Raw genomic sequence first — 288,358 nt, 5'->3', positions numbered from 1 at the left:
GCTATTCTTTGATTTTTAAATAATTGCTACTGAACCAGATGGCAATCAGTTCTTACAGTGCACTGGGAAAAATAAACAGTAGTCCCATATTTTATTGACACAGACTTTGCTGATGGTGCAGCTTACGGTACAAAGCTTTAAACTCTTTCCACATCAGTAAACCTTCCCCCAGACTGAGAGAAGGGACACCATTACTATTGCAACTGTCTAGAAAGCGAGGAGGAATCACTAACAAGTAGGCTTCTTTGTGAAAAGTAGTCTTACCCACACACAATTTAAAATCTGCCATTTCATCACAGTAGGGAATCAGGAGCCGAGCAGCTGTGAAAAACATATAAGGTTGCGATTATCTTATTATCCACTTTTGTCACATTATCTCATTAGTAGCACCGATAAGATAAGTGATGTTTTTCTGTCAGGAAATAGGAAACAATATGCCACCGATTTCCCATCACACATCAGCACTGTTGCAAATGATGGTTTTCCACTCATAATTTTCAGTGAAGACTGCTCAGCCAGGAATGATTGTGTAGTGGGAGTGAAATTACAACCTGTCAGACATTGGTGTAAGAGACTCCATTAACAGAAAAACAGACAGATGGATGGGTTGAAAGTCTGATTCTCACATTGCACTGAGGGAAATGGTTAAAAAAAATTACCTCAACATACAGAAATATCCTCTGGACTTTACTTTGGGAGTTTCCTTCTGAAAATGAAGCTCACAACAATATTCTGCTGATTGGGTATTGTTGGCCGTAAATAATAACATGAGTGAAAATCTAATAACATAGATGGTGCAATTGTTCCCAAAAAGAACAAGTTGTTAAAAAATACATTTTCAAATATGCAACTTACATTCAGCCTGAAGAAAAATATTTGAAACATTTTTGAAACAGTTTTTCCTCTCCACTGATTTCTGAATGGACAATGAACCTATGAAAATTACATCACTATTTTTGCACTGATTACTTATTTTTTCTATATACAGGTTCAAATTTCAAAACTGTTTATTGTCACTCATCAGTGGATGAGTGTCGAGTGGAACAAAATGATTGTGGTTCTGGATCTGATGCAGCATAAAAAAACAAGCATAAAATACACAATTAAAAAAAACTAAAACACAATAAATATTGAAATAAAAACAATCCTATAAAATACAATGTAGAAGTGACTGTTACATATACAGGAAAGACTGATTGTACATACATAAAGTAACATGAGGGATGTGTGTGTAGTGGTAGCGGATCGTGGGTGGGTTAGTGGGTGGAGGTGTTGATCAGCCTTATTGCTTGGAAAAGTATCTGTTTAAGAGTCCGGTGGTCTTGGAGTGGATACTGCATCGGCTCCTCCCTGATGGGAGTGAAATAAACAGTCCATGAGCAAGGTCATTTGGATCCTTCATGATATTGCTGGAGAGTCAAGTCAAGTCAAGTCACTTTTATTGTCATTTCGACCATAACTGCTGGTACAGTACATAGTAAAAATGAGACAATGTTTTTTCAGGACCATGGTGTTACACGACACGGTACAAAAACTAGACTGAACTACGAAAAAAAACACAGAAAAAAAACTACACTAGACTACAGACCTACCCTGGACTACATAATGTGCACAAAACAGTGCAGGCATTACAATAAATAATAAACAAGACAATAGGGCAATAGGTCAGCTCCATCATGGGCACTAGCCTCTGTAGTATTCAGGACATCTTCAAGAAGGGGAACCTCTGTGGTGAACTACATATACCTGTCTGGACTCGCCCCCTGCTGACTGCTCCTGTGGCTCCTCCCACAGACCCCTGTATAAGGGTGATCAAGGCCTGAGCCTGGCCCTCAGTCTCCAGGATGTAGTATGGTGGTCAACTACTGCTTGTTCTTTCTTCCAGTCAATAAAAGCCAATATCTCGCTTTCACGTCTCAGAGAGAGTTATTGATGGTGCATCAACCTCAGTCATTATCGGCCCCCACCACCCAGAACATGCCCTTATCTCATTGTCACCATCAGTAGGAGATACAGAAGCCTGAAGGCAAACACTCAGCGATTCAGGAACAGCTTCTTCCCCTCTGCCATCTGATTTCTGAATGGACATTGAACCCATGAACACTACCTCACTACTTTTTTGTTTCTGTTTTTGTACTACTTGATGGTGATATAAATTTCTTATTGTAATGTATAGAATTTCTAATGTATTACAAAGTACTGCTGCATCAAAACAACAATTTTCACAACATATGTCAGTAATAATAAATCTAATTCTGATTCAGATACATGATGTTGAATGAAGAATCAGTTACTGATTGATAATCACAGTGTACAGAAAGATGAATATATGTATGTCAGGGGCACTTTGACCATATTCTCATTTTGGAAGCAGCAATATAACCCAAAGTTTGAAACTGTGAGATTTCTATCCTAATGTCTGAATTCTTAATACTGGCCTCTGAATATCCACTCCCTGCAAATTAAGGGTCACAGATTTGCTGTAGGTAGATGGCTTAATGGGTCCAACGACAGAATGGAATTTTCAAAATATATTTAATTGGATACAATGTAGAATAGGTAATTCGAGCTATGGCAACCAGCAATCCCTTAAATTAATCATAGCCTAATGTACAATGACCAATTACCCTACCAAACAGTATGTCTTAGGACTGTGGGAGGAAACCCACATGATCATGGGAAGAATGTTCAAACTTCTTACAGGCAGTGGCAGGAATTGAACGCAGGTCGCCTGTACTGTAAAGCGATGTGTTAACTAACCACTACATCATTGTGCCATTCAAAATGATGTATTTGAAATCTTTTTGAGATTGTGGATGAAAGTTGCTGGAGTAGTACCAGAGATGTTTTAACATTAGAATAGGAAAGGGATTGAGGATTTTGAATGGTTTCACTGACATCGTAGATGACAACCTTAAGACACAGATTGAAGGTACCTGTTAAAGGAAACAAGAGGGAGTATGAAAGAGGTAGAGGCTGATTCAGAAGTAGACACAAAAGATTCCGCAGATGCTGGAAATCTTGAGCAGCACACATAAAATATTGGAGGAGCTCAGCAGGCGAGGCAGCATCTATGAAGAAGAATAAACAGTTGACATTTCGGGCTGAGTCCCAAAACATCTGCAATTTATTCCTTTCTGTAGCTGCAGCCTGACTTACCGAGGTTCTCCAGCATTTTGTGTGTGATGCTTAAAGTTCACAAGTAACATTAGAATGGAAATGAGATTAACAACAGGAAAGAATAGAATTCATTGTTTCTATTGTGTTCTCTTCGTATTTACTGTGAAAGCCCACAAGAAAATGAAGCTCAAGGCAGTATGTGGTGACTTTGATAATAATTTTACTTTCAACTCTGAAGTCTGAGAATACATGGCTGGTTAGTCACAAAACCACTCTGCTGACTTCTTCCCCTAACCTTTGGCATCCTTAATCATCAAGAACCTATCAACCTTCACTTTAAATATACCCAGTGACTTGGCCTTCGCAGTCATGTATGCAATGAATTCCACAGATTCACCACTGAAATTCTTCTTCATCACTACTGTAAAGCCCTCTGGTCCTAGACTCTGCCACTACTGGAAGCATTCTCTCCACATCCATTCTGTCTAGGACTTCCAATATTTAATAGGTTTCAATGAGATTTACCACCTCATTCTGCTCAGCTTCAGTTGGCCCGTGCATCAAATGATGGAGTTCATAAGCTCTTGCATATGCTAAATGATGCAAAGAGTTCTTTTAGCTGATAATAATGGAAAACTGTTTCAGTTAGTGATGGAGTCTTTAACCAGGGACAAAGAGGAGTAGTTTTTGAGCAAAATCAAGATTTTTTATTTCTCAGGATAATGAAATATTTAAAACAGCATTTCATGCATAGCTTTGTTGCAGGGATAAAAAAGACCAATTCTCCAAACGTTATTTTATTTAGAGACACAGCATGAAAAAGCCCTTCTGGCCCCTTAAGCTCTGAAAATCTTTGATTTAACCTTAAAGTAATCATAGGACAATTTACAATGACCAATTACCTGGTACATCTTCGGACTGTGGGGAGCCCTGGAGAAAGCCCATGTATTCTGAGGAGAGCGTGTCCAGACTCCTTACAGAGGACGCTGGGATTGAACTCCAAACTCTGATGCCCTGAGCTATAATAGCATCCCGCTAACTTCTATGCTACATAAAATTGGTCAATATTTTTCAGTACTTCATGCTTGGAAGTCTTTTTTGAAGACAGTATCTCATCAGGAGTGCATCTAATTATATCAATTCAGTTTGTTATGCATGGAGGTTTATTTATTAATTGAGATAAAGCATAGAACAGGCTCTTCCAGCCATTTGTGTCACTTCCAATTTTAATCCTAGACTAATCGCGGGGCAATTTACAATGACCAATTAATGCACTAACTGGTAGGTCTTTGGACTGTGAGGAAACTGGAGCACCCGAAGAAACTCATGTGGTCATGGGCAGTGGCGGGAATTGAACCCGGGTCACTGGTACTGTAAAGCGTTGTGCTAACCACTACACTACCCCAAGTTAGTGCATGTTGTTCTGAGAAGCACCCTTCACCTGTCCCACGTTTTTCCACGTTACAAATGCTTCCACCACCAATCTCACTGCAATTTTATTGCCATGACTCTCCTACCACTTGCCCACATTGGGGGAACTTTGCAGTGGACCAATTAACCCACTGCCTTGTACGTCTTGCAAGGAAGGTTAGAAGAAGCTGGAACATCTGGGAACACCTCACACGGTTACAAGGCATTTGTGGACGGAATTAAATCTTGGCTACTCGAACTTGAAGAAACAGCCTAATAGAAGGTTTCCACCCAAAGCATTTGCTCATACTGCACAAACTCTCTGAGATAACTTCAAACACAGTACATTGCAATACAGTACAGACTCATGATGTTGTGCTGACCTTTTAACCTACTCTAAGATAAATCTGACCGTTCCTTCCCACATAGCCCTCTATTTTTTATCATCCGTGTGCCTATTTCAGAGTTTTTTTAATGCCTCTACAACCACACCCTGGCAGAGAGTTCCGTCCACCCGCCACTATCCGTGTGATGTTCATCCGACAGTTCATGCCAATCAGAGCAATCCCCTCCCTCCTGAATCTCTTTTTTCATCTTCCAAATACCAGCTCCATGATTCCTTGGTCAGTCTATTCACCCAATCCAGAAATAATAAAAAAATAGGGAGGTAGTGTTCATTGGGTTCATTGTCCATTCAGAAATCAGATGGCAGAGGGGAAGAAGCTGTTTCTGAATCGATGAGTGTGTGCCTTCAGGCTTCTGTTCCTCCTTCCTGATGGTAGCAATGAGAACAAGGCATGACCTGTGGGTCCTTAATGATAGACACTACCTTCTTTAGGCATCACTCCTTGAAGATGTCCTTGAAACTAATGCCCATGATGGAGCTGACTAATCTAATTTCACAACTTTCTGCAGCTTACTATGATTCTGTGCAGTCGTCCTTCCCCCCCACCCCATTATATACCAGTTGGTGATGCATCCAATCAGAATGATCTTCATTGTACATCTATAGAATTTTATGAGTGCATTTGGTGATGTACCGAATCTCCTCAAACTCCTAATGAAATATAGTGATTGGTGTGCCTTCTTTGTAGCTGCATTGATACGTGGTTTTTATTAATATCAAAGTTCCTTCAGGTAAATTATGAAGTTCCACCAGTTCACAAACTTTATGGGATAAAATCTAATATCTATTAAATGTATAGTGTACTCAGCATCTTTGCAATAAAACACTAAATAGTTCAAATATAAAAATTCCCTATATATATATTATTTAAGACATAATAAAGCAAAACCAATAAAGATCCATGAGTTTTTAGTTCCCTGAAGCAACATAAAGTAGAATCGTATTTAGGGCTTTCTTATTTAGGGCTTCTCGGTGTCAGTTTCTGCTATTTTTCTCAAATATTTGCAACAGGTATTTTCAAAGCCCCCGTTGGTCTTTCAAATTGTTACAGGGACTGTAAAGTTCTGTTTTTATTTTTGATTAAAATATTTTTCTAGTATTATCATAGAGTCATAGAGCCACAGAAGAGCACAGCACAGAAAAGGGCCCTTTGGCCCATCTAATCCATGCTGAAAACATTTAAACTGTCTACTGCCATCAACCTACACTGGGACCATAGCCCTCCATACCCCTGCCATCCAGTATCTAGCCATACTTTCCTCAAGCATTGAAATTTTGCTCACATGCACCACTTACGTTGTCAGCTCATTCCATACTCTCATGACCCTCTTTAGTGAATAAGTTTCCCCTTGTGTTCCTCTTAAACTTTTCACCTTTCACCTTTAAACTCTGACCCCTGGATGTTGTCCCACCCATCCCCAGTGGAAAAAGCCTGATTGCACTTACCCTATCTATACACCTGGATTTTGTATACCTCTGTCAAATATTCTCTCAATCTTCTACGTTCAAGTGAATGAAGCCCTAACCTACTCAATCTTTTCTTATAACAAGTCTTCTACACCTGGCAACATCCTTGCAAAATTCTTCTTTGTACTCTTTCAACCTTATTACTGTCTTTCCTATTGGTAGGTGATCAAAACTGCACACAGTACTCCAAATAGGGTCTCACCAATGTCTTATACAACTTCAACATAACACTTGACATATCCTGAACAATTTTACCTTAGTCTGCCTAGAAGGAGCTGGAAGATGGGTTATTAAAATGTATCTCCATTTCAACTTCAAATTAGCTTATTATTCAGTCATCTGCAGTCACATGGGCCTTCAATATTTGTTCAGCTTGTGGAGCCACAACTTTAATAGGACCCCAACGGTAACTCAACCAGGTAGTCCTTGATGCTCTTTCCTTCCACTCCCTGTAACCCTCTTAATCTAGTTCACCCTCATGTCCTCTAACACCCATCATCTCCCTACTCCATTTGTCCTTTAGGACTCTGGAGGATTTCAGCTAAGATATGGAGGAACAAATAACATAATTGCATTGACATTGTATTAAGTAACATTTCTTGTGTGGAAATATATCTGTAACCCTGAAATCTTTATGAATTTGTAACTTCTGTAAAATTTTGTAATATGACTAAATGAAACCTGTGAGATCCCAAAGTGCTTTGTTGGTTTGCTTGTTTGGATGGAGGCGTATAGAAGTGTGTGTGTGTGTGTGTGTGTATGTGTGTGTGTGTGTGTGTGTGTGTGTGTGTGTGTGTGTGTGTGTGTGTGTGTGTGTGTGTGTGTGTGTGTGTGTGTGTGTGTTTTTTGGGGCTGGGGGTGTAACAGAGAAAAACAGGACACAGCTGTCATGGAGGGTGAAGCTTTTAAAGACAAATGGACTGATTGAAAAGCAGATGCATGGGTGAAGATGACGGAGGAATGTCATTATGGGCCAACCTAATTCAAAATAGGTTCATGAAGATAATTCCAGGATTGAATAGCTTGTCAAATAAAGAGTGTTTGATCGCTCTGTGTCTTTATTCAATGGAATTCAGAAGAATGTGTGATCTCATTGAAACCTATCGAATGGTAAAAGGCCTTGATAGAGTGAATGTGGAAAGGATATTTCTTATGGTGGGAGAGTCTAAGACCAGAGGACACAGTTTCAGAACAGAGAGATGTCCTTTACGGTTCTCTGTAAATAAAGTATGAAAGTTGTTTGTTTGAGTTATGAGAATTAAGCTATCTTCCAGATGATAATGTGTGGAGGTAGACACCCCTTGCAAGTGAATAATAAAATGTCCCTATAATTTGATCCCCTCTGAATTTGTTGTAGTTTGTTTCTATATATTAGAACACCAAGCTAAACAGTACACAACACTTACCATTCTGTTTTTTCACCCGGGCTTAAAAGTTCCAAAGCTATTTTGAAATGTAATTCCTCTAATCACTAATGGTGAACTTACTTTGAACCTTCAAAGGAAAGTGAAGGAACATTTCCAAAAATTTCCGATGTAGACTGTGACCAGATTCATCACTCTATTAACATATTCAGATACAGAAGATTCCAGTTATTTGGGTCAGGCTCCTATTTGGGACAATTCTTAAAGAACAAAAAATATCAAGGAAATTGCCTGGATTCCTTTTGTTTATTTGGAACACTATGCCGCTTAACATGGGCAGGAAATGGCATATTAGCCATTTCCTCCCTAGGAGAAAGTCTCTGGCTGTCTGCTCTATCTGTGCCTCTTATCATCTCGTACACCTCTACCAAGTCACCTCTCATCTTCTTTCACTCTGAAAAGAAAAGCCCTAACTCTCTCAAGCTCTCCTGATAAGTGAGACGAGTGGCTATCTTTGAATTGGCTATCCAGACACTTCCTAAATGTAAACTACATTCTAAAGTTCTTTAATATTAGCTTTAATATATATTTTTCATGTGGCACAACAGCGTAGTGATTAGCACAACGCTTTACAGTACCAGCAACCTAGATTCAATTCCAACAATGCCTGTAAGGAGTGTGTACGTTCTCCCGTGACTGCCTGGGTTTTATCTGTGTGCTCCGATTTCCTCCCACAGTCCAAAGACAAACCATTTGGTAAGATAATTGGTCTTGTGATTAGGCTAAATCGGGGGATTGCGATGTCTCAGAGGGCCAAAGGCCTATTCTGCACTGTATCTCAATAAATAAATAAATAAAATAATGATGAGTGAGAATTAATTATAAAGAGTATAGAGCATTCAGTGAATTTCCATCACCAATAGAGATCAAAATTATCAACTGCACCTTGCCAGCCTTTGGGACTGACAACAGGGGGCGATCTTCAGCCCGTTATGTACACACGTCTTTTCCATTCCAAGCACCTTGTTGGGCAGTATTCATCAGCACTCTTTCTAATTTATTTCCTTATAAATTGTGATTAATTCTCAATAAGAAATTGCCTTGCATGTAGAATCGATACACTGTGTGACTGCAGATAAATGGGCACATGTGTGATCAGCACAAATCTTAATACACTGTCTGCCTTAAGTTGTATTAATATTGGCCAATAAAACAACTTCAGCATGTCCAATCAATGCGTTTTTTAAGTTCAAGCACCTAAGTCTGCAGATTCTGGAGATAACGAAGCACTCTAGCAGTACGAAGGACTGACAAGTAGCAAAATCAAATGCTTAATGGACCCAATACTGCCCATTCTTACAGAATGCACTGGCCATTAGGAGAAAAGCCTGTTGAAATACCCATAGAAGATTAATAATCTCACACTTAAGTGCTTTTTAATGCTCGCATTGGTGTAACAACAATCCTGTAAGAATCTATTAGACAACAAAAACACATAAAGGTGTTGTTTGAATTATTTATGGTGACACCACTTGGGTGAACTTCTAGATTTTGAAATCAAACATTACTGCTGTTTACTACAGTGTCACCCACGCCCAATGAATTATTAAAACAGGATTTTAGTTCACATTTAAACATTTACAATTCTAAAAAATGTAAAGTATTTGCAAATAAAATTCTACCTACTTGAAACCAGAATAACTCAAAACACTTCTTTTGAAATATGTCCATATGAAGCTATCTATTGACAATCAAACCATTTACAACTAGCCTGATCTTCACTGAGGTTGACATGGGAATACTGTCCGCCTCAATTGCTGGACAGTCAGTGGTCATTTTATTAGGTAGACCTGTACGTCTGTTTGTTAAAGCTTAAAGTAAGTGTATTATCAAAGTACATATATGTCACCATATACAACCCTGAAAGTCATTTTCTTGTGGCCACACTCAATAAATCTATAGAGTAATAACTGTTACCGAATCAATGAAAGACCCCTCCCCCAACTAGGGCGTTCAACCAGACTGCAGAAGATAACGAAGTGTGGAAATCAAAAACGAAGAGACAACAATAATAATTTCTCGACACTATCGGGATAAAGCCACGCTTAGATTGGAGGAACAACACTTCATATTCCGCTTGGGTAGCCTCCAACCTGATGGCATGAACATCGATTTCTCAAACTTCCAGCAATGCCTCCACCCACCATCCCCCTCACCATTTCCCATTACCTTGTCCCTCTCCCATCTTATCTTCTTGTCCGCCCATGGCCTCCCTCTGGTGCTCCACCCCTCCTTTCTTCTTTCTTCCATGGCCTTCTATCTCTTTCATCGCTCAACTTCCTAGCTCCTTGCTTCATCCTACCCCCTCCAAGTTTTACCTATTGCCTGGCGTTTCTCTTCCCCTGCCCCCACCTTTTAAATATACTCCTCAGCTTTTTTTCTCCAATCCTGCTTAAGGGTCTCAGCCCGAAACGTCGACTGTACATTTTTCCATAGATGCTGCCTGGCCTGCTGAGTTCCTCCAGCATTTTGTGTGTTGCTCAGATTTCCAGCATCTGCAGATTTTCTCTTGTTAGGGAGGGGGAAAGCATGGTTGGGGAAAGGGGAAGGGAGAGGGAAGCACCAGAGAGACATTCTGTAATGATCAATAAACCATCCTCATCACTTCTAACATCCGTTACTCCTGTCAGATTTACAAACTCACTTTCCACTTCAAGTTGACAAATAGAATACTATGCAAAAGCCTTAGGCACCTTAACACATATTGACCAATCTGCATCCACGGAGAAAGAAACAGAGTTAGCAATTCAGTTTTTCTGATGAAAAGTCATCAAACTGAAACATTAACATTTTTTCTCTCTTCACAGTACTACTTGCACTGCTGAGTAAAAGTATTTTTGTTACTTCAGATTTTCAATACCTGAAGTGCTTTTTCTTTCACTTACCAGCTATAAGCTCAACAATGCATTGTTACCAATGCATCATCAGTGTTTGATAACTTTTGCTTCAATTTATATAACAAAGTTATTGACATGGGAAATTCTTGGTGCTTGGTTCTCCCAATGTGTCATGGAGAGCGTTCAAGTTGGTTGCAACACCATCTGGTATAGGGGGTGGGGAGGGGTTACTGCACAGGATTGAAGCAAGCTGCAGAGAGCTGTAGAATTAACTCTGTCATGGGCATTAGTCTCCACAGTATAGAGTCATAGACTCATAGAGAAGTACAGCACAGCAACAAGCCCTTTGACCCATCTTGCCCATACCAAAACCATTTAAACTGCCTACTCCAATGACCTGCACCGGGTCCATAGCCCTCCATGTCCTTCACTTAAACACTGAAATCAAGCCACATGGACAACCTGTGCTGGCAGCTCGTTCCACACTCTCACGATCCTCTGAGTGAAGAAGTTTCTCCTCATGTTCCCCTTAAACTTCTCAACTGTCACCCTTAGGTGTGAACTCTAGTAGTAGGCTCACCCTATCTACACCCTTCTTAATATTGTATCAAATCACCTCTCAATCTTCTACGTTCTAAAGACTATAGTACTAACCTATTCAATCTTTCCTTATAACTCAGGTCTTCTCAACCTGGCAACATCCTTGTAAGTTTTCTCTGCACTCTTTCAAACTTGTTTGCATCTTTCCTGTAGGTAGGTGACCAAAGCTGCACACAATGCAGTACTCCAAAATGAGGCCGTGCCAACGTTATACAACTACAACCCATTTTCCGTACTCAGTATATTGATTTATGAAGGCCAATGTGCCAAAAGCTTTCTTTATGACCCTGTCTACCTGTGATGACACTTTCAACGAATAATGGACCTGTATTCCCAGATCCCTTTGTTCTACCACACTCCTCAGTGCCCTACCGTTCACTGTGTAAGACCTACACTGGTTGGTCCTACTGAAGTGCAAAACCTCCCACTTGTCTGCATTAAATTCCATCTGGCATTTTTCAGCCCTCTTTTTCAACTGATGGAGATCCCTCTGCAAACCATGATAGCCTCCCTCACTGTCAAATACACTCCCAATCTTGGTGTTGTCTACAAATTTGCTGATATGGTTAACCACATTATCATCCAGATCATTAACATAGATGACAAACTACAGAGGACCCAGCACCGATCCCTGCAGCACACCACTAGTCAGAGGCCTCCAGTCAGAGAGGCAACCCTCTACTACCACTCACTGGCTTCTCCCACAAAGCCAATGCTAGATCCAATTTACTCCTTTATCCTGAATGCCAAGCAACTGAACTTTCTTGACTAGCCTCCCATACGGGAACTTATCAAGTGCCTTACTAAAGTCCATGTTGTCAACATCCACTGCCTTGCCTTCATCTACTTTCCTGGAAATTTCCTCAAAAAACTATAAGATTGGTTAGACGTGACCTACCATGCACAAAGCCAGGTCATCTTCGAGGAGCAGTGCCTCAAAAAGGCGGCATCCATCATTAAGGACGTCCACCACTCAGGACATGTCCTCTTTTCATTGTTTCCATCAGGAAGGAGGTATTGAAGCCTAAAGGCACATGATTCAGGAACAGCTACTTCCCCTTGGCCATCTGATTTCTGTTTGAAGATTGAATCCATGAACACTACCTCACTACTTTTTTATTTCTATATTTTTGCATTACTTATTTAACAGTTTAATATATATTTCTATTCTATAATTCACACAACACACACAAAATGCTGGTGGAGCACAGCAGGCCAGGCAGCATCTATAAGAAGAAGCACTGTCGACGTTTCGGGCCGAGACCCTTCGTCAGGTGTCGGCCTGAAACGTCAACAGTGCTTCTCCTTATAGATGCTGCCTGGCCTGCTGTGTTCCACCAGCATTTTGTGTGTGTTCGAATTTCCAGCATCTGCAGATTTCCTCGTGTTTGCTCTATAACTCAGTTTTTTTCTCTAAAATCCTTTGCAATGTGCTGCTGCAAATATAACAAATTTCTCGACATATACAGGTGATAATTAAACCTGATTCTGGTTCTAATTCCACACTTCCATATCTGCAGTTTAGATATAATTCAGAAGAACACAAAAAGCTCCATTTGGAGTTGTGCTGTGGAGACTGTCATAACTACTAATTGCATCAAAACACTAAACTTAAATGTTCCAGATTGTTCGTCCTTAACATCGTCAGTAACGCACTCACTTCATCATCAATAATAATCACTCTCATCCGCCTATGGAGTATGACCTTTGACCCCCCATTAATAAAGGTGCAACAATACCTTCCTTTATTTTTGAAAAGAAATAGAAATAAAATTAGTGGGAATTCTGAAGAAGAGCAGATTCACTTATTGAGGCATAAGGAAACCAGCTTCCTAGTGAAGCAGCAGAAGTCCTTGAGCAGAGGTTGTTTGGTGCTTAAAAGCAATTTTCAACATTGAAACGAGCTACCAGATCTGTGAACTCGGAGCACATTTTTTTCAACTATTGAGCAAAGAGCAGCTGGAAGATTGCTGTGGCTTGCCTGGGCAGATGGTGCTGAAGACTTTTTTTGGAATCTGAAGAATGATTATAAAGCATTTTACCCTTGAAAGGTTGTAGAACATGATTGCTACAGGATTCTAAAGTTTGATTAATCTGCAATTGACCCAGTGCTGGCATTAATGAAAATACAGCATGCAGCTTCAATAGATCAGTAATTGTGAACACAGGATGTGTAAGTGCTATTTATAGTCTCTTGGGCGACAGTGGACAGCACAACCTCTCTACTGAAACAGGCCGTTGATGGTGAAGACCGGTCTCTGCAGGCGTGCCCAGCTGTTGTACTTAGATTGGATACAGACATCCAAAATAGAAATGGAGATGCCTTACTCCCTGGGGAATCACCTTCACCTTCAGAATATAAGAAGTTCAGTGGATTGGTTATGCTTGAGACAGTTCCCACAGCTACAAGGTAAAAACAAAATCATGATAGCTCTGTATCAAAGGAATACTGAATTGTAGAAAATAATTATCTTTTATTTTGTTTTATTTAGAGATACAATGTGGTACAGGCTCTTCTGGTCCAATGAGTCACACTGTCCAGTGACCCACCTGTCTAACCCTAGCCTAATCACAGGACAATTTACGATGACCAATTAACCTACTAACCAGCATATCTTTAGGATATGAGAGGAAGCTGGAGCACCCAGAGGAAACCCACACGATCATGAGAAAGATGTACAAACTTCTCACAGTGTCAGAACTGAACTCTGAACTCCGATGCCCCAAGCTGTAATAGCACCCCATTAAATGTGGTGCCCGTATATAAGTTTGAACCCTATGAAATCTACTGCATATCACATCCATTTTCACCAAATCATCTGTTTATTTAGAGTTACAGTGCAGTAACAGGCTCTTTCCACCCATGAGCCCACGCTGCCCAATCCTTATGCTACTGTGGCGCCCGATATAAGTTTGAGTACTGTGAAATATACTGTTTATCACTAATCCATGCTCTTTAAGCCATCATGGTTATTTATATATTTAATTATTTACAGATATAGCACCATAACAGGCACTTTCGGCCCATGAGTCTGCCAGCCCAAACGTTATGCTACCATGCCAGTGACGGTATTTTAGAAAAAAAATATTTATTTTATTTACAGCAACTGAAAGAAAGTAAGAGAAGGAGAAATAAATATAAAATGCAAGTGCAAATCCAATATATCAGAAGATATTCAGTGTTTAAAAATTGGAGAAAACTCCTAGAAAGAAAAAGCAATCTTAGAGTATTGAAGAGCCTGGGGATTACACTGCCTCCATATGCACTGATGAAACCATTCTTTACTCAGAGCCGTTCTATTCCAGAGGGATGTGGCCCTTAAATGACTGAGTATAATCAGGACTGAAATTTAGTTATCCGGCTCAATATTTCTAAAATGGCAATTTTTGTTCCTCTGCATCACATTGGGATGTTTCACCGCACTTAATACGCTCTATGAACACAGCTTAACTGTTGTTAAGACACCATGCTCTTAAAAGGATTTTACACATGAATGGATATTCTCTGAGAGGCTCTCTCTTAATGTATCAGTGAGGTAACCAGAGGAAGTTAATACCACATGATGAATTAGTATGGTTAGTGACTTGACAAGATGACATTTTTGGGAAGCTCATTGAGGAATAATTGTATCTTGGACAAAAATATCTGGATAATCATATTTAACCGTGTATATGCAGTAGGCAAAATTTCTATACGAGGAACAATGAGAATCTCCAGCATCTTACAGCAAAATGCAAACTATCATTAATGGCCCTCACCACCCAGGCCACGCTCTCTTCTCACTGCTGCCATCAGGAAGAAGATACAGGAGTCTCAGGACCCACAGCATCAGGTTCAGGAACAGGTACCATCAGGGTCTTTAATCTTATGGGATAACTTCACTCAACTTCACTTGCCCCATAACTGAACTGTTCCTATAACGCTACGGGGTCACATTCAAGGACTCTTCATCTCATGTTCATGATATTTATTGCTTATGTTTTTGTTTGTATTTGTACAGTTTGTTGTCTTTTGCAAACTGGTTGCTTGTCTGTCTTGCTGTGTGTAGGTGTTCATTGATTCTATTGCATTTCTTTGTATTTACTGTGAGTGCCTACCAGAAAGTCAATCACAGGGTTGTACATGGTGACATATATGTACTTTGATAATAAATTTACTTTGAACTTTGAGTGTGAACAGTTGACTTATTAGAGAAATGTCCTTAGGACTAAGGTACATTTGCATTGTCTTTGTGCAGTCGATTGACCAGTCCAGGGATGGCTGCAATGGCATCAAGATTTTGCTCCGTGGTTATCTGGCTTGTATCCACTTCTCCAAAAGTCAATGAAGCTGCCAGTGCACTGGAACAGCATGTTCGCTGACCTCTTCCTGTTGGAGAATATGCTGCCTTGGCCAATATCATTGCAATGTCCTGTTCATGTCAGTAATCAGCAGCAACAAACATCTTTATAACTCTAGTTCAGTGGTATAGTGCTTGCAATCATCTAAGGCTACGTCCACACTACACCAGATAAATCCGTAACTGAAGCTTTTTCTCTTCGTTTTTACCCTCCATCCACACTAAAATGGCGTTTTCATCCCCTGGAAATGGAGCTTTTCAGAAACTCTCTCCAGGGTGTGTAATTTTGAAAATGCCCGCTTGGGCAGAACAGTGTGGACGGGGTAACCGGAGAAATCTGAAAACGCTGTCAGACAGCAGCGCACTATTTCATTGTTTTCTTGAACACAACCTAACAATTCCAGAACAGATGGCAACGAGACTGAAGCCAGAAGAGTTAGAAATGTACTCACCAAATACTTTGACCCATAACTTACTGAATAAATGTGTATACTCATATTGCCTTGTTTTCTGTCCTTGCTTGTATGAAGATGGTTTTACCTAATTATGCAAGCACTTCTCTGACAATAGATGTGTAACAGCCTAATGTAACATTGTATGGAAATACAAGATAATACTGATGCAGACATATTTTACACATTTAACAAGGTGCTTTATTAATGCAACAGAGTCAGTCAGTTTTTCAATGTTTGTCGTCAGCCAGTTCATACTGTCTGTGAACTCCCTGTCGGTTGCCTCCAGATGCTCCAGTATTTGTTTTTTTTTACTTTTAAGTCCTCCTGCGTGAAAGCCAACAGCTGTCCGTCGTTTACCTTTTTCTGGTCTGTAACTGCACAAACGCGCACTTTCATGGTGAGATTCAACACCAAACATGTCGCGTGTTTTCGGTAGATGTGTCCTGCACGTGCGCAGTAGGAGGAGATTCGCCAAAACACTCGTTTCAATGTGGACAGAGATATTTTTTTAAATGCTTAATGTGGATGCCTATCGTTTTTACGCGAAACTGGAGTTTTCAAAATTATCCAGTCTAGTGTGGATGTAGCTTAAGAAAAGTAGCAATTGTTACAGAAGTAAATCAGCCAAGACCAAATGACAGAGCAGACTCGATGGACCAAGTGATCTAATTCAGTTCTTATGTCTTATGAACACAGCAAAACCGAACCCAAAAAAAAAAAGAAATGCATTAATTCTTTCAACTCTAAATCCATATGTGCCGGTCCATTTGATATTGGTTACCTCAAAGCATCTTCCTGACTTTTCCTACCTTCCCATTGTCAAGCTAGATTTAGAAATAAAGCTCACATTTAACTTAGAGAGAGAGTGAAATGAATATTGAAGTCAGAATCGAACGCACTCTCAGTAGCCACTTCATTCGGAATACCTAATAAAGTGGACACTGAATTATGTTTGTGCTCTTCTGCTGCTGTAGGTCATCCATTTTAAAGTTTGACGTGTTGTGCGTTCAGAAATGCTCTTCTGAATACTGCTGTTGTACCTTGTGGTTACCTGGGTTACTGTCACCTTCCAGTCAGCTTGAACCAGTCTGGCCATTCTCCTCTGACCTCTCTCGTTAATACGGCATTTTCGAGCACAGAACTGCCGCTCCCTGGATGTCTTTTTTTCATTTTTCACGGTAGAGAACGAGTGTAGAAGCAGGAAGTCAAAGCAAGTTTATTATCAAAGTACATATATGCTACCTTGAGATTCATTTTCTTGAGAGCATTTACAGGAGAATAAAGAAATACAATAGAATTTGTGAAAAACTACACAATAACAAGTAAACAAAAGCACAATGTGCAAAAGAAAACAAATTGTGCAAATAAAAAATAATACTGAGAACATGAGTTATGAGTTATGTTCAAGGCACTTCCATGAAAGTGAGACTGCAGGTTGTGGAATCACTTCAGAGTTGAGGTGAGTGAAGTTATCCACGCCAGCTCAGGAGCCCGATGGTACTAGCTGGACTAGTACAGGTGGTTCAGAATGTATGGGTTAGAGAGTATAAAACTAGTGACAGGAGAGAGTGCACTGTTAACTTATCCTTTCCACTGTGCCAGGAGTTTTGGGAATGTGAAGATTGTCCTTTCCACATCCCTGGAGGCCAGATAAATTCTGATATAGCAACCACCCATCAAGCCACGTGGACCCAATGTATTTTTAACCTTAAACAAGAGAAAATCTGCAGATGCTGAAAATCCAAGCAACTCCAAGAAAATTGAAGTAAATATAATAAAAATTCAAATTATTAATCATGATTAGAAAATAGAAAAGGGAAAGTACAGTAGTGCAAGTCGGGTCTGGATATTTGGAAGGTACGGCCCAGATCCGGGTCAGGATCTGTTCAGCAGTCTTATCACAGTTGGAAAGAAGCTGCTCCCAAATTTGGCCGTATGAATCTTCAAGCTCCTGAACCTTCTTCCGGAGGGAAGTGGGACAAAAAGTGTGTTGGCTGGGTGGGCCGTGTCCTTGATTATCCTGGCAGCACTGCTCTGACAGCATGCGGTGTAAAGTGAATCCAAGGATGGAAGATTGGTTTGAGTGACGTGCTGGGCTACATTCATGATCTTCTGCTGCTTCTTCCGGTCCTGGACAGGACAGCTTCCATACCAGGTTGTGATGCCCCCTAGAAGAATGCTTTCTACAGTGCACCTATAAAAATTAGTGAGGGTTTTAGGGGACAGGCCAAATTTCTTCAGCTTTCTCAGGAAGTAAAGGCACTGGTGGGTCTCCTTGGCAGTGGACTCTGCATGGTTAGACCAAGTCTGGCTTCAAGTACAACTGTACTAGGGCGGTGGGAACCCTGGCTTCAAGTACAACTGTACCAGGGAGGTGGGAACCCTGGCTTCAGGTACAACTGTACCAGGGAGGTGGGAACCCTGGCTTCAGGTACAACTGTACCAGGGAGGTGGGAACCCTGGCTCACAGGTACAACTGTACCAGGGAGGTGGGAACCCTGGCTCACAGGTATAACTGTACCAGGGAGGTGGGAACCCTGGCTCACAGGTATAACTGTACCAGGGAGGTGGGAACCCTGGCTCACAGGTATAACTGTACCAGGGAGGTGGGAACCCTGGCTTTAGGTACAACTGTACCAGGGAGGTGGGAACCCTGGCTCCAGGTACAACTGTACCAGGGAGGTGGGAACCCTGGCTTCAGGTACAACTGTACCAGGGAGGTGGGAACCCTGGCTTCAGGTACAACTGTACCAGGGAGGTGGGAACCCTGGCTCCAGGTACAACTGTACCAGGGAGGTGGGAACCCTGGCTTCAGGTACAACTGTACCAGGGAGGTGGGAACCCTGGCTCCAGATACAACTGTACCAGGGAGGTGGGAACCCTGGCTCACAGGTATAACTGTGCCAGGGAGGTGGAAGCTGTCAGGTCTATTTATTTTAGTGGCTTTTACAGAAATCCTTATGCACCAGGCGGGTTATAAATGATCTCTCGGCCTCTGTTGGCCCCCTCAAGATAACTTTAGATAGTATCTTTTCCAACGGCTCCCCTTCTCCAGTTGAAACCTCTCTCTCATCGTCTCCGACATCAGAGTCCCTCTTCCACACATTTTCCTCAAACATTGCTTCCTTCCTTTCCCTCCTAGTTACTGGAGCCTGTACCACCAAGGGACTGAAGACTCTGGCAGCCAATTCTCCTGCCATCCAGCCCACCTGTCTCTCACTTTGAGTTGACACTGAAAGAATGAGGATATGATGAGCTCGTGTGATTAAGCATGTAAGAGCAATGTGACTTCCAGTGTTTGATACATTTCTGGCTGCTTTCACGTTCCTGTGCTCCCCTGATAACACAAGGTCTTTGATTCAGGGCCGGCAGAATTCATATATAGTGAATTCCTGTTAATTGGGCCGGCCACTTATTTGGGACAACTCTTAAAGAACAAAAACTAACCAAGAAAATAGCCAGGATTCCTTTTGTTTATTTGGGACAATGTGCCACTTATTTAGATCAGGAGAATGTGAAGTTATCCACTTTGGAAGATTAATGTGAAGTTATCCACTTTGGAAGCAGGAACAAGAGGGCAGAGTATTGTCTGAACGGTGTAGAGTTAGGTAAGGGAGAAATGCAAAGAGACCTAGGAGTCCTAGTTCACCAGTCAATGAAGGTGAATGAGCAAGTGCAACAGGCAGTGAAGAGGGCAAATAGAATGTAGGCCTTTATTACAAGGGGAATTGAGTACAAGAGCAAGGATATCCTTTTGCATTTGTACAGGGCCCTGGTGAGACCACACCTGGAATATTGTGTACAGTTTTGGTCTCCAGGTTTAAGGAAGGACATTCTGGCAATTGAGGAAGTGCAGCGTAGATTCACTAGGTTGATTCCTGGGATGGCAGGGCTGTCTTACGCAGAGAGATTGGAGAGATTGGGCTTGTACACACTGGAATTGAGGAGATTGAGAGGGGATCTGATTGAAATGTTTAAGATAATTAAAGGATTTGTTAGGATTGAGGCAGGAAATATGTTCCAGATGTTGGGAGAGTCCAGTACCAGAGGGCATGGATTGAGAATAAGAGGTCAGTTATTTAAAACAGAGTTGAGGAAGAACTTCTTCTCCCAGAGAGTTGTGGAGGTGTGGAATGCACTGCCTCGGAAGATGGTGGAGGCCAATTCTCTGGATGCTTTCAAGAAGGAGCTAGATAGATATCTGATGGATAGGGGAATCAAGGGATATGGGGACAAGGCAGGGACTGGGTATTGATAGTGAATGATCAGCCATGATCTCAGAATGGCGGTGCAGACTCGAGGGGCCGAATGGTCTACTTCTGCACCTATTGTCTATAGTCTATTGACAGTTGTAGAACAGTTTCTAACTAGCGTCAGTCACGTGCACCGGTCAGTCTGTTAGACACTACACCGTACTAAGAGCAAACAGTTTTTAAATAGCGTCATTTGCATGTGCTTGTATTCAAAAGGCAGTGATTTTTGTTACTGATAGTTGGCAAGAAATAAACAGTACGAGAATTTGCTCACTATACTTACAAGCATTCAGGATTGGAGATGTCAGAAATGGCCGCCTGTGGCAACAAATTCCACAGATTCACCACTCTCTGGCTAAAGAAGATCCGCCACATCTTTTTACTAATTGGATTTCCCTCAATTAGAGGCTGTACTTACTGGTCTTAGACACCCCCACATAGGAAACATTCACTCCACATCCACTCTATTGAGGCCTTTCAACATTTGGTAGGTTTCAATAAGATCCCCCCTCATTCATCTGAATTCCAGTGAGTACAGGCCCAAAGCCATCAATTACTCCTCATATGATAAGTCTTTCAATCCTAGAATCACTTTTTGTGAACTTCCTCTGAACTACTGCCCGGTAGCACTAAAATCTACAGTGATGAAATGCTTTGAGAGGATGTTTATGACTAGACTGAACTCCTGCCTCAGCAAGGACCTGGACCCATTGCAATTTGCCTATCGCCACAATAGGTCAACGGCGGATGCAATCTCAATGGCTCTCCACATGGCTTTAGACCACCTGGACAACACAAACACCTACTTCAGGGTGCCATTCATCAATTATAGCTCAGCATTTAATACCATCATTCCCACAATCCTGATTGAGAAGTTGAAGAACTTGGGCCTCTGTACCTCCCTCTGCAATTGGATCCTCGACTTCCTAACCAGAAGACCACAATCTGTGTGGATTGGTGATAACATATCCTCTTCACTGACGATCAACACTGGAGCACCTCAGGGGTATGTGCTTAGCCCACTGCTCTACTCTCTATATACACATGACTGTATGGCTAAGCATAGCTCAAATACCATCTATAAATTTGCTGTTGATACAACCATTGTTGGTAGAATCTCAGGTGGTGACAAGAGGGCGTACAGGAGTGAGATATGCCAACTAGTGGAGTGGTGTCGCAGCAAAAACATCGCACGCAATGTCAGTAAGATGAAAGAGTTGACTGTGGACTTCAAGAAAGGTAAGATGAAGGAACACATACAAGTCCTCATAGAGGGATCAGCAGTGGAGAAAGTGAGCAGTTTTAGGTTCCTGGGTGTCAAAATTTCTGAGGACCTAACCTGGTCCCAACATATCAATGCAGCTGTAAAAAAGGCAAGACAGCGACTATACTTGCTTAGGAGTTTGAAGAGATTTGGCATGTCAACAAATACACTCAAAAACTTCTATAGATGTACTGTGGAGGGCATTCTGACAGGCTGCATCACTGTCTGGTATAGGCAGCTACTGCACAGGACCAAAAGAAGCCGCAGGAGGTTGTAAATTTAGTCGGCTCCATCTTGGGCACTAGTCTACAAAGTACCAGAAAGGAAGCGTCCATTACTAAGGACCTTCAGCACACAGGGCAAGCCCTTCTCTCACTGTTACCATCAGGTAGGAGATACAGGAGCCTGAAGGCACACACTCAGCGATTCAGGAACAGCTTCTTTTCCTCTGCCATCCGATTCCTAAATGGGCATTGAACCCATGAGCACTACCTTACTTTCAAAGTATATATTATTTCTGTTTTTTGTACAATTTTTAATCTATTCAATATATGTACACTGTAATTTATTTATTTATTTATTACTATTATTATCATTATTATTATTTTTCTTCTATATTATGTACTATATTGAACTACTGCTGCTAAATTAACAAATTTCATGACACATGCTGTAGATAATAAACCTAATTCTGATTCTGAACCCTCTCAAATGTCAGCACATCATTTTTTAGCTAAGGGGCCCAAACTGCTCACAAAACCCCAAATGAGGCCTCACCAGCTTCTAATAAAGTCTTAACATTACATCCTTGCTTTTATATTTTAATTCTCTCTAAATTAATGCTAACATTGCATTTGTCTTCCTCACCACTGACTCAACCTGCAAATTAGCCTTTAGGGAATCCTACACAAGGACTCCTAAGTCCCCTTGTGCCTTAGTTCTTGAATTTTCTCTCCATTTAGAAAATAATCAACCATTTCATTTCTTCTACAAAAGTGCATGATCATGCACTTCCCAACACTGTATACCATCTGCCACTTCTATGTCCATTCTCCTAATTTGTTTAAATCCTTCAGTAGCCTCTCTGCTTCCTCAACACTACCTGCCCTTTGATCTATTTTCATGCAAACTTGGCCACAAAGCCATCAATTACTTCATCCAAATCATTGACATATAATGTAAAATGAACCAGTCCCAACACAGATCCCTGTGGAGCACCACTAGTCACCGGCAGTCAACCAAAAGAAAATCTCCCTTTATTCCCACACTTTGCGTCTCGCCAATCAGCCTCTGCTCCATCCATTAGCTTTCTGGTAATACCATGGGTTCTTAATTTGTTAAGTAGCCTCTTGCGTAGCACCTTGTCAAGGGCTTTCTGAAAATCCAAGTGCACAACATCCACTGATTCTTGTTTGTCTATCCTGTTTGTTATTTCTTCAATAAATTCCAACAGATATGTCAGGCAAGATTTTACCTTGAGAAACCAAATCAACTTTGGCCTATTTTATCATGTGCCTCCACGTACTCTGAAACCACATCCTTAACACTTGACTCCAACATTCTCTCAAAAACTGACGTCAGACTAACTGGCCTATAATCTCCTTTCTTCTACTTCTCTCCCTTCCTGAAGAGTACAGTGATATTTGTAATTTTCCAATACTCTGGAATTATCTACGTTTGGTGTCAATGCTAATTTTGTTCATTTGTAGTCAATCAAAAGAACACAGCAACATACACTGGATGAATTTATCTCTTGATAATTATTTGGAACTAATACATCTGCCTACAGGAAAGGTATAAACAAGGTTGATAGAGTGCAGAGAAAATTTGCAAGGGTGTTGCTGTGTCTAGAAGAAAGATTGAATAAGCTAGGATTGTATTTTTTAGAACGTAGAAGACAGAGAGGAGATTTTATAAAGGTATACACTGTTATGAGGTGCAAGCAGACTTTTTCCACTGAGGTTGAGAGGGACTAAAACCAGAGGTCATGGCTTAAGGTTGAAAGGTGAGAGGTTTAAGGGGAACATGGGGGGGAAGGGGAAACTTCTTCACTGAGAGGGCCATGAGAGTGTGGAATGAGCTGCCAGCATGAGTGGTCCGTGCGAGCTGGATTTCAACATTTAAGAGAAGTTTGGATAGGTGCATGAAATAGGATGTATGTGGAGGTCTATGGTTCCAGTGCAGGTCGTTGGGAGTAGGCAGCTTAAATGGTTTTCAGCATGGACTAGATGGGTCGAAGGGCCTGCTTCTCTGATGTACTTCTCTGTGACTCTCTTATAGTTCTGCTAGTTTTGGTAATGTTCTAATTTGTTCTGGCTTGAAAATACTGTACATAATTCGTTATTCAGTGAAATGTTAGTTTGTCTTTTTTTATATACCTTTTTAACTATTCCCATGAAACTTTGGTGATTTGGAGCAGCCATTTAATTGACCCAAAATGTACAGGTCCCGATGTGCCCCAATTAACCAGAATCTATTGAATCATTAATTGGCTGTACAAGAATCAATCATATAAATGGACCGATAAGGAGAAACTCCTTCACAGCTGAAGTAGGAAAGGAATTTTGCATTAATCAAATGTTCTTCGAAAATTGAAGTGAAACCTCTGACTGTCACTGTTACAGAAGGAAATGTAATTTTGGGCACCTTTTATAAATGCCTTAAAATAACTAATTAAAGTCAGTGAGGCCTGGGAGATCTACTCCAGAACATTCTTTCTCCTTACTTAAAGAAATTTTCCTAGCAAAGCAATGACTGTGAATAATGAGCTTCTCCTACTTGTCTTGGCTCAAAATAGTTTTCATCAGGCTGATTGATCTTTCCATTTGTCAGGTGCAAAAACACGAACAAGTAATAAGTATAATTTCAAGTACTTGAATTTCCATGTTGTCAAACATCAAAATATTTAAAATGGGAGCAGGAGTAGTGAAGTTGGCCTCTCAGGTCTGTTCTACCATTTATTAATACCATGGCTGATCGAAAACCTCAACATTTTTTTCCTGCCCTTTTCCTCTTCTTGCTCAACTCTCTTTCTACCCAGAAATGTACTGGAATCTCTTTTAAACAACAAAATGAATGAGTCAGAGAATACTAAGAACTACAAAGCGTATACTAAGGTAAAAGAGATTGTGCAGATGCTGGAAATCTTGAGTCACAAACACATACACACACAAACCTCTGGGGGAAATCAGGAGGTCAGTCAGCTTCTATGGAGGGGAGTGAACATTTGATGTTTTGGCCCAAAATCCTTCATCAAGACAGGAAAGAAAGGCAGAACTTAAGCATTGTTCAACCAGGTGAAGCCTAGCAAAGATGGGTAGAGATAGAGATGGATAGGTTGAACCTCTGTTTGTGGGAAAAGCAAGAGGCCTTCAGAACATACTGGTACTGGGTAGAGGTGTAGATGAATCAGATGTTCAAGGTGGAAGAAGAGCTGGTTGAGACCGGGAAACTGGAAACTTTAAGATGGAGACGGACTACAAAAGTAGTGGATCTTAGGGAGAAGATAGAAGTAGGATCTCTATTTTGGGTGACTATGATAGTGGAGGCCGTAGAGGGAAGACCCAGAGAAGAAGTGGTGGCATAGTGTAGGCATGAGGAAGTTTCTGAGAGTTGGTAGGCAGTTTCTGTGAGAGGGAGATCAAGAACAGCGAAAGCAAGATGTTAAGATGGGTCCTCAGCAATTGGGGTGCTGCTAGTTTGGTGGACTGGTAGGTATAGTGAACCCGAGAATTGCAAAAACCGGTGTGCCAAAGACCTGCCAGCAGTTGGCAACAAATATATTTGGACAGTAATGTTGGTATTCCAGGTAGATCAGGAATTTGGAAGATTGGAACAAGGGTCATCAATGGACTTCCGGCCAAATAGATGGGTGCTGAGGTAAAGTAGGTAAAGGCTGCAAGAGATATAGTGTCATTTGGATACAAGACCATAAGATATGGGAGCAATATTAGGCCATTTGGCCCATTGAGTCTGCTCTGTCATTTTATCGTGGCTGATCCAATCTTCCTCTCAACCCCAATCTCCTGCTTCTTCCCCATATTCCTTCATGCCCTGACCAGTCAAGAATCTATCAAGCTCTGTCTTGAATATAGATAAAGTTTTGGCCTCCATAGTAAATAAATCCACAAATTCACCACTCCCTGGCTAAAGAAATTCCTCCTCATCTCTGTTCTAAAAGGACGCCTTCTATTCTGAGGCTTTGTCCTCTGATCTTATATATTTCCACCATAGGAAACATCCTCTCCACATCTAATCCAGCAAGGCTATTCAACTTTCAAAAGGTTACAATGAGGTCACCCCTCATTCTTCTGAATTCCTTTGAATACAGGCCCACAGCCGTCAAATGCTCTTCGTATCACAAGCCATTCAATCCTGGAACAATTTTTGTGAACTTCCTTTAAACCACCTCCAGTTTAAGCACATCCTTTCTAAGATAAGGGGCCCAAAATTGCTCCCAACACTCCTTGAGGCCTCACCAATACTTAAAATAGTCTCAACATTATATCCTTGCTTTTATATTCTAGTCCTCTTGAAATGAATGTTAACATCACATTTACCTTACTCACCAGAGATTCAACCTGCAAATTAACCTTTAGAGAATCCTACACAAGAACTCCCAAGTCCTTTTGCACCTGTTTTTTGTATTTTCTCACTGTTTAGAAAATGGTCAAGCCTTTCATTTCTTCTGCAAAGCACATGATCATACACTTTCTGACAGTGTATTCCACTACCATTTCTTTGCCCAAACTTTGCAACAAAGCTACCAATTCCATCATCCAAATCATTGACATATAATGTAAAAAGAATTGGGTCCCAACACAGACCCCCTGTGGAACAACACTAGTCACTGGTAGTCAGCCAGAAAACGCTCCCTTTATTTCCACTTTTTGCCTCCAGCCAACGAGTCACTGCCTGATCCATGCTAGGATCTCTCCTATAATACTGTGGGCTCATAGCTTGTTAAGCAGCCTCATTTGATGGACCTTGTCAAAGGCCTTCTGAAAACCCAAGTACACAACAACCTATTCTCCTTTGTCTATCCTTGTTAGATATGTTAGATAAGTTAGATATGGCCCTTGTGGCTAAAGGGATCAGAGGGTATGGAGAGAAAGCAGGTACAGGGTTCTGAGTTGGATGATCAGCCACGATCATACTGAATGGCGGTGCAGGCTTGAAGGGCCGAATAGCCTACTCCTGCACCTGTTTTCTATGTTTCTATGTTTCTATCCTGCTTGCCATTTCTTCATAGAATTTCCAAAGGTTTGCCAAGCAAGATTTTCTCTTATGAAAACCATGCTGATGACAGCTTATTTTATCATGTGCCTTCCCAAGGCCTCATCCTAATAATCGACTTCCCAGCCACCGAGGTCAGACTAGCTGGCCTATAATTTCCTTGCTTCTGCCTCTGTCCCGTCTTGAAGAGCGGAGTAGCATTTGCAAGAACACTATGCTGAGAGAAGAGTTCATGAGATGGCAAAGAGTAAGTGAGAAGAGAATCAGGGTCAGGAAGAAACAGAGGTATGTTAAGAGTTCTCAATGATTGTCACCTAGAAAAGGACAGAAAGGAACTAAGTCATTTGTTGTATTATCAAAGCCACTGAAGGATGGAGAGAAACACTGTCACAGGAAAGGAGTATTCATCATTATGACTTCACCACCCATGACATGCTGATATCAGGAAGAAGTCACAAGAGCTTCAGGACTCATACCATCAGGTTCAGGAACAGTTATTACCCCTCAACCTTCAAGCTCTTGAACCAAAGGGGGTAACTTCATACTTCACACTTCATACTTGCCCCATCACTGAAATGTTCCCTCAAACAATGGACTCACTTTTAAGGACTCTTCCTCTTTTTTTTAAATTTTATTTTTATTTGGATAGGGTATTCATAAGTATTTCATATAAAGCCTTGTCCATTTTTTATATATGTATAAATCTATATATATTTATACATTTACAAGTACACACTGAGATGGTATTAAAAGAAAAATAATTAGGCAATTAGATAGATATTTATGTGCATTTGTAATTCCACACGATTAAGCTAAATAATAATAATTGGTGTTAAAAATTAGTAATAATAGCAGCTGAATAATAATTTCTGTGTATCTCTTCTCATCCATTTCTTACTTGTTCAAAATATTGTGTGTAAGTTCCATCGTAGGTATTTCTACCTTAACACAGGATTCTTCATCTTATGTTTGTGATATTTATTAGGGATAGTTAGTTAGGGGCAGATCCAAAATGTGAGAGAGTTCAATGAGAATCCGTGTGGAATAAAATAGAACTGGAGGCATTTTATGAGAATTTCCTAAAGTGATAAAAGTCAGATTAGCTTATTGATCGAGAAAAGATTAACTAATATCAACCAGAATAAAGTTTTGGCACAGACTAGAAGGGCTGAATGGCCTGTTTTCTGTGCTGTACTGTTCTATTGTTCTATGATTTCCTTCCTCATTATATGGATAGAATTTAGTCATCCCTGATCATATCTCTCCCACCCCCCCCCCCAACACCAACTTAATTAAAATTTATATTGGTGTAGCATATGAAAGCAAACAAGCCCGCTTCAATTTAAAATCGCCTGGCAAAAAGAACAGCAATAAAACTTGCTTTCATAAAATCTATAAATAGCCAGATTTCTTTTTTGCCTATCAAAGGAATTTAAGAACAACTGGGAATTCTAAATCTCATATCAGAGAGGCAAATTATTTTTCTGATCTTTGCTGATTCTTACATTTTTCTACAGTTACCAAACAATATCATTTAAACAGCACAGGAAATAGGTTCATTAAAGCTCATTGAAGATATAATTACAACATGGATCGTCCCAAGCCAACTGCAAAAATAGGAGGGTTGGGTATGGGGTTAGCAACCACACAGAAGCTAAACTAACTCATACTATGTCACATTGGGTGGCAGGGTGGAGGTATGTCTCTACCAGAGGAGGAGTAAGGCACTTCTTCCCTCTGCTAGCCTACAGATCACCCTTGGGCAAGGTGTAGCAGCTGCTTAACCTCCTCCTCTCCAGTGATGGTGAGAGCAGCTGGTGTATATCATAAGTTCTCGCAATGCAACCACTGACAGCAGGCAGACAATCTCTGAAGAGCATTGATAATGACTGGGGTCACCCATCTTGTAAAGACACTGCCCAGAAGAAGGCAATGGTAAACTATTTCTGTAGAAAAACTTGCCAAGAATAATCATGGTTATGGAAAGACCATGATCACCTATGACATTGACTATGACCACGATCACCCATGGCACATGACAAACGAGCAATGTCACACACACAAAATGCTGGAGAAACTCAACAAGTCAGATAGCATCTATGGTAAGAGACCCCAATTTCATACGGTGTAATCAGAACATCAACTAACTACGGATTAAAGATGATGATCTTATCACAAAAATAAAATTTTGCAGATACTGAAAACATGAAACAAAAAACAGACAGACGCTGAGATTACTTAGCAGATCAGACAGCACCTGAAGTGACAGAATTAGTTAAATTTTCAGTTTGATAACTTTTCATCAGAACTGTTCTGATGATATGCCATTCACCAGAAACGTTATATCTTTTTTTAAAATTCGTGGATGTAACTTACTCGGTTGAGTATTCCTAGTTGTTTCTGTTTTGATGACATCATAAGACTCGAAGATATAGGAGCAGAATTATGCCATTTGACTCATTGAGTCTGCTCCGCCATTTCATCATGGCTGATCCATTTCCCTCTCTCAACCCCGATCTTCTGCCTTCTCCCTGTATCTCTTCATGCCCTGCCTGACTATTCAAGAATCTATCAACCTCTACCTTAAATATGCCCAATGGCCTGACCTCTACAGCTGCCTGTGGCAAAGAATTCCACAAATTCACCACTCTCAGGCTAAAGAAGTTCCTCCTCATCTCCTTTCTAAATGGATGCCCCTCAATTCTGAGTCTGTGTTCTCTGGTCTTAGACACCCCCACTATAAGACATCCATTCTATCGAGGCCTTTCAATATTTGATAGGTATATAAGATGAATATTGATATTCTATTAACAGTACCAATAATTATTCAAAAGGCTTTGATCATTTTCTCTATCAGCCTCTGGCTTCTTTTCCTTTTTTGAAAAGATTTGATTATCTTTGTATGCATTTACTACACACCAATTCTTCTTTTCTTTTAGAAATTGAACAACAGACACGAAATGCTGGAGGAACTCAGCTGGCCAGGCAGCACCTAAGAAAAGAGCAAACAGTCGACATTTCAGCCCGAAACCCTTCGGAGAGTTTGCCAAAGGGTTTTGGTCCGAAACGTCGACTGTACTTTGTTCCTCAATGCTGCCTGGCCTGCTGAGCTCCTCCAGAATTTTGTGCATCTTGCTCAGAGTTTCAGAATCTGCATATTTTCTCTTGTTTCTTTTATAACTCTTGTGTTATTTGAAGCTTAGTAATTTTGTTTGTTCGTTGAGGTTTAATTGTCCTCATTGTCTATTGCACACGTACTTTCCATTACTTTAATTGCATTTCCTCTGGACTTATCTCCTGTTTTGACATTTTCTCCACAAATAATCATTTATGTAGTCATCTAGTGGGGTAGTGGCATCAGCACTGGTCTTTGAGGCAAGTGGTCCCACTTTTGAATCTGTTTGGCTCCCTGCACACTGGGTTGAGCTTCAAGCTAGCAACTTGGCCTCATAAAAAAAAGACCCCAAATTAATGGTAAAAGAAATGGCAAGGTTGCCACCCAATGTGCCACAGGGTGCGGAGAGTAACAACAATAACAATCATATGTGTTCTATAATGGTCTTTGTTGTCCCAATATCATCGAGTGTATCAATTGATTTTGCGCTGGGTGAAACAGAACTTCCAAAATAGTGCCAAGGCAGTGATGGCATGAGAAAAAAGACATATAAGTGAAAGTCACTAGGTCATAGACATAAGACACTCTGCAGATGCTGGAAATCTTGAGCAATGCACACAATCTATTGTGGGAAATTAACAGTAGATGTTTTGGGCTGAGACCCTTCATCAGGACTGGAAAGCAAGGAGGAAAGCCAGAAAAGCAAGGTGGGGAGAGACAGGAAGAGTACAAGTTGGCAAGTGATAGGTGGAAGAGGTGAAGGACTGAATGAAATGGAATCTGATAGGAAAGGGCAGTGGACAATAGACGAAAAGGAAGGAGTGAGGGGATCCAGATGGAGATGACAGACAGGTGAGAAGAAGAGAAGGCATGAGAGGGAAACTAGACTGGATAATGGAAAAGGAGAGAAGCAAGAGGAAGGCAGCATACTAGACCAGATGGTGTTGTCCACAGGGAAAAGATTATCTCAGTCTGAAGTCAGAAGAGAACAAGCAGCACATGTTAAAGACGACATCTCAGCAATGATTTGGCAGACTCATTCAAGGAGACAACTCTTCAGAATTCATCATCTGATGGAACTGCATGAAAACACTAGTTTGGAATAGTTTAATGGTCAGTGCAAGATTCGATAAAGAGTTTGAGAAGCAAATGGCTCAGCACTAGAAGCTCCAGTGAGAGATGTGAAAAGATGATGTGTAGGGAAAACTGCCCAATTTATTGAGAAGAGCTCAGCGTTTACAATGATCTCGCTTTTTTTCCCTCTCTGAATGGACTGAATCAAGCACAGATTGAGATGGATGATTTAAAGAAGGACCGCAATGAAGTGCAGAGAAAGTCTCCAAGCTAGAAAGACCCTTTGCAGATGTTACAGTCCAAATGGACTTCATGTTAGTCCAATGCAGTATAACAAACCTACTGTTAGATTAGTGTTGAAGGTTTTGGAGAAAATTGAAACAAGGAAAGTCAGAGATGATATTGTGATTTCAAATGTAGCAGAGGAACTGTATAGTGTCTCTAAGCAATCAGAGAGACAGTGAGTGTGAAAAACAATTTGAAAGTTGATGTGCAAAATTGCAAAACATTCAAAACTGTATTTTGTCGATAGCTGATTGAAAAAAGGCCTAGATAGAGTGGACATAAACAGGGTGTTCTCTATATTGGGGACTGGAGTGCAAAGCCCCAGAATAGAAGGACATCTGTTGAGAGCAGAGATGAGGAGGAATTTCTTTAGCCAGAGGTTAGTGCATTTGTGGAATTCGTTGACACAGACAGTTGTGGTGGTCAAGTCATTGGGTATATTTAAAGCAGAGGTTGATAAGCTCTTAATTAGTTCATTGGGAGGAGAATGGAATTGAAGGGATAATAAATCAGCCATGATGAAATGGCAGAGTAGACATGATGGGCTGAATGGCCTAATTCTGCTCCCATATCTTATGGTCCTATTAATCACTGCACTGTTTTATGTGGAGTATGCAAGTGGCACCAGGAGAGAGTAGTGCAGAAAATATAATACATTAAAAGCTGTAGTGTTAAAGCAGCAGGTGCAGAACAGGATGTGAGAACAGATGTCAACAGGGCCAGTCTCAGGAAATAATCCATCGGAATTACGGGGGCCAGCAGTGGAAAATTTCAGAGGTGACAAATGCAATTTTTGGTGAAGTGTGAAATGAAAAGACGAAGAGAGTGAATGAATGGATAGTTAGCTGAATTCAGCACTGTACATTTGATGTAGGTAGTTAAGTGAATTTTTTTAAATAGAAGAGAGCAGAGGGGTGCACCTTTAGGAAATGCCTACCATGTGTTATGATGTTGATTAATTTTTAGATTAGTCACTGCTGTTTTAGGAGAGTTATTTGCTTTGATAAAAGATGCTCTTTATAGTTCTACTTACCATTGCCTCTAAAATCAGCACAAAAGGATCCAGAGTCGACAACGTCCAAGCAGTTATTTCAGCCACTTCCTTTCCTTTCTGAGGCCCACTGAGTCAAAATTACTTAAATATTCTCCTTTGCTCTCACCAGAGACATGTAATATATTTTACTACAGAGATATTATCGAAAAAAATCTGACAAAACAGGTAAGTTCAAAGTAAATTTATTATTAAAGTATGTATGATATTGGGTGGCACGTTGGAGATACATCTCTACCAAAGGAGGTAAGGCACTCCTCCCCTCCGCTGACCTGCAATTCACCCTTGGGCAAGGTGTAGCACCTGTTCGCCCCCTAATCAGGGTCACTTGAAGCCATGGGAGCAGGTGGTGGATGGTCATATGAGTAGCTGATAAGTATCACATGTCCTGGTTATGCAACCAGTAACACCAGGCAGACAATCTCTGAAGAATATTGATAATGGCTGAGGTCACCAATCTTGTAAAGACACTGCCCAGAATAAACCAATTCCAAACCACTTCTGTAGAACAATTTGCCAAGAACAATCATGGTTGTGGATAAGATCATGGCCACCCATGACATACAACACGCCACATAATGGTGATGATGATATTTCACCGTATACTACCCTGAGATTCATTTTCTTGCAGGCATTCAAAGATGCAAACATGACAGAATAGATGAAGAACTACTCACAAACAAATGTGGACAGCCAACCAATGTGCAAATGGTAAAGAAGATGTACAGTTTAGGACACTACTTAAGAAATCTTTCATAAAATATTATATTTATGCATTTTTGTCAGTATGTTTGTATCACTCATAACTGACTTAATAGACAACCCATCAATCAATACATTTCATCCTTAGAATTATTATTATCAGGGGAATGAATGCTACACAAGTGAATCTGCAGATGCTGGAAATAAATAAAAACAAAAACACAAAATGCTGGCAGAACTCAGCAGGCCAGACAGTATCTATGGGAGGAGGTAGTGACGACGTTTCAGGCTGAAACCCTTCAGCAGGAGTGAAGTAACATGAGATGGTCAAGGGGGGATGAGAAGTGGGGGAGGGATGAAGTAGAGAGCTGGGAAGTGATGGGCTGAAGGGAAATAGGCTAGGGGGAAGGTGAAGAATTATGGGAAATAAAAGAGAAAGAAAGGTAGGGCTGGGGGGAGATTATAGTGAGGGGGGAAAAAGAGAGAAAGAGAACCAGACTAAAGTTATAGATAGGGATGGGGTAAGGGGAGGGCAGGGGTATCAACGGAGGTCTGTGAGTTGAATGTTCATGCCGGCAGGTAGGGGGCTACCTAGGCAGGAGATAAGGTATTGCTCCATCGACCTGCGTGTGGCCTCATCTTGACGGTAGAGGAGGCCATGGACAGACATATCGGAGTGAGAGTGGTCTGTGGAATTGAAGTGTGTGGCCACAGGGGGATCCCGCCACTGCTGGAGGACTGAGCGCCAGTGTTTGGTGAAACGGTCTCCCAGTCTGCGGCGGGTCTCCCCAATGTATAAATGGCCACATCGGGAGCACCGGATACAGTATATCACTCCAGTTGACTCGCAGGTGAAGTGGTGCCTCACCTGAAAGGACTGTCTGGGGCCTAGGATGGTGGTAAGGGAAGAAGTGTGGGGGCAGGTGTAGCACTTCTCCCGTTTGCAGGGATAAGTGCCTGGAGGGAGGTCGGTGGGGAGGGATGGGGGGGGGGGTATGAATGGACAAGGGAGTCGCATAGGGAGTGATCCCTGTGGAAAGCCGAGAGTGGGGGGGGGGGGGAAGGGAAGATGTGTCTGGTGGCGGGATCCCGTAGGAGGTGGCGGAAGTTACGGAGGGTAATGCGTTGGATCTGTAGGCTGGTAGGGTGATAGGTGAGGACCAGGGGGACTCTATCCCTGGTGGCTAGCAGGGGGATAGGGTGAGGGCAGAGGTGTGTGAAATACGGGAGATGCGATGGAGGACAGAGTTGATAGTGGATGAAGGGAAGCCCCTTTCTTTAAAAAAGGAAGACATCTCCTTTGCCCTAGAATGAAAGGCCTCATCCTGAGAGCAGATGTGGCGGAGGCGGAGGAATTGAGAGAAAGGGTTAGCATTTTTGCAGGAGACAGGGTGGGAGGAGGAATAGTCTAGGTAGCTGTGGGAGTCTGTAGGTTTGTAGTAGACATCGGTGGATAGGCTGTCTCCAGAGATAGAAACAGAAAGATCTAGAAAGGGGAGGGAGGTGTTGGAAATAGACCAGGTGAATTTGAGGGCAGGGTGAAAGTTGGAGGTGAAGTTAATGAAGTTGACGAGCTCAGCATATGTACAGGAAGCAGCGCCGATGCAGTTGTCGATATAATGTAAGTTAAGAGGAGGACAGATACTGGTGTAGGCTTGGAACATCGATTGCTCCACATGGCCGACAAAAAGGCAGGCATAGCTAGGACCCATGCGGGTGCCCATGGCCACACCTTTAGTTTGGAGGAAGTGGGAGGAGCCAAAGGAGAAATTGTTAAGGGTGAGGACTAATTCTGCAAGGCAGAGAAGAGTGGTGGTAGAGGGTGACTGGCTGGATCTGAATTGGGTCTGAATGAATGCTAATTGTTTCTTGTTTTTGTATTTCTATGCTAGAGCAGTTTAAATCCCAGATCTTCCTTTAATGTCCACAATTAATGCCCATTTGAACTTAGAAGTGGATCTTTAGGAAAATTTGATATATTGAACTTGAAGAAAATTGTCAGTTATAAACAATTCTATTCCTGTATGAGGATAATGTTTAACAGGTAACAACAAATGTATTTCATCTGAAAATAGTAAGGAACAGGTGATTTACCATTAAAACTGGAAATGCTTATTAGGTCAGGCTGCATCTACGAACAGGCAATAGAGTAAATAATTTGGATCAATGGCTCTCATTATAGATCTATCTGCAATCAATCAAAGTGAATTGTGATACAATTATTGTTAGGCTTTTCTTATTAATTGGGATACAGGGAGGAATAGGCCCTTTGAGCTCCACTGCCCAACAACTCCTGATTTAACCCTAGCCTAATCACGGGACAATTTACAATGACTGATTAAGCTACGAACTCATAAAAAAGTAATTTTTATGATATCTATGTGGGACTGTGGGAGGAAACTGGAGCACCCGGAGGAAACACACAAAGTCACGGGGAGAATGTACAAACTCCTTCCAGGCAGTGCTGGGAACTGTTGGTTCTATAAAGCATTGTACTAACCATTATGCTACCGTGGTGCCTCTTGCTGTCAGAGTAAGCCATTCCATCCAAAGTATTCAAGCTGACACCCTGCACCGATTTCCGTTAATTGCTTAAAACATGTTCTCCTTTGCACTTGTCCAAGGCAAACTCCCCTTTAATCTTTTGTCACTTACTTGTGTCAAAGGCTGATTTAAAGTAACCAATTAAGTGACAAACACATGGAAAAGAAGAGCACCAGGAGGAAACTCCTCCCCTCAGAGAACATGCAAACTCTGCACTGACAGCTCCTGATATTAGGCTTGAATCCAGGCTCAGGTGCTATGCTGACTCTGGGCAGTAAATTTGCATTAGTTAATATACACTCTATGGTCAATTTATTAGGTACATGAGTACACCTGCCTGTTAATGCAGATTTATGATTGGCCTATCATGTGGCACCGACTCAATGTATACAGGCTATAAGACCGTAGGAGCAGAATTAGGCCATTTGGCTGATTGAGTTGGTTGTGCAATTGAATCATGGCTGATCCTTTTATTTTTTTCCCCTTCTCAGCCCCACTGCTGGCCGCCTTCCCGTAAACTTTAATGGCATGCCCAATAAGGAACCTATCAAGTTCTAACTCAAATATACCCAACAACCTGGCCTCCACATCTGAATTTGGTAATAAATTCTACAACTTAAAGAAATTTCTGCACATCTCTACTTTAAAAGGACACCCCTCTGTCCTGAGGCTGTGCCCTCTTGTCCTTGACTCCTCCACCATGGGAAACATCCTTTCCACATCTACTCTGTCTAGGTCTTTCAATATTCGGAACCTTTCAATGAGATCCCCCCTCATTCTTCTAAATTCCAGTGAATACTGACCCAGAGCTATCAAACATTCCCATTTCATTCCCAGAATTATCCTTGTGAACCTCCTCTGAACTTTTTGCAATGCCAGCACATTTTTCTTAGATGAGGAGCCCAAAACCATTCACAATACTTAAGGTCAGGCCTCACCAGTGCCTTATAAATCCTCAATAACACATCCCTGCTCTTGTATTCTGGACCTCTTGAAATGAATGCTAACATTGCATTTGCATTCCTCACCACCGACTCAACCTGCAAGTTAACCTTTAGGTTGTTCTGTACAAGGACTCCCAAGTCTTTTTGCATCTCAGATTTTTGGATTTTATCCCCATTTAGAAAATAGTCTGCACATAGATTTCTTCTACCAAAGTGCATGACCATGCATTTCCCAACATCGTATTTTATTTACCACTCTCTTACCCATTCTCCTAATCTGTCTAAGTTATCTGCAGCCTATCTGTTTCCTCAACACCACCTGCCCCTCCACCAATCTTTGTATCATCTAAAAACATGGCCACAAAGCCATCAAAATTATTAATTACTGTAATTTACTTTACAGTATAAAAAGAAGTGGTTTCAACACCAAGCCCTGTGGAACACCACTATTCTTGGCAGCCAAACTTATAACAGTAATTGCTCTCCTCTTCCCTCACACTTCTTCAACATCTAGCACACTGCTCATATCTTCCACAGTGAAGACTGAAGCAAGTACTATTTAGTTCATCTTCCATCTCCTTGTCCCCGTTAGTATTTTTCTGACCTCATTTTCTAACGGTCCTATATCTACTCTCGTCTCTCTTTTATTTTTTACTTGGAAAAAAAACTTTTACAATCCACTTTGATATTGTTTGCTAGCTTGCTTTCATATGTCATCTTTTTCCTCCTAATGATTCTATTAGTTGCTCTCTGTAGGGTTTTAAAAGCTTCCCAATCCTTTGTCTTCCCACTTAGTTGCACGCCCTGTCTTTTGCTTTTACATTAGCTTTGACTTCCCTTGTCAGCCAAGGTTGTATTCTTTGCAATTTGAGTGTTCATTTGTTTTTGGAATACATCTATCCTTGCACCTTCCTCATTTCCCCTAGAAACTCACACCACTGCTGCTCTGCTGTCATCCCTGCCAGCAACTCCTTCCAATGTACTTTGGCCAACTCTTCTTTCATACCATGGTAACTTCCTTTGCTCCACTGAATTACTGCTATGTCAGACTTTACTTTCTCCCTATCATTTCACGTCGAACTCAATTATATAATAATCACTGGTTCCTCAGGGTTATTTTACATTAAGCTCCCTAATCATCTCCAGTTCATTACATAACACCCAATCCTGTATAGCTGATCCCCTAGTAGGCTCAATGACAAACTGCTCTAAAAAGCCATCTTGTAGGCATTCAACAAATTCACTCTCTTGAGATCCATTACCAACCTGATTTTCCCAATCACCCTGCATGTTGAAATCTCCCATGACTATCATAACATTGCCTTTTTGGCACACCCTTTCTATTTCCCATTGTAATCTGTAGCCCACATCCCAGCTACTGTTTGGAGGCCTGTATTTAACTGCCTTCAGAGGCCTGTTATCCTTACAGTTTCTTAACTTAAAACAAGGATTCAACATCTTCCTATCCTGTGTCACATCCTTCTACTGATTTGATGCCATTCTTCATCAGCAGTACCATGCCACCCCCTCTGCCTACCTCCCTCTTCCTCCAATCCAACGTGTAACTTTGGACATTCAGCTCCCAAATACAAACTTGGTCAAGAGGTTCATTTGTTATTCAGACTAAATATTACAATGATGTTGAAATGTGATTGACATAACTTTGATTGTGGCAAGATTGTTGGTGCCATATGGGGTAGTTTGAGTATCTCAAAATCTGCTGATCTGAGATTTTCCTGCACAACAGACTCTAAAGCAGGGGTTCCCAAACTGGAGTCCACGGACCCCTCGCTTAATAGAACCATAGAACATTACAGCACAGAAACAGGCCTTTTGGCCCTTCTTGGCTGCGCCGAACCATTTTTCTGCCTAGTCCCACTGACCTGCACCTGGGCCATATCCCTTCAAACCCCTCTCATCCATATACCTGTCCAAGTTTTTCTTAAATGTCAAAAGTGAGCCTGCATTCACCACTTCATCTGGCAGTTCATTCCACACTCCCACTGCTCTCTGCGTGAAGAAGCCCCCCCCCCCCAATGTTCCCTTTAAACTTTTCCCCCTTCACCCTCAACCCATGTCCTCTGGACTTTTTCTCCACTAACCTCAGTGGAAAAAGTCTAATGGTAGGTGACCATGGCATAAAATGGTTGGGAACGTCTCCTCCAGAGTTTAGAGAGAATTGTGTGAAAAACAGAAAAAAATACATCGAGCGAGCGGCAGTCCTGTGGTTGAAAATGCCTTGCTAATGAGAGAGGTCAGAGGAGATTGACCAGACTGTTTCAAGCTGAGAGGAAGACGACAGTAACTCAAATAACCACACACCATAACAGTGGTGTTCAGAAGAGCATCCGAATTGTCAACATGTCGAACCTTGAAGTAGGTGGGCTACAGTACCAAAGACCATGAATGTAGACTCAATGATGACTTACATGCTGCATAAATAAATACAATTTTTTCATTGAAAGGTAAATACTACAAAGCTAATGGTGCAATATTACTGCTCACCATAGAGATTCTAAAAGCATGGATCTCATAGTAGCTGTCATCTAGTAATGTTATCTATCAGTTTCATCTTCCTATAAGATAAAAAATACTATGCCATATCAAAGGGAAAATGAAGACCTCCACTGAGTATCTCTAGAGAAACATAGCCTCCTTTGCTATTCAATATTAACAAGGAATCTGATTCACAGTGTATAAGGCATATCTGTTCTTTGCTTTTTATTTCAACAAGTCATTTTAATGATTGTAAATAAGAAGAACAAATGTAAGTCATGTAATCATTAGTTAACACATTTAAAACGTAAATAAAATCTAGACAACCCACAGAGAGCTAATTAGATGTACAAATAAATTTGCTAGCAGCAAAGAATCTGAGCTTTTTTTATTATTACTAATGACTTTATCCTTTATATCTGAGATATTCATGATTGCCCATGTAGATCATTGTGAGAACTGTCTAATATTTGCAATTGCACCAAATATTCAAGGTAATTATCTCTCAGTATTGTTTGTTATCATTATTTGACTTGTATTTTTTCACAGATCAGGCCGGTAAAACCTGAGGCATAGGCATAGCCAAGCAGACACTTTTCTCAATTTCTAGGACTTTCAGTCTACTCTAGTTGTGTTTAGTATTGTGGCTTTCTGAGGGTTGACATAAATATTGTTTATGCCTAAATATTTAATGCTTTTGTGAGTGACTTCTGGATGATACCAGATGCAGATATTACTGTTGGGACAATGTATACCCTGTTCATGTTCCATAGTCTTTCAATTTCCTCTTTTAATTCAGCATATTTCTGATGTTTTTTAATTTACTGATTTCTGTATGTTATGTGTGTTTCGAATGGCTGTTAAGTAAGTTGTCCTTGCTTGCTTATCCTGTATTATTATATCTGAACGGTTATTATGGATTGTCCTATCTGCAATAATGGATAGGTCCATAATATAATTTGTGGGACTCTGATTTTAAAAGTGGATCAGGCTTGTAAGGTATGATAGCTTATTGTTATTATGTTTTTTTTACTTACACATTTGTGTTCTTTTGCACGTTGGTTGAGTGTCAGTGTGCAGTTTTTCATTAATTCTGCTCTATTTCTCTGTCTACTGTGAATGCAAGTTAAATAAAAGAATCTCGGTGTAGTATAAGTACTTTGAATAAATTTATTTTGAACTTTGAACCTATTTTTACTTCACAACCTTGATAATTATATTTTTTAAAGCTGGCTTTCCATTTCAATTACCTTGCAGTCAGCTGCAGTAGGCCACTGCCTACAATAGTGAGATTGTTCCCCGTTATCAGGTGATTACAGTAACCCAGAGCAGGAAATCCATCTGACAGGGTGTTGTGTATGTAAATTTTCTCCACACTCTTTCAAGTTTATTAATATCTTTCTTTCAGGTAGGTGACCATAACTGCACACAATGCTCTAAATTTGACCTCACTGGCAACTTCAAATTAACATCCCAACTTTGGTACTCATTGCTCTGATTTGTGAAGGTCAATGTGCCAAAAGCTTTCTCTATGACCCTATCTACTGTGATGCAACTTTCAAGGAATTATGGATCTGTATTTCCAGGTGCTTTTGTTCTGCACACTTCTGTGTCCTACCACTCATTGCATCCGTCTTACCTTGTTTGTCCTCTCGAAGTGCAACATCTCACACTTTTCAGCTCATTTTCCCAGCTGATCCTGATATTTTTGCAATCAGTCTTTGACAGCCTTCCTCTCTGTCCACTACATCCACAATATTTCTGTCATCCCCAAATTTTCTGATCCCATTTACCAAATTATCATCCATATGACAAACAACAATGGATCCACAGTTGATCCCTACGGCACACCACTAGTCACAGGCCCCTAGTTTCAGTTAACCATCAGTTACCACTCCCTAGCTTCTCTTTGTAAGCCACTTGACTACTTCATCATGAATGCCAAGTGTCTGAACCTTCTGGACCAGACTGCCATGTGGGATATTACGAAAGGTATTGCTAAAATCTGTGTAAACAATGTCCACCATCTTCCCTTCATCAACCTTCTTGGTAATCTCCTTGAAAAACTCTAAGATTGATTAAACATGACCTATCACATACAAAACCTTACTGACTATCCCTCACAGGCCCTATTTATCCAAACACTGCTACATCCTGTCCCTTAGAATCCCTTCCAGTCATTTACCCACCACTGGCATCAGGCTCACTGGCCAACAATTTCCTGGCTTATTTTTAGAAGCAGATGACGTTTAATGTGAATAAGTGTGAGGTTATCCATTTTGGGAGTAAGAACAGGAAGGCAGATTATTATCTGAACAGTGTAGAGTTAGGTAAGGGAGAAATACAAAGAGATCTAGGAGTCCTTGTTCATCAGTCACTGAAGGTGAATGAGCAAGTGCAGCAGGCAGTGAAGAAGGCTAATGGAATGTCGGCCTTTATTACAAAGGGAATTGAGTACAAGAGCAAGGAAATCCTTTTGCATTTGTACAGGGCCCTGGTGAGACCACACCTGGAGTATTTGGTCTCCAGTTTTGGTCTCCAGGGTTAAGGAAGGACATCCTGGCTGTAGAGGAAGTGCAGCGTAGATTCACAAGGTTAATTCTTGGGATGTCTGGACTGCCTTACGCAGAGAGGTTAGAGAGACTGGGCTTGTACATGCTGGAATTAAGGAGATTGAGAGGGGATCTGATTGAAACATATAAGATTATTAAGGGATTGGACAAGATAGAGGCAGGAAATATGTTCCAGATGCTGGGAGAGTCCAGTACCAGAGGACATGGTTTGAGAATAAGGGGTAGGTCATTTAGGACAGAGTTAAGGAAAAACTTCTTCTCCCAGAGAGATGTGGGGGTCTGGAATGCACTGCCTCGGAAGGTAGTGGAGGCCAATTCTCTGGATGCGTTCAAGAAGGAGCTAGATAGGTATCTTATGGATAGGGGAATCAAGGGATATGGGGACAAGGCAGGAACCGGGTATTGATAGTAGATGATCAGCCATGATCTCAGAATGGCAGTGCAGGCTTGAAGGGCCGAATGGTCTACTTCTGCACCTATTGTCTATTGTCTATTGTCTTAAACAACAGAACAACATTAACTATTCTGCAGTCCTCTGGCACCTTACCTGTAGCTAATAACAACATAAATCTCACTGCCAGGGCCCCTCCTTAATTTCTACACTAGCCTCCCACAAGGCCTGGAAGTAGATGGAACAAAGCATTCTGGGAATCTGTGGCAGAGAGGTCATTTGACTGTATTCATGAGTATTCATGTATGGTTGAATGACAATTAAACTTGAATAGAATTGTATGTACCAGAAGTTTGATGGGCACACATCTGACCTCTTGCTCTGTCCCCGGAATTACCACTGAGTGAAGGAGTATTCCATAAACTGCTGAGCCAAGCAAATGGATACCGTTCCTTTGCCTGGCATCTTTACTTTACCATGGGTGGCACATTAATAAAGTCTCCTTTATATACAAAAAAAATCTGAAGTTCTTTGATTTTTCTTAACCTCACTAAATGTTTATGATTTTAATTAATGGTCTCCTTAATAAATTACCTTTTTCCTACAGTTTCTGAATGTGTAGCCATCAGTATTATTTGGAAGCAATAATTTCATTTGATTGAGAGATACAGCATGGTGACAGGCCCTTCCGGTTCAAAGAGCTGGCGCCAGCCAATTACACCCATGTGACGAACCCGTACACCCTTCGAATATGGGAGGAAACTGGTGCACATATGGTTCACAGTTTGTCTTTTTTGGCACATTGGTGGCTGGTAGGTTGTTTTTTATGTGTAGTTTTTCATTGATTTGGTTGTAGTTCTCTGTTCTACTGTGAATGCCTGCAAGAAAATGAATCTCAAGGTCGTATTTGATGACATATATACACTTTGAAAATAAATCCGTATTCATTTTCGATGTGTAGGGATGCCGTACAACCTAATTATCATTTGAATAATGATCACTGCATGAGCTAATTCTATTTTTTTTAAACCTTGATCAATCAAGATCACATTGAATGGTTGTGCAGGCTTAAGGATAGACGGCCCACTTATGCTTTAATGAGACCAGGACAGATAATGTACAGGGTACTGAGATCACAGATCTCCTATGGGCTACTTCCTGCAGATTACTAAGTGCTGAAACAAAACCCAATAGTATGGAAGTGGGTTTGGAATTTGACCAACTGTCAGGATGACAACACCTCTGTGATGATCCATTCTCTAATACCAAATACCTGGCAGTACCAAAATGCTCTGTGTCCCGTTGGCCATCACTGGTGGGTCATTCTATGGAAATACAGTACTGGTCAACAGTACACTGGTACTGACACCTGATTCAGTTATGGGTCTCTGTTGTGGACTGAGAGTGAGAAGCAGACAAGGAGAGGGAAATTATGGTTGGGAAAAGGGGAAGGGAGAGAGAAGGAAGCAGGGAGTAACTGAGAGACATTCTGTAATGATCAATAAACCAATTGTGTGGAATCAAATGACCTTGCCTGGTGTCTACTTCCATACCACCCCCTGCCCCAGTCCTCCCTCTCTGCCACCTGACTCACACCACTCCTGCGGCACTCGACCCTCGCAATTCCCACAATCCTTTGCTCTCGGCAGATTTACAGACATAGTCTCTGCTCCACGTTAACAAAACAGGACTGTACAAAAGTCTTAGGCACATATTTATAGCCAGGGTGCCTAAGACTTTTGCACAATACTGTACACGTCCTCAAACCAGTAGAAGAGGAAAGGATTATAATTACAATGAAGGACTATGAGCAGGTCAATAAAATTATAAGGCCACATAAAAAACAATGGGTGCAGACATTTCTGTATCACGCTTGATCATTGCTTGTCTGTGAGCATATCCATATCTATCTTCTAGCATGATTACCCACTGTTGATCAATTAAAAACTGTTGTTTTGGCTGCCCTGCTTTGATGAGAATCGCTTGCAGTAAACATGGTGAACACTATTTTTAATTCACCAAGCAATTTTGGGAAGTAGCTTGAAATACTTTTCAAATAGCATGGATTTCCTTTTGGTTTGGATTGTCAATGAATCTAACACTTGCTTCTTTGATGTTCTCAGGCTATGGTGTTCAACCACTACCCTGAGCAAAAGGTCATGTCTTGTGCTGGTCAGGATGCTGCACGGCTTTCTTTTCATTTGGATAATGATCATTGCATGAGCTAATTCCTATTTTTTCCATGTTAAAACCATATAGCTCAAAAGAAAGACATTTGACCTATTATGTCTTTTGTAGGGTATGCAATTAAATCCTGTCTTCAGCATTTTCTCCATAACCTTAAAAAGTTTTACATTTTACGAACATCCCTCAACTAACCTTCCAGTCAATTTTGTTCCAGATCAAAATGAACAGCTACTGTATATATTAAAAAAAGTTCAATTCACTTCTGAGATACAGCACGGAACAGGTCCAGCTGCACTGCTTAGCAATCCACCTATTGAACGCTGGCCTAATTGAGGGGGCAGTTCACCAAAGTTCAAAGTCAAGTTATTAGTGAGTTTTTTTCAGTCACATCATGCAAGTGGCCTAATTCTATGTATCCTGATGAAAAGTGTTTGTGTTTGTTGCTCAAAATTTCAGCATCTGCAGAATCTCTTGTGTTTACTGTTAATTCTAATCCTGGTTACTGGTGTGCCCCAGGTTACAGAGCTGGGTTCCTCGAAGTTCAATGTTCATAGTAATGTTATTATTAAAGTATATACTGATGTCACCATATCCAACTCTGAGATTCATTTTCTTGCAGGCATACTCATTAAACCAATAATAGTATACTGTAATAAACGTAATAGAATTGGTCAAAGACCACACCAATTTGGGCATACAACCGCTGTGTAAAAGACAATAAGCTGTGCAAATACAAAAAGAATGAAATAATCATAATAAATAGATAGGCAATAAATACCAATGCCCAATTAACCTACTAACCGGTAGGTTTTTGAATTTTGGAAGGAAAGCCCCAGTAGTTGGGGAAACCCATGCAGATCACATGGAGAATAATCTTCTTACATGGCACCGGAACTGTTGAAGGGCCTTGACGGAGTGGATGTGCAGAGGATATTTCCTTTGGTGGGAGAGTCTAAGACCAGAGGACACAGTCACAGAATAGAGGGGCATCCTTTTAGAATGGAGATGAGGAGGAATTTCTTTAGCCAGAGAGAGGTGAATCTGTGGAATTCGTTGTTATCATCAGCTGTGGAGGTCAAGTCTTTGAGTATATTTAAGGCAGAGGTTGATAGATTCTTGATTGGTCAGGGCATGGAGGGATACAAGGAGAAGGCAGGAGTTTGGGGCTGAGAGGAAAAATGGATCAGCCATGATGAAATGGCAGAGCAGACTTGATGGGCCAAATGGCCTAATTCTGCTCCTATACTTTATAGTCTTATGAACTCCAAACTCTACTGCTCAGAGCTGCTAACCGCTATGCTACTGTGGCACCCTACTGTTGCACTGTATCTAATTACTTTTGATATTGTTGATAAAACAGGCTTCACTCAAAAGCCAAAATCCTGACAAAGGGTCTCGGCCCGAAACGTCAACATCGCTTCTCCCTACAGATGCTGCCTGGCCTGCTGTGTTCCACCAGCATTTGTGTGTGTTGTTATAATTTTTAACACTTTATACCTGCCAAGCAAGTCAGCTTAGTTTCTTCCTACATCACAAAGATGTGCAAGTTATTAAATAATTGACCACTCCGAGTTCTTTGCAGTGTGCAAGGGATTGACAGGGGATAATAGGGAATTTGGGATAATAAAATGAGGGTAATTTAGGTCAACGGCGCAGACTTGATGGGCTGAATGGCTTGTTTCTCAGCTAAATGATATTATGACTTTATAAAGGCATTGAGTTATAGAACATTACAGCACAAAAATAAACAGCCTCTTCAGCCCATCTAGTCCGTGCCAAACCATTACTCCGTGTAATCCCAACAACTCGCACTTGCACCACAGCTCTCTATACCCCTCACATCCATGTAACTTTTCAAATTTCTGTTGTGTTGAAATCAACACCACACTCACCACTTTTATGTTCCCATTAAACAGCCCACCTTTTACCTTTAACTCATGATGTCTCGTTGTATTCTCATCCAACCTCAATGGAAAAAGCCCACTTGCACTTATCCTATCTGTGCCCCTCATCAGTTTGTATACTTCTATCAAATCTCCTTTCAGCTCTAGAGCAGGGGGACCCAACCTGGGGTCCATGGACCCCTTGCTTGATGTATTAGTCCATGCTTTAATAAAAAAGTCGGGAACCTCTGCTCTGGGGAATGAAGTTCTAACCTATTCAACCATTCTCTGTAATTTTGGCTATGTCCTTATATTGCCTCTCCTTATATCTCCCTTTTATATCTTTCTTTGAGTTGGCGCATGGCCTAGTGGATAAGGCATCGGTCTAGTGATCTGAAGGTCACTGGTTCAATCCTCAGCTAAGGCAGAGTGTTGTGTCCTTGAGCAAGGCACTTAACACATTGCTCTGTGATGACACCAGTGCCAAGCTGCTTGGGTCCTAGTGCCCTTCCCTTGGACAACATCGGTGGCATGGAGAGGGGAAGGCTTGCAGCTTGGGCAACTGCTGGTCTCCCATACAACCCTGCCCAGGCCTGCACCCTGGAAAACTTCCAAGGTACAAATCCATGGTCTCACGAGACTAACTGATGCCTGTATATATATATATATATATATCCGTTTAACCTTATTTGTTCTAATAACATACCCACCTTCTCTGGGCCTACAGCTGAGGTTACAAAATTCATTATTATCTCCTTCCTGTTGTATGACTTGGGTGATCATGGTCTCTTCTCTACCCGTGACCATGATTGTTCTTGGCAAGTTTTCCTTCTTCTGGGTCGTGTCTTTAGAAGGCGGGTGACCCCAGACATAATCAATACTCTTCAGAGATTGTCTGCCTGGTGTCGGTGGTTGTATAACCAGGATGTGATGTGCACCAGCTGCTCATACAACCATCCACCACCTGCTCTCATGGCTTGGGAGGCTGATTGGGGGGCTAAGCAGGCGCTACACCTTGCCCAAGGGTGACCTGCAGGTTAGCAGAGGGAAGGAGCGCCTTACATCTACCTTTGGTAGAGATGCATCTCCAACCTGTCACTCTAAAAATTCACTACATTTAAAGAAATAAATAAATAGTGCGAAAGTGGACTAAGGAGATGTTCCTAAAATGCTACGAAAGTGTAGCAATCACAGAAGTGTAATTAAGTGAACACCGATGTCAAAAGGCCAAGTGAGGATACCTTGTCTCATTCATCGTCATTCATGAGTCCTGGGGACGATACTGATGATTGAAGGTTGATTGGAAGTCTGGAGAAAGAAAAGCCTCGGTCTGCAAATCCACTGGGGTAGTTGAAGGCACAATGTCGGAAAGTGTCAGCCCACTGAAGCCTGGAGGCTGGAGAATGCCTACCCTGGAGTTAGAGGACCATCTGTGTATGTGCATGGGTGGGTGGAAGGACACACACAAAATGTGAACTTGGGTCAAGCAGCATCAATGGAAAGGAATAAAGAATCGATATTTTGGGCCGAGATCCTTTCTCAGGACTGGAAAAAAAAAAGATGAGAAGTCAGAGTAAGAAGGTGGGGGCAGGTGGAGGAGGTAAGGGGCTTGTATCGCTGTTATTGTTCTGTGGTTGTGCTCTTTGTGAACATGGTGGACATTCTGATTGCCAGTGGAGAAGTATAATTTTGGAAAGTCAAGGAGGCCAATCTATCAGCTTGTGGAAATCATTGGGTCAGCCTGAGTTAGATTGCTCAGTACGTGTCATGGTGCCTAAAGCTTAAGCATCAACTATTGTGCAGACACAGGCTGCAGATGTGTGAAGACAGTAGTCTCTGGGTTAGTTCAACAGTTCTAACACCAATTAATCAGTTAGCAATTAATTTGTCACAATAAATTTGCTGTAAAAATATGTGAACACTGCACCCTCGTTCTTTAGAGTTCGATTAATTAAATATGCAGTTTTAAAGCTCTATTGAGACCACATGGGGGTTGTCCCCTTCAGATCTCTTGCCAGTTTCTCTTAATCTTCCCATAACACTTCTGCAGCAGTTCAAAGTGTGTCACTTACGTTAAATATATAGCTTTGACTACCCTAAAAGAGACTGAAATCAAATCAGGCAAGTTGAATGAATCTTTTGGAAAGGACAATGTGCTGTGCTTCTAAAATGACAAATAATATTTATTAGAATTTTATGCTGAAAGAGCAATTAATGAAAATGGGATTACACTATGAAGACTGGTTGATATGACTGATGTGATTGAAAAATGCTTTACTATAAAGATCTTTGCAGACATACATAAATTTGGTATTAAGGAGGTCATATAAGTAAGTCAGATCTTATGAGACCATAAGACAAAGGAGCAGAAATTGGCCATTCAGCCCATTGAATCTACTCTGCCTTTCTATCATGGTTGATTTATTATCCCTCTCAACCCCATTCTCCTGCCTTCTCCCTGTAACCTCTGTCGCTCTTACTAATCAAGAACTTACCAACTTCCACTTTAAGTCTACCCAAATGACTTGGTCTCCACAATCGTATGTAGCAATGAATTCCACAGATTCACCACCCCCGGCTAAAGAAATTTCTCCTCATCTCTGTTCTAAATAGACGTCCTTCTATTCTGAGGCTGTGTCCTCTGGTCTTAGTCTCCCTCACTCTAACAAGCATCCACTCCACATTTACTCTATCTATGCGTTCAATATTTGATAGGTTTCAATGAGATCACCCCCGTTCTGCTAATCCCAAGTGTGTACAGGCCTGGAACCATCAAACGCTCCTCATATGTTAACCCTTTCAGTCCTGGGATCATTCTCATGAACCTCCTCTGGACTCTTTCCAATGCGAGCTCATCCCTTCTTAGATAAGGGGCCCAAGATTGTTCAGAATACGAATCTGAATTATTTTCTTTGCTATCTGCTCTTTGTTGTGTAAGGAGTCTCTGTACCTCCTTCCTGTGGAACGCGTGGGTTTTTTTACATCCTCTGGTTTCCTCCCGTAGTCCAAAAATGTAAATTGTCCCGTGATTAGTGTATGGTTAATTGGGTTTGTCAGGGGTTGCTGAGGTGGTGCAGCTTGAAGGGCCAGAAAGGCCTACTCCACAGTGTATCACTAAATAAATAAATAATAAGTTGAATGCTTAATTTCTAGAAGAAATATCCTGTATTGAGCTTGCATACATGACTTATGCAGGCAGCTCATTCCACACTCTCATAACCCTCCTGGGTGAATGATGTTTCCCCTCATGTTCCCCTTCACCTTAAGAATTTATATTTTTGTTTTCTTTTTCATTATTGTGTTTTTATCTTATTGCGTGTGTGTGTGTGTTTTTGTTGCGTTGGATTGGATCTGGAGTAAAAATTGTTTTGTTTTCCTTTACACTTGTATGCTGAAAATGACATTAAACAATCTTGAATTTTGTCGTTTCATTAACTTCGACACAAGTTCTTTCTGAAAGGAAGTATAAAGGACTCACATTGCTATACAAAGTGTTTAGAGCCACTGGAAACCAATTTTTTAATAATATTTTTATAGGATTTGGACTTTTTAACAAACTCATGTATTTTCATGCTCATTGGCAGAAAGCGATATAGCAGCTAAACTAACGGTTTACCTCCTTGCTTGTTTTTCATTGGCTAAGTATTAGCACATTACCCACATGACGTAATTGTTTTAATTTTGTTGCTTATTAATTAATTCATCACTATCTAAGGAATTTTCTTTATCTCATCTACAAAAGTGATAGATTTTACAGAAGTGCCATCTTTTATTTCTACTTTATTCCTTTATATTAAATCCCTTAACATCAGTTTCCCTCTTAGCATAGTTTGTCAGCTCTTCATTTACTTTGCTTAGTATTTGTATGTTTGTTTGTGCTCTAAAATAAATGAAATCTTGAAATTAAGACCACTCATCATTCCTGACTCTAGGAAGAACCGTAAGGGTAAGAAATTAAACAGAGATCCAACAGTGCTATCAATGAGGAGTGAATTTCTAGTCAATGTCTTTGTTCACATTTATTGCCCCACTTTTTTTAAAACATGACACTTGGAATTGTTAATGTGGAACGGGTATAAATAACATCTGACAACAACATTAAAGGCGATGAATGTAAAATTACTCTCATCATTAAAACGAAAGCATACTCGTTTAGAGGAAATGAAAGTCAGGTCTCAGAATGATACACATGTCAGTCCATATGATGTCTTAGCACTAAAATTTAATTCCCAAAAAAGCTGCAGAGAATAATGACGCAATAAAATAATACATCAAAATGCAGAAAGGAAATGGGTGGGAATAATTGCAATAACCTTTCAAAATCTAGCAGCTTTTAAAAGTATTAATTTCTACTTCAGATAATTGGAAAAGACACCTGGGCAGCCAGGCAATTTTTTTATGGGATTGCACTGTCACTAGTGTAGATTGTCTTTCAACTCCGAATGATCGTTTAGCACTAAATGACAGTGAATCTAAGAAATGGGTCTCCTTAGACAGCCTTTGCCATAAATTATCAAACAGAATTTTCTTCAAGGTCAGCCATAAAAAGATGGCAGGTTGAAAACATGCTCTGTGGTGCAAAGGCAAATCACAAGACCACAGGCCTGCAGTTACTGAGCACTCCATGCTGTAAAATAAAGTTAATGGATTGCAACATAAATTATCTCCAAACTCTGATAGCCTATCAGCTTTATACTAAATAGCTGGTTAGCACAATAAGGAGTTCTATCTTGTCTGGGAAGCATAAGTCCATGGAGGCTTAGAGGGAAGTTGTTGTGTGCCAGACCATAAAACCTTTCAATCCCAGATTCAGTCCCAAGTATTAAAATCTATTTTGCATTCCACTCATGATAATAGCTTTGAAAAAAGCAAGAGGAATCTAAATTGATGTGTCTGGTAATTGAAGCACAGTGGAGGGATTATTCAAACTTATTCACTGGATGCTTTATTACACCCGAGACATAAAGCAAATACCAATCTGCTTTAGCCCAATTACTAGGCTCCCATACATCACAAAACACTGCCATTTTGAAAGTAGGCAGCAACAGCATGTGCACCTGAAGCACTTTTTAGCTATGACCACTGGTAGCAGTCTTTAGCTGGACATGTGCAATGAACTAGTTCTTATGTGTGTATGTTTTATGTATGTATTTATTTAGCTTTTCATCCACCTATTTATTTATTTATTTATTTATTTTATATTTGCACAGTTCTATTTGAAAGCTCAAGTTGGATTGCCTTTCATTGACTCTGTTATGCTTATTATTCTGTTGATTTATTTGACTATGTGCACGAGAAAATGAACCTCAAGGATTTGGATGTACTTTGATAATAAATTTACTTTGACATGTAAATAAAAAAAAATGTGTGTGTGTATGTGTGTGTGTATATATATATATATATATATATATATTTATATTTATATTTATTTTAATTTGATGCTTTCCCAATGCATTTTCAAGAACTGGAGAATTCACGCATGAACTTAGAACATAGAGCAGTACAGCACAGGGGCCGACCTTTGGCCCACAATGCTCTGCTGAAACAATTAGATTAACTAAGCTAATCCTTTCTGGCTGCACAAAGTCCATTTCCCATTTCCCTCACGTTCGTGTGCCTATCTAAATTTCTCTTATAAGTCCCGAAAAGCTTCTACCACTAACCCAACAGTACATTCCAGGTACCCACCATTCTGTGTAAAAAAACTTGCCCCTCACTTCGCCTTTAAGCTTATTCCCTATTGCTGTAAGTACTTGCCCTCTAGTATTTCAACCCCTGGGAAAAGATACTGTATATCTACTCCATCTATACCCTTCATGACCTTGTAGATCTCTTTCAGATCTCCCCTCAGCCTCCACCACTTCAGGGAAAACTACCCAAGCTTGTTCAACCTCTTGTGATAGCACACACCCTCTAAACCAGGCAGCATCCTGGTAAACCTCTCCAAAGCCTCAACATCCCTCCAAAACTGGGGTGACCGGAACTATATGTAGCACTCCAAACATGACCTAACATGGGTTTTATAAAGCTGCAACATGGTTTTCTGAGTTTTGAACTCATTTCCTCAGCTAATTAAGGCAAACAAGCTATATCAACCATTCTATCCACCTGAATAGCTACATTCAGAGCACTATGAACTTCTACCCCAAAATCCCTCTGCCCATCAACTCTTTTAAGGGTCTTAATCGAATGTTATCTTGGTTATTTTGAACAAAAATCTTGATAGGAGTTACATTTTTAACAATTAATATTGGCTTTCACCATTAAAATATCAGATCAAATTAGATCCCCAAGTAAGTCAAAAACTCAAGAGTCATAGAAAAGTACTGCACAGAAGCTGACCCTTTGGCCCATCTAGTCTGTGTCACACCATTTAAACTGCCTACTCCTATTAATCTGCACCAGGACCATAGCCCTCCATACCCCTACCATCCATGTACCTATTCATACTTAAAACATTGAAATTGATCTTGCATTGCACTACTTGTGCTAGCAGCTCATTTTATACTGTCAAGACCCTCTGAACCCCTCATGTTCTCCTTCAAGCTTTCACCTTTCACCCTTAAGCCATGACCTCTGTTTGTAGTCTCACCCAACCTCAGTGGAAAAATCTTGCTTGCACTTACCCTATCTATACCCCTCCTAACTGTGTACACCTCTATCAAATCTCCCCTCGGAGCTCTATAGTCTAAGGAATAAAGTCCAAACCTATTTCATCTTTCTTTATAACTCAAGCAACTACCTTGTAAATTTTCTCTATACTTTTTCAAACGTACTCCTATCTTTTCTGTAGGGTGGTGACCAACACTGCACACAATACTCGAAATTAGGCTTCAGCAACATCTTATACAACTTCAACATAACATCCCATTTCCTTTACTCAGGAGGTTAACCAAGTGCTTTGGTTCCCCAGGGTATGGCACAGAATGTGAGCAAAGCTCTATTTTAATCTCCAGCAGAGCCTTAGTGGCTCAAATCTGGGAAATCTTCATTATTCTGCATGAATGAAGATACAGAGTGCCACTGAGCAGCCTTGCTTACTTATTTAACATTATTATCTTTTTTCTTTTGTATTTACACAGTTGGTTGTCTTTAGCACATTGGTAGTTGTCCATCCTGCTGGTCGTGGTCTTCCTTTGATTCTATTGCGTTTCTTGGATTTGCCCACAAGAACTGAACGTCAGAGTTGTACATGGTGACGTGTATGTACTTTGATAATAAACTTAGTTTAACTTTAGATTTTGGTGCTGCTATCCTCACAGCTGTGCTCCTGTGCTGCTCCAAATCTAGATACATCCAACCCTGTCAGTCTGTCTCAGATGGCTTCAATAAGTTCAGGTCTCACACCACCAGGTTCAAGAACAGTTATTACCTCTCAATCATCATGCTCTTGAACCAGAGAGATTAATTTCACTCATCTTCGCTTGCCCCATCACTGACATGTTCTCACAACCTGCGTACTCACTTTCAAGGACTCTTCATCTCATGTTCTTGATACTTTTTGCTGACTTATTTATTATTATTTACTTATTTTAGTATTTGCACATTGCCTGCCCACCCTGTTGGTGCGGTCTTTCATTGATTCTATTATGATCATAGGATTTATTGAGAAAGCCCATAAGAAAATGAATCAGAGTTATATTTGGAGACATTATAAATTTGCTTTGAACTTTGAGTTAAACAGAGGGAAATCCATATTCCTTGAGATGATGATGATGACTGTGATAAGACAGTAGATAATGTGGAAGCCTAAAATGAAACAGATTAATAATTTATTTTGGACCTTATTTCAAAACTGGAAGATCGATTAAATAAACAATACAAGAAAATCATTATAAGCATAACAAGTGTGACAAAGGTTTCATGTTTGAATTAGGATTTCTATTAACTTCGGATAACATTAATCACTTTACACTTCTTTATATGCCATGGTAGTGTGGCAGCTAGCACGATGTATTATGGCTTGCAGAGTTCAATTCCGGCACCGACTGTAAGGAGTCTGTACATCTTGTAAGTTTTTTTGTACGGGGGGAGGATTGTGCTTTGATATTCTTGCAATTTGCACAAATTATTTTTCTGTGTGGCGGGAGAGGAGGGTGGTTTGATGCCCTTGTTGCAGTTGCGCAAGCTCTCTTTGGTCTTTGGGGGGTGCGATTTGATGATCACGCTACCGTTCTACCTTGTTGCCGGTCAGTGCGATTTGTTAGTTTTTTGTGCGGGGTTGCTGGTTTGATGCTTTTCTTTGAACAAGTTCCCTGGTTTTCTTTCTTTCATGGCTATCTGGAGAAGTCGCATCCCAGAGTTGTACACTGCATGCAAGCTTCGATAATAAATGAGCCTTTGAACCTTTGAACCTTTCCTGTGAGCATGTGGGTTTCCTCCAGATGCTTCAGTTTCCTCCCACATTCCAAAGACGCACCGAATAGTAGGTTGACTGGTCATTATAAATTGTCTTGTGCTTAGGCTCACCTTAACTAGGTGAGTTGCTGGGCAGCGTGGTTGTTGGACTGGGTGGGCCTGTTCTGTACTATGCGTCTAAGTAAAATAAAATATTGCAATCCTGCAACTTAAACTAAGATGAAGCAAAATATCACTGAACAAGTTCTCTAAAATATGCTGCCATCTCCGGGCCAGATTAGGAACAGAGATTGAGAAAACTGTTTTGCAAAAAGCTGGAGGCAGAATATGTAAGTCTATTATGCCTGGGTCAAGAAATGCACACATTTAGAGTGAAGGAAGAGCACATTATTGTATTAAAATTCAGTGTTGAGACTTATCTGGGTTTATCTGGTACATAATTACTAAAAGTAAACAGAAGTGATCTAAATATGCAATTTTAGTATACCAAACTGTTCCTAATTTACTTACATTATGTAAATTTGCCTTCTAAATAAATACCCAAATATATCAGGTTAAATTGTATAACTTTCAGCATATTGATGGAGCTTCTACTCCCTGTAGTCACTGAAATACCTTTTACATTCAGTGACATGAAATGTTGCTTGACGATGATGAATAAATATTTATGATGCAAGCAAAATCAGAATTAGGTTTAATATCATTGGCACATGTTGTGAAATTTGTTGACTTGTGTTAGCAATATATTGCAGTACATGACAGCAGTGAAAAAAACTGAGAATTGTAGTAAGTATATGTATTTTTTATTTCTCTTTTTGCACTGCTCATTTAATTTAACTATTTTTAAAATGCATGTGATGAAGTCGCGTTCTTGGGTTCAATGTCCATTCAGCAATCTGATGTCAGCGGGGAAGAAGCTGTTCCTGAATCGTTGAGCGTTTGCCTTCAGGTTCCTGCGCCTCCTCTGTGATAGTTGCAAGGAGAATAAAGTACAACCTGTGTGATGGGAGTCTTTAATGGTGGACGCTGCCGTTTTGAGACACTGCTCCTTGAAGATGTCCCGGATATTGCAGCCGCTAGTGCTCATGACAGAGCTGACTGAGTTTACAACTCTTTGCAGCTTATTTCGATCCTGTGTAGTAGCCCCTGCCCCAGACCCCCAAATCCCCCCATACCAGACAGAGATGCAGTCGGTTTCCAGAGTCTGCTGTAGTGGAGCGTTAGATTTTGGTTAAGTGTCAGGGTGGAATTGGGAATTGTAGTAAATGCAACTAGCTCAATGTGCACAGCTGAACAAATTAAAAATAGACCGATCTGAAGTTATTTTGCAAGTAAGCGTTTCTATATTCACATTCTGAAAAAAAAGCTCCGATTGAAGGTGTCCACTGCAGCTGGACCATCTAAATTCTAAACAAAATTGCTCTAATGATGATACCTCAGGTGCCTTGTTAATGTTAATGTTGTCATCATTCCCTCATTAACAGTGCATAATAAATGAAACATCCTGTGGCAAATGGGGAGAGAAGCAGATTATGACTGAAAATGTGTGAAACAGCAAAATCCATTTGGCATTGAGTAATACAGCACAAAACATTTTTTAATCTGAGGATCATTGTGCATTGTAATTCCTTACGTCCATCATCTCTGGTTTCTAGTGATCATTCAATTGAATGAACATATGCACCATACTGCCTGTACATAGACCTCCTGTACTCAATAAAGTGGCCACTTTAAGGTATTTGTGGTCTTCTGCTGTTGTAGCCCATCCAATTCTAGGTTTGACGTGTTGTGCATTCAGAGATGCTCTTCTACACACCACTGGTGTAACATGAGGTTCGTTGAGTTCCTGTCGCCTTCCTGGCTGCTTGAACCAGTCTGCCATTCTCCCCTGATCTCTCTCAGTCACACGGCATTTTTGCCCACAGAACTGCTGCTCACTAGATGTTCTTTTGTTATTCACACCGTTGTCTGTAAACTCTCGAGCAGGGGCTCCCAGCCTGGGGTCCATGGACCCCGTGCTTAGTGGGATGGGTCCATGGCTGAAAAAAGATTGGGAACCCCTGCACTAGAATTTGCTGTGCATGAAAATCCCATGAGATCAGCAGTTTTAGTGAAACAGGATTTCCAGGGTAGTTGTCTGTTGTTTGCTGCCTGTGCCACATGCCAGTGAGGGTAAGAATAGGATGATTTTGCAGGTGAATGCATGGCTGAGGAATTGGTGCAGGGAGCAGGGGCTCAGATTTAAGGATCATTGGGATCTCTTTTGCAGAAGATACAAAAGGGGTGGATCACACCTGAACAAGAGAGGTCCAATATCCTTGCAGGAAGGTTGGCTAGAGTTGTTCAGGAGGGTTTAAACTAATTCAGCAGGACAATATGAACAGGATGGGTAGTGTTGAAGATGAGGTAATTGGTTTACAGAGGCAATGTGTAGTAAGACTTCTAGCATGGAGAGACTGATGATTAGGAAATATATCGAATATCGTAGATGAACTCGTAGCACAGCTAAACATTGGCATACATGATGTGTAAGGATCATTGAATCATGGCTGAAAGAAGATCATAGCTGGGAGCTTAATACCCAAGGATACACATTGTATCAAAAGCTCAGGTAAGGAGAATGCATTGGTCATGATCTTTCAGTAATCACTTGATTCAGGCATGGTTCTGGAGGACTAGAAAATTGCAAATTTGCAAACTCCACTCTTTAAGAAAGAAGGAAGGCAACAGAAAGGAAATAATAGGTCAGGTAGCCTAACCTCAGTTGTTGGGAAAGTGTTGGAGTCTGTTATTCAGGATGATGTTTCAAGGTAATTGAGACTAATGATAAAATAAGTTAAAGTCAGCATGGTTTCGGTGAAGGAAAATCTTACTTGACAAATCTGCTTGAGTTCTTCAAGGAAGTACAAGCAGGGTGAACAAAGTAGATGTCATTTACTTGTATTATCAGAAGGCATTTGATAAGGTGCCACACATGAGGCTGTTCAACAAGATAAAATCTTATGTCATTACAGGAAAGATACTGGCATAGATAGAGAAATAGCTGACAGGCAGGAGGCAGTGAGTGGGAATGAGGAGGCCTTTTCTGGTTGGCTGTCAGTGACTAGTGGTGTTCGTCAGGGGTCAGTACTGGGACTGCTATTTTTCACTTTGTTTGTCAGTGATTTGGATGATGGAACTGATAACCTTGTGGCAAAGTCTGCAGATGATACAAAGATAGGTGGAGGGGTAGGTAGTTCTGAGGAAGCAATGTCATTGCAGCAGGACTTTAAAAAATTGGAAGAATGGGCAAAATAGTGGCAGATGGAATACAGTGTTGGTAAATATATGATAATGCATTTTGGTAAATGGAAAAATAGTGCAGACTATCATATAAATGGGGAGAAGGTTCAAACATCAGAGGTGCAGAGGGACTTAGGAGTACTTGTGCAAGACTCCCAGAAGTTTAATTTACAGGTTGAGTCTGTGGTAAAAAAGGCAAATGCAATGTTGGTATTTATTTCAAGGGGAATAGAATTTAAAAACAAGGAGATAATGCTGAGGCTTTATAAGACACTAGTCAGGCCGCATGTGGAGTATTGTCAACAATTCTGGGCCCCATATCTCAGAAATGATGTGTTGTCATTGGAGAGTGTTCTGAGGAGGTTTACAAGGATGATTCCAGGAACGAAGGGGTTAACATATGAGGAGTATTTGCAAGCTCTGGACATGTACTCACTGGAATTTAGAAGAAAGCGGGGGGAACTGATTGAAAATTATCGAATGTTGAAAGGACTAGATAAAGTGGATGTGGAGAGGATGTTTCTTTTAGTGGGGACATCCAGAACCAAAGGACACAGCCTCTAAATTGAACAGTGACCTTTAGAACAGAGGTAAGGAGAAATATTTTTAGCCAGAGAGTAGTGAATCTATGTAATGCTCTGCCACAGACTGCGGTGGAGGCCAAGTCCATGGGTATATCTGAGACAGAAGTTGATAGTTTGCTGATTACTCAGGAGAAAGGATAAGCAAGAAGGCAGGTGATTGGAGTAGAGTGGGATCTAGGATCAGCCATGATGGAATGCAGGAGCAGACTCAATGGGCTGAATGGCCTAATTCTGCTCCTATGTCTTATAGTCTTCTGGTCTAAGACAGAGGGGGTGAGGTTGCTCTGTTGCTAAAGAGTAAAATCAAATCAATAGAAAGAGGTGACATAAGGTGTTGAATCATTGTAGATAGAGCTAAGGAACTGCAAGGGTAAAAAGACCCTGATAGGAGTTATACGCAGATCCCCAAACAATAGTAAGGATGTGGTCTACAAATTACAATGGGAGGTAGAAAATGCTTGCCAATAGGGAAATGTTACAACAGTCATGGGTGATTTCAATATGCAGGTAAATTGGAAAAATCATAGAACATAGAATAGTACAGCACATTACAGGCCCTTCAGCCCACAATGTTGTGCCGACCCTCAAACCCTGCCTCCCATATAACCCCCCACCTTAAATTCCTCCATATACCTGTCTAGTAGTCTCTTAAACTTCACTACTGTATCTGCCTCCACCACTGACTCAGGCAGTGCATTCCACACACCGACCGCTCTCTGAGTAAAAAACCTTCCTCTAAAATCTGCCTTGAAATTCCCTCCCCTTACCTTAAAGCCATGTCCTCTTGTACTCAGCAGTGCTGCCCTGGGGAAGGGGCACTGGCTGTCCACTCTGACTATTCCTCTTAATATCTTGTATATCTCTATCATGTCTCCTCTCATCCTCCTTCTCTCCAAAGAGTAAAGCCCAAGCTCCCTTAATCTCTGATCATAATCCATACTCTCCAAATCAGGCAGCATCCTGGTAAATCTCTCCTGTACCCTTTCCAATGCTTCCACATCCTTCCTATAGCGAGGCAACCAGAACTGGACACAATACTCCAAGTGTGGCCTAACTAGAGTTTTATAGAGCTGCATCATTACATTGCGTCTCTTAAATTCTATCCCTCGACTTATGAAAGCTAACACCCCATAAGCTTTCTTAACTACCTTATCTACCTGTGAGGCAACTTTCAGGGATCTGTGGACATGTACCCCCAGATCCCTCTGCCCCTCCACACTACCAAGTATCCTGCTATTTACTTTGTACTCCGCCTTGGAGTTTGTCCTTCCAAGCTGTACCACCTCACACATCTCCAGGTTGAACTCCATCTGCCACTTCTCAGCCCACTTTTGCATCCTATCAATGTCTCTCTGCAATCTTCGACAATCCTCTACACTATCTACAACACCACCAACCTTTGTGTCATCTGCAAACTTGCCAACCCACCCTTCTACCCCCACATCCAGGTCGTTAATAAAAATCACAAAAAGTGGAGGTCCCAGAACAGCTCCTTGTGGGACACCACTAGTCACAACTCTCCAATCTGAATGTACTCCCTCCACCACAACCCTCTGCCTTCTGCAGGCAAGCCAATTCTGAATCCACCTGGCCAATCTTCCCTGGATCCCATGCCTTCTGACTTTCTCAATAAGCCTACCGTGTGGAACCTTATCAAATGCCTTACTAAAATCCATGTAGATCACATCCACTGCACTACCCTCATCTATATGCCTGGTCACCTCCTCAAAGAACTCTATCAGGCTTGTTAGGCATGATCTGTCCTTCACAAAGCCATGCTGACTGTCCCTGATCAGACCATGATTCTCTAAAACACCATAGATACTATCTCTAAGAATCTTTTCCAACAGCTTTCCCACCACAGACAAAAAGCTCACTGGTCTGTAATTACCTGGGCTATCCCTACTACCTTTTTTGAACAAGGGGACAACATTCGCCTCCCTCCAATCCTCCGGGGGGGGGGGGTACCATTCCTGTGGACAACAAGGACATAAAGATCCTAGCCAGAGGTTCAACAATCTCTTCCCTTGCCTCGTGGAGCACCTGGGGAATACTCTGTCAGGCCCCGGGGACTTATCTGTCCTAATGTATTTTAACAATTCCAACACCTCCTCTCCCTTAATATCAACATGCTCCAGAACATCAACCTCACTCATATTGTCCTCACCGTCATCAAGATCCCTCTCAGTGGTGAATACCGAAGAGAAGTATTCATTGAGGACCTCGCTCACTTCCACAGCCTCCAGACACATCTTCCCACTTCTATCTCTAATCAGTCCTACCTTCACTCCTGTCATCCTTTTGTTCTTCACATAATTGAAGAATGCCTTGGGATTTTCCCTTACCCTACTTGCCAAGGCCTTCTCATGCCCCCTTCTTTCTTTTCTCAGCCCCTTCTTAAGCTCCTTTCTTGCTACCCTATATTCCTCAATAGACCCATTTGATCCTTGCTTCCTAAATCTCATGTATGCTGCCTTCTTCCACCTGACTAGATTTTCCACTTCACTTGTTACCCATGGTTCCTTCACCCTACTATTCTTTATCTTCCTCACCGGGACAAATTTATCCCTAAAATCCTGAAAGAGATCCTTAAGCATCGACCACATGTCCATTATACATTTCCTTGAAAAAACATCATCCCGGTTCACACCCGCAAGTTCTAGCCTTATAGCCTCATAATTTGCCCTTCCCCAATTAAAAATTTTCCGTCCTCTCTGATTCTATCTTTTTCCATGATAATGCTAAAGGTCAGGGAGCGATGATCACTGTCCCCCAAATGCTCACCCACTGACAGATCTGTGACCTGACCCGGTTTGTTACCTAATACTAGATCTAGTATGGCATTCCCCCGAGTTGTCCTGTCAACATATTGAAACAGGAATCCATCCTGGACACACTTAACAAACTCTGCCCCATCTAAACCCTTGGAACTAATCAGGTGCCAATCAATATTAGGAAAGTTAAAGTCACCCATGATAATAACCCTGCTATTTTTGCACCTTTCCAAAATCTGCCTCACAATCTGCTCCTCGGTATCTCTGCTGCTACCAGGGGACTATAGAATACCCCCAGTGGAGTAACTTCTCCCTTCCTGTTCCTGACTTCCACCCATACTGACTCAAAAGAGGATCCTGCTACATTACCCACCCGTTCTGCAGCTGTAGTAGTATCCCTGACCAATAATGCCACCCCTCCTCCCCTTCCCCACCCCCATCCATTTTAAAGCACTGAAATCCTGGAATATTGAGAATCCATTCCTGCCCTGGTCCCAGCCAGGTCTCTGTAATGGCCACTACATCATAATTCCAAGTATGTATCCAAGCTCTCAGTGCATCACCTTTGTTCCTGATGCTTCTTGTATTGAAGTACACACACTTTAGCCCTTCTACCTTACTACCTTTATACCCTTTATTCTGCTGCTCTTTCCTCAAAGCCTCTCTATATGTTAGGTCTGGCTTTACTCCATGCACTTCTTTCACTGCTCTATCACTCCGGGTCCCATCCCCCTTGCAAATTAGTTTAAACCCTCCCGAACCATGTTAGCAAACCTACCAGCAAGGATATTGCTCCCCCTCAAGTTCAGGTGCAACCCATCCAATCTGTACAGGTCCCACTTTCCCCAGAAGAGATCCCAATGGTCCAAAAATCTAAAACCCTGCCCCCTGCACCAACTCCTCAGCCACACATTCAACTGCCATCTCCTCCAATTCTTACCATCACTATCACGTAGCACTGACAGCAATCCTGAGAACACCACCCTTGAGGTCCTGTTCTTCAGCCTTCTGCCTAGTTCCTGAAACTCACACTGATGGACCTCATCCTTCTTCCTACCTATGTCATTGGTCCCAACATGTATCACGACTTCTGGTTGCTTTCCCTCTCGTACCAGGATGTCATACACCCAGTCAGAGACATCCCGGACTCTGGCACCCGGGAGGCAACAAACCATGCGGGTTTCCTTCTCACGTCCACAAAATCTGCTGTCTGCTCCCCTGACTATAGAGTCTCCAATGATGACAGCTCTCCTCTTCTCCGTCCCATCCTTCTGCACCACAGGGTCAGACTCAGTGCCAGAGGCCCTGCCACCATGGTCACACCTGGTCGGTCGTCCTCACCAACAGCATCCAGGATGGTGCTGTTGGTGTTGGATTTCAAGATTGGTGTTTAAATCAGATTGGTTTTGGATTTCAAGAAGGGGGGGATTTTCCAGAATGCCTGTGAGATGGGTTTTTAAAGCAGCCCGTGGTTGAGCCCATCAGCAGATCAGAAATTCTGGATTGGGTGTTATGTAATAAACTGGAATTGATATACAGCTTGAGGTAAAAGAACCCTTAGGGGCAGTAATCATAATATGATCAAATTCACCTTGAAATTTGAGGAGAAGCTAAAATCAGATGTACCAATATTAAAGCTGAATAAAGGGAATTACAGAAGCATGAGAGAGCAGTTGGCCAGAATTGACTGGAAAAGAACACTGGCAGGGATGATGGCAGAGCAGCAATGGCTGGAATTTCTGGAAGCAGTTTGGAAGGTACAGGATATAATACATCCTAAAGAGGAAGAAGTATTCTAAAAGCAAGATGACAGAACTGTGGCTAACAAGAAAAGTGAAAGCCAACATAAAAGCCAAAGAGAGGACTTTCAATAGAACGAAAAAAATAGGGGGAAGTTAAAGGATTGGGAAGTTTTTAAATAACAGCAGAAGGCAACTAAAAATGTCATTAAAAAAGGTAAAGATGAAATACAAAAGTAAGCTGGCCAATAATATTAAAGAGGATACATAAAGTGTAAAAGCGAGATGAGAGTGGATATCAGACCATTGAAAAATGATGCTGGAGAGGTAGTAATGGGAGAACAATGAAATGGCAGACACATTGAATAAATATTTTGCATCAGTCTTCACTGTGAATGACATTAGCATTATGGTGGAAGTTCCAGGAGTCAGGGATCATGAAGTGTGTAAAGTTACCATTACTAGGGAGAAGTTTCTTGGGAAACCGAAAGAAATCAAGGTAGACAGGTCACCTGGACCAGATGGTATACATCCCAGGGTTCTGAAAGAGGGGGCTGAATAGATTGTTGAGGCCTTAGTAATGATCTTTCAAAAAACACTAGATTCTGGAATGGATCCAGAAGACTGGAAAACTGCAAATGTCAATTCAGTCTTCAAGAAGGGAGAGAGGCAGAATAAAGAAAATTATTGGCCAGTTAATCTGACCTCAGTGGTTGGGAAGATGTTGGAGTTGATTGTTAAGGATTTGATATCAGGGTACTTATAGGCACATGATAAAATAGACCATAGCCCACATGACTTCCTCAAGGGAAAATCTTGCCTGACAAAAATGTTGGAATTCTTTGAAGAAAAAACATGCATGGTAGACAAAGGAGAATCAGTTGATGTTGTGTACTTGGATTTTCGGAGGGCCTTTGACAAGGTGTCACATGAAGCTGCTTAATAAGCTATGAGCCCATGGTGTTACAGGAAAGATTCTAGCATGGATAAAGCAGAGGCTGATTGGTAGGAGGCACAGAGTGCAAATAACGAGAGCCTTTTCTGAGTGGCTGCCAGTAGCTACTGGTGTTCCACAGGGGTCTGTGTTGGGACTGATTCTTGTTACATTATATATCAGTGATTTGGATGATGGCTTTGTTGCAAAGGCTGCAGATGATATGAAGATAGATGGAGGGGCATGTAGTTTTGAGGAAGTATGCAGGTTACAGAAGGATTTAGACAGATTAGGAAAATGGCTAAAGCAATGTTAGATGGAATGCAGTGTCGGGATGTGTATGGTCATGCACTTTGGTAGAAGAAATGAAAGGGTTGACTATTTTCTAAATGGAGAGAAAACACAAAAAAAAAGACGTGCAAGGGGACTTGTGAATCCTTGTGCAGGATTCCCTAAAGGTTAATTTGCAGGTTGAATCGGTGGTGAGGAAGGCAAATGCAAAGCTAGTATTCATTTCAAGAGGATGAGAATATAAAGGCAAGGATGTAATGTTGAGACTATAAAGTTTCAGCACTAGGATGTGCTGAAACTGGAGAAGTGTTCAAAGGAGGTTCACGAAAATGATTTCTGGATTGAACAGCTTGTCATATGAAGAGCACTTGATGGCGCTTGTCTTGTATTCACTGGAATTCAGAAGAATGAGGCATGAGTTCATTGAAACCAATCAAATAGTGAAAGGTCTTGATAGACTGGATGTGGAAAGGATGTTTACCATTGTGGGAGAGGCTAAGACCAGAGGACACAGCCTCAGAATAGAGGGTCGTCCTTTTAGAATGGAGATGAAGAAGAATGTCTTTAGCCAGAGAGAGGTGAATTTGTGGTATTTGATGCCTAGGTAATCGTGAAGGCTAAATCATTGGGTATATTTATGGCAAAGCTTGTTAGATTTTTGATTTGTCAGGGCATGAAGAGTTACAGAGAGAAAACAGGAAACTGAAATAAGAGGGAAAACGGATCAGCCACGATGAAATGGCAGACTCATTGGGCCAAATGTCCTAATTCTCCTCCTATATCGCATCTGGTTAATAGCAGTTCATATTTCTTTTCCATTCTGATGCTTTGGTCTAAACAATGATTAACCACTTGACCACGTCTGTATGCTTCTCTGCATCGAGTTGCTGCCATATGATTGGCTGATTAGATACTGGCAATTGTGCAGGTGTACCTAATACAGTGGCCACTGAGTGTATATTTGGATTTGTTTATTAATCATATGTACATTGAAGTAGACACTGAAATGTGTCATTTGTGTTACCAACCAACACAATCTGAGAATGTGCTTAGGGCAACCTGCAAGTGTTGCCACACATTCTGGCATCAACATATCATGCCCCCAATGCTCAGCAGAACAACACATAGCCAATATACAAGAAACAACACAACAAAGCAAACCCCATACTTTATATTACAATAGCTTCTCTATTTTTACCTGTCAAAGCAACATCTCGTTTAGTAGATCACATCTTTGTTATTCATTTCCATTCCATGTGAACTTAACGTCTTGGAACTCCTTATCTGAGGCGATGAACCTTTACTCTTAAAGCATCAACGTTCTGTGAAACTAAACCTTAACGAAAGCTAATCACATCTTGCCTTCTGTTCTTGTCAATCTTGGTAGCCTACACTTTTTACCTCATGCTTCTCTTCACACATTCTGTACAGGATCAGTTCATTTTTGCCATGAGGACAGATGGAGAGAAAGAGAAAATTTCCTCTTCATGTCGGGGATAGGATAATTATAAGCTGATTCGTGAAAAAAAAGATTTATAAATTAGCTACATAATACACACAAGAGAAATATTTTCTGCCGGCAGATACTTTTGTTGCACATCTCAATCAGTTAAACATACCAGTGACAAATTTGAAATTTTTGTCTTGCTTATGGTTGAAACATATATGCCCTTGTGCCATCCCCTCAGCTGCCATAGTATCCAGGATATCGTCAAGGAGCGGTGCCTCAAAAGGGCAGCCTCCATCATTCAGGACCCACATCACCCAGGTCATGCCTTGTTCTCATTGCTACTGTCAGGGAGGAGGTACAGAAGCCTGAAGGCACACACTCAACAATTCAGGAACAACTTCTTCCCCTCTGCCAACCAATTTCTGAATGGACATTGAACCCATGACTTTTTATTTTTCCTATTTTTGCACTCCATGTTTATTTTAGCTATTTGATATACACATATATGCTTACCATAATTCATGTGTTTATTTTTCTCGATTGGTATTTATCGCATTGTACTGCTGCCTCAACAATAAATTTCACAACGTATGCCGGTGATGTTAAATCAGATTCTGATTCTGCCTTTAAGGTTTACATTGATGACTTTGTCCACATTTTTAATTACTATCATTTTTTGGTGACTTTTCAGAGTTGTACTGTAATAGGTGAATTCCCTACATCAAAAATCTTAACTTACCTCGACTAGGTTGAAAAGGCCTCACAAATCATAGCAATTCTTAATTTTGAATACTGTAATTGCATCATTTTATTTGCCGTGTTCAGGAGACTCCTGTAATTCAGACTTAGCCAGCAAAACCGGCAGCCAGCTCTGGGAGACAGAATGCATTCATTCCGCCAGCATTTTAAGGTTCAAAATCAGAGACTATCAGGAGTACTTCTTCAGTCAAATTTTTGCCTGTGCTGTGACTTCCTTTTTAGCAACCTGACCTCCCTTCCTTACCTCGTCCCTGGAGCTGTTCCTTCATCTACAAGGTTGTTAACTTCACCCCCTTCACAAAACAAATTTAATGTGCACACTGCATCAATATTCAGGAACATTCGTACCCCGAATCAACACATGACAAGCAGAGACGGCAGCAAATTTTAACAAGCAGATGCCAATAATGGCATATTGAAGCATGGTTGCCTAATTCCTTCAAAATAGAGCTGGATAAATGTGATTGGCAACAGGACCAGAGTTAATTACAAAATGAAAGGACTGCATATTCCACAGAACACAAACATCTTCTGCTCTGATGTCGATAGAGAAGCCAAGCATTATTAAAATTCCAACTACATGCATGAGAAATTAGAAGGATTGATGTAATTGCTTGGAGACCCAGCATAAGCCCAATGGGCTGAAGAGCCTTCCTCTATGCCATAGGAAATATGAAGTGCGTAGTGGGACCCTGTCTTTCTGGGAAGGTTGCTGTGAACAATAGAATGTGCTGGAGTATTGGTATTGGTTTATTATTATACACAAGTATGCACTGTGCAAAAGTCTTAAGCACACATATATATAGCTAGGGAGCCTGTCTTTTGCACAGTACTGCGGTCATTTTAAGTATTACACTGAATTGTTGCCACATTAAAAAAACAAATTTCATGACATATATGAGCAATGATAAACCTGATTCTAATATGGGTCTCTATTGTGGACGGAGAGAAGGAAGAGGGCAAGGAGGTGTCACTTCCTCACAGCACCTGGCACTCCTTCTCTGCCACCCGCCTCCCGCAGTGCTCCGCCCTCGCCATCCCCAGCATCCTTTGCTCCTGTCAGATTTACAAACTCACTCTCTGCTCCACGTTGACAAGTACGTACTGTGCAAAAGTCTTAAGAATTATATATGCCCCCAAGAGTTTTGCTCAGAACTGTGCCAAGATACCGTGAAAAGCTTCACTTGTACAGGTCAAATCATTCCATTCAGCTAGAATAAGGTAAAATGATATTAATGCAGAATAAAGCTCCCAAAAGAGTAAAACTACAGGTAAACAATAAAGTACAACATCATAATAAGGTGGATTGTGAGGCCAAGGGTCCATTTCATCATACAAGAGGTCCATACAAGAGGCTGGTAACAGTGGGATAGAAGATATTTTTAAGCCTGGTACCACATTCTTTCAGGGTTTTGTTTCTTCAACCTGATGAAAGCTGGGAGAAGAGAGATTGTGCAGGGGTGGGTGGTGTCTTTGGTTATGCTGGCTGCCTTACTGAAGCAGTGAAAACTGTGGAGTCCATAGAGGGGAGCTGGTCCTGTGATGCGCTGAGCTGCAGTTTTTTGTGATCACGGGAGGAGCAGTTGGAAGGCCAAGGCATTCTGCATCCAAACAGAGCGCTCTTGACCAAGAAGGGATTGCAGACTTCAGAAAAGGTAAGACCTCATAGAGGGATCAGAAGTGGAGTGAGCAATTTCTAGCTTGGGTGTCAATATTTTTGAGGATCCTACATCTCAATGCAGCTACAAAGAAGGCATTGCAATGGTGATAAGTATGAGGAGATTCTGGTATGTCACCAAAAACACTCGAAAATGTCTACAGATGTACCGTGAACAGCATTCTAACTGGCTGCATTACTGCCTGTTATAGGGGTGAGGGGACTATTGCACAGGATTGAAATAAGCTGCAGAAAGTTATACATTTTGTCATCTCCATCATGGGGACTTTTCTCCCCAGCATCCAGGACATCTTTGAGGAGCAATGCCTCAAAAAGGCAGCATCCATCATTAAAGACCCGCATTACCCAGCTCACGGCTTGTTCTCATTGCCACCATCAGGAAGGAAACAATTCAGGAATAGCTTCTTCCCCCCTGCCATTCGATTTCTGAATGGACATTGAACCCATGAACACTACCATGCTACTTTTTTATTTCTATTTTTGCAGTATTTGTTTAATTTAACTATTCAATATACATGTAATTACTGTAATTCAGTTTTTTCCTCTATATTTCTCTGCATCGCGTTACACATGCTATTGCAAAGACAACACATTTCATGACATATGCCGATGATATTAAACCTGATTCTGTTGGTGCATTGGGTTGGTGGCAGTGAGCAGGTCCAATTTAACACACCTCTGTGGGACTTTGAAATGGGAGAGGGTCAAAAGAAAGAATGATGACTGTATAGACTTATATGTGCACATCAGCTAGATAATTTTAAATCAGTGTCACTGATAACATTTATTAGCATGGGATCCCACTATGAAAATATAATAAAAGTCACAGCAGCTTCAGGTAAGTATGCAAGTCAGCAGAAACATTAATATTTTAAGATAAAGAAGAACTTCTATTATTATTAGCTCCAGGCCTGCAAAAAAAGTGATTATAAGCACCAGTTAATGTGGTTTCCAGATGCATGTTTGTGCTACAGAATGTTGATATGCATTTGCCTTGATTGTAGTTAATGGAAGAATTTAAGTTTAAGGGAACATTGAACACAAGTGATTATCTTGAAAAAGGTGTTAACCAAAAGACAATTTACAAGTAGGTAAAACAAAATTGAAACTCAGTCCAGCGAAATGAAAATATTTAAATAAATACCATTTCAACCCATTTACTGATCCGCTGCCTAGATGTTATTATTGTGATAAATCAGCACTGTCACACTACAGTGAACCAAAAGTTGTCAGTGTAATAATGGCCTATATTTTACGGTCAGCAGTGAAGTGGCATTCTTTACTGATTGGGAGGAAAGTACTGTTGAAAGATCTAATGATCTCTGTGGCATGTATTTCTCATCTCTGGATAGTGTTTGCTGTCAAATCTTCATTCCCCAGCATACCGCAAAATCATCAAGATGATTAAACATCTAATCCCAAAGAACAACACACAGAAAAAGCAAACTGAAATGTGATAAGCACAATTTTTAACCTGAGTTTCTTATTTCTTGTTATTTCATTTTTATTATTTTTACTGAGGTCATTTATATGCATATATAAAACTTCTGGTAATGCCCCCCCTACACCATTCCCCATTCCCATTTCCCTTTCACACGTTATCACACGAGGGAGTGCAGTGTAAGTTCATGAGGTTAATTCCCGGGATGGCGGGACTGTCATATGTTGAAAGATTGGAGCGACTGGGCTTGTATACACTGGAATTTAGAAGGATGAGATGGGATCTGATTGAAACATATAAGATTATTAAGAGATTGGACACGCTAGAGGCAGGAAACATATTCCCAATGTTGGGAGAATCCAGAACCAGAGGCCACAGTTTAAGAATAAGGGGTACACCATTTAGAACAGAGTTGAAGAAAAACTTTTTCACCCAGAGAGTTGTGGATCTGTGGAATGCTCTGCCTCAGAAGGCAGTGGAGGCCAATTCTCTGGATGCTTACAATAGAGTTAGATAGAGCTCTTAAAGATAGCGGAGTCAAGGGATATGGGGAGAAGGCAGGAACGGGGTATTGATTGTGGATGATCAGCCATGATCACATTGAATGGCGGTGCTGGCTCAAAGGACCAATTGGCCTACTGCTGCACCTACTGTCTATAGTCTATTATCTCCATACCTGCTCATTACTTCCCTCTGGTGCTCCTTCCTTTCCTTTTCTTCCATGGTCTTCTGTCCTTATCTATCAGTTTCCACCTTCTCCTGTCCTTTATCTCTTTCGCTAATCAACTTCCCAGCTCTTTACTTCACTCCCCCCCCCCCACTCAGTTTCACCTATCACTTACCACCTTGTATTCATTCTCTGACTTCTCCCTTCCTTTCCAGTTCTGTTGAAGGGTCTCATCCCAAAACATCGACTGTTTACTCTTTTCCATAGATGCTGCCTGACTTGCTGACTTCCTCCAGCATTTTGTGTGTACTGCTTTGGATTTCCAACATCTGCAGATGTTCTTGTGTTTGTAAGATTAGATCGTTTTATGGTCTTTGAAACTTTGATTGCATTATATGCAATAAACCTTTTCATAAGTTCTTTTCAGGACTGTATTATTAAAGTGAGAATAGGTTTAAAATACCAACATGAGTTTTATGATAAAATGTTAAAAATCAATAATTTTACCATCATTACAAATGGAAAAAAGATCTGTGAAGAAAAATAGGAGGCATTGACTGCTGCAGAAATGTCACCGACTACTTACTTACATAATTATTGAATACTGTAATGGAAATCCAGTCTTTTATTAAAGGAATCAAAAGTGCTATGATCTGTTTGCCAACCAGTAAGACTACACTTGCTTACGAGCAGAGTTACCTAATTTTTTATGCCATGGACCAATACCATAAAGCAGTCCTTAGACCCCACGTTGGGAATACCTGCCTACTAAGAATTGCTGAGAAGTTTCACTGGGTTAATTTCTATCATCAGAGGGCTTTCATTTGAGATGACAGTGAGTAGAACGGTCCTGTACTTACTGGTGTAGGAGAATGACAGCTGGCCATACTGAAATATGAAATAGTTAGAGGACTTTAGCAAAGTACCTCAGATAAACATTATGTGGAGTTTAGTGACAAATATGAATATGTAATATATATGTACAGTATCTGAAATACATCTCATGGAAATGCTTGTTTGATGATGAACTTCAATAAAAAAATACATTGAATCTGGACAATCAAAGATCAGGGATCGTTCTAGCAGGATAAGAATTTAAAAACATGAAGTTAAAAGTAATTTTATTATCAAAATATGTATATGTCATCATGACACCCCTGGGGTTCATTTTCTTGCAGGCATTCACAGCAGAACTAAGAAATACAATAGAATCAATGAAAAACGATACACAAAAACTGACCAACGTAGATTGAGAGTCCGCTTCACCAAGCAACTATGCTCTGTCTGCCAGAACAAGTGGGATCTCCCAGTGGCCACCCATTTTAATTCCACTTTCCATTCCCATTCCGATATGTCCATTCATTGCCTCCTCCACTGTCGGGATGAGGCCACACTTAGTTTGGAGGAACAACACCTTATATTCCGTTTGGGTAGCCTCCAACCTGATGGCATGAACATTGATTTCTCAAGCTACCAGTAATGCATCCAACACCGCCCCCCCCTTCACCATTTCCCATTACCTTGTCCCTCTCTCATGTTATCTCCCTCCCCGCCCATCACCTTCCTCTGGTGCTCCTGCCCCCCTTTCTTCTTTCATCCATGGCCTTCTGTCTCTTTCACCGATCAGCTTCCTAGCTCCTTACTTCATTCCTCTCCTTCCAAGTTTCACCTATCACCTGGTGTTTCTCTCTCTCCTCCCCCCACCTTTCAAATCTATTCCTCAGCTTTACTGTCTCTGGGCTTGCCGAAGGTTTTCGGCCCGAAATATCGACTGTGCTTTTTTTTTCCATAGACGCTGCCTGGCCTGCCGAGTTCTTCCAGCATTTTGTATGCGTTGCATGGAATTCCAGCCATCTGCAGATTTTCATTTGTTTGTGATACAAAAACTGACAAGCAGTGTGCAAATACAAAAAAAAAAATAATACTAAAAACTAAATAAATAATACTATGAATATGAGACGTAGAGTCCTTGAAAATGAATCTCATGTTTGTAGAATCTGTTCAGGGTTGAAGTGAGTGAAGTTATCCATACTAGTTCAAGAACCTGATGGTTTATGCGCAATAGCTGTTCCTGAACATGGTGATGTGAGTTCTCAGGCTCCGGTACCTTCTTCCCAATGACAGCAGTGAGAATAGATATGACCTGGATGGTGGGGGTCCTTAGTGATGGATGCTGCTATCTTTTAGGAGTGCTCCTTCTTGATGTGCTCAAGGGTGGGGAGGTTTTCTTTGGCAAGCTTGGATTCTGATGAGATTTAAAAAAAACTTCTTCACTTGTTGGGAAATTTTGGGATAAGCTTCATAAGAGAACTGCAAATCAATTGTTACTGACATTCTGAGTCTGTCAGATATTCAGACACTTTGAGCTTTAGGGATTCGGGAAAAAGTGGGACAGTGGACTTGATCAAACCTGATGATCAAGTCCACTTCTTCTTAATCTTGTAAATTTATACCATAAAACTATAAAACTATAAGACAGAGGAGCAGAATAGGCCACTTAGTGCATTGAGTCTGCTCCACCATTTCATCATGACTGATTTATTTCTTTCTCTCAGCTCCGATCTTAATGTTTACAGCAAAACAAAGTACCGATATTACAAAAATGAATTACTACCCTACAACCACATTGTACATTTTGTATTATAAACATGAATTCAGATGGGTAATATATTGCTTTTATTCCCAATTAAGTATACCCTCGATCATTTGAAAACTTTACATTTTACACTGGATGGTGGGGTGGAGAGACATTTTCACCAAATGAGGTGTAAAGGTGCTCCTTCCCTCCACTAGCCTGCAGGTAAACCTTGGGCAAGGTGTAACAGCTGCTTAACCCCCAAGCAGTGTCACGTGAAGCCATGGGGCAGGTGGTGGGTGGTCGTATGAGCAGCTGGTGCACATCACAAGTCCTGGTTATGCGATCACTGACACCAGGCAGACAATCTCTGAAGTGTATTGATAATTGCTGGGGTCATCCGTCTTATAAAGACAATGCCCAGAAGGTGATAATGGCAAACCATTTCTGTAAAAAAAGTAGTTGATGACCATGCTGACATTCTTTTCTTTCTCGGTTTTGTGTCTATCCAGAGAAGAACTTCAGAATTGTATACTTTGATAATAAATGAACCTTTGAACCATTGAAAGACCATGATCACCCACATCATACAACAGGGCACAAAATGAACAAGCGTATATTTTACGTAATGTGCTGCAATCAATCATATTTTCTCCTAGCATCCTATAAAGCATTATAGTTAAAAGACTTCTGCTTCTCACTTATATGAAAGAATGACATAGAGAAAAATAGAAGCAAGAAAGCCTCATGGTTGCATAGCTTTACTGCACCAGCAATCACCACTCGCGGTTCGATTCCTGCCGCTGTCCGTACGAGTTTGTATGTTCTTCCCATGACAGCGTTGGTTTCTTCTCACATTCCAAAGACGTTCAGATAGGTTTAGTGAATTGTGGCATGCTAAGTTGGCGACACTTGCAGGCTGCCACTAGCAAAAGCCTTGCCGGTTTAATTTGGCATAATTGATGCATTTCACTGTATGTTTTGATGTACATGTTACAAATAAGCTAATCTTCACTTTTTATCTCTTTATCTGATATTATTACAGTTGGTGAAAATACATAAAAAGCTAAGAAGTTGCCTTATTTGCCTACATAGTCATGAATCTGTAAAGATCCTGAGTACCACCATCTCTGAAGATCTACCCTGGAGCCAGCATATTGAGGCAATTAAAAAGAAAGCACACCAGCAGCTATATTTCATTAGAAGTTTGAGGAGATTTGGTACGTCACCAAAGACTCTCACAAATTTCTACAGATTGAGAGCATTTGAACTAGTTGCTTCGCCATCTCGTACGGCTGGGCCGTGGCATAGGACCAGAAAAAACTGCAGAAAGTTGTAAACTCAGCCAGCTCCATCATGAGTGTTAGCCTCCTCAGCGTCAAGGACCTTCAAAAGGTGGTGCCTCAAATGAGGCAGCGTGCATGATTAAGGAGCCCTATCACCCAGGCCATGCCTTCCTTCTCATTGCTACCATCACAGGAGCCTGAAGACATAAACCGTGCTTCAGGAACAGCATCTTCTGCTCTACCATCGGATTTCTGAATGGATAATAAACCCATGTTCACTATTCTTTTGTTGCTTCTTTTTGCACTACTTATTCAATTTAATAATAACAACATAAGCCAGTGATGTTAAACGTGGTTCTGGTTCTGAAATAAATGTCAGAAATATGTAGTTATCTTTAATGAAATAGAATAAGGCAAACATCTTCATCTCAACTTTGTTTCATTCTTTGTTTCCAATTTGGAAGCTGATGCAAGATTCATCAGCACAAAGTCAACCTGACTCTGAATTTCCTCTAAAGTGTTTTGACACTAAGTTTAATAAACCATGAAGAACTCATTAATAAGTAATGACCTGCAGTGCTAACAAATAAAGCCGATTACATCAGCAAAACCCCAGAGTAAATCCAATCATATTCGATGCGATCTGATTTAACCAATTGTAAAGAATTTCCACTAACTATATGGCACAAGGTCAGTGAGCGAGCAAATAATTGTGTATTTTATTCTTAACAAAGGATTGTGTATCTTAACACATTCTTCTTTAAATGCAGTTTGAAATAAAAATCATGGGTTTAAAATCAGCATCTCCTGCAATCCTTGTTTTAAGCTGTAACAATCTTAATGCATGAATATTTCAAAAAGACCCAGTCACAAATATTGAATTGTTTCAAATCAAGCTTGAGTTACTCTGCGTTCAAACCCTTTTCAAGTATTGTTATCATGCTCCAGTGTATATGTGCATTTAATGATAAAGAGCATGGTATTTCCATCCTTAAGAAACATCTTAAAGTTAATTTACTACCAGTTAAGCTCTCCTTTAATGAGAACATTTCAGCAGTAATTGCTTTTCCCTGCCCACAACTCTCCTGACGGATGACACTCACTACATTAACATTCCAAATCCAGATTTTCATTTGCAGAACTGCACCAAGTAATAATTCAGCCAATCTCAGAATAGCTTATTTATTTTTGTATTGGACTAGTCTCCTCACTTCTCTGGCTATTTCTACACTGATTGTGCCTGGAAACTGCCAGAAACGTGAGAAGATGTGGGGTTGATTGCTTAAATTGCAAAAAAAATGATATATTTTGTCATTACAATGTAGCTCAACCAGCTACTTTGTAATGGATAGCAGGAGGTGGGCACATAGGATCTGGACCATGCTGGCACGTCAAGGTTAGAGAGTAAATAATGGACACTTAAATTTCACACTGCAGAATAGATTTCACAGAACTTCGAACTAAACCAACTTTGTGCATTATGCATTATGCACTAAAGGTAGCCTAAAGTCACAATGTTTCAATGCTTTTTTAAAAATGGACATTTTTACAATTTGAAAGTGACAGCAAGGCATGTACATTTGCGCTATTCAGAGGCTGATGTTAACTTTCATTGCTGTGGGCAAAACTAGAAGGCCAGGTCTCTCTTGTATTCGGTTATGTTTTCCTTTAGAATCTATTTTAGAAGCAATCTCATTGCCTATTGGTGAAAGCTAAAATCGAATTCTTAATGTGCAGGAGCTCTCTGCATCCTTAATGCAGAAATTCTCCCTCACCTGAGGCAGATGCAGGGAAGCTTATTCCTCTGGGAGCTAGACACCACATATAGAAACTGGGGGGCGGTGGGGGGGGAGTTGATTTTGTCAGGAGATACAGGCAGTGAGATGGAGAGTTGTTTGAGCAACCTTGTGACATCAGCTTATATCCAGGCTTTGTTAACTCTGGGGACTGACCTGTTTTACTTCAGCAACATGCACAAAACGTTAAAGGAACTCAGCAAGTCAGGCAGCATCAGGGAGGAATTGAGGATTATCAGTCAACATTTCAGGCCAAGACCTTTCACCTTGTCCTGATGAAGAGACTGATACAGTACCTCAGAACGTGCTGATGTGTCGACTGCAGCTGATTGGTGGCTTCTTGTAGAGTCTTTGACCAGCCACCAGCATGATCATGATGAAAGCACTTTCACTCAGAGGCCATTTTAATATTTACCTCCTGTACCTAATAAGACGGCACGGAGTGTATATTCAATGCTTCTATTTAATATTGTGTCCATGGTCTTCTGCTGCTGTAGCCCACCCACTTCAAGGTTCAACACGTTGTATGTTCAGAGATGCTCTTCCGCATGCCACTGCTGTAATGCATGAGTTAATGTCGCTTTCCTCTCAGCTTGAACCAGCCTGGCCGTTCTCCTCTGTCTTCTCTCATTAACAAGGTATTTTCTCCAAAAGGACTGCCACTCACTGGATGCTTTTTTCTCATTTTGCACTATTCTCTTTAAACTCTAGAGGGTGTTATGCGGAGATCTCCAGGAGATCAGCATTTACTGAGACACTCAAACCACCGCGTCTGGCACCAATATTCGTTCCACGGTCAAAGTCACTTAGATCACATTTCTTCCCTATTCTGATATTTGGTCTGAACAACCGCTGAATCTCTTCATCGTGCTGCGTGCTTTTATGCTTTGAGTTGCTGATTAGATATTTGCAATAATGAGCAGCTGTACAGGAGAGTAGATTAAACACTTTTAGTTTTCTATTTCAACCTTGATTGCTTTTACGCAATTTTGTCATCTTAGGCACCTAGCTTGGTCAATGGTTAAAATACTGTAGCACTCTTAATGGCATCATTTGTATATTCTATGAGGGTTTTCACTGAGCCACCTGCATTTGAAGGATATTAAGATATCCAAACTGAATCAGAAGCATGCTGAGGTAGAGAAGCAACTGATAGAAAATTGCTTGTGTTAATAGAGAATAACTTTATGTCAAGGCCATGTTCATCTGCTCGAGTTCTTCACCACCCATCCCCTATCTCTTTCCTTTGCTGTACATTTACATCGACAGAAATCACACGAAGGGCAAATCCCACTAATTACCCTCATGCCCTTAATAACACCCCAAAGTCTACTCCAAATAACTTTCTACCACACTCTCTTTCCCTTTGGATATTTATATGAAGGACATTCATTCACTGGTGTCAAAATGGCTGTTGTCATGCACCTAGTGTGATAGTGTAGTGGGTAGCGCTTGTCACTCTCACTTTCACTGATGGCTAGCAGTCTTGTGAAAAGGAGAGCTGAATGTGTATGTCTCTCTTCACCAGTACCTGGCCTTTCCAACAGCAAGCCTCACGTAGTGCCTTCTCACTGGTGACACATGGAGAATGAACTCTTTTTCGATTCAGGCTGTCCCACAGAGGATGGGGAGGAGGTCTGACCCTGCACACATAGCATGCAGGCCCTCTGACATATGGACACACCCTGTTGCTCGTGAACCAGATCCCCAGCTATGGGTAAATAGCAACATGTAAAATGCTTAAGGAGCTCAGTGCATTATGGGGCATCTTTGGAGGGAGATGGAAAGTTGATGTTTCAAGTCCAGACCCTTTATCAGGAATGGAAAGAAAGAAGGAAGGTAGTCAATATGTGATGGCACTGGGTTCACTGTCAGCAAAACTATAAGCTCAAAAAAGGGTTTTAAGCCCTGTCCCATAGAGGTATCTATGGGTTAATTTTAGGAGTGAGATAGATTTTTACATAGTAAGGAAATTAAGGGTTATGGGGAAAAGGCAGGTAGATGCAGCTGAGTTTATGGACAGATCAGCCAGGATCTTATTGAATGGCAGGGCAGGCTCGATGGGCCGGATATCCTACTCCTGCTCCTATTTCCTATGTTCTTATGTACCCTCACAATAGGGAAATTATACTGTATCCACCTACTCTTCAAAAACCAGCTTATTTCCCTGTCTAGTCTTTGTGGAGTGCTCTAGCTGCCAATATCCACTATTTACGTGATGAGTCCCCCCCCCACCCCCTTACCAAAGAAGAGATACATCAGCTAACTAATTCATTTAAACATAGTCTATTTTAGCTTTAATGTTACTTGTCTAAATTTAGATGAAGAGTTCTTAACACATTTAAAACTCACAAAGGATTGCTGATTTATAAAGGATTTCCAAATTACAAAAGATCTATAAACTACAAGAGATTTCCAAACTCAAGTGTAATTCTTATGAACTAAAAGAACATACCAATGAGTTGCAGATGAAGGTTGAGTAATGTCTAGTTCTTCTTTCTGATCCCGCCTTTCTCTCGTTCTCCTTGTGATTTCTAACAGTCCCCAATGCTTTCTGACATTTAAACTGTTTTGCTACTAGTTGATATTAGCTGCATATGAAGTTTGTAGATCAGAACCAGAAGCAGGTTTAATGCTTACAAAAAACAAGAATTTCAGGATCTATATTGTATACATTTTCCAATATTAAATGGAACTATTGAATTATTGAGCTCTCTGAGAACACAAAAATCTCAACTATTGATTCAGCAACTATACCTGTGAACATGTTTGATGTACTAAGTGACAAGATCAGGCTGGTCTGCAAGCTTCCTAGAACTCAGTCATAATTGTATAAATAACTTAGCTAGGGCTGTCTAGTTTGATGCATCCCAATTGACATAACCCCGTTGTCTAACTTTGATTATTCATAGGCCTACAGGACCTCACTATTTACTTGTTTGCAACAAGAAGCTGAGCAAGGAATATTGGTTTGAAGTTTAACATTGTTAAAAACAACTCTGACCCTTTGGAAAAGTCATGCTGCTGAGCTAGAAAGCTGAGGTTAGCAAAAAAACCCCTTGGGCCCTGGGAAGTGAATGTCCTTCAGAATATAAAAAGGTTGGAGCTAGGGGTACTGCAAGAGCTGGCGGATGATAGGTGGATGCAGGTGAGGAGGATGATAAGCAGGTGAGAGAATGGAAGAATAGGGAAAATGTATGAGGCTTGGAGGTGATAGGTGGTAGCAAAAGATTGAGGTGGAGAATAAATACACGGCTGATGAATTGGAGCAGGGGGCAAGGAGTTAGACCCCTGCGTCATTGGGACCTCTTTGGAGGCAGTTGTGACCTGTGCAAAAAGGACGGGTTGCACTTGAATCCCAGGGGGATCAACATCCTGGTGGGGAGGTTTGCTAAGGCCTTTGGGGAGAGTTTAAATTAGAATTGTTGGGGGGTGGGAACAGAACTGAAGAGACTGGGGAAGAGGAGGTTAGCTCACAAATAGAGAAAGCTTGTTGACAGTGCGAGAGGGAGGGTAGCGAAGGGATGCGCTTAGACCAAAGGCTTGAGATGTGTCTATTTTAATGCAAGGAGTGTTGTGAACAAAGTGAATGAGCTTAGAGTGTGGATCAGTACTTGGATATATGATGTGGTGGCCATTACAGAGACTTGGATGGCTCAGGGACAGGAATCGTTACTTCAAGTGCCGGGTTTTAGATGTTTCAGAAAGAACAGGGAGGGAGGCAAAAAAGGTGGGGGCGTGGCACTTTTGATCAGAGATAATGTCACGGCTGCAGAAAAGGTGGATGCCATAGAGGGATTGTTTACGGAGTCTCTGTGGTTGGAGGTTAGGAACAGGAAGGGGTCAATAACTTTAATGGGTGTTTTTTATAGGCTCCTTAATAGTAACAGGGATATCGAGGAGCAAAAAGGGAAACAGATCTTGGAAAGGTGTAATAATAATGGAGTTCTCATGATGGGAGATTTTAAATTCCCAAATATGGATTGGCATCTCCCTAGAGCAAGGGGTTTAGATGGGCTGGAGTTTGTTAGGTGTGTTCAGGAAGGTTTCTTGACACAATATGTAGATAAGCCTACAAGAGGAGATGCTGTACTTGATTTGGTATTAGGAAATGAACCTGGTCAAGTGTCAGTTCTCTCAATGGGAGAGCATTTTGGAGATCGTGATCATAATTCTATCTCCTTTACAATAGCATTGGAGAGAGATAGGAACAGACAAGTTAGAAAGGTGTTTAATTGGAGTAAGAGGAACTATGACGCTATGAGGCAGGAAATTGAATGCTTAAATTGGAAACAGATGTTCTCAGGGAAAAGTATGAAAGAAATGTGGCAAATATTCAGGGGTTATTTGTGTTGAGTTCTGTATAGGTACGTTCCAATGAAACAGGGAAGTTATGGTAGGTATGGTGGTATACAAAGGCTGTAATAAATCTAGTCAAGAAGAAAAGAAAAGCTTACAAAAGGTTCAGAGAGCTAGGTAATGTTAGATATCTAGAAGATTATAAAGCTAACAGGAAAGAGTTTATGAAGGAAATCAGCAGAGCCAGAAGGTGCCATGAGAAAGCCTTGGTGGGCAGGATTAAGGAAAACCCCAAGGCATTCTACAAGTTTGTGAAGAGCAAGAGGATAGGACATGAAAGTATAGGACCTATCAAGTGTGACAATAGGAAAATGTGTATGGAACCAGAGGAAATAGCAGAGGTACTTAATGAATACTTTACTTCAGTATTCACTATGGAAAAAGATCTTGGTAATTGTAGTGATGACTCGAAATAGATTGAAAAGCTTAAGCATGTAGATATTAAAAAAGAGAATGTGCTGGGGCTTTTGGAAAGCATCAAATTGGATAAGTCATGGGACTGGACGAAATACACCCCAGGCTTCTGTGGGAGACGAGGGAGATGAGGGAGGCGATTGCTGAACATCTGGTGATGATCTTTGCATCATCAATGGGGACAGGAGAGCTTCCGGAGGATTGGAGGGTTGTAGATGTTGTTCCTTTATTCAAGAAAGGGAGTAGAGATAGCACAGGAAATTATAGACCTGTGAGTCTTACCTCAGTGGTTGGTAAGTTGATGGAGAAGATCCTGAGAGGCAGGATTTATCATTTGAAGAGGTATAATATGATTAGGAGAAGTAGTCAGCATGGCTTTGTCAAAGGCAGGTCGTGCCTTATGAGCCTGATTGAATTTTTTGAGGATGTCACTAAACACATTGATGAAGGAAGGGCAGTAGGTGTATGGATTTCAGCAAGGCATTTGATAAGGTACCCCATGCAAGGCTTACTGATAAAGTAAGGAGGCATGGGATCCAAGGGGACATTGCTTTGTTGATCCAGAACTGGCTTGCCCACAGAAGGCAAAGAGTGGTTGTAGATGGGATATATTCTGCATGGGGGTCAGTCTCCAGTGGGGTGCCTCAGGGATCTGTTCTGGGATCCTTACTCTTCATGATTTTTACAAATGACCTGGATGAGGAAGTGGAGGAATAAGTTTGCTGATGACACTAAGTTTGGAGGTGTTGTGGATAGTGTGGAGGGCTGTCAGAGGTTACAGCGGGACATTGGTAGGATGCTAAAATGTGCTGTGAAGAGGCAGATAGAGTTCAATCTAGATAAGTGTGAAGTGGTTCCTTTTGGTAGGTCAAATATGATGGCAGAATATAGCATTAGTGGTAAGACTCGGCAGTGTGGAAGATCAGACAGATCTTGAGGTCTGAGTCCATATGACGCTCAAAGCAGCTGTGCAGGTACACTCTGTGGTTAAGAAGCCCTATGGTGTATTGGCCTTCATCAATCATGGGATTGAGTTTAGGAGCTGAGAGGTAATGTTGCAGCTATATAGGACCCTGATCAGACCCCACTTGGAGTACTGTGCTCAGTTCTGGTCACCTCACTACAGGAAGGATGTGGAAGCCATAGAAAGGGTGCAAAGGAGATTTACAAGGATGTTGCCTGGATTGGGGAGCATGCCTTATGAGAATAGGTTGAGTGAACTTGGCCTTTTCTCCTTGGAGCGACGGAGGATGAGAGGTGACCTGATAGAGGTGTACAAGATGATGAGAGGCATTGATCATATGGATAGAAGCTTTTTCTCAGAGCTGAAATGGTTGCCACAAGAGGAAACAGGTTTAAAGTGCTGGGGAGTAGGTACTGAGGAGATATCAGGGGTAAGTTTTTTTACTCAGAGTGGTGAGTACGTGGAATGGGCTGCTGGCAACAGTGGTGGAGGCGGATATGATAGGGTCTTTTAAGAGACTTTTGGATAGGTACATGGAGCTTAATAAAATAGAGGGATATAGGTAAGGCTAATAATTTCTAAGGTAGGGACATGTTTGGCACAACTTTGTGGGCTGAAAGGCCTGTATCATGCTGTAGGTTTGCTTTGTTTCTATGTTTCTATGATAAAGAGCTGAATACGACTGAATCGGATAGGATAGGAATAAAAGGAATGTGGAATAAAAGGAAGGAAACCAGAAGGAGGAACATATGGTTGACAGGCAGCAAGAAGGTGGGCGTCTCCATTAAGTTGTTCTTTATTGAGTCATGTTTTTGTTCTTACTAACTACTTAGGAGTGGCATCCATCTTTCAGTCCTGTGATTACTCTTTGCAGGCAGTTCTTGATTTATAAACTTTTGAACTATGTTGTAATTGACACTTGGGAGTTAGTGTCTTTGATTTAGAAAGCTATTTTTCAGTAGAGGGAATAATGTGCGTCTCCTTGCATTTCCATTACTGTACGCAGTATCCCAGCCCTTTTAGTTTACAAAATTTTGCTTTACAAGTCATTTCCACAGGGGTTTCATTTCATAAGATGAGGAATAGTTGCAATGCAATGTATTATTTTAAATCAAATTAATATTTCATAAAATATACCATGTGCACTTAGTATGCTGGCTAATAACTTTGGATTAAGTTTCAACGTACATTCGAAAACACTCGAAGGAAGTGAATTGGTGATTTTTACAAAGGGGCAGACAGCAAAATAATGATGGTAATATTCCACTGCCAGTGTAAGTGGTGGATACAGGTTCAATTTTGACATTTAAGAGAAATTTTGATATGTATTTTGAATGGAGGGGTATGGAGGGTTATGGCGCAGGTACAGATCAATGCAACTAGGCAGCATAATAGCTTAGCATAAAATAGACGGGCCAAAGAACCTGTTTCTGTGCTGTAGTGTTCTATGACTCGATATGAAAGCGAGGACTTAGAGGACACCAAACCCATCAGAGTAGTTATAGACTGGGTTTTGATAGGAGAACTTAAAATGTCCAAGAAGCCATGAATATCGACTGACTTCAGACTGCCCACTCTGCACAGGACTTGCTAATTAACAAGCTTACAAAGTTAATGCTTGCAGTTTAGTCACATTTGTTTATTGAGATATGGCACGGAATAGATTGCTGCACCACCCAGCAACTCCTGATTGAACCCTAGCCTAATCACGGAACGGTTTGTAATGACCAATTAACCTACCAACTGGAGCACCCAGACAAAAGCCTCATGGTCACGTACAAACTCCTTACAGGCAGTGGTGGGAATTGAACCCTGGTAGTCTATACTGTAAATTGTGCTACTATGCCACCACAATTCTTGTGTTTATGGACTGCTACATAGAATTTGCTAACTAACAAGTATACAGAGTTAATGCTTGGAGTTTTGTCACACATAAATTTTCTGCCTAAGTTTCTGTCTGTATTGATTCTCTTTAAATAGTAGCTGAGAGAGACAGTGAAAAAAAAACATCCAGGACATTGAGGGGAAAGATAACAGCAAAATGCTAATTATTGTCATCAGTGTACTGGAAACAGCACTACCTCCAGTTGGAGATAATTGTGATTGACTTTGTGCAGATGCCAAAGATTAATATAATTGAGCTCTGTGAACTGTAAGGTAATTTGGCTAAATCAGAAAAGCAACCTGGAAAAGTAGCAATAACTGGCTAGGAAATGGCTGACATTTAAAGATACATTACAATCATTATATTTGCATTAAATTCCTATATAAAATACCTCCACAAGAGATGACAAATCGAAATGCAAATCACTGCCATGAATAGAAGAACTTGCTTAAATGAGGTCAGACAATTTTTAATGTTGCACAAAGCTAATTTGTAGAAAGCAGTTGGCATGCATCCACGTGCCTTAATTGCGACGTGAAAGTAAGCAGCTTTGTAGGGACTGCAGTTCTAAAACGAGAATCGACCTTTGCAGCTTAGCAGTGGCTAAAAAATAACTGCTGGTGATGCTTTCGGCCTTCCTGTGATTAGATTTCAAAAACTAGGGTAAAGACCTGCTGGGAGCATATTAGAGGATCAATATAATCCTCAGTCCAAATTAAACACATTTTGTTCATGACTGCTTTCCCTTAAGGACACCTGTGTACTGTTACAGAATGTGTTTAATGTCGATCAATAACAAGGTATCTCATGCATTATTTGGGTTCAGAAAGAATTCCTCCAGAATAGATTTGGAATTGTTTATTCTGATTTAATTATTAAGTTTTAACCTGGATCTGTCTGTTAGACACACTCCAAAGATGAACGTGTTGGCGTGCTTAATTCCCCCTGACTAGATAATGCAAATTCATTCAGTAAAGTATGATTTTAACTAGGTCACATTACTTAATCCTTCTGGGACTCTGATAACAACCATTCATCCATCACTTTATCACACACAAGTAGATTCCCTATAAGAACTTTCACCTGGTGTGTTTAAGGAGTGATCGGATTAGCAAGGAAAGCCTTAACCCTTTCCAGCTTGCATTTCTTACATTAGCAAAAAGCAAATTGCTGAACATCAAAGGTTCAGAGGTTCATTTAGTATCAAAGTATTTATGCAGTTTACAATTCTGAGATTCATCTTCTCCAGAGGGCCATGAAATAAAGAAAACTATGGAGGTTGTTCACAGAAAAACATCAAACCAACCCCCCACACACAGAGAAAAACTTACAAGTTGCCCCAAATTTAAATTGCATTAGCAACAGGAGTATCGACTCTACCAGTTAACAAAATTTGCCAGTCGTGATGCACTGTAGCATGAAATACATATTTCTGAAAGAGAATTTGTGATGAGAATGCTTAGCGGGAAAGGAGAGAAGAGAGACTATCCAGGATGTGTTGGGTTGTTGATTATGCTGGCTGCTGTGCTGAGGAAAGGAGATGTACAGACAGAGCCCATAGAGGTTCCTGCGGTGAGCTGAGCTGCATCCACAACTCTCTGAAACTGGGACCACTTTCGGCCCTCAAGAGGCATCCCCAGGAAATGGAATCTATGAGAAAAGGGAGATTGGAACCTGGTGTGAAGCCCAGCCCTGTCTGTCAGTGCCTACTGTTGTGTCCAGAACTAGATTGATAGAACATTGAACATAGAAGAATATAGCACAGGAACAGGCCATTCGCCCAACAATGCTGTTCTGGACCAGCTAAAAAGTAGATCAAAAACATCCAAACACGAATCCCTCTTACCTACGGCATGTCCATATCCCTCCATCTTCCTCACATCCATGTGCCTATCCAAATGTTTCTTAAAAGCCTCTAATATATTTGCCTCTGCCATCATTCCAGGAAGTGCATTCCAGGCATCCATAACTCATTGAATAATAAACCTACCCTTCACATCCCCTTTGAACCTACCCTCTCTCACCTTCAATGAATGTCTCTGGTTGTAGGCATTTCAACCCTGGGACACAGATATTCCCTGTCTACTCTATCTATGCCTCTTATCATTTTATAAACCTCCATCAGATCTCCCCTCAACTTTCAGTACTTCAGAGAAAACAACCCAAGTTTATCTGGCCTGTTCTGATAGCACATGCCCTCTAAACCAGGCAGCATCCTGGTGAACTTCTTCTACACCCTCTCCAAAGCCTCAACTAGAACTGACTGCAATTGCTCAGCAATTGCTGCTTGCATTCTTATTGAAATGAGGTTTATCTCTGTGGGTAGAACGGCTACCTGTGAAGCTGTCACTGGGCAGGCTCAGTGAGACCAGGCCGTTGCTGGGGGCTGACAGCACTTGCTCTGTGTGTGGACAGACTGCCCAGATTGAAGAGAAGGCTTAGCTTTATTTGTCACACATACAGTGAAAAGCATCATTTACATCACCTCAAATCAGTGGGAATTGTGCTGGCCAGCCCACACAAGTTACCAAGCTTCAGAAGCCAACTTAGCATGCCCACAGCACACCTGTAAATCTTTGGAATATGGGGGCACCGAGAGGAAACCCACGCAGTCACGGGGGGAATATACAAACTCCTTACGGCAATGTGGAAATTGAACCCCTAGTGGTAAAAACTAGTGTAAAGCGCAGAGCTAACCACTACGCTACTGTCTTGTCCTATGATCCTACGCTCTCTCCCACCAATGCCAGCTGGCATCGCACCACCTTTTTATCATAGCTATAGCAGTGAAACAGGCCATTTGGCCCATCAATACCATGCTGAACATCAACCATCCATTAATGACTGTAATCAGCCCACAGATTCCTCCATCATAGCAAGTGTGATGGTAGCCAGCGGCTGGAGGGCAGACGCTTGCAGAAGCTTCCTGACACAACAGGGTGCATTCATAGCTGATGTAAGGTCAAGTTGAAGTTCATTTTCATGGGTATACTTATCAAAGCCATGAAAATTAGCTTTCTGCAGAAACAACACAATTTATTGTAAACGTAACTAACATAAATGACATAAACTTAACATAAATTATCCAGAGATCACAAAACAAAATAAATAAAAATAAATATATCTACACTGGTGCTCTGGTGATATTGATACGTATCTGTTCTAGAGTCCTTAAGTCGAGACCTTAAGTCTTATCAGTATTCTCATGTTAGAGGAATTAAATTGCATCAACCTAGAGTTCAAAGACTAATTTAATTTAATTACTTTAGAGTCATAGAGTCACAGAAAACTACAGCTCTAAAACAGTTCTTTCAACCCATCTCGTCTGCGCCAAACTACTTAAACCGCCTGCTCCCATCAACCTGTACCAGGACCATAGCCCTCCATACCCCTACCAGCCATATTCCATTCCAAACTTCCCTTAAATGTTGAAATTGACCTTGCATGCACCACTTGAGCTGGTAGCTCGTTCTGCACTCTCACCACCCTCTGAGTGAAGAAGCTTCCCTTCATGTTCCCCTTAAACTTTTCACCTTCCACCCTTAACCTATGACCTCTTGTTGCAGTCTCACCAAACCTCAGTGGACAAATCATGCTTGCATTTACCTTATCTACACCCTTCATAATTTTATAAACAGTACCTCTATCAAATCTCCCCTCAATCTTCTATGTTTTAGGGGAGGAGTTTCCATCCTTTTTTATGCCAAGGACTAACACTATTAAGCAAAGGAATAAAGTTCTGAACTATTCAATCTTTCTTTATAACTCAAGTCTTCCAGTTGCAGCAATGTCCTTGTAAATTTTTTCTGTACTCTTACAATCTTATTTTCAAGATTCGAGATTCATTTATTATCAAAAAATGTTTAAATTATACAACCTTGAGATTTTCTTGCTCACAGGGAGCCACTAAACAAGAAACCCAAAAGAACCCAATTAAAAAAAAGAATTAAAACTGAAAAAAATAAAAGACCAACACTCGATGCACAAGAGAAAAAGAAATACACATCGTGCAAACAATTGAAGTGAACATCAGCATTCTGAATCAAAATTGAGTCCTCAGATCGGAACCCTGCAGCAGCCTGGAGTAGGCCCAAAGCCTCACTTATCAGTTCATCTATTAGCAGGCACTGAGCAGAGCCGCTGGGGCAGGCTTCATAGGCTCAGCGCCGTGGAAATGACCATCGCAGAGAAGCAGTGAAATTGGCTCTTACCTTGGATCCCAACACCCTGTTCTTTTCAGTCTATCTGGGCCAACACTTAAATTGACCCAATGCCGAAACTGCAAATGGCACCGGCACCCGGGAAAGAGGAGTAAACGTTGTGGAGAACGAGCAAAATCCGCTCTTGCCTCCAATCTGGGTTGGTGTTTAAATTGTCTTAACAGTGTATTGTACCTTGCACTAGGACCCAGGCACTGGGCTCAGACCATGCTGCCCAGCTACTTGCTCCGATTCTGTCGCCCACCCTGAAGTTGCTCTCTAGCTCTTCAGATCAGCTTGATGCCCAGACTGATCCAACCTCACAGCCGGTCCGGCTGCATGGGTATTGGAACTCTATCTGCAATGGTTCTGTAGCACACCTTCTGGTCTCGTATCCCGAAGTTGCATCGCCATCACTTACCCCTTCACTGTTTGCAGCAATAATTTAACACAATTGACTGTTGTAATGGTGCTTTTAGTGAAGTTTTTCATCAGATTACTTACTAGAAGCTGGTGCACATGATTGCCAGCGCTATCTTAACCAAAAGTTTTCATCTTTACGGGAGGTAGGTGACCAAAACTGCACACATTACTCCAAATTAGGTCTCATAAACGTCTTATGCAATTTCAACATAACATCCCAATTCTTGTACTCTGTACTTTGATTTATGAAGGCCAATGTGCCAATGTGCCAACAGCGTTCTTTAAAATCTTATCTACCTGTGATGCAGTCCATTTTACGAAGGGCTTTAGTTGTCAATAATGGCTATTCCAAAAGCGTTCTGATACAAGGCCCCAATGCACAGGAACACAAAGAGGGTTGTAGACTTAGCCAGCTCCATCATGAGCCCAGCCCTCCCTATCGCCGAGGACATCTTCAAAAGGCGGTGCCTCAAAGAGGTGACATCCATCATGAAGGACGCTTGGCATCCGAGAACATGCTGTCTTCTCATTAATACCATCAGAGGGGAGGTGCAGGAGCCTGAACACTCACACTCAAAGATTCAGGAATAACATCTTCCCCTCCACCATCAGATTTCTGAACTTTTGAGCACTATCTCATTATTCCTATTTTTTACATTGTTTATTCACTTTCGCAATCTATAGTGATATTATATCTTTGCCGGGTTCCTCTGCCGTAAAACAACAAATTTAACACTATAGAAGTCACTGATAATAGATCTGATTCTGATATCTGTTTCTTCTGCTGATAAGCATTTGAATCCCTGGACAGTGACTTGCCAACAAACTGAGACTAGCACTGCAGTGCCTCGCGCCACTATATGTACATACAGTCAATCCATGTCATGACAGGAAAAAATTAGTGGTGAATGGTGGGGGGTAGTGAGGTGGGTTGGTGGGTGTAGTCGGGTGAGTTAGTGGAGATCTGCAGTGCAAAATCTCTCTGCCGTATGTGAAACCTTACATCAGTGACCACACTTCAAAAATAGCTTGCTGTCTTTAGCGCATCTTGAGATGTTCCAGGGCAGTAAGGAAAGCCATTGAAATGCAAAACTTTCCTTTCTCTTTAAACTTATTTGAAGTAAAATAAATCTATCTGGCATAAGAGCAAAGCACAGAATGCTGCGAGAAGCAAAAGTCGGGGGGAGATAGATTAAGTGGAGGAGAAATGAAGGCGAAGAGAAATAAATAAAGCTGAATTTATGAATTGATGTTATTTAAGTGTCCTCAAAATTTACAACTTTTTATTTACTTTATTTTTTATTTTATTTAGCCATTCAGTACAGTGTAGACCCTTGGAGCCATGCTGCCCCAACAACACATAACAAACCCGATTCACCTCGTCTTAATCAGGGAACAATTTACAATGACCAATTAACCTATCTGGTATGTGCCTGGACTGTGGGAGGAAACTAGTGGGCCTGGAGAAAACGCACACATTCCAGGGGGAGAATGTGCAGAAACTCCTTACAGAACAGCGGCGGAATTGTACTCAGAACTCCAGAAAGCTCTGAGCTGGAATAGCATTGCACTAACCATTACGTTACAAGAGCCTTCACACTCGCAACAGGTAATTCATAGTGGCAGCAATACATTTATTATCATTTGTCATATAGTTTTCCTTCACCCCTCCTAGCTATGAGAACGCACAGGACTACCCAACTCAAAGCAGCCACCTGGGCTCTCTGACATTTGACGTTGGGCTGGCCAATGCACTTGGAGCTTTGTGCTACCATGAGTCATTTCATTTTTGTACTTGAGTTACATTTGTTACAAATGATTTAGCTTCCTGTGAAAAGTTTAAAGAACAATTAAGTGGGCAAATATCACAAATTTAATTTAATATCTCTGATGTCTTCTTCAGTCACGTAATGCAAGTGACTTAATTCTATAGGTCCTGATGAAGAGTCTCATCCGGGAATGCTGGAAGTTTATTCCCCCCCATAGGTGCTGCCTGACCTGCTGCGTTCCTCCAACATTTTGTGTGTGTTGCTTGAGAATTTCAGGATCTGCAAGTTCTCTTGTGTTTACTGTTAGTTCTACTCCTGGTTACATGTTCACCCCAGTTAACATCAGACTTGGGTTCCTGAAAGTTCAGACTAAATTTATTATCAAAGAACATACATGTGTCACCATAGACAACCTTGAACTTCATTTTCTTGTGGGCATACTCCATAAATCTAATAACCATAATAGAATCAATGAAAGACGGTACGAAAGGGGTGGACAACCAGAACCAGTGTGCAAAAGACAATAAAACAAGAAAGAATAATAATAATTAAATAAATAAACAATAAATATCGAGAACGTGAGATGAAGAATCCTTGGAAATGAGTCCATTGGTTATGAGAACAGTTCAGTGATGTGGCAAGTGAAGTTGAGTGAAGTTATAAAAACACAAAATGCTGGCAGAACTCAGCAGGCCAGACAGCATCTATGGGAGGAGGTAGTGATGATGTTTCAGGCCAAAACCTCCAGCAGTCCTCCAGCAGTGGCGGGATCTCCCTGTGGCCACACACTTCAATTCCACAGACCACTCCCACTCCGACATGTCTGTCCATGGCCTCCTCTACCGTCAAGATGAGGCCACACGCAGGTCGATGGAGCAACACCTTATCTCCCACCTAGGTAGCCTCCTTCCTGCCGGCATGAACATCCAACTCACTGACCTCCGTTGATACCCCTGCCCCCCCCCCCTTACCCCATCCCTATCTATAATTTTGGTCTGGTTCTCTTTCTCTCTTTTTTTCCCCCTCACTATAATCTCCCCGCAGCCCTACCTTTCTTTCTCTTTTATTTCCCATAATTCTCCACCTTCCCCCAGTCCATTTCCCTTCAGCCTATCACTTCCCAGCTCTCTACTTTATCCCTCCCCCCACTTCTTATCCCCCCTCGACCATCCCATGTTACTTCTGATGAAGAGTTTTGGCCCGAAACTTCATCACTACCTCCTCCCATAGATGCTGTCTGGCCTGCTGAGTTCTGCCAGCATTTTGTGTTTTTATTTATTTCCAGCACTTGCAGAGTCACTCGTGTTGCCTTTGAGTGAAGTTATCCTCTTTGTTTCAAAAGCCTGATGACTTTGGGGTAATAACTGCTCCTGAACCTGTTGGTGCAGGTCCTGATGCTCCTGTACCTTCTTCCAGATGGCTGCAGTGAGAAGAGAGCACGACCTGGACAATGGGGGTCCCTGATGATAGATGCTGCTTTCCTGCAACAACAATCTATGTGGATGTGCTCAAAGGTGGGGAGGGCTTTACCCGTGAAGGACTGTTGGTAACCCGAACAGATTGCAAATCAGAAATGTGGCAGCAGATTGAGTTCCGACACTGCAGCCCCACAGGAATCGACAATTTATTCTATCTGTCACCCAAATGCTCACCCATATGTACCAGCTGTGCATGGAAGGACCTGTATTATCTTTATAACCTTTCTGTCCACACAGGTTAAGATGATTATTCTGTATTCTTCTCATCCTCTTTGTTGTATTCAGCTCCACTTCTCTTTTTTAATACTTTTTTCTTTATATGTCATCGACATACAGTCAGTGTTAGGTGTCTCATACATAATAAAGGTGGCTTCTGAGTGTATGTTCTGGGTCTTCTGCTATTGTAGCCCATCTACTTCAAGGTTCGACATGTTGTGCATTCAGATGTGCTCTTCTGCCACCACTATAGTAAAGCGTGGCTATTTGAGTTACTATTGCCTTCCTGTCAGCTTGAATCAGTCTGGCCAGTCTCCTTTGACCTCTCTCATTTACAAGGGGTTTGCCACTCACTCACGTTTTTTTTTTCTTGTTTTTTGCTCCGTTCTCTGTAATCTCGAGAGGCTGTTGCATACGAAAATCCCAGGACATCAGCATAGCAGTTTCTGAGATACCCACACCACCCCATCTGGCACCAACAATTTTTCCACTGGCAAAGTCAATTAGTTCACATTTCTTCCTTGTTCTCATCTTTGGTCTGAACAACAACTGAAGCTGTTAACTATGCCTACACGTTGAGTAGGCAAACGTTGAGTAGCTGCTAAATTGATATTTGCATTAATGAGTGCATACCTAATAAAGTGGCCGCTGAGTGTACATAACAGGGTGGAGATTCAGGGCTGCCAAGCAAAGGAGGAAGTCCCAGATTGTTACACAACTCTTAGCTATTGACAGGACTGCTTTTATCTGCTATTCTAAAATAAAAGTAGAAGAGTTTTATTTATTATCAAAGTACATAGTTTATATGTCAACTTGAGATTCATTTTCTTGCAGGTATTCACAGTAGAACAAAGAAGTACAATAAAATAAATAAAGCACTACTCCCAAGAAACTGACACACAACCAATGGGTAAAAGAAGACAAACTGAGCAAATAAAATAAATATATACTACTGAAGAACATGAGTTGTGACGACTTGAAAGTGCGTCCATGGGTTGTGGAATCAGTTCAGAGTTGAGGTGATTGAAGTTACTTATGCTGGAGTCTGGTGGATGAAGCATAATAACAATTCCTGAACTTGATTGTGGAGTTAATCTGCTCAAACGTCTGCATATTTTCTTGCTTTTAGGCTGGGAAATATGCCCACTGAACCTGCACCAGTTTGGCTTGGCAGAAGTCCACTGGTTCATTGATCTTAATGAAGAAAATAGGCTGGAAGAAAGAGGAAGTACAGGCTAATTTCCTTCTTTTTAATTGAGCTGATTTAAATGTATTTGATTGCTTCCAATTGTTCCTTGGTGCTTTAAGTGCCTTTAAAATATTTTAAAAGAATTTTTGATTGCATTTGCGATTTCAAGTAGGTTTTAACCACAGATCTTCATTGCTATGCCAGCTTTGGTAGCAGGTCAGCCAAGGAGGACTGAGGCCTGCCTAGGAGTAGGTTATTCTGTGAAACAGTCCAGCAGGAGGGGCCCAGGTGAGAGTCAGCTTTGAGAGGAGAGGAAGTTATTCCCTTTATAAATGAGGCCACAGTGCAGAAGTGTAATAAAAACAACATAATTCAAACTGAAACGCCAGGGATTCTGCAGATACTGGAAATCCACACAAATGCTGAAGGAACTCAACAGGTAAGGCAGCATCTTCAAGGAAAGGAATAAAGAGATGATATTATGGACTGGGGCCCTTCATCAAGATAGGAAAAGTAGGGGGAAGATGTCACGATTTGAAAGCAGGGGAGGGGAAAGAGTACAGACCGGCAGGTGTTAGGTGAAGACTGTGGATGAGTGAGTGAGTTTGGATGAAGTGAGAACCTGGGGAGTGATAGGTGGAAGAGATAGAGAGCCAAAGAAGAAGGAAGCTAACAGGAGAGGAGAGTGGATCATGGGAAAATGGGAAGGAGGAGGGGCACCAGGCGAGGTCAAAGGCAGGTGAGGAACAGAGACAAGTTAAGAGGGAAGTCAGAATGAGGAATGGAAGAACAGAGAAGGAGGAGGGGGGAGAATATCCACTTAAGGTTTAGAAGCCTAAGAAGGAAATAAATGAAGTGTTTTAAAATCATCAAGGTCTTGAAACAACGGAGTAATGTTCATCTCCAAGAGACTGCATAGTCAGTGATTGAGCTGTCAAAGACTTAACACTGGACAGGAGAGATTAGAAGCAATTTCTTTCCTCAGGTGACGTGGAAGTGTGGAGGCTTGGCCATAGGGAATTGTTGAGGCAGAGACCACAGAAAATTGAATTAGAGAATTTCCTACTGAACATCGAGTATCTTTTGATCTCAGAATTAAAGATCAGAAGAGTATCAGTAGGACACGTGACAAAGAAAGAGTCCTTCTAAAAATTCCTTTGAAGCTGCAAACGATACTACAGCGGCTACGTTCTGCAGAAAACCCTTTAAAAATCCACCAGTGTTAAGCACCTAGCCCACAATGCTCAGGAATTGGTAAGTTCCTTTATTTGCATTTCAAGAATTCACTTGCCACACATCTCAGATCAAAGAAAATCCCTGGCTTCTGCGAATAAATCAACTTCAATGTAACTACCATCATCAGATTTTAAAAGTAAGAGCGGAAGAAACAAAGACATCTGAAAGCAAAATATTTATTAAAATGAAGCTGATGTATTTGTCATGAGCGGGATCCAATAAGCCCCTGCTGCCTTTTACCCCGTGCTTTGTGCTGAACCTAAGTCTCCGGTCAGGAAGGGCCACAGCCTTGTCAGAGAGCATTAGCATCCAAACTTACTGAACTGTATCAGACCTTCACTGCTGATGCAAGCAATGTAACTACCATCATCAACCATCTGTATCATCAACCCAGAAGGCATGTAGGTTTTGTCAAAATCAATAAACCAAGTATTTTTTTGTGCGCTTGATGCTTTTTAGCTTTGTTCTCTCAGAGCAACATAAATCACAGATCCAACCCATCTTGCCTAACAACAGTTAAGTGTATTCACTTTACTCAGAAGTGGATTATGGTGTTGCAGGTTTAAGGTATTATCTAATTTTCTCGACATTGACTGCCATTATATTGTCACTCGTTTCGGTCCGCTACCCATCTAGTGAATGGAAAATATTGCTTGCTTCTATTGAAAATTTTATGTCAGAGTGAAAATGCTGGTAGCAGTACTGAGTCCAAACAAACTCCATCAGGTTTAACACAATGGCTGATAAAACAATGAAAAGGATATCACTCCCAAGGCTGCGTAACCATTTCCAGCATCCACTATTTCAGAAACTTTATCACTTGAGTGTTTCTGTATGAATATCGATTTCTTGAACTTTCGGTAATGGCTCCCAACATTCTACTTCCCCATTTCCCTCTCTGACTTTGTCTCATTACCTGTCTATCACCTCCTTGTGGTGCCCCTTCTCATTCCCTTCTCATTCTACCCTCTCCAATCAAATTCCCCCTTCTTTCGTCCTTTAGCTCTTCTACCAATCAACTTTCCAGCCTCGTACTTCACCCTTTCCCTCTCTCTTGGTTTCACCTATCACTTACTGCCTTGTACTTCCTCCTCCTCTCACCCACTTTCTTACTCTGAATTCTCCTCTTTCTTTCCAGTCGTGAAGAAGGGTCTCAGACTGAAATATTGACTATCTACTCTTTCTCATAGATGCTGTCTGGCCTACTGAGTTCCTCTAGCATTTTGTATGTGTTATATAGATGAAGTAGTTGGATACGAAGAGGCAAGTTTTATATCACAAGCAACATTATTTACAGGACACCTGACTTCAAAGTCAAAAGTTAAAGAAAATTTATTATCAAAATACATACTGTACAGTACAGTGCAAAAGTTTTAGGCACGTACGGTATATTTAGCTAAGGTGCTGTACTATATTTGTTAATGTGGAGCGGAGAACAAGTTTGTAAATCTGGCAGGAGCAAAGGATGTTGCGAATGGCAAGGGTGGAATCCCACAAGAGGGGTATGGGACAGATGGCAAAGAAGGGGTGCCAGGAGTAGGGGTGGTGAGTGTGTAGACATACCTAGCACTGAGACACCAGGCAAGGTAAGTCATCTGATTCCAAGCAATTGGTTTATTGACCATTACAGAATGTCTCTCTGGTTCTTCCCACTTCCTCCCCTCTCTCTTCGCCTTTTCTTAACCATGATTCTCCTCTCCCTGCCCCCTTCCCACTCTCTGTCCACAATAGAGACCCATATCAGAATCAGATTTATCATCATTCACATATGTTGTGAGAAATTTGTTTCTTTTTCAGTGACAGCAGTACAGGGCAGTACATAAATTTACTTACAGTTCTGTGCAGAAGTCTTAGGCACCCAGTTATATACAAGTGCCTAAGACTTTTGTACAGTCCTGTACTGTATATGTCACCAGATACTAACCTGAGATTCATTTTCTTCCAGGCACTTACAATGAAATAAAGAAATGTGATAGAACTATACTGTATATAAACAAAGTCTAACAAACAACTAATGTGCAAAAGAAGGAAAATTGTGCAAATAAAAAAGATAAATAGTAGTAGAATCTCTTGGCTGTTGAATCATTTCAGAGTTGAGGTGAGTGAAGATAGCCATGCTGGTTCAGGAACCTAATGGTTGTAGGGTAATAACTGTTCTTGAACCTGGTGCTATGTAACCTAATGCTCCTGTGTCTCCTGCCCAATGGTTGCAGCAAGAAGAGAGCGTGGCCTGGATGCTAGCAGACCTTATTGATAGATGCTACTTACTTAGACCATAAGACCATAAGGCATAGGAGCAGAATTAAGAATTAGGCCATTTGGCCCATCAAGTCTGCTCCACCATTTCTTTATGGCTGATCCAATTTCCTCTCAGCCCAAATCTCCTGCCTTCCACCATATCCCTTCATGCCCCGACCAATCAAGAATCTATCAACCTCTGGTTAAATATATGTAAGGTCTGGGCTTGCACAGGTCCCTGTGGCAACAAATTCCACAGACCTACCACTCTTACGGCAATGCTCCTTGTAAATGTGCTCAATGGTGGGTACTTCAGTAGAATTATGGACAGGCACTTCCCAGTCAGCAGGAATGAGTGGAAGAGGATATAGTGCAGCTTGACTTTCACAGGGAAGGACTGCCGTCCATATAAGGATTTCCACTCAATGCACATTCAAAAGCTTGGACCTATGTCTTGAAATCTTGAAGAGTGCGTACCTCAAAGTGGACACACGTGGAATTGATGCTCAACAAATAGAACCAAAGTTCAAAGTTCTAATGAAATTTATAATCAAAGTAGATAGATGTCACCATATACAACCCTGAGATTCATTTTCACACGGGCATGGTCAATAAATCTATAGAATAATAATCACAGTTTCTTCAGATACATAATGTGTAAAAGAGAGGTGAGAGTGGATATCAGACTACTGGAAATCGATGCTGGAGAGGTAGCAATGGGGGACAGGGAAATGGCAGATGATCTCCCTCTCTCTCTGTGTATCTGTGTGTGTATATATATATATATATATATATATATACACACGGAGAGTTTGCTGCTGATTTTTGAGTCAGAGAATCTTGGCATGAAAAGCAGAGGGCAGCATCATAATAGGGACCGTTACTGGTCTCCCCTTTCACTGTGAGATGGGTGTCACTTGTTAGTGACAGACAGCATGTCGAATTGTCGGGTAAACAATATTTTTTGTTGACTGCAGACCATGGTCTCTCTTTGGGTGTTTTGCAATTGCCTGATAGATGGGAGGTGGGCACCCTGTCTTTCTGCTAAAATGGGTGGGGGTGGGGAGGGGTGAGGTTTGATGTTTTGTTGCTGCTCTTGTGGGGGAGAGGAAGGGGGGCTTTGGGGTTCTAATATTTTTATGTTGTTCCTTCTTTTGGGGTTCATCTGCTCTTTGTGGATATCTGTGAAGACTAAAAATTTCAGGTTATATGCTGTATACATTCTCTGATAATGAACTGAGCCCTGTAAATAAACTATGCAAATAATAATAAATAAATACTGAAAACATGAGCTAAAGAGTCCCTGAGGGTGAGTCCATAGGTTTTGGGAACACTTCAGTGATGGGGCAAATTAAGTTGAGTGAAGTTATCCCCTTTTGTTCACAAGACTGCTGATTGAGGGTTAGAAACTTACCCTGAAACTGGTGGTGTGAATCCAGAAGCTCCTGTACCTTCTTCCTGATGAGAGAACAGTATGATCTATGTGGTGGGGGTTCCTGATGCTGGATGTTGCTTTCCTGTGATAATGCCCCATGTATGTGTGCTCAGTATTGGGGTGGGCTTTACCCGTGACTAGCTGGACTGTATCCTTTACTTTTTGTGGGATTTTCCATTCCGGGGCATTGGTGATCCATACCAGGCTGTTATGCAAGATATTTTACTTGATGATTTTATGAATGTAAAGAAAGACGTGCACTATTTGACCTTCAGACCATAAGCCAAAGAAGCAGAATTAGGCCATTTAGCCCATCGAATCTGCTCCGCCATTTCATCATGGCTGATCCATTTTCCTTCTAATCACTCTCCTGCTTTCTTCCCGTATCCCTTCATGCTCTGACTAATTAAAAATCTAATCAACCTCTGCCTTAAATATACCCAATGACTTGGCCTCCACAACCGCCTATGGCAACAAATTCCACAGATTCACCACTCATTGTTTATCCTCTATATATTTTAATGAATAAAGTTTAAATCAGAAATAAAAAGTTATTTTTATAACAGCATTCTTACTGTCAATATCAAAGCCAATTCAATGAAATAGTTTTCTTTGAAACCTCCAAAGGCAGCAGTCATTACATCAGAGCACAAGTAAAAGGGTATCCCCTTGGGCCTGGTCCACAGTTCAACAAGGTCATGGCTGACCTCTGACTTAGCTCTGTACACCTGCCTTTTCTCCATATCCCTTAATGTGCTTGATTAACACAGATCTACCAGTTGTGGGTTTACATTTAAGAATTATCCTGACATCGATTGCCTCTTGTGGACTGAGAGTTCAAGATTCCTACCAAAGTAAACGGTAGGCACCAGGCCAGTCTGGACCCCAGCAGACAGCACTGTGAATCTCCACATTTAAATTATGCATGTATGAGGATGCAGATATGCAGTTGCTTGTCTGTCATAAACAGTGGCTTTGCATTTGCCTCATAATATAAGATTCCACAGCAGTGGGAATTACAGAACTGTCCCTACTTAAATCACTTCTGTGATATAAACAAGATGCGGACTGTATATTAAGATACAAAACCTGCTGAGAGTGCAGACTGGCGATTCACAGCTCGACATAAACTAGGCATACACACCATCTGGCTTCTTCTTGGAACTCAACCTACACTCGAAATGATATAAGTAGTGGGATTACTCCAAAGGGCACAATCCCCTTCTACAGAGACAGCATGACTCAGCAAACAAACAGCACAATCGCAGTACTGGACAGAAGTACCCACCTTCTGGGACTCTCTTTGTGCAGCCATACAGAGGGATCCATTGCAGAAATAGGCTCCCACACGAACATACTGAGCAAGAGTCTTAGGCATGTGTACACAGCTAGAGTGCCTTTGTGTAGTACTGTGGTAATTTTACATTTTGCACTGTACAGTTGCTGTAAAAAAAAACAAAATTTGTGACATCTGAGTGATGATAAACCTGTTTCTGAAATGGGTCTCTATTGTGGACTGTGAGTGTGAAGGGGACAGGGAGAGGGAAATCATGGTTGGGAAAAGAGGACAGGAGAGGGGAGGGTGATGGAAGCACCAGAGAGACATTCTGTAATGGTCAATAAAACAATTGTTTGGAATCAAATTACCCTGTCTGGTGGCTCCGAGCTGGGTGTGCCTGTACCAGTGCCAACCTCTGCCCTGGCATCTGCCCCACGCCCCTCCCATGGTGCTCCCCTCTCACCATTTCCAACATCCTTTGCTCCCGCCAGATTTTGCAAACCTGCTCTCTGCTCCACATTGGCAAATACAGTACTGCACAAAAGTCCTAGGAATCCTAGCTACATTTGTGTGTGTGTGTGTGTGTGTGTGTGTGTGTGTGTGTGTGTGTGTGTGTGTGTGTGTGTGTGTGTGTGTGTGTGTATATATTTATATACATAAGTAAAATTCTTCAGCATATGCCAAAGAATTTGCACAGCACTGTATGTTCAAGAAATCTAATTCAGTACCTGCTTCCATCCAATTTGCATTCATATTTATTGTGTTTTTAAAAAAATTATTGTGCTTTTTATCTTATTGTGCTGCTTTGGATCCAGATTAACAATAATTTTGCTCTCCCTTACACCTGTGTGCTGGAAATTGCATCAAATGATCTGAATCTTCAATCTTGAATTATTACAATTACAATACCAGACATGGAGGCACAAGACGCAGGGCCTGAGAAATTTCCATGAGTGCATTATATGCTAGCATTCAGCTGAAATCAAAAAGTCAGATGTCACACCTGCGTATTGCAATCTTCTCTTTAGTCTTGGACCCCTTCAGGGAAATTCATTGACAAAATCTCATTGAGGACAAATTAACAGAATTTGAAATCCTATATAATGTAGAAAACTGCATTCTAAAAACTTTCACCATTTTTCTATGGAGCGAATCAAAATAGGATATTGAAGCAAATCACAGTGTCTGCTTTTAAAATTACATTTTCTCCCATCCACACCCACTAAAACAAGGCATCCACTGAATTTTCAGTCCTCAGAATTGTCTTCCAACATTGTTAATCTTTCTCAGTCATGAAAACAACGTGCTTTTAAATTGGCCAAAGTATTTTATTGGAATCATTTGCTTTGTTTAGCCCGTCAGTGATGTAGTGGTGTCAGCATTGGACTTCAGGGAGAGTGATCCCATGTTCAAATCTGGCCAGCACTTTGCACGCTTTCCATCCATGCTGGGTTGAGCATCGAACTATCAACTCAGCCTTATAAAAAACAAACAAAAATGCTAAAGTTTGCCACCTGTTGTGCAGAGAGGATTTAAAAAGAAATGCTTTGTTGATGTTATTATCAGGATAAAACTTTTCTTAAGATGTCATCTTTTTAACAATTGCCCATGAAGGCATTTAAAATCATTCTGTCAAAGTTATTCAAGCATTTTTTCTCAGCTCCCCTTTTTAAATTCATCATGCTGTTTCTTGATAACCGTGTTGTTTGATACAGGGTAGCTTATACATGTATGCCACAGATAATCATCTCTGTCTCTGCTTTGTTCTTACACCTGCTGCACACCATAGAGAACTTTCAGAGAACCTGCCAACATCTAGTCAGGCATAATTCACAAATACTGGTAATTGAAAAGTCATCACTTTGAGTCCTGTAACAAAGAATGTTCCTTTCTCACTGACTTGCCACTTTGCAAAGTCTGAATCATAGCATGCAATTCCATCTTAAGACAAGTCTCCTCCCTGTTCACACCCAATCCTGAACACAACTTCTTATTTTCATCTTTACAGCACTGATCACCTTTGCCCTTGCACCACTCTAGGTATTAATCACCAACTTCTCCCCACGGGATTTCATGATTCCTGTTAAGCCATCAAGATGTGGTGGACACATCACAGGTAAAACCCTCCCCACAACTGAGCACATCTACAAGGAGCACTGTCGCAAGAAAGCAACGTCCATTATCAGGGACTCCCACTATCTCAGCCATGCTTTTGCCTTCCTCACCACTGTCTCAACCTGCAAGCTAGCCTTAAGGGAATCCTGCACGAGCACTGCCAAGTCGCTTTGCACCTTTGATTTTTGAATTTTCTCCCCGTTTAGAAAATAGTCTACTTCTTTATTCCTTCTATCAAAGTGCATGACTATACACTCCCCTACACTATATTCCATCTGCCACTTCATTGTGCCAATCAAAGTCCATCTGTAGATTTCCTGTTTCCTCAACTCTACCTGCCCTTCGATCCAACTTTGTATCGTCTGCAGACCCGGCCACAAAGCCATCAATTCCGCCATCCAAATTGTTGATGTATAATGTGAAAAGAAGAGACCTCAAAACCTAGCCCTGCAGAGCAGCACTAGACTCTGGCAGCCAGCCAGAATAGAGTCCCTTTGTTCCTCTTTTTTGTCCTGCTAGTCAGCTTCTGCTCATATCTTTCCTGTAATACCATGGACTCTCACACTGTTAAGCAGCCTCATGTGTGGCACCTCGTCAAAAATTTTTTGAAAATCCAGTTAACAACATCCAATGATTCTCCTTTGTCTATCCAGCCTGCTATTCCCTCAAAGAATTCCAACTGGTTTTTCAGGTAAGATTTCCCCTTAAGGAAAACATGCTGAGCCTCAAAGTATCCTGAAATCTTATCCTTAATAATGGAATCCACCATCTTTCCAGCCACTGAAGTAGACTAACTGGTTTATAATTTCCTTTCTTCCACCTCCATCTCTTCTTACAAAGTGGAGTGACAGTTGCAATTTTCCTGTTCTCTGGAATTATTAAAAGATTTTGTGATTCTTGTCTCCACAATCTCTACAGCTATCCCTTTCAGTACCCTGGGGTGTAGAGCATCTAGTGACTTATCTACCTTCAGATCTTTCCGCTTCCCAAGCATCTTCTCCATAGTAATAGCAATGTCACTCATTTCTACTCCCTGACTCTCTCAAATTTCTGATATACTGCTAGTGTCTTCCAAAGTGTTATCAAGTTAATAACGTCGATGTGCAAAGCACCAATCTCATTCACTTGGCCTTTTTGAACAATTCTGCCTTCAGGGATTTATGGGGCCATCACATAAAATCCAGGTCACCCTGAAAGACTGCTTTATAGGGAAGATTGCAGCCTTTGCCTTCATTGAAAACAAGAGAAAATCTGCAGATGCTGGAAATCTGAGCAACACACACAAAATGCTGGAGGAACTCAGCAGGCCAGGAAGTATCTACGGGAAAAAGTTCTGTTGATGTTTCAGGTTGAGACCTTTCGTCAGGACTGGGCTGCACTAAGTTTCTGTGCTTCCCTTAGCTATATTTCAGGCAACAGCATTCCTTTATGGATGTCACATTGTATGGGAAGACCATTTGATATCAGGACGATCAAAATGTGTCTTTCACTATGATGATCTTCCAGTAGCACTTGATATTTGCTTTGGTGTGCATTCCTAGGAACAGTCCATAGACCAGAAAGGTCTCTCTTATGCAAGTGTTTGGGATAAATCTCAAAAAATGCATAGACATGTTATAACAATTTTAATAAATGTAATAGAAACATAGAAAACCTACAGCACAATACAGACCCTTCGGCCCACAAAGCTGTGCTGAACGTGTCCTTAACTAAGACATTACCCAGGGGTACCCCTAGCCCTCTATTTTTCTAACTCCATGTACATATCCATGAGCCTCTTAAAAGACCCTGTCGTACCTGCATAATGTTTATGTTCTTGGTCTTCACTGCATATGTCCAGGATTTAAAGAACAAACGGTTGTCTAGATGGTGACTTCAGCATCAGAGATGTGCTAACTGAACTAGCAGGGAAGATCCAGCTCCAAGTAATCAAAGTAAATATCAAAATGATATTTTGGTGATCTGTCCTGCCGAAGGGTCTCAGCCCGAGACGTCGACTGTACTATTTTCTATAGATGCTGCCTGGCCTGCTGAGTTCCTCCATAATTTTGTGTGTGTGTTGCTTGGATTTCCAGCATCTGCAGATTTTCTCTTGTTTAAAATATCAAAATGTTCTTTTTTCTGAAGAGTCCTTGGAAGTTGAGATAAATTTAGAGGAACTCCAGAAACATGCTGATGCTGTTGACAGGGTTGGATGTAGAGGAAGAACAAATAATCAGGATCTAACATCCTCTCCCTTACAGTCCTCCAAGATCATTTTCAGATGCCTCCACACTACAGATTGGGTTGAGACTTGCTTATATTTTTGCCAAAAGCTTTACAGATGGAACTCCATAATCAGCAGCTTTAACATCTTCACAGCTGGTATATAAGGTATACAAGGTATATCTTCACAGCTGGTATACAAATCGTTCTGCACCCTCCTGTTCAATTTGAAGCTCACAGGCTGAGCAGCCTTCAAACTTCCTGTGCTCTCTTGTGGAGGTTTTAGAGTGTGGACCACCCATTGATTCTGGATGATCAGCTAACACCTATCTGTTCCTTGGAGATGTACAAAACTCGCAGAATCAATGCCACACCTGCTGAGTGGTAATTGGGTTTTGAGACTGGATAAGTCCGGACTTGTTGGGAATGTAAGTGCTGTGTTTGTAATTGGTGGTATGTCAGAATCCATGAGGAAGAGCATCACCACCCTCATCCACACACAGAAAAGGGAGTGAGAAATTGTGGATCTAAGTGCTAAATATGAAGCACATGATTCTGCCCAAAGCACATAGTAAAGTCTGCTTTTGCATGGTGAGTAACCCGGATCAGACCCATGCTGTCCCAGGCAGGATTGTCTTTGGCAGCCTTATTCTGCTCAAGTATAGGGGAGTGGATGTTTTCTTTAGTGAGCTTGGGCAAACTTTTGACAGAGTGTTGCACAAATACGTGTTCCCTAACATAGTGGAAATCTGTAATTGGATACAACTGCTCCATAGAGACATCAGTAGCCTACTCTAAATGAACAGCTAGGAAACACAAAGCTTACCAGTCAAATATGGTGTCTGTCTTGAGCAGCACACACAGCTTCCAGCTCTTCACCATCTCCTCCCCCTCTCCTGGCTTCACCTATCAACAACCACCTTGTACCTCTTCCTTCCATGCCCCCACCTTCTTATTCTGACTTCTCCACTTCCTTTCCATTCCTGGGACCAGACCAGACTGATGCAACTGGACAGGATACTTACAACATTATATCTGTGGAGTGTTAGAGTTAGAGTGTTTGATGATAGTCTGGACCCACAAATTTCTTACTAAACTAAGTATAGGTCACCTTGTACTACCCTGAGATTCATTTTCCTGCAGCCATTCACAGCAGAACAAAGAAACGCAATGGAATGAAAGAAACACTCCACACAAAGACAGACCAACAAACAAATGCAAAGTAAAAGAAGACAAACTGTGCAAATTAAAAAAAACAGAAGCACAATCCTTTCCTCATAAATTGCCAGCAATATCTCCCCACTTACAATTCCTTCCATTTCTCTTGATTTGGACACAAAATCCAGAATTGTGTATTTCTTTTATCTGCTCCATAATGAAAATAAATCAAGTTTACGTAATGTTTTGTGCAACAAGGAATACATACACAATAGTCTTTCTTCTGTTAACCTTGGATTTCAGTCTAATAATATTTCATTTCTGAAATAAGAAAAGATATCAGATATATTAGAACATAATTGTTTGGAAAATCATTCCTGTCAGTTGAACTAAAAGTTTACCATCTGCCATCCTTACCTGGTCCACCCTCTGAGTTTCCAAACCACTAAAGTGACTGACAACTAATTAGCCTTTGAAAAGAATTCATAAACCATCAAGTTCAGGAGCAGTTGGGGGTACACAACAAAAGAATGAGTGTGTCTGTATTTCTAAACTTCTGTCGAGAAAACTAATCTCTTGGAACTGAATTTATAACAATGAAGACAAGAGCTATTAACAAAATATTTCAACAGACTTTACGTGGTGTAAAACAGTTGATAGTTATCTCAACATCAAGTTGTAAATAGGAGCCTCATATGGTGTTGATAGGTGAGTAATACAGAAAGATTGAATTTGTTAGGACCTTATTCTTTGGAACGTGGGAAAATGAGAGGGGATTTGATAGAGGCATAGAAAATTATGAGAGATATAGATAGTGTAAATGCAAGCAGGCCTTTTACACTAAGGGACTATAACTAGAGGTCATGGGTTAGGGGTAAAAGGTGAAATATTTAAGAGGGAACTTCTTTACTTAGAGGGCAGTAAGAGTGTGAAATGAGCTGTCAGTGAAAGTGGTGGATTTTGAATGGGGTTTGAATGCAACATTTAAGAGAAGTTTGAATAGGTACATGGATAGGAGAGGCATGGTTGGCTTATGGCCCAGATGCAGGTCGATGCGTCTAACAGTTTGGCATGGACTAGATGAACTGACTGGCCCATTTCTGTGCTGTAATGATCTTTGACTCTGTGGCTCCATGTTATGAGGCCCAGGATCTCATGTTGGTCGGGGTCAATATTGGAAGTTGTGTCCCAGCTGCCTATGTGATCTGCAAGCCAGCAGAGTACAATATGGAGAGCAAGTTGTTGCCCATGTATCTAGCATTCCCCCCACCTTCCAGAAAGGAACGGGAGAGATTGCTACAGTTTTAGGGACTCTAGCTCTGGCAGTTTCCTCGGGGTTTACTCCCGAAGCCTTCCCCACAAGGCAGTGGAGGCTTGGGATCAGACGACAGCTGACAAGCCCTATCTGCCCAAAGCGACTGGATGTAAGACACCAGTAGGTGTCTTAAATCACCCACCTTTGCCCCTCCTTCTGTCAGCAGAAACAGTTCTGCTGGGCTTAATAGCTAAGCCACAGAGGAAGGCCAGGACCTGGATTTGGTTGTCAGCGACTATTTGAGATGGATGCCATTCGGAGCATTTAATAGGTAGTGGGAGCATATCCCCACCACCACTCCTGGTTATAACAACCCCAAGGAATCTCTATATCATGATCGATTGAAAAATCACACAGTCCGTAATCAATTTAATTTTCTTCTTCACTCAGAAGTTGTGACATATTCTAGCATTAGTGTCTCGTTACGTCATTGATATGTGAGTGACAGCGCTGTTGGATAAACCACATGATCACTGAAAATATAATGAGTAATAATTACTTGACAGTTGGTTTCATTTTGGAACACCTGTATAAGCTTTACCGTTGCTGGAGCTGCACGGCAAACGGAAAGGCATGTGTAGGCAATACTTATCTTGACATGGAGAGACAGAGATACACAGGCAAACCTTGGTACTGAAGTAAAACTTAGAACACACAAACCTAAGTGGCCGGGATCGTGAATTATCACACTGGCTGAATCAATGATCAGGTGATGAGCGGGATACTTATGCTGCAGGTTTAGATGAGAGTCAGGTGTGTTGCAATCAAGAAGCCCGGGAGAACATGAGGTAAAGGGAATTAGGAGAATATGAGGAATTAACGGTCGGGACTGTGACATTGTAGGCCCTCCTATAGCGAGGTTGACCATTGATGTTGTGTCCTAGCTGTCTTTATGATATACAAGCCAGGTTAGTACAATATGGAGAGCAAGCTGTTGCTCATGTAGCAAGCTCTCTCTCTCCAAGCAGCCAATGAAGCCAAAGGAACAGCAGAGATGCATACAGGTTGTTACTAGCGGCATCACAGGAGTTGCTAGTCAGCATTCAACTCAGTGTAGGACTGCCTTAAGTACTCCAGCTCTGGAATTTTCCCTCGAGGTTTACTCCGGAAGCCTTCCCCATGGGTCGGTACAGCAGCAGAGGTTTGAGATCAGAGTTTTCCTTCTCCTAGATGAGCTGCCAACCACAGCTGACGAGCCCCATCTTCCCAAAATAAGTACATTTACATGTATTGTATTACGAATTTGCTGTAGTGTGTTGGTCAGGGTGCAATATGCAACAATAAACAATATTTAACAGTTATAAAGAATAAAGGCTCACTACCCCACAACCATCAGGCTCTTGAACAAAAGAAGACCATCTACTGAGATCTTTAAGGATTCTCGAGGAAATCTGCAGATACTGGAAATTCAAACAACACACACAAAATGCTGGTAGAAAACAGCAGGCCAGGCAGCATCTATAGGGAGAAGCGCTTCTCCCTATAGATGCTGTCTGGCCTGCTATGTTCCACCAGCATTTTGTGTGTGTTGTTCTTTAAGGATTCTTTTTATTTCATGTTCCAATTATTTTTTGCTATTTATTTATATTTGCATTTGCATAGTTTCTTGCTTCTGTACTCTGGCTGATCTTTCATTGATCTTGTTATAATTACTATTCTATGGATTCATTGAGTATGCCTGTAGGAAAATGAATCCCAGGGTTGTGTATGGTGGCATAAATGTACTTTAATAATAACATCTAATTTGAATTTTTGTTAATGATACAATTAAAAAAAATACCTATAACTAATAAGTTATCTTGAGAAAATGTAGCACGCATTGAAAATTAATTTGGCGCTTCTTATTCAAGCTAGATGAACAACTTTAGCTGACAGATAATAGGAACAGAATTTGGCCATTTGGCCCATCGAGTCTGCTCCATCATTTCAATATGGCTGATCCATTTCCCTCTCAGCCCCAGTCTCCTTTCTCCGCATATCCCTTCAGGCCCTGACTAATCAGGAATCTATCAACTTCTCAACCAGAGAGCAAAAGAGTAATGAGAAGGGAAAAGATGAAATATAAAAGCCAGCTAGCGAACAATACCAAAGTGGATAGTAAAAGCCTTTTCAAATATCTAAAACAACAAATGAGAGATGAGATTGGACATAGGACTGCTAGACAATGAGGCTGGAGAAATAATAACAAGGGCCAAGGAGATGGCAGATGAACTAAATTAGTATTTTGCATCAATCTTCACTATGGAAGACAGTAGCAGTGTGGCAGGTGTTGAAGGGTGTGAGGGAAGAGAAGTGAGTGCAGTTACTGTTACAAGGTTGGCTGCCAGTGATTAGTGGTGTTCTGCAGGGGTTGGTGTTGGGACCACTTCTTTTCATGCTGTATATCAATGATGCCATTGGTGGCTTTGTTGCCAAGTTTTCAGATGATACAAAGAATGGTAGAGGGGCAGGTAGTGTTGAGGAAACAGGCAGGATGCAGAAGGACTTACACAGATAAGGAGAATTGGCAGGAGAGTGGCAAATGAAATACAATGTTGGAAAATGCATGGTCACGCACTTTGGTAGTAGAAATAAATGTGCAGAGCACTTTCTAAATGGGGAAAAAATCCAAAAATCTGAGATGCAAAGGGTCTTGGGAGTCCTTGTGCAGAACACCCTAAAGGTTAACTTGCAGGTAGAGTTGGTGGTGAGGAGGGCAAATGCCATGTTAGCATTCATTTCAAGAGGTCTAGAATACAAGAAGAGGGATGTGTTGCTGAGGCTTCATAAGGCACCAGTGAGGCCTCACCTTGAGTATTGTGAACAGTTTTGGGTACCTCATCTAAGAAAAGATGTGCTGGCATTATAGAGGTTTCAGAAGAGGTTCACAAGGGTGATTCTCGGAACAATAAGTTTATCATATGAGGAATATTTGAATGCTTTGGGTCTGTACTCACTGAAACTTAGAAGGATGAAGGAAGATCTCATTGGAACGTTTTGAATATTATAAGCCCTAGACAGATTAGGTGTGGAGAGTATGTTTTTCCTGGTGGGAGAGTCTAGGACAAGGGAGCACAGTCGTAGGATAGGGGGCGTCCATTTAAAACAGCGATGCAGAGAAATTTCTTCTGCCAGAGGGTGGTGAATTTGTGGAATTTATTACCACAGGCAGCTGTGGAGGTCAGGTTGCTGGGTGTATTTAAGGTAGAACTTGATAGATTCTTGATTGGACACAGCATCAAAGGTTGTGGGGAGAAGGCTGATGAGTGGGGCTGAGGAGGGGAAAAAAGGATCAGTCATGATTGAATGGCGGAGTAGACTTGATAGGTCAATGTCTCATCGTCTTAAAAGGACAACCCTCTATTCTGAGGCTATATCCTCTGGTCCTAGACTCCCACATCACAAGAAACATCCTCTCCACATCCACTCTATTGAGGCCTTTCAATATTTGATAAATTTCAATTGTTACCCCTCATTCTTCTGAATTTCAGTGAGTACAAACGCAGTGCCATCAAACATTGTTCACATTGCAAGCCTTTCAATCCCAAAATCATCTTCATGAACCTTCTTTGAACTCTTTCCAATGTCTGCAGATCATTTCTTAGATAAGGGGCTCAAAACTAGTGCTTTATATAGTCTCAACGTTACATCCTTGCTTTTATGTTCTAGTCCTCTTGAAATGAATGCTAACATCACATTTGCCTTCCTCACCACAGACTCAATCTGCAAATTAATCTTTAGAGAATGCTGCACAAGGACTCCCAAGTCCCTTTGCATCTCTGAAGTCAGTGATAATAACCCCATCCTGATTCTGAAAGTAACTGATGCAGAAATGAATACTACCCTGCTGAATGAAGCACATGTGATTTTTTACATGGATTTAAAATACATGATCACTGACAATTTAAAAACTAACCTCTAAACAGGTAACATCGAAGAGGTGTTTACTCGATGTTATAACATTTTAATCATTGTGCAATCTAGTTGTAAATGCACACAAGTACATAAGTGTGACAAACTCATGATTGCATTTCATCATCCAGTAAGAAGAGCCTTTTAGTTCTCTTCTGCCAAGATGAGGCAACTCACAAGCTGGAGGAGCAACACCTTAGATTCCATCTGGTATCCTTCAATCTGATGGCATAGGTATCGATTTTTCCTTCCGGAGAACAACATTTCCACCTCCTTCCTCCATTCACCACTGTGACTTTTTACTTCTCACCTGTCTATTTCTTCCCCCGGGTCCCTTTCTCCTTCCCTTTCTCCTGTTGTCTACTCTCCTCTCCTAGCCGATTCTTTCTTCTCCAACTATTGACGATTCCCATCAATCTAGCTTCACCTATCACCTTCCAGCTAGCCTCTTCCCCTCCCTCTACTTTTTAATTCAAGCATCCCCCCCCTTCCATTTCAGTCTTGAAGAAGGGTCTTGGCCTGACACATTGACTGTTTATTCAGTTCTATAGAAGCTTCCAGACCTGCTTAAGTTCCTCCAGTATCTGCTGATTTTCTCAAGTTTGAGTCTTTTAGATAATAGTTTTTATCACAGTATTGTTGACCCTATATCAATATTTTTTCTACCTTACACAGCACCCACATTATTTACAATAATGCTTCTCCTGCATAGTGGTTAGCTGCCTTAAGACTCTATTCTTTGAAGACCTTGTCTATTATGAATGGCATTGCTGAAATCTAACACTGTATTTTCTAATCAAAGCGTCAGTCACTTGACAAGCTGCCAGGTAAGCGTTATTTTAGTTTGCGTTACTATAGCATGTTAAAAGGCTCGTGTTAAAATCAGACTCATCTCTTTTGGTAGCTCGGTTGGTGCACAAGTAAGATGTAAATGAAATGAACGATCACCACCCTCTGCAGCACTTAGAGTGAATTGTAATGATGCACAGAGTCAAAAATTTAACTTTCCTTTCTACTTTGTTTATTTATTTAGAGCAGCAGTTCTCAATCATTTTTTTGTGCCATGGGCCCCTCTGATTACCCGAGGGATCTGTGGAGCCCAGGTTGGGAACCCCGGATACAGCACAGAACAAGCCCTACCAACCAAACAAGCAGCACCACCCAGCAACCCACCTACTTAATCCTGGCCTAGTCACAGGACAATTCCCAAAGACCAGTTAACCTACTAACCGGTACATCTTTGGACCGTGGGGGGATCCCGAAGCGCCCAGGGGAACCACACGTGGTTCACATGAAGAACATACAAACTCCTTAAAGACACAGCTGGAATTGAACTCCAAACTCTGATGCTCTGAACTTTAATAGCGTTGCACTAACTGCTACACTATCGAGGCACCCATCTTCTGTGTCTCACCTTTCGATGTCCCATTGCAACTGACAGCTTTCTGGTACCACTTACATATGTCCATAGTTCATATCCGAGCTTTGATAATCTGAGGAGCGTTTGATGGCTCTGGGCCTGAACTCATTGGAGTCTGGAAGAATAAAGGTGGATCTCATTGAAACCTATTAACTTTTGCAAGGCCTAGAAGGAGTGGACAGAGAGAGGATGCTTCCTAATTTGGCAGAGTCTAGGTCCAGAGGGACAGTCTGTCCCTTTAGAACAGAGATGAGGAGGAATTTCTTTAGCCAGAGGGTAGTAGATGTGTGGAATTAATTTCCACAGATGGCTGTGGAGGCCAAGTCATTGGATATATTTAAAGCGGAGGTTGATAGGTTCTTGATTAGTAAGGCTGTCAAAGGTTATGGGTAGATGGTAGGAAAATGGGGCTGAGAGAGATGAATAATATCTAATGCCAGTGGGCATTTATTTATTGGGATAAGGCACAGAATTGGCTGTTTCAGCCCTTGAAGGCACACCACCCAGCAACACCTGACTTAAACCTAGCCTAATTATGGGACAATTTACAATGACCAACAAACCTTCCAACCGGTCTGTCTTTGGACACTGGGAGGAAACTGGAGTGCCCGGAGGAACTGTATGTGGTTCAGGTGGAGAATGTACAAACCTGGTTCCTGGTACTGTAAAGCATTGTGCTAACCACTACACTACCGTGCCATCCTGTTTCATTCAAGGTGAGAGGGAGTTATTTCAAAGAAGATGTGAGTGGCAAGATTTTTTACAAAGAGAGTGGTGGATGCTTAGATATCCCGGGGTGATGATAGAGGCAGAAACACTGGAAATGTTTAAGGGACGTTTGGGCCGGCCACTGGGTTAGAGGCATCAACACTGGACTTTGAGGCAGGTGGTCTTGAGTTAAAATCCAGCTGGGTCCCAACATGGGCAGCAGTATCTGTGTGGAAGGAAGGCCTGGCAATCTACTTCTGCGTTTGCCACGAACCCTGCATTATCCATAGGGTCACCGTGAGTTGACGGCACTTGACAACAAAAAGGGATGTTTAGGTAGCCACACGAATGTGGAGAAAATGGAAGGATGTGGACATAGTATAAGCAGAAGAGATTAGTTTAGTTAGCCATTTAAATGGTTTGGCACAACACTGCATTCGAAGGGCCTGTTCCTGTGCTGCACTTTTCAATGTTTTATAAATCAGCCATGATAGAATATTACAGCAGATTTGATGGGCTGAATAGCCTGATTCTGCTCATATCTTATGGTCTTATGGTATAACATATCTTATGGTCTTCAAAAATTGGGAGTATCTTCAAAGATGTCATCACAAACAGGGTGGCACTGTAGTGTAGCCGTTAGTGCAATTGCTTGACAATGCTAGCAGTCACCATTCAGGGTTCAATTCCTACCACTGTCGCTAAGGAATTTGTTCTCCCCACGACTGTGTGGGTTGTCTCAGGATGGTCCAATTTCCACCCACATTCCAAAGATGTACAGTTAGGGTTAGTGAGGTGCTGGAGTGCTACATAAGGTTCAAGTGGTGGCATCCGTTAGTCTCGCGAGACCACGTATCTGCGCCTGCAATGGCTTCCAAGGCACAGGCTTGGGCAAGGTTGTATGGAAGACCAACAGTTGCCCATGAAGCAAGTCTTCCCTCTCCACGACACCGATGTTGTCCAAGGGAAGGGCAAGGGCCGATACAGCTTGGCACCAGTGATGTCGCAGGAGTTGCCAGAGCGAGGTTGAAGGCAACGTCGGACTGCCTTAGAGACTGCAGCTCCAGATTTGACCTCAGGGTTTATTCCCAGAGCCTTTCCCATGAGCGGGTATGGCTGCAAGGCAGCAGAGGTTTGAAATCAGAGTTTTCCCTCTCTTAGATGGACTGCCTTCCCTGGCTGATGAGTTCCATCTACCCATCTACCAAAAGCACCAGAACCTGCCTTCGCTCCTTCTCCTGTCAGTAGAAACAATTCTATCAGGCTTAGAGGCTAAGCCACATGAGAAGGCCAGGAGATGGACTTGGTTGTCAGGGGTTATTTGAGGCATATGCCGTGAGGAGCACTTTTAGGTAGTGGGAGCTTGTCCCCACTACCACTCCTTGGCTTGACAACCAAGGTCGAGTACAGGTGACAAATAAAGCTAACCTTTAAATTTCTTATGAATTATTGAAAAAGAGACAGGATAGAAAACTGAAACAGAAAAATACAAATTTCCATTTGAAAATAACTTTAAGCGTGACTACACTAACTAAAATACCAAAGCATGAAGCATTATTAGTTGCCAATCAGACAAAGAAAACTGCAGATGTTGCAGATTTGAAATATTGAGGGGGAAATGGAAAAGCCATCAGCCTGAATCATCATGTCTGCCTGTATTTCTGTAAGTGCTGTCTAATAGGCCTGAGTGTTTCCATCATTCAGTGTTTATAAAGCAAAGTGGTTTGCCAAGTTCGTATAGTAACAATCAACAGCAATGGGAGAGATGACCAGCGAAAATGCCTAGAACCAATTGATACTTCTCTGAATTATATTCAACGGCTAAATTGGAGTGCATGACATGCATGCATTTCCCAAAGGGTTAGCAGACAGGGTGCTGCAGTCATGCAGCAATTAGCACAATGAGATTACAGCTCAGGGCATTCCGGTGCAGTCTCTATACGTTCTCCCTGTGGAATGTCTGGGTTTTTCTCCGGGTGCACCGGTTTTCTTCCACAGTCCAAAGACATACCGGGTAGGATATCTGGTTATTGTAAATTGTCCTGTGATCGGGATTGTGGGGCCGCTGGAGCGACCTGGCTTATTAATGCAAATATCTCATCAGTCAATCAGGTGGCGGCAACTCAATGCATAAAAGAATGCAGACATGCTCCAGAGATTCAGTTGTTGTTAAGACCAAAACATCAAAACTGGGGAAGAAATGCGACTGTGGAATGATTGTTTGTGCTAGATGATGTCGTTTGAGAATCTCAGAAACCGCTGATCTCCTGGGGGTTTCACGCACAACAGTGTCTAGAGTTTACACACAATGGCAGTAGAAACAAAAAACATCCAATGTGCGCCAGTTTTATGGGTGAAAACACTTTGTTAATGAGAGTGGTCAGAGGAGAATGGCCAGACTGGTTCGAAATGACAGGACGGCATCAGTAAACCAAATAACCACACGTTACTACAGTGGTGTCCAGAAGAGCATCTCTGAATGCACAACACTTCAAACTTAAAGTGGATAGGCTACAGCAGCAGCATACACTCAATGGCCACTTCATTAGATACAGGACGTACCTAATAAGGTTGCCACTGAGTCTATGTCAGTGATAATAATCCTGATTCTGATTCTGAAACGGTTAGTAGACATAGTGAACTTTTCACGTTTATCACAATCGCAATCATAGAATCTATCATAAATAGATCACTTTGGCTTCTTTATGAATTTTAATGAAATATGTCAAAATATTTTGTTTGCAATTATTTTTGAGGTTACAGAAGGGACATCAGTCCGAAATATAGTTCATGGTTGGAAAATGTAATGAAGAATGCAAACTTTACGGAACATCTTCACTTATTGATAAAGACTTCCTGCTGCACCAACTCCAGGAGGAGCAGGGGATACCAGAGGGCATGTATTTATGATGAGAGGGAGTAATTTCAAAGGAGGCATGAGTGGTGGGTGGTTGGAGTGCTCTGCCTTCTGCAGTGGGACTTTTGGATAGGCACATGGACATGAGGGAAAATGGAAGGATATGGACATTCTGTAGGCAGAAGAAATCAGTTTCGTTGGCCAGTTGATTGCTAATTCAATTGGTTCAGCACAACATTGTGGGCATTGTGGGCATTGAGGAACATTGTTCCTCTGCTGTACTGCTCTATGTTCTGTTCAAGAATTGTATCGACAAGTCAAGAAGATTAACGCTAAAATGAAGTTTCCTATGTTATGTAATTAAATGGACTGTATACATTCTGTAGCAAACTATTTTGAATACAGTATGTCCACACAAAAAAATGATTGCTTACTACTTTTCAATGAATTAATAATGGTACCCCCAGGTTCAGGAACAGTTATTACTGCTCAACCATTAGGCTCTTAAACAAAAGAAGATAACTTCATTCAGCTTCAATTGCCCCATCATTGAAATATTCCCATTGCCAATGGACTCACTTTCAAGGACTCTTCATCTCATGTTCTCAATATTTATTGTTTATTTATTTATTTTATTTTTTTCTCCTTTTTCCATTTGCAGGTTATTGTCCTTTGCCCTCTGGTGAACACTTGGATGGTCTTTTATTGGTTCTGTTATAGTTATTATCCTGTAGCTTTATTGAATATACCTACAAGAAAATGGATCTCAGATTTGTATATGGTGACATATCTGTACTTCGACAATAACATTTTCTTTGAACTTTAAAGCAGAGGAAGAAATGTGTGAAATGTACAGTTATAGTCCAACATTCTCGTTGTTCCTTTCTGCGCCATGTGGCGCATCGGGTGGCAACCTTGCTGTTTCCATAGCATTTGTCTGTTTTTCTCGAGGCCAAGTCGCAAGCTCGATACTCATCCCAGCATGGATGGAAAGTGTGCAAGGAACCAGGACCACTCACCTTTAAGTCCAGTACGGATACCACTACACTACCAGTACTAAAAATCCATCATGCAACGGGGCAAATCAAAGATAGCAAATTTTGCTCTGCCCTTTTCTTGAATTGTTATCTATTATTAAACTGTATATTTTTACATTCTTCACAGAAATCCATAACCATGGTTTATGACCTGGCTCTTGGAATAGAATTGATGATTACAACCTGCCAGTGACAAACTACTGGTTTGTGCAAATTTTGATTTTACTGCTATTTATAGATCAATTATTGGAGCAGACTCTCAGTTCTCCTCTCACTAACTTACTGTTGCTTTAAGCAGAAAAAAATTAAGAAGCAATGTACAAGTGCAATTCCTTTAATAAAGTAATTGTCAGCTCACTATTAGAAATTGATTTTTTTTTTTGTCATTAAAGCAGCACAGCACGGTTGCATTCTCATAGCACATACTTTGTCCTAAGACTGTGGTGAGAGAGAGTGGTCTAACAGCCAGAGATACAGTCACAAGAATGGTATGGTAGTGTAGCAGAAAGAGCAATGCTTGGTGCCTTCTGCTGTAAATTCGGGGTTCAATTCCTGCCGCTGGCTGGACAGAATTTATGCATTCTCCTCATGACCAAGTAAGTTTCACCTGGGTGTCCCAGGTTTCCTCCCACATTTCAAAGATGCACGTGTAGCGTTAGTGAGCTGTGAGCATTCTTTGTTGGTGTTAGACACTTGCGGGCTCTTCAATGCAATCCTCGCTGATAACAATAATGACACGTTTCCCTCTAGGTTTTGACGTACATGAGACAAATAAAGCTAGCACTTGTTTATTTAAGAGGTGACATTATAATTCCCTTTGTATATGTCCTGGAAGTCACTGGGCCAATTTTTAACATATCCAAGGTCCTTAATTCTTATTTGAGGATGAAACAAAAGACAATCTCGAACGTTGATCAAAAGATTCAGGCAATAGGTTTAACAGTGCATGTAGACAATAGCATGCAGCATAGATCACAGAACAGACCAGACATGGGAGCAGACTCTTCAGTCCATAATGTTGGCACTGACCATTGAGGCCATTCCAAACTACTCCATCTGTTGGCACATGGTTTATACCACACCACCAGGTCCAAGAACAGCTACCTCCCTTCAATCGCTCCATTCTTGCACCAATGGGCACAATCCTAATCACCAGAGTTCAGCGACAGTCCATCTTGGTCCACTCTCTCCTCTAACTAATATTCTCTAAACTGGCAACATCTTGGTGAACATCTTTCACACCTTCTCCAAAGCCTCCACATCCTTTCTGCAGAATGGCATACAATACTACAAAAGTGGCCTTACCAAAGTTTTATACAGCTGCAACCAGCTTCTTGGCTTCTCTACTCAAGACCTGTCCCAATAAAAGAATGTCATACAAATTCTTTACCATCCAACTTAATTGTGTTGCCACATTCTGGGGATCATGGGCTCGCATACCAAGATCCCTCAGAGGGTTTATACTGCTAAGGCTTCTGCCATTTACTTTCCTCTTACCTTTGATCTATCAATGGACCTTGCCTTAACTTGCTTCTTCTCACCCACCTAAATGAAGCCCAATGTTCAACAAAGCTACCACCTCCACCACAATGTAGCCCTTCTCAAAATGGCGGCTCCACAACATCTAGCCTCTGTTAGACCTCACAGTAATCAAACATCCAAAGTACAAAGTAAATTTATTATCAAAGTACATATATGTCTCCATATACAACCCTGAGATTCATTTCGTTGTCAGCATACTCAACAAATCCATAGGATAATAACTATAGCAAAATCAATGAAAGACACCCCCCCCCCAACTAGAATGTTAACCAGAGTGCTGAAGACAACAAACTGTGCAAATACAGAATGAAGAAGTTCTATAGATTCAGGAACAGTTCCTGCTGATTGGAGGGTGGCTAATGTTGTCCCACTTTTCAAGAAAGGAGGGAAAGAGAAAAAAGGGAATTATAGACCGGTTAGCCTGATGTCAGTGGTGGGAAAGATGCTGGAGTCATTATAAAAGAGGAAATTACGACAAATTTGGATAGCAGTAGAAGGATCAGTCTGAGTCAGCATGGATTTATGAAGGGAAAATCATGCTTGACTAACCTTCTGGAGTTTTTTGAGGATGTAACTATGAAAATGGACAAGGGAGAGCCAGTGGATGTAGTGTACCTGGACTTCCAGAAAGCTTTTGATAAAGTCCCACATAGGAGATTAGTGGGCAAAATTAGGGCACATGGTATTGAGGGCAGAGTACTGACATGGATTGAAAATTGGCTGGCTGACAGGAAACAAAGAGTGGTGATTAACGGGTCCCTTTCAGAATGGCAGGCTGTGACCAGTGAGGTACCGTGAGGTTCGTTGCTGGGACTGCAGCTGTTTACAATATACATTAATGATTTAGATGAAGAGATTAAAAGTAACATTAGCAAATTTACTGATGACACAAAGCTGGGTCGTAGTGTGAAATGTCAGGAGAATGCAGGGTGACTTGGACAGGTTGGGTGAGTGGGCAAATGTATGGCAGATGCAGTTTAATGTGGATAAATGTGAGGTTATCCACTTTGGTGGCAAGAACAGGAAGGCAGATTACTATCTAAATGGAGTCAAGTTAGGAAAAGGGGAAGTACAACGAGATCTAGGTGTTCTTGTACATCAGTCAATGAAAGCAAGCATGCAGGTACAGCAGGCAGTGAAGAAAGCTAATGGCATGCTGGCCTTTATAACAAGAGGAATTGAGTATAGGAGTAAAGAGGTCCTTCTGCAGCTGTACAGGGCCCTGGTGAGACCCCACCTGGAGTATTGTGTGCAGTTTTGGTCTCCAATTTTGAGGAAGGACATTCTTGCTATTGAGGGAGTGCAGCATAGGTTCACAAGGTTAATTTCCGGAATGGTGGGACTGTCATATGTTGAAAGATTGGAGTGACTGGGCTTGTATACACTGGAATTTAGAAAGATGAGAGGGGATCTGATTGAAACATATAAGATTATTAAGGGATTGGACACGCTGGAGGCAGGAAGCATGTTCCTGCTGATGGGTGAGTCCAGAACTAGAGGCCACAGTTTAAGTATAAGGGGTAGGCCATTTAGAACAGAGATGCAGAAAAACTTTTTCACCCAGAGAGTGGTGGATATGTGGAATGCTCTGCCCCAGAAGGCAGTGGAGGCCAAGTCTCTGGATGTATTCAAGAGAGAGTTAGATAGAGCTCTTATAGATAGCGGGGTCAAGGGATATGGGGAGAGGGCAGGAACAGGATACTGATTGTGTATGATCAGCCATGATCACAGTGAATGGCGGTGCTGGCTAGAAGGGCCGAATGGCCTACTCCTGCACCTATTGTCTATTGTTTATTGAAGAAATAACAATAATAAATAAATAAGCAATATCCTCATCCGATACGTCCCAAATGGGGCCTCCATAGCCTTCCCTTATTACCGAGAACTTCAGCAAAGGCTTCATTCACACTTTTTTTCAGTGTAGGTTTACATAGAACACAGAACAATACAGCACAGCAACAGGCCATTGAACCCACAATGTTGTGCCGAACCAGCTAAAAATCAAATCAAAAGAGACCCAAACACTAATCCCTCCTACCTACACCATGTCCATATCCCCCATCTTCCTTACATTCACATGCCAATCCAAATGTCTCTGAAAAGCCTCTAATGTATTTGCCTCTACCACTATACCAGGTAGCACATTCCAGGCATCCACCACTCTCTGAGTGAAAAACTTACCTCAACACTCAATTTTGAATATACAGCATTCATAGCACATTTGGCAGTAAATCAGTCAGCTCTATTATGTGTATTTGTGTTTTAAATCGCACGCATTAATTTTTAGTATTATCGATTGTAAGTATTTTATATTGTGTTTAACTATATGTAGTGTGGCATTGTGTATCTTAAACTCTGTGATAGTGTCCTCACCACTACACAAAGAAAGTTCCTCATGGAAAATAAAGTGAACAGAATTACCCTTCACACCCCCCTTGAACCTACCCCCTCTCACTTTCAATGCATGTCCTCTAGACATTTCAACCCTGGGAAACAGATACTCTCTGTTCACTCTGTCTATGTCTTTCATAATCCTGTAAAACCTCCGTCAAATCTCCAGCACGCCAGAGAAAGCAACCCAAGTTTATCCATAACACATGCCTTCTAAACCAGGCAACATCCTGGTAAACCTCTTCTGCATCCTCGCCAAAGCCTCAACATCATTCCTATAGGAAGGATTTAATTGAAAGTTATTTAAAAACAGTCACATATCTTTTTTCATGCTTTATTCCACCGGACAATAGCTTTAGTAGTAAATTAACCATTATAATTCAGTGATTTGGCCAGCTTTAAAAACTCCTATAATTTTATCATTTGGCTGTCAAAATGATGTATATCTCCTTTGCTGCATGTCATTTTACTTCAGAATAATAAATAACTATTTTGTTTATAATAGTCTTTGCCTATTCCATCCCCCACTTTGCAAACAGGCCAATGGCATCCTCTCTTGGGATTCCATCTATTTTTCACAATATAAAAAATGCAGATATTTGTAATCTCTTCTATTGAGTGCAGCACAATTATTCTGTGTTTTATTGATTACTAGAGTCATCTGCAGCCATAATCCCTTAACCTTGAAGCCTTTGCATTTCACATAATAAATTAATGATCTTTCTATTAACCCACATGAACTATTTCTGAGCTCCCAGTGAACAGCGATGGAACTCTGGCTGTCAGAGAGATGATTTCAATTGATAATCACATCACCGTGACTTTGTAGATGTTGTGACAGGACTCAGCTCATCAGTTCAGTCAACTGCTTAATTCGTGGCTGTATGGAACTACTTATATAAATAGTGCAATATCAACAGTCAGTATGTATGTGGAAACTTATCAGCATTAAATTTCCCAGCTAAACTACTCTTGACCCAAAGGAGGTAACTTCGCTCAACTTCACTTGCCCCATCATTGAAATGTTCCCACAACCAATGGAGTCTTCATCTCATGTTCTTGAAATTTATAACATATTTATTATTATTATTTCCTCTTTTTGTATTTCCACAGTTTGTTGTCTCTGGTTAAACGCCATAGTTGGGCAATTTTTCATTGATTTTGCTATAGTAATTATTCTTCAGATTTATTGAGTACCCCACAAGAAAATGAATGTCAGAGTTGTACATGGTGACATATATGCTCTTGATAATGAAATTTACTTTGAACTTTGGACTACTGTGTTCATTTCTGGTCACCTCATTGTAGGAAGGATGTGGAAACTTTAGAGGAAGTGCAGATAAGATTTACCAGATTCTGCCTGGATTAGAGAGCATGTTTTATGAAGATAGGTTAAGCCAGCTAGGGATTTTCTCTTTGGAGCAAAGGAGGTTGAGAGGTGACTTGATAGAGGTGTACAAGATGGTAGATACAGTGGACAGCCAGAGGCTTTTTTCCAAGAGCAGAAATAACCAATATGAGTGGGCATTGTTTTATGGACACAAAAATACAACAGCAGATGCTGTGAATCAAAGAATATGAACACAATGCTGGAAGAACTCAGCAGGCCAGGCAGCATCCGTGAGAAAAGAGTAGCCAACGTTTCGAGCCGACGCTCCGTCCGTCACAATAGACAGGACCTCCCGGTTGCCACTCACTTCAACTCTGCCTCTCATTCCCATCTAGATATGTCCATACATGGCCTCCTTTACTGCCATGATAAGGCCAAACTCAGGTTGGAGGAACAACACCTCATATACCATCTGGGTAGCCTCCAGCCTGGTGGTATGAATATTGAATTCTCCAATTTCTGGTAATTCCCTCCCCCTCCCCCTTCCCCTATCCCAGGTCCCTCTCTGCCTCTCTCCCCTTTCAACTTTCTGCTTCTTTATCTCTAAAGTTCTTTCATGCTTATCCCCTCCCCCTCCCCCCTTTATCTTTCCTCTGATTGGTTTTCCACCTGGTGCCTCTAGGCCCTACCCCCTCCCCTATCTCTATTACTGGGCTTTGGGCTTTATCCCCCCCCCCCCATTCCTGATGAAAGGTCTCAGCCCGAAACGTTGGCTACTCTTTTCTCACGGATGCTGCCTGGCCTGCTGAGTTCTTCCAGCATTGTGTACGTATAGTTTTATGGTACAGGGCGGAAAGTATAGGAGGGATGTCAGAGGTAGTTTTTTTACGGAGAGTTTTGGGTGTATGGTATGCATTATTAAGGGTTAGATTAGGAAGATATAAGAGAATCTTAGTTACATAGATGAAAGAAATATGCAGAGCTATATGGCAGTGAACTTACTGCCTCTTACACTGCTGGTATTTAGAGCAGCAATGAAGGTCATGCCATCATGTCAAGTAGCTTCCTTTCAGTTTTCACCACTGTCAGTCATGCAAGTCCCTGGTGGAGATTCAGGAATACTGTCACACTCAGATGTCGAAGGATTCTTCATTATTGTTCCTGTAACAATTTTGTTTGACCAGTCAGGGTCCTGAGTTGAGCACCCAAACCTGGAGGACCAGTGGAACACTCTTAGACTGGCCTCTACCCTTTGACCTGTTTGACATAGGTGACCCTACCAAGAGCCAAAGCATAAAGCCCTGACTCCAGCCAACACAGCTCCCCAGGTTATTGAGGCATGCAAGCCTCCAAACCCAATGACAAGGTTGTGGTCCTTTTGGAGGCATATGTGCGAAGGAAGGATTAGATTAATCTTAGAATAGGTTAAAAGGTCAGCACAACATCATAGGATGAAGGGCCTGCAAATCGTAGCAATTCTTACGCATTGCACTGTACTGCTGCCACAAAAGAAACTTCACAACGTACATAGCAGCTACTCGAACAAGCCAACACCCCTTAGCATGGGGGAAGGAGGTGTTGCTGGTTAATCCTGTATAATATGGTTTCCAATCAAATCTAATACTTTCGATACTTTATTAAGAAACTAGCAAAACATTCAATCTTGAAGCGATAAAAGATGATGAAACTATAACTAGTGATATAATAAAATAAACCGTCTTAGTGTATTAAACATACTGAAGCTTCCTTCAACATAGTTGAGCTAATAAACCAAATTTACACGTTACTAAGCTTCATCAAAATGCTGTCACCCTGGCTTACTCCTTTAGCCCTAAATTCTAACTGAACTTCCAAAGACAATGCATGAATACGTAACTAACATTCTTTGCTTTTCCTGCACCAACTTTGTGAGAGTGTAGAAGTGTTTGGTGATTTTTCTTGCCTATGGTTTCTACGTGGTTGGACTACAGCAAGCTGTTGGTGAAGTTCACTCCCAGGAACTTGAAGCTCTCACCCCTCTTGACCTCAGCACCGTTGATGTAAACCGGATGATGTACGCCACCTCTATCATGAAATGGATGACTAACACTCTTGTTGCTAGCAAGGGAAGGGTTGCTTTCATGACATCATGTGCATAGGCTCTCTACCTCCTTCTTGTTCTCTGGCAAATTGCTATTTGAAATCTGGTCCACTATGGTGGAATTATAAGACCATAAAACCATAGGTATAGGAGCAGAGTTAGGTCATATGGACCATCGAGTTTGCTCAGCCATTTCATCATGGCTAACCCATTTCCCTCTCAGCCCCAACCTCCTGACTTCTCCCCATATCCCTTCATGTCTTGACTGATCAAGGATCTATCAAACTGCCGTAAATATGCCCAATAACCTGGCCTGTGGCAATGAATTCCACAGATAAATGCGCATCACAAACTACAATGCAGATAGAAAATAGATGCATGGCTCTTACAACTGTGGTGAACTACATATACCTGTCTGGACACGCCCTCCCTGCTGCCTGCTCCTGTGGCTCCTCCCATGGATCCCAGTATAAAGGTGATTGGAGACACAGCCCCGGCCTCAGTCTCCAGGATGTAGTGTGGTGGTCACTTGCTGCTTGTTCTTTCTTCCAGCCAATAAAAGCCAATATCTCGCCTCACGTCTCTGAGAGTTATTGACGGTGCATCAACAACATACATCAGTGATTATAAACCTGATTCTGATTCTGAAAGCCACGTACTGAGCAAAGTTTTAATGCGGTCAATACAAAAAAATGATCGTATTTGCATATTTCAGTGAAAGCAATCTGGGTATCACATCATTTAAAAGCCTCAGAATTAAAGCTTTTTATTAAGAATTACTGTGTAAAAGTCTTAGGCACATATACACTGTGTAGCTAGGGTGCCTAAGATGTTTGTTTGCACAGGACTCTATTTGTCAAAGTGGAGCAGAGAGCGAGTTGGTAAATCTGGCAGGAACAAGGTGTCTCTCTGGTGCTTCCTGCTCCCTCCCCTCTCACTACCCTTTCTCCCAACCATGATTCCCTCTCCCTGCTCCCTTCCCCACTCTCAGTCCACAATAGGGACACCCATATCAGAATCAGGTTTATCATCGCTCACATATGTCATGAAATTTTTATGGCACCAGTACAGCGCAATACATAAAATTACAGCAGTACTGTGCTAAGGTCTGAGGCACCCTAGCCATGTATCTGTGCCTAAGATGTCTGCACAGTAGTGTAGTTCTGCAGCTTCATACAAATATTGCAAAATATCAGCAGTGAGATCATAGAACAGCAGCAGCTAATATTCAGCATTCAACGAGGGTTACAAGAACATCTTACATAAAAGCCTGCATTTTCACAGGACTCTGAATGGGAGATGTATGAGTGGAAGGTGGGTCAATACGGATGATATCACTACACAGACAAATATCGAGTAATACGATTAGGGGATGAAACACATTGAGTACAAACAGTGACTAAAAGCCACTGAATGTAATACTGGAGAAGGATTTAAGGACAGTAGTGAGTGGTTTACTGAAATCAGTGATGCATTCTTCAACCGTAGTGAAAAAGCAAACTATCTTTGCAGAGCCAAAGTGCTGAATGAAAATCCTGGTCATTCAGGCTTTGCTATTCAGACATTAGCAGAAGCTCAGAAGACATCAAGTGAATAGTTTTTTTGAGGCAGTGGTGCTAGGAGGAGGAATTAAAAAGACTTCTGGTGAGGTAAAAGGAATCAGGGCAGTACTGATGGAGTGCTGCAAATTCTACCATTCAACAAAAGTTCCTTTTTTGAAAAGAACAGGGGAGTTTTTACTGTGTAACGGCCAATATTCATCTTTCAATTATGCACTCTGGGGTTAATTTATTAGTTATCTCCTGTACCTAATAATGTTGCCATTGTGTGTAGGTTCATGGTCTTCTGCTGCTGCAGCCTATCCACTTCAAAGTTCAACCTGCTGTGCATTCAGAGGTGCTCTTCTGCACCCCGTTGTCACCTTCAACCAGTCTAGCCATTTCAGTTCCTGTCACCTTCCTGTCAGCTTAAACCAATCTGGGCCTTATTCTGTGGCTTCTTTCATAACAAGGTATTTTCACCCCACAGAACTGCTGCTCACTGGATTATTTTTCATGATTCTTTGTAAACTCTAGAGACTGCTATGCATGAAAATCCTAGGAGACCAGCAGTTTCTGAGGTACTCAAATCACCCTTTCTGGCACCAACAATTATTCCATGGTCAAAGTCACTTCTTCTCCATTCTGATGTTTGGCCTCAACAACAACTGAACCTCTTGACCATGTCTGCCTGCTTTTATGCATCGAGTTAATGCCACATGATCAGCTGATTAGATATAGCATTAACCAGCAGATGTACAGGTGCACCTATTAAAGTGGCCACTGAGTGTATTTTCCATGGGCAGGTAAATAGGTGGGCAGTAGAAGCAGAAATGTGCTTTTTGCACCTATTTTATTTTTGATTTATCAAAGCAGCTTCATGTATAGATTCAGATCATAGCTGTGGTGAATGTATGCAACCCACATTTAGCAGGTTATGAATAATCAAAATGGAAAGTCGCAGTATGCTGACAAAAAATTATGTAAAGGGCTGAAAATGATTTGGCTTACTGCTGGCTGAACATTTAATGAGAGAAAACTGAAATGTAACAAGCAACAATAAAGAGGAATGAGATGGCTGAAACCTGGGGGGCAAACTGCCCAGTACTTGACGGCTGGCTTCACGATTTCTGGTTTCATATGGTGCTGCCTGTGAGAGGATCGTTGTCCACTGTCATGCCATCCTCATGCACCTGACTGGTCAGCACTGAAGTATGTTTGTAAAGATCTGCAGCCAAGTTTCAGAGCAAAGCTGTTACTATTATTGGAGGACCCAACCCTAAACTGCATGATGTCCTTCTAACAGATGGCACAACTTTGCTCTGCTACTGATCCAGAACTTACAAAGACAGTTTTCTCCCTGTTATTGCCAGAAATGCAAGCCAGGACCTACTGAAAAGGTTTATGGCATCTTGGCAGTTGTGGCCTAGCCGAGTGTTCCTGCTGTCACTCAACCTGCCATGCCCAGTTACCTGGAGTGCAGCTGAAACCCAAGACGTACAATGATGTCAAGGAGAGCTCGGTGTTGTTGCTGGCCTTTCAGTTTAGTGGGCTTAATGGTGCTACTTACAGATTTAGTGGTGATTTGCTATCCCGTCCTCTCTCAAGAGGAGTAGCCTTGGCATACACTGATAGTTTGCTTGTAAGATCTAATCATCTGTTCACAGAGCAGTTTGTGGGGTACAAGATTGACTGAGAGCTGTCAATAATCCAAATGAATTGCTGGGTCAGTGAAGCAGAGGACTCAATCGGGAAATTCATAACTCATGATTCAAAATTCAAGATTCGAGTTTGTTTAATGTTAGTAAAGGAAAACAAAATAATTGCTACTCTGGATCTGACGCAGCACCAAAAAAAACCACAATAAGATAAACTCCAATCTGCTGATCGGACTTGCAGATGACAGGCCTTATTTCTAGCGGTGACGAGACAGCCTACAGTGGAGAGCCTAACACCCTGACACCCTGACGCAACCTCTCCCTCAATGTCCGAGAAACAAAAGAGCTGATCGTGGATTACAGGAGGAATGGAAACAGGCTCACCCCGATCAACATTAGTGGGTCTGCAGTTGAGAGGGGAGTAGTTTTAAGGTCCTCAGTATGCACGTCACTGATGATCTCACCTGCACTGTATACACTGGCTTTGTGGCAAAAAAGCACAACAGCATCTCTTCCACCTCAGGTGACTGAAGACGTTTGGCGTGGGCTCTCAAATCCTCAAGACCTTCTACAGAGGCACCATTGAGAGGATCCTGTCTGGCTGGATCACCGCCTGGCATGAGAACTGCAGCTACCTTGATCACTGGGCACTGCAGAGAGTGGTACGGACAGCCCAGTTCACCTGTGGATGTGAACTTCCCTCCACTGAGGACATTTACAGCAGCAGGTGTGTAAAGAAGGCCTGGAGGATCATCGGGGACACTGGCCACCCCAACCATAAACTGTTTCAGCTGCTTCCATCTGGCAAATGGCACCACAGCTTAAAACCAGGACCAACAAGCTACAGGACATCTTCTTTCTACAAGACATTAGACCGATAAATTCACATGTCTGTACATTGCAATGGAGTCATAAGACAAAGATTTTTACTCCCTCAAATTGTGGGATGGATGTGAGAGTTAAATAAATTCAAATTCAATAATGCACAGAGAACTCCGGAGGAACTCAGCAGGTCAGGTAGCATCTATTGGAAAAGAGAAAACAGTGAAACTGGTCCTGGAAGAAGAGTCTTGGCCCAAAGTGTTGACTGTTTACTCCTTTCCATTGATGCTGCCTGGCCTGCTGAGTTCCTCCACTGTCCAGTTTCCGTTACTTTGGATTTCAGCATCTGCCGACTTTCTCATGCTTACAATAAGATAAATAATGCAATAATAAAAAAAGCACAATAAATATAAATATACAAGATAGCTTATATACATAATCTGCTTGTATGTTCATCAAGTGGCACTAGGTACAGGAGTGCCTGAACATAAGGTAATTCTGACAGATGATTAAGTAGTGGTGGGGGTGGAGGTTTTGATCAGTTTTACTGCTTGGGGTAAGTAACTATTTCTGGTCCACAGACCACTCCCACTCCTATTTGTCTGTCCATGGCCTCCTCTACCGTCAAGATGAAGCCACACGCAGGTCGATGGAGCAATACCTTATCTCCCGCCTAGGTAGCCTCCTTCCTGCCGGCATGAACATCCAACTCACAGACCTCCGTTAATACCCCTGCCCCCCCCCCCACCTTACCCCATCCCTATCTATAATTTTAGTCTGGTTCTCTTTCTCTCTCTTTTCTGCCTCTCACTATAATCTCCCCCACCCCCCAGCCCTACCTTTCTTTCTCTTTTTTTTCCCATAATTCTCCACCTTCCCCCAGTCCATTTCCATTCAGCCTATCACTTCCCAGCTCTCTACTTCATCCCTCCCCCCACTTCTTATCCCCCCTCGACCATCCCATGTTACTTCCCTCCTGATGAAGGGTTTCGGCCCGAAACGTCGTCACGACCTCCTCCCATAGATGCTGTCTGGCCTGCTGAGTTCTGCCAGCATTTTGTGTTTTTATTTTTTTTTACTATTTTTCAGTCTGGTGGTCCTGACATGGATGCTATGTAGCCCCCTCTCTGATGGAAATTCACTGATGTCAGCAATTGTTCGGGTGGCAAAACATAATTTACCATTGGTAGAACCGTTCAGGAAAGATTATATGCCAGGGGAAGAATATACAGAGCAGCATTTGCAAATTGGCTGAATGTAATCAATGTTACATGGTTTTCCATTTGCTTGGTGGCTGATGTCAAAACCAAAGTATCACGCCTGTTGTGGGCTTCAGCACTTGAAGCATGAATCAGGAGCTCCAGGCAGTCATGTGCAGACTGGGGATGCAAAAAAATTAAGAAAGGAAATGCTCTGGAAACACTTTGTGATCAAAAGTAAGTGGAATTGTGTGGGACATTGCCCTTCATCTTGGTTTGTAATTACTGCCACAGTCTGTGACTAGTGTGGGAAAATGCAGTGGGCAAAGAAAGAACAGAACATATATACCCGGTGGCCACTTTATCACGCACCTCCTTTAGCTAATAAGTGGCCACTGAGTGCTTGTTCGTGGTCTTCTGCTGCTGTAGCCCATCCACTTCAAGAATCAACATGTTGTGCATTCAGAGATGCTCTTCTGCACACTACTGTTGTGATAAGTGGTTATTTGAATTACTGTCACCTTCTTGTCAGTTTGAACCAGTCTGGCTATTCTTCTCTGACCCCTCTCACTGACAAGGCATTTCAGCCACAGAACTGCCACTCACTGGATATTTATTTTTGTTTTTATTTTGTACCATTCTCTGGAAACTCGGGGGACTGTTGTGTTGTGCATGAAAATCCCAGAGGGCCAACAGTTTCTGAGGAACTCAAATCACTCCGTCTCGTATCAACAATCATTCCACAGTCAAAGTCACATAGATCACATTCTTTCCCCATTCTGATGTTTGGTCTGAACAACAACTGAACCTCTTGACCGCATCTGCAAGCTTTTATGTATTGAGTTGCTGCCAAATGATTGGCTGATTAGATATCTACATTAAAGAGCAGGTGTAGAAGTGTACCCAATAAATGCCCTTTTCTCATTGTCACCATCAGGTAGGAGGTACAGAAGCCTGAAGGCACACATTCAGCAATTCAGGAACAGCTTCTTCCCCTCTGCTGTCCGATTCCTAAATGGACATTGAACTGGTGAATACTACCTCATTTTTTTTTAATATTGATGCACCATCAATAACTCTCCGAGACGTGAGGCGAGGTAAAGGCTTTTATTGACTGGAAGAAAGAACAAGCAGCAATTGACCACCATACTACATCCTGGAGACTGAGGGCAGGGCTCAGGCCCCAATCGCCTTTATACCGGGGTCTGTGGGAGGTGCCACAGTCAGTGGGAGGAGCCACAGGAGCAGTCAGCGGGGGGGGGGGGCATGTCCAGACAAGTATATATAGTATATAGTTCACCACATATATATATTATTTCTGTTTTTTTAATCTATTCAATATACAAATACAATAGATTATTTATTTTTTACTTCTATACTACGTATTGCATTGGACTGCTGCTGCTAGGTTAACAAATTTCACGATGCATGGCAGTGATAATAAACCTGATTCTGATTCTGATGAAATGGCCACTAGGTATATCATGGAGTAGGTTAAAAAGTTGGCACAACATTGCAGGCAGAATCCTTTATGATGCTGTACTGTTCTATATTCTATATTAAGGGAACAGCTGAAGAATCTCCTTTAACTTTCCATTTTGTGAACTTCGTGCTCTGTGATTTCCCAATATGTGTGACAAATATGCAGGGTAGTAGCATAATGGTTAGCGCATTGCCCTACAGTGCCAGCGATTACTGATCGGGTTTCAATCCTCACCGCTGCCTGTAAGGAGTTTGTACATTTCCCCTGTGACCGCTTGGGTTTCCTCTGGGTGTCTCAATTTCCTTCCACTTTTAAAAGACAAACGGGTTAGGATTAATGAGTTGTGAACGTGCTGTATTGGCTCCAAAAATGTGGCAACACTTGCAGGCTGCCCAGTATAATCCGCACTGATTTGATTTGACGCAAATGATGCATTTCACTCTCTGTTTTAATGTTTGCTGTCCATGTTACAAATAACATGACAGAAAAAAGTAGATGTTATTCCTGTAAACACCTTTGGTCCAAATACATCATATTTTATCTTATGTCATAACAATTACATATTTTGCATTGAGTCAATTTGGTCCAAGTTTTTAAAAATCCTTTTTAATTCCATTTAAATCTCCCTTCTTATCACTAACATGATCTGAATAACTTCTGCATCTAGCTCTCTCATGTACGTGCTGTAAAATACAGACATGACATTTGCCAAAACTATTCCAGAAAAAGACTATTGCAGCAAAGTTTGGGTAGTGGCTCGCAATACATTTTACAGTACTGGTGGGTTCAATTCCTGCCTCTGCCTATACGGAGTTTGTACATTCTCCCCGTGACCGTGTGGGTTTCCTCTGGGTGCTCTGGTTTCCTCCAACAGTTGAAAGAGTTGATAGATTAATTGAGTCATTGTAAATTGTCTCATGATTAGGCAAGGGTAAAATCAGGGGATTGCTGGGCGGCATAGCTTGAAGGGGCTATTCCATGCTTTATCTCAATAAATAGGTAAATAAGAAAGATAGATAGATAGATAGTTAGATAGAAAGAATTCTTTTGTGGATTTTTCATATTTGTCAAGTCACTGTTGATCCTCACCAGATTAAATTTGGCATGCTAGACTGGGCCTTGATCCCCACCAGCTCTGGCCAAACTTTCACTGAGAAATGAAAGATAAGCATTCATTTTAATGGCTTCAAGGATGCGGGAATCATATACAGGAAGCCAAATGTATTTCAAGCACAGTGAGGGGGCATGCAAAAACCTGTCTGAAGGGGAGAAAACAGGAGGTGGTTATATTCTGGTGCATCCAAAAATAAACTGGTTCATCAGGGAACATGCAGCTCAAAACGACTCTGAGAAATTTTACCTGGCACTGCAGAAACTGCTTGACTGTTCACTTAAAGTAGGAATTTTATGAGGAATTATGAGGAGAGGATACAAATAATTAAAGCAAATCAAATCTATATTGCTGGAGTTATTGAGGTTATTCAGGCTATTGAGGAAACCTTCATGTTTTTCAGTATTTCTTCACTATTGCTGCCAGTAACTCCTCCTCAACCAACTGACCTGGCAGTAAGTGGTTGGACTGGTCAAAGAGTCATTGCTTCAGTTGGTCATTGTTTTTTTATTTAGAGATACAGAGCAAAACAGGCCCCACTTGCCCATTGGACCATATTTAAATTTCCCAACTATTAAAGTGGGATTCAATATTGTGCCTCTTTATTTATTGTCTACAATTCCAAGTTTATCTACTGAAAGGAGTAAACAGGGCTGAGACCCTTCACGTCTCATTGATCCTTAACATGGCCTTATTATTCGACTTGTGAGATTCTTCACTGTAAGCAAAGGCAGTGTCGTGGTTAGAGTGACACTGTTACAGCCCAGCCTGCTGAGCTCCTGCAGCGTTTTGTGTGTGTTGCTTTGGGTTTCCGGCATCTGTACTTTCTCAAGTGTTTGTGATTTTCTCCAAAATTAGTTTGGAGTTTCCAGAAATTAATAACTACTCTTCCAGACAACCCAGAATAATCACTGGGATCTTTAAAAACATTGCCTCAAATAGTTTTGTTATTCATTATACAATGAGAGAAAAGCAATTTAACTTTCATTTACTTATCTATTTCGAGATAGTATGGGGGCAGGCCCGTCTGATCCAATGAGCCGCATAGTCCAGCAGCAGATATATTTAACTCTAGCTTAATCACAGGACAATTTACAATGACCAATTAACCAACTAACTGGTACGTCTTTGGACTGTGGAGGGAAACCAGCACACCCGGAGGAAATCCACACGGTTCATGGGGAGAATGTGCAGAATCCTTACATACGGCACCAGAATGGAACTCCAAACTCTGATGCCTTGAGCTGTAATGGTGTCACCGTAACTACGACGCTCCCATGGCTGACAGTCAAGAATCTCTTAAGTCGAATAATAAAAACCCAGATGTCACACATTAATATTTTACTCGCAGTATGCCTGATCCGGATTGGTGAACCTGAAGAATGCAGAGGGACTTGGGAGTCCTCGTTCAAGACACCCTAAAGGTTAACCTCCAGGTTGAGTCAGTGGTGAAGAAGGCAAATGCAATGTTGCATTCATTTTTAGACGTATAGAATACAAGAGCAGGGATGTGATGTTGAGGCTCTATAAGGCACTCGTGAGACAACACTTGGAATATTGTGTGCAGTTTTGGGCTCCCTATTTTAGAAAGGATATACTGACGTTGGAGAAGGTTCAGAGAAGATTCATGAGAATGAGTCCAGGAATGAAAGGGTTTCTGTATGAGGAACGTCTGGCAGCTCTTGGGCTGTATTCCCTGGAGTTCAGGAGAATGAGGGGGGATCTCATAGAAACTTTCCAAATGTTAAAAGGCCTGAACAGATTAGATATGGCAAAGTTATTTCCCATTATAGGGGATTCTAGGACAAGAGGGCACAACTTCAGGATTGAAAGACATCCTTTTAGAACAGGGATGTGGAGAAATTACTTTAGTTAGAGGGTGGTAAATTTGTGGAATTTGTTGACATGAGTGGCTGTGGAGGCCAAGTCATTGGGTGCATTTAAGGCAGAGATAGATAGGTTCTTGATTAGCCAGGGTATCAAAGGGTATGGGGAGAAGGCAGGGGAGTGGGGATGACTGGAAGAATTGGATCAGCCCATGATTGAATGGCAGAGCAGACTCGATGGGCCGAATGGCCTGCTTCTGTTCCTATATCTTTTGATCTTCTCTATCCTCTACCTATCAGATGCTAGGCCTTCCTAAAATGTAAGTCAGGAACAAGAGCTCAGTAGCCTCTGTGTCACATTCTCTCTGAGTAGGACCAGGTGCTAATTTAGTTCATGATAATTCTGTGAGCAATTCCTCTACTGTTAATTTTAGGGCCAAAATGGTAGGTAAAAGTTCAGAAACAAGACAAAATCTGCAGATGCTGGAAATCAAAGCGACACACTCAAAATGCTGGAGGAACTCAGATGGCGATGCGGCATCTATGGAAAAGAGTGCAGTCGATGTTTCAGGCCGAGGCGGTTTGGTAGGACTGTTCAACGCATCACGGAAACCAGCCTCCTCACTTTTCCTTGCCTCGGTAGAGCAGCCAGCATAATCAAAGATCCAACACACCCTAGACATCCTCTCTTCTTCAGTATCAGAATCAGGTTTAATATCACCGGCATATATCATGAAATTTGTTGTCTTTGTGGCAATACATGATAATAAAAAGTATGAATTTTATATATATAAATATATAATTATTGTAACTCACAGTTATATGTGTGTGTGTGTGTGTGTGTATAGTTAAGTTAAATTAATTAGGTAGAGCAAAAAGAAGTAGTGTGGTAGAGTTCCTGGGTTCAATATCCATTCAGAAATCTGATGGCAGAGGGAAGAAGCAGTTCCCGAATCACTGAGTGATTGAGTGTGTGCCTTCAGGTTTCTGTACCTCCTCCCTGATGGTAGCAATGAGAACAAGGCATGACCAGGATGATGGGTGTCCTTAATGATGGATGCTACCTTTTTGAGAAATTGCTCCTCTCCTCCTCCTCTGACAAGAGATATAAGAGCCTAAAAGCACCTATCACCAGAGCTCCTACCCCACTGTTATAAGACTATCACGTTTTTCCCTGGTACTTTAAAATAGACTCTTGACCTCACAGTTTACTTCATTGTGACCTTGCACTTCACTGTTTCTGCAGCTGTAACACTTTATTCTCCACGACTATTGCCCTACCTCAGTACACTGCTGTAATGAATTGATCTGTATGTACAGTATCACTGTACCTTGGTACCTGTGGCAATGATAAACCAATTTACAAATTTAAATAACTTCATCCATTGCGCTGTTCAGCTTCCGCTTCCAACTGTCCACGTCAGACATCAGACATTACTCTGGAGAGGAACATTGACCAACATTGTCAAATTGGAGGGCTGCCTCTGAGGTATCGAGCTCCAATTACGACCAGATGTCTTGAACCGAACAGAGATCACCATCAAAACTGAGCATGAAGATGAGTATGGATTAAGATCAATCCCCTTTTACACAGAATCAGTTTATTTTAGGGAGGATATTATTTACTGTGATTCAGCTGCACAAATGATACCCTGGATTCTAGTTGTAAGAAGAGTCTGGGGAAATCCATTGGATTAAAATTTGTGAATAAAAGCAATTAAAGCTGTAAGTGAGACATCATAAATGAAGGAAAGAGAAAACAATGGAGATACTCAACAGCTCGGTGAAAGATCTCGCAAAAGGTCATCAAACTGAAACATAAATTCTGTTTCTCTCAGAATCTCATTATTTATTGCTATTTATTTATATTTACATTTGCATAGTTTGTTGTTCATTGATCCTGCTTACAGTTACTGTTCTATAGATCTGCTGGAAAGCCTGCAGGAAAAAGAATCTCAGGATTGTATATTGTGACATGCATGTGCTCTGGTAATAAATTATCCTTTGAACTTTGAATCAGAATCAGGTTATAAATCACTGGTCTATGTCATGAAATTTGTTGTTTTGTGGCAGAACAACAACATAACCATCTCCACAGTTACTGCCTGTCCTGGTGAATATTCCTTTGTGTTATGTCAGATTTTCAGCATTTACAGAATTAGGCTTTTGATTTACTTCTACTGGAGAAGTTGACTGTCTTTAAATCATTTAGTTAATTAGGGGGAAAGACTAGGGTGATCACAGAAAGAACTACACAGGTCAGGAATTTTCCTCCCCCACATCTGCCCATCACCCACACAATCCTTTCACTTGTCCCCTCTCCAATCTGTCTGCCCTCCTCCCATAAGTTCCATGCTCCAACTGTCCTCTCAGAAGGTCAGAATGAAGAATGGAGGAAGGGGGAAGATTTGTTTACCGGAAGGAGAAATGAATATTCTATAAAAGCTCCTTAGCCTGCGCAAGAATTTAACCTGACTTGCTGTGTGGGAACCTATACATGGCGAGTGTAATTATGTTTTAACAGCTTGTTCACCATTATTATCTATTGACTTCATTGGAGTGTACAATTGCACGGGATGACTATTAAACCTCCTTTTATTCCTTTTGCAATTAACCTATACTAAGGAGCAACATACAGCCATTAATTAATCTTTCAGTAAGTGTCTGGGACATCGAAGGAAACCACATAACCTGTGTTGTTATAGCGTTCATGGAGAGAACACATAAACCCTCCACACACAACATTAGAGGTTAGTTTCAAACCACATCCACTTGTACCTTGATCGATACAACCCTCCTTGCCATTAAGCACATATTCAAGAGGTGGTGTCTCAAAAACATGGCATCTATCAGTAAGGACCCTAACCAACCGAGACATGCCCTCAACAACTTCATTGTTTTAGGATCAGCTTCTTCCCACGCCGTCAGATTTCTGAAAGGACAATGAACCCCGAACACCGCCTCTCTACCATTGCACTACTTATTTATTTTTATATTAATATTTCTTAGTATAATTTACAGCATACTTTATTTATTTTTTATTGACACATTGTGCGGAATAGGCCCTTTCACCTTTTGAACATTGCTACCCAGTAACCACTGGTCTAATCACGGGACAATTTACAATGACCAATTAACCTATCAACCGGTACGTCTTTGGACCGTGGGAGGAACCCAGAGACTCAGGGGAAACCCATGTGGTCACGGGGAAGAAGGTACAAACTCCTTCAGTCAGCAGTGGGAATTGAACCTGGCGTGTTGGCACTGTAAAGCATTGTGCTAACCACTATGCCACTATGCCACCCTTATGTATTGTACCATACTGCTATTGCAAAACAACAAATTTCATGACATATGTCGGTGAAAATAAACCTGATTTTAATTCTGATTCTTCACATTAGGGAGGAGGTAGACCCAGACTCAATGTTTTAGGAATAGCGACTTCACCTCCACCATCAGATCTTAGAATGGTCCATGACCCAATGAACACTACATTGCTTTTCATCTTTTGCACTATTTATTTATTTATTGTAACTGTTAGAAATTTTATGCCTTGCAGTGTACTGAAGCCACAAAACAACAGATTACATGGTATATGTCAGTGATAATAAACACGGTTCTGACTCGCCCTCAGCAGCCTGGCGGGTAACTCCGATGGCAGTGGCATTGGTTTATTATTGTCACGTGTGCCAAACTACGGTAAAAAAAAACGTGGCTTGCATAGAGTTCATACAAAACCAATCAATATACAGAAACAGAATCCGAATCAAGTTTAATATCAGCTGCATATGTTGTGAAATTTGTTACCTTTGTGCCAGAAGTACGAGACATGATAATAAATAAACTAAAACAATTACAGTAAGTATATATATGCTAATGAAATAGTTAAATTCAGATTAGTAGTGCAAAAAACAAAAAAATAAAAAAAAATAAGTAGTGAGGTAGTGTTCATGGGTTCAATGTCCATTCAGAAATCAGATGACAGGGGGAAGAAGCTGTTTCTGAATCGCTGTGTGTGTGCCTTCAGACTTCTGTACCTCCTACCTGATGGTAACAGTGAGAATAAGGCATGTTCTGGGTGGTGGGATTCCTTGATAATGAAAGCCACTTTTCTGAGACACCACTCCTTGAAGATGTCTTAGGGAGGCTAGTGTCCATGATGGAGATGACTAGTTATACAGCTCTCATTGAGCTTTAAGCTAGAATAAGGTAAAAGTATAACAATACAGAATGAAGTGCAAATGTCACTGAAAAAGTGCAGTACATATAAATATAAAAGGAAAAATCATAAGGTAGATTATGAGGCTAAGTCAATTTTATCATACACGAGGATTGTAAAGGGGACTGAAAACAAAAGGAGAGAGGTCTGGTAAAATTGGCAGCAGCACCACTTGATTAAAGAGTCAAGAAAAAGCACAAGTTTTCTGTCACCTAAAAACCTCTGCTGTCAATAGCTGACGATGCAATTATGCTCAGTATGGGTTATCAATTGTAATCATTGCACTTGAATATTACCCCAAGGCTTACCACGGATTAACCTGGGATGTATGGTGTGCCCAGGGAGGGGTAACACTTCTGATGTAGGGGCTTGTGGTACCTATTCCAGAGCAGATCACTCACCTTTGGTCCCCGCCGGACACTCAGCTCTCACCTGTAGCTCCAAGTAGCTGTTTGCATGCGATAGCGCCCACACCCTGGTACACCGCTTCGACCGGTGTATGGAACGTGAGGAGATGATCTCCAATAACAAAAATAACATGTACAGGATGCATTTGTGCAGGATGCCTTCATGCTCCTAACAGTCAGGAATCTTACCCAGCCGCATCCTGAAAAAGAAGCTTTGGCTGGAGGGGTGGGGAAGCTCAGAATCTTAGATTTGTTAAGACACATAAAAAAGGTCAATCGCTCCACCAGTTTCCGCCAGGCAGAAAAAGAAGCTTGAAATCCTTGCCCTTCCAAGTTTAAAAGTTGAAAATATATTTATTATCAAAGTACATCTATGTCACCATACAGTACAGTGAGATTCATTTCCTTGTGGGCATTCACAGTACATACAAAGAAGCACAAAAGAATCAATAAAAAACTGCACACAGCAAAAACAGACAGACAACCAACCTGCAAAAGATAACACATTTTGCGAACACAAAAAGTAAAAAAAATACAAAATAAATAAATAATAAATATTGAGAAAGTGAGTTGTAACATGCTCAAAAGTCAGCTCAAAGTTCAAAGTAAATTTTATTATCAAAATACATATGTCACCATATACAACCCTGAGATTCATTTTCTTTTTTTTTGTGGGCATATGCAATAAATCTATAGAATAATAATGAATCAATGAAAGACCACCCAACTATGGCATTCAACCAGTGTGCTGAAGACAGTAAACTGTAAATATGAAAAGAAGAAATAATAAAAATAATAATAAATAAATAACTAGATAAATAAATAAATAAATAAATAAACAATGAATACTGAGAACATAAGATGAAGAGTCTTTGAAAGTGAGTCCATAGCTTGTGGGAATAGTTCAGTGATGGGGCAAGTGAAGATGAGTGAAGTTATTCCCTGGAATTTGTTCAGTGTTGGTGTGAGTGAGGTTATGCATGCTGGTTGAAGAGCTCTCTTTCCCCACAAAGGATGTTTACAGTCTAAATGGAATACGAACAGAATAGATTTATTCCAATCTCTCAGCTTACCTCAGTGCCCCACCTTCCTCCAGAATACATTTAAATATCACCAGCCTATAGTTTGCTAACTCTTTGGCAGCGGCACACTACATGATAAATATAGAAAGAAATGAATTACAGTATGTATATATGTGTATATTAAATAGTTAAACAAGTAGTGCAAAAACAGAAAAAAAAATGCAGTGAAATGATGTTCATGGGTTCAATGTCCATTTAGAAATCAGACGGCAGATGGGAAGAAGCTGTTTCTCAATCACCAAGAGAGTGCTTTCATATTCTTCCATCCAGAATGAATCCATATTTTGCTCGAGTATTTCTGGCACGTTTTCCCCTCCAGATTTTATGAACACAACACCAATACAACAAAGAAAATTGAGGATATGAATTTAGTGATTCAGAAAAGAAACCATGCAAGTCTTCACAGTCCTTGAGTGGATCATTACTGCTTGGAGTAAAAAGCTTCTTTCCCTTGGGTCCCTAATGCAGCATTTTCTCAGAGTCTTAATGCACCTGAGCTCCATTTGAACTATGAACACAGACTTAAAGGTGCTTGTAAATAATGCAAAAACAAATCAATACTAATTTGGATCATTCAAACATGTAGCTTCCTAAGAGACATTCTTATGCATAGCCTTCAGTGAAGGACTAATGCTACTTTTAAAGCTGTAAAAGTGCAACAATTACCAAATATAAATCAATAATCAATTAGGTTTAATATTACTCTTGCACTATCATTTCTCATTCCACAAGTTATTTTTTATCGTTACTTAAAACTGGCATTTTAACCTGTTAAGATTGATTTTTTTCTCTCTCTCTCGTTATTTTCAAGGGAAGTCTGTGTTGCTTTCCCATGATATGTCTGAATGTCTACAACTTTCCATTTAATGAACTTCATGCTTTCCCTTCTGCCGTTTAATCCAAGTTTTTCTGTTTTTCAGAATGATTGTCCGATATTCATCCAACCAATCTACCTGTTCCACTCGATTCAATAAAAATTTTGAAGAGGCTTAATGTATGAGGAGTGTTTGATGGCCCTGGGACTGCACTCACTGGAGTTTAGAAGAACGGGGTGGATGGTATTTGATTGAAATCAATTAAATATTGAAAGGCCCAGATAAAGTGGACATGGAGGGGATGTGTCCTATAGTGGGTGCATCTAGGACCAGAGGGCACAGCCTCAGAAGTGTAGGGATATTCCCCCTAAAACAGATATGAGAAGGAATATCTTTAGCTAGAGCGTGATGAATCTGTGGAATTTACCGCCTTCTTGCTTTGTGGCTCTCTGTAAGGAGATGAATCTCAAGGTTGCATTATTTATACGTACAGCACCAATAATAAATGAATTTTGAATCTTTCAATCATTGCTACAGGTGGATGTGGAGGCCAAGTAATTGGGTGTATTTAAAGCGGAGGGTTGATACGTTCTTGATATGGGGAAAAGGCTGGAGAATGGGGTTGACAGTGAAAAGTAAATCATCAATGATGAAATGGTGGAGCAGACGCGATAGGTTAAATGGTCTAATTCTGCTTTTATGTCTTATGGTTTTATGAATTTGCTGGTAAAACTGGTCATTACTTATTATTAAAATGATAAATTCTCTTTCTGAGTTCAGCACTTTCTCATTTAAGTGGTGAACAACTATTTTGGATGCCCAAAGCTGTGTTGCATATTCGATAGTACTCAGTAAGTTGGCCCTGATTTCCATTCCAACTGTTGGGATAATGAAATAAATATAAGGCAAGAAAGGCATTGATTACAGACAAAACACCATTCACACAGCCAGACTGGCAAGCAGAAAGCTCTTGCGTGTCACCCTATACTCAACTAGGAGCTCGTTTCAATAGCCAACAACAGAATTAATCTCTAACGTAAGCAGAACCGGTAGTCCGGATTGAATGATCACTTGCTACAAGAGATAAAAACACCGAGCCTAAATGTATTTAAGATCTATTGTGCATATGTGTTTATTTCTAATTCTCTAACTTACTTGCACTCAGTGGCCACTTTATTAGGTACTCCTGTACACCTGCTCGTTAATGCTATTATCTAATCAGCCAATCACGTGACAGTAGCACAATGCATAAAAGCATGCTGACACGGTCAAGAGGTTCAGTTGTTGTTCAGAACAAACATCAGGATGGGGAAGAAATGTGATGTAATTGACTTTGACTGTGGAATGATTGTTGGTGCCAGATGGGGTGGTTTCAGTATGTCGGAAACTGCTGATACCCTGGGTTTTTCATTCACAGCAGTCTCTAGAGCTTACAGAGAATGGTGCAAAAAACAAAACAAAAAAAAAACAGTGGGCGAAAATGCCTTGTTAATGAAAGAGATCTGAGGAGGTTGGCCAAACTGGTTCAAGCTGACACGAAGGTGACAATACAGTAACTCAAATAACCACACATTACAGTGGTGTGCAGAAGAGCATTTTAAACATATAACATGTTGAACATTGAAGTGGATGGGCTACAGCAGCAGAAAACCATGAGCATACACTCAGTGGCTATTTTATTTGGTACAGGAGGTGTCTAATAAAGTGTTTACTAAGTATATATATCTTGATAATTGTCTTGCTTGTTCCATCTGAAAATCTCTTAAGTTTTGAGAAAAAAGTATTGAATTTGGAAGCACATTGCAATTTTTTATAAAAAATTATAATCTAATAAACTTTAAGTATCAACATCTATTTAGACCATAAGGCACAGCAGCAGAATGAGGCCTTTCAGCACACCAAGCCTGCTCTGTCTTTGCGTTATGGCTGATATTTTATCCCCCTCAATCCCATTCTCCTCCCGGTAACCTGTAACACTCTTACTAATCAAGAACCTAACCACCTCCATTTGAAATGTATGCAGTCATTTGGCCTCCACAGCCATCTGTCCCAAAGAATTCCACGGGCTCACCACCCTCTGACTAAGGAAATTCCCCATCATCTCTGCAGTAAAGGGACATCCATCTACTCTGAGGCTGTGCCTTTGCTCAACTTCATATGTTTCATCACTAAAATATTCCCATGGGCTCACTGTCTCATTCTCGTGATATTTATTGCTTATATTTATTTAATATTATTTTTTCTTCCTTTTTGTATTTGCACAGTTTCTTGTCTTTTGCACATTGGTTGCACACCCTGGTTGCTGCGGTCTTTCGTTGATTACATTATGTTTATTGGATTTATTGAGTATACCCACAAGAAAATGTATCTTATGGTTGTATATACTTTGATAATAAACTTGCTTTGAACTTTGGTCCAAGACTTCCCCACTATAGGAAATTTCCTCTCCATGTTCACTCTGTCCAGGCTATTCAATATTCGATTGGTTTCAATTAGATCAATCACCCTCACTCTTCTAAACTCCAGTGAGTTCAGCCCATGAGCCATCAAACACTCCTGATACTTTAACTCTTTCATTCCCATGGATCTTTCTTGTGAACCTCCTTCGAACCCTCTCCAATGCCGGAACATCCTTTCTTAGATAAGGGACCAAAGACTGCTCTCGGTACTCCAAGTGCAGTCTGACCAATACCTTATAAAATTTCAGCATTACATCCTTGCTTTTGTATTCTAGTCCTCTCAAAATGAAAGCTAACATTGCACTTGTTTTCCTTACCACTGACTCAACCAGCAAGTTGACCTTTAGCGGATCCCACACACGGATTGCCAAGATCCATTGTATCTCTGGTTTCTGCATATGCGCCCCTTTTAGAAAATAATCTATTATCTTTATTCCTTCTACCAAAGTGCATGATCACACATTTCCAAGGAAAAGAGTAGGTGGTTCGCATTTCAGGCTAAGTCCATTCATCAGGACACAAGAGGGGTCTCGGCCTGAAACGTCGACTGTTTACTCTTTTCCACAGATTCTGCCTGACTTGCTGAGTTCCTCCAGCATTTTCTGTGAGTTGCTTGAATTTTCAGCATCTGCAGATTTTCTCATATTTGACCATACACTTCCTTACACTATATTCCATCTGCTACTTCTTTGCCCATTCTCCCAATCTGCCTAAGACCTTCTGCAAGCTCCCTGCTTCCCAAACACTACCTGCCCCTCCACCTTCCTTTATATCATTTGCAAACTTGGCCATAAAGCCATCAATTCCATTATTCAGATCATTGACATATAACGTGAAAAGAAGTGGTCCCAACATCAACTACTGAGAACCATCACTAGTTACTGGCAACCAACCAGAAAGGTTCATGGTTCAAAGTACTTTTATCATCAAAATGTGTATACATTATACAACCTTGAAATTCATCTCCTTACAGGCAGCCCTGAAACAAAGAAGCCCAATAGAACTCATTAAAAAGCAGAACAAAGTCATCAAACATCCAATTTTCAGAGTAAAAAAAACAAATTTTGCAAATAATAAAGCAAGCAAACACATTCGGAACTGAAGTTCCCAGTGCCAGGCATCATTGCAGCCAATTCAGAAGTCCACAGAAGCCAATTCAGAAGGCCCCAATCCTGTACCGAGTTAAGCAAATCCCATGGAGCATCGTGCTGAGCCACCCATCTCTCGCCTCCTATCCCGACACCCTGACCATTTTAATCTGGCCTGGCACTTAAATCGCCCAAACCTCGAGTTGCTCCTTGCCGTTGGACTCGGGTTCTATCACTTCGATCAGGTCAGTAAACAACCTGTCCAATTCAGCTCGCACAAGAAAACCTTAGCACTGCTGTAATAACTACAGAAATGTTAAATGGAATGTCCTTGCAAACAAGTACATGTGGTTTAGATATCAGGCATATTTGAGCAGAGCTTCTGTTAGCCTGCATCACAGAAATATATCAGATTGCTGAGTTATAAGTTGCGTTTGATGGAAGATCTTTGTGCTAACTTAAACTGGAATTCATGACAGCCCTGTCCTCGAGACTGATCACATCCCTGTTCCCTGCTAATTATCTGCCTGTGAAGCTCTTCATGGCTTAATTTCAAACTAAGCTGCTTTTTAGACTGAAGGACATTTTTTTTAAAACATGAAAATAATACTTAATTTACAATGTGAAGTTTGTGCCACATTAATAGTTTTGTGTAGATTTTGAAGTTATTTTGAAACCATACTTGATAAAATGCTTATAGTGGGAAATACCCAGCCAGAGGACCACAAACGTCATAGGGTTTGGAGGCTTGCGTGTCTCAATGACCCAGTGGAGTCAGGGCTTTATGCTTTGGCTCTTGGTAGGGTCAGGCAGATTAAGAGTGGCCCGCCAGTCCTCCAGGTTTGGGGGTTCCGCTCAGAGCTAACTACTCTGATTGGTAAAACAAAATTTCCTGAATGGAAACAGAATTGAAGAGTCCTTCTACATCGGAGTGCGGTGGTATTCCTGAGTCTCCACCTGGGATCTGCGTGACTGACGGCAGTGAAAACTGAGAGGAAGCTACTGACATAATGAAGGAAACCCTGAACACCGCCAGAGATGGAGGACCTTCACTGCTGCCCTAAACCCCAGTGGTGTAATGGAGAGTAAATAAGTAAGTGGGAAATGCACTGAGGAACACTTTATATGTAAAGATACAAAATTGGACAATACTTTGCCGACCAATTGCACTGTACCATAGCAGAGTCTATGTTTGGAATCATGCAAATTAATTTGAGTGGAAGCATGAAACTAAACTGACCAGAAAACTAGTGTAATTTCAAATAGTTGAAGGTTACTAATTCCATTGAAATGAAAACTTTACCATTATTCTCTGCTAAATATTACTGCTAATCTCATAATTAAGAAAAGATACATGAATGTGATGATTATTCAGTTTTTAATATATTTTTGTTCAGGTATAATGATAATGGTCTACTTTGTCACATTATTACCTATAGGACTAAATAGTGCTGAACACTAAATTTCAAAGAATTTCAGAAACAGGGCCTAATTACCTGCTCCCTGTGTGAAAATGTGAAAATCTCCTACTGAAAGCCTCTTCTTGAATCATGGCATTTGTGGAGCTGGAGATAAGATAGATTACAATAAGGATCCTACCCAAGAGAGAGTTCATTAATTTCCTGGTGCTGGCAATAATCCTCTAAGATGTACGAGAGAAGATAGGGAGACCGTTGAGCGGACACCTGGTAATGGTGATACTTAAGAAGAGGAGTTGAGACAGATCAAAATACAGCCCTTAAATCAATAGTAAAACATTTGGGGTTCCGTGTGCTAAAGGTAGAAATTGAATTATTGAGCCATCACTAATTGATTGATTTAGAATTAATATTATTAACTACCTCATTAGCAGATGTCAAGTCGCTAAGTAATGTTACTTCAGGTGTTAATGCAGGTGTGCCCCATTTGCACACAGGTCCTAATCCATTCAAGTGTAACAATAATTGTCGAAAAGACAGTGTTTCTGCACTGTTAATGATGCCAAAGTGCTTCTTTAGTATGACTTCAGTGCACAGTAAAGACATATTCCTAGACAGCTAACAAAACTTCCAGTAGATACTTGGCTATTTATAGTCTTTATTTAAACTCAAAGTCAAAGAGAATTTATTATCTAAGTACGTGATTGTCACCATAGATTCATTAAGATTCATTTTCTTGCAGGCATTTAGAACAAAAACAGAGTCGAGTCAATGAAAAACTACAAAGACTGATGACCAATGTGCAAAAGAAGTCAAACTAATACAAAACAACAAATTTCACAACATATTTCATTGATAATAAACATAATTCAGATTCTGATTTATTTTCCCCTTCCCTTTCCAGTCCTGAGTTGGAGGGTGTCAGCCCAAAATGCCAACTGTTCATTCCTCACTATGGATGCTGCCTGACCTGCTGAGTTCCTCAAGCATTTTGTATGTGTTGCTTTGGATTTCCAGCATCTGCAGACTTTCTCAGGTTTGAAATTATATTATTATTATTATTAATAATATAATTAATAAATAATACTGATAACATGAGTTGTAGAGTCCTTGAAAGTTAGTCCATAGGTTGTGGAATCAGTTCAGAGTTGAGGTGAGTGAGGTTATCTACATAGGTTCAGGAGCCTGATAGTTCAAGGGTAATATTTAATAAGGAATTATAGATGAATATATCTTTTTTAATTCTTTCAAAACTTTGAGTGTGAACAAAAATATATTTCAGAACATGCAGAGGAAGTAGGAGATAATAGATTTACTGAACATATGCAATCAAAAATGCTGCTTTGACTTTTAGTTGAAGGCTTCAGTGATGGTATATGTCTCACTTCCAATTTATTTAACTATTTCTTGTTCCATTCATAGTATATTATGGTCTTAGTTATATAGTCAGTTCACTGTGGGCAGCACAGCTGTGCAGCTAGTCGAACTGCCGTCTTGCAGTGCCAGAGTCCTGGGTTCAATCCTGACCTCAGGAATTGTCCATGCGGAGTTTGATCATCCTCCCTGTAACTGTTTCCTCCAGGTACTCTGGTTTCCTGCTACATCCCAAAGAAATCTGGCTTGGTAGGTTCATTGGCTACTCTAATTTGCACTGAATGTTAATGTACGGTTCTGTTCAAAGGTCTTTGGCATTTATATATAGCTAAGGTGCATCAGACTTTTGCATAGTACTGTAGTAATTTTATGTATTGCACTATACGGCTGTCACAAAAAGAAATCATGATATGTATGAGTGATGATAAAACTGATTCTGATGCAGGTCTCTATTGTGGACTGAGAGTGGGAAAGAGTCGGGGAGAGGGGAATCATGATTAGGAAAAGGGGAAGGAAGAGGGAGGGGAGCAGGAAGAATCACAGAGACATTCTGTAATGATCAATAAACAAATTGTTTGGAATCAAATGACCTTGCCTGGTGTCTCAGGGCTGGGTGTGTCTGCACCCGCACCACCCCCCACATTTAGCACTGCTTCTCTACACCTGCCCCACAACTTTCCCATGGTGCTCCACCCTCACCACTCCCAATATCTTTTGTTCCCGACAGATTTACAAAATCACTCTCTGCTCCACATTGCCATATACAGTACTATGCAAACATCTTGGCACCCTGGCCATATAAATGTGCTGTCTAAAGTTACCATAAGTAGAAGAACTTAGGGGGAAGTCGATAAGAATGTGGGTAGAAAATGGATCAGGATTAAAGTAGAATTTGTGTAAGTGGGTGGTTGAATGCACAGACTATGGGCTGAAGGGTTTGTTTCTTTGCTGTATCTCTTCATAATTCAAGACACAAGATAACTCTATATAACATTGTGCCTTTTTGGTGAATTTGATGTCAGCAACGAGCTGTAAGAGATTTTGTAATAACTGGGTGAGCCTGTTGCACAGCAAAAAAATGGAAAAGTTACGAACACAGTAGCATAGCAGTTAGCGTGACACTATTACAGCAAGGGGCGTCTGATGCACCATCAATAACTCACTCTGAGATGTGAGGCGAGATATCGGCTTTTATTGACTAGAAGAAGGAACAAGCAGTGAGTGACCACCATACTACATCCTGGAGACTGAGAGGCCGGGCTGAGGCCTCGATCGCCTTTATACCGGGGTCTGTGGGAGGAGCCACAGGAGCAGTCAGCAGGGGGCGTGTCCAGACAGGTATATGTAGTTCACCACAGCGTCGGAGTTTGGAGTTCAGTGCTGGCGTCCTCTGTAAGAAGGTTTGTATGTCCTTCTCGTTATGTAGGTGACGTGTATGCACGTACGTAGCAAAGGGAGGGTGGGGTTAATGGATGCTAGTTTCGATCAGCCTGACAGCTTGGGGGAAATAACTCTTTTTGGGTCTGGTGGTCATGGCACGGGAGCAGAGCAGCCTCTTCCTTCATGGGAGTGGGACAAACAGTCCATGAGCATAGTGGCTGGGATCTTTTATGATATTGCTAGCCTCTTCCAGGCACCCTTCTGTATAAATGTCCTGGATAGGCTGACGCCAGTGATGCATTAGGCCCCTTTAACTGGATTTGTAGGGACATCAATGGAGCCGCCCCACCATCGAGGACATCTTCAAAGGTGATGCCTTGAGAAGATGGCATCCATTGTGAAGGACCCTCACCCTGCAGGACATGTCCTCTTCTCAGAATCAGAATCAGGTCTATTATCACCGGCATGTGACATGAAATTTGTTAACTTAGCAGCAGCAGTTCAATGCAAGACACAATCTAGCAGAGAAAACAAAATAATAATAAATAGAATAAAAATATTAATAGTAAATAAAAAAGTAAATCAATTACGCATATTGAATTGGTTTAAAAAGATGTGCAAAAACAGAAATACTGTATATTACAAAAAAGTGAGGTAGTCACTTCAAAGCTTCAATGTCCATTTAGGAATCGGATGGCAGAGGGGAAGAAGCTGTTCCTGAATCGCTGAGTGTGTGCCTTCAGGCTTCTGTACCTCCTGCCTGACAGTAACAGTGGGAAAAGGGTACGTCTTTGGTGCTGGAGGTCCTTAATAATGGACGCTGCCTTTCTGAGACACCACTCCCTGAAGATGTCCTGGGTTACTTTACAGGCTGGTACCCAAGATGGTGCTGACTGGATCTACAACCTTCTGCAGCTTCATTTGGTCCTGTGCAGTAGCCCTTCCGTACCAGACAGTGATGCAGCCTGTCAGAATGCTCTCCGCAGTACATCTATAGAAGTTTTTGAGTGTATTTGTTGACATGCCAAATCTCTTCAAACTCCTAATAAAGTATAGACACTGTCCTGCCTTCTTTATAACTACATCAATATGTTGGGACCAGGTTAGATCCTCAGAGATCTTGACACCCAGGAACTTGAGGCTGCTCACTCTCTCCTCTTCTGATCCCTCTATGAGGATTGGTACTTGTTCCTTTGTCTTACCCTTCCTGAATTCCACAATCAGCTCTTTCGTCTTACTAACATTGAGTGCTAGGTTGTTGCTGCGGCACCACTCCACTAGTTGGCATATCTCATTCCTGTACGCCCTCTCGTCACCACCTGAAGTTCTACCAGCAATGGTTGTATCATCAGCAAATTTATAGATGGTATTTGAGCTATGACTAGCCATACTGTCATGTGTATATAGAGAGTAGGGCAGTGGGCTAAGCACACACCCCTAAAGTGCGCCAGTGTTGATCATCAGCGAGGAGGATATGTTATCACCGATCCGCACAGATTGTGGTCTTCCGGTTAGGAAGTCGAGGATCCAATTGCAGAAGGAGGTACAGAGGCCCAGGTTCTGCAACTTCTCAATCATGATTGTGGGAATGATGATATTAAATGCTGAGCTATAGTCGATGAACAGCATCCTGACATAGGTGTTTGTGTTGTCCAGGTGGTCTAAAGCCGTATGGCGAGCCATTGAGATTGCATCTGCTATTGACCTATTGTGGCGATAGGCAAATTGCAAATCTTATTGTTAGTACGAGGGAGCAGGAAGGGGAGCCTGAAGACAGACGCTCCATGTTTTAGGAACAGCTTCTTCACCTTCGTCATCAGATTTCTGAATGGTCCTTGAAACCATGAACACTACCTCCCTAGTTTGCACTCTTCTTGCACTATTTATTTATTTACATATTCTGATTGTAACTTATAGTAATGTTAACGTTATGTATTGCACTGCATTGTTGCCACAAAACAACAAATTTCACAACACATGTCAGTGATAATAAAGATAATTCTGATTCTGGTTTCTTTTATCCTTTCCTTTCAGTCCCAAGTAAGGATTGCAGTCTAAAACATTGACTGTTTATTCATTTCCATAGATGCTGCCTGACCTGGTGAGTTCCTCCAACACTTTGTATCTGTTACTCTAGTTTTCCAACAACTGCAGAATCACTTCAGTTCTAATTGTGATTCTAATTCTTTCCTGTAGGTCAGAAGTTTCCAACATGGGATCCACAGACGCCTTGCTTAATGATTTGGCCCATGGCTTAAAAAAGTTTGGGAAACCTTGCTGTAGGCGGTTGCATTTTGAGTCTACATTTTATTTGCAGGTGGGGGTAGCAGGGGATTATTGTTCGCTGCCGCTTACGTGCAGGAGGGAGGGGAGCTGGGGGGAGCTTTGGGGTTCTTATATTTAACTGTCGTTCATTTTTTTGGGGCACTTGTCTGTTTTCATGGATGTTTACGAAGAAAAGCATTTCAGGATGTGTATTGTATACTTCTCTCTGACATTAAATTGGACCTTTGAACCTTTGAAACTTTGAACATTGACGCACAAACAGAGGAGTGGGTGAGTGCAAGATGTGGAGACAGGAGTTACAGGTACAATGAGGATAAAAGTAATTTAAATAGATTGTACAGAATACAAATCTTTCACAGTGCTTGTCACTAGGAGGCTCACTCATTGATGCTTAAAATCCTTGATTTGAAAGTAACATTTTTCCGATAATTTTCAATCCCAAGTACTTTATTCAGTGCCTGTATCATTTTTAATTATATGACTGTCACATTTTCCACTCTTTCACAGAAGTTCTAAATATATCTAAACCCAATGCACATAAATCATACCACTGTCACTAATTGTTCTTTGGTTCCTCAATTACGATTTCCACAGACCCATTTCAACCACAGAGGCCCCAAGTCTCCCACTAGATTTAACAGATCTCAAAGCCTTAATTTAATTCTCACTCAACTTTTCTCCCACTTGGATATAATTTTTCTGCACTTCCCATCATCCATCCTACTTAGACCACCAAAATAAATCTCTAACAATGAAATTAATGTGTCAGTGCAGAGAATGGCTTTAGCTCAGCAATAGCCGGTACACACCAGCCCAAAAGATTGATATTAGAATGGAAACCCCAGAGATTCAGTAGTTGTGGGAAATCCAGACTTGACATACAAAAAATGCTGGAGGAGCTCAGAAGGTCAGGCGGCATCTATGGAAAAGAATAAAAGTCGACCTTTTGGACCAAGACCCTTCATGAAGCTGGTTTCTAACCAATTTTTACAGGAGCACCATTGAGAGTGTCCTGACCAGCTGCATTACCCTCTGGTACAGGAATTGCAAGGCATATGATGAAGACTGCTGAGAGGGTCACTTTGTGGACTCTCTTTCACCCATCTGAGATGTTTATCAGGAGAGCTGCGTATGCATCGTCCTTAACATTGTCAATGATGCCTGCCATCCGTCCAACAATCCCTTCGACCCTCTACCTTCAAGCAGGATGTCCCATGACACTAGAACAAGCACTGTTAGTTTGGAAATGGCATCTTTGCCCAGACTGTGAGACTAATGAACTACCGGCCACCTTCCAGGTCTCATCACGTATCAGGTGCCGGTTGCATTATACTTACTAGTTTGGAACTTGTGATGTAAATGCACCTGATTATTTGTTAATTTATTTGCTGTGATACTACTTTAAGCGTTGTATGTGAGTTATGTGTACTGAGTACTGCTCCCTAGTCTGGAAGAACATCGCTTCATTTGGTGGTATACATGAATACGGTTGAATGAGAATAAACTTGCATTTGAACCTGAACTTAAGTACAAAATTATTTTATATATTTAGACATACAGCATGAATCGGGCCCTTCGGGCCCAGTGAGACACATTACCCAGCAACCCACCTATTTTAACCCCAACCTAATCACAGGACAATTCACAATGACCAATTAACCTACTAATTGGTATGCCTTTGGACTACAGGAGGAAAACTGGAGCATCCGGAGGAAACCCATGAGCTCACAGGAAGGATGTACAAACTTCTTACAGAGGACACCGGAACTGAACTCCAATCTTCGACGCCCCAAGCTGTAAGAGCATTGCACTGACCACTATTTTGTATATTTTGAATACAGAGTATACCAGAAAAGCAATTTGCTGAATTTAGGTCATGAGGTTGCATAATCTTAAACAAAATATTCATGAAGGTGCACCTTATCAAGCTGGGTTATGTGTATATTGTCTATTGATAATTCCATTTATTTCTCCTGCATTGTTGAATTTTTAATCCATGCTCTAAGCAAGCAGTTATTGCTACAACGGCAACTAATATTTAAAAAGCAGGCAAATAAAGCATATTCCCAGCAGGTTTAGTGCATAAATATTAATTACCCTAAATAAAGACATCCCAAGCCTACATTCCATTCCAGAAATTCCTTAATTTTCAAATGACACTTGAATTATTCAAATGCACATTAATAGACTCAGTTAGTTGTTCTGCCTCACTGCCTGCCTTTCCCAGGGCCCATGGCACTTACACAGGCAGATGTGCTGGAACTCCAGAGACTAACTAGACGAGCTTTGCAGCACTACCCAGCGCTGAAAGAAACAAGCTGATGGTGATTTGTCACAGGTCTTGAGGGAGCAAAAAGACAAATCAGGTACAAGGTTGAAGACTGAGTGAGCCCTCTTTTGCTGGCGCTACTGATTAATGTCGCACTTACAACAGGTTTGCCCAGTGGTCGTCACTTCCAGCATACTTGACGCAGATGAAAAGCAGAAAGAGGGAAGTCTATCAGTGACTCATAAGCCTCAACAGCCCTCAAATTGAAAAAATTATGAGTAGGCTGTTAAATTACAAGTATAACATTTACAGCAATTAGGAATGAAAATGTAGGTATAGTATTTATGGTGAAAATCCAAACCTTGGATAATTATACATAAAACGGTGAACTACCCTTCTCTATATGTACTGAAGATTTTCATTAGCAAATCGGAAACTCCAAGTGACAATGATTAATGACTGAGCCAGCATATTGGTTTGCTGATAAGAATCTTGAATGCTTAATAAAAGGCATGCAATTCTATTACTTCTGAACAGCCTTGAAGATTAGAATTGCTAGAATTATCTGGCATCTGATTCAGAGATCTTGTTTGTGTTTTTTAAAGATTAAAGATTTTTTTAAAGATTACCTTTATTTGTCATATGTACATAGAAATATTGAAACATACAGTGAAATGTATTGTTTGAGTCAAATCAAATCAGCGATGATTGCGCTACACTGCCTGGAACTGTTTCCACACTTGTAATGCCAACAGTGCATGCCCGCAACTCATGGGAAGTGCCTTCCACTGGCTAAAGAGAGAGGATGGAGAGGGGAGAGAGAGAGGGCAGAGAGGAGAAACAGGAAGGGGAGAAAGGAGAGAGAGAGGGAGAGGAGAGAGTGGAGCGAGAGGAGAGAGGGGAGAGAGAGAAGAGAGGGAAGAGAGAGGGGGAAGCGAGAGAGGGAGGGTAAGGTGGAGAGGGAGGGGGAGGAGGAGAGGGAGAGGGAGAGAAAGAAAACTCTGTAGAATGAAAATTGTATTGGAACATATATATTTCTCCAAGAGGACAATGACCGTGTCATTGGGTTTTCTGTGTCTCAATGACCCGGAGAGTTATGTTGGCTGGAGTCAAGCTTTGGCTCTTGGTAAGGTCATCCATGTCAAAAAGGTCAAAGGTTAAAAGCCATTCTAAGAATGGTCCACCGGTCCTCCAGATTCAGGATTCATCTCGGTACTAACAACCCTGAGTGGTCAAAAAACAATTGTTTGGGAACAGCACTGAAGAATCCTTCTGCATCTGAGGACAATGGTATTCCTGAGTCTCCACCCGGGACTTGCATGGCTGACAGCAGTGAAAACCGGGAAGAAGTTACTAGCATGATGAAAGAAGCCCTGAAAATCTCCAAGGATGGAGGACCTTCATTACTGCCCTATTCAGCAGCAGCATAATGGGCAGTCAAAACTTCATACATTTAGGAGGTATTCCATCATTGAAGGAGGAGAGATTAAAATGGTTATAAATCCGTTACCACAAAAATGGGAGAGCCTATGGCGAGCAGGTAGCATGATCAGGAACATAGCCAGCTTGGATATTCTCTCTTCTCTTCCCTCCCAAAAGCAAATGATACCAATGTGTGGCCTTCAACCTGATGGCATGAGCATCTATTTCTCAAATTTCTTGTAATTGCCCCCCTTGTCTCCTTCCCCATTCCTCATTCTTGTTTCCTTCTCACATCTTCTCTTGCCTGCCCATCACCTCCCTCTGCTGCTCCTCCCTCTTGCCTTTCTTCCATGGTCTTCTGCCCTCTCCTATCAGATTCCCCCTTTTTCCACCCCATTATCTCTTTCTCCAATCAGCTTCCCAGCTCGTTACTTCACCCCACCCCTTCTCCTGGTTTCACCTATCACCTGTCACCTTGTACTTCTTCATTCCCTCCCCCAACTTCTTAATCTGACTTCTCTCCACTTCCTTTCCAGTCCCAATGAAGGGTCTGAACCCGAAACGTTGAATATTTATTCCCAACCATAGATGCTGCCTAACCTGCTGAACTGGTCCAGCACATTGTGTGTGTTGCTCTAGATTTACAGCATCTGCAGTACCTTACGTGTCAGAAGAAACTAATGCTCGAGAAAGTGTTCCACTAGGCTTAAGAACAGTGTTATAAGACTCTGATATGGACCTCTTATACAATAAAGATGAACCTTTGATCTCTCGATTTATCTCTTTGTGGTCCATGTACTTTATTTGTATTCTTTTTTTTTCATTTTGTACTACCTTGATATATCTTTTTATGGATTGATCTGTCTGGCTGGTGTGCAGGCAAGAAGCTGTTCATTGTATCTTGGCACAAGTGAATAATAAACTAATAATAACAAAACATAAACTAATTACCATTTAACAAAATGTCACAGCCACATTCCTGGTTGTTTGGACACAAATTCCCCATTATTTATTATTTGTCACCAAAATGTCCTCCCACCAACTCCCTCCCCCACTCAATCCAGCCGACTCTTAGAGATAACCACAAAACACTCCTCAGATGCTGGAACTCCAGAGCAACACACTCAAGATGTGAGAGGAACATCAGCAGGTCAGGCAGAAATGAATAAACAGCTGATATTTCAGGCTGAGACCCTTCATCAGGAAGAGAAAGGAAGGGGGAAGAAGGCGGAGTAAGAAGGTGTGGGGAGGTGAAGATGGAGAGTTGGGGAGCAACAGGGATCACAGAGGGAGAGAGGCTCTCAAATAACTCTTGTCAAGAGAAGATTTGTACTTCTTCAGGGTAGATATCTCTCAAAGAGACTTTGCAATGGAGCAGCAAACCCTAAACAGAAGAAATTCTGCAGATGCTGGATGCTGTTAGAGATGGTGGGCTGGAGGTAGCTCGCACCAATACCATCGGTATTAACACAACAGCCCACATTACTTGATTTAGTGATTATTTGAGCCCACCAATGAGGTAATTGACATCAGTCTCCACTGTTTAAACATATTACTCTTTTGTTGTAAAGAGGAACACAGAAGGGGATATCAATAATTGTTCTCTGTGCCTCTGTGTTAATTTTATAAGGTTATTAATGATAAGTTTCATGCTTTATTTTTTTCCACACTACGGAATAGAAATGATCAGATGGTAAACGTAAAAAACATTTTCCTAATAAAATCATAAAAGGTTATTCTTCATTAAAGGTTACTGCAAAATATTCCAAAGTAATAATGCAATTTTGAGGGAAAACACAAAATAAAATATTGAAAATCTGAGAATAAAATATAGAGATAAACATTCAGAAGCATAAGTAAATCTGCAACATCATTTTATCAACTTCATTACACTGGAGAATGACTCATTATTTTGATAATTATTATAATTCTTCCCTCTTGGACCTATGACAATATTTTTAATCTTGTAGTTGGGTTACATAGAAACACAGAAAACCTCCAGGCACTTCGGCCCACAATGCTGTGCTGAACATGTACTTACTTTAGAAATTACCCAGGGTTACCATAGCCCTCTATTTTTCGAAACTACATGTACCTGTCCAGGAGTCTCTTAAAAGACCCTATCATATCGCCTCCACCACCATCACCAGCAACCCATTCCATGCATTCACCACTCTCTGCGTAAAAAACTCATCCCTAACGTCTCCTCTGTACCTACTTCCAAGCACCTCAAAAACTATGCCCTCTCGTGCTAGCCATTTCAGCCCTGGAAAAAGCCTCTGACCATCCACATGATCAATGCTTCTCATCATCTTATACACCTCTGTCAGGTCACCCCTCATCCTCCGTCGTTCCAAGGAAAAATGGCGCGTTCACTCAACCTATTCTCATAAGGCATGCTCCCCAATCCAGGCAACGTCCTTGTAAATCTCCTCTGCACCCTTTCTATGTTTTCCACGTCCTTCCTGTAGTGAGGGGACCAGAACTGAGCACAGTACTCCAAGTGGTTTGGTCAAATAGTGGTGTGCAAAAGTCTTAGGCATGTATATATAGCAAGGGTGCCTATAGGTTGCTGTGGAAATCTATAAATTTGATGATTATACAACTATTGTTGACAGAATTTCAGATGGCGATGAGAGGATGTATAGGAGCAAGACATATCTGCTAGCTGAGTGGTATCACAGCAACAAATTTGACTCAGCTTTAGTAAGATCAAAGAACGAAGTAAAATCAAAAAGGTAAGATAAGGGAACACACACCATTCCTCGCAGAGGGATCAGAAATGGAAAGAGTGAGCATTTCTAAGTTGTGGGTATCAATATCTCTGAGGATCTAACCTATTGATGCAGCTACAAAGAAGGCAAGACAGTGGCTTCTTTTCATTGGGAGTTTGGGGAAATTTGTTATGTCATCAAGGACACTTGCAAGTTTTTACAGATGTACTGTGGAATGCATTCTAACTGGCTGCATCACCGTCTGGTAAGGGGGTGGGGGGGGGGGGGTTGCTGCTGCACAGAATGGAAATAAACAGCAGAGGGTTGTAAACTTATTCAGCTCCATCATGGGCATCAGCCTCCGTAGTATCCAGGACCTTTTCAAGGAGAGATGCCTCAAAAAAGGTGGCTTTCGTCATTAAGGATCCCTTCCACCCAAGTCATGCCTTGTTCTCATTGCTACCACCAGGGAGGAGTACAGAAGCTTGAAGGCACACAGTCAGAGATTCAGGAACAGATTCTTCCCCTCTACCATTGAAATTCTGAATGGACATTGAACCCATGAACACTACTTCACTACTCTTCTGTACTCTTTTTGCACTACTTATTTAATTTAACTTTAATATAAAGTTACTTAATAAAATTCACAGTTTTATTCTCGATTATTATTATTGGATTGTACTGCTGCAAAACAGGAATCATGACATACTTGAGTGATGATAAACCTGATTCTGATATGGGTCTCTACTGTGGACTGAGTGTGGGAAGGGGGCAGAGAGAGGGGAATCTTGGTTGGGAAAAAGAGTAGGGAGCAGGAAGCACCAGAGATGCTGTAATGATCAATAAACCAATTGTTTGGAATCTAATGACCTTGTCTGGTGTTTCAGGACTGGGTGAGTCTGCATCCACACCACTCCCCTGCTCTGGCACTCCTTCTCTGCCACCTGTCCCACACCCTACCAGATTTACAAACTCGCTCTCTGCTCCACACTGACAAATACAGTACTGTGTTATAAACATGTGCCTAAGACTTCTGCACAACATTGTAGGTTTTGCTGAACAACGGTAAGAATCAGGCAATATTCAGGATTCCTGCTGCTTATTTCATCAAACAGTTATTCAAAATGAAATCAAAAGAAAACATTGAAATTATATTTCTATGCAGAATTAATACACTTCAATATATGTATTTGCTTTTACATAAGTTTCTATATGGTTTATAAGTATGGTAGTGTGGTCACTTGAGTCAAGTAAGGTTTTTTCCTAAGTCGTTGTCTATTGGTGTGTCCTCAGGTGCCAGCAGAGGCCGATCCTGGATACACATATTCTGGTGCAGTGTTGGCAAAAGTAAGTGGAGGCTCCGGTTGGTGGTTGGGACATTTAGTTGTTCAGTCTCTCCTTTCGTAGCTGCCACTGTTCTGTGGCACAATGGAGGTCACTCTCACGTAGCACAGCTCCCTTTTGAACAGATTTCCTCCAGGTGTATCTATTGAGTGCAATGTCTTCCCAATTTTCTGATGTCTAATGCTGAATTTCGTCAGGCTGATTCTGATATTACCTTTGAAGTGTTTCCTTTGCCCAGGAGGGACTCCATGATCTTCCTTCAACTGGGAATAAAGGATCCTTTTGGGTAGATGTGAGTTAGGCATTTGGATGACATGACCTATCCATCAGAGCTGGTGTCACTTTAACAGGGTGGAGATGCTGTTCATGTTAGCTTCTTCCAGTACATTGGTGTTAGTGTGTCTGTCCTTCCAGCTGATCCTCAGAATGTTTTGCAAGGCTCTTTGGTGGCATTATTCCAGAGCTTTCAGGTGGCTATTGTAGATGGTTCATGATTAGAAAGGACGTTGCTCAATGGACCAAAAGTTTTATTTGTACGTCAAATTCTTCAAACACTTCTTTCCTTACTCTTCTATAGGCTCCATGACCACAATTCAGAGGGTGGTTGACCTCTGATTAACCCCTCAAAACTAATCAATAAGTTTCAAGGCTTTGGCCTCAATACCTCCTTGTGCAATTAGATTTTTTTACTTGCAGACCCTAGTCAGTTCGGATGGGCAACAATATCTCCTCCACGATCTCCATCAGCACAAGGCTGTGTGCCTAGCTCCCTGCTCTATTCGCTTTACACTTATGACCGTGGCTAAGCACAGCTCCAAAGCCATATTCGAGTTTGTGGATGACACTACTATCACAGGCCGAATCAAAGGTGATGGCCAATCGGACTGAGTGATACAGCAGCAACCTCTATCTCAGTATCAGCAAGATCAGAGAGCTGACTATTGACCTCAGGACGAGGAAACCAGAAGTCCATGTTCCATTTCTTATTGGAGGATCAGAGCTGGAGAGGTTCAGCAACTTTAAGTTCCTTGGTGTTTTCACTTTAGAAGACCTGTTCTAGGTTCAGCATGTAAATACAATTATGATGAATGCACATCAGTGCCTCTGCTTCCTTCAGAGCTTGTGAAGATTCAGCATGCCATCTAAAACTTTGACAAACTTCTATAGGCGTGTGGTGGAGAGCATATTGACTGACCGCATTACGGCCTAGTACGAAAATCCAATGCCCTTGAATGGAAAATTCCATAGAAAGTAGTGGATAAGGCCCAGTCCATGATGGATACAGCCCTCCCCACCATTGAGTGTTGTTGCCGGAAAGCAGCATTGATCATCAGGGACTTCCACCAACCAGGTCATACACCCTTCTTGACTTCAAGAAAGAGGTACAGGAGCCTCAGGACTCACACAACCAAGTTCAGGAACAACTATTACCCCTCAACCATCAGGCTCCTGAAGCAAAGAGGATAATTTCACCTGCCCCATCACTCACATATTCCCACGACATATGTATTCACTTTCAAGGTCTCTTCATCTTATGTTCTCAAAATTTATTGCTTATTGATTTACTATTATTATTTATTTATTTTTGTGTTTACAGTTTGTTGTCTTTTGCACGTGGGTTGAATGCACAGTTAGTATGTTCTTTCATTAATTCTATTATGGTTGTTATTCTGTTATGTATTTATTGGGTATGTCTGCAATGAAATGAATCTCAGGGTTGTATATGGTGACATATATGTACTTCTATAATAAATTTATTTTGAACTTTGAACTTAGTTTCGATGTCTTCTTTTGAGGAGAGAATCTTGCTAAGGTAGGGGAAGTGGACTATACTTTTGAGGACGATATCGTCATCTTGTATGGAGGGTTGGATAAATGGCAGGTTGGGTGGTGGCCGATATTGGACTTGTCTTTTTTATATTTGAAACAAGGTCAATGGCTCTATATACCTTGGCAAAGGCATTCTGGATATATTGGAGATCTTTTTCAGAGTGCACTGGGTTGTATTTATTGACCGTATCTGCAATATGTTATAATTGTGGATTCTGATCCCCATTCTCATTCTGACATGTTGATCCATGGCCTCGTCTTATGCCAAGATGAGACTATCATCAGGGTGGAGGAGCAATGCTTAATATTCTGACTTAGTAGCCTCCAACATGATGGCATGAATATTGATTTTTCCCAGTAAAATTTTTGTTTTCCTCCCTTTTCCCTCTTCTTCTATTCCCCATTTTACCTTTTCTCACCTGTCTATCACTCTCCTTTGGTCCCCACCTCCTTCCCTTCCTCCTATTGTCCACTCTCCTCTCCTATCAAATTCCTTCCTTTTCAGCTCTTTACCCATCCCACCGATCTAGCTTCACCTTTCACCTTCCAGCTGGCCTCTTTCTTCTCTCGACACCTTTTTATTCTGGCATCTTCCCCTTCCTTCTCAGTCCTGAAAAAGGATGTCAGCCAGAAATGTTGACTGTTTATTCATTTCCATAGATGCTGTCTGAGTTACAAAAGTTTTGAAGAGCTTATTACAACTTTTCAGATTAAGGACAGATGGAAGACCAAGATCACCCACACTCTATGACTCAGCACACAATGATGATCAAAATCCAATAGTTTGCGAAATCTGCTGGTCCAGTGTTAAGTAAGTCTCATATTTGTTGGGTGATTGAGGTTTTACCATAACAAAAACATTAAACATTTCCAAGTATGAATCTCCAATAACATCTTGAATGAGTTCTGAAGGCCTTCTGACTTCCACTAGGTATGTTCCCATGCAAACAAGACAATTCCTCACAGGCTATGGATTAACTTAAATGTAATGAAGACTGAAAGAGATGATTTAATGATTTAAGCAGCACCTCCAATCAGTTGCCTCTCTGGCACAGTCAAATTTCTTTAATAGTCCACTTAAGTGTCAGGTTAAATTCATCATCATCAGCATCATTATGATGTGTTCTATGACGTGGGCGATCATGGTCTTTCCATGACCATGATTGTCCTTGGCAAATTTTTCTACAGAAATGGTTTACCATTGCCTTCTTCTGGGTAGTGTCTTTACAAGAAGGGTGACCCCCAACCATTATCAATACTCTTCAGAGTTTGTCTGCCTGTCACCAGTGGTATTAGAACCAGGACTTGTGATATACACCAGCTGCTCACACGACTGTCCACCACCTGCTCCCGTGGCTTCAGGTGACCCTGATCAGAGGCCATACAGATGCTACACCTTGCCCAGGGGTGACCTGCAGGCTAGCAGAGGGAAGGAGCACCTTACACCTCCTTTGGTAGAGATGTAACTCCGTCCTGCCACACAGGGCTAAATTCAATTTTGCATTATAAAGTATAAATGTCTTGCACTGTACGGCTTCCTCAAAACAACAGATTTCACGATAGACGTTGGCGATAACAAACCAGATTCTAATTCTGATTAACCTTGTACTTTGCTTTCGGTGTTATGGTCTGGTCCGAAGCCCGCATTCCGGGTCTTGATCTGGTCTGCGGACTCCGGACTCCGGGTCTTGTAGCCGTCCCTCCTTTCACCCTGGAGCCCAATTAGTCACACCTGTTGATCATCGTTGCTTGTTTGGGCTCAAGGAGGTGCACCGGTGTATATAGGGGGCTTTGGGACTGAGTGGAGTTGGGGGGGGGGGGGGTATTCTGCTTACCCTGGCTTGGAGTTCTCCTGGTTAAAGATGAGTTCTTTGAGTAAGTCTGGCAGTCACCCTGGACCTAGTTCCCTTCCTATCCCTTGCCTCTGTTGGGCATGCCTGGCTGGACTGCTGTTACCTGGTAGGGCACTCTGCCCATTTCTATCCCTCACTGCTGATGGGTTGTGCCCTGCGACCTAGCCAGGTGCCCTGTGACCTGCTCAGGTCCCTGTGTTCCTGCCTGGGAGGTCCGGGCCCTGCCTAGGAGTTATGTGGCCCACCCAGAGTTCTCTGCCCCTATCTATCTCTTGTTGTTGACAGGTTGTGCCCTGCTACCTACCCAGGTATCCCATGACCTGCCCAGGCTCCCGTGTTCCTACCTGGGAGGTCTGGGCCCTACCCAGGAGTTACGTGGCCCACCCAGTGAATTCCTAGACCCTGCCTGAGCTCCAAGACCCTGCCTTGGCTGAGCTCCGGGATCCTCCTTGCCTGCCTGAACTCTAGGAACCCCAGAATCGTCTCGAACATCATGTCCCTCATGCACACCACAGTCACCACATCTTGTCTATCATTTAGTTCCTCCTGTCCTGCCCCTAGTACTTCAGTGCTTGTGTCCTGCACTTGAGTCCAGCCTCCTGTCCCCTTATGATATTCAGGCTTCATCTTTCAAAGTGTATCACCTCACACTTTCCTGGATAAACTCTACCTCCTCTTTAACTTAACCTAGAATAATGGTTTAATACACAGTGAATCAAACATCTCAAGATAAAATTAGTTAGGTATTCAGTGAAAGTCAGTCCCACAAGCTATGATGATGAGCAGAAGGAAAGGACAAATGGGTATTCCATGGGAACTTGGTTTAGGCTTGATGTAATGACATATACAGTGCTTCATTAGGTACACCTGTACTCCTGCTTGTTAATGCAAATATCTAATCAGCTAATCATGTGGCAGCTATTTAATGCATAAAAGCATGCAGACACAGTCAAGAGATTCAGTTGTTGTTCAGATCAAACATCAGAAAGGGGAAGAAATGACTTTGACTGTGAAATGATTGTTGATGCCAGATAAGGTGGCTTGAGTATTTCAGAAACCGCTGATCTCTTGGGATTTTCACATACAACAGTCTCTATAAAAACAAAGAATATTCAGTGAGTGGCAAACCTGTAGGTGAGGTCAAAGGAGAAAGGTGAGTCTGTTTCAAGCTGACAGGAGATGACAGTGACTCAAATAACCATGCATTACAACAGTAGGGTGCAGGAGAACATTTCTGTATGCACAACACATTGAACCTTGAAGTGGATGGGCTACCACAGCAGAGGGCTTTAAACATAGGTATCTCCTGTACCTATTAAAGTGGCCACTGAGTGTAGATGCTTCTGGCAATGACAAAACCAATTATCACTCCTTGATGTTCTCTGAATTGAAGAGGATGTAATGAATCAACCATACAGCTGTGTCTGGAGATCTATATACCACCTACACCTGATAAAGTGGCCACTGAGTGTAAACCTTAATTTATTTGAGAATTCACCAAAACGTTTGCCGGATTTCAAAACATAGTCATCGAGGATTCCCTGGAATTTTACTTGAACTGACAGTCCAGCAACTCAGGTGTGAGTTACTAATTTACATACGTTGATGCTTTTGAGTGCTGTCCTTAAGCACATTTTAAATACTATAGACAAGAACTGAAGATTTGAATATAATGTGAATGCTTGGAACTCCTGCCTAGTCCTGAAAATTTGATTTGTAAATGACAACATAAATCAGATGTTAATGAAGGCTAAGAGGCTTTCACTTCTGCTTTAAATATTCTTCATGATTCAGAAAAGACCAGGGGAATGGTGGTTTCATTTTAAGGTCACTTTGAACATATCACATATCATTCACACACTCTACGATGCATAAAGAAGATAAATCACGCAGGCCATTGCTGGACTTGAAGTGATTATTTGGACAGTGAAAAATCCAGGTATCGGGGTGTTAGTATACTATTCCACAAATTATTCCACTGCAAAGAAATCTCTCCAACCAAACTAAATATCTTTTCCCATTCTACTACAAGAACAACGTACCCTTACTGAATAAATCCTGAATAAAACTGCTCCCTTTATATATGCCACAATACCATGTTCAGCCTCATAATAGTGTACAAGCAGTGCCAGGGTGTTCAGACCCACTGAAGTGACAGGGATAATGATAAAGTATATGTGTTTGGATTGAAAACAGCCAAAAAATTATAAACATGAGTCAACGTAGAGTACTTCATTAAAGTGCTTGATTCTAGTATAATAATACACTTTGAAATGACACTTCTGTCAACTCGAGCCTGAGAACACACGTTGTTCTCTGCAAGGTAGAGCAATAGTAGTGTAAGTTAGCCTTCAGTTCCCTCTAGAAATCCTCCACAAATGGACCAATCCTAAACCATTGACGGCATTTACAGGATCACTGATGCTGTAAAATGGCATGGCATTTTACTAATCCAACTTAATTCCACTTTAATCTCAGACTTTCCTTGGAGTTACCAACAGTAAAGCCATTCTGACATCTCATTCTTCCTTGATATGACAATATATTAATTTTAATCAGTAGTACAGAAGTAGTGGGTCTTTATATAACACCTACAGTGCGAAAGTCATATATAGCTACTACGCCTATGACCTTTGCACATGACTGTAGCAATTTTATGTATTGCACTGCCACAGAAAAATTAATGACATATATGAGTGATGATAAACTTGATTCTGATGTCAGTCTCTACTTGGACTGAGAGTGGGAAGGTGACAGGGAGAGGGGAATCATAGTTGGGAAATGGGAAAGGGAGAGGGGAGGGAGCAGGAAGCAGCAGACAGACATTCTGTAATGATCAATAAACCAATTGTTTGGAATCAAATGACATTGCCTCTCAGGGCTGGGTGTGTCTTCTCTGCCATTTCTCCCACACCACTCCTATAGCATTTGACACTCGCCATTCCCACCACCTTTTGCTCCCACAAGATTTACAAACTTGCTCTCTGCTGCATGTTGACAAATACTGTACTGTGCCAAAATTTTTAGGCACCCTAGATATGGCATCTACGGAAAAGAGTACAGTTAATGTTTTGGGCCGAGACCCTTCAGCAGGACTCAATCACAAACAAGAGAAAATCTGCAGATGCTAGAGATCCAAGCTACACATGCCAAATGCTGGAGGAACTCAGCAGGCCAGGCAGCACCAATGAAAAAGAGTACAATCGAAGTTTCGGGCTGAGACCCTTCATCAGGACAGTATAACAAAAATTACGTCTCAAGGTGCTTCAGGGATTGCAATTGAAAACAAAATCATGTAAGGAGAATTGGATTAATTAAAAGCTGGTCATTCAGTATTAAACTGAATGCTGATTAGTCAGGGCATCAAAAGGTTATGAGGAGAAAGGAGGAGAATGGAATTGAGAGGGACAATAAATCAGCCATGATGGAATGGCAGAGATGGATCAAATAGTTGAATTCTGCTCCTCTGTCTGATGGTCTAATATTTTAATTCATTCATTTACAAGATAGGTGGAAAAATATTTACTGAAACAAAATTCTTAACACTTAATTCAAACAGGTTTTTTTATATAGTCTTGAGGATGTTTTCAAGGTTACTTACAGCAAGTACAATAAGAGCTACCAAACATTATTGAAAATAATTAGGTATAGTGAGTGCATAAAATTGAAAGGCAGTGGTTAGAAGATAATTGAGGTGCCTCATATTTAACTAGATAGATTAATTAGATCAAAGTGTATGCAAACTCTGTATACATGGCAGGCACCTTTGTGAAATTTGAAACCCTCTGCTTCCTATAATGAAGGAACAATTGATGTTTTATACAGTTATAAACAAGAACTCTCACCACCTTTACTGACCACTGAACATTCAATATTCTCTATGCATTTTTACATTTATTCAGGTTCCCTGATAAACTAATTGTAAAGAACTGAAATATACAGTGTTTCTGCATAAATTAAAATTGAGAGAGGATCACTACAAGAACAATTAGGCTGGAGATACCTTGCTGTTCCTTAAACTTACTCACAATGTGAAAAATGTTCACAATGAAATTAATTTTCATGTTGGCTGACTTGATGTATGCTGCTGCACAAAAATCTGCAAATTCTTAATTGCAAATCAACCAGCTGCACAGAGTGTGACACTCAGGTACATTGATGGATTATTTTAGAAATCAGTCTTTCAACAATTATAAAAACTGTTAATAGAAAATTTCAGGCAACTTGTACAATCAAATCATGACATGATTAGCTATCTGAAAGTGAGCTCTGGCATGGGAATGTTTTAATACACTGAATGATCCTTGATTAGTGTTCTACACTCAGTGACCATTATTCAGTTACCTCCTGTGCCTAATAAATTGGCTATTCAGTGTATCCCATCCACTTCAAGAATCAAAGTGTTGTGCATTCAGAGATGCCCTTCTGCACACCACTGTTATAACGTGTAGCTGTTGAGTTACTGTCACCTTTCTGTCCGCCTGAACCAGTCTGTCCATTCTCCTTGGACCTCTCTCATTAACAAGTCATTTTTGCCCACAGATCTGCTGCTCACTGGATGATTTTTTTTTGTTTTTGTTTTTTGCACCATTCTCTGTGAACTCTAGAGAGTGTTGTGGATGGAAATTCCAGGAGTTCAGCAGTTTCTGAGATACTCAAACCACCCCATCTGGCACCAACATTGTTCCACGATCAAAGTCACTTAGATCATATTTCTTCCCCATTCTGATGTTTAGTCTGAAGAAACAACTAAACCTGTTGACCATGCCTTTATGCATTAACTTGCTGCCACACAATTGGCTGTTAGGATAACAAGCAGGTTAAGACAGCTTATGTAAGATTTAGGAACAGAAGTAGGCCATTTTGCCCATCATGTCTGCTTTGCCATTTCATCATAGCTGATCTATTTTTCCTCTCAGCCGCAATCTCTTGTCTTTTCGTTGTATCCCTTCATGCCCTGACTAATCCTCAGTCTATCAACTTCTACCTTAAATATACCCAAAATGACTTGGCATCCAAAACCACTTGTGGCAACAGATTTCACAGATTCACCACTCTCTGACTAAAGAAATTCCTCCTCATCTCCATTCTAGAAGGACGTCTCTCTATTCTGAAGTAATACAGATATACCTGATAAGTGGTCACTGAATGATTTCTTGAGTACAATAATTTGTGGAAAAAACTTCTTTCTGTATTTTATTGTTTTAATAAATACTTGTTTAATAAGTTTTAATAATTTAATAATTTTAAAGGGGTTTTAATAATTCCCTTTGAATGAAAAGAGCGAAAACATATGTGCAGCCGGAGAAAGACAACTCTGCCCTAATTTAGTGACAAGTCAATTAATTGATGACTTAACTCTCTGCTGATTTAAATTGTTAAACTATGTTTAGTTCAATCCTGAATACAAACCAAAGTAGTTGGAATTCAGTAACTAACTCATCACGTATATTTTTGTATTAAAATCAAATATCAAGTGTATGGAAGTAAACAATTTGTATCTTAACAGCATCAAGGATCAACTTTATTTACCATATGTATTTAGATTAGGAGTTCCCAAATAGCATTAACTGAGGGGTCTGTGGACCCTGTTGGGAACCCTAATTTAGATGTATTAGGAATTTGCTGTGCTGTGTTTGTCTGGGTGCAAGACACAACAAAAACAACATTCAACAATTATAAGAATAAAGAAATACATAAAATATAAACATGGAGATTAAAGTACTGAAGTGGAATAAAATGTGCATAAATACATAAATATCAGCAATGTAAATAGCATCATAAAATATGCAAAACGTCTTGATCGAAGGTCCCAACCCAAAATATCTACAGTTTATTCCTTTCCATGGATGCTGCCTGACCTGCTGAGTTACTCTGGATTTCCAACATCTCAGATTCAGATTCAGTTTATTGTCATTTAGAAACCACAAATGCAATGCAGTTAAAAAATGAGACAACTTTCCTCCAGAATGATATCACAAAAGCACACGACAAAACAGACTACACCAGAAAATCCACATAACATTTGGCAATCCCCAATCCACAGTCCGGAGAGGCTGCTGTGTATTAATATCACGCTACCATCTTAGCGCATTCCCTGGAAAGGAGCTCCAAAGCCACCAGACAAAACAAGACCAAAAACTAAAGCTACAAGACATGCACAAAAGCACATAGTTACAACATACAGTTACAACAGTGCAAACAATAGCATAATTGATTTAAAAAAACAGACCATGGGCACAATAAAAATAGTCCAAAGATGTTAAAAGGCTTTAAGTTCGAAAGAAACCACCACACAGTTTCCACGTCCTCAGGTTCTCCAATAGGCTCGTCATCCCACGCCAACGGCAGAAGTGAATACCCCCGCTATAGACTTCCACAGTGCCGCCCAACTCAGCCTCATAGATGCAGCACACAATGAAAGCTCTGTCGAACCTAGCCTCACAGATGCAGCACACAGTGAAAGCAACCTGACCACAGGGGACTCCGAGTCCGTCGAACCTCCGAGCCTCCAACCATCCTCTCTGGCACAACTTCTCCGAGCACCATCCTCTGCCAAGCATATTAAGATGGTCCCGCCAATGGCCATCGGTAACGCAACCCCGAGGACTGGGGGCCTGCAGCAGCAGCAATGAAGAAGATCTTCCTGGGGATTTCCGGATGTTCCTTGGTGCTCCCACGTCCATTTTTCATCCGATTATGATTGCGCACGACACCCCACTTCACAAATAACAGATAATCTGCTCTGGAGTGGCCGCTGCAAGCTGCGTCACGCTGCCATCTTGGATCTGCAGCATCTCTTGCATTTAGCATTATAAAAAGTGATTTAAACCATTCATAGTACAGAGCACTATAAAAAGGGTGGTGGAGTGGAAATACATCTCTACCAAAGGATGTGCAAGGCACTCCTTCCCTCCTCTACCCTGCAGGTCACCCTTGGGCAGGGTGTAGCATCTGCTTAGACCACCCTCCTCCCCTGATCAGGGTCATGTGAAGCCATGGAAGCAGGTGGTGTATGGTCGTATAAGAAGCTGGTACATGTCACAAGTCCTGGTAATGTGACCACTGATGCCAAGCAGACAATCTCTGAAGAGCATTGATAATGACTGGGGTCACTCATCTTGTAAAGACACTGCCCAGAAGAAGGCAATGGCAAACCACCTCTGTGGAAAAATTTGCCAAGGACAAGCATGGCCACGGAAAGACCATGATCGCCCACATCATACAAGATGACACATAATGAATGAACAATATTAGCAGTGACTGAGGTAATAGATAAAGGTAAAGCAGTAACTCTCCCATAATTGGACATACTCTGGAGCTTCATGTTGGCAGATTGTCAGATTTTTTGGATTGTTAGATTTAGTTCGTATTAATAGCTTTTTGCTTTATTTTAGATGTCCCACAGTATCCCCTAATGAACCTGTTACGTAGAAAGGGTGTATGGGAACTTGGGCCCCAGGCAACTTTCAGGGAAATGGATGAGCCAGTGAGTGTCTGGGGAACATAGGAAACAACGCTTGTCAGCTGGATGCTGGGCCATTGGGATTTCTATTTTTAACCTCTCACTGCTTCAATTTGAGGTTCACACCAGCTTTAAGAAGACTACTATCATCCTGACACCAAAGTAAAGCAAGATAACGTTCCTCGATGACAACAACCTGGTGGCCCTGACTGAGCAGCTGGATATGGCACGTTTTATCTTCAGCCTCCCAGACAATCACAATCCACTGCAAATCAGCTATCACCAAAACAGGCAGATGGTAGGAGCCATGCCCCTGGCCTACACTCATCTCTGGACCATCTGGACAGTAAAGACACGTTCCTTAGGCTATAGGTCCACCTGCAGTAGTAAAATTCCAAGCAAACTCCTAGACCTGGGACTCAACACCACCCTTTGCAACTGGAGCCTTGATTTCCTGCCCAACCAGCTACAACCAACCAAGATAGACAGTCACACGTCCACCACGATTATCCTCAAGGCTGAGTCTTCAGCCCATAGTCCACACCCAGTACAATTAGAGCTGCACGGCCAGACTCTGCTGTAACTCCATCTACTTCACAAAAATGATTCCAGGATTGAAAGGTTCGTCGTATAAGGAGCTTTTGATGGCTTTGAGCTTGTACTCACTGGAATACAGAAGAATGAGGGTTGACCTAATTGAGACCTATCAAATGTTGAAAGTCCTCAACAGAGTGGATGTGGAGATAATGTTTCCTATGGTGGGGGAGTCTAAGAACAGAGGACACAGCCTCAGAATAGAGAGGAGTTTTTTAGAATAGAGATGAGGGGGTGTTTCTTTAGCCAGAGAGTGGTGAATCTGTGAAATTTGTTGCCATAGGTGGTATGGAGGCTGTCATTGCACATATTTAAGGCAGAGGATGATAGATTCTTGATTAGTCAAGGCATGAAGGGGTACAGGGAAAGGCAGGAGATTGGGCTGAAAGGGAAATGGATCAGCCATGATGAAATGCAGAGCAATCTCGATGGCCTAATTCTGCTCTCATATCTTATGATCTTATGATTCCACCGTACTTGACCAGATCTCAAATAACAATGAGCCAGAAAACAAGAAGGAGATAAAAAGCCTAGTCACATGGCTGCATGAAAACAATCCTTCCCTCAATATCAACAAAACAAAAGGGATGTGGGTGGTGTACATCATCCTGTTTACATCAACGGTGCTGAGACAAAGAGGGGTGAGAGCTTCAAGTTCCTGGAGTGAACCTCACCAACAGCTTGTCCTAGTCCAACCATGTAGAAACCATGGGCAAGAAAGGTCACCAAGCGCTTCTGCACACTCAGAGGGCTGAAGAAATTTGGAATGCCTGCTTTGATCCTCACCAACCTTTTATCAGTTCTGATGCATTACAGCTTGAGACCAAGAGAAGCTGCAGGGAGGTAGGGACACAGGTCAGCACATCATAGAAACCAGCTTCCCCTCAATGGACTCTGTCTATAGCTTTCACTGTCTTGGTTAAGTAGCTAGCATCACCAAAGATCCCACCCATCCTGATCATTCTCACTTTTCCCCTCTCCAGTCAGGTAAAATAGACAAAATCCTGAAATTATACACCAACAGGATGAAGGGAGCTTTCTATCCCACTGCTATAATATGATTAAATTGGTAGACCCTTGGTCTCACAACTTAAATGTTTTGACCTTGCACCTTGCTGACTCCATGCACTGCAATTTTTCCTTTAACTCTAACACTTTATTCTGCATCCTGTTATTATTCTGCCTTGTTCTACATCAATGCATTGTGTAATTATCTGTATGCAAGACAGGTTTTTCACTGTACCTCTGAACATGCAAAAGAGAACAATTACCAATTTAGCTTGCTGATTATCAAGGGTTTTGCAAACTTGATATATAATAATGCAGACTCACATATATAAAAATTGCCTTTAGAGACACCTCAATCTAGTACATTTTGGAAGATAAATAGGATAATGTTAGAGCAGTAAAGCTTAAGATACAGTATATGGAAAGATTAAATATGATAGGACTTTATTCTTGGAACATAAAAGAATGAGAGGAGATTTGATACAGATATACAAAATAATGAGGGATATAGATAGGGTAAATGTAAAAAGCTTTTTCCGCTGAGTTTGGGTGGGATGACATAGATCATAGAATAGTACAGCACATCACAGGCCTTTCGGCCCACAATGTTGTGCCGACCCTCAAACCCTGCCTCCCATATAACCCCCCACCTTAAATTCCTCCATATACCTGTCTAGTAGTCTCTTAAACTTCACCAGTGTATCTGCCTCCACCACTGACTCAGGCAGTGCATTCGACACACCAACCACTCTCTGAGTGAAAAACCTTTCTCTAATATCCCCCTTGAACTTCCCTCCCCTTACCTTAAAGCCATGTCCTCTTGTACTGAGCAGTGGTGCCCTGGGGAAGAGCTGCTGGCTGTCTACTCTGTCTATTCCTCTTAATATCTTGTACACCTCTATCATGTCTCCTCTCATCCCCTTTTTCTCCAAAGAGTAAAGCCCTAGCTCCCTTAATCTCTGATCATAATCCATACTCTCTAAACCAGGCAGCAGCCTGGTAAATCTCCTCTGTACCCTTTCCAATGCTTCCACATCTTTCCTATACTGAGGTGACCAGAACTGGACACAGTACTCTAAATGTGGCCTAACTAGAGTTTTATAGAGCTGCATCATTACATCGTGTCTCTTAAACTCTATCCCTCGGCTTATGAAAGCTAACACCCCATAAGCTTTCTTAACTACCCTATCTACCTGTGAGACAACTTTCAGGTATCTGTGGACATGTACCCCCAGATCCCTCTTCTTCTCCAAACTACCAAGTATCCTGCCATTTACTTTGTACTCTGCCTTGGAGTTTGTCCTTCCGAAGTGTACCACCTCACACTTCTCCAGGTTGAACTCCATCTGCCACTTCTCAGCCCACTTCTGCATCCTATCAATGTCTCTCTGTAATCTTCGACAATCCTCTACACTATCTACAACACCACCAACCTTTGTGTCTCCAAACTTGCCAACCCACTCTTCTACCCCCAGATCCAGGTCGTTAATAAAAATCACAAAAAGTAGAGGTCCCAGAACAGATCCTTGTGGGACACCACTAGTCACAACCCTCCAATCTGGATGTACTCCCTCCACCATGACCCTGTACCTTCTGCAGGCAAGCCAATTCTGAATCCACCTGGCCAAACTTCCCTGGATCCCATGCCTTCTGACTTTCTGAATAAGCCTACCGTGTGGAACCTTGTCAAATGCCTTACTAAAATCCATGTAGATCACATCCACTGCACTACCCTCATCTATATGCCTGGTCACCTCCTCAAAGAACTCTATCAGGCTTGTTAGGCATGATCTGCCCTTCACAAAGCCAAGCTGACTGTCCCTGATCAGACCATGATTCTCTAAAAGCCCATAGATCCTATCTCTAAGAATCTTTTCCAACAACTTTCCCACCACAGACATAAGGCTCACTGGTCTGTAATTACCTGGACTATCCCTACTACCTTTTTTGAACAAGGGGACAACATTCACCTCCCTCCAATCCTCCGGTACCATTCCCGTGGACAACGAGGACATAAAGATCCTAGCCAGAGGCTCAGCAATCTCTTCCCTTGCCCCGTGGAGCAGCCTGGAGAATATTCCATCAGTCCCCAGGGACTTATCCGTCCTAATGTATTTTAACAACTCCAACACCTCCTCTCCCTTAATATCAACATGCTCCAGAATATCAACCTCACTCATATTGTCTTCACCGTCATCAAGTTCCCTCTCAGTGGTGAATACTGAAGAGAAGTATTCATTGAGGACCTCGAAATATCAAGGTATGACAACGAGGTATCATGGCTTAAGGGTGAAAGATGAGGTTTAAGGGGAACACGAGGGGAAACTTCTTCACTCCGAGGGTCGTGAGTGTGTGGAAAAAGCTGCCAGCGCAAGTGGTACATACAAGCTTGATTTCAATGTTTTAAGATAAATCTGTACAGAGATGGTAGGGGTATGGAGGCCTATGCTCTGATGCAGGACAATGGGACCATGCCGTTTAAATGGTTTTGGCATGGAGTAGATAGGCTGAAGGACCTGTTTCTTTGCTATACTTTTTTGTGTTTCTTTAATTTTAAGCTCTTGCCCATCTAAACCAGCATAGTCCTACTTCCCTCTCTTGCAGCACCAGAAAGCACATAGTGTCCAAAAGTGACAACTAACCAGTTTGGGGATGAACTGGTCTTTGAAGCAGCTTTCATTATGGCCAAAACTAGTGGTAGGGCTGAGAACATTAAGGCTGCTGGAAAACTCACTTATAGGCTTCCTCCCATTCTATCTCATATAATTCTACAATTCTATCTATTTTACTCAGTACAGATGGTTTATATACTGTTACATACCCATGGGTATCTTGTACTTGTCATGTGACAGTGGTGTTGAAGCTATACTGGACTTAAGGTAGTGGTCTGGTGATGGTAGAGTGACGTCATTTTCCCACCAGTAGAGGTCATGTGACAGGTTTTTTTTTACAGGGTATAAGAGGAGGACCCCTCCCCATGAGGAGGGGCAGGTTCATGGCTGAATTTGCCATTTTGACTCCATGCCACTGTGTGGTCCAATATTATGACGCAGTTTGGTTGAAAGGTGGCATTTTAATTAATGCCTAAAGTTTAAAAGGCCATTGCTGGCAGTTTCTTTATAATACTGCCAGTTAAAAATCAGTGGAGAGTGAAGATCAGAGTTCGGGAGCTAGAAGATTGAGGACAGTTGATTTCGACGGTGAAACAGGTTCGAACTTGTTTGATCCTCATTTGGAAGGAATTTGTTGGCTGTCCCAGTGCTAACCGCTGCGAATAATAGCAAAAATGGTTGGGTACAATTTTGTAAAGGAAAGGTCAGTGCCTTTAAGCCGTTTCATTTTCATCTTCGTAAATTCTCCAGGAAAAGTATAGTTCAACTGGGAACCGCACCAACATGACGTGAAAGAGAATTTAAATCATCTAAAAAGTCTCTCCTTTAATGGACTGTAAGCATTTTGAACTTTTGCAGTACTACTTTGAAGAACTGTTTTTTGCAACATCGCTTTAAGAACTGTTTTTGCTTTATTCCTTTAAGAACTGTTTAAGCTGCCGCACAGCAGCTGATTTCCGGTTACGTTAGTGGTTTGTTTACTTTTGGGGGTTTGTTTTTCAGTGTTTAATAAATGTTTTATTTGTTATAAAAAAAACCCTGCCTCACTTATATATTTATTGTTGCTGAATCCGAAACAATACAAACCTCTTACTTTGCTTTCATCAAAACCTCTACTTGTGCTTTTCCCTTTTTAGACAATTTGGAACTGGAATCTCCCCAGTTGCAGCCTTAAGTAGAGAAGACATGAACACACTGCCATTCAAATTGCACTTGGCAGTCACCAACACGCACAAAATGCTGGAGTAGCTCAGCAGGCCAGGCAGCATCTGGGAAAAGAGTGCAGTTGACCTTTCGGGCTGAAATTCTCCATCAGGGCTCAGCAGCTATGGATCTTCTCTTGTTTGTGACTGGCAGTCGCCAGCTCAGAATGCTATGTGACATGACTTAGAAATTGGTTTAATGGCAGGACCTACCTCCGGTGGGTCACCAGGCACGAGAGGCCCACGGGCAGAGTAGGGAAGAAAGGGTTGTACTTGATCTTGCTCCGTGAATGATAGTCACAGTCTACCACTGCTGTACAGGAATCACCTGAGAACTGGGGTAGGGAAGTCTGCAGAAGCTTAAGTGTGTGCACAATAAAATTGCACAACGTCCTGTCAGAGAGACGGCACACAGTGTCAAGGAGCAAAGAGAACTTCATACCTATCTCATAGTCATAGAATTATTGAGGACTACAGCTCAGAAACTGGCCCTTTGACTCATCTAATCTGCTTACTTCTATCAATCTGCACATAGGCCATAGCCCTCCATAACCATTCTGTCCACGTAGTTATCTAAATTCCTCTTAAATGTTGAAAATGAACGTGAATTCACCTTTTCCACTGACAGTTTATTCCACACTCTCACCCCCTCTGAGTAAAGTAGTTCCCCATCAGGTTCTCTGTAAACATTTTACTTTTCACCCTTAACCTCTGACCTCTAGTTCATCTCACTCATCCTCAATGGGAAAAAAGCCTGCTTTTGTTTATCCTATATATACCCCTCTTAATTTTGTACACCTCTATAAAAACTCCTCTCATTCTCATATACCACATATATTCACAAAAATGATTCCAGGTTTCAACAGCTTGTCATACGAAGGACTTTCGATGACTCTGGGCCTACATTCACTGGAATTCAGAAGAATGAAGAGTGACCTCATTGAAACCCATTGAATGGCGAAGGGCCTTCTTAGAGTAGATTGTGGAGAGGATGTTTCCTATAGTGAGAGAGTCTAAAACCAGAGGACACAGCCTCAGAATAGAGAGACACCCTTTTAGAATGGAGATGATGAGGAATTAGTTTAGCCAGAGAGTGGTAACTCTCTGCGGAGGCCGTCTTTATGTAAGTTTAAGAGAGAGCTTGATAGATTCTTGATTGGGCAGGGCATGACGGGATGTGAGGAGAAAACAGGAGATTGGGGCTGAGGGGAAAATTGGATCAGCCATGACGAAATAGCGGAGCAGACTCGACGGGCCAAATGGCCTAATTATGGTCCTCTGTCTTACAGTCTGTTTCAAGTTCTATGTTCTAAAGCTGGGTCACCTGACTTCAGAGCTGCTCATGAACATTCTGCATGACCATCTACAAACTGCTCCACGAAATCTGGATTAATTGACCTCATAGTCCTCCTCAAAAATTGGCCTTCTGCTTTCTCCCTTTTCTTCCTCTCTTCTTACAGTGGTGCTTCAACTTCTTAATTTCAGCAGGTGGTCAGTACTGACCCCTCATTATAACAAGACCACTCAGCCTCCTGCAGTCTGTGATGAAACTCATGGCTTTTAAAGTGGTCAGGCATATTGAGAATTGGCTTCTGTTCCCTTTCTTTCCAGTCCTGAAGAAAGGTCTACTTATTCTCCTCCACAGATGCCATCTGACCTGATGTGTTCCCATCAGCATTTTGTGGGTGTCGCTCAAGATTTCCAGCATCTTTAGAATTGCTTGTGTGCCTGTGCTATGAGGATACCTAAGGGTTTGCTCCAGTAGAATCTTCAGTCATAGAAAAGGACAGCACAGAAGCAGGCTCTTTGGCTCATCTAGTTCATGCTGAAACCTTTTAAACTGCCAACCCCAACTGACCGTCTTTGGAACCCTAGCCCTCCGTACCCCTACATGTGCCTATACAAACTTCGCTTAAACATGTATGTCAAGCTTGGATACCCCACCTGTGCTGGCAGCTCATTCCACACTCTCACATTCCTCTGAGTGAAGAAGTTTCCCCTCATGTTCTGCTTAAACATTTCATCTTTCACCCTTAACCCATGACCTCTGGTTGTAGTCCCAGCTGGCCTCAGTGGAAAATGCCTGCTTGTCCTTAGTCTGTCTATACCCCCTTATAATTTTGAATACCTGTATCAAATCTCCTCTCAATTTTCTACATTCTAAGGTATAAAGTCATAACCTATTCATTCCTTCCTTATAACTCAGGTCTTCCAGACCCAACAACAACCTTGTAAATTTTCTCTGTACTCTTTCAACCTTATTTACATTCCAGGAAAACTACTCATTTGTTCATAGGAAGCTGGAGCATCTGGAGTAGAAGGGAAAAGGTTTCTCCTGGAAGAACCTTGGTGGTTTGTAGTACCCAAATGAAGGGTGGCACAAATCTACAGCCACGGTGAATACTTATGTTCCAAGGATCAAAGCACAGTGGAATTTTTCCCTAATGTTAAATTCATTACAAAAATCACACTACAAATCTTCCCAAGGTAAGAAAATATACTCTTTGTTACACTGGTCCGTATGAAATCTAAAGTAGTATACTGCTCTCAAACGCATCTCTCCCATTTTACGCACATCTGCTCTCACCCCATCCTCCGGCCACCCCATTAGGGATAGGGTTCCCCTTGTCCTCACCTACCATCCCACCAGCCTGCAGGTCCAATGTATAATTCTCCATAGCTTCCACCACCTCCAATGGGATCCCACCACCAAGCACATATTTCCCTCCCCCCCCTTTCTGCTTTCCGCAGGGATCACTCCATTAACGACTCCCTTGTCCATTCATCACCCCGATCTCCCTCCCAGCACTTATCCTTGTAAACTGAACAAGTGCTACACCTGCCCTTACACTTCCTCCCTCACCACCATTCAGAGCCCCAGACAGTCCTTCCAGTTGAGGTGGTACTTCATCTTTTAGTCAGCTGGTATGGTATACTGTGTTTGGTGCTCCTGGTGTGACCTTTCATATATTGGTGAGACCTGACACAGACTGGGAGACCGTTTCACTGAACACCCACGCTCGGTCGGCCAGAAAAAGTAGGATCTCCCAGTGGCCACACATTTTAATTCCACGTCCCATTCCCATTCTGATATGTCGATCCATGGCCTCCTCTACTGTCAAGATGAAGCCACACTCAGGTTGGAGGAACAACACCTTATATTCTGTCTGGGTAGCCTCCAACCTGATGGCATGAACATTGATTTCTCTAACTTCTGTTAATACCCCCCTCCGCTTCTTATCCCATCCCTTATTAATCTATTACTTTTTCCCTTTTTTTTCTCTCTCTCTTTTTTCTCTCTTTGCCCCTCTCACTATCACTCCTTGCCTGCTTTCCATTCCCTCTGGTGCTCCCCTCCCCCTTTCTTTCTCTGTAGCCTCCTGTCCCATGATCCTCTCCCTTCTCTAGCTCTGCATCCCTTTTGCCAATCACCTTTCCAGCTCTTAGCTTCATCCCACCCTCTCCTGCTTTCTCCTATCATTTCGGATCTCCGCCTCCCCCTACCACTTTCAAATTTCTTACTATCTTTTCTTTCAGTTAGTCCTGACGAAAGGACTCGGCCAGAAATGGCGACCGTACTTCTTCCTATAGATGCTGGCTAGCCTGCTGCGTTCCAACAGCTTTCTGTGTGTGTTGCTTGAGTTTCTAGCATCTGCAGATTTCCTCGTATTTGCAATATTGATTTGCTAATCTGTATTCTACTTCAACACTTATAAAATATCATCAGATTTTAAATGAAGGATCTTTTTAACAAAATGTTCATTGATTTAGAGCTAGCAATGTGATTTCAATCATAATGGAAGTGAATTTTGCCAGTTTTAGCCTGATGCCAGCTGTAGTTGCAACATAGAGGGAATGCAGCACAGAAACTGGCCATTCAGTCATTCAGTTCACGATGAACTGTTTAGCAAACCTAGTCCACTGCCAGTCAGAATTCCAACCAAAGGTTCAAAAAGTCCACAGATTTATGCATTTAATCAGAAGGTGCAAGATTTCATTTCTCAGTATTGATTTAAAATGTCCACATCCTGCAAAAAAATGCATTTTAATTTGTTGGGATTGACAGAGTTTTAAGGCATAAACTATGTATTATTTCAACAATGTCTTAAAGCCAGTGAGGAGCTCAGATTTCAAAACAAATCTATTATTAAAGTATGTCCATGTCACGATATACTACCTTGACTTTCATTTTAGGGAAATGTATTTCTTGTAGGAAAAAAAAGACTTGAGACTTTATAAAGCACTGGTCTCACTTGGAGTATTGTGAGCAGTTTTGGGACTATCTTATAAAGGATTTGCTGAAACTGGAGGGATTCCAAAGGAGGTTCACAAAAATGATTCCAGGATTGTCATATGAAGAGTGCTTGATGGCTCTGGGCCTGTATTCACTAGAATTCAGAAGAATGAGGGGTGACCTTTTTGAAACCTATCAAATGGTGAAAGGCCTTGATTGAATGGATGTGGAGAGGATGTTTCCTATGGTGGGAATGTCTAACACCAGAGGGCACAACCTCAGAATAGAGGGGTGTCCGTTTAGAACAGAGATGAGGAGGAACTTCTTTAGCTGGAGAGTGGTGAATCTGTGGAATTCTTTGCCACAGGCTGCTGTGGTGGCCAAGTCCTTATGTTCATTTTAGAAAGAGGTTGATAGATACTTAATTGGTCAAGGTATGAAGGGATATGGGGAGAAGGCAGGAGATTGTGGCTGAGAGGTAACATTGATCAGCCATGATAAAATGGTGGAGCAGACTTGACAAACTCAATTGCCTAATTCTGCTCCTATATCTTTTGGTCGTATAGTCTTATATATTTAACATTGAATGGTTTCGATCTGGTTCAACAGATCCCTTCGTGGCAAAATTTTCTTGTCTTCCTATGAATATACAGTCTGAAGGATGCTATGCAATAAAAACCATGCACATCTTTTGAAATTCGTGTTCATACTTTTTAAAGATTGAGGCTTTTTTAAAAATAAAAGTTGAATACTGGAGTAATTATCCAGACATTTTCAGGAAGCTATGCCTCAAAGGAGCATCATTAATGGTCCAAGGATACACCTTCTTCTCATTGCTACCATAAGGGAGTAGGTACAGAAGCCTGAAGACACACAATCAATGATTCAGGACAGCTTGTTCCCCTCTGCCATCTGATTTCTGAATGGACATTGAACCCATGAACACTACTTCATTACTTTTTTTTCTCTTTTTGAACTATTTATTTATTTTAACTTTAAATATATATATATGTACACTTCTTACTGTAATTCACAGTATTTTGTATTTCAATGTACTCCTGCTGCATAACAACAAATCTCAAGGTATATACTGGTGATATTAAATCTAATTCTGATTCTGATCATTTTACCTTCAAGCACATTAACTTTACTTTAACTAAGATGAAATAGATTTACCTAAAGATAACACCTCGCACGGGATCCGGCATTTCTAAGCACTCTACTGCTAATGAAACATTAGTGAATGAAGTGTAATCATATGTTGCGTTGCCGGAAACGTGGCAGCCAATGTGCACACAGCTGGCTTCCACAACTAACAATGGGATAATAAACAGACAATGTCTTTTATTGCCTTGTTGACTGAGGGGTAAGTATTGAGAAATGAGATGTTCCACCTAGATATATGATGGAATTATCTAGTGCTGCAGAGATTCTCTTCTTGTCACTATTTGTTTCACACATTTATGCATATCATTAAGAAATATTTCTCAAATGTTTCTTGAACTTACTGTGCATGTCCACAAGAAAATGGATCTACGTATACTCTATGTACAGTACTTTGATAATAAATTGACTTTGAACTTTGAAGAGAGGGGCATTTTGATTCTGTTTTACTGTCTGAACGTTTTCCTGGCTTTTGTCCTATAAGATAAGAAAGGAAACGATGTCCAAGCCATGTGTATGGCCATAGCATTATCTTATAATGCATTCTTCAGAATACGTGGAGAGAAGCTGAATGTCAATTATGTTTGGTGTACAATGTTAAGATGATGCTTTTTATTGTGGTACATATAAAGATTATGAAGATAAATGTTCATAACTCATATGTGAAGTACATTTGGAGTACTATTTTACAATAATGCTTTCCATTGTGGTACAGATACAGATTATGAAGGCGTGTTCATAACTCATAAAAAGCGTAGTGTGAGTGTTCACTCAGTCAATTATGCCTGTGATGATGGCTTGAAAGAGCAATGTAGTTAGTCTCAGTCCTCTGCCCCTTCCACACAGCCTTGGTCTTGCTTCTCTGTAGCCAATCAATCACATCTTTGCTCTCTCTTTAACCACTCCTCCATTGTCTTTCAAATCCAACTCACTTCCCGAGACTTTAAATGATGCAGAGAAACTAAGTGCTGAAAACACAGAATGCTGGAGGATCTCATCTTAGATGATATGAACCTCAAATGTTGGGGAGTCCACACACACACACACACACACACACACACACACACACACACACACTCACACACACACACACACACACACACACACACACACACACACACACACACTCACACACACACACACACACACACTCACACACACACACACTCACACACACACACACACACACACACACACACTCACACACACACACACACACACACACACACACACTCACACACACACACACACACACACACACACACACACTCACACACACACACACACACACACACACACACACACACACACACACACTCACACACACCCCCCACCCCCAGGATGGTACTGGGTTCACTGTCTGCAAAGACCTAGACTAGATAACTGTGGAGCTTATACTGTATCTATCTACAATTTGAAGACCAGCTCACTTCCCTGTTTAGTCTCTGTGGTGAGATCTAACAGCCACTACTTGGGTAATGGGTCCACACTTCTTTCCAAGGAGAAAGGCAGTTGCAGCAGTGTGTACTATCTACAAGATGCACGGCAACAACACACCAAAGTTCCTAAGGCAGCACCTTCCAGACCCATGACCACTGCCATATAGAAGGGTGTGAATGGCAGGCACCTGGGAACACCACCACTTGGAAATTCCCCTCCAAGTCACTCACCATCCTGGCTTGGAAACTTACCACTGTTCCTTCATTGTTGCTGGGCCAAAATCATGGAATTCCCTCCTTAACAGCACTGTGGGTGTACCCACACCTCAGGGACTGCAGCGGTTCAAGGAGGCAGCTCATCACCAGCTGCTCAGGGACAACTAGGGATGGGCAATAAATGCTGGCTTAGCTGGTGACGCCCACATCCCGCAAATGAATAAATAAATAGAATAAAATGAAAGATACTTCCAGCTAATGGAGTAGTCTAAACAGAGTTAATTCAATTTTTAAATTTCGACAAATAGATCATAAAACACCTTGAAAACTCACATTGGAGTTCCAATTTATAATACATTTCTGAATTGCATAAAGGTTTATAAACTACAAAGGATTTCCAAATACAGGAAATTGTTGGATTATGAGCTAAAATGACATACCAATTGGTTGCAAGAAAAATTGGGTGTCTGTCGCAAACACCAAAAGTTGAGTAATACGATCCAGGTCTTCTTTCATCTTCCTGTCATTCTCCTTGTCATCTCTAACAATCCCCAATACTTTCTAAAATTTGGATAGTTTTTTCTACTAGTTGATAGTATTTGCATGTGATGTTTTGAAGATACCTTTACTTGGACAAAGTAGTTCGCACAGATGGTCTGAAAGCCTCAAGGGAGAGAGATCTCAGCCACTTAGATTAATGCAGTGAGGGCTGACTCTCTGAGTACACAAATATCCCAACTATTGATTGATCAACTATACTAGTGACCATGTTTGGTATGCTAAATGACAAAGTCAGTCTAGTCTGCAAGCTTCCTTGAACTCAGTCACAATGGAACAAATAAGTTTGCCAGTGTTATCCGGTTTTACACAGGCCAATTAACATAACCCCATTGTCTTTCCTCAAGATCTCATTATCTACTTGTTTACAACAAGGAGCTAAGCAAGGAATACAAGTTTGAAGTTTGACTTTGTCAAAATCAACCCTGACCTTTTGGAAAGGTCATATTACTGAGCTAGAAAGCTGAGGTTAGCAATAAGTATCTTGGGGCCCCGGAAAGTGAATATCCTTTTCAACCCATCCCCTCCAGGAAGGGAAATGAACTTCTTTCTCCTCACTAGACGTTATGTTCAACCAAAAGCTCAAATAAAAATAGAACTGATTGAAGACAGAGGGGTTTTGTCATAAAAGAGAATGTTTCCATTGATTTCCTCCAGCTGATCCAGCATCTGCTGTCTCTTGTGTCTCCAGGTGCTGCCTTTACTGATGCAGTGTGCGGGTGGCTAAGGATACGATGCAGGTTGGAAAATGTGAGTATTCTTGAATATAAATGGCCAAGAACAGCCTAATAATTTTAAAGGAGAGCCAAAAGGAACAACCCTCCATGCTCTGGTGGATATATTTTCTCTCCTTACCTTTTTGGTGACAGCTTGCTGTCATTCTTTAGGCCACACTCAGAGCATATTTCCTTGAACACAACTGTTAAGTCTTTTTTGGAGCCTGAGTGAACATAATAGATGCCTACTTCTGACTCCTAGTGGTAGAAATGTGTATTCATTGCTTGCACTAAATGCACAATTAAGAATGACTTCAAAAGAACTGGATTTCAGATAAACTGAATAAAGAGAAACGACTGTCAGCACCATGACCAAGGACAAATCCTATAATATATACAAATTCCATCTAAGCCTATACCTTGCAATTTCCAGACCAACAACCAAATATTGGTTCCATTGAAGCAATCAATATATTTTCTATAAAGCCCCAATGATCTCAGCAAAGTGCAAAATGAAATTAAAGCCATGGCAATTTTCCAGTAATGATTGTTTTAAGTGTTTCACTGTCATTTTGGCATTAAATGTCCCAGGGAATTTGGAACTAATTATATTAAATAAGACTATGAACTTAAGTTATGGCCGGTAAAATTATCTGTAATTGATTTAACCATTTAAGGTAATTTGAAATGAGTTTAAAAACACTAATTGCTTTTACATTATTAGCAAATTGTCTTTTAACCACTTTGATTTTGCTCTTTAAAACCATCAAGTTATATCGGGATTAGCAGCCTGTTATAATCACCGCAATGCTTGTGAAATTGCTGACCAAGTATCTCTGCTTTTTCTGGAAACACACAGATTTTGATATGCAGAAGGAATACAAAGACTGCATTTATCAATTTTTAAAATTAAAATGAATTATTTTCAGATGGCTGCTTAAATCTCCATGTGCTTCCCGTAAAGGCATTTACATTCTTGATAAAGCTGTGATGTACATCGCTTGTTCTATTAATAAACTTTCTCTCATTGTGTGAAAAATGGATTCCATTGTACAGTGCTTCAATACAAATGTTCAACTACAGAAATGGAAAGCCATAAAACACAATAATATGAAGTACCTTTCTTTCAAAACCATTATAATATATTCGTGTTAGCTGAAGAATAATAGATTTTCAATCTCCTGTGACTTGAAACAAAACCTAGAAGCACCCTATAAATTTGATTGTGTAGTGGGGGAGGGGGTCCTCTACTCTTCATTGTGAAACACATGACTCCACTTATAGGCATCCCCTCAGTAAATGAGAGCCCATATTCCCGGTTTAATAACTGAAAACCGATAACCTGTTTTTAAAAAAAAAGCGTGATCACATGCAGAAGTAAGCCAGCATTTGCGGGAATTATTATATTTCAATGTTGATGTTAAACACTGCTTGTGGAAAAAGATTAGAGCTGACAGGTTGAATTTTTTAAAAGTTGTTTCCTCGTCTTCCCCTTCATCAAAGTCGTCGAGTGTGATTCACACTGAAAGGAACTGACAAGGAACAATCCCAGTCCACTCTACATCTGCCCACTAGGAGGTGCGTAAAAGGCACCTGAATTGCTCTCTAAATCTCTGATTTTTTTCTCTGCTCCCTCGCCTATCTGAAAGACTTTGCAGAATGGCAAAATTCATGTTGACAATCCGCTACACAGGAAGTTAAAAACACTATCTACCATGTGATTGACTTTCACTGTACCTTGAATGTTGTGCATTTAACATTTCAGTTATATTTGAGTAATCTTGTACATATTCAGTCCTCATGAAGGGTCTGAGTCCAAAAGGTCGACTGCTTATTCTTTTCCATAGGTGCTGCCTGAACTGCTGAGTTCCTCCTGCATTTTGTGTGTGTTGCTTTAGTTTTCCAGCATCTGCAGATTTTCTCATGCTTGTTTGTGTTGTATGTATATAGATTGATTAAGCATTCCTGTTCATTTAAATAATTAATTACGAGGTTTATGTATAAAAACATGAACTGCATACGTCATCCCGCTGGTGCATGCTACGTGCACACCTCATTTCAAGTGAACTCACGTTGCAGACTCCTGTGTCTGAATTAGTTTAATGTTTTGAAGTTACAAAACATAACATTAAACATTTCCAATCCATAAGTTTAGAACGAAAGTGGAGTGAAGATGTATTGGGCACAGCATTTTTTATTGCAACAAGGGACCCATTTTACTTTAAAAGGTATGTTTGGTATCACTGATTATCACTGTTTCCCTGGAGAACTATCTCATGTCATGGATCACATATTATGATCTTTTCCAATACCATTGTTGATCACTGGTGCCCAAGTGTAGTACCACCCTTTCTCATTCCCACATACTCCATTATCATCGTCTCAAACAAGTGTCCACATCTTCATCCTCTCCACTGAAAGTGTTCCCATTGAAATCCCAATCAAATTCATTGTTTAAAGATGTAAATATCTTTCGATGTTTAGGAATTCTCTCTCCTTCTCTCTCTCTCCCCCCAATCTCTTCCCCCCCTCTCTCCCCTCTCTCTTCCCCCCCCTCTCTCTCTCTCTCTTCCCCCCCTCTCTTCCCTCTCTCTCTCTCTCTCTCTCTCTCTTCCCCCTCTTCCTCTCCCTCCCTCCTTCCCAAGAGGATAAGAAGCGATGGTTTCTGTGAGGAGAGCTAACAATGAAACTGAGAGTGGATTCCTATTACTGCCTTTATAAGAGCTTTTATCTAACAATCAATGCTAACATCGTCTTCGAAGAGCTGCTGGCAGAAGAGGTGTATGCGAACTCAATTTCAACATTTAAGAGAAATTTGGACGGGTACTTGGAAGGGAAGGGTATGGAATACTATGATCCAGGAGCAGATCGATCTGACTTGGGAAAATGATAGTTCAGCACAGCTTAGATGGGCCAAAGGGCCTGTTTCTGTCACTTTACATATTAGCAAAAGTGCAATAGATTTTGTGCATTTCACTGTTGTTTGTCAGTGCAAGTGTCAAGGTGTGAAAAGTTACAGGGAGAAGGCCTGAGAATGAGGGGTTTAGAGGGAAAATAACTCAGCCGTGATTGCATGGTGGAGCAGACTTGACAGGCCGAATGGACTAATTCTGCTTCTATGTCTTATAATGTAACAAGTCCTCGGTGGAAAATACATTATTTAAAGAAAGCAATAGAAAATACATGGCTCAGTGTCTATAGCAGATAATTGCCATCACTAGATGGTAGTGTCAGGGGTCATTTTAGTGGGGCTCCCTAATTGGAACTTTACAAAATGGAGACTGTAACTGCAGCTAAATTATGTGACTACTAAGCTTTTCTCGTCTTGTCATTATCAAAATTTGTTAGATGTTGAACAAATCTTAAAGCAGAAGTTGTAAAGTACAGATGACAGTGGAACTGAAATATTTTGGAAATGAAACTGAACAAGGCAATGGGTTCAAGGCTGGCTTTCCTTTAATTAGTCCGTAGGTCCAGAGGGATCAAATGTGAGCTTCTTCAGGCCACATTCAATGGCGTTTTGTGCAGATAAAGCTAACTGTTTCAGGGAAGCAGCTCACAGAAGGTTCAAGGAAGTGAGAGAAAGCCAACAGTAACTGCGTTGAGTGGGATTAGTAGCAAAATTTGTTGTTATAGAATGGAGGGAACCCACATTATTTGATTTATATCCCTGCCTCAAGGTGCATATTCATGATAATGATCATAGCAGAAATATTCCTCGCCTTGAGAAGCACAAGCATGCCTACAGATCAACTCAGTGAAGGAAAGTGCCAGATTTAAATGTTGCTCTTAGAAAGCCTCAGGTGGATGGTGGTAAGTATTCCTGGGATAGCGAGGAAACAAACCGAGGGCAAGATTATGCTCAGCTGTGATGCCTCATCTGGTTGAATATCCTGCCAAGCCCAATACAGACTACCACTTATGAATCACAGCCAGTTTTTGACAATATAGCGCAGTTTCTGTAAAGTAAACAACACTTTCAGGTGCGGAGAAAAAGATTGTGGGAAAAGTTGATTCAAAAATAGGATTGCAAGTCTTGTTGTACAGCATCCAGTCAGCCTCATCATACTGTCCCCATTTTGAATTCTCCAGCACTAACACATCAGAATAAAAGAAAAAGGGATATTTTTTTTTTCAATGACGTAAAATTGATTCACCTTCATTCTTGTTAGCTGGTTAAACATAGTTCACCTCAGAATGATAATCCAATACTAGCCCATGGGAGGAACATTTGGGAGCGAACTTGGATTAAGCAAGGAATGTGCCAGTTTTTAAGCAGAGTTCAGATATCCTCTGGCTCACCGAGCTACTGCAAAAGCACCACCCATGCCGGTGCCAGGAGTATGAAGTATTGCCGTCTCTCAAACCCAGTGTTATACGATGGTTCTTCCCCTCCATAAAACCAGCGATCTCCCGAGGTGGCTTTTAAAATCTTATTCCATTTAAACCACTTCCCTAGCGGCATCACCCCATTAAGCCAATCTGTGATCTGACATATTTAGAGTCATTTTCCGAGCTGTTGCAAACATCTTTTAATTTAGGAAGTCTATTTAGGACTTCACTCTGCCTGGCTGATTTCACTTCAATTGTTTCCTTAGTCAGTAAAGCATTTCAGTTTGTTTCCTGAAGGTCACTGCAGCCTGGCTCACCAGGAGCATACGATCTTTTCAGTTATGTTGCATTCTGTGCTACAATGTCATTAAGATAGACGGAACAATGCAAGTGCATGCCCACTTTCCCCATTTACAATTATTGAATCTATTATAATACAGAGCAAATTAGAACATCACTGAGTGAGCAGCTGGAAAACACACTAAAAATATAATTTCCCTTTTGTTGAGGCTGGATAGCAAGCAAACATTTCAAGCAGGCTCACGCAATAAAGAAATCAAATGCATGTGTCAATATGTTATACAGAAATAATACGGCTTCCTATGGATTGGAGCTCCGCAAGGCACACAAAAATTTGCTATCCTTCTACTGGCAAACCACGGGTTAAGCTCTCGTGTACCAACACTGCAAAGGTCATGCTGGCTTCTCTTTCATACAGGCATCGCAATGCATTAGCATTGTGGCATAATCAAACCTCTCTGAGCACACACGAGCCCCCCACACACACACACAACATTCCCTCCCACCACCACCCTGCGTACAAACACACACACACACACACACACACACACACAATCACAGGCACAGGCATACATCTTGTACCTGCTGTCAAAGTGCTTGAACACCATCAGATTTCCTGAACTTTCTGCCATTGCTAATCCAGACCATTTAACAGCTATCAAAGTCTTTTGAAAATAAACTCCCTCCCCTCTCCCCACAAAAAATAGATTTTTGTATCTGTGCTTACCTATTAGGCATCCTCCACAGGAGATGGCTGATGTACACGTCTTTGGCTGATTCAGAGCAAAATCTCAGGGAACCTGAGTTTAGACTGAATTTTCCCAAATCCCACAGAGGCTGACACCAGGTGCCTGACGTACACATCGAAGCACATTCTGAGCAGCCTCCCGCCCCTCAGAAGTGTCCATTCTCATTCGGAAGTAAACTGCCTCGGCTGCTGCTCCTGGTGTTGCTGCTGCTGCTGCCTTACTTTCGTATTCTGTTAACAAACCAACCTCAGCGCTTGCTGCAGCTACACGGATCTGTGCTGGTGCTGTCCCAGGCAAATAGATGCTCAGGCTGCACTCAGCAGCTGCCCCCCTCTCTCTGTCTGATGCTGTGCAACTACTGGCTTATTACACTTCCGCATCTCCAACCACTCATGCTGAGTGGGGAATAGGAGGTCTTTGGAGGTACGTATTGTCTGGAGCCATTAGAAATAGACTTATGGCAGATAGCGTACACAGCTTGCTGCTTGGACTGGACAGTTCTGGGACAGGCTCCTAGCTGCTTCTGCACATAGCTGAACAAAGCTGAGTTTGTTATTTTCTTCTGCGTCACTGGTAGAATGAAAACATATCATCAACAACTATACAATTAAAATAAAAGCCCACTAGATTTAAAGGAGAGAAAGGGGTGGAGCTTGGATAAATCATTCAGCACTCAGCTTTCACCCTGAACAAAATGACCTATTAGGTGCCTAAATTTGTCAGCATCAATTATTTATGTGGGGATTACAATGTTTTATCTGAGCCCGAGGGGAGGGGATGCTCGGTAGTTTAAGTTCTGCTACGAGAGAGTCAAACTAATAAAGTGATACTTCTGGCTCACAAAGTTGGATTTAAAGGGAACAATTCATCCCCTTGGCAGATCTTACACTTCAACATGCGGCTAACCGTACAGTTTCATTGTGGAAGTACAAACCAAAGGAAGATAATGGCTGCTAACTTTATTTATTTAAAGATTTTATTTATCGAGTTACAATGGTGAGGAGGTCCTTCCAGCCCTTCGACCCACATCACCAGCAATGCCCAGTTTAACCCTAGCCTAATCACAGGACAATTTACAATGACCAGCCAGTACACCTTTGGACGGCGGGAGAAAACTGGACGAACTGGAGGAAACCCAGCTGGTCACAGGGAGAACCTATGAACTCCTTACAAGCAGTGGTGGGATTTGTACCCTTGTCACTGGTACTGTAAAGCATTGTGCTAACCGTGCCACCTCAATTTTGGATTGCTTTGTATTCGTAGCAGGTAACACTCATAATAAAATAAGTAATTATTCTGTACACTGGATATTTAAAAGGAAAATAAATTTTATGATCAATTATCATTTACCATCATATAATCCATGATACTAAATTTTAGATTATCACAAATATTTCCATTTTATTCAGTGTTAATTGCATTTGGTTCCTTAAGGCTGTTATAGCAGGGGTGGTAGTGGGGACAAACTCCTCCTGCCTATTAAATGCTGCCAATGGCTTGCACCTCAAATAGCCTCTGACAATCAAGTCCAGCTTCAGGTCTATGTGTGGCATAGCTACAAAGCCCAGGGGAACCGTTTCTACTGAAGGAGAAGGGTTACCAGTGCCTTAAAACCCAGTTGCCTCGGGACTCATTAGGCACGGTTGGCAACTCATCTAGGAGAAGGAAAACTCTGATCTCAAACCTCCGCTGTTTTGTGGCTGTACCCATTCATGAGGAATGCTTCAGGGGAAAAAAAATCACTGGGGGATAAATCCAGAGCTGCGGTCCCTAAGGTATTCCTATGTTGAGTTCATCACTGACTGGCAACTTCTGTGATGCAGCTGACTCCAAACTATCTCAGTCTCTGCCACTCTTTTGGGTTCATCAGATGCTTGGAGAGGGGGAGCTTGCTACATACGCAATAGCTTGCTCTCCATATTGTACTGTCCTAGCTTACATACCTAGACATCCAGGACCAATGGGAGGCCTTAGAGAATAATCACATGTAAGTGTGCTCCATGTTTAGAAAGCATGTACTGAGATTTTTGAGTAGTATATTGAACAGTGAGCCCAGGAGGCACTTATGTTTCCTGTGGCAGGTAGACTTTATGAAGAAAAATGAATACTCCTCCTAAAGCTTTTATAAACATATAAATAAAACAGGTTCTATTCCAAAAGCCAACTTAGCCTCACAATATGTTCTCCTAAAAATTCTGAGGCCTCCAACAGCCGGGGTCGACCATGGACATTTTGCCTCCTAGCTGCCTGGATATGTAAGCCTAGGCAATACCAAATGGAGAGCAAGCTGTTGCCCATGTAACAGGCTCCCCATCTCCATGCAGCTGAAGTAACAGCAGAGACCGATACAGTTTGGCATCAGGCGCATTGCAGGAGTAATGCATCAGCAGTGAACTCAACATAGGATTCCTTAGGGCCACCAGCTCCAGATTTGTCCCTCGGGGTTTACTCCCAAAGCCTTCCTCATAAGTGGGCATAGCTGCAAGGCAGCAGAAGTTTGAGATCAGAGTTTTCCTTTTCCTAGATGAGCTGCCAGCCACGGCTGACAAGCCCCATCTGCCCTAAGTGACTGGTTTTAAGGCACCAGTAACCTGCCTTTGCCCCTTCTCAGATCAGCAGAAATGATTCCACCGGGCTTAGCAGCTAAGCCACACCTGAAAGCCAGGAGCTGGGCTGGGTTGTCAAAGGATATCATAAAAATAGCACCAGTGAAAAGTAACAGAAATTAATTTATTTTGATTCGACAACAAACTTCATACTTAATACAGTCAGTTATTTTAGCTATGGTTTATTTTGAGTGCCATGGTAACTTAGCGGTTAGCATGTCACTATTAGCCCTTGTGGAGTCAGAGTTCAGGGTTCAGTTCTGACGCCATCTGTTAGAAGTTTGCACGTCCTTCCCATGAGAACGTGCGTTTCGTCCCCATGCTCTGCTTTCCTCTCGTTTTCCGAAAATGTACCGGCTAGTAGGTTAATTGGTCATTGTAAATTGTCCTGTGATTAAATAGGTGTATTTCTGGGTGTGTGGCTCGCTGGGCCTGCGGGGCCTGTTCTGCCTTGTATCTCCAAATAAAATTAAGTAAAATTTCTCATCTGTGACAAAAATCTGCAGCACCGAAAGCAGAAGGGCGAGTTTTATTTTTATTGAAGTTTTCTTTGTTTCTAAAATAGACTGGTTGGTGAACTCCTAGCATGATAAACAATTTCCTCCAAAACATCATTACTGCACTTGCATAATAAGCAATGGATGTAGACCAGTTTCGTAGACAATGATACAACAAACACAATACTGAATTCAAGATAACTTTGTGTTCCCTATGAATATGCAATCATTTTAATGATAACAATACAGTAATGATACTACATGACTTTACACATTTACATTTGCTTTGTAAATGTGTCCCTAGATAATGAGTTTGCTGTTCTGAATGACAAATGGGATGAGATTAAGATCCTACTGAAAGTGCTTGATGAGTGCATTGGTCAAAGGAGGGGAGTGATCAGTTATACAGCTGCGGTCATGTTCCGCAGTTCCAATAGTGGTTCACTTCAATCTATCAATCACATGCCTGACGATTTTCCCGTTTTCTTTACCAAACCACTAGGTGGGGCATTCCACACTAGGAACCGATGTTCCAATATCCTTCCTTTGACTAACAAGGGCTTTTGATGAAATGTGCAATTTAATTTGATTCACTTGAAATTTCCTGACAAGCCTTTTGATTCCTCACAAATTTTACAGTGAAGGAAGGGGGATATGTTAACTTGTCTAATCCTGCATATTCTTCGATGGGATTGGCATCTGCCACGTTGTCAGTTTTCATCAAATTTCTTTTCAAACACAGATTTGATTCCAAGAATTTCATTCAACTCAGATCTTTAATGCCACTTCCTGAGAGTCACATCAGTAATAGTCACAGAACTACAAAACACTACACTGCAGCACAGGAACAGGATCATCAGCCCACTAGTCTGTGCTGAGCAGTTATTCTGCCTTGTCCGCACCTGGACCATAACCCACCATGCTCCTTGTGTCCATGTACTTATCTAAACTTCCCTTAAATGCTGCATTTGAGCCCCCCCCCCACTACTTCTGCTGGCAGCTCACTCCACATTGCACCACCCTCTGCATTAAGAAGTTCACCCTCAGGTTGCACTGAAATTTGTCACCTTCCAGTGACAACTAGTCCTAGTTTCACTTAACCTCAGTGGAAAAAGTCAGGTTGCATTCACCCTATTGATACCCCTCATAATTGTGAATACTTCTATGAAATCTCCCCACATTCTCTTATGCTCCAGAGAAGAAAGTTCTAACTTGAAAAAGGATCTAGTGTTTTCCCGGCGAATGTGACAAATAAACTCTTCACAGCCTTCCAGCCGGGTACAGGTATCAATTATAATCAACGTTTCAATGACAAATTTTGACATCTTCTTCAGAAATAATGTCTGAGAATGCCTAGTCCGGTGGTATATATACCCCCCCCCCAGTCCATCCCCCTTGATTTGTTTAATCCTCATCCAATGAGGAGTCTGTTCTCCCACCTTGAATTCAATTGTAAATCAAATTCAAGATGGGATGTTATGTTGAAGTTGTAGAAAACATTGCTGAGAACTAATTTGGAGTATTGCGTGCAGTTTTGGTCACCTACCTACAGGAAAGATGTCAATAAGGTTGAAAGAATACAGAGAAAATTCACAAGGATGTTGTCGGGTCTGGAGGATCTGAATTATAAGGAAAAGAGTGAATAGGTTAGGACTTTATTCCCTAGAATGTAGAAGATTGAGAGGAGAATCAAGGATTCAAGATTCAAAATTCATTTATAATCAATGAATATATGAAGTATACAACCTTGCAATTTGCTTGCTCACAGGTAGCCATGAAGCAAGATCCCTGAAAGAACTCAAATAAAGAAAAAAATAAATGAAAATAAAAAATAAAAGACCAACACTCAATGCACAAGAGAAAGAAGAAAAAAATCATGCAAACAACTGAAGTGAACAACAGCAGTATTCTGAACCAAAGTTGAATCCTCAGATCTGAACCCCGGAGTAGGCCCCAGGCCTCGCTTATCAGTTCATCGTAATGGCAGGCATGGAACTCAGCAGCCAGGGCAGTCTTCATAGCCTCAGCACTATTTAATAGAGGTATTCAAAATTATGAGGCGTATAGATAGGAATAATGCAAACAAGCTTCATCCACTGAGGTTGGGTAGGAGTACAACTACAGGTCATGGGTTAAGGGTGAAGGGTGAAAAGTTTAAGGGAAACTTGTTCACTCAGAGGGTCGAGAGAGTGTGGAGCGAGCTGCCAGTGTAAGTGGTGCATGCGAGTTCAATCGATTTCAATATTTAAGAGAAGTTTGGATAGATACTTCGATGGTTGGGATATGGAGGGCTATGGTCCGGGTGCAGATCGATGGGAGTAGGCAATTTGCATGGCTCGGCACAGTCTAGATGAGCTGAGCTGTTTCTGTGCTGTACTTCCCCATGTCTCTATGATTCTAAGTGTTCATGTAGACATTTATTAAACTCTGTTAGTGACTCTGCTTCCAATACTCTTCCAGGCAGTGTTTTCCAGGTACTTCCCTCTCTGCATGGAAGAGATCCCTTCAGCTCCCCTCTTAATCTCATATCTCTTGTCCAGTCCTGCCGAAGGGTTTTGGCACCAAAACATCAACTGTACTTTTTTCCAGAGATGCTGGCTGGTCTGCTGAGTGCCTCCAGCATTTTGTGTGTGTTGCTCAGATTTCTAGCATCTGCAGATTTTCTCATGTTTGTCCCTTATCCCTTACCTATTGTGAAACCTTTGGAGCAAAGAGATTGCCTCAGCAGTCAAGAAAAACAAACAAAGAACTGGATCTTCCACATGCATGACCCAACTGATATCTCCAGACTTGGGTCCCATATCTAAGAAAGGATGCCCTGACATTCGGGAGGGTCCAGAGGAGGTTTACTACCAATAGTCCAGGAAATGAAAGTGAGAACGTATGAGGAGCACTTGATGGTTGTGCACCTGATAATTGATGGAGTTTAGAAAAGTAAGAGAGGATCTTATTGAAATCCACTGAATATTTTCAGACATATATAGAGATGGATTTCAGGATGGAGATACATCTCTACCAAAGGAGGTGCCAGGCGCTCCTTCCCTCTACTAGCCTGCAGGTCACCCTTAGGCAAGGTGTAGCACCTGCTAAGCCACCCAATTAGGGTTACATGAAGCTGTGGAAGCAGGTGATGCCTGGTTCATATGAGCAGCTGCTGCGTATCACAAGACCTGGTCATGTGACTACTGACGCCAGGCAGACAATCTCTGAAGAGTAGGGTTACACATCTGGTAAAGACACTGCCCAGAAGAAGGCAAAGGAAAACCACTTCTGTAGAAAAATTTGCCTAGAACAATCATGGTCAAAGACCATGATCACCCACGTCATATGAAATGGCTCATAATGAACGAATGGAGGAAAAGATAGACTGGATGTGGAGAGGATGCTTCCATCAGCCAGAGTGTCTAGGATCAAGGTACAACCTCAGAATAGAAGACCATTCTTTTAGGATAGGGATGAGGAGGTATTTCTTTGGCCAGGGAGTGTGAATTGATGCTTTTCGTTGTCACAGGTGGCTGTGGAGTCCAAGTCATTGGTGGAAGTGGACAGGTTTATCATTAGTAAAGTCATCAAAGGTTATGGTGAGAAGAGAAGAAAATGTTGTTGAGAGAGAAAATAGATCAGTCAAGATTGAATGGCAGAGCAGATTTGATGGCTTGAATGTCCTAATTCTGCTTCTCTCATATGGTCTCATGCACCATTGGCACCAGGGTGTGGTTCTGTGTGGACTGAGCCATAACCTTCTGTAGGGAGCTAGGTTCCCAATAGGTTGATATGGCGCAGCACGCTGACAACCATTTTCCCTGTGTAGTGGCTGGTTCTGTACTCACGTGGCCTTTGTTTTTCTGCAGCAGTAAAATGCGATACATAAAATTACTACAGTCCTGTGCAAACAGTTTAGGCACCTAGCTAAATATATGTGCCTAAGACTTCTGCACCGTACAGAGTAAGTCACCATTTACTACCCTGAGATTCATTTTATTGTGGGTATTCACTGTAGAACAAGGGAATACAATGGAATCAATTAAAAACTACACACAATGAAAGAATGACAAATGACCAATGTACAAAAGAAGACAAACTGTGCAACTACAAAATAATAATAATAATAATAATAAATACAACTGAGAAGGTGAGTTGTGGAGTCCTTGAAAGTGAGTCTATTTGTGGTGGAATTAGTTTAGAGTTGAGATAAGTGAAGTTACCCATGCTGGTTCAGGAGCCTTGGTTGTTGAGGCACACCAGCTGTTCCTGAACCTGGTGGAGTGGGAATAAGGGCTCCTCTACCTCCTTCACAATCAAAGCAGTGAAAAGAGAACATGGCCTGGATGGTGGGGATCCTTAATGATAGATGCTGCTTTCTTGTGGAGGCACTCCTTGTCGATGTGCTCAGTGCTGGGGAGTGCTTTACCTGTGATGGATTGATCTGTATCCAGTACTTTTTGTAAGTCTTTTTGTCCTTGGTCATTGGTGTTTCCATACCAGGCCATGATAGAACTGGTCAGGATAGTCTGTACTGTGCATCCCAATTGTCTGCTCAATTCTCTCCTACCATTTGACTTTATCATTAGTGAACTGCCCCCAAGCTCAGTGCCTGTCTCTGTACCTCAAAGGCTTCAATTACTAGATTCACATTCTGTTTTCATCTAAATTTTCATTTCTACATGAATTCTTAGGATATGATTTTATTTGCATTTTTTATGCTTTCAGGTTGAAGTAATGAAAACTAAATCAATTACCAAGGGGATGCTAATGCCCAACCTGGCAATAATAACCTCTGTACTAAACATATGACTTTTTTTTCCTTAGGTCAAATTTAAAATCGAGTTTATTGTCAAAGTTCAATGAATAAACTCTTCTCAGGCTTCCAGCTGGGTACAGAGTTTGATTTTAACTGATGTTTTGATGACAAACTCTGCAAACGTCATCAAGGAGATACCTGGGCATGTCTAGTCCAGTGGTATTTATAACACTCCCCCCCCATTGTATCTCCCTCCTGATTGGTTAGTCCTCATCCAATCAGGTTTCTGCTATCCCAGTTTCATTACAATCAAATTCCAATTCTTATTTGGAGTGAGACATTCATCTTTGTTAAAATTCTTTTCCTCTAGTTTTATTTCAATGGCTTCCTTCACCATGTGATCCCAAAAACCATTGGCGCAGCAAAATAGTTTAGTGCTGTTGAAGTCAAAGCAGTAGATCCTTTTTAAAAGTTTAAGTTCAAAGTTCAAATTATATTTATTATGAAAGTATGTATACATGATGCAACCTTGAGATTCGTCTCCTAGTAGACAGCACAAAACAACGAAACCCAAAGGAACCCGTAAAAAAGCAGATGGTCAAATACCCAATGTGCAGAGAGAGAAAATAACACATCATGCCCATAAAAATGAGCCTATAAAAAAGAGACTGTTGCACACCCAAGTACAGGTACATGAACACACAAGAGCAGTGGAAAAGTTACATGCTGCAGCAACACAAGGCAGCTAACATTAGTACCCTAGGTGGTCAAGTAATAAAGGCATTAGGCTCCTTAAAGATGTAATTTAGGGACCCGCTGCCTGTGAAGGACTACCATTAAACAATGTGTCAGTGATGGTTACTGACAGCTCACCCTGAATTTTGATCTACCATGTATTGATCATAGGCTCATTCAGTCTGAATATGCACAAAGCACTGCAATCACTCAGCATTGATTATTTTTACCTCTGTACCTCTTATATACCTGATAATTATGTGAGATATGTAAATCAGACTGTCCATTGGTTGCTTACAATGTAATCGTGATCATGCTTTCTTCATAACAAAAGCAGGTACTTTCTTTGCATCGTTCAGTAAGATAAAATGATTACTATTTCACATGCAAGAAGCATAAAATATACATTTTCCCCAATCTTTCCCTGAAGGGGACAACTACACTCATCTATTGAGATGTTCCCAGAACCAATGATTTCACTTTAAGGACTCCTTATCTTTTTATTTCATGCTCTTGTTATTTATTGCTATTTATTCGTATTTCCATTTGCACAGTTTGTTGTCTTCTACGCTTTATGCTCTACTTGATCTTTCAGTGATCCTGTTATAGTTACTATTCTATAGATTGGCTGAGTATGGCTGCAGGAAAAAGAACGTCAGGGTTGTATGTGGTGACATATATGTATTCTGATAATAAAATTTACTTTGAATTTTAAAATATCAGATCAGATAAACATGTGGCAGCAACTTAATGCATAAAAGCATGCAGATGTGGTCAAGAGGTTCAGTTGTTGTTCACACCAAACATCAGAATGGTGAAGAAATGTGATTGAAGTGACTTTGACTGTGGAGTGATTGTTGGTGCCAGATAGGGTGGTTTAAATATTTAGAAACTGTTGAACTCCTGGGATTTTCATGCACAATGGTCTCTAGAGTTTTATAGAGAATGGTGCGAAAATTTTTTAAAAAGTATCCAGCGAGTGGTAGTTCTGTGGCTGAAAATGCATTGTTAATGAGAGAGGTCAGAGGAGAATGGCCGAACTGGCTCAAGCTGACAGGAAGGAGACATTAACTCAAGGGAGCATGTGTTCAAAGGATTCAAAGTGCTTTCACTGTCAAAGTATGTCTGCAGTAAACAACCCTGAGATTCATCTTTTTCAGAGACAGCCACAAAACAAAGAAAACCAATGAACCTGTTCAAAGAGATACATCAAACCCCCTCCCCCACACAAAAAACACAAGTTGCGCAAATGGAAACAAGAGTGGGTGAGTGATAACACAGAGAAAAAAAAATCAAAACTGAAAAGAATTCATATTCCAGTCAGCTCAGTGTTCATTAGTCCAATCCACAGACCTCAGACCCAGAACTTCGGTGCCATCTTCCAACAGCATTCTTTACAATGGAGTGCAGAAGAGAATCTCTATATGCACAGTGCCTTGAAACTTGAAGTGTATGGCCATGGTCTACAACTGCAGAAGACAATGAACATATGCTCAGTGGCCACATTATCCGATACAGGAGGTTTGATCCCTGAGTGTAAATCTAATTCATACCTTTCCCCAGGTCAGAGGAACCCAAAACTAGAGGGCAAAGGTGAGACAGGAGAAATTCAAAGGAGATCTAAGGGGTAGGTTTTTATACAGATAGTTGTGGTTATCTGGAAGAAACTACCAATGATAGAGAAAAACACAATTATGTGTTTAAAGAGCATTTGCATAGAGACGGTGTAAAGAGATGAAGACTGAATGTAAGATAATCAGATTAGTGTCGATAGGCATATGGTTGGCGTGGACAAGATGGCCGAACATTTCCATTTCTACGGCATTCAGTTCTATTATTCAAAGAGTAAGCCATTTCTGCTTCACAACACTTCAGGAAAATAGCTGACTTTGAAATCTTTGCTCTGCGCTATCTAACCATCTGAAAATTAATTTTCAAAATGCTGAATGTCTGCTTCAATTTCACCCTTGTGGTACAATGCATCTGATTAACGATAACAGCCATAGACATACCATTAATGTGAAAACTGCCTAGGATAAAAGTCATGGGAATTGCTTGGAAAATTGGCACACGGATCTGTATGGCTTTCCTGAGATCAGATGCCACATGTCCAAAACAGAATCAGGTTTAATATTACCGGCATATGTTGTGAAATTTGTCTTTCTGGTGTATTGTTTTTATAAATATAAGTATATAAATTTATATATATTTAAACATATAACTATACATATATGTATATTGTTATATAAACATACATAGAATTAAAATATACTGTATATTTATATATGCATACAATTAAATAAGTAGTGCATAGGAGAGTAAAAAAAAAAGAAAAGAAATAGTGAAGTAACATACATCATCCATTCGGAAGTCTGATGGTGGATGGGAAGAAACTGTTCTTAAAACTTTGAAAACAAGGTGTGCCTTCATGCCCCTGTACCCCCACCTTGTAGGTAGCAATGCTAAGATGGCATGTTTTGGGTAATGGGTTTCCTTTTATGATATCATCTTCTGAAGGTGTCTCAATGCCAGGGAAGCTACTGCCTGTGGTGGAGCTGGCTGAGTTGGAAAGTTCTGGCAGCTCTTTCTGATCCTGTACAGTGGCTCCTCCCCATTCCAGACAATGCAACAACCAATTGGAATGCTCTCCATGGTGTATCTGTAGAATTTTCTTAGTCTTTGGAAACATACTAACTCTCCTCAAACACTTAATGAAATACAGCCACTGCCATACCTTCTTTGTAATTGCATCCTGTTCTTTATGGACTGGAAGTCTTTCCAATTAGGCTAATCTTATTTATTTCCAGCCAGTGCCTTGTTTCTTGATGATTACAGAAATGCAACATCCAGGAGTATTGATGTTAATTGACACATGTCACAATTCTACCCAATGGATTTTGTGAGGCCCAAACTAAGCTTTAATAAATTGGAGTTTAAATGCATCATTTATCAAGTAGTTAGTTTCATTCATATGCATGTATCTCTTTCTCTAATAGCAAATAAAATATTCTTTAGCAAAAGGGAATTACTTGGTGAATATCAATTACAGTTTAACAAAAATACATTTTCTGAATGTGAAAAAAGGAAAAAAGACAGCTTCAGGATATTCTCAGGTAGTGTATCAGTTAGCGCAATGCTTATACAGCACCACCAACCAGGGTTCAATTCCCCCCATTGTCTGTGAGGAGTTCGTACCTTCTTCCTGTGACTGCGTGTGTTTCTTCTGAATGCTCCAGTTTCCTGCCTCATTCCAAGGACGTACAGGTTAGTTGGTTGGTTGTCACATGGATGTGATTGGTTTGCATGGGCTTGTTGGGCAGGAAGGACTTGTTACTGTGCTGTATCTCTAAGAACATATATTCTAAAGCATATTGCGGTGTAAGGCAGGAAGAATCACAGACACTCAACACAACAAGATCTCATGAACAGCAATAATCAAAAGCACAAATAATTGGTATGGATGATGATGATTCTGGTCAATTTTGTACAGATCAAGGAAGAGAATTCCCCCATTTTCTTTTGGTATTCTTAGAAGACATATGTGGGCTGGGAGACCAAGGAGACAGAAATGCACCATCAGTAAAATATGCTATCAGCAAGTTATTCTGGTGGACCTACAGTACTGTGCAAAAGTCTTAGGCACATATATATAGCAAGGGTGCCTAAGACTTCTGCACAATACAGTCGTGATTTTATGTATTGCACTGTACTGATGCCAGAAAAAAAACTAATTTTATGATAAACCTCATTCTGATATGGGTGCCTGTTGTGGATTGAGTGTGGGAATAGGGTGAGGAGAGGGGTATCATGGTTGGGAAAAGGGGAAGGAGGTGGGCAGGGTGCGAGAAGCACCAGAGAGACCTTCTGTAATGATCAATAAAGCAATTGTTTGGAATCAAATGACCGTGCCTGGTGTCTCAGAGCGGGTGTGTCTGCACCCATGCCACCCCCACCCCTGGCACTGCCTTTCTGTCACCTGTACCACGCCCCTCCCATAGCTCTCCATCCTTGCCATTCCTAACATCCTTTGCTTCCGCCAGGTTTTAAAAATTGCTCTCTGCTGCACGTTGACAAATACAATACTGTGCAAAAGACTTGGGCACCTTAGCTGTATGTACATCACCAAGACTTCTGCACAGAACAGTACATGATACTGTCTTCTGAAAGTTGGGATGGATTGGAGTGGGGGGAATGCCATTCACAGTGATGGACTGTGTTGGGGAACAGGAAAAAAACCAGCACTATCAAGAGCCCTACCAACTTTGCTCCTGTATTTGTCATCTTTCTTGAGTCTGCAAACTCTTGTGCTTTTTGTTTAATCTTGTCGAGTTTAATTTTAACTGGCACAGATTTTCAGCCTACTGTGACTATTTAAAGTGGACTCCCAATTACTGCTTATCAAGGGGTCCTTGTGCATGTTTTAAGAATGAATTGTCTTACAGTGTTCCACTGTTAAGCAGCCAAAGTTCAGTTGGAGTTCTGTCTTGTATCTAACTCAACATGAGAGTCTGTTGTTCTTCCGTACCTGGGCTCAGTCATTTGTCAACAGGCACAGTGACGTGGGACAGCGCTCCCCTCCAATGTTCTCATAACCATACCAGATGATATGAGCCTAGACTCCTGCCAGTGTTGAGTCCGTCAAGCAATCTGTGGTCTCAGTGTCATACCCCAAGAAAAATAATATCTCTGAAATCGTAACGGAGAAACTTTTCCACCCAGAGTGTCGTGAGAATGTGGATGATCTGCCAGCTCAAATGGTGCATGTGAGCTCGATTTCACTGTTTAAAGAAGTTTGGATAGCTAGGTGGATTGTAGTGGTATCAATGGCTATGGTCCCTGTGCAGATTGATGGGAGTAGGCAGTTTAAAAGATATCAGCATGCAGCAGATAGTCTGAAGAGCCTGTTTCTGTGCTGTACTTTTCTACAACTTTATGGTCCAAGATGGAAGGCAGGAATTTTTCAGCAAAAACTGTGAACAAAGCACTGATGTCCCAGAGGGAGTGCTTCTATTTGCATCCTCATACCAATTTACAGAGGAGTTGTCTTATTACTTTACTATGAGATATAGTTGGAGGTCATGGATGAAAACCTTTCTCAGCCAGCTTTGATCAGGAAATGTAGAACTGGTTGCTATGCACAAGATGATGCCATTAGATGCGCACCTGAGACCAAATAAACGTTGTATGTGAAAAGGTGAATCGAGCTTGAATTCCCCAGGCCAATTTTCCAATGGATGCTAATTGAAATGATTACTACTTTAACCTAACATGTGCAATATGGCTTTAATGTGCATCACGTGCACAACACACATCCTATTTCCAGGAATATACAGTATGTATCAGAAAAGATAATGTCCAGTTATCAATATCCATGATTACATTTGTTTGCAGGCAAATAAAAGTGATCACTATGAAAAATAATGTGCATTTATGGTGATAGATAGAATAAATTACTAACAACTGGGTCCAAAGAATTCCTTTGTTTAGGATATTGCTGTCAGCTAACCTTCTAATAAGCACCTCTACAGATATCTAGAAAAGGGGTGACTAGTTTTAATGTCTTACTGTCATCGAAATGAGTCTGAAGCAAGAAATGTTGATAAGAATATTTATTTCAATGTGAAATCAGCTCTGGAAATATAAATCTACAGAGGGAATGAGAGAAGGAATGAACGAAAATACAAGTTTTTGTCAAGAGAGAGAAAGAAAAAAGAAAAAAAATAAATGAAAGAGAAAATATGGATGGCGTCTTTTTAAATCATATTGATATCGACCAAGGTAGAGCCACACAGTCATAGAAAAGTACAGCACAGGAACAGGCCCTTTGGTTCATCCAGTTTGTGCTGCACCATTTAAACTGTTTATTCTCATCAACCTGCACCCAGAATATAGCACTTGACACTCCTCCCGTCCAGGTACCTATCCAGACTTCGCTTCAACATTGAAATTGAGCTTGCATGCACCACTTCACCTTTCACCCTTAACCCATGAACCCCTAGTTGTAGTAAGTTGTAGTTAGGCTGCCGATGCTCTTTCCTTCTGAATTACAAAATTCAAATCCGGCTGTAAAGATCTGAGAACTAGTATCCAGTTTAATACCCCTCCTCCCCTTCTTACCACATCCCTGATTTATTTATTTCCCCCCTCCCCTTTTTGTTCTCTCTCTGCCCTTCACTCTGCCTGTTCTCCATCTTTCTCTGGTGCTCCCCCCCCCCCTTTCTTTCTCCCTAGGTCTCCCGTCCCATGATCCTTTCCCTTCTCCAGCTCTGTATCCCTTTTGCCAATCACCTTTCCAGTTCTTAGCTTCCTCCCACCCCCTCCGGTCTTCTCCTATCATTTCACATTTTCCCCTCCCCCTCCTACTTTCAAATCTCTTACTATCTTTTCTTTCAGTTGATCCTGACGAAGGGTCTCGGCCTGAAACATCGACAGTGCTTTTCCCTATAGATGCTGCCTGGCCTGCTGCGTTCCACCAGCATCTTGTGTGTGATGACCCAGGTTAATGTGCAGTGAAATATTCACAGATTTATTGCTTTTCACAAGAGTCGATCTCTAGTTCCCACATGTAAACATTAAAGTTCCGTTGCCTAGTTCAAAGAAAAAAGAGTGTTATTCCTGACATTCTGGCTAACCCATTGTTGCTATCACATTGTGCCTGGTAAGAGCATGCTTTACGCAAGTTGTCTGTCTTCTTTCCCTGGCAATAGTGAAATGCTAAAGCAATAAGATTATACAAAGGTTAATTGTGATTGCCAAAGAAGTTGTTTGGCATTCATTTCCTTTGTTAGATTGATAATTGCACAAGAAAGAACAAGGCTTGACTTATTCTGGTGTGTTTAGTTTTGGAGTATGTGATAAGAATGGCAGCTGTATGCAGTTCTGTATCAGTGAGTTAGACATGCCATTATTATACTGAGTCTGGAGAAATTCCAAATTTCCACATTTAACCTGTGCACATGTGCTGCTATCTAATTTTCATGTAACTGTTCCTGCTGCTCACCTCAGTGTTTTTACTACAACAACTTCAAATATGTTTTGATTTTAAATTGTCAGAGATAAAAAACATTTCACTATTTCTTTTTTTAATTTTGCATTGTACTCTGATCAAAGAGATCTCAAGATGATAAGGCAATAAGACGCAGGAGCACAATTAGGCCATTTGGCTCGTTCGTTCAGTTCTGCCATTCCACCATGGATGATGTATTATCACTCTCAAATCCACTCTTCGTGTAACCTTTAACATCCTTACTAGGACAGAGGGACAGAGGGACAGAGGGGAGAAGAAGCACGCTGTGGTGATAGAGGATTTGTTAGTTAAGAGAACGGACAGGAGGTTCTGTGGGTGAGAATGAGATTCCCAGATGGGACATTGTCTCCCAGGTGCCAGGGTCTGGGATATCTTGGACTGAGTCCTTCACATTCTCAATGGTAGGCTGAACAGCCAGAAGTCATGATCCATGTAGGTACCAATGACATGGGTAGAGCAGGTGACGAGTTTCTGCGTCGGGAGGTCCAGGGAGTTAGGTGCTACTGAGGCTAGGACTAGGAAGATTATACAGTTTTATACGTGGCTAAGGAGTTGGTCTAGGAGGGAGAGCATAAGATGTTTGGATCATTGGGCTTCCTTCAGGGAAGGTGGGACCTGTACAGAAGGCATGGTTGCACCTGAACTGGAGGGGGAGTAATAACCCAGTGGGAAGGTTTGTTAATGCTGCACAGTGGGCTTTAAACTAGAGTTGCAGGGAGATTGGAGCCAGAGTGCCTGAACAGTTAGTGGAGAGGTTGTGGAGGCAGATGCAGGTAAGATCTCAAACAAGGTCAGGAATGAAAAGGTTGAGCATGGTGCAACCAGTGTCCTGTGCTACATATTTTTCAAATCAAGAAGGCTAAAAGGAGGCATGAGGTTGCTCTAGCAGACAAGGTGAAGGGGAATCCAAAGGGATTTTACAGGTAAGTTAAGAGCAAAAGGATTGCTAGCGTCAAAATTGATCCCTGGAAGACCAGAATGGTAATCCACGTGTGGAGCCAAAACAGATGGGGGAGATCTTAAATGCATTCTTTGTATCTGATTTACTCAGAAGATGGATACAGAGTGAGGCAAAGCAGCATCAACTTCATGGACCCTGTACAGATTACAGAGAAGGAGGTGTTTGCTACCTTGAGGCAAATCAGTGTGGCTAAATTCCCAAGGCCTGATGTTCTGGGAGGCAAGCATAGAAATTGCCATGGCCCTAGTAGAGATATTGTAAACATCCTAATTGACAGGAGATGCATCAGAAGATTGAAGGATAGCCAATGTTATTCCACTGTTTAAAGAAGGCTTTAAACAGAAACCAAGAAATTATAGGTTGGTGAGTCTAACATCAGTTGTGGGAAAGTTATTGAAAGGTATTCTGAGGACCCAAATATATAAGTATTTGGATAGATATGGACTGATTAAGGATAGTCAGAATGGCTTCGTGTATGGTAGGTCATGTCTAACCAATCTTATAGAGTTTTTCCAGATAGTTACCAGGATAGTTACGCGGAGCAAACTCTGTACTCCCGCCGAGTATTACGTTGGAGTCGGATGTAGTCCATTTTATTGTCCAGGGAGCGGACATTGGAGAGCAGAATGGACAGGAGAGCCGGCGCGGCACGGCAGCAGCGGCCTTTCAGACCTGGTGTTACTTTAATTTAATTTTCTATTTTAAGTTTGATACACAATTTTCGATTAGGGCACATGGTTAACAGAGCGGCTATCTACTGTCGCCAGATACTACTACAATACAGAGATCACCCAAAAACAAACCTCCACAAAGATCTGCTGGCTGAATTACATGACGTCGGCTTGCTGAGGGGAACGGGCCTACAATCCTCTAACTTGTCTGATGCTGGGAGCCAGAGATGGAGACGTCAAAAGCGATGTGCGAGGAAGCAGAAGCGAGGCAAACGGTCAGGGGTCCATGCCAGTCTTAAAGCAAACCCTAGCCGGCGGCTCTCCCGTCCATTCTGCTCTCCGATGTCCACTCCTTGGACAATAAAATGGACTACATCAGACTCCAACGTAATACTCGGCGGGAGTACAGAGTTTGCTCCGCATTGGCTCACTGATGGGATTTCGGACGCTGCCATCCAGCTTGACGGGCTAGCTTTGTTTTGTTTGGAGAGGGATGCAGCTCGTGGTAAGGCTCGTGGTGGCGGTGTGTGTGTTTACATCGACACGGAATGGTGTAAGAACTCTGTGCTGGTTTCCAGACACTGCTCATCGTTAGTGGAGTTTGTGGCAGTTCAATGCAGACCATTTCATTTGCCACGGTAATTCACCTCTGTCCTTATATTCGGTGTCTACACTACCTCCAGTGCTAATGCTAAGGAGGCACTCTGTGAACTGTATAGGGCTATTAGCGAACTGCAGAACGCACACCCTGATGGTCTGTTTATTGTCGCCAGTGATTTTAACCATGTGAACCTTAAGTCAGTACTCCCCAAATTCCATCAGCATGTGGACTTTGCAACGGGGGGGGGGGGGGGAGAGATCACATTGGACCTGGTTTACACAAACTTATGGGCGGAGCCCCACCCCCACCTCAGATACTCAGACCACATCTCTGTTATGTTAACCTCATCATACGGACCACTCGTCAGGCGCTCCAGACCAGTTCAGAAGCAGGTGAAAACCTGGCCAGCAGGAGCCATCTCTGCTCTTCAAGACTGCTTTGAGCACACTGACTGGCACATGTTCAGGGAGGCTGCAACCAATGGAGACTCTACCAGCTTAGAGGAGTACACATCATCAGTGACCAGCTACATCGGCAAGTGCATTGATGATGTTTCTCTGTCCAAGACCATCACTATACGTGCCAACCAGAAGCCATGGATGACCGCAGAGGTGCGTGCACTGCTGAGGTCCCGCGACTCCGCCTTCAGAGCAGGCGACAAGGCAGCTTTAACAACAGCAAGGGCCAAATAGTCCTGAGTCATCGGAGGGGCAAAGCTTGCACATGCCCAGCGAATCCACAGTTACTTCCAGGACAGCAACGACACATGGCGCATGTGGAAGGGCATTCAGGACATCAATTACAGGACAACATCACCCGACTGTGCAGGTGATGCTTCCCTCCCAAATGCGCTGAATAACTTCAGAAAATGATGTGGGGGTGAGGAAGTCCACCCCTCCTGCGAATGACCGGGTGCCGTGTCTCACCGTGGCCGATGTGAGAAGAACCCTGTGCAGGGTCAACAGGGTTGCTGGACCTGACAACTTTCCTGGTAGAGTGCTCAGAGGATGTGCAGACCAGCTAGCAGATGTTCTCACTGACACCTTCAACATCTCCCTGAGCAGCGCCACCATTCCAACGTGCTTCAAGGCCGCCACCATTATCCCCGTGCTGAAGAAGTCTTCAGTGTCCTGCCTAAATGACTACCGTCCCGTTGCACTTACATCCATCATCATGAAGTGTTTCGAGAGGCTCGTCATGAGGCTTATCAAGACCCTGGACCCCCTGCAGTTTACATACCGTCCAAAACTGCTCAACAGATGACGCCATTGCCATCACCCTCCACCTGGCCCTAACCCACCTGGACAAAAAAGACACATACGTTCAAATGCTGTTCATGGACTTCAGTTCAGCATTCAACACAATCATCCCTCAAAAAATGATTGGAAAGCTGAGCCTATTGGGCCTGAACACCTCCCTCTGCAACTGGATCCTAGACTTCCTGACTGGGAGACCTCAGTCAGTCCGGATCGGGAGCAGCATCTCCAACACCATCACACTGAGCACGGCGGCCCCCCCAGGGTTTCGTGCTCAGTCCACTGTTGTTCACTCTGCTGACCCACGACTGTGCTGCAGCACACAGCTCGAACCACATCATCAAGTTCGCCGATGACACCACCGTGGTGGGTCTCATCAACAAGAATGTCGAGTCAGCTTACAGAGAGGAGATGCAGTAGCTAACGGACTGGTGCAGAGCCAACAACCTGTCTCTTAACATGAACAAAACAAAAGAGATGGTTGTTGACTTCAGGAGAGCACGGAGCGACCACTCCCCACTGAACATCGACGGCTCCATGGTAGAGTTTGTTAAGAGCACCAAATTTCTTGGTGTTCACCTGGCGGAGAATCTCACCTGGTCCCTCAACACCAGCTCCATAGCAAAGAAAGCCCAGCAGCGTCTCTACTTTTTGCGAAGGCTGAGGAAAATCCATCTCCCACCACCCATCCTCATCACATTCTACAGGGGTTGTATTGAGAGCATCCTGAGCAACTGCATCACTGCCTGGTTCAGAAATTGTACCATCTCAAATTGCAAGACCTTGCAGCGGATAGTGAGGTCAGCTGAGAAAATCATCGGGGTCTCTCTTCCCGCCATCACGGACATTTACACTACACACTGCATCTGCAAAGCAAACAGCATTATGAAGGACCCCATGCACCCCTCATACAATCTCTTCTCCCTCCCGCCATCTGGGAAAAGGCTCCGAAGCATTCGGGCTCTCATGACCAGACTATGTAACAGTTTCTTCCTCCAAGCTATCAGACTCCTCAATACCTGACACCTTGCCCTACTGTCCTGTTTATTATTTATTGTAATGCCGATACTGTTTTTGTGCACTTTATGCAGTCCTGTGTAGGTCTGTAGTCTAGTGTAGCTTTCTCTGTGTTTTTTTTTTATCACGTAGTTCAGTCTAGTTTTTGTACTGTGTCATGTAACACCATGGTCCTGAAAAACGTTGTCTCATTTTTACTATGCACTGTACCAGCAGTTATGGTCGAAATGACAATAAAAGTTGACTTGACTCGACTTGACTTGACTTGAAAGGGGATGCAGACGAGGCAGTGAATGTTGTCTGCATGGGCATTAGTAAAACATTTCACAAGGTCCTCCATGGGAGGCTGGTCAAGAACGTTCAGTCACTCAGCATTCAGGAAGAGGTAGAATATTGGATTTGATATTGGATTTATGGATGAAGCCAAAAAGTGATAGTAGAGGGTTGCCTGTCTCACTGGAGTGCTGTGACTAGTGATCGGTGCTGACTCCTTTGTTGTTGTCATCTGTATCAGTGTTCTGGATGATAATGTGGTTAAATGAATCAGCAAATTTGCAGATGACACCAAGAGTGGGAATATAATGGACAGTGAGGAAAGCTATCATGGCTTGCAAAGGGATCTGCATCACCTGGAAAAATGGGCTGAAACATGGCAGATGGAATTTAATGCAGATGAGTGTGAGGTTTTGCACTTCAGTAGCACCAAACAGGGGAGGTCCTACACAGTGAACGGTAGGGTACTGAGGAGTGTGGTAGAACAAAGGGATCTGGGAATACAGGACAATAATCTGATGAAGGTGGCATCACAGGTACATAGGGTCATAAAGAAAGCTCTAGAAGACACATGGGCCTTCATAAATCAATGTGCTGAGTACAGAAGATGGGATGTTATGTTGAAGTTGTTTAAGACGGTGAGGCCTAATTTGGAGTATAATGTGCAATTTTGGTCACCTACCTACAGGAAAGATGAAAACAAGGTTGAAAGAGTGCAGAGAAATTTAGGATGATGTTACCAGGTCTGGAGGATCTGAGCTATAAGGAAAGATTGAATAGATTAGGACCGTATTCTTTAGCATGCAGAAGACTGAGAGGAGATTCGATAGAGCTATACATAATTATGAGGGGTATAGATAGATTCAATGTAAACGGGCTTTTTCCACTGTGGTTGGTGGGACTACGACCAGAGGTCATGGCTTAAGAGCGAAAGGTGAAAAATTTGAGGGGAATTCGATTATGAGGTTGTGGGAGTGTGGAATGAGCTGCCAGCACAAGTGGACAATGCAAGCTCAATTTTAATTTAAGAGAGGTTTAGATAGGTACATGGATAGTAGGGATATGGAGGGCTATGTTCTAGGTTCAGGTTGTTGGGAGCAGGCAGTTTAAATGGTTAAGTGGTTTCAGCATGGTCTAGATGGGCCAAAGGGCCTGTTTTAGTGCTGTACTTTTCTGTGACTCTATGACTCTAATCAAGATCCTATACATCTCTACTTTAAATAAACTGAATGACTCGGCCTCCACAGCTGTGTGTGGCAATGAATTCCACATCCTTGTAGTCTGAGGCTGTGGTCCTAGACTCTCCCACTATAGGAAACATATTTTATCTAGTCCTTTCAATGTTCAAGTAGTTTTAATGAGATCCCCCTTCTGCTTGTAAATTCCAGCAAGTACAGGTCCATAGAAATTAAATGCTCCTTGTGCATTAACCCTTTCATTCTGGGAAACTTTTTCATGAACCTCCTGTTGACCCTCTCTATAGTGGCTATTCCCACTGTTTGTCTACAGCAACACCCACTTATGTTTCGATTTTTAACACAAAGTACACTACAGATGCTGTGGTCAAATCAACACGTACAAACAAGCTGGAGGAACTCGGCAGGTCGGGCAGCATCCGTTGAAACGAACTGTCAAAGTCTCGGCCCGAAACGTTGACTGTTCATTTCCACGGATGCTGCCCGACCTGCTGAGTTCCTCCAGCTTGTTTGTACGTGTTGATATGTTTTGATTTTAATTTGACAAAGATTAAAGCATAATTTTCTATTTAAAACATGCAAAAATCTGCAGGTACTGGGAATCCAAAGCAACGCACACAAAATGCTGGAGGAAGTCAGCAGGCCAGGCAGCCTCTGTGGAGAGAATACAGTGGATGTTTCGGCCTGATAATCTTCGGTAGGACTGAGTTGGAAAGGGAGAGGTCAGTATAAGTAGGAGGGGAAGAAGTACAAGGTGGTAGGTGATTGGTGAAACTGGGAGAGAGAGAGGGAGTTAAGTAAAGAGCTGGGAAGTTGATAAAGGACTGAAGAAGGGGGAATCTGATAGAGGAGGACAGAAGACCTTGAAAGAAAGTGAAGAGGAAGAAGCACCAGAGGGAGGTGATGGGCAGGTAAGGAGATAAAGTCAGAGAGGGAAACAGGAATAAAGAATTCACTGCTTATCTTTCATTGTAATGTGAATTTACAGTATTCAAAAAATGATCCAGATTGTTTGCCTACACATGTTACACCTCCTAGACTCAACAATTACCCAAAGCAGATCAACAGAGCAACATTCTTAACAAAGCATTTCCAATATAACTATTGAATTCTTCATACTGATGCCCTCTTCCAGTTGAAAATGATAGAATGTCATGCCCTGAACACCAGTGGAGTAATGGATGGTAAATAATATTCTATTTACTGAAGTTAAATTAATTAATTTAAAATCTGTAAATCATCTGAAATGAAGCAGGTCTAATCTGATACAATGTTCATTCTACCTCTGTAAGATTGCAAAAGGTTGTAATGCTTTAAAAAGGTTGGATCCCATTTCCACCCTTCGGCGGCCCATGCAGGCATCACTGTACCAATAAGAAAAGCTCTGCAGAAAGATACTAAAACTGCCTGTACAGCAACTCCCAAACTCATAAGCTTTACCATGTCGATAGATAAGGGCAGTGGGTGTTTGAGAGCACTGTCACCTACGTGTTCTGCTCCAAGTCATGTACCACCCCGTCTTGCGGACATGTCATATTTGCTTCACATTCACAGAGTTTACCTTTCCAAAAGTACAGTGACAGCACTTCCCCAGACAGAATGCACCAGTTCAAGAAGATGCACACAATCATAAAGCTTGAAATGACTGGAGAACAAAAATACTGAGCTTGCCAGCCAAGTCCGTATAATTAATGAATAAACTAATAGATATTTTAAGTGGCTCCATTCTAAAAATTATAAATGGGTCTACATTTGGTGTTATCCCCTATTAGGAAATAAATCCATTTTTGATCTGGAAATTGGGATCTAACTTTCACATAAACTTGTATTTTTGTTCATAACTGTTTAGCACCTCCATCGTGCACACTTCAGTCAAATCCTTGGGTGAAGAACCTTGAGTGCTGGGTCCATTGTTATTTGTCATCTGTATTAATGATCTGGATGATAATGTGGTAAATTGGATCAGCAAATTTGCTGGTGATACAAAGATTGGTGGTGTAGTGGACAGTGAGGGAGGTTTTCAAAGGTTGCAGAGGGATTTGGAACAGCTGGAAAAATAGGGCTGAAAAATGGCAGTTGGAGTTTAATACAGACAAGTGTGAGGTATTACACTTTGGAAGGAAAAACCAAGGTAGAACACACAAGGTAAATGGTAGGGCACTGAGGAGTGCAGTAGAACAAAGGGATCTAGGAATACAGATACAAAATTCCCTAAAAGTGGCATCACAGGTAGATAGGGTAGTAAAGAGTGCTTTTGGTACATTGGACTTTATAAATCAAAGTATTGAGTGTAAGAGTTGGAATGTTATGGTGAGGTTGTATAAGTCATTGGTGATGTCAAATTTGGATTATTGTGTACAGTTTTGGTCACCTAATTACAGGAAGGATATTAATAAGGTTGAGAAAGTGCAGAGAAGTTGTTACCGGGACTTGAGAAACTGAGTTACAGAGAAATGTTGTATAGGTTAGGACTTTATTCCCTGGAGCGTAGGAGAATGAGGGGAGATTTGATAGAGGTGTATAAAATTATGATGGGTATAGATAGAGTGAATGCAAGCAGGCTTTTTCCACTGAGGCTAGGGGAGAAAAAAAACAGAGGTCATGGGTTAAGGGTGAAGGCGGAAAAGTTTAAAGGGAACATGGGGGGGGGGGATTCTTCACACAGAGAGTGGTGTGAGTGTGGAATGAGCTGCCAGATGAAGTGCTAAATGCAGGCTCATGTTTAAAATTTAAGAAAAACTTGGACAGGTATAAGGATGAGAAGTGTACGGAGGGATATGGCCCAGGTACAGGTCAGTGGGACTAGGCAGAAAAATGGTTTGGCACAACCAAGAAGGGCCAAAAGGCCTGTTGCTATACTGTAATGTTCTATGGTTCTATGGTAAGAACTGCAGAACAAACAGTCAATACATATGTCATTATCAATAAGTATAGGGTACATATATAGTTACCCAGTTATATCGATCCGGCTGTCTGGAAGGACAATGGAAAACAGCGGCACTGGAATGACCTCTCCAGGCACAGTTCTGGGCGGAAGGTATGAAGATCCTGGGATGCCCAGTCATCGAGATCCCCCTCTCGGCCTCACCGATGTAGTCTAAAGGAAAACAAAGCAATGGTTTAGCACCGACTTGGCTGCAGGAGCTGCCGGAAGGATATTCAGGATATCCAGCCGCCTTTGAGGCTCCATTCTGGATTTGCTGTCGGGGTTTACTCCCGTAGCCTTCGTCTCTCCCGAGGCTGCCCACAAAGCAGTGGGGCTATTTACTCATAGCTGAGGATCTGATTCACGAGCCGGTGGGCCTGCGTGCTCTGTGTGCAGGGTCCAGACCTCCTCTACATGCTCTGTAGTTCTGCCTGAGCCCGAGAGGAGTTCAGTTTATGTGTGTTACCAGTGAGAAGGCAATACGTGAAGCTTGCTGTTGGAGAGGCTAGGTACTGGGAGGGAGAGACAGACACATTCAGCTCTCCTTTTTGCAAGACTGATAGCCAGCAGTGGAAGCTGAAAGTGACAGGAACTACCCACTACACTATCACATTAGATGCATCACAACCATTTAGGCACACAATATACAGTGTACTTGATATTCTGTACCTAATAGAGTGGCCACTGAGTGTATTGTTGTGCTCCTCTCCATGCCTTGTGGAGCATCAAGCACCAACCTTTTGCCACTTCTTCTGCATTTACCTGTTTTCTTTATGAGGCCGAGTTGTTAGCTCGACATTCAACCCAAGGTCCAGTCCAGCATCCACTACACCACCGGGCACCAAAACATTTGTCATCTTTTGCCACTGTGACCTACTCACTTCCAGTTTCGATGTGTTGTGCATTCAAAGATGTTCTTCTACACACCACAGCTGTAACACGGGGTTACCTGAGTTACTGTTGCCAGCCTGTCAGCTTGAACCTGTCTGGCCGTTCTCCTCTGACCTTTCTCATTTTTACCCGCAGCACTGCCACTCATGGGATGCTTTTTGTTTTTTGCATCATTCTCTGTAAACCCTAGAAACTTTTGTGTGTGTGAATCCCAGGAGATCAGCAGTTTCTCAGATCTCAAACCATCCTATTTGGCACTAACAACCATTCCATGGTCAAAGTCAACGACATCACATTTCTTCCACATTCTGATGTTTGGTCTGAAGAACAACTGAACCTCGTGACCATGTCTGCATTTGGCCCATTAAGTCTGCCTGCCATTTAATAATGGCTGATCCATTTACCCACTCAGCCCCAAGATCCTGCATTCTCCCCGTATTCTTTCATATCCTGATCAATCTATTAAACTCTGCCTTAAATATATGTAAAGATTTGGTCTCTACAGCTGCTAGTGATAAAGAATTCCACAGGTTCACCACTCTCTGGCTAAGGAAATTCCTTCTTACCTCCATTGCAAAGGGATACCCCTCTGTTCTGAGGCTGTGTCCTCTGGTTTTAGACTCTCCCACAATAAGAAACATCCTCCCCACATCTACTCTATCAAGGCCTTTCACAATTTAATAGGTTTCAATGAGGTCACCCCTCATTCTTCTGAATTCCAGTGAATACAGGCTCAAAGCCACCAAACACTCTTCATATGACAAGCCATTCAATCCTGGAATAATTTTTGTGAACCTCCTTTGAACCCTCTCCAGTTTCAGCACATCCTTTCAAACACAAGGTGTCCAAAACTGCTCACAATATTCCAAGTGAGGCATCATCAGAGCTTTATAGAGTCTGTTTGGCTAGACGTAGCTCAAATACCATCTATAAATTTGCTGATGATACAACTACTCTTGGTAGAATCTCAGGTGGTGACGAGAGGGCATATAGGAGTGAGATATGTTAACTAGTGGAGTGGTGCTGTAGCAGCAACCTGGAACTCAATATCAGTAAGATGAAAGAGCTGATTGTGGACTTCAGGAAGGGTAAGATGAAGAAACACATACTAATCCTCATAGAGGGATCAGAAGTGGAGAGAGTGAGCAGTTTCAAGTTTCTGGGTGTCAAGATCTCTGAGGATCTAACCTGGTCCCAACATATCGATAAGACAGCAGCTATACTTTATTAGGAGTTTGAAGAGATTTGTAATGTCAACAAATACACTCAAAAACGTCTATAGATGTACTGCGGAGAGCATTCTGACAGGCTGCATCACTGTCTGGTACGGAAGGGCTACTGCACAGGACCAAATGAAGCTGCAGAAGGTTGTAGATCCAGTCAGCACCATCTTGGGTACCAGCCTGTAAAGTAACCCAGGACATCTTCAAGGAGCTGTGTCTCAGAAAGGCAGCGTCCATTATTAAGGACCTCCAGCACCCAGGGCAAGCCCTTTTCTCACTGTTACCATCAGGTAGGAGATACAGAAGCCTAAAGGCACACACTCAGTGATTCAAGAACAGCTTCTTCCCCTCTGCCATCCGATTCCTAGATGAATATTAAATCTTTGGACACTACCTTACTTTTTGTTTAATATACAGTATTTCCGTTTTTGCACGTTGTTTTAAATTTTTTTCAATATACATAATTTATTTATTTATTTATTTATTTTCTCTCTGCTAGATGATGTATTGCATTGAACTGCTGCTGCTAAGTTAAGAAATTTTGTGTCACCTGCCGGTGATAATAGACCTGATTCTGATTCTCAGCATTACATCTTTGCTTTTATATTCTAGTCTTCTTGAAATGAATGCTAACATCACATTTGCCTTCCTCACCACAGGCTCAACTGCAAATTAACCTTTAGGGAATCCTGCACAAGGATTCTCAAGACCCTTCAACCCTCAGTTTTTTTGTATTTTTCTGCATTTAGAAAACAGTCAAGCCTTTCATTTCTTCCACCAAAATGCAAGACTACACACTTTCTAACATTGTATTCCATCTGCCATTTCTTTGCCCATTCTCCAAATCTGTTGAAGTCTTTCTGTAGCCTCTCTACTTCTTGAAAACTACCTGCTCCTCCACCAATCTTTGTGTCATCTTCAAACTTTGTAACAAAGCTATCAATTCCATCGTCTAAGAGAAAATCTGAAGATGCTGGAAATCCAAGCAACACACACTAAATTCTCAAGGAACTCAGCAGTCAAGGCTGAGTATTTGTATTTGCACAATTTGTTGTCTTCTGCCCTCTTGTTAAACATCTACTTGGGCAGTCTTCCATTGATTCTGTTGTAATTATTATTCCATAGATTTGTTGAGTATGCCCACAAGAAATGAATCTCAGGGTTGCATATTGTGACAGACACGTACTTTCAATAACCTTTACGTTGAACTTCGCTCATTTGTCTGAGCCCATTACAGAGTGATGCTTCATTTGTATAACCCTTATTCCTCAATGGAATGCCTTATTCACTTTATAAACAATACATTTGCTTACTTTATCAATTTAATGAGGAAGCATAATCATGTTAATAATTAACAAGATAGCCAGACTATTTCAATTTTGATCATTAACTCTAATCATCTCTATCATTTGCCAGACTGAGTGGATGGAGTGTAGACAAGTGCTCAGAACTCTGTCGCTAGGAAATGTATGGAGACAACCCCAGATCTTGAGCTAGAGAAATGAATGGATCAACTAAATGCTTTCTAAAGATGGTAGCACATCCTCCGGGAAATAATCAGCTTAATTCCGCTCCACAGCAGAATTAAGCTTAATGCACAATATCCTGATTTAACTATTAATGCTGTGATAAATAATGGGTAGCTATGTTGATCAATATCCCCCTGTTCGTTGTACAGAGGAACCTTTTCTATTAACTGTGTTTTTCTTTGACACACTCTTTATATAATTATATAATATTTGAATTGAAAATGTATGGAATACTATAGGACCATAAGACACAGGCCTCCAAGAGGACCACAACCTTATTGTAGGATTTGGAGGCTTGCGTGCCTTAATGACCTGGAGAGCTATGTTGGCTGGAGTCAGAACTTTATGTTTAGGCTCTTGGTAGCATCATTCATGCCAAACAGATCAAAGGGTAATGACCAGACTAAGAGTCGTCCACTGGCCCTCCAGGTTCATGGGTTCAACTCAGGGCTAACAACTCTGACTGGTCAAAATAAATTATTGTGGAAATAGCAATAAAGAATCCTTAAAGGACCTTCATTGCTGCCCTAAAAGCTAGCGGCATAATGGGCAGTGAGTGTAACATATAGGAGCAGAATCAGGCCATTTTGCCCAATATATCTTCTCTGTCATTTCATCATGGCTGATTTTGTATCCCTCTCAACCCTATTCTCATGTCTACTCCTGGTAACCTTTGATACCCTCACTATCAAGCGTCACTTTATATCTACCCAATGACTTAGCCTTCAAAGCCATCTATTACAATAAAGTCCACAGATTCACAACACTCTGGCTAAAGAAGTTTCTCTTCATCTCTGTTCTAAAGGGACATGCCTCTATTCTGAGGCTGTGCCCTCTGGTCCAAGTCCCCACCCACTATAGGAAATACCTTCTGCACATCTACTAAGACTTTCAATAGTCAATAGGTTTCAAAGTATCTCCACTCATTCTTTTAAACTCCAGTGAGTACAAGCTCAGAGCCATCAAAATTTCCTTATAAATCAGCCCTTTCTCTTCTGGAATCATTGTCATGAAACTCCAATGGACCATCTCCAATGCAAGTACCTCTTTTCTTAGATAAGGGACCCACATCTGCTCATAATATCAATCAGGTCAGGCAGCATTTGCAGTAAAAGAGAGGGAATTAACATTTCAGGTCAATGACCTTTATCAGAGCCATGTTTCCCAGATGTAGGATTCTGATGAAAGGTCATTAACCTGAAAGGTCAACACATAGGTTAACTTAATATATATGATTCTGAGGGGTTCAATAGGGTAGAAATAAAAAGGATATTTCCTCTTTTGAGAGAATTATAGTACTATGCAAAAGTCATAGGGACACATATATAGCTCAGGAGCCTAAGACTTTTGCACAGTACTGTAGTAATTTTATGTATTGCATTGCACTACTACCGTAAAAAACCCAGTGAATTTCATGGTATATATGAGGGATGATAAACCTGATTCTGATATGGGTCTGTATTGTGGACTGTGAGTGAGAAGGGGGCAGGGAGAGGGGAATCATGGTTGGGAAAAGGGGAAGGGAAAGGGAAGCACCGGAGACACATTCTGTAAATGATCAATGAACCAATTGTTTGGAATCAAATGATTTTGCCTGGTGTCTCAGAGCAGGGTGTGTCTGCAGGGCACCCATGCTGCCTCCCGCCCCTGATACTCCTTTACTGTCACCTGTGCCACACCCCTCCCCTGGTGCTTCACCCTCACCGTCCTATGCTTCTGCCTGATTTACAAACTCACTCTATGCTCTACGTTGTGAAACGCAGTACTGTGCAAAAGTCTTAGGCACACTAATAATATGTATTTGCCAAGACTTTTGAACAGTACTGTAAGTCTAAGGATTACCACCTAAAATAGAATTGTCACCCATTTTTGATGGAGAAGAGGCTACGTTTGTCCTCTCGGGGGCTGGTGTGTCTTTAGGCACTGGAACCAGAGTTGAATATTGCTGAGACTAAGAATAATTGATACTTGATAAGCAAGATATGAATAAATGAGACTGCAGATTTAAGGTTATAACTAGCTTTGAGGAACTAAACAGTCATTTCCTGCTCCAATTTCAAAAGTATCTCTATCTATAGGTGCTGTGTGACTTGCTGAATAGCACCAATGTCTTCTGGTTTTCATTTCAGACTTTTAGTGCCTGCTGTATTTTATCTTTTCAATTGCATTGACTGAAGTGAGTCTTTACCCCCCCCCCACCAAACAATCAAATTTAAATTCAAATTCAAGTTTAATTGCCATTCAACTGTACATGAATATGGCCAAATGAAACAGCATTTCTCTGAGGCCAAGGAGCAAAACATACGCTGTAGAAAAATAGTTCCCAAGTTCAGATCTCAGAACATATTTAACCATGCTGGGTTTGCAGGAAATAATGATGAGATAAGATGCATAGTAAGTGTATGTGGGAGCAGGGATATAGAATGGCCACAGAAGGCCGCACTTGTTATGCAAAAGCTATGGCAGATGGGGAGCGATGTGAGGCAATGAGAACCTTTGCTCTCTCTGCCGTAAAAGGCAAACTCGAGTGGCCACCAATTTCAAATTAACTTCCCATTTCCATTCCAACTTGTCGGTCCATGGCCTTCTCTACTGCCACAATGAGGCCACACTCAGGCTGGAGGAGCAACTCCTGATATTCAGCCTGGATAGTGTTCAACCTGATGGCATGACCATTGATTTCTCTAACTTCCCATAATTTCTCACCTTCCCCTTTTCCTCTTTTCCCATTCTCCATTCTGGCTCCACTCTTGCTTCTTCTCTTCTCCTCATCTGTCCAAAACCTCCTTCTGGTCCTCCCTCCCTTTCTCCCACAGTCTATTGCTCTCTCCTATCAGATTCCTTCTTCTCCAGCCCTTTATCTCTTCACCTATCACTCCCAGCTTCATAATTCATTCCCCTCCCCCACCCATCTACTTTCCTTCTCACCTGGTTTCACCAATCACCTGACATATTGTAGACCATCGCCTCATCTGTCCACCTTTTTATTCTGCTTTTCACCTCTTCCTTTCCAGACCTGTCTCAGTCCAAAGCATTGACTATTTATTCCTCTCCTTGGATGATGTTTGGTTTGCTCAGTTCCTCCAGCACTTTGAGTGTGTTCATCAAGATTTGCAGCGTCTGCAGAATCTCTTGTGTTTGCACTTCAATGCAAAAAAGACAAATCAGAATATTTTCTTTAGGCGAGAGGAAGAACTGTGGTAGAGATCACTATAGTCTGTGCAGTCATAATAAAACAAAATCAATAAGGCTAATGGAACCTTGGCCTTTTACTCGAGGGAGTAAGAATACATAATTGCGGAAGTGAAGCTAAACACAAGAAAGTCTGCAAATCCTGGAAGTCCAGAGCAACACACACACAAAATGCTGGAGGAACTCAGTGGGTCAGGCAGCATCCACGGAAATGAATAAGCAGTCAGTGTTTTGCACCAAGACCCTTCCTCCATGAAGCTTTTTGCTTTGGATGTTGAACCTCTGGAAAGGCACTTTGAAGAATCCCAGCACAGTTTTACCAGGTCAGTATCAAGGCTTAAAAGTTAAATTGCGACGACAGCTTTCATATTTGAGTTTAATAAGCTAAGAAAAGGGCTCAATCAAGGAAAGATGATAATACAATAACATAGACAATGAAAAGGAGGGACCAAGATTTTACTTTATTTTTATTGGAGATTCGGCACGATAGCAGGCTCCTCTGGCCCAATTACACCCATGTGACCAATTTAAAGTGCAAAGTTCAAAGTTATCTTTATTATCAGAGTATGTACATGTCACTATATATAACCCCGGGATTCTTTTCTTGCGGGCATACTCAGCAAATCTATAGAACAGATTTAAGCTTAACCTACTAAACCCGTACATCTCTAGAGTGTGTGATGAAATGGACACCCACATCATCATGGGGAGAACTTACAGACTCCTTACAGACAGTGGCAGGAATTGAACCCAGATTGTTGGCCCTACCTTAGCGTGGCACTAACCGCTACGCTACCTTGCAAAGGGTGTGTAAAATGATCACTGCCCATTTGAGCCAAGGACATTGTAACTGACAGTAAACAGGCTAAGAAAATGGGGTTGGCTGAGATCACTCATTGGTAGTATGTGGAATACAATATCTAGTCTCCAGGTAGTTCTGTGAACAAGCAATGCACTGGGAATGACATCATTACCCCAGGACTGACTCTGATTTGGACAACTATAGTTCACACTGATAAAAGCTTGATTGGACATCTCAATTACAACAATCTGATGTAGAAAATAATATACTAATATTACTATTCAGATATTCTTTTGTGTAACTTCAATTCCTACTGAAAAGGAAGTGCCATTTGACAGGACTTTTAACCACATATCCTTTACTGGGAAACTTAGAGCAAAAGGGAAGAATCTTGAAATGAAGTTGTAGCACAGTGGTTAGCACAACACTTTACACTACAGGCGACTTGGGTTCAATTCCCGATTCTGCCTGCATGGAGCTTGTGTGATCTCCCCGTGACTGTGTAGGTTTGCTCTGTGTTCATATGTGTCATGAAATTTATTTTTTCTCACATTAGCCATACAGTAGAATTCTTAAAATTATTACAGTACTTTGCAAAAGTCTTAGGTGCTTGAGCTATTTATATGCTTAAGACTTTTGCACAATACTATACATATGTATTTATTTGTGTGTCAATTTATTTATATTTATTTATTATGATTAGTTTCTTTTTTATATTTGCTCTGCCTTCTTTTGCACATTAGCTGTTTTGTCAGTCTTTATGTATAGTTTGTCATTGATTCTATCATATCTGTTTGTTCTTTTATGAATGCCTGCAAGAAAATGAATCTCTGGATAGTATATCGTGATGTACTTCGATAGTAAATTTCCTGTGAACTTTGAACTTCAAATTTTGTTAGGTTGGTACCTGATTAGAACTTGTTCATTTTAAGAGAGAGGTAACAATTGAGAGAGTGGGACTGAGTACAGCTATCATCAAACTGAATGTGAAAACAGGTTCAAAGGGCTGAATGGCTTTTCCCTATCCCTGTTCCAAAACTCTTAATTGCCACTGAAAATACTTGACCACTTTCTTTCAACATTTTGCATACTTATGGACCATTTATGTATGAATTAAATCAGCAATTTGAATTTGTTCTAGAAATTTCCATTCCAAGTATCCTTTAAGGGCTCTGCTTCTTTTTGGCACCACCTCATCTGGTTAGAGCAACAACCCCCAATGCTGTCATGCATTGTTAGAGCCGAGGTAAGATCTTCTTAATCCCAATTACGTTGACTGATTTTCCTTACGGGAGAAGGAAATGCCTGAATTGACAACAGTGAAGATGTTTCTGTGCTCTTATCTTGTATTTGCAACATAAAAGTAACTAAATTATGATATAAGTTTATAAAAGGTACATTCAATTATTTTGAAAAAGTCTGTTGGTGTTGTCCTTGGACAGCGTCCCTGCTGTCTATGTGATACGCAAGTCAGCACACACCCAGGGCAGTTTGAAATGGAATGCATGCCAGCTCCCCCTCTCCACGCAGCTGATGAATCCAAAAGGATGGCAGAGACCAACACAGTTTGGCACCAGCAGCGTCGCAGGAGTTATTAGTCATTGTTGCCCTCAGTGAGGACTACCTTAGGGATCCCACCTCTACTTTTCCTCAGGGTTTACTCCCAAAGCCTTTTCTCCATGACTGGGTCTAGCCACAAGGCAGCAATGGTTTGAAATCAGAGTTTGATATCTTATTATCATTTGCAGTGCTTTGATGTTATATATTGCATAATAATAATGCATGTTAACTATAGTTAATAATAATTAAAGTTTATCATATGAAGTAGGTACAGAGGAAATGTCAGGGCTAAGTTTTTTTCTACAGAGAGCGGTGAGTGCTTGGAATGGGCTGCCAGCAATGGTCAGCCCCCACTTGGAGTACTGTACTCAGTTCTGGTCACCTCACTATAGGAAGGATGTGGAAACAGAGGAGATTTACAAGGATGTTGCCTGGATTGGGGGGCATGCCCTATGAGAATAGGTTGAGTGAACTGGGCCTTTTTTCCTTGGAGCGACGGAGGATGAGAGGTGACCTGATAGAGGTGTATAAGATGATGAAAGGCATTGATCATGTGGATAGTCAGAGGCTTTTTCCCCAAGGCTGAAATGGCTAGCACAAGAGGGCATAGTTTTACGGTGCTTGGGAGTAGGTACAGAGGAGATGTCAGGGGTAAGTTTTTTACACAGAGAGTGATGAGTGCGTGGAATGGGCTGCCAGCAATGGTGGTGGAGGCAGATATGATAGGGTCTTTTAAGAGACTCCTGGATAGGTACATGGAGCTCAGAAAAATAGAAGGCTAAGGGTGACCCTGGGTAATTTCTAAGGTAAAGACATGTTCAGCACAGCAATGTGGGCTGAAGGGCCTGTATTGTGCTGTAGGTTTTCTATGTTTCTATATATATCTTCTTATTGTAATATGTAGTTTTTATTATTATGTATCACATTGTACTGCTGCCACAAAACAACAAATTTCACGACATATGCCGGTGATATTAAACCTGATTCAGATTCAGATTCATCTTCTGGTTTTGGAGCTAATAGGGCCAGAAGATGCTAATGAAAAATCTTGTTGAGGCTGTGAATCCTGTCAATTGACAACGACAATATCTGTCAAAGTTTGCAAATGGGTGTTATATCCAAAAGCAAGGGCATTCATCAAGCCAATTGCTTGGTTGCGAGCTTCCTCACTGTTGTTGTACCTGCACTTACTCAAGCAGCGGGGAGTAATCCATCATCCTTCTGACTTGAAATTTGTAGATAGATGAGGAAAGAAAGGATAACTCAGCAAATAATCTGAAATTAGACCTGACGATCTGAACAACTGATGCAGAGAAGGAGAAGAAAAATGGAGATGGGTATATGAAGAATAAATCTGAGAGACCAAGATAAGATCTAACAATGATTGATGTGCCATCATCACAAAGATCATAGTTACTCATCAATATTCAAACATTTAACTTACTAGTGTTTGTTATATTATCATTGAATTTCAGGTTGAAATCTTCCAATTGTGCAGTTAATTTTTACCCTCATGAATAGCATACCACTGTGTGTACAATTAAAACACTGTGCCAAAATCCTCACAGTGCACTTCACTGCTTTTTCAATTTATAATGTGCCACTTAATGTTATGTTTTCCTGGAAAGCAAGACTTTCATCAGTCAAGGAATGGCTGCTGATCAATTTTCATTAGCTACATCAATGTTAGTATAACAATGGCATCTTCATATTAATGTGGTGAATGTATTGTCCTGTTAACACCACAGCATGAGCCAACATTATTTTTCAAAGGGCCTTCCCGAGAGGCGCTGAATTCCTCATCTAATCTCTCCTGTGGCCTGTTGATTATGTAAGAGTCCAGTGGTGGCATTACAGATAAAGATTAGCTTCATTTGTCATATGTACATGTATAGTACTTTGACTTTGAAGCACATCAAAACGTTGACAGATACAGTGAAATGCATAGTTTTGCATCAATGACTATCACAGCTCAAGGATGTGCTGGGGCAGCCCACAAATGTCATTATGTTTCCTTCACCAGCATAGCAAGCCTGCAACTTACTAACCTGTACGTGTTTGGAATGGTGGAGGAAACCAGAGCACCCAGAGGAAACCCTTCCAGGTTTGCACTGTCATGGTCCGGATCAGTTTCTCTTTAAATTTATCTAGGCTGTGTTAGGATCCAGACCATTGACTCCTTGTTCCCCTTTAATTCCCTGTTTCTCGTGTCCTTCGAGCTTGGTAATTAAGGCAATCTACTCTTGACCGAACCGACAGTTTATAAGCCCCTGGCTTCAGCTGTTCAGCGCGAGAGCGTTATGGAGCATTAGCAAAGTCACCGTAGCTATTGCGAGCCAAAGTCATCTAGCCAGAGCCAACTACGTTTCTTGCAGGAGCAAGCCAAGACTCCTCCTGCAGCAAGTGCCAGCAATTCGCCTTCCCTTGCCAAAGTGGGTCCGGGGAAAGTTAACCCGCCAGGGGTGAGTTAAGAGCTCCTACAGCTGGGAACAAACTTGGGTCCAGTGATAGTACCGTCCGTTGACTTGTTGTCTTGTATCCAGTTCAGTAGGCAGGCCGTTGTTTGCCGCTACTTGAATGGACTGTCATTGTCTGGTCTCCGTATCCATGCCTGGTGTCTTAAGGTGGAGCCCTGGCTCAGTGTTTCATGTCTTGTGTTTGAGTATCAAGTCCTGGCCCTGGTGTTCCAAGTCTAAAGTACCAAGTGCTGGTGGTGGTGGTGATCCAAGTTCCAAGTGTCCAAGTCCTGGCTGCAGCATTCTGAGCGTCCAAGTCCAAGGTCTGGTCGTGGCATTCAAGTCTCCAAGTCCAAGGTCTGTGTTCCGAGTCCTGGCCCCCCAGACCCTGAGTCCAAGCCTAGTCCCGGGCCTGAGCCCTCATTTATTACACCTATTCCCATTTCCTCTTTGCCCTCCTTGATTTCCCTTTTCTATCCTTGCGTCACGGTTCTCCTTGTAAAGAGTAATAAACTTTATTTTATTGAACCTTAGAAAAATGTGTTTGTGTTCTGCTTTTGGGTCCTCCTCGAGCACCCTTGCCCCCCATCTTGTAACATACACGAAATCCTCACAGAAAATAGTGGGAATTAAATCTAGATCGCTAGCACTATAACGTGTTATGCTAGCTGCCAAGCTACGATGCCTGTCTCTCTCTTTCTCTCTCTCCCTATAAATATCGAACACATGTGGCAGATCACTGGTGGTTCAAAGGGCAAGAAATTCGAAATTTGACAAAATAACATCACTAAAAATATACCTTTTCTGAGGTAAATTGTTTTAAATTATCACCGCAAGCAGTGAGGGGGTGAGCGACAGTGAAGCAAGCTCAAGGCACGAGGTGTGTTGCAGAATCAATGGCAATGGAGTGAGCGGGTTGGAGAAGTAAGGTTGGGACCACGGCAGAGGAGGGCTGATGTCTGTACTACTGGCCCGAGCGCGAGGCTGGATCTCTCTGGGCATCGACAGGAGAAGTCGGGGTGGCAGCAGAGAAGTTCTGGTGTCTGTACATATGATCCAGTTGCAAGATTGGGTTGTTCTGGGTGCCGTGCTGATTTGAAGAGCTTGAGAGCAGCTTTGGGCTGAGCAGTGAAATCGAGGTCTGAAATCCGTCAGTGGGCGGTGAGGTCTAGACTCTGAGCTCTTCACAGTGACAGAGTCTTAGCACGAAGTACGATCTGTTGTTTGGACAGTTTGAACGCCAGCCCAGATCAGAGGTGAGAGCCAACTGTGCTCGATCTCCATGATGTTCTCTCCACTCTCCAGGGTGCCGGAGCCTTTCGTAGTTCCATTGTTGATTTATTTTGAACGTCAGCTCAGATAGACTGAAAAGACAGGATGTTGGCATCCAAGTTGAGAGCCAACTTCACTCACTCTACGCGGTGGTCACACCTCTCTCCATGGCACTGATGTCATGAAAACAACTCTGACTGCTGTGCTCCGTACCCTTTAATGTAATGAACTGATAAGTGAGGCCTTGGGCCTACTCCAGGCTGATCTATTGGGTTCACAATGTTGTTGCTCACTTCAATTGCTCGCATGAATTCTGTTTTTTCATCTTTCTGTTGTGCATCAGGTGTTGGTCTTTCATTCTTTTTATTGGATTCTTTCAGGTTCCTTGCTTTGTGGCTACCTGTGAGCAAACAAATCTCAAGGTTGGATAATTATTTGATAGTAAGTGTGCTTTGAATCATTGAATCTTGAATCTTTGAATACACTAACTGGCTGCGTCACCATCTGGTCTGGTGGGGGGAGGGGTGACTGCACAGGATCAAAGTAAGCTGCGGGGAGTTTTAAACTTAGACAGCTCCATCAGGGGCAAGAGCCGCTGTAGTATCCTGGACGTCTTCAAGGAGCCATGCCTTAAAAAGGACTCCATTCACCAAGGCCATGCCTTGCTCTGATTACTACCATTAGGAAGGAGGTACAGGAGCCTGAAGGCACACACTCAACAACTCAGGAACAGCTCCTTCCCTTCTGCCAGCTGATTTCTGAATGGACATTGAACCCATGAACATTACCTCACTACTTTTTTATTTCTATTTTTGCACTACTTATTTAACTATTATATATACTGTAATTCACATTTTTGTCGATTATTACATGCTGCCGCAAAGACAACTAATTTCACGACTTTTGCCGGTGATGTTAAACCTGATTCTGATTCTGAAATGTGTATATTGCATTTGCCATACTTCAATGCCCTGGTGCTAAATATCCATCACAATTTTCTTTCCAAAACTTCCACAAGCAGCTTCTAAGCAAATTTAAGAACAGAAAAAGAACCTGTGGAACAAGTTACTGTGGTTTGGACCACTCTGTCAGATTAGAAGCTGTAGATAAATTTTGGGTCAGCACGATGGTGCTGTGGTTAGCTTAACAGTTTACAGTACCAGTGAGCCAGATTCAATTCCCACCACTGTCTGTAAGGAGTATATGTTCTTTCCATAAGCTCGTTGCTTTCCTCCGGGTGCTCCAGCCTCCTCCCAAAATCCAAAGACGAACTAGTTGGTAGGTTAGATAGTCATTGTAAATTGTACCATGATTCGGCTAGGATTAAATCTGGGTATTGCTGGCCTGTGTGGATCAAAGAGCTAGAAGGGCCTATTCCACTCTATATCTCAATAAGTAAATAGATTAAACAGTAACGTTCAAAAGGGACTTGGTTGTATACTTGAAGATACAATTTTCCAAGTGGTGGCACAAAAATGAATTGCTGAATGAAGCATTTCTCTGCTTCCTGATTCAATGAAATTTTCATTATTAGTCAATTTAGACCATAAGATCAGAATTAGGAGCAGAATTAGGCCCATTTGGTTCATCAAGTCTACTCCACTATTTCATCATGTCTGATCCATTTTTCCATCTTACCCCCAATCTCCAGCCCCATATCTCTTCATGCCCTGATCAATCAATAATCTATCAAACTCTACCTTAAAAACACCCAATGACTTGGCTTCCATAGCCACTTGTTTAGGAGGAGCAGGAAAAGAAATCTGAGACAGGACAGAGTTAGCTCAGGCTTATCCGTCTCAGCATTTACCACCTCCCTTGTTATCCCCAGTGTCAGCTTACCCCAAGGTTTATAGAAATGTGTCTTTATTACGTCAACTAGAAAAAAGTATCTTCATCGAGACCTTCTGAGAGAATGCAGCTCAGGTCTCACTTGGAGTATTGCAAGCAGTTTTGGGCCTCTTATTTAAGGAATGATGTGCTGACATTGGAGAGGGTTCGATGGATGTTCACAACAATGATTCCGGAATTGAAATGCTTATCATATGAGGAGCATTTGATGGCTCTGGGACTGTATTGACTAGAATTCAGAAGAATGAGGGGGGAATATTGAAAAGCCTTGATAGAGTGGATGTGGAGAGGATGTGTCCTATGTTTCCTTTGGTGAGTTCGTCTATAACCAGAGTTCACAGCCTCAGAATAGAGTGATGTCTACTTAGAAGGGAGATAAAGAGAAATTTCTTTAGCCAGAGATGCGGAATGCAGTATAACACCAACAGAGAGAGAGTGCAGCGCAGGTAACAAGGTACCAAGGAAACAAAGTAAGGAGATCAAGAGTACAATTTATCATATAGGAAACTATACATTACAACAGTAGGGCTGAAGCTCTCTTTGAACCCCATTCAGATGTGATTTCAGGCTTTTGTATCTTTTGCTTGATTGGAGAGGGGAGAAGAGGGAATGTCCGGGTGTGGATGGGCCTTTGATTATGTAGGCCACTTTACTGAGAGAGCAAGAAGCACGTGTCAGCATGCAATTAAAAAATACAGTGAACACAAGAGGTCCTGCAGATGCTGGAAATAGACCCACACAAAATGCTACAGGAACTCATGGAGGGGGAGGGCTGGTTTCTGGGACGTGCTGAACTGAGGGGTAGGGTAGGTGGCTAAACAGTCTCTTCAAACTTTTTCCTGTCACTGTATGTTTCTTTCCTTTATCACTTCTCATTAATAGCAAGATTGCAGAAGATTCAGTCAAATACTCTAGACCAGCTTTCAAATTCAAATACTCCTGGCAGTGGTTTTGAAAAAGGTCAAGATCATAATTGGCTTAACTATTGATCCCAGTGTCTGCTGGGATTGCTGTGAAGAGCCTGAAAATGTGGCATTGGCTGGCTTGCTGACCTTTGCCTTCACATTCAGCATCGGTGCTTCCAAGTCTTATGGTGTCTGCCAATGCTGACAATCTGCACTAGTTGCTTAGAAAAAATAACTATGGAGGGATCTGTCTGTTAATCCAGATTCTCTGACCTAAGGTTTCTATTTCAGGGATACCATTTGGAGTTTGAGAAATCTCTTGCGATATTATAGAGACAACTAAATGGATTTAAGATGCTGAAGATAAGCTTCTAAAACCATCTTAATCTGAGAGACCGAGGTCTATCCCTCTCCCTTTCTCTCTCTCACTCTCACACTCGCTCTCTCTCCCTCGCACTCTCATTCGCTCTCTCTCTGTTACTTTCCCCCTCTCTCTTTCTCTCTCTCACTTCCCCCTCTCTCTCACTTTCTCTCTTGCTTTCCCCCTTTCTCTCGCTCTCATTCTCACACTCACTCTCGCCCTCTCTCTCTTGTGCACACTTTCCCTCTCTCTCTCTCTTTCTCCCACTTTCTCTCTCTTGCCTTCTCACTCTCTCACTTTCCTTCTCTCTCACTCTCTCTTACTCGCCCTTACTTTCCTTCTCTCGCTCACTCCCTCTTTCTCTCTTTCCCCACAGTCATGCTTCAGAACTATATATGCTTTTCAATTCAGTTTCTTAAGATCAGAAACTCCAAAATTCTTCTGCACCAATGTCAAAATGACACATTTAAGAGATAGCTAAGAAGGGTATTAGCATCTCATTTTTGATGCAGTCTAAGGAAAGATGAGGGAGACGTTCCCATCCACTGCTGAAAGCCACGTAGCCATTGATAGGACTCTGCGGATTGATATGATTATGCAGTGGCAGCAGAATGGTTAGAGCAACACTATTACAGCAGATCGGGGTTTAATTTCCCATAAGGAGTCTGCAGAATTGGTATGTTCTTGCTTTGACCATGTGGGTTTCTCTGTGTGCTTCAGTTTCTTCCCACATTCCAAACACGTAGAGTTAGGGTTAATGAGATGTGGGCATCACACACAAAATGCTGGAGGAACTCAGCAGGTCAGGCAGCATCTATGGAAATTAATAAACGGTCAACATTTTGGTCCCAGACCCTTCTTCAGTACTGGAAAGGAAGGGGGAAGATGCCAGGTGAGGGGAGGGGAAAGAGGATAGGTAGAAGTAGGTAGGTGAAGCCAGGGAGGTGGGAAAGATAAAGGGCTGGAGATGAAGGAATCTGATAGGAGAGGACACTGGACCGTATCAGAAAGGGAAGGAGGACAGGACCCGGGGGAGTTGATAGGTAGGTGAAGTGTGGTGACACATGTGGGCTATCCCGAGCACAACCCTTGCTGATTTGATTCGATACAGACATTTCACTGTATATTTCAATGGACACGTGACAAATAAAGCTAATCTTTTATCTTTGTTGTTAGAAGTTTTTAAAATATTCGTTCTAATAGTAAAATGATGCTGTAATAAGTTCACAAATTAAAAATTACAGCAGATGACTTTAAATACCTATGAAATGAACAAGCTATCTCTTATCCATGCACTTCCTGCAGTGTGCTGTGATTTCTCTGAAATAGTTCTCCTAGAATTAAGAATTTTTATTTTATGTATTCTCAGATAGATATTCCACTCAACTTGCACCTCGACTTGTTATCACTGAGTATCGGCTCTAGCGCTGGAATCAATAAAAAGTACAACCACAGAAGCAATGTCATCTGTCAGGCAGCAGGCTCAAGACTTGTGAATTTGACATTTCATGCGTTGAAGTCTCACTCTCGCTGCCATTTATACGTGCTGCCATTTGTCATTATACGCATGCAGAGAGTTCCCAATTCATCTAAGTTTTTTTGCTCCTTCAAGGGAGGTGTGAGGTAGATGTTCTTCACTTGTCTCCTGACACCGGTTTTCAATAACTGGATTTTGCATAGGCAGAGCTTGAAGAAAGGACGGCCAGATCTAGGCACCGGGACTATATTTATCCATGTCCTGGCTGCATGAACATATGACCAGAAGCTATAGAAGCAGTATGAGGCCATCTGGCCTATCAAGTTTGCTCCACCATTTCATCATGGCTGATGCATTTCCCTCTCGGCCCCAATCTGCTGCCTTCTCCCTAAATCCCTTAATGCCCTAATCAATCAAGAATCTATCAACCTCTGTCTTAAACATACATAAAAACCTAGCCTCCACAGCCACCTAAGGCAACAAATCCCACAGATTCACTACTCTCTGGCTAAAGAAATCCTTCTTCAACTCCATTCTAAATGTACGCCACTCTGTTCTGTGGCTGTGGTTTCAATTAAAACTCCCTTCATTATTCTGAATCCAGCCAATTCCAGACTGGAATTCCAGACTGGAAAGCTCTATATGGATAAGCCTTTCAATCCCAGAACCATTTTCATGAACTTCCTTTGAACCCTCTCTAATGTCAGCACATCTTTCCTTAAATAAGAGGCCCAATCTGCTCACAATACTCCAAGTGAGGCCTCACAGGTGCCCTATAAAGCCTCAATGTTACATCCTTGGATCCAGTACATCATTATGCTACTTGTGTCTGGTGTTTCACCATGTTCATGTCCCTCCTCTTCAGCAGACATTGAGCTACTGACTGCTGGTATTTGGGTAGGCACATGAGATTCCGCAGAGCACACTCAAAATGCTGGAGGAACTTCATCAATCGCGGAATTGAATTTAGGAGCCGAGAGGTAATGTTGCAGCTATATAGGACCTTGGTTAGACCCCACTCGGAATACTGGGCTCAGTTCTGGTCACCTCACTACAGGAAGGATGTGGAAGCCATAGGTGCAGAGGAGATTTACAAGGATGTTGCCTGGATTGGGGAGCATGCCTTATGAGAATGGGTTGAGTGAAATCGGCCTTTTCTCCTTGGAGCGACGGAGGATGAGAGGTGACCTGACAGAGGTGTATAAGATGATGAGAGGGATTGATCATATGGATAGTCAGAGGATTTTTCCCAGGGCTGAAATGGTTGCCACAAGAGGACGCAGGTTTAAGGTGTTGAGGAGTAGGTACAGAGGAGGTGTCAGGGGTAAGTTTTTTACTCACGGAGTGGTGAGTGCGTGTAATGGGCTGCCGGCGATGGTGGTGGAGGTGGATACGATAGGGTCTTTTGAGAGACTTTTAGATAGGTACATAGATCTTGGAAAGTGACCAGTGAGTGAATGGGCCAGTGAAGGAGTGGAGATTTTAGGCTTTGACTCGAGAGGCTGAGGACGAGCTTCACTCCAAGTGAGGTAAGGCCAGGTAAGTTCCTTTCAAAGGAGAAAGTTTCAAAAGTTGAGGCAAGTATTGGGTAGTCATGGCAGCTGAGATCGACCCCATGGTTTGTTCATCCTGCAGCATGTGGGAAATCAGGGATACTTCCAGTGTCCCTGACGACTATGTGTGCAGGAAGTGTGTCCAACTGCAGCTTCTGGTTGACCGCATTGAGCGTCTGGAGCTGCGATTGGATTCATACTGGAGCATCCGCGATGCTGAGAAAGTCGTGAATAGCACGTTCAGTGAGTTGGCCACACCGCAGGTAACGGCTACCCAGGCAGAAAGGGAAGGGGTGGCCACTAGACAGCGTAGCAGTAGGCAGGTAGTGCAGGAGTCCCCTGAGATCATCTCCCTCCTAAACAGATATACTGTTTTGAAAACTGTTGGGGGAGATGTCTCATCAGGGGAAGGCAGCAGCAGCCGAGTTCATTGCACCATGGGTGGCTCTGTGGCACAGGAGGGAAGGAAAAGGAGTGGGAGAGCTATAGTGATAGGGGATTTGATTGTAAGGGGAATAGATAGGCACTTCTGTGGCCACAAATGAGACTCCTGGATGGTATGTTGCCTCCCTGGTGCAAGGGTCAAGGATGTCTCTGAGCGGCTGCAGGACATTCTGGAATGGGAGGGTGAACAGCCAGTGGTCATGGTGCACATAGGTAACCAACGATATAGGTAAAAAATGGGATGAGGTCCTACAAGATGAATTTAGGGAGTTAGGAGATAAACTAAAAAGTAGGACCACAAAGGTAATAATCTTTGGATTACTACCAGTGCTACGTGCTATTCAGAGTAGAAATAGGAGGATATTTCAGATGAACACGTGGCTTGAAAAATGGTGCAAGGGGGAGGGATTCAAATTTCTGGGGCATTGGAACCAGTTCTGGGGGAGGTGGGACCGGTATAAACAGGACGGTTTGCACCTGGGCTGGACTGGAACCAATGTCCTGGTGGGGGGGGGGGGGGCATTTGCTACTGCTGTTCAGGAGGCTTTAAGCTAATGTGGCAGGGGGATGGGAACAAGTGCAGAAAGACAGAGGGGTGTAAAATGAGGGTAGAAGTAAAAAGTAGTAAGATGAAAAGTAAAAGTGGCAAGCAGGCAAATCCAGGGCAAAAAGCAAAAAGCGCCACTTTTCAACAATATTGTATAAGGACTAAGAGTGTTGTAAAAACAAGCCTGAAGGCTTTGTGTGTCAATACAAGGAGCATTCGTAACAAGGTTAATGAATTGAATGTGCAGATAGTTATTAATGAGTATGATATAATTGGGATCACAGAGACATGGCTCCAGGGTGACCAAGGATGGGAGCTCAACATCCAGGGATATTCAATATTCAGGAGGGATAGACAGGAAAGAAAAGGAGATGGGGTAGCATTGCTGGTTAGAGAGGAGATTAACAAAATAGAAAGGAAGGATATTAGCCTGGAGGATGTGGAATCAATATGGGTAGAGCTGCATAACACTAAGGGGCAGAAAATGCTGGTGGGTGTTGTGTACAGGCCACCTAATAGTAGTAGTGAGGTTGGGGATGGCATTAAACAGGAAATTAGAAATGCGTGCAATAAAGGAACAGTAGTTATAATGGGTGACTTCAATCTACATATAGATTGGTTGAACCAAATTGATAAGGGTGCTGAGGAAGAGGATTTCTTGGAATGTATGTGGGATGGTTTTCTGAACCAACATGTCGAGGAACCAACTAGAGAGCAGGCCATTCTAGATGGAGTATTGAGCAATGAGGAAGGGTTAGTTAGCAAGCTTGCCGTGCTTGGGTAAGAGTGACCATAATATGGTGGAATTCTTCATTAAGATGGAGAGTGACATAGTTAATTCAGAAACAAAGGTTCTGAACTTAAAGAAGGGTAACTTTCAGGGTATGAGACGTGAATTAGCTAAGACAGACTGCAAATGATACTTAAAGGGTTGATGATGGATATGCAATGGCAAGCATTTAAAGATCGCATGGATGAACTACAACAATTGTTCATCCCAGTTTGGCAAAAGAACAAACCAGGCAAGGTAGTGCACCCGTGGCTGATAAAATTAGGGATAGTATCAAGTCCAAAGAAGAAACATACAAATTAGCAAAAAAAAGTGGCACACCTGAGGACTGGGAGAAATTCAGAGACCAGCAGAGGAGGACAAAGGGCTTAATTAGGAAAGGGAAAAAAGATTATGATAGAAAGCTGGCAGGGAACATAAAAACTGACTGTAAAAGCTTTTATAGATATGTGAAAAGAAAAAGATTGGTCAAGACAAAAGTAGGTCCCTTACAGTCAGAAACAGGTGAATTGATCATAGGGAACAAAGACATGGCAGACCAATTGAATAACTACTTTGGTTCTGTCTTCACTAAGGAGGACATAATTAATCTTCTGGAAATAGTAAGGGACGAAGGGTCTAGTGAGATGGAGGAACTGAGGGAAATACATGTTAGTAGGGAAGGGATTAAAGGCAGATAAATCCCTAGGGCCAGATGGTCTGCATCCCAGAGTGCTTAAGGAAGTAGCCCAAGAAATAGTGGATGCATTAGTGATAATTTTAGGTTCTGGATTAGTTCCTGAGGATTGGTGGGTGGCTAAAAAAGGAGGGAGAGAGCAACTGAGGAATTATAGACCGGTTAGTCTGACATCAGTGGTGGGGAAAATGCTAGAGTCAGTTATCAAAGATGTGATAACAGCACATTTGAAAAGAGGTGAAATCATCGGACAAAGTCAGCATGAAAATCATGTCTGACAAATCTTATAGAATTTTTTGAAGATGTAACTAGTAGAGTGGATAGGGGAGAGCCAGTGAATGTCGTATATTTAGATTTTCAAAAGGCTTTTGCAAGGTCCCACACAGGAGATTAGTGTGCAAACTTAAAGCACACAGTATTGGGGGTATGGTATTGATGTGGATAGAGAATTGGTTGGCAGACAGGAAGCAAAAAGTGGGAGTAAACGGGACCTAATCAGAATGGCAGGCAGTGACTAGTGGGGTACCGCAAGGCTCAGTGCTGGGACCCCAGTTGCTTACAATATATATTAATGATTTAGACAAGGGAATTAAATTCAGCATCTCCAAGTTTGCAGATGACACGAAGCTGGGCGGCAGTGTTAGCTGTGAGGAGGATGCTAAGAGGATGCAGGGTGACTTGGATAGGTTAGGTGAGTGGGCAAATTCATGGCAGATGCAATTTAATGTGGATAAATGTGAGGTTATCCACTTTGGTTGCAAGAACAGGAAAACAGATTATTATCTGAACGGTGGCCGATTAGGAAAAGGGGAGATGCAATGAGACCTGTGTGTCATTGTACACCAGCCATTGAAGGTGGACATGCAGGTACAGCAGGTGGTGAAAAGGGCAAATGGTATGTTGGCATTCATAGCAAAAGGATTTGAATACAGGAGCAGGGAGGTTCTACTGCAGTTGTACAAGGCCTTGGTGAGACCGCACCTAGAATATTGTGTGCAGTTTTGGTCCCCTAATCTGAGAAAAGACATTTTTTGCCATAGAGGGAGTACAAAGAAGGGGAATTTAGAAGATTGAGGGGGGATCTTATTGAAATGTATAAAATTCTAAAGGGATTGGACAGGCTAGATGCAGGAAGATTGCTTCCGATGTTGGGGAAGTCCAGAACAAGAGGTCACAGTTTAAGGATAAAGGGGAAGCCTTTTAGGACCGAGATGAAGAAAAACTTCTTCACACAGAGAGTGGTGACTCTGTGGAATTCAGAAACAGTTGAGGCCAGTTCATTGGCTATATTTAAGAGGAAGTTAGATATGGCCCTTGTGGCCAAAGAGATCAGGGGGTATGGAGAGAAAGCAGGTACAGGGTTCTGAGTTGGATGATCAGCCATGATCATACTGAATGGTGGTGCAGGCTCGAAGGGCCAAATGGCCTACTCCTGCACCTATTTTCTATATTTCTATCTTAGTAAAATAGAGGGCTGTAGGTAAGCCCTGTAATTTCTAAGGTAGGGACATGTTTGGCACAACTTTGTGGGCCGAAGGTACTGTATTGTGCTGTCGGTTTTCTGTGTTTCTAAGTCAGGCAGCATTTATTGACCATTTAATGACCGTCTGTCAGGACTGGAAAGGAAAGGGGTTTCTGGGTTCTGTCCCCTTCCTTTCCAGTCTTGATGAAGGGTCTCAGCCTGAAACATTAACAGTCTATTCCCATCAATAAATGCTGCCTGTCTTGCTGAAATAACTGGGTACACCCTTTCCCTCCTACTACTGACATCTGACCCGACCATGTTAACTAACAGAAGATAGAAGTTAGGCAGAATTAGAGTGAGGGGAGGGAGCAAGCAAGAGGAACATATTTTAAAAAGTTGGAGCTTGGAACTCAGAAGGAATTGTGAGAAGCACAGGAGGTTGTTGCGAACAGGAAGGTAAGAAGTAAACATGCCATTGTCTTCAATGATCTATGTGACACCACTGGCCACGAGCTCAGCAGTGACCTTCCCAAAGGTGGTCAGCTCTCTCTCCCACAGACTAGTGAGATAATGGGTAGACGCTTATCTCTGAAGGCAGTGATTTATTCCTCTTTCCCCTGCAAGAGAATGGAAATGTGTTTGTGAGTGTGCTGCCATATGGCTAGGTGAAGTGGCTGTCACAGTGAACTAACTGGCAGTGTATGGCAGCTGCAAGATGTGGACGTGAATACTGGTGACCGTGTGAGGGCATGAACAGGCGAGTGGATGTCAGGAAGCAGTCTGATGGATAGAGAATATCTTTGAGTTACAGAGCTGTTTTATAATGAATAATGTGTAAGGCTTAGTGGTATAGTTGTTGATGAATGTGAATTGATGTTATCTAGGTGAAACTTGACTTCACATCTCTAGTCATAAATATTCTGCAACGCTGTATTCATTCCTTTGGCACTTCATCACCAGCATAAACCAGCAGTGTGACCTCTTCCCTCTGCCGTTTCCATGGATATTGAAGGGATCGAGACATCTTGTTTTGGAGAAATGCGATACTGAGATAAAAGATCAGACACGAGTATCTGAAAGGCTACTCAAGCTTCCTTTGAAGAGCCAAAACATACTGAAGAAGACCAAGTGGTGGATATGGTGTATATGGATTTTAGTAAGGTATTTGACAATGTTACCCATGGTAGGCTCCTTCAGAAAGTCACAAGGCATGGGATCAGGGAAACTTGGCTGCACTGGTCTGGAGTAAACATGTCCATGAAAGGTAAAAAGAGGTAGTAGATGGTGCTTATTCTGCGTGGAGGTTGGTGACCAGTGGGATTTCACAGAGGTCTGTTCTGTGACCGCTGCTCTTTGTAGTTATTGCAAATGATTTGGATGCGGAAGTGGGAGGGTGGGTTAGTAAGTTTGCAGACAACACAAAGGTTGGTGGTGTAATGGACAGTGTAGACAGTTGCAGGGGACACAAAGGTTGGTGGTGTTGTGGACAGTGTAGACAGTTGCAGGGGACACAAAGGTCGGTGGTGATGTGGACAATGGAGAAGGTTGCAGGTGACACAAAGGTTGGTGGTGTTGTGGACAGTGGAGAAGGTTACAGGTGACACAAAGGTTGGTGGTGTTGTGGACAGTGGAGAAGGTTACAGGTGACACAAGGGTTGGTGGTGTTGTGGACAGTGGAGAAGGTTACAGGTGACACAAAGGTTGGTGGTGTTGTGGACAGTGGAGAAGGTTACAGGTGACACAAGGGTTGGTGGTGTTGTGGACAGTGGAGAAGGTTACATCTGACACAGAGGTTGGTGGTGTTGTGGACAGTGGAGAAGGTTGTCGAACGTTTTGGCAGAACATTCACAGGATGCAGAACAGGGCTGCGAAGTGGCAAATGAAGTTCAATCCAGACAAGTGTGAAGTGAATCACTTTGGCATGTTGAACTTGATTACAGGGTATGAGGTTAGTGGCAGGACTCTTAAAAGTCTCGTGGAGCAGAAGGATCTTGGGGTCCACGTCCATATATCCCTCAAAGTTACCAAGCAAGTTGATAGGGTTTTTAAGGAGGCATAAGGTCTGTTTGTCTATGCTATTGGGGAATGAGATCAAGAGCTTATTCCCTGACTCAAGGTAATGTTGCAGCTCTATGACACACTATTTAAAAACAGATTTACTAGGATGCTGCCTAGATTAGAGAACATGACTCCTGAGGAATGGTTGAGCAAGCTAGGGTTCTTTGGAGCAAAAGAGAGTGAGAGGAGACTTGATAGAGGTATGTAGGATGATGAAAAGTAGATAGAGCAGACAGCCAGAGACTTTCTCCCTGGGCAAAATCACAAATTAGAAAGAATGTATTTTTAGGGTGATTGGAGTAAAGTATTGTGGGGGGGATGTCAGAGGTAGGGTTTTACACAGAGAATGATAGGTGCATGGAACGGTCCGTTAGTTGTGTTAGTATACTAGTATGATTTATGAGACATTTTGGCATCTGAATGGTAGGAAAATGGAGGGCTGTGTTAGAATGATCTTGAAGTAGGTTAAAAGGTCGGAGCAACATCATGACCCAAAGGCCTGTACTGTTCTGTTCTGCTTTCTGCTCTATGTCCTGTGTTGTTTTATTCTGATGTGAGTTTGGATATATTCTTTGGACAACACTTGTAGCCGCCTCTGGAAATCAGGGTGTTCACATTCCACCATGATTTATGCTTCATCGGGGCTTCCAGAATGCTGGGGAATGACTTCTACTGGAGGTGAACCTTTGCTTTAGGAGACATGATTCAGTCAGCACCAGTAAGCTTCAGCAGATGCTGACCAAGATGTAGTCCATGGATCTGGGCAATACCAATAACACTGGAGTCAGTGTGGGCTTGTTATTGCAATGTGATTGTGAGATGGGTCCACAAGTTCACGTGGATCTTCCAGAGAGTCAAATTAAATGGTTATCACATTTCTGCGGAACATTTTCCAATGCTATTCTATCTCTTCAGGTGCTGGGGTGAAGATGTATGTAAGGATCACTTGTGAACTCAAGTGCAAGAATCAAACAAAACTAAAGATTTATTAGAAAAATTAACTAGGAAAACCCAAGAAGAGTTGAGGCAAACAATACCAAATCACTGATGATACACAGAAGAATTCAGTCTGAGTTCAGCTGACAAGGAACCACAATGACCCAACAAACAGGAGTTGAAATGCCCCCTTGAAATACACCCTGGAGCACAAAGGAAATCCGGACATTGACAATACCATGCTAATTAAACTAACCAAAATTGAATACAGTCATAAAAACAAACTTAAGAATCCCCATGACCCTGAATGAGCCACCAGCAAAACCTAGTGAAGACTCCCCCCACTACTTTTAAATCTCTTACTATCTTTCCTTTTGGTTAGTCCTGACGAAGGGTCTCGGCCCAAAACGTCGACAGCGCTTCTTCCTATAGATGCTGCCTGGCCTGCTGTGTTCCACCTGCATTTTGTGTGTGTTGTTTGAATTTCCAGCATCTGTAGATTTCCTCGTGTAAACTCAGAGTGTGTGTAATGCCGAACAGTTGGACATAGAAGATAAACAACTCAGGGAACAACTTATACCCATGGGGTGACAATGAGAAAATACAGTCCACAAACTAACTGACAAAAAAAACCTTATTTTTTAAAAACGTTTCCTGTTCGTGACAAAATATCTCTAACAAAGAAGGGTGTAATGCGCTCTTTCTCACTGCTAGCCTGCAGGTCACACTTGGGTAAGGTGTATCAGCTGTGTAGAACTCCCCCCGCACCTCCTGCTCCTGGATCAGGGTCACCAGGTGGTGGATTGTCGTATGAGCTTCTCATGCATATCACAAGTCCTGGAGTTGCCACCACTGATGGCACGCAGACAGTCTCTGAGGAGTATTGATGATGGCCGGGGTCACCTGTCTTGTAAAGACACTGCACAGAGGAAGGCACGTCTGTAGAAAATTTTGTCGAGAACAATCATGATCGCTCATGTCATATGGCACAGCACAGAATGGATGAATGATTCAATCTCCAACTCAATCGTACCACAAAACTGAGCATCACCCGTGAGCCCATAAATACAATCTCACTCCAGCCATTGCTGCTCTGCTGTCCTTCCTGCAACAGCCCCTTTCCAGTCAGCTTCGGCCAGTTCCCCTCTCATGCCATTGTAATTTATTTTTTATATATTCCTTATTGTAACCTATCGTGATATTTTATGCATTGCACTGTGCCACTGCACAAAACAGCAGATTTCATGACATTTGTCAGTGATAATAAACCTGATTCCAATTCACTCAGCAGACCATTTGTCAGCTACCTTGAGGTGTAGTATCTAACAATCTCTTTAACTAGCTGACACCATTGTTGAACATCCTGCTTGAACCAGAATGTTTGATTAGTATTTCACAGCTTGCCGAGGAATAAGAGAATATGAGCAAAAGAACAAAAACTAAAAGAGTTTTTTGTTATAGCTGAAACTTTGCCAGCTCCCTCTTCTTGGTAAGAAGAAGCTTAGTGGTTTGTAGAATCCTCCCTGGTATACAGAACGGTACCAGTGGCTAAGCATTTTAATCTCAAGTGCAATTCCCATTCTGATGTGTTGGTCTCTTGTGCCAAGATGAGGTCACCCTCAGCGTGGAAGAACCACACCATATATTCCATCTGGGTAGATTCCAACATGATGGCATCAATATCCATTTCTCCTGCCGGTAAACAAATTCTCCGCATCCCCGCCTCCTCAATTCTCCATTCTGGCCTCTTACCTCCTCTCATCTGCCTATTCCTTCCCCCTGGGTCCCCTCCTCCTTCCATTTCAGAAGTAGGGTAGCAGGAGAGACATGTTTCTATCAACGGAGATGTAAAGCACTCCTTCCCACTGCAAGCCTTCGGGACACTCTTGATAAGGTGTAGCATCTGTTTCTTAGCCCCCTGATCAGGTCAAGTGAAGCCATGGGGCAGGTGATGGATGGTCGTATGAGCAGCCGGTGCAGATCACAAGTCCTGGTTATGCGACCACTGACACCAGGCAGACAATCTCTGAAGAATATTGATAATGGCTGGAGTCACCTAGTTTGTGAAAACAATGCTCAGAAGGAGGCAATGGTAAACCACTTCTGTAGAAAAATTTGGCAAGAGTAATCATGGCCACAGAAAGACCATGATGACCTACATCATACAGCGCGGCACATAATGAGCGACCAATTTAATTCAATAGGTATAGAGAAAAAAAATTCACATATGCCAGTGGTATTAAACCTGATTCCAAACCATACACCACACAATAAAACCTGGTATAAAATAGCTCAACTTCTGTGACAATAAAATGTTAATGAAATTGTGGAACTTCATATTAGTTTTATGAGGTATTGAATTTTCTTTCTGTGTCCTTTGAATATCTGATGTGTATAGCCAGAAAGCTGATTGAAAAGCAAACATCATGAGATCACTGCTATTCAGGTGTGGATTTGATAATTGTAAGCGAGCCATCTTTTACAGTTTGTAAACTATCACATTTCAGTGGGTGCTCTGGTAAGTCTTCAGCAGTTGATCCAGCTGAGGACACACACAGGCTACCACATTTGGTTATTTGGATATCAGTTACTTGTCCACAGACAATGACTAATTTCCAGCTCCAGTCCCATTTGTGACCAGAATTGTTCAGCACTCTTTCACAACAGAACAAAACTGTGCACACCTGCCTGTTCACTCGAACAAAAATAGGCACTAGAATACAAAAAAATTGTCAGTAGGACAACTCTGTTCAAATGACTTAACATATTGATGGCATCTGACATATTCCAACATCAACTCTTCATTTATATATAGTACAGATCTATATTGTGAGATCATTTTCCTGAAGTAACCAGATCAGTATTTGAACTCCCAGTTAATGAACAGATGTTACAACCAATTTAATAACAATCTTTGATAAGAAATTTGGTAGAATACATTTTTGTTTGCAACAGTAAATATTTTTATATTAAAACATGGTGGTGGGGAGGAGATATATCTGTACCAAACGAGCTGTAAGTCACTCCTGCCCTCCGCTAGCCTGCAGGTCACCCTTGGGCAAGGAGTAGCACCTGCTTAGCCCCCTGATCAGGGTCACTTGAAGCCACGGGAGCAGGTGGTGGATGGTCGTATGAGCAGCTGGTGCACATCACAAGTCCTGGTTATGCAGCCACTAACACCAGACTGACAATCTCTGAAAGAGTATTGATAATGGCTGGGGTTACCCGTCTTGACGCTACCGAGAAGAAGGCAATAGCAAACCGCTTCCGAAGAAAATTTTGCCAAGAACAATCAGGATCTCCATACGGCATGGCACATGCTGATGATGATTTAAGAAAGGCTTGCTTTAAGGGGTTAATAAATATTTGTGACAGTTCAGTGATGTGTACAGTGTTGTCGACACATTACTGATTGCATGTGGTGTGTAAATTAATAGCATCTCCATAAGAAGTGCAAATGGGGAAAAGATTATAACGAAGTTTATGCTGAATTTGGCAGCTTGCTACTTTCCCAGGACCACTATGTAACATGTGAACCCCTTATTAGTGAAGATAATACTGGTTGTTTTTTTTTTCAAATCCAGCTGATATGCTTGTTCATAACGAAAGAAATATAATGATTAACATTTTAGTTTTTGGTGAACGATTATTGATCAGTAAGATTAATGGCTTCCCTATCGAAAAATGCTGCCTGACCTGTTGAATATTTCCCAGCAATTTATAATTTCCTTGCACTCGAATGGTCAAACCATGACAGTCAGTTAGTTAGCTTGAAGTTCAAAGTAAATTTATTATCAAAGGAAATTTACAGTATATGTCACCATATACCACCCTGAGATTCATTTTAGTTAAAGGAATAACGAGTGGTGATCATGGGTTCCTGGATCGCTCAGAAACCTAGTGGTTGAAGGGAAGAATCAGAATCAGGTTTATTATCACTGACATACATCATGAAATTTGTAGTACAGTACATCATCATTATGTGCCGTGTTGTTTAACGAAGGTGAACATGGTCTTTGACCGTGAATGTTCTTTGCAAAGTTTTCTGCAGAAATGGGCAATGTCTTTACAAGATGGGTGACCCCAGCCACTATCGATACTCTTCAGAGATTGTCTGCCTGGCATCAGTGGCCGCATAACCAGGAGTTTGATATGCACCGGTTGCTCATACGACCATCCACCACCTGCTCCCATGGCTTCACATGACCCAGATCAGGGGCTAGTCAGGTGCTACACCTTACCCAAAGATGACCTTCAGTCTAACGGAGGGAAGAAGCACCATACACTTCCTTTTTGTAGAGACGTGTCTCCACTGAGCCACACCTCCTGCACAGTGCAACACATTAAAAATTACTATCAGTTACAATGAAATAAATAGATAAGTATATAGTGTAAAAGAACAAAAGTGAGGTAATGTTCATGGGTTCATGGACTGTTCTGTAGAAGAAGCTGCTCCTAAAATGTTGAGTATGAATCTTCAGACCCCTGTACCCACTACCTGGTAGTAACATTGAGGAGAAGACATGTCCTGGACGGTGAGGGTTTTCAATGATGAATGCTGCCTTCTTGACGGACCTCTTTTTGAAGATGTCCTTAATGGCGTGGGGGCTTGTGCCTGTGTTGGAACTGGCTACCTGTACAACCCTCGGCATCATCTTTCGATCCTGTGCATTGGCACCTCCACACCAGATGGTGATGCGACTATTCAGGGTAGTCTTCACGGTACATCTGTAGCTCCTCAGACCCCTCGTGAAGTATAGCCACTGTGTCCCTTCTTTGTCACTGCGTCAACATGTTGAGCTCAAGAAAGAACCTCTGAGATGGTCATTGTGGACTGGTGTGTGTTTTCCTGACCTCCCCTTCCTGAATGATGTTTGCCACGGCAACCAGGGAGGATTACTTTAAAACTGATGAAATATTTAAATAACTGAAAAGCCCAAATCCAATTCTGTGATAAAGGTGTCACTATAAACAACTCCAAAATGGAAGGTGTACTATTGCCTAACTTATTATTTCTAATTATACAGTACCTGATTATAATCCACCAAATGGAAACATACTGTAAGCGTAAAATTCATAAGGTAAGCATTGGGAAATTGGCTTTTTGTAATGTAATGGGCTGAGTTGATCAGACCCAAAATAATTTGAGTGTCCAGGAAATGTGGTAGTACGCATATTAGCACAACAAAATAACGAACGCCTAATTCATTGTCATAAAGCACAAATAAACCACACAAATACTACATAGTAAGTTACAAAGATGTCAGGGCTCATGATTTTCTGTCACCATTTGATTGTCTCAGTTGTCGGGGTCTGTCCTGGGCACCTATAGATCGCCATCCCTCGGTCTAGGTGAAGTCCCAAGAACTGATCAAGAGGTGCCTCAATAAACACGGATTCGATCAACAAGTACTGTGAAACGCACAGAGACAGACAAACTCTTTGATCTTTTGTTCACATATCACTAGAGTCTCAGGCTAAGAAAGAATCCAGAGTCCACTAGCAAACACTTATCAAACTTGTAGTGTAAGAATACAGCTGCTATTAAAAAAATAACAAATCTATAATGTTTAACTTGTACAAACATCTAACATGATGCAAGCTCATAAAGAGCTAAAGTGTCATTTGGAATAATTCAGATTTACATCTAACATTTTTACAAAAAATAATACACCGCAACACATGTAGATCATAAATGAATTGATTATGCATTTCCAATGAGCTGTGGAACTTCTCCAAAATTTCAAAGATCAGATTCAGTGAATCAAGATGGCTCCCAGTAGAGTAATCTTGTTAGTCCCAACCCTCCAAGGGCTATGGGAGGTGGCTGCAGAATCTCTGATTGACAGTCCATACCTGGTTGCTCAGTGTAATAGATCTGTTAACATTTCCCTTTCCTCTTTAGAGAATTCCCAGTTATCCTGAGGTTAGGAACTTGCACTGTGGGAGATCACATTTATAAAATCTATATTGTACGTTGTACACAAAGAGGAGAAAATCTATCGATGCTTGAAATCCAAAGCCATGCACACAAAGTGCTAGAGGAACTCAGCAGGTCAGGCAGCATCTATAGACGTTCTAGGCTAAAACCCTTCACCAGGACTGGGAAAAAAAAAGATGAGAAATTAGAGCAAGAAGGTAGGGGAGAGGGGAGGATGAAGTAGAAGGCGGTAAGTGATAGGTGAAACTGGGAAAGGGGGAGGAGGTGAAATAAAGAGCTTGGAAGTTGATTGGTGAAAGAGATAAAGGTTTTTCTCCATTGTATTTTTTTGAGAATATTTTCACAGAGCTAAATGTAATTGCCCTGTATACAGATTCAGGAATTGCAATACAAAGAATCAAAATAGTTCCCAGTGGAGTAATACTGTTAGTCACAACCCTCCAGAGAGGGTTAGAGGCAGAGTTTCTGCATTCTGTAACCCCTATGTTAGCAATGGGGGTAAATAGATATTTGATTACAGAAGGGAAATTTGAAGATTATTGTACATGATGGGAAAGCAACCAAATCATTTGTGATCTTATAAGATGGTGTAGCCACCTTGAGGGACCGAATGGCTTATTCTTGATCCTAATCTGAATGTTTGCATGCAATTCTTTGTGTTAAAAAAAGAAGTCTGGCTATGAAAATTAGCACAGGAAGGAGCTTTATGCAAATTGTTCAATCAGCGTGATGCCAAAGAAAATTGGTTTCTGAACACAGGATTTGATGGTTAATTTTGAAAATGTCATTAACAAAAAAAAAACACATTTTGTTTTTCATTAAAGTTAAAGAGAATATCAAATCTCAAAGGATAACATGAATAAAACAAACTCTTTGAATAATAGTTGGTGCATATTTACTCTTTCAATTACTGAATTTGATTCAGATCAAATGCCATTCTAAATCTGCATACAACCTGTAATTCACTGCTTAGTCAAATCAAAATAGATTTATTGTCAAAGCATGCATATGATGCCATATACTACATTGAAATTCATTTTCTTGCAGGCATTCGCAGGAAAAGGAAGAAATGCAATCGAGTTTATGAAAGCTACGCATAAATAAAGTCTGAAAAACCAAGAACGTACAAACGAAGACAAATTATGCAAGTGAAGTAGCTAGACGTATAGAAAGACAGATAGATAGACAGAATACTGATTACATGAGTTGCAGCATCCCAGAAAAGTGAGTCAACAGTTCAGAGTTGAGGTGAGTGAAGTGGCGCCATTGGAGTTCAGTGTTAATTTCCAGCGGCATCCGTAAGAAGTCAATACATCCTCCCTGTGGAATGTATGGGTTTTCCCTGGCTGCTCCGGTTTCCTCCCACAGTCCAAACGCCACTGGGTAGATGAAGTGGTGATTGTAAATTGCCCGTGATTAGGTTAGGGTTAAATCAGGGTTGCTGGGGCACTGTGGGTCGAAGGACCGGAAGGGCCTACTGCAGAGCCAAATAAATAAACAAACAAGAGATCCATGCTTATTCAGGAGCTTGATGGTTGTAGGGTAACAACATTTCCTGAACTTGGTGGTGCAGAACCTAGGGCTGCTGTATGTTCTGCCTGGCGATAGCAGGGAGAATACAGCATGGTCTAGATGGTGGGGTCCTTGATGGGGTCTCTTTCTCTATATAGGGAGACAGGTGGAGAGCTAGGCTGCTTAAGACTTTTGCACAGTATTGTAGTAATTTTATGTATTGCACTGTACAGCTGCCACAAAAGAGCATATTTTCATAACATATGTGAGTAATGATAAACATGATTCTGATATGGGTCCCTATTGCAGGTTGAGAGTGGAAAGGTTGAGAGGGGAATCGTGGTTGGGGAAGGGAGAGGGGAGGGAACAGGAAGCACCAGAGAGACTTTCGGTAATGATTAACAAACCAATTGTTTTAAATCATATGACCTTGTCTGGTGTTACACAGGAAAAAAATTAACCCAAGTGCAGGACTCTGACACGGAGGCAGGATCAGGAGGCAGAATCTTCATAGCGAGCGCAGAATTGAGACCAGGCAGAGTCAGGACTAGGGAGGCTTGATTCATGAAGAGAAAAAGGGTTGAAGACTTGGAGCAAGATTCCTCTCTTTCTCAGAGTCAACCAACAATCTGGCAAGGGCTGCCCAGAGCTGTTGGAGTCCTATCCTCTGGTGGCTAATGGAAACCAGGTGCTTCTGATTGAGAGGAATTGGGAAAGATTGGGAATCAAGTGTGGGGATTAAGGACCAATTAGGGAGGAAAGGGAAAAGGTGGGAAATGCCCACCAGGACCATGACACCTGGTGTCTCAGGGTGGGTGTGTGTCTGCACCCATGCCCCCCAGCCCTTGGAACTCCTTCTCCATCACCTGTCCCACAGCCATCCTATGGCACTCCACTCTCACAATTCCCAACATCCTTTGCTCCCACAAGATTTACAAACTCTCTCCCCACTCCATGTTGGCAAAAAAAAGTACTGTGCAAGAGTCTTAGGCACACTAGATATATACGTGTGCCAAAAACATTAGCCCAGTACTGTACCTCTGATAGGAGTCTCTCTGCTCATTCGGCCATACTCTGCCATTGACACAAAATAATAATATTTCACATGAGTGGCGTTATTTAAATGTTTTACTTTGGCGTTATTAACATACAATTAGTAAGTAACATTTGGCAGGATCTTTCAATTAACAGTTCAGCTTGGAAAGGCCAGTTTTTACCTTTCCAAGTAGAAGCTCAGGAATTCAGAGAGTAGACAAAGTCCTGAACATCTTCACAGAGCTGAGGGGATAATTAAGCCAATAAGCTTGTGTGTTACTTGACTGATTGACTTTAAAGAAAAGACAAACATTTTTAACACGAACACAAGGTATTCTACAGAGGCTGGAAATCCAGAGCAACACACACAAAATGCAGGAGGTACTCAGCAGGTCTGGCAGCATCCATGCAGAGGAATAAACAGTCCACATTTCAGGCTGAGACCCTTCATCATGACTGGAAAGGAAGGGGAAGGTAGCCAGAATAGGAAGGTGTGGGGAGGGGGAAGAGGAAAACTGGCAGGTGATGGGTGAGACTAGGTGTGGGGTGTTTGTGGAGAGATAAGCTGAAGTTAGAAACTGGGAGGTGATAGGTGGAAGAGAAAATGGGCTGGAGAAGAAGGAAACTGATAGGAGAGGAACGTGGACCATGGGAGAAAGGGAAGAAAGAAGGGCACCGAGAGGCGGGAATTGGCAAGTGAGGAGATGAGAAGAGATAAGAGAGGAATGAGAAAAAGAGAGAAGGAGGTGAGGGGAGGAGAAATTACCAGGTTAGACAAATTAATATTCAAACTATCAGGTTAGAGGCTACCTAGACAGAACTTGAAGTGTTGCTGCTTCAAATGAAGAGAGACCTCACTGTGGCAATAGAGGTAGCCATGGACCAACATGTTGGAAGAAGAATGGGAAGTGGAATTGGAGGCCATTTTTGAATACATTTTTCAAATGTAATGTACGTGTGTTTCTGAATGCATGAGAATTCTCAGGTCTTCAAATTGTTTGATAGCTTTGCCAGCTTATTAGCACATGTTGCAGTTCCCTGAAGGATAACAATAAAACATAGAACATAGAAATCTATAGCACATTATAGACCCTTTGGCCCACAATGTTGTGCTGACCATGTAACTTACTCTGGAAACTGCCTAGAATTTTCTTGTCGCATAGCCCTCTATTTTTCTAAGCTCCATGTACCTATCAAACAGTTTCTTAAAAGACCCTATCATATCTGCCTCTACCACCATTTCTGGCAGTGCATTCCATGCACCCAACACTCCCTGTGTGAAAAACTTAACTCTGATATCCCTGCATGAAAAACTTAACTCTGATATCCCTACCTCCTGCATTTTGTGTGTGTTGCTCTGGATTTCCAGCCTCTGTAGAATCCCTTGTGTCCGTGTTAAAAATGTTTGTCTTTTCTTTAAAGTCAATCAGTCAAGTAACACACAAGCTTATTGGCTTAATTATCCCCTCAGCTCTGTGAAGATGTTCAGGACTTTGTCTACTCTCTGAATTCCTGAGCTTCTACTTGGTTACCTTCTACTTGGAAAGGTAAAAACTGGCCTGGGACCTGGGAGTATAGTCAGGGTTTGGGAACGATTGATAGAGAGGGTTGAAGATACAATTGTTTAGGGAGGGAATGGATTATTCACAGATGGTATTGGGACATCGGTGAAGGAGATTACACAGCAAACACAAGGAAATCTGCAGATGCTGGAAATTCAAACACACACAAAATGCTGGTGGAACACAGCAGGCCAGGCAGCATCTGTAAGGAGAAGCACTGTCGACGTTTTGGGCCGAGACCCTTCGTCAGGACTAACTGAAAGGAAAGATAGTATGAGATTTGAAAGTAGGAGGGGAGTGAGAAATGTAAAATGATAGGAGAAGACCGGAGTGGGTGGGATGAAGCTAAGAGCTGGAAAGGTGATAAGTGAAAGGATCATGGGCGGGAGGCCTCGGGAGAAAGAAAGTGGGGGGGAAGCACCAGGGGGAGATGGAGAACAGGCAAACAACTAAATATGTCAGGGATGGGGTAAGAAGGGGAGGAGGAGCATTAACGGAAGTTAGAGAAGTCAATGTTCATGCCATTAGGTTGGAGGCTACCCAGCCGGTATAAAAGGTGTTGTTTCTCCAACCTGAGTTTGGATTCATTTTGACAGTAGAGGAGGCCATGGATAGACATATCAGAATGGGAATGGGACGTGGAATTAAAATGTGTGGCCACTGGGAGATCCTGCTTTTTCTGGCGGACAGAGCGTAGGTGTTCAGCGAAATGGTCTCCCAGTCTGTGTCAGGTCTCATCAATATATAAAAGGCCACACTGGGAGCACCGGATACAGTATACCACACCAGCCGACTCACAGGTGATGTGTCGGCTCACCTGAAAGGACTCTGGGGCGCTGAATGGTGGTGAGGGAGGAAGTGTAAGGGCAGGTGTAGCACTTGTTCAGTTTACAAGGATAAGTGCCAGGAGGGAGATCGGGGGGAAGGTGGTGAAGGAAATTAGTAGTTTGTAGGAAGCCTGGTTTATTGGGGGAGTGTAGACATCACAATCAATTGCTGTGGATTGGAGTGACATTAGGCCCATGGTTTATGGTTGGATCTAAATAGTATCAACATTAATGAGCAATTGACAGCCAACAAAGTAATCCCAACAGAACTACATGGAAAAGGATCCAAGAACATAATCCATCAGCTACTCAGGAAGGTCAATTCAATTTACACAAATGCAGGCCCCATATGATTGGTGAAAGCCTTTCTCTGTACGAGTGGGGTCAAGCTATTCAATAAGCCAAATTTATAGAACAGTATTTTGCATTAAAATATCTCTGCTGAAAAATCAGAAACAGAAGAGCTTCTGCAGATCACAACACAAAATATGCTGGAGGAACTCAGCAGGTCAGGCAGCATCTATGGAAGTGAATAGATGGTTGATATTTCAGGCTGAGATATTTCTTCAGGACTGAGGAGGACGAGGGAAAACGCCAGAATAAAGAGGTTGGGGGAGGGGAAGGAGGCTAGCTAGAAGGTGATAGGTGAAGCCAGGTGGGTGGAAAAGATCAAGGGCTGGAGAAGAAGGAATCTGATAGGAGGGGCGAGGGAACCATAGGAGAACGGGAAGGAGAAGGGAACCCAGGGGGAAGTGATAGGTAGGCAAATGGAGGTGAAAGGTCTGAGTGGGGAATAGAGGAAAAGGGTAGATTCTGCAGATGCTGGAAATCCAAAGGAACATGCACAAAATACTGGCGGGACTCAGCAGGTTGGGAAGCATCTAAGGAGAGGAATAAATAGTTAATTTATAGGCCATTTTGTCTTCTCTCCCTTTCCTTTCCAGTCCCGATGAAGGTCTCCGCCCAAACCGTGGACTCTTCATATTCCGCCATAGATCCTGCTTGACCTGCTGAGTTACCCTCTCCTGTCATTTATTTATCAATACAGTGTGAATTAGGCCCTTTGGGTCCTTCAAGTCACACTGCCCCCAGCAACCCATGACAAACCCAAAAGCAGCACTCATCATCAAGAACCTCCTCCATCCAGACCAGGCCTTCTTCTCCCTACTGTCATTGGGCAGGAGGCACAGGAGCTTCCAGTTCCACACCACCAGATTCAGGAACGTATTACAGGTGTCCCCCCGCTTTACGACTGTTTGCTTTACGCCACTTTGCTTTTACAAAAGACCTGCATTAGTAACCTGTTTTCTCATTACAAAGAGGATTTCCGCTTTTACGAAAATTTTTCCCACATAAGTTAATGGTTCTTCGCTTTACACCATTTCGGCTTGAGAAACATTTCATAGGAACGCCTTACCTTTGTAAGGGGGGGGGGCACTTGTGCCCTTAAACCATCAAGCTCCTGAATCAGCACAGATAACTTATTTATTTACTTAGTGATACAGTGCCAAGTAGCCCCTTCTGGCCCTTTTAACTATGCCACAGCAGCAACCCTGACAACTCTGATTTCATCCTAATCTAATCAGCAGCTATGACCAATTAACCTACCTGGTACAAATTTGGACTTGGCAAAGAAACCACAGCACATCGGTAAAAAATGAGCATTCCACAGGTTACGGGGAGAATGTGCAGAGACTCCTCACAGAACAGTGCCAGAATTCATCTCCGAACTCCAGAACGCTCCAAGCTAAGAGAGCATTGCGCTAACTGCAACTGCTTTGTAACTGCTAACTGCTTTGTATAATACATCAGAATGTTCGTCTCACATAACATTCTCAGCCCTTGAGTGAACATATGAACAGAATTTTAAAACATTTATTGATTTTTTTGGTATTCTTATGAATTTTCTTTGAAGACCATAATGCAAATAAATATCTAGGGTGCCCTAGTCTTTTGCACAGTACTGCGGTAATTTTATGTATTACACTGTATTACTGCCACAGAAGAAAAACAAATTTCATGACATACCTAAGTGATAATAAACCTGATTCTGATAGGACTGAGAGGGGGAAGAGGGCAGAGAGAGAGTAATCATGGTTGGGGAAAAGGGGAAGGGAGGGTGAGGAAGTGGGAAGCACCAGAGAGACATTCTGTAATGATCAATAAACTAATAGTTTGGAATCAAATGGCCTTGCCTGGTGTCTCAAGGCTGGATGTGACTGCACCCAAACCACCCATCTCCCTCCCCAATCACCACTCTGGCACTCTTTCTCTGCCACTTGTCCCACACCCCCTCACAGTGTTGCACCCTCATTCCATGTTGACAAATATATATATATATATACATCTAAGACCTTCGCAAAATTTTCTGCCAGTGATCGAATGACTGAAAGGGAGCTCTGCATTGGTTGGGGTTGACCATAGTTGTTTCGTCCCAGCTGTCTATGTAGCCTGAGCAGTACATTATGGAAAGCAAGCTGTTGTTCATGTAGCAAGCTCTCCCTCCCCATACAACTGATGAATCCAAAAGAACAGCAGAGACCAACACAGTCTTGCACCAGCAGCATCACAGGAGTTCAATGCTAGTCAGCATTGAACTCATCGTTGGACTACCTTAGGGACATCAACTCCAGATATTTCCTCAGTGTTTACTCTTGAAGCCTTCCCCATGAGTGGGTATAGCTGCAAGGCAGTTGAGACTTGAGATCAGAGATTTTCTTCTCCAAGATGAGCTGCCAACCACGGCTGACAAGCCCCATCTGCCTGAGGGTATGATTAAAATATTCTAAAACAGTGCAATAGTTTTTTAAATTCACTTTGTGCCCATCTCAGTGTTGCAACAAAGAGCAGCATACATAAATCAGTAGAGATTAATTCCAAATTAAATTTAGTATTAAAGAAATAAATTTGAAAATGGATTATGAAAGAAATCCATTTTAGGGAAACATTTTTAAATTTTTCCATACTATTGTTTTTATTTGTTTATTGAGTTACTGTGCAGAATAGGTCCTTAAGTCCAATCGAGCTGTGCTGCCCAGCAATCCCCTGATTTCATCCTAGCCTAATCATGGGACAGTTTACCGTGACCAATTAACCTACCAACCAGTATATCTTTGGACTGAGGGAGGAAGCCAAAGGAAACCCAGCAGACACGGGAAGACGTATAAACCCCTTACAGACAGCGTCGGGAATTGAACTCGGGTCACCTGTATGGTAAAGCATCGTTCCGACCACTATGTTACCATGCCAGCACCATTTATAACAAGTGCAGCATAAACATTCCTCGATGGACTCAAAATGATTAATTGCTGCCAACACGTGTGATGAATAAAAAATACGGCAATTGAAAAATGTGAATAATTCTGGCCATTTTATATATATAAATTTACAGTTGTGGCCTCGCATTTCAATTAATCTGAATTAAAATTTATTTTGGTGAAAACAATGTCACCAAATTACAATTCGAGGCCCACTTGTGGCACTGCCACATGCATGGTAATTTGTACTTTCCCTCCATCAGAATCACAATAAGCCGCAGGGAAAGCAGTTATAATAATTGAAGCACGCTGTTTCATCCAGGCTAAAAAAGAAAATTTGTTTTGCTTGAAAACCACAGGAAGCACAGAATTTCACACTCTCAGACTTTTACCAAGGAATGTAATTTTGATCCACATGCAGTAAATGTCACTCCAGGAATAAACAGTTTTAGTATCCTGATAACATCTTATCATGTTTATTTGAACATCCCGATTACACCAATTGATGACTTTTTGAAGAGGTTCAGTAAAATGCCGATTACCTGGATAAACGTGGCAGCTAATTTGTTCACTGCAAGGATCATGGACTGTAACATTTCTGTGGTATGGGTAGAGGATAAAATCTCAGTCAGCATGCAATCTGCTCATGTTAGATTGCACTCACATGTACATTCAGCTGAATTAGTCATTCAATAAGGCAACACTAAAAATGAACATCTCCAAATTTCTCACTCATATAGGAATACATTGGATTCTAATTAATTGGGACAGCCACAAAATGTTGGAGGAACACAGCAGGCCAGGCAGCATCAATAGGAAGAAGTACAGTCAACGTTTCGGTTTAAGACCCTTTGTCAGGACAAATGGAAAAAAAAGATAGTAAGAGATTTGAAAGTGGGAGGTGGAGGGGGAGACCCAAAATGATAGGAGAAGACAGGAGCGGCAGGGATGAAACCTAGAGTTGCGAAGTTTATTGACAAAAGGGATACAAGGCTGATAACTCCTTGCCTGTTCTCCATCTTCCTCTGGTGCTCCCCTCCCACTTTCTTTCTTCCAAGGCCTTCTGTCCTATGATACTCCCCCTTCTCCAGCCTTGTATCCCTTTTGCCAATCAACTTCCCAGCTCTTAGCTTCATCCCTCCCCCTCCTGTCTTCTCCTATCATTTCAGGTCTCCCCCTCCCCATCCCACTTTCAAATCTCTTACTTTCTCTTTTTTCCGTTAGTCCTGACGAAGGGACTCGACCCGAAATGTCAACTGTGCTTCTCCCTATAGATGCTGCCTGGCCTGCTGCGTTCCACCAGCATTTTGTGTGTGATGCTTGAAATACCAGCATCTGCAGATTTCCTCGTGTTTGCGTTTTTGAAATGGGACAGCTGCTTATTTGGGACAACTCTTAAAGAACAAAATCTAATCGTGAAAATACCTGGGTTTTCTTTCGTTTATTTGGGACACTATGTCACTTAATTGGGCCAGGAGACCATTGCCGTTACTAACCAGTGTCGATCACATGCGCTTGTGTAGTTGTCAGCTGCTGCACTGTGCTTGGAATGAACAGTTTTTAAATAGCATACACCTCCTTTGTGTTTGTGTTCAAAAAGCAGCGATTTTTATCACTGATGGTTGGTGAGAAATAAGCAGTAAGACAATTCAGAACTGTTTTGCTCACTGTCGTTTCAAGTATTCATGCTTGGGGATGCCAGAAACACACGGGAGTGAAAACTGAAATGATTTCACTATTTCAACAAGTTCAGAACTGCAATGAATTTGAAGGTATCAACAAACATCTTGAATGTGAGAATGGAAATAAAGATTTGGAGGATGCAATCATTAAAAGCGTTGTACGAAGGCAGTCCATTATCTGCATCTCCTTCATTTCCCAGACATCCATGTTCACCTCATCTTCCCACTACCTTAACAGGGCTAAAGTTCCTCTTGTCCATCTCTCACTAATCCATCACCAGCACAAGGTGTCTGCGCTGATTTTGTTCATTTACAGTCAATCAAAGGAACACGGTAGCGTATGTACACTGGATGAATTCCTCCATCGAAAACAAATAGAAACTAATGCACAGTTTTATGGTACTGTAGTGTGCTAAATTTTCTGTATTTCATTTTTAAGTACATCATTTCGTACTCAGTTAAATGGTAGCTTGCCTTTTTTTTTTATAACCTTTCAACTAATTCAATGAAACTTTGGCAAATTGGGGTAGTCACTTAATTGGGCCCAAATTAACCAGAATCCACTATGTTAATTAGGACGTAAAACCCAAAATTGTCTTCATATAGTTTTATTTGGAGAATTGAGGTCAAATGAGACTAGAACAAAAGATCATAGGTTAAGGGTGAGAGGTGAAATATTTAAAGGGAACCGGAGGAGGAACTTCTTCCCTCAGGGGGGTGAGAGTGTGGAATGAGCTTCCAGCAGAAGTAATGGATGCAAATTGATGGCAACGTTTCAGAGAAGTTTGGATAACTACATGGGTGGGAGGGCTATGGCCTCAGCATGGGTCAATGTGACTGGGTAGAATAACAATTCAGAATGGACTAGAAGCGATGAAGATTCTGTGTCTGCACTGTAGTGCTCAATGACTTTATAAGAATAAAGAAAAAAGCTGAGATACCATTCATGCCAGAAACAGATTCATTCAAATGACTAAAAAACGACTAAGGATGTAGGATATCTGAAATTTAAAAAAAAGAGTTTGCTAGAGATGTCCAGCAGGGAGGCAGTATCTGTGGCAACAGGAAAGTTAACATTTCAGCTCCTGGACTCTAGGCACTTCATCAGAAATGGGAAAATAAGCTGTTTATTCTGCCATAAAGAAGGTAACAATGGATGGGTAGACCAAATAGAATATTGTACAGTGCAAGACTATTAGGCACATATGTATAGCAAGGAGAGTGTGGGATTGAGATACATCTCTACCAAAGGAGGTGTAAGGTGCTCCTTCCCTCTACTAGCCTGCAGGTCACCTTGGGCAAGGTGTAGCACCTGCTTAGCCCCACGATCAGGGTCACGTGAAACCATGGGAGCAGGTGGTGGATGGTCATATGAGCAGTTGGTGCATATCGCAAGTCCTGGTTATATGACCACTGACGCCAGACAGACAATCTCTGAAGAATACTGAGAATACCTGAGAGCACCCATTTTGTGAAGACACTGCTCTGAAGGAGGCAATGGCAAACCACTTCTGCAGAAAAATTTGCCAAGAACAATCACAGCCACGGAAAGACCATGCTCACCTATGTCATATGACTCGGCACATAACAATGATGACGATGATGACTCTGGTTGATTGCCAGTGACTATTCTGCGGGGTAGGTGTTATAACCACTTCTTTTCATGTTATAGACAATAGACAATAGACAGTAGGTGCAGGAGTAGGCCATTCGGCCCTTCTAGCCAGCACCACCATTCACTGTGATCATGGCTGATCATACACAATCAGTACCCCGTTCCTGCCCTCTCCCCATATCCCTTGACCCCGCTATCTATAAGAGCTCTATCTAACTCTCCCTTGAATGCATCCAGAGACTTGGCCTCCACTACCTTCTGGGGTAGAGCATTCCACATATCCACCACTCTCTGGGTGAAAAAATTTTTCCGCATCTCTGTTCTAAATGGCCTACCTCTTATTCTTAAACTGTGGCCTCTAGTTCTGGACTCACCCATCAGCAGGAACATGCTTCCTGCCTCCAGCGTGTCCAATCCCTTAATAATCTTATATGTTTCAATCAGATCCCCTCTCATCCTAAATTCCTGTGTATACAAGCCCAGTTGCTCCAATCCTTCAACATATGACAGTCCCGCCATTCCGGGAATTAACCTTGTGAACCTACGCTGCACTCCCTCAATAGCAAGAATGTCCTTCCTCAAATTTGGAGACCAAAACTGCACACAATACTCCAGGTGGGGTCTCACCAGGGCCCTGTACAGCTGCAGGAGGACCTCTTTACTCCTATTCTCAGTTCCTCTTGTTATAAAAGTCAGCATGCCATCAGCTTTCTTCACTGCCTGCTGTACCTGCATGCTTGCTTTCATTGACTGATGTACAAGAACACCTAGATCTCGTTGTATATGTCAGTAATTTAGATGACAGAATTGATGGATGTGTGGCCAAGTTTGCAGACAGTATGAACAGTATGAAAATAGGTGGAAGGATAGGTAGTGTTGAGGAAGCAGAGAGTCTGCAGAATGTGTCTAGTTTGTCACAGTTCGGGAAATGTATGGTCATGTACTTCAAAAGAAGGCATAGACTATCTTCTAAATGGAGAAAAGAATCAAATATCAGAAGTGCAAAGAGACTTAGGAGTCCAACTGCAAGATTCTCTAAAGTTTAACTTGCAGGTTGAGTTGTGGTAAGAAAGGCAAATGTAATGTTAGCATTTATTTTGAGCAAACTAGAAAATAGGAGCAAGAATGTTAAGGCTTTATAATGTATTGCTCAGGGTGTATTTGGAGTATTGTGAGCAGTTTTGGGCTTCTTATCTAAGAAAGGATGTGCTGGTGTTGGAGAGGGTCCCGGGGAAGTTCATGAGAATGAATCCAGGAATGAAAGAGCTAACGTATGAGGAGTGTTTGATGACCCTTGGCCAGTACCCACTAGAGTTTAGAAGAATGAGGGGGATCTCACTGAAGCATCAAATATTGAAAGGCCCAGATAGAGTGGATGTAGAGAGGATGTTCCCTATAGTGGATGAGTCTAGGACTAGAGGCCATAGAACAGAGATGAGGAAGTATTTCTTTAGCCAGAATGTGGTGAATCTTTGGAAGTCTTTGCCATAAACAACTCTGGAAACAAAGTCACAGGATATTTAAAGGTTGATCTATCATGGTGTCAAAGGTTACGGTGGAGAATGGGGTTGAGAGGGATGATAAGTCGGCAAAGACAGAATGGCAGACCAGACTCAATGGGCCAAATGGCCTAATTCTACTGCATTGCCTTTTGGTTTTATGACTGAATGAGATGCAAGTGATCACTGATTTGTCTGGAAAGACTATTTGGCTGTGAAGCTAATGAGTACCCTGTCACTGTGGACGTCTTGACACTGGGAAAGTGAGCTGTTTACTGACTGTGGTGATATTTGTTTTATGCGCTGTGTGTGATGAACATATTGCAGGTGCACTGTGGTCCAGCGGAACATCGTTCCATTTGATTGAATATATGGAGTCTGATCGTAATAAACTTGAATTTCTATATTTGTTTATTTATTCAGATACAGCACCTAATAGGCCCTTCCAGCCCTTCAAGCTGCACTGCCCAGCAATCTTAGCCTAATTGTGGAACTTTTTATAATGGGCAATTAAACTACCAGCCCCTCCGTCTTTGGGCTGTGGGAGGAAACCCAACGAAACCGACAAGGAGAGCATACAAACTCTTTATAGGCAGCAGTGGGAATTGAACCTGGGCTCTGTGCTAACAACTACACTACTGTGTCATCTCAACTTGAACATGAGGTAGTGGGTAGAGAAGTGGTGAAAGAGCTTCTATGGCTGCATGGGAAAGCACAACTAAACAATGCAGACAGCAGAGCACAACAGGAAATCACCAGAGGAATATTAATCAGAGGACAAGTTAGTAATGTGTTAATAATCCATTTTTTTAGAGTGTGTGGAGAGCTGTCAGAGGATACAGCAGGACATTGATAGATTACAAAACTGGGCTGAGAAGTGGCAGATAGAGTTCAACCCAGATAAGTGTGAGGTGGTTCATTTTGGTAGGTCAAATATGATGACAGAATATAGCATTAGTGGCAAGACTTTTGACAGTGTGAAGGATCAGTGGGATCTTAAGGTCCAAGTCCACAGGACACTCAAAGCTGCTGTGCAGGTTGATTCTGTTGTTAAGAAGGTGTACGGTGTATTGGCCTTCATCAATCGTGAGATGGAGTTTAAGCACCAAGAGGTAATGTTGCAGCTATATAGGACCCTGATCAGACCCCTCTTGGAGTACTGTGCTCAATTCTGGTCACCTCACTACAGGAAGGACATGGAAATCATAGAAAGGGTGCAGAGGAGATCTACAAAGATGTTGCCTGGATTGGGGAGCATGCCTTATGAGAATAGGTTGAGTGAACTTGGCCTTTTCTCCTTGGAGTGATGGAGGATGAGACGTGACCTGATAGAGTTGTACAAGGTAATGAGAGGCATTGATTGTGTGGATAGCCAGAGGCTTTTTCCCAGGGCTGAAATAGCTGGCATGAGAGGGCATGGTTTTAAGGTGCTTGGAAGTAGATACAGAGGAGATGTCAGAGGTAAGTTTTTTTACTCAGAGAGTGGTGAGTGCATGGAATGGGCTGCCGACGGCGGTGGTGGAGGTGGAAACGATAGGGTCTTTTAAGAGATTCCTGGATGGCTACTTGGAGCTTAGAAAAATAGAGGGCTAAGTGTAAAACCTAGGTAGTTCTAAGGTAGGGACATGTTCGGCACAGCTTTGTGGGCCGAAGGGCCTGCATTATGTTGTAGGTTTTCTATGTTTCTAGATACAGCCCAGTAATGGGCCCTTTTGGCCCAATATACCTGGGCCACCTATTTACCTCAATGAGACCAATTAACCTACCAGCCATTACATCATTGGAATGTGGGAGGAAACCCGGAGGAAATCCTTGCGGAAAAAGGGAGAATGTACAAACTCCTTACAGACCGCAGCAGGATTTCAGTCTGAAGATGCTTAGGTATTTCATGTAACAATACTTGCCTGAGTAGCCTTTGATATATTTAACTCAGTATTTTTATTGATTTTCCAATATATTTTTCGCATTTTAGTAAGTTACTAAATACATACATACAGTTACTAAATCTGTTATATATCCAAAAGATCAAGTCAACAAGTTCAAGTCAACTTGGTTTTTAGACTCAAGTCCCACTCTAAGTCCCTGAGCATATTGTTTACAGAAATAATTTCCCACATCTCTGAAATAAATTTGGTCTCTTGGTTTTGTACCTGGGGCCAAACTATTGACATTTACTTGTGTTAATTCAGAATAAGTCTATAAGATGTGACATTCAAGTAATTGTATTAATTAGCTTTCATAAGCAACTGCAAAGTCAGTATACCATGACATATATTGTTTAACCACAATGACTTCATTTCTTAAACTAAAAAACAACAGAAGATTTTGGGGAAACGCAGTAGTAGAAAAAACTTTGACTTTGAACCCTCAATTTTTTTCTCCTGTCCTGCTGAAGGGTCTTGGCCCGAAATGTTGACTGTTTTACTCTTTTTCATAGATGGTGCATGACCTGCTGAGTTCCTCCAGCATTTGATGTGTGTTGCTTGGATTTCCAGCATCTGCAGATTTTCTCTTGTTTGTCTTTCGATCCTGGAATAATTTTCATGAACCTCCTTTGAACCCTCTCCACATCCTGGATGGGGAGGGACTTTAATGATGGATAAACATATAATATTCTTCAGAAGCTGCAAATCCAAAGTAATACACACAAAATGCTGGAGAAACTCAGCAGGTCAGGCAGCATCTACGGAAATGAACAGGGTCGGCTTTTTGGGCCAAGACCCTTTGACAGGACTGAAACAGAAGAAAACAATAAGACAGTGGGGGCAGGAGAAGGAGTACGAGCTAGAAGGCGATAGATGAAGCCAGGTAAGAGGGAAGGGAGGGGGATGAGGAGAGAATCAGGGAGGTGTTAGATGGAAAAGGTAAATGGCTGAAGAAGACGGAATTTGACAGGAGGGGAGAGTGGAGAAAGGGAGGGAGGAGGCGCAACAGAGGGTGGTGAAAGGCAGATGAGGAGAAGAGAAAAGTTAAGAGAGAAGCTAGGGTAGGGAATGAAAAATGAGGGAAGAGGGACAGGGATAACTACCAGAAGACAGAGAAATTGGAAATTCATGCCATCAGGTTGGAAGCTACCCAGACAGAATTTATGTTGTTCCTTCAACCTGAGAGAGGCCTCATCATGACAGAAGAGGAGGCCATGGACCAGCTGGGGTTTGGAAGTAAAATATTTGACCACTGGGAAGCACTGCTTGTTGCAAATGGAGAGTAGGTGCTTGACATAGTTAATCCCGTATCATGACCTCTGTGTTATTCTGGGAGGCTTTAAAATATTGCCTCTCGTTGTCTGTGTGCTAGGTCTCAAAGCAGTGGAGTGTAAGGTATACTAAGCTCTGATCTAAAAGCCACTGCTGATTTTGAAAAAAAAACATGTTACAAACCTAATCATTAAAATACAAACACAAATGATAATCTATGACAGAAACATTGGTGTACTTAACAACAGAAGCCATTTACACTGTTATAATAAAGTAATTATGTGGAGCAGCTTTGGACAACAAAATTGCATTTTTTAATTGAAACAAATATCAGCTGTTGAGAGGAAGTTGGTCTCCTATGTTAATGGAAACAAACCCTCATTCTCAGTGTGAAAACACTGCTCCTGCTAGCAAAGCAGTCATCATTCTCACCAGGAAATGGCTATGCATTCAACAAAAACGATCATTCTTGCTGTGAAACAGTTGCTCTACATTGTAAAGTAGTCCGATTCAATGAACAAAAAGACAAGAAGCCACAGCCAATAAGCCAGTGTCACTCCTCAGCTCACTCCAGATTCAGATTTGATTAATTGGCAGATGGCATGATTATGCATGAACAGCTAATTGAATAGGTAAACTGTTGACCGTCTATGTCTAACGATGTTAGGCGCAGATCAGAATTGTTATGGGAGCAGAAATTAATCACAAGGTTGCTTGGTTTATACACTCAGTGTTGACTTTATTAGATACCTCCTTTAACTAATAAAGAGGCCGCTGAGCATATGTTGATGGTCTTCTGCTGCTGACGCTCATCCACGTCACTGTTTGATGTGAAGTGTGCTCAGAGATGTTCCTCTGCGCACCACTGTTATTATTGGAGTTACTGTCGCCTTCTTGTCAGCTTGAACCACTCTGGCTACTCTTTTCTGACCACTCTCATTAACAAGCTGCTCTTGCCCACAGGACTGCCATTTGCTGGTTTTTTACACTATTCTCTGTGAACTGTAGAGACGGCTGTGCATGAAAACACCAGGAGATTAGCAGATTTTGAAATACTCAACCCACTCCTTCTGGCACTAGCATTCAAAGTTCAAAGTAAATTTATTATCAAAGTACATATATGTCTCTATTTATAACCCTGATTCATTTTCTTGTGGGCATACTCAATAAATCCATAATAGAACAATAAGCATTAGCATAATGGAGTCAATGAAAGACTGCACCAACTCAGCATTCAACCAGTGTGCAAAAGACAACAAACTGTGCAAATGCAAAAAGAAAGAAATAATACTAAGAAATAAATAAGCAATAAATATTGAGAACATGAGATGAAGAGTTCTTGAAAATGAGTCTGCATGCTGTGGACAGTGATTTCAATGATAGTGTAAGTGAAGTTGAGTGAAGTTATCCTCTCTGGTTCAAGAGCCTGATGGCTGAGGGGTAATAATTGTTCCTGACCCTTATGGCATGACCCTTAGGCTTCTGTACCTTCTGCCTGATGGCAGCAGCAAGAAGTAAGCATGATCTGGGTGTTTCGGATCTCTGGTGATGGATGTTGCTTCCCTGTATCAACATTCCATGTAGATGTGCTCAATGATGGGAAGGGATTTACCCGTGATGAACTGGGCTATATGTACTACTTTTTGTAGGGTTTTCCATTCAAGGGCATTCCATCCAATATACTCTCCACTTGTCAAAGTTTCAGGTGTTATGCCAAACTTTTACAAGCTCCTAAGGAAGTAGAGGCACTGTTGTGCTTTCTTTGTAATTGTACTTACATGCTGGGCGCAGAACAAATCATCTAAAATGATGACACCGAGGAATTTAAAGTTGCTGACCTTCTCCATTCTGATCCCCCGATGGAGACTGGCTCATATACCTCTGGTTTCCTCATCCTCGTCATTCCACGGTCAAAGTCATTTAGATCACATTTCTTCCCCATTCTAAATATTTGGTCTTAATAACAAACTATTGAAGCTCTTGACCAGGTCAACGTGCTTTTATGCTATGAGTTTCTGCCACATGATTGACCGACTAGATAATTGCATCAACAAGCTGGAATATCTAATAAAGTGGTCACCGAGAGCATTTAATATCTGATTCATAGTGCAGTAAGCCCTGTTTGTGTGTGAGGGGGTAGGCGGGAGGCTTGGAAAAGGCCTTGCTTTGCTCGTTACTGCTTTTGTTGTTCCGTCAGGCATATTGTGCATGCTATACTGGTGCCAGAACTTGTTGCGACACTTGCAGGCTGCCCCAGCACACTCTTAATTGTGTGGTTGTTCATGCAAATGACGTATTTCACTGTATGTTTCGATGAATAAATCTGAACATGAACTGTTTACTTGCAACGCCTTGCCTCTTTACGTTTGAAGCCTTACGGTATCTGTAAACTTCATTTCAACACAGTCAACTCTTGTGGCTTTCTCTCCTCCCAGAGAGGTAATACATTTGCATTAAGTGAACGTGTTCCATTCATTTCTATAAAAGGATGGATGAATTGTATTATTCCTACAATATTTCTATTCATGATCATTGTGGCTATCCCTCGAGGTCGAGGATGATGGTCTTCATTCCGTTGATCACAGAGCAAAGACGCCTGTGCATGTATTTGTTTAACGTGTACTTGATATTGCACTCCAAGAAGCACACGATACTTCACAAATCAACAAACTGATCCCAAAGTCACGGAAACCACGACGATTGGAACTGATGGATTTGTTGTAGCCTTCATCCACCTTCACAGCCATTGAGTTCAAAGTAACTTTGGTCACCTGTTCCACCGTTGAGGTCTTAGTTGGATTGTTCTTTGTCAGGGACCTCACCCTCGACCTTACCACCTTGGGTGACCCTACCAGGAGCATAGCTCCAGACGGCATTGCTCTCAGGACCTCAGGACCACACAAGCTTCTCCACCACGACAAGGTGACAATCCACAGAGAAGAATATTTCTTTTGTCTGCACTAATCAGAAGGAATCTTACACTGTACATTTGACACTGTTTCCTGATCCATGGTCATAAATCTGTTAAATTGAAAGACTATCTCCAGGGTTGCATGGAGTGGAAGCCAAAAAAGGGAAGAAAAAGGAAGTTTGCAGCAAACATTGATTCTCTCAGCATTCCAGCATACCATGTTATACATCTTCTCTCTTTTTCAAAGACACCGTCAAAGGGCTTTCTGCATTTTGGAGAAAACAGGATCTCCCTCCTCTTGTTTACCTCTTACACAAGACTAAGGCTGCATCAGGATGTTCCATCTGTGGTTCCTATAGCAATTTTTATCTTTGGAAAACATTGTCTTGTATACTCAGTGGCCACTTTATTAGGTACCTCCTGTACATCAAACATGTATGCTTGTGGTCTGCTGCTGCTGTAGTCTATCCACTTCAAGATTCAGTGTGCTGTGCATTCAGAGAAGCTCCTCCGCACACCACTGCAGTAACGTGTGGTTATTTATGTTATTGGTACCTCCCTGTCAGATTGAAACAGTCTGACCATTCTCCTTTGACCTTTCACATTAACAAGGTATTTTTGCCCGCAGAACTGCCATTCGCGGATGCTTTTTGCACCATTCTCTGACAACTCTTGAGACTGGCATGCATGAAAATCCCATCCAATCTCTGTAGATCCACTCTCTTTTTCCAAGGCACCATTCAAAGGGAGAAATCTGCACTGTGGAGAAAACAGAATCTCTCTCCTCCTGTTCACTGCTTACATAAGACTAACGCTGTGTCAGGATGCTCAATCTGTAGTTCCTACAGCAATTGTTATCTTTGAAAAACACTTGTTTTCTCTCTGAAGAGCAATTCATATCTCTACAAGGTATGGAGACTGATTTTAAGTGATGTCTGTTTTGCATACTTCCTGCAAGCCCAAAGAAATATGCAACTAATAAACAATAATGGCACTGTTGGCTGCAAGTCTGACTAATGATTTTTACTTTCCAGTATCATACGTACTTACATCTTACTAACATGGAAAATACCTTTTCCTCTGTCCCTTGCACCGTCACAGTCTGAGGCCTGAGTAGGTGGAATCGTTTTGCATTAACAATTCAGAAACTTCTACAGATGTACCGTGGAGAGCATTCTGACAGGCTGCATCACTCTCTCATATTGGGCGTGCAGGGTGCTACTGCACAGGATGAAAAGAAGCTACTGAGAGTTGAAAATTACTCAGCTCCATCTTGGGTACAAGCCTCCATAGTATCTATGACATCTTCAAAGAGTGGTGCCTCAAAAAGGCGGTGCATTATTAAGAAGCCCCATCGACCAGGTCATACCCTCTTCTCATTGTCACCGTCAGGAAGGAAGCGCAGAAGCTTAAAGGTACACACTCAGTGATTCAGGAACAGCTTATTCTCTGAAATCTGATTTCTAAATGGACATTGAACCCATGAATACTACCTCACTTTTTTCTATTGCTTCTATTTTGCATTACTAATTTTAATTTAGTTACTATATATTTATATACTTACTCTAATTCATTTGTTTATTTTTTGTATATTTTTCATGTATTGCATTATACTGAGTCCCGTTTGGTGACACAATAATATCAGCACCGGACTCCGGAGCGGAGGTTCCCGAGTTCAAATCCAAGTCAGGTTGAGCGTCGAGCTAACAACTCGGCCTCGTAAAGACAAGAATAGCTCGCTACGGAAACACCGTCATGATGGTGCCCCGATATCTCCACTGCTGAGTTAGGGGCCATTCTTCTTCTTCTTCTTCATTATACTGTGCCACTAATTTAACAAATTTCATGACATATGCCAGCGATACTAAACCTGATTCTAATTCCGTCATTCTCTTTTCTTTGTTCTCTTGTCTTGCGTGCTTTGTGATATAACAGTAATCCCATCTGTGCACCCTTTGAACTTCTATAAACAGAAGCTGTTTGAGTTCATTCTTTTTTTTGGGAGTATGTTCAAGATGGAAATGATTTCCTTACCTGCTGTTGCTGTGTTCCTGAGCACTTCCACTATGTTTTATTAGCTTTCGACACACAGTGCTGCACCATCTGGTGCACAGGCAGGAGAAGAAGATTAGAGGTTAAGAAGCTATCGAATATTTTAGGATGAATTTTCAGGTTGAAAGGGCCTATCTCAGAGTAAAGAAATGCCATAGACTGACTCATTACTTATCCAATAACCCCAATAAATCATCGGTGCCTTTGTAAAATATATTGATTTCTTAAAAGTATGCGGTTGCTCTGACCTCCCATTTTTAACATGTATATTCCACACTCCTCATATTGATGATATTCCACACTGCATTTTATGAATAACAAGGCACGTGAATAGCTTGATGCCAGGTTTTGTGATTGACAGTCCCTACCTGGTTGCTCAGTGTAATAGATCTGTTCCTTAACATTTCCTTCTCTTCAGGGAGTTCCCAGACATCCTGAGGTTAGGAGCTTGTACTGCAGGAGATCACAGATATAAATCTATATTGTGCATTATAGTTTTCTTTGGAGATTATTCTCACAGCTAAATCCAATATTGCCCTAAAAGCAGGTATATAAATTGCAATTGACACATTCAGGCCGAGACCCTTCGTCACGACTGGAAAAAAAAGATGAGCAGTCAGATTAAGAAGGTGGAAGGAGGGGAGGAAGAAGTACAAGGTGGTAGGTGATAGGTGAAACCGGGAGAGAGGGAAGGTGAAGTGAAGAGCTGGGAAGTTGAATGGTGAAAGAGATAAAGGGCTAGAGAAAGGGGAATCTGATGGGAGAGGACAGAAGGAAGGTGAGGAGCATTGGGGGGGGTGGTGATAAGCAGGTAAGAAGATAAGGTGAGAGAGGGAAATGTTAGAGGGGGTGCAATTACCAGAAGTTCAAGAAATCAATGTTCATACCATCAGGTTGGAGGCTACCAATATGGAATATAAGATGTTGCTCCTCCAACCTGAGTGTGGCCTCATCGTAACAGTAGAGGAGACCATGGACTGACATGTTGGAATGGGAATGGAAAGTGGAAATAAAATAGGTGGCCACTGGGAGATCCCACTTTTTCTGGTGATGGAGTGTAGGCACTCAGCAAAGCAGTCTCCCAATCTACATCAAGTCTCGTTCATATACAGGAGGCACGAGCACTGGACTCCAGTATATGACCCCAACAGGCTCGCAGATGAAGTGTCGCCTCACCTGGAAGGACTGTTTGGGGCCCTGAGTGGTAGTGAGGGAAGTGGCGTAGGGGAGGTGTAGCACCTGTTCCACTTTCAAGGTTAAGTACCAGGAGGGAGATCATTGGGGAGGAGTGAATGGAGAGCAGTCCATGCAGAAAGTGAGAAGTGGGGCGGGGAAGGAACGATCTGTTCGGTAGTGGGATCCTGTTGGAGTTTCTACCTGGCTTTCTTCCTAATCTTCTCCATCCTTAGGATCATATTCCTATTCCTTGTTGGGATACACAGGATTTCTGGTAAATTCATGTGATAAGGTCACCGTATAGTTAGCAAAGGCTTCAGCATATGTCACACTGTTCCCAGTAAAATTCCTACAATTTGAATTAGCTATAGAAACTACCCAGCAACTATATAACTTTACACAAATCCACAACTAACTTATTCCTGAAAATAGCATTAATAGAACTAACTAATGTGTGTTTTATTGTGTGTAGTTGTGAGAAAGTTTAGGCTAGAAAATGGCAAATGCAGCTCCATGGGGTGGCATGATGGTGTAGTGGTTAGCACAGTGCTTTACAGTACAAGTAACATGGGTTCAATTCCTGCTGCTGCCTGTAAGGAGTTTGAATGTTTTCCCCATGACTTCGTGGGTTTCCTCCATGTGTGCTAGTTACCTCCCACAGTCCAATGACGGACTGGTTGGCAGGTTAACTGGTCATTGCAGATTGTCCTGTGATTAAATCGGGAGAATGTTCAGTGGCGTGTCTCAATTGTCTGGAAGGCTCAATAAAATTAAAATTTAAAATACATGCTTTTATGTGAAGGAAGCTTCACGCATTATCAGTCAAAACTGTATTTGTGTTTACAAATTCGTACAATAGCAATAACATCAAACACAATTCATAGCCTATGTGTTTGTTACGAGAAAGCAGACTCATGGGTTTAAAAAACACAAAATGCTGGCAGAACTCAGCAGGCCAGACAGCATCTATGGGAGGAGGTAGTGACGACGTTTCAGGCCGAAACCCTTCATCAGGAGGGAAGTAACATGGGATGGTGGAGAGGGGATAAGAAGTGGGGGGAGGGATAACGTAGAGAGCTGGGAAGTGATAGGCTGAAGGGAAATGGGCTGGGGGAAGGTGGAGAATTATGAGAAATAAAAGAGAAATAAAAGAGAAAGAAAGGTAGGGCTGGGGGGAGAGATTATAGTGAGGGAGTAAAAGAGATAGAAAGAGAACCAGACTAAAATAATAGATAGGAATGGGGGTAAGAGTGGGGGGCAGGGGTATCAACGGAGGTCAGTGAGTTGGATGTTCATGCCGGCAGGAAGGAGGCTACCTAGGTGGGAGATAAGGTATTGCTCCATCGACCTGCGTGTGGCCTCATCTTGACGGTAGAGGAGGCCATGGACAGACATGTCGGAGTGGGAGTGGTCTGTGGAATTGAAGTGTGTGGTCACAGGGAGATCCCGCCACTGCTGGAGGACCGAGTGCCGGTGTTCGGCGAAACGGTGGGTTTGGTGTGTGAGACAGAAGATGCTAATTATGAATAGGTACAATAATAATTAATTTCTGAATGGTAAAATATTTCCCCCAAGTTACACAAACTACAAAACTAAATATTCAATGCTTAGCTAAGAGTGCCCGTGTTTCTGTGCTACCCTTCTCTATGACTCAAACTGGTATTATAGACAGAGAATAACGTTGTGGCATCTCAGGATAAGAGGACCACAACATTGTCGTGGTTTCGAAGCTTGCAAGAGCTAATGACTCAGAGAGCTATTTTGACCGGAGTCAGGACTTTATGCTTTGGCTCAAGGTCAAAGGGTAGACGTCAAACTACCAGTGATCCACTGGTCCTCCAGGTTCAGGGCTAACAACACTGACTGGTAAAACTAAATTGTTACATAATGAAACAACAGTGAAGAATCCTTCTACATCTGAGTGGCCAGGGCCAGACAGAGATGGAGAACCTTCATTACTGCCCTAAATGCCAGTGGCGTAATGGGCAGTAGGTAAGTGAATAATCTCAGCATAATTAGCATTCCCAGGCGAGTGGACAGCAGAAGAGAAATTGCTAGTCCAAGCTGGAAAACATTTGCAGATTCATCCAACTGAGAAAGTGGAAAGGAATGAATGAAGTAAAAGGCTTTTACATCTTTCAGGCACGATCATTCTGAAGTACTCAGTTAAAAAGGAGGAAATTAAATTTATCATTGGTAGTTGTCTAATGGCTGCTTATTTTAAATCCTGCCTCATTCTTCTTTACATAAAATGATTCTTTGAAAATTTAATTTCATTTCTCATATATTTACTCTAATGCAGATCATTTGGGAAAAACTATCGGAAAATGTTTTCTGTTTCCCAGATACATGTCAAGTGGATACCAAATTACTCTTTAAACTCACACACTATCTCATTTGCTCTTGAACAGTGGATTTCCTTGTAAAGCATACAAATGGTATGTGTTCTCAGTAAGCACGGTGTTCCACACAACATTCATTTCAGTCCATAGAAATGCATACATTCTTGTTCTCTGATCAAATTCAAGTTCAAGTTTATTGTCATTCAACCATACACGTGTATACAGCTAAACGAAACATCTTTCCTCTGGGGCCAAGATGCAAAACACAGTACACTTAGTCATACTCAGCAGATATAGCTACAATCCAGCACGTACAGTCTCAAAATAATATTAGCGTGGTCCCTGACTGGCATGGCCTGAAGGCTGACAGATAATTAATCCATCTTTATATGTATATGCAGTTGATCAGCACAGTTTTAATTGCTCTTCCTTGGAGTCTAATCCACATATCCACCACCTGTGGACAAAATATATTTTTTAATCAACACTCACTAATATTAGGTATCTGTGCATTCAGAACAATGTTTGCAGGCTGTCCCATCCCCTGTTCTTCTCTAATTAAAGTGGAGATTTTGCTTAGATTAAAAATGTCGCATGCAGAAACTTCACAAACTGTAATGAAAGTTACGTGTGTCATGGGGCATATCATCTTCTTGAGCAGATCTGACTATATCAGCATTAAAAGCATGAATGAGTTATAGGTGATTGTTCAAGTTAGATATGAATGAGTTGTAGATAGTCGATCACCCAGAACATGCCCTCTTCTCATTGTTACAATCAGGGAGGAAGTAAACACTCAGCTCAATGATTCAGGAACAGCTTCTTCCCCTCTGCCATCGGATTTCTGAATGGACATTGAACCCATGAATACTACCTCAGTACTTTTTTTTGCACTGCTTATTTAGTTTAAGTTACACACACACACAAAATTCTAGAATCGTAGAGTGTGTGCCTTCAGGCTTCTGTACCTCCTCCTGATGGAAGGGAAGTACAGAAGTATATATATATAACTATATATACTTCTTACTGACTTTTTACTGTAATTCACAGTTATTATATACTTCGATTGCAATGTACTGCTGCTGCATATCAGCAGATTTCATGAATATATGTTGGTGATATTAAATCTGATCCTGGTTCGAGTTAGAGCATAAAAGACTTGTAGGTGATTGCTTGAGTTAGACTAGGAATGATACTATCCAATATGGATTCTGCTTCTATCATATATTTATTTTAAATAGATAAAAGTAAAATTAAATGGAAATGTCAAATAAAGCTTTATCAATTTGAAGAGCACCTCTGGCAAAAGCAACAATCTTTCTGAGAAAGAGCAACATCCAAAACATTAAGCACTTCATGCTGTTGACGTTCTGGCCAAAGTGAGCTTCCTTTGGGTGTCTCTGTTTCTTTTAAGAGTTGGTAAAAGTAATAATACTGCGAGAACAGACATTCAATTCTACTAAGGAATGTTAGTAAAGGAAAAAAAAGCTATCGTAAGTAATATGAATAACTTGTTAGGGCAGCATGGTAATGTAGTGGTTAGCATTACGGTATTACAGTACCTGCAACCCATGTGCAATCCTCACCACTGTCTCTAAGGAGTTTGCACATTCTCTCCATGACCACATGGGTTTCATTCGGGGGCTCCTGCTTCCACCCACATTCCAACAACTTATGGGTTATTCGGTTAATTGGTCACTTGTGTCACATCAGAAAATGCTGAAAATATTCAGTCATTAGGCAGGCAGAGGAATAAAGAAATCTAACATTCTTCCTCTCATTAGAACAGAGGGATAGCTGAAATGTCAGAAGTTGGTATTTTCATTTTATATGAAGCAGCAAATCAATTCTGTCTGGATATGCAGATGTGTTCATTTCTTGAATTACTGTATAACTTTAGCCTTAATATTTTTAAATACAGAGATTTTGAAATCACATAATTCTGCAGTCATTAGTGAGTTCTTAAATTCTTTCTATCAATCCCCTTGTTTATAACTTTAACAAAAGCCTTAATAACTTTGTTTTAAAATGTTATGGGATGATTACACATTTTAGTTTTCATCGAGACATGAGATGAAAGGTCCTTGAAAGTGAGTCCATTGGTTGTGGGAACCAATGATGGGGCAAGTGAAGTTGCCAGATGGTTGAGGGGTAATAACAGTTCCTGAACCTAGTGGTGTGAGTTTTGAGGCTCCTGTACTTTCTTCCTGATGGCAGCAGTGAGAAGAGAGGGTGGTGCATATGTAATTACATATGTAATGATAACAACACTTTTGACAGACAGGAATGAACAAAATAAAATGAGAAGAATTTGTATAAATAAATTGAAGTTTGGTGTTTTCAAAGTGCATCTATGTGTGCATAAATTTAGAAGCAAAAAAAAAGACCAGTATAGCAGTATATCACTGTAACAAAAGCAGATAATTGCTCTTTTTGAAATTACCATGCTCCAACTCATTGAACTCAATGAACAACTAATGAATTCGTTAACGATCCAGTAAAGCAAGTAGAAATGGGTTTGCTGACTCACTTCAAATATTTTGGAGCTGATGATGTCTATGGCTCTAACTCAAAATCAGAATCAGGCTTAATATCACATACGCTGTGAAAATTGTTGTTGTGTGTGAGCAGGACATTGCAATACCTAATAATAAACACTGTAAAATACAATATATATTCATATTTTTAAAGCGTAAAGGTTTAATTAAATAAGTAGTGCAAAAAGAGAAAAAAAGTAGTGAGGTAGTTTCATGCGTTCAATGTCCATTCAGAAATCCAATAGTAGACAGGAAAAAGCTATTTCAATTGTTGAGTATGTGTCTTCAGGCTCCTGTACCTCTCCCTTGATGGTAGCAATGGGAAGAAGGGATGTCCTTGGCCATTAATGACGGATGAAGCCTCTCTGAGGCATTGCTCCTTGAAAATGCCCTGGATGATGGGGAGGCTACTGCCCATGATGGAGCTAACAGAGTTCATAACTCAGTTGCTAATAGAAGTATTACCCTTGTGCAAAATATGCAAAATATTTTCTCCCATTAAGAGCTGGAATGGAAAGAGAGGAGGAGCTCAGGCTTCCTGCTGAAGAGTCTCCGCCCGAAACCTCAGCTGTACATTTTTTCATAGATGCTGCCAGGCCTGATAAGTTCCTCCAGCATTTTATGTGTTGCTGGGATTTTCAGTACCTGCAGATTTTCTCTTGTTTGTGAAAGGAGAGGAAGGAGTTTGTTTCTGAGAACATCATCAATACTCTAACCTGGCCCAACCACTTAGATGCCAAGTGACTCTACTTGTTCAGGAGTCTAAAGAAATTTGGCATGTCCCCTTTGTCCTTCATCAATTTTTATAGAGAAATGATGGAATTCACTTTGTTCAGATGAATCATAGCTTGGTGTAACAACTGTTCTGGCTGAAGTCGCAAGAAACTTTAGGGAGTTGTGGACATAGCTCAGAACATAAGAAAAACTAACGTGATCTCCCTGTCTATATTTTCAGCCTCCATAAAGCAGCTAACATAATCAAATACCCCTTCCTCTGCAGAGGTCCCCTCTTCAGCCCTTTCTCCCGCAGAAGTAGAGATATTGGTGAGTTTTTTGGCAGTGGTATTATATATGGTTGGACCAGGACAGATATTTGATGATGATCACATCTAGGAACTTGTAGCTCTCAGCACTCTGAACCCTCTGAATATTGAAGTAAGACATGAGCATGTGCACTTTGCCCCTTTCTAAGGTCAATGACCAGCTCTTTTGTTTTGTTAAATTGAGAGAAAGGTTTGTCTCATGACACCATGTCACTAAGCTGTCTGTCTCCTTTATCTACTTTGTCTCTGGCACCTCACCTGTGACTAATGTAAGTGCAAAAATCTCCATCAGAGCCCCAGCGACCTCCTCACTTGCTTTCCAAGGATACCTGAGACAGATTTTTGCCAGGCCTGAGCACTTATCAACCTTAATGCATCCTTTGACAACTATTACCTTCTTCCTGTTAATATTGACTTTCATGAAATTATCTACTTATCCCTTCCTGCTTGGAGAATACAGATGAGAAGTATTCACATAGGAGCTTGGTCATTACACCTGTCTCCACACATCTATGATGCCTACCGTGATTTATCCCTTCCCTGAATATCCCCTTCCTCCTAATAGACACTCAGTGACCACTTTATTAGGTACACCTGCTCCTTATTGCAAATATCTAATCAGCCAATCATATGGCAGCAACATGCATAAAAACATGCAGAGATGTTGAAGTTGTTTCGTTGTTGTTCAGACCAAACATCAGAATATGGAAGAAATGTGATCTAATTTATTTTATTGTGGAATGATGATTGGTGAGTATCACAGAAACTGCTGATCTCCTGGGATTTTCGTGCATAGTAGTCTCTGGTCTTTACAGAGAATGGTGCAAAAACAGAAAATGAGCGGCTGTTCTGTGGGTGAATGTCTTGTTCATGAGGGAGGTCGGAGGAGAAAGACTAGACTGGAAGGTGGCAGAAACTTAAATAACTACATGTTATGACAGTGCTGAGCGAAAGAGCATCTCTGAGCACAACATGTTGAATCCTCAAGTGGATGGGCTACAGCAGCAGAAGACCATGAATATATACTTAGTGGTTACATTAGGAGGAACCTAACAGAGGGACTGCTGAGTGTACTTGGGAATCTTCATCTTCTCATTTGCTAAGGATTTCTCATGACTTATTTTTTTTCCTCCAGATTTCTTTCTCAAGTTCTCTACATTTCAGCCACTCTTAAAGGAAAGGCAATAAGAAAATGTTGTCTTATCTGTCGAAACAATCGAATAACATCTCGTAATTTACTGAGGAAAATAAAGGAAAAATCAAGACATAAAATCAGATACCCAAAGGAACACCGATAATTTAAAAAGCTTCTCTAATATTAAAGAGATATCAATGCCAATGAAAAATAGTTATATGAAACATTATGCTTCAATGCAGAATATATTGGCATCATGTACTGTAAAATTCTTAGGCACCCTAGCTACATGTAAATAAGACTTTTGTGCAGTACTGTAGTAATTTTATGTATTGTGTACTGCCACATCAAAAAAAATCATGACATGTGAGCGATGATCAACCTGATTTTGATAGGAATCTCTATTGTGGGCTGAAAGTGGGAGAATGGGAAGGAGGCAGGGAGAGCGGAACTATGGTTGGGAAAAGAGGAAGGGAAAGGAGAGGGTGCAGAAAGTACATGAGGGACATTCCGTTATGATCAACAAACCAATTGTTTGGTATCAAATTACCTTGTCTGGTGTCTCAAGGCTGGGTGTGTCTACGCCTGCATCACTCCTCTCTCCTGGCACTCCTTCTCTGCCACCTGTCCCATATCCCTCCCACAATGTTCCACCCTCGCCATTCCCAATACCCTTTGTTCCCATCAGATCTACAAACTAGCTCTCAGCTGCATGTTGACAAATACAGCACAATGCAAAAGTCTTAGGAACCCTAGATAGATATATATATACTGTTATGAGCGCTGAACAGACCTGATGGAAATGGGGTGCGGAGTTAACCATTTCATCTCCCCCATGAACTATGAACTACAGCTATGCTACTACTGAGAGAGAGAGATGAAGCACAGAGGCAGGAACACATTTTATGTATTATGGCTTCTTCCTGGATTGTTTACCTTTTGCTGCAAGGATGTTACTTTGCTCGTTAACATTCCTAAGGAGACAGTAGGAGTGGCCTGATTTGATGGACATGGTCAGTTTGTTGATGGATGGCTTATACCCCGTCAGTGGGGATAAAAGACAGGTCTGAGGAGACACCCCTCAGACACACCAGTGGACACTGACTGAGTGCTGTGCATCCACAGGAAGGTGGGGGTTTCGAGGACCGAATCAGGAGATCGGTCACAAAGCTCACAGTGTGATGGCAGGGCCGGTGGGGACTTGTGTGTGTGTCCACTCATGCCAGAGTGACGAGTCCACCACAGAAGAACAGTCTAGCCAAGAACGGAGGGGTCATAACTGAATGACCACAATGGTATGACGGAATCAGAATACAACAGAAGGTCTGCTGGCTGCAGCTGCTCAATCTCTTGCTTGCCCTCTCTCTCTCTCTCCAACAAATTACAATACAACAACCACAACTACCTCAGCACACATGAACTGAACTGAACTCTATATTCTCTTATGACAATTCATTTACCCCCAGACATTGATAGAGCTTGTTTATAATTGATGATTATTATTCCTACACTTCTATGTTTATTATTGCTAACCTGTTTTATATGTATATTTGCATTTTTGATATTGTATTGCTTAGTTTACTAATAAACACCTTTAGTTTTCGGTACCACCAGACTCCAATGGATTCTTCTATTTCTGCTGGTCTATAAACCCAGTTACGGGGTACGTAACAATACATACATACATACACACACCCCTAGTACTTTCGCACTCTGATATAAAGGTACCAACTGATATAGAAACCTCACTGATAGTCAACACTGGCACACCTCAAGGATGTGCTCTACTGCTCTACTCTCTCCACACGTATAACTGTGTGGCTAGGCACAGCTTAAATGACATCTATAAACACAACTATTGTTGTCAGAGTTTCAGATAGTGATGAGAAGGCATACAGGAGCAGGATATATCAGCTAGTTGAGTGGTGTCATAACAACAATTGTGCACACAGCATCATTCAGGTCAAAGAAATGATTGTCGACCTCAGCAAGGGTAAGACAAAGGAACATATACCAGTTCTCATAGAGGGATCAGAAGTGGAAAGTGGTGAGCAATTTCAAGTTTTTGGGTGTCAACATCTCTGAAGATGTACCCTGGACTGAAAATATCATTGCAGCTACAAAGAAGGCATGATAGTGACTATATCTCATTGTGAGGAGATTTGGTATGTCACCAAAGACACTCACAAATTTCTACAGATGTACCGTGGAGAGCATTCTGACAGGCTGCATCACTGTCTGGCATGGAGGAGGGCTCAGTTATCTCTATCATGGGCAGTAGTTTCCCCAGCATTCAGGACATCTTCAAGGAGCATTACCTCAAAATGGCGGCATCCACCATTAAGGACCCTCATCACCCAGGACATGCCCTTACAGTAATTCTTAACATAATTTGTTTTTTTATTATGAATTCCAATGTACTCCTGCTGCATAACAACAAATTTCATGACATGTGCCACTGATATTAAACCTGATTTTCATTATTGTACTACTTGTTTCAGATGATACAGTACTGTGCAAAAGTCTTAGGCACCCTAGATTATTCATATGGTTTCTGATTGCGTGACCTCTACAGAACCCTGATCTCAACATCATCGAGGCTGTCAGGGATTGCCTGAAGAGACAGAAACAAGCAAGATAGCCAAAGTCTGCAGAAGAACTGTGGCAAGTTCTGCAAGTTGCTTTGAACAAACTACCAGCTGATTTTCTTATAAAACTGCACGGCAGTGTATCTAAAAGAACTGATGTTGTTTTAAAGGCAAAGAGTGGACACACCAAATATTGATTTGAATTTTTTTTTTCCTTTTTGTGGTTTTTAGAGTATTTAGGAACGTCATTTCATTTTTTTCAAAGTATCATTTTACATGTACTTAAGTACTATATAAGTACTTATGCACAGTACTATATAATCAAAATATGACTTACATGCCATCCCAGAATCTCCTGATAGTCTTGGTAATTTTATTTCCCATACCCACTCCAACATATCTGTCTGTAGCATCCTCTACTGTCAGACTGAAGTTAGATGCAGATTAGAGGATTAGCGCTTCATATTCCATTTTGGGAATATCCAACCTGAAGGCAAGAACATTAACTTCTCGAAATTCTGTTAACTGTTCCTTTCCGTCCCATGTTTCTCCCTTATGCTGCTAGTGCTATTACTCTATCTCTTCCCCCTCCACCTCATTCACAATCTGCCATTGCCCACACATTCCTCCCTTCAGCTTCTCTTCTTACCTCCTTCCCTTTATTCCGTGGTTCGCAGTTCCGACCTATCAGATTCTATCTTCTTCAGTCCTTTTTTTTACTTCCGCCTATCATCTCCCAGCTTCTTACATCATTCCACTTTCCCCATCTTATCACTCCCCCCACCTGAGTCCATCAATCACCCACCAGCTCTTGTTCCATCCCGACCACTAAATTTTCCCATTGGCTATTTCCCCTCTGTTTTCCCAGTCCTGATGAAACATCTTGACTAACCATTTCCATTCATAAATGCTGCCTGACCCATTGAGATCCTCCCGAATTTTGTGTGTGTTCCAGATTTCCAGCATCTTTAATCTCCTTTGTACTTCCATATTATTATACTGATAGTCACTTTCTTCATTTTAACACAGCCAATTTTATTTATTCCTCCTCCTAGTCCTGTAGTTATGTGAGACTACATTACTTCAACAATGTTAAACGAATTGCTGCAAAAAAATGACTAAAATGTCTATCCCAGCATACCATGAGAAACTTTTAAGATGTTCTGATTTGAAAAACCTATGAATAAAATCATTTTACACAAACAAGACTAATCCAAGGATGCAATTTTCTTATGATCTTTCTCTGCCCAGCTTCTGAAGTTTTGGCTGACCACAGATATCCTTGAAATCCCAATAAGCAGGAGTTGATGAGGGTAACAACTTTTCAACATGTTAATAAGCTCAGCATTATTCTCTTCTAAAAATTGTCCATCGCGGAAAATAAAGTGTGAAGAATGGATTCTAGTTCACTCTGTCTTTCTTCCATGTTTCCCGATGTTCGTTTACCCCATCAGCCTGAACCGCTGTTTACATTTATACCCTATTTTACACTTGGTGACCTCACATAGAAAATGATACTTTCTCAGATACTATTTTTACACAAGTGGTCTGAAAGTATCTTGGAGGCAGAGATCTCAGCTAATGTTGTAAAGCTGGCTTCCTTGTAAATATAAAACTTCCAGCATTAACAGATCAGTTATTAATATGCTAAAATACTGTATGCTTTCTTGTAGGCATTTACAAGAAAATAAAGGAAGACAATCAATTAAATGAAAAACTATAAATCAATGAATCAGAAATCAATGATTGCAGTCTCTTAGGAATCATTCAGGAGGGTGAACCCAAGGAAAGCTTTGACCGACAAGTAACCAATATGCAAAAGAAGACATTGTGAAAACAATAATGGAAAAGGTTTTAATTAAGTAAATCACTAATACTGAGAACATAAGTTCTAGAGTCCTTGAAAATGAGTCTATAGGTTGTGGAATCAGTTCAGTGTTAAGGTGAGTGAAGTTATCCATTCTTATAGGGTCATAACTGTTTCTGAACTTGTTGGTGTGGGACCCAAGGCTGAGGATGGGTATTTGGTATACATGTTGATGCAGTGTGTGGTGAGACTGTGAGGATGGACAGGCAGATGATGGGGCAAAATTGCAGTCAGTGGGTGAGCTGAAGTGTAACATGGGGCAAAATTGAATAGGGGAATACAGGACTGAAGGTGTCATATTTGAATGCATGCAGTATATTTCACTCTATCTAAAAAAATTAGTGTCATCATTGATATTTTTGGCAAGCATACCTTCATATTACAGCTTTTATCTGCTTTTCGTCCCCTTCTGTAGGTTTTTAAAATTCTCCCAATCCCTCCAATTTCTCTTTTTCTTATGATATTATATGCCCTCTCTTCTGTTTTTATGCTCTCCTTGGCCTCCCTTTTTACCTTGGTTGCCTCATCCTCCCTTAAGAATACTTCTTCGTCTTTGGGGTGTATCTGTCCAACACCTTTCAAGTTGTTCCAACAAACTCCAGCCATTGCTGTCATGTCATCATCCCTGATGGTGTCTCCTTCCAATCATCTCTGGCCAGCACTTGTCTCGTTTCTCTATAATTCCCTTCACTCCACTGTAATATTGATGCATCTGACTTTATTTTCCTCCTCTCAAACTACAGGGTGAATATTATTATGCTCACTGTCTCCCAAGGATTCTTTTACCTTAAGCTCCCTAATCAAATCACACAACACCCATTCCAGAATTGCCTTTCTCCTCGAGGGCTGAACCAGAAGCTGCTCTAAAAGGCCATCTCATTACCATTCAACAAATTCCCTTACTTGGGATCCAGCACCAACCCGATTTTCCCAATCTACCTGCACATTAAAATCCCCCATGACTATTGTAATATTGCCCTTATTTCATGCCTTCTATCTATCCTATTGAAATTTATATCTCACATCCTGGCTATTGTTAGGAGGCCTGCATACAACTCGCATCAGGTTCCTTTTACTCTTGCAGTTTCTTAACTCTGACCACAAGGCTTCTACATCTTCCGATCCGATGTCACCTCTTTCTAAGGATTCTATTTCATTATTTTTAAACCAGTTGAGCCACCAACCCCCTCTGCCTACCTGGCTGTATTTTCAATACAATGTGTATCCTTGATGTTAAGTTCCCAACTATGATCTTATTTCAGCCATGACTCAGTGATACCCCACGGCGTCAATATCTAACTGCATTGCAAGATCATTCACATTATTCCATATACTGTGTGCATTGAAATATAACACCTTCAGACCTGTATTCATCACCCTTTTCAATTTTACCACTCATGTTACACTCCACCTCATGCCACTGACTGCAATTTTACCCTGTCCATCCTCATGTGTTGGCACGTGGCCTAGTGGGCAAGGCATCAGACCTGAAGGTCACTGGTTCGAGCCTCAGCTGAGGCAGCATGTTTGTGTCCTTGAGCAAGGCACTTAACAACACATTGCTCTGCAATATCACCAGTGCCAAGCTGCATGAGTCCTCGTGCCCTTCCCTTGGACAACATCAGTGCTGTGGAGAGGGGAAGGCCTGCAGCTTGGGCAACCGCCGGTCTCCCTGCCCAGGCCTGCGCCCTGGAAACTCCAGGCGCAGATCCATGGTCTCTCGAGACCGACGGATACCACCACCATCGTCATATTATCATTACACATTGCCTCATTCTCAGTCCTTTCACTATGTTTCCCATCCCATGTTTTTAAACCCTCCCCAACAGCTCGAGCAAAACTGCCTGCAAAGATATTGCTCCCTCTTGGGTCCAATACCTATACCTTTTTACGGGTCATATCTTCCTCAGAAGAGATCCCAATGATCCAGAAAACCTGTTCCCTGAACCACATCCTCAGCCACTCATTTGTCTGCACCATTATCATATCCCTAACCTTCCTCCTAATCTAGAGTTGCTTCAGGTAAAGTTTCTCAAGGTCATAAGCTAATGAACCAGTTGCCAGTGGAACTAGTGGATGCAAGTTCAGTTGCATAATTTAAGAGTATTTGTATAAGTACTTAGATGGGAGGGGTATGGAGGGCTATGGTCCGGGTGATGGACAATGGGACTAGACAGAATTATGGTTTGGCATGAACTAGATGGGCCAAAGAGCCTGTTTCTGTGCAGTAGCACTCTATGACTAATTGTTCTGAGTGTATCTCAGTCTGACTTTATCAATGACTCTGGTTTCTCATTTGTGACCCAAGGACCCACAGCAAACTTGCTGAGTAATATTTTATGCTTTTGCTTAGCACCGTGACTTCAGCATCACCTATCTGCCTTTTTGATGCTTCTCTTTGTTCTAGAATGAAGCAAGATGCAAATAATGCCGGCAAGTTTAAGTCAACTGTCTCAGTTCAATTTGACCTGGTAAATATATTCAGTGGCCACTTTATAAGGTACACCAGTAAACCTGTTCATTAATGCAAGTATCTAATCAGCTAATCATGTGGCAGTAACTCAATGTATAAAAGCATGCAGACATGGTCAAGAAGTTCAGTTGTTGATTAAACCGAACTTCAGAATGTGGAAGAAATGAGACCTAAGTGACTTTGACCATGCAGTGATTGTTGGCGCCAGATGGGGTGGTTTGAGTATCTCAGAAACTGCTGATCTTCTGGAATTTTCTTGCACAAGTCTCTAAAGTTTACAGAGAATGGCGCTAAAAACAAAAAAAAAAGTCCAGTGAGTGGCAGTTTTGAGGGCAAAAGCATCTTGTTAACAAGATAAGTTAGAGGAGAATGGCCAGACTGGTTCAAGCCGACAGGGTGACAGTAACCCAGACCGATAATCATGCATTATAACTGAAACCCCTTTTTGTTGGGCGTCTCTGGAAATGCAACATATTAACCCCTTGCTAACAGCCTCTGGGTTCTGTGGTGAGAAACTCACGTTTCACAGGCTCTGGATGTCTAAGGTTGATATGACTTTGGTCCCCCAAACCTGTGAGGATGGGGCATCTTGCCCACCCAAATCCCAGTTTGTGTGAACACCTTGTGATATACTGCCCCCTGCAAGAAATAATAGATAGTATACTGCATAAAATTATGACATAAGTATATTTATGAATGTTAAATTAACCAAAAAGTTATTCAAGAAAAGAAAGCAGGAGATTACACATTACAGCAGGAGATTAAAAAAAAGGCATGTCAAAAGGATAATGTCATGATAAATGTTGAAGATTTTAACATGAAAGTGATTTGGGAAAACCAGTTCAGTACTGTACCTCAAAAAAAGAGAATTTGTAGAATGTCTAAAGGATGGCTTTATAGAACAGCTTATTGTTGAATCCAGTAGGGGATTGGGTGTTGTGCAATGATCCAGAGGTGCTAAGTGAGCTGAAGGTTAAGGAACTCTTAGGGGTAAGTGATCACAATATCACTGAGTTCACTTTCAAATTTGAGAAAGAGAAACTAAAATCCAGTGTGTTGGTACTTCAGTGGAATAAAGGAAATTACAATGGCACGAGAGGGGAAACTGGCCAATGAAGACTGGAACGGGGCACTAGCAGGAAGGGCGGCAGAGCAGAAATGGCTGGAGTTTCTGTGAAAAAAATGAGGGAAGTGCAAGACAAATATATTCCAAATAAGAAGTTTTCAAATGGAAGAAGGACACTACTGTGGCTGGCAAGTGAAATTAGAGCTAAAGTAAAAGAGGGCACATAAGGAAGCTAAATCTTGTGGGAAGATAGAGGATTGGGAAACTTTGTTTAAAACTTGCAAAAGGAAAGTGAGAAGGTCATTAGGAAGGAAAAGATGAATCATGACAGGAAGCTGGCAATCAATATCAAAGAAGATACTAAAAGCTTTTTTAAGCATATAAAGGCTAAAAGAGGGTAGATCTAGGACCAATAGAAAATGACACTGGAGATATTGTAATGAGAGATGCAGAGATGGCAGAGGAACTGAATATATATTTTGCATCAGTCTTTACAGTGGAAGACAACTGCAGTATACTGGACCTTCAGGAGTGTCAGGGAAGTGAAGTATGTGCAGTGAAAGTTACGACTGAGAAGGTGCTCAGGAAGCTTAATGGTCTGAGGGTGGATAAATCTCCTGGACCTGATGGAATGCACCCTCGGGTTCTGAAGGAAGTAGCTGGAGAGATTGTGGAGGCATTAACAATGATCTTTCAAGAATCGATAGATTCTGGCACTGTACCAGATGACTGGAAAACTGCAAATGTTACTCCGTTATTTAAGAAGGGAGGGAGGCAGCAGAAAGGAAACTATAGACCAGTTAGCCTGATATCAGTGGTTGAGAAGTTGTTGGAATCAATTGTTAGGGATGAGATTATGGTGTACCTGGAGGCACATGACAAGATAGGCCAAAGCCAGCATGGATTTCTGAAACGAAAATCCTGCCTGACAAACCTACTGCAATTTTTTGAGGAAATTACAAACAGGGTAGACAAAGGAGATGTAGTAGATGTGGTGTATTTGGATTTTCAGAAGGCCTTTGACAAGGTGCCGCACATGAGGCTGCTAAGCAAGATAAGAGCCCAAGGAATTACTGGGAAGTTACTTGAATGGGTGGAGCATTGGCTGATCGGCAGAAAACAGAAAGTGGGAATAAAGAGATCCTATTCTGGCTGGCTGCTGGTTACCAGTGGAGTTCCGCAGGGTTTGGTGCTGGGACCGTTACCTTTTACAATGTATATCAATGATTTGGACTATGGTATCAATGGATTTGTGGCTAAATTTGCCAGCGATACAAAGATAGGTGGAGGAGCAGGTAGTGTTGAGGAAACAGGGAGCCTGCAGAGAGAGTAGATAGTTTAGGGGAATGGACAAAGAAGTGGCAAATGAAATACAATGTTGGAAAGTGTATGGCCATGCACTTTGCTGGAAGAAATGGGCAGACTATTATTTAGATGGGGGAAGAATTTAAAATGCAGAGATGCAAAGGGACTTGGGAGTCCTTGTGCAGGATACCCTAAAGGTTATCCTCCAGTTTGAGTTGGTGGTGAAGAAGGCGATTGCAATGATGGCATTCAGTTCTAGAGGTATAAAATATAAGAGCAGAGATGTAATGTTGAGGCTCTATAAGGCACTTGTGAGACCATACTTGGAGTATTGTGTGCAGTTTTGTGCTCTTTATTTTAGAAAGGATATACTGACATTGGAGAGGGCTCAGAGAAGATTCACGAGAATGATTCCAGGAATGAAAGGGTTACTGTATGAGGAACATCTGGAAGCTCTTGGGTTGTATTCCCTGGAGTTCAGGAGAATCTCATAGAAGCATTTCAAATATTAAAATGTCTGAACAGATTAGATATGGCAAAGTTATTTCCCATGGTAGGGTAGTCTAGGACAAGAGGGCATGACTTCAGGATTGAAGGACGTCCATTTAGAACAGAGTTGCAGAGAAATTACTTTACTCAAAGGGTGGTAAATCTGTGGAATTTGTTGCTATGAGCAACTGTGGAAGCCAAGTTATTGGGTGTATTTAAGGCAGAGATAGATAGGTTCTTGATTAACCAGGGCATCAAAGGGTATGGGGAGAGGGCAGGGGAGTGGGGATGACTGGAAGAATTGGATCTGCCCATGATTGAATGGCAGGCAAATTCGATGGGCTGAATGGCCTACTTCTCCTCCTATATCTTATGGTCTTAAGGACTTAAACAAAAAATGAAAAAGGGCCCATTATAATTAAGCAGTCAATTTTACACACAAGTTGGAGCTCATCTTGAAGTTGCCCGTAACTCATGCTCTGGACACTCTGTCTCTGTGAAAACACTCAGCACCTTCCGAATATCACTCGAAATCTATCTCAAACGAATGGGCTCTCCTATGGAAGTACTAGTCCTTCCTCCTTGAAGCTGTTCATCTGCACAAAGCACCGCATACTAAAGTGATGGCACCCTCAGGCATCTTTCATCCTGTCTTCTTGCAGCTCTCCCAAAAAAGATCTTGATCCACACCAGTGTCCCTCACAAAACCTCTCCGCCCAGCGTTCTCTGGAACCTTCTCCCAGTTCCACCTTCTTGATTGGCAGACACTACGCTCCTAAGTTGAACAACAAAGCCCCTTAACTCAGCTCAAACCCAAACAGGCTGAGAGCAGAATAGACTGCTCTTGCAGAATTGCACATCAAACCTTGAAGTATCTGGGCTAAAGTTGAAGAAGACCATGAACATGCACCCCTTGGCCACTTTATTAAGCACAGGGAGTAGAACTAATTACAAAGAACTGTGCTGGCAATTTAAATGCAGGAACCTGGTTGTAAATGAGGTAATTTATTTCTTTTGATATTTGGATTCAAGCTTTAATGTCAGACCTCGTAGTGAATTGTAAAGTCAGATGGCAGGATGGGAGTCTCAACATTACTGAAACCTACTAGAAGTAAAATATAATTTCTTTGTGGCAAAAACATCCTGTGTGTTTGTACGATCACACATATACTCAGCATCTTGTCTGCAAGTACCAGATAGAAGCCATAGTATTTTAAAAAAGTTTATATTTCAAAAGTTTCTAAGTACTGTTTTTGCTAAAACGGGCAAAGGCACAAAGGCAGTTGCCCTCATTATAGCATTTGAGGATTTTTTTTTGTTTGGATTTGACAAAGTGCATACAGTAGGACATAGAACACTACAGCACAGAACAGGCCCTTCAGCAAACACCAAATCTTCATCCATACTGTGAGACATTGTGGAGTATCATTCCTTGGGGATGCTTTGCTGCCTCAGGGCCTAGACAGCCGGCAATCGTTGAGGAACAATGAATTGTATTGTGACATTTTACAGGAGAACTTCAGGGTAACCTGAAGCTTAATAGAAGTTGGATAATACAACAAGACAATGATCTGAAAGGCAAGAGTAAATCTACAACAAAATGGTTTAAAAAGAAGAAAATTTGTGTTTTGGAATGGCCAAATTAAAGTCCTAACCTTAATTCAATAAAAACGGTTGTAGAAGTACCTGTAACAAACTGGTCATGCAAGGAAGCCCACTGACATCCCAAAGTAGAAGCAGTTTTGTAAGGAGGAATGGTCTAAAATTCCTCCAAGGCAATGTGTAGAACTGATCAACAGTTTGTGGAAATGTTTGGTTGAAGTTATTGCTGAATAGGGGATCACCCCAGTTACTGAAAGCAAAATTTCACATAATTTTTCCAACAAATAAATGAAATATTAGATAATTTTTCTCAATGAATAAATGAACAAGTATAATGTTTTTTGTGTTATTTAATTGAGTTCTCTTTATCTAGTTTTAGGACTTGCATGAAGATCTGATCACATTTTAGGTTTTATTTATGCAGAAATAGAGAAAATTCTATAGGGGTCATGAATGTTCTAGCACCACTGTATATAGCTAGGGTGTCAAAGAATTTTGGCACGGTACTGTAGTAATTTTATGTATTGAACTGTACTGCTGTCACAAAAAAAAATCAAATTTCATGACATATGTGAGTGATGATAAACCTGATTGTGATATGGGTCTCTTTTGTGGACTGAATGTGACAGGGGGCAGGAACAGGGGTTTCATGGTGGGGAAAATGGAAAGGGAGAGGGGAGGGAGCGGGAAGCACCAGAAATACATTCTGTAATTCTAAAATTATTGTTTGGAATCAAATAATCTTGCCTGTTGTCTCAGGGTTGGGTGTGTCTGTTCCCACGCCACCCAATGCCCCTGGCACTCTGTTGCCACCTATCCCACACCCCTCCAGTGGCACGCCACCCTCACCATTCCCATCATCCTTTGCTCCCACTAGGTTTACAAACTCACACTCCACACCACATTGACAAATGTAGTACTGTGCAAAAATCTTACTATGTATACGTGCCTAAGATTTTTGCCTAGTACTGCATGTATCCTGTTGTGGGTGATAAAAAAACACAGGATGGACTGTAAACCTAGCAAGAACTATGCATCCTGCCGTGGCAGCTAGAGGACTTAAATTGGAATAATGAATTGAATAAAAAGGCAGTTTTATCACTGATGGTGACTGTGAAACCAACAGTTGTAAAAACCAGATGGGTGTTTTGCTGGGAAGAGAATTTGATGTTATTACTGCAGCCTGTTTGATTCTGGATTCACAGTAACAAGGTTAGCTCCTGCCTGCTAAAATAGCCCAGTAAACAATTCTGCTTTATCAAAAATGGTAGTGGCAGCTCACTGTGAATTCTCTCTGGGGTAGATACGGATGGGTTAAGAAATACCTTGCACGTTAACACCATTTAACAATTATATTGTTTGTAATTGCTCTTATCTAATATCACCTTGGTTTGAGAGTGGGCGGTGAATTTGACTGAAATGTAAATTGAGGGATATCAGGTCAGTCGCCAGATATGTTTTTCCTGCTTGTACATAATCTCTTGTTCAGTGTTAAAATAACACCCATCGCCCACTCCCACTGTAATGTATTTTGCTGAGATCTACAGGCACTAGAACATCCAGTTACGTGCAATGGATTTGATGAGCTCCCAGTGTAATTTCCAGTTTACTCAATGCTTTATTTATCCCATCTTAACCATTCTGGAGTTATGACTACTGCGGGTGAAACAAACAGCAATGAAGGGCTTCTAATAATGGGATCCTGAAAGGAGAGAGCAAATTCGTTCTCCCCAGAGAATGACTCACCAGTCTTACCCAAACAGTTGAAAAGCTTGTTGAACAGTTCTGATGCTCTCTCCTCTTTACCACCATCAGAGTGTAGGTACAGGAACCTCAAGACACACACTCAACATTTTAGGAACAGCTTCTTCCTCTCTGCCATCGGATTTCTGACCAGACAATAAACCTATGTATGCTACCTCACAATCTGTGCCCTCTCTTTGCATGGCTTATTTAACTTTTTTTTTGCAGTATATATCCCTGTACTGAGTTTGTACACTTTTCCTATGGCCGTGTGTGTTTTCTCCAAGTGCTTTGGTTTCCTCTCACAGTCTAAAGACGTACTGGTTAGCAGGTTAATTAGTCAGTGTAAATTGTCCAGTGATTAGGTTAGGAGATGTTGGATGATGCAACTTGATGGGCTGTGCTGTATCTCAGTAAAATAAAACTTCTTAAAAATTATATGTATCTATATAATATATTGCAATACATAAATTATATATAAATTATAATAAGATAGTTATATTAATTTGTCTTATTGTAATTTATAGTATTTATTATTATGTATTGCAATATACTGCTGCCTCAAAGCAATGAATTTCATGACATATGTCAGTGAAAATAAAGCTGATTCTGATTCTGAAGCACATCCCTTTTGTTGTGCTTTCCACAGCTCTGGCAGATGCAGTTGGAAGCTGAGCTTGCATTCCACAAATCTGAGCTTGCACAGCCATACTGAACGTACGCACCTGCTGCTTGTGCTAAGCTGTAGGCGGAAAGAATGGTCACTGATGTTGCATTATGGTTGCACTTGAGCATATAAATGTGTGTCTAAAACCTGATAAAAATAAAATTCTTATTGGTGTGCTGCTAGAGTGTAGTGAATTAAATAGCGCCTGTTGCTAATGGTGAGATTAGTGTCTCGTTGGTCCAGGGGTATGAATCTTGCTTTGGGGATAATATGCTGAGTGTGTGAGATAACACCGAGTTTAAATCCCAGATGAGCCCTCTGTTTAACACCTTGATCTGGGCCTGCAGGAATCTTCTGCCATTTTGGAAACACAGTTTGCACTGCATTTCCCAGCAGCAACCTGGAGCGAGCTGTATTGGCTTTCATGACCTCCTGGCTTCCCTACCAAAACAAGGTACTTTCTCAATCAGTTGTATAAAGCTAGGATGCCTAAGAATTTTGCACAGTACTATGTTTGTCAACGTGGAATGAAGAGTGAGTTTGTGAATCTGGAAAAAGATGTTGGGAATGGTGATTGTGGAGTGCCATGGGAATGGTGTGGGACAGGTGGTAGAGGAGGAATGTCAGGGTTTAGGAGGGGGGTTGGTGTGGGTGTAGACTCACCCAGTCATAATTGATTGATTGATCATTACAGAATGTCTCTCTGGTGCTTCCCACTCACTCCCCTCTCCTTTCCCCTTTTCCCAAACATGATTCCTCTCATCATGCCTGCTTCCCACTCTACAATAGAGACCCATATAACAAACAGGTTTATTATCACTCACATATATCATGAAATTTGGGTTTTTTTGTGGCAGCAATACAAGGCAATACATTAATGCTACAGAATTGTGCAGAAGTCTTAGGCAGCCCAGCTATAAATATATATATATATATATATTTAACAATTTTGCACAATACAGTTTGGAGTTCACACATTCCCATGTTTAATCAATTCTTCAATTGTCTCCCAGGTAAGCCATAGTAGCAAAATTAGGCCATTTGGCCCATCGAGTCTGCTCTGCCATTCAATTATTACTGATTTATTTTCCCTCTCAAACCCATTCTACTCCTTCTTCTCATAACCTTTGACATCTTTACTGGTCAAGATCTATCAACCTCCACTTTACATTCACCTAATAACTTGACTTCCACAACTTTTTGGCAATGAATTCCACAAGTGCATCACCAGCTGCCTAAGAAAATCCTCCTCATCTCTGGTATGAAGCAACATCCTTCTATTTTGAGGCTGTGTCCTCCGGTCCTCGCCTCTCCTGGTCCAGGAAGCATCCTCTCCACATCCACTTTATCTAGGTCTTTCAGTTCAAATGGATGGCTGGCTGCATCATATTGCTTTTCCTCCTCTTTCTCAGATGTAGCTGCCCGACGGCACATCACTTACAAAGATGACTGCTAAGACAAAGAACTCCTGATGACTCATATGTCCATGTCCTCCTTTTCTGCCATGAGGCCAAACTCAGGTTAGAGGATCAGCACCTTATATTCCGGCTGAATAGCTTCCAATCTGATGACATGAACATCGATTTCTTGAACTTCTGGTAATTGTCCAAAGGTTCAAGTGTCAACTTCAGATACCTGCCTGATCCAATATTACATTCCATTTTTATGTGCTAAAGATAAAATATAACAGCTGGACAATTCCATAGTTACAATATATCTACAATGCTTCCTTTAAATTAAATGCAGTGCAC

Source organism: Hypanus sabinus, chromosome 10, assembly GCF_030144855.1.
Source record: "Hypanus sabinus isolate sHypSab1 chromosome 10, sHypSab1.hap1, whole genome shotgun sequence".
Classification (NCBI taxonomy): domain Eukaryota; kingdom Metazoa; phylum Chordata; class Chondrichthyes; order Myliobatiformes; family Dasyatidae; genus Hypanus; species Hypanus sabinus.
Note: the sequence above shows the minus strand (reverse complement) of the source record.